General features: G+C 42.2%; 3 protein-coding genes and 4 long non-coding RNA genes across 18 annotated transcripts; 3 read left to right on the forward strand and 4 right to left on the reverse strand.

The window, feature by feature from the left end:
- Window positions 1-84,022: 84,022 nt before the first annotated feature.
- On the forward strand, window positions 84,023-87,589 carry LOC118559141. Its single transcript, XR_004928685.1, has 4 exons — window positions 84,023-84,238; window positions 84,574-84,641; window positions 86,446-87,113; window positions 87,230-87,589. It is a non-coding gene; the product is annotated as an uncharacterized LOC118559141 (long non-coding RNA).
- Window positions 87,590-92,253: 4,664 nt separating this feature from the next.
- On the reverse strand, window positions 92,254-105,126 carry LOC118559142. The gene is made up of 18 exons (XM_036129856.1): window positions 104,916-105,126; window positions 104,749-104,821; window positions 103,437-103,575; window positions 102,909-103,116; window positions 101,110-101,185; window positions 100,679-100,941; window positions 100,479-100,532; window positions 100,336-100,371; window positions 99,883-99,924; window positions 99,614-99,687; window positions 98,888-98,941; window positions 98,588-98,793; window positions 97,987-98,086; window positions 97,721-97,880; window positions 97,496-97,599; window positions 97,260-97,404; window positions 93,165-93,291; window positions 92,254-92,585 (listed from the first exon to the last, which is right to left on the reverse strand). Exons 1-18 carry the CDS (start codon window positions 104,931-104,933, stop codon window positions 92,254-92,256), a joined length of 2,211 nt encoding a protein of 736 aa, XP_035985749.1. The 5' UTR covers window positions 104,934-105,126.
- On the forward strand, window positions 94,588-95,438 carry LOC118559135. Its single transcript, XR_004928671.1, has 3 exons — window positions 94,588-94,972; window positions 95,082-95,201; window positions 95,300-95,438. It is a non-coding gene; the product is annotated as an uncharacterized LOC118559135 (long non-coding RNA).
- Window positions 105,127-106,335: 1,209 nt separating the features above from the next.
- Window positions 106,336-108,034, reverse strand: LOC118559140. Of its 9 annotated transcripts, none has more exons than XR_004928677.1 (5): window positions 107,860-108,034; window positions 107,715-107,777; window positions 107,554-107,646; window positions 107,402-107,465; window positions 106,967-107,019 (listed from the first exon to the last, which is right to left on the reverse strand). It is a non-coding gene; the product is annotated as an uncharacterized LOC118559140 (long non-coding RNA). The 9 variants fall into 9 exon arrangements; XR_004928679.1 differs by having other exon boundaries at window positions 107,000-107,019; window positions 107,412-107,465; XR_004928680.1 differs by lacking the exon at window positions 106,967-107,019 and adding an exon at window positions 107,047-107,319 and having other exon boundaries at window positions 107,412-107,465.
- Window positions 108,035-108,132: 98 nt separating this feature from the next.
- LOC118559137 (kinesin-like protein KIF20B) lies at window positions 108,133-233,460 on the reverse strand. Its single transcript, XM_036129854.1, has 8 exons — window positions 233,414-233,460; window positions 231,676-231,790; window positions 111,630-111,755; window positions 110,395-110,507; window positions 110,165-110,320; window positions 109,857-110,086; window positions 109,675-109,759; window positions 108,133-108,829 (listed from the first exon to the last, which is right to left on the reverse strand). Exons 3-7 carry the CDS (start codon window positions 111,730-111,732, stop codon window positions 109,702-109,704), a joined length of 660 nt encoding a protein of 219 aa, XP_035985747.1. The 5' UTR covers window positions 111,733-111,755; window positions 231,676-231,790; window positions 233,414-233,460; the 3' UTR covers window positions 108,133-108,829; window positions 109,675-109,701.
- On the forward strand, window positions 190,848-222,183 carry LOC118559136 (NLR family CARD domain-containing protein 3-like). Its single transcript, XM_036129853.1, has 9 exons — window positions 190,848-190,936; window positions 192,124-192,249; window positions 194,097-194,175; window positions 194,335-194,563; window positions 194,707-196,495; window positions 203,538-203,711; window positions 204,860-205,033; window positions 221,399-221,445; window positions 221,586-222,183. Exons 1-9 carry the CDS (start codon window positions 190,848-190,850, stop codon window positions 222,110-222,112), a joined length of 3,234 nt encoding a protein of 1,077 aa, XP_035985746.1. The 3' UTR covers window positions 222,113-222,183.
- Window positions 223,431-228,796, reverse strand: LOC118559138. 4 transcript variants are annotated; one of them, XR_004928674.1, is made up of 5 exons: window positions 228,677-228,796; window positions 225,354-225,416; window positions 225,171-225,279; window positions 224,810-224,955; window positions 223,431-223,800 (listed from the first exon to the last, which is right to left on the reverse strand). It is a non-coding gene; the product is annotated as an uncharacterized LOC118559138 (long non-coding RNA). The 4 variants fall into 4 exon arrangements; XR_004928673.1 differs by having other exon boundaries at window positions 225,354-225,419; XR_004928675.1 differs by lacking the exon at window positions 228,677-228,796 and adding an exon at window positions 225,788-225,798 and having other exon boundaries at window positions 225,354-225,419.
- Window positions 233,461-240,854: the final 7,394 nt, after the last annotated feature.

Here is a 240,854-nt window from a genome sequence, read left to right on the forward strand (position 1 = left end):
AACCCAAATCGTCTGAATCATGTTAAATATAAATTTCACTCAGTTTAAACAGTGTTCTGCTGTTACTAATGACCGGGCAGTAGAATTTAATTTGTCAGCATATTTGGCATCAATGTCATGCCTTTCGAGCTTGAGAAGTGAATTATAACCATTACATTCTTTGAGTGGCCTTTTGCATTAGAGTAGCCAAAATGACTTATATATGTGTAAGAAGGACCAAATTAGGTCCTCCCCACAAGGTTTAAGCATTTGTTTTCCACACACCTGAGTTGGTTGACTGCTCTCTCTGTTTTAATCACCCAAATCGTCTGAATCATGTTAAATATGAACTTTACTGAGTTTAAAAGAGGTGTTCTGCTGTTTACTCTAATTACAGGGGCAAAATAGAATGTTCATTTGCAGCATATCTGGCATCAAATTTCTGCCTTTCTGAGCTGTGGAGAAGTGAATTATAACCATTACATTCTTTCATTGGCCTTTTGCATTAGAGCAGCAAAAAAGACTTATATATGTGTAAGAAGGACCAAATAGGTCTCCCCACAAGGTGGTAAGCATTATTCCACACATCTGAGTTTGTTGACTGCTCTCTTCTGTTTTAGCAACCAAATCGTCTGAATCATGTTAAATATAAATTTCACTCAGTTTAAACAGTGTTCTGCTGTTACTAATGACCGGGCAAATAGAATGTTCATTTGCAGCATATCTGGCATCAAATTTCTGCCTTTGCTGAGCTGTGAGAAGTGAATTATAACCATTACATTCTTCAGTGGCCTTTTTGCAATTAGAGCAGCAAAAAAGACTTATATATGTGTAAGAAGGACCAAATTAGGTCTCCCCACAAGGTGTAAGCATTATTTCCCACACATCTGAGTTTGTTGACTGCTCTCGTTCGTTTTAGCAACCAAATAATCTGAATCATGTTAAATATGAATTTCACTGATTTTAAACAGTGTTCTGCTGTTACTAATGACCGGGCACATAGAATGGTTCATGGTTGCAAGCATATCTGGCATCAAATTTCTGCCTTTCTGAGCTGTGAGAAGTGAATTATAACCATTACATTCTTTCAGTTCCCTTTTGCATTAGAGCAGCAAAAAAGACTTATATATGTGTAAAAAGGACCAAATTAGGTCTCCCCACAAGGTGTAAGCAGTTTTCCACACACCTTAGCTGTTGGACAGCTCCCATCTGTTTTAGCGCCCAAATCTTCTGTCCGTCCGTCCGTCCGTCCGTCTTCTTCCGCTTATCCGGGGTCGGGTCGGCGGGGGTAGCAGCTTCAGTAGGGAGGCCCAGACGTCCTTCTCCCTGGCCACTTGGGCCAGCTCCTCAGGAGGAATCCCAAGGCGTTCCCAGGCCAGCCGGGAGACATAGTCCCCTCCAGCGTGTCTGGGTCTTCCCCTGGGCCTCCTCCCGGTGGGACGTGCCCGGATTACCTCACCAGGGAGGCGTCCAGGAGGCATCTGACCAGATGCCCGAGCCACCTCAACTGGCTCCTCTCGACGTGGAGGAGCGCGGCTCTACTCTGAGTCCTCCCCGGATAACTGAGCTCCTCACCCTATCTCTAAGGGAGAGCCCAGACCACTACGGAGAAAACTCATTTCAGCCGCTTGTATCCGGGATCTCGTTCTTTCGGTCACGACCCAAAAGCTCGTGACCATAGATGAGGGTAGGGAACGTAGATCGACCGGTAAATCGATAGCTTCGCCTTTTGGCTCAGCTCTCTCTTCACCACAACGGATCGGTACAGCGCCCCGCTTCCAGCAGACGCTGCACCAAATCCGCCTGTCGATCTCCCGCTCCATCCTCGCCTCATTTGTGAACAAGACCCCAAGATACTTGAACTCCTCCACTAGGGGCAGCACATCCTCCCCAACACCGGAGAAGGCACTCTTACCCTTCTTCCGGTTCAAGACCATGGTCTCGGATTTGGAGGCACTGATTTCATCCCAGCCGCTTCGCACTCGGCTGCGAACCGCTCCAGTGAGAGCTGTAGATCACGCCCTGATGAAGCCAATAGGGACCACGTCATCCGCGAATAGCAGAGACGCAATCCTAAGGCCACCAAAACGGATCCCCTCAACACCTTGGCTGCGCCTAGAAATTCTGTCCATAAAAGTTATGAACAGAATCGGTGACAAAGGGCAGCCTTGGCGGAGTCCAACTCTCACCGGAAAACGAGTCCGACTTACTGCCGGCAATGCGGACCAGACTCTGACACCGGTCCGTACAGAGACCTGACAGCCCTTATTAAAGGGTCCGGTACTCCCATACTCCCGGAGTACCCCCCACAGGATCCCTCGGGGGACACGGTCGAATGCCTTCTCCAGATCCACAAAGCACATGTAGACTGGTTGGGCAAACTCCCATGCCCCCTCCAGAATCCTGCTGAGGGTATAGAGCTGGTCCAGTGTTCCACGGCCAGGACGAAAACCACACTGCTCTTCCTGAATCCGAGATTCGACTATCCGACGGACCCTCCTTTCCAGAACCCCCGAATAGACCTTACCAGGGAGGCTTAAGAGTGTGATTCCTCTGTAGTTGGAACACACCCTCCGGTCCCCCTTTTAAATAGGGGGACCACCACCCCAGTCTGCCAATCCAGGGGAACTGCCCCCGATGTCCACGCAATGTTGCAGAGCCGCGTTAACCAACACAGCCCCACAACATCCAGAGGCCTTGCCACCGAGGAGCTTTTTAACAACCTCGGCAACCTCAGCACCAGAGATGGGAGAACCTGACCCAGAGTCCTCAGGCTCTGCTTCCGCAATGGAAGACGTGTTGGTGGGATTAAGGAGGTCTTCGAAGTATTCCACCCACCGAAACACAACGTCCCGAGTCGAGGTCAGCAGCACACCACCCCCACTGTAAACAGTGTTGGTACTGCACTGCTTCCCCCTCCTGAGACGCCGTATAGTGGACCAGAATCGCTTCGAAGCCATACGGAAGTCTTTCTCCATGGCCTCTCCGAACTCTTCCCACGCCCGAGTTTTTGCCTCGGTGACCAGCCGAGCCGCCTGCCGCTTCGACTGCCGGTACACATCAGCTGCTTCCGGAGTCCCACAGGCCAAAAAAGCCCGATAGGACTCCTTCTTCAGCTTAACGGCTTCCCTCACCGCTGGTGTCCACCAGCGGGTTCGAGGGTTGCCGCCGCGACACGCACCGACAACCTTGCGGCCACAGCTCCGACTAGCTGCCTCAGCAATAGAGGCGTGGAACATGGTCCATTCAGACTCAATGTCCCCCGCCTCCCTCGGGACGTGTTTGAAGTTCTCCCGGAGGTGGGAGTTAAAGCTCCGCCTCACAGGGAACTCCGCCAGACGTTCCCAGCAAACCCTCACAGTACGTTTGGGCCTGCCCGGTCGGACCGGCTTCCTCCCCCGCCATCGGAGCCAACTCACCACCAGGTAGTGGTCGGTGGAGAGCTCCGCCCCTCTCTTCACCCGAGTGTCCAAGACATGCGGCCGCAGGTCAGATGAAACGACAACAAAGTCGATCATTGAACTGCGACCTAGGGTGTCCTGGTGCCAAGAGCACATATGGACACCCTTATGCTTGAACATGGTGTTTGTGATGGACAATCCATGACTGCTCTCTTCTGTTTTAGCGCCCAAATCGTCTGAATCATGTTAAATATGAATTTCACTGAGTTTAAACAGTGTTCTGCAGTTACTAATGACCGGGCACATAGAATGTTCATTTGCAGCATATCTGGCATCAAATTTCTGCCGTTCTGAGCTGTGAGAAGTGAATTATAACCATTACATTCTTTGAGTGGCCTTTTGCATTAGAGCAGTCGAAAATGACTTATTTAGGTGTCAGAAGGACCAAATTAGGTCTTTACATAACCATAACACATATCTGTTTTGCAGCATCCATTTATGAGGTGAAGGCCATCAAAGTTCTGGGTTGGATGGAAGGCTCCTCCATTCCTGTCGGGGGGGGTGAATAAGGATGCATCAAAGCGAGTTTTAAGCAGCTCGGCCCAAAACTGTGGAATTCAGAGCCAAACGTATGGCAGCGGCGTTTGACATAAAGCAGCTAGAAGAAGATGATGAGGAGGATGATGAGGACTGGAGTTCCAGTCCTCATCATCATTGAGCAGTGATGAGGAAGACTGTCAGGATCAAAGTGTTGTAAATGTGAAACGTTTGGATCGCAAATCCAAAACTCATATAATGGCTCCCAGACCAGCCATTGTTGAAACATTTAATAAGTTCAGGGGAGGTATTAACTCTAACACCACCATGTAAAAGACCAAGCAGCAATGTGCCCCTTGATGTGAGAAAAGAAGGTCCTGGACATTTTCCAACATGTGAAACCACAGAGAGATGCAAGCAATTCAATTCAATTTTATTTATATAGCGCCAATTCATGAAACATGTCATCTCAAGGCACTTTACAAAGTCAAGTTCAATCATATTATACAGATTGGGTCAGATTATACAGATTGGTCAAAAATTTCCTATATAAGGAAACCAGTTGTAACATCGAAGTCCCGACAAGCAGCATTCACTCCTGGAGAAGCGTAGAGCCACAGGGAGAGTCGTCTGCATTGTACATGGCTTTGCTGCAATCCTTCATACTGAGCAAGCATGAAGCAACAGTGGGAAGAAAAACTCCCCATTAATGGGAAGGAAAACCTCTGGCAGAACCGGGCTCAGTATGAACAGTCATCTGCCTCGACCGACTGGGGGTTACAGATGACAGAGCAGAGACACAACAAGAGACAAAAAAGCACAGAAGCACACATTGATCCAGTAATCTGTTCTACATTAGATGGTAATAGCTGGTGAGCCATCTTCTCTGGATGATGTCACAGTTAACAGAACGCCAGACCAGATGTACCTACTATGAAGATAAAAGAGAGAGAACAGAAAGTTAAAGCAGAAATGACAACACGTAATGCATAATTGAAGAACAGTAGAACTCTATAGAGTGAGAAAATTAGATCCTGATGTCCTCCAGTAGCCTAGGCCTATAGCAGTAAAACTATAAAGGTAGCTCAGAGTAACATGAGCCACTCTAGTTATAAGCTTTGTCAAAAAGAAAAGTTTTAAGATTAGTCTTAAAAGTAGACAGGGTGTCTGCCTCACAAATCAAAACTGGGAGTTGGTTCCACAGGAGAGGAGCCTGATAACTAAAGGATCTGCTTCCCATTCTACTTTTAGAGACTCTAGGAACCACCAGCAGACCTGCAGTCTGAGAGCGAAGTGCTCTGTTAGGAACATATGGGGTAATCAGAGCTCTGATATATGATGGAGCTTGATTATTAAGGGCTTTATACGTTAGAAGAAGAATTTTAAATTCTATTCTTGATTAAACAGGAAGCCAATGAAGGGAAGCTAAAATTGGAGAAATATGATCCCGCTTGTTGATTTTCATCAGAACTCTTGCGGACTTCCTGATAGTAAAGAATTACAATAGTTCAGCCTTGAAGTAACAAATGCATGGACTAGTTTTTCAGCATCACTCCTGGACAGAATGTTTCTAATTTTGGCGATATTCCGGAGGTGAAAAAAGGAAACTCTGGAAACCTGTTTAATATGGGATTTAAATGACATGTCTTGGTCAAAAATAACACCAAGGTTTTTTACTTTATTACCAGAGGCCAAGTTAATGCCATCCAGATTAAGTGATTGGTTAAGAAGTTTATTTTTTGAGGACTCTGGCCCAAAGATTACAACTTCGGTCTTGTCAGAATTTAGATGCAGGAAATTTAAAGTCATCCAGCTTTTGATGTCATCAAGACATGACTGCAGTTGAAGTAATTGATTGGATTCATCAGGATTTATGGATAAATATAGCTGAGTGTCATCAGCATAACAGTGGAAATTAATCCCATGCTGTCTGATAATTTTGCCTATCGGAAGCATATATATAGTAAAGAGAATTGGTCCAAGGACTGAACCCTGTGGTACTCCACAGGTGACCCTAGAGTTTAAGGAAGATTTATTATTAACATGAACAAACTGGAATCTGTCCGACAGATAAGATTTAAACCAGCCTAATGCTTTTCCCTTAATCCCCACAGTATGCTCAAGTCTTTGTAGGAGAATATTTTGATCAACTGTATCAAATGCAGCACTGAGATCTAACAGGACAAGTACAGACACAAGTCCATTATCTGAGGCCATGAGAATATCATTAGTGACCTTCACCAGAGCTGTTTCAGTGCTATGATGAGCTCTGAAGCCTGACTGAAACTCCTCAAGTAGGTCATTGCTTTGTAAATGTTCACAAAGTTGATTAGCAACTACTTTTTCAAGAATTTTAGATAAGAAAAGAAGATTCTGTAGTTTACTAGCTCATCTTGATCAAGAGAAGGTTTTTTAAGTAAAGGTTTAATAACAGCTACTTTAAAAACCTGTGGTACATATCCATTTACTAAGGATAGATTAATCATGTCTAAAATAGGACCACTGATCAAAGGGAATACCTCCTTAAACAACTTAGTTGGGATTGGGTCTAACATACAGGTAGAAGGTTTAGATGAAGCTAAGATTTTAGATAGCTCAGAAAGCTCTACTGCTTCTAAACAGTTCAAACACTGTGCAGGTTCTAAAGATTCCTCCAATGCTGCCTTACTTATAATAGATAATAGATATAATAGATTGTATTTTACGTATCAGATACATAATACACACACACACACACATACGACATTATACGTAATATAATAACCATTATAACAATTTAAGAAACTAGTTATATATCAAAAAAGAACACGGAACAGAAAAAACATGGTCCATCATGTGGGAAGGAGGGACCTGTTGGACCTTTCTATTGCATCCCCTGTCCCTTGATCCGTTCAGCCATTTCGACACTGCCCTCTCCAAATCTTTCCTGTTGATCTGTCTGGTTAATGTGTTGTTCTTTAAAGCTCCTGCGGGAAACATATCTTATGGTCACTTCATATGTACCAACACAACTCTCAACTACAATTGTAAAGTCAACTATGTTAAGGTGAAATTTACCAACAAATGATCAGTTTTATATCAATTACCCAAGATTTAAATTGTAATTTTGGGTGAAGTATCCCTTTACATAATTGACTTTACAAACCTGCAAACGTCAGAATGAACTGGGAAAAAGCTAAGAAAAAAAAGATCAAAATTCAAAGCTGACTGGCCAAGGCTGTCACATTTTTTTATTTCTTTCTAAAATCTGGCTTTATTAAATTGCCTATAAAAAAATTACAAACCAAGGAAAAAATACAAAATGTAATATTTTTGATAAGAACAGCTGTTGACTGGAAGATCTGTGCAAGAAAATCTTGAAAACATTTCTTATATGATAACATTTCTGGAGCACCTATGCTCTGTCCTTAAGGTGAAGGTATTATTGACCTTAGAAAATCAAATTCATAACATACATAAATTTCCCTCGACAGACACAAATATCCTAAAGTTACTATATTACAGTTATTATCCATTATGCACTTACCAAATATGACTTCAAACAGATTTTAAGTCCTGAATTCCTACTTTCCATTCCAGCCCACAAAGTTGTACTGCCTTGACAGGCCATAGTCCATGATGAAGAACATCATACGTCTTGTGGCCTCATCCACAGTCCTCCCACCAATGTCTGACACTGCTGTGACCTAAGGGGGAACAAAAACAGTTCAAAGCTAATTCATTTTTATAGCTCACAGGAGTAAACACAATGCAAAGACAATCTCTGGGTCTAGATTATTTTCATTGTTGATTAATCTATTGATTATTTTAACAATTAATTGATTGGTTGCTATAATAATAAAATGTTACAAAATTTTGAAAAATGTCAATGTTTCCCAAATCTCTTGTTCTGTCAACAAAACATGGAGATACTCAGTTTATTGCCATAAATGAGCAAAGAAAACAGAAATATTCACATTTATGAAGCTGAAATCAGAGACGTAGGACTCTTTTGTTGGGTGTTCACGTCAATAATAAGCTGGACTGGACTCATAACACCGACGCTCTGCATAAGAAGGGCCAGAGCCGCCTCCACCTCCTGAGGAGGCTGAGTTCCTTTGGAGTGAGCAGGCCCCTGCTTAAGACTTTTTATGACTCTGTGGTGGCCTCAGCCCTTCTCTACGCTGTCGTCTGCTGGGCTCCTGGCAGCGCAGAACGGGACAGAAAGAGGCTGAATAAGCTGGTGAGGAAGGCCACTTCTGTCCTGGGCTGCACTCTGGACTCAGTGGAGGAAGTAGCTGAGAGGAGGGTGTTGTCCAAGTTCACATCCATCACGGACAACACCTTCCACCCCCTGCACCAGACTGTAGAGGAGCTGAGCAGCTCCTTTAGTGCCAGACTTAGACACCCCGTCTGTAAAAAGGAGCGCTACCGCAAGTCATTCATAGCAATCATTCTGATTGCTATATAATCTGCAATCAGATTATACAGTGCTGCACTGTAACTGTAACCAATGTGCAATAATCTATCTAATTCACTGTGCGATAACCAGTGCAATAATCCTGAAAGAAGTGACTTCTGCTGCTATCAGTAACTGTAACCACAACTGTTATAACTTTGGGCAATAACTAATGTGCAATAATCTATTTAATACACTGTGCTATAACCTGTACAATGATCCGAAGAACTTCTGCTGCTATCACCAGGTGAATATATGTCAGTACATGTGCATGTAGGCATACAGGTAAAAGCCAGTAAATTAGAATATTTTGAAAAACTTGATTTATTTCAGTAATTGCATTCAAAAGGTGTAACTTGTACATTATATTTATTCATTGCACACAGACTGATGCATTCAAATGTTTATTTCATTTAATTTTGATGATTTGAAGTGGCAACAAATGAAAATCCAAAATTCCGTGTGTCACAAAATTAGAATATTGTGTAAGGGTTAAATTTTGAAGACACCTGGTGCCACAAACTACTCAGCTGATTAACTCAAAACACCTGCAAAGGGCTTTAAATGGTCTCTCAGTCCAGTTCTGAAGCCTACACAAACATGGGGAAGACTTCAGATTTGACAGCTGTCCAAAAGGCGACCATCGACACATTGCACAAGGAGGGAAAGACACAAAAGGTTATTGCTGAAGAGGCTGGCTGTTCTCAGAGCTCTGTGTCCATACACATTAATAGAGAGGCAAAGGGAAGGAAAAACTGTGGTCAGAAAAAGTGTACAAGCGATAGGGATCACCGCGCCCTAGTCAAGATTGGGGAAAAAAAACCCATTCAAAAATGTGGGGGAGATTCACAAGGAGTGGACAGCTGCTGGAGTCAGTGCTTCAAGATCCACCACCAAGAGACACTTGAAAGACATGGGTTTCAACTGCAGCATACCTCGTGTCAAGCCACTGTTGACCAAGAAACAGCGCGAAAAGCGTCTCACCTGGGCTAAGGAAAAAAAGAGCTGGACTGCTGCTGAGTGGTCCAAAGTCATGTTTTCTGACGAAAGCAAATTTTGCATTTCCTTTGGAAATCGAGGTCCCAGAGTCTGGAGGAAGACAGGAGAGGCACAGGATCCACGTTGCCTGAAGTCTAGTGTAAAGTTTCCACCATCAGTGATGGTTTGGGGTGCCATGTCATCTGCTGGTGTTGGTCCACTCTGTTTCCTGAGATCCAGGGTCAACGCAGCCGTCTACCAGCAAGTTTTAGAGCACTTCATGCTTCCTGCTGCTGACCTGCTCTATGGAGATTTCAGGTTCCAACAGGACTTGGCGCCTGCACACAGCGCAAAATCTACCCGTGCCTGGTTTACGGACCATGGTATTTCTGTTCTAAATTGGCCAGCCAACTCCCCTGACCTTAGCCCCATAGAAAATCTGTGGGGTATTGTGAAAAGGAAGACGCAGAATGCCAGACCCAACAACGCAGAAGAGTTGAAGGCCACTATCAGAGCAACCTGGGCTCTCATAACACCTGAGCAGTGCCAGAAACTCATCGACTCCATGCCACAACGCATTAATGCAGTAATTGAGGCAAAAGGAGCTCCAACCAAGTATTGAGTATTGTATATGCTCATATTTTTCATTTTCATACTTTTCAGTTGGCCAACATTTCTAAAAAAAATCCCTTTTTTGTATTAGCCTTAAGTAATATTCTAATTTTGTGACACACGGAATTTTGGATTTTCATTTGTTGCCACTTCAAATCATCAAAATTAAATGAAATAAACATTTGAATGCATCAGTCTGTGTGCAATGAATAAATATAATGTACAAGTTACACCTTTTGAATGCTATTACTGAAATAAATCAAGTTTTTCAAAATATTCTAATTTACTGGCTTTTACCTGTATGTATGTGTGCATATATGTATGTATGTATATATATATATATATATATATATATATATATATATATATATATATATATATATATATATAAATAAATAAATCGAGGTCCCAGTATTATTTTACTTTTTCCAAATCGGACCCAGTCAAATGCGGGACAAAAGCGCGTCATGGTAAATTAGCCTTTACTCTTCGAATTTTAAATAAAGCGTTACAGCGAATAATGAGGAGGTCCCTGATTGGTTTATCAGCTAAGTTGCTGGAAGCCAGTGAATACACGCTGAAAGGTGACATGGCCACAGGTGGAAATAATTCATTAATTAACTGGAGCAGCGACAGTGTGTCTGTCGACAGAAACGCTTACCGAGGGAAGTTGTTGTCAGATGGTCAATCCGCTCCACTTCCTGACTTGCTGGTTCGCAAAAACCCCACGAAAACCTTTGACCACCACTGCTTTCATTCATGCATCTGTGGCCAGTTTGAGATGTTCTTCCAAAAGTTATGATTGAACACCGATCATAACTTTTGGTCTAAGTATACATGTCTGTGCTGGTAGCCAACGCAGAGCCATAGAGAGAAAGGCTCTGAGCCAGCGGAACCCGGATGTAAACAAGAGCCTTGCTCGCTAGCCTTAAGGCGCTAGCATTAGCGCTAATATTAGCGCCTTAAGGCACTAGAATTAGCCGCAGAACTGAGACTGCTCATCCCACCTCAAGTTGTGGTGGGGGATATTACACTACATGCATATATAATCCAAACAGCCTTACCTGTTTTTCTGCATCCCCTCCTAAATTCTCCAATGTGTGGTGCTAATGTTGTTAGCTGTGACATCACGGACTTCTTCCTCAGGCAAACGGACACGTTTCAGATTGTTGGAGTGCGCCCCCTGCTGTTGGGAAGTCTTCTTCTTCTCTTGTTCTTTATGAACTTTTCTCACAGTGTGTCATATACGTTCAACTGTCTGTTGTTCCTCACAATATTTACATATGCCAGCAGTGTTATGCTTCCCTATTTTGAATAATGTACCATCTAATCCTGTGTGGGCAAATCTTAGTCTTGATATGAGATAAGATAAGATAGTCTTTATTGATCTCACATTGGAGAAAATCACTTGTCGGCTCAATAGTGTGTGTATATATATATATATATATATATATATATATATATATATATATATATATATATATATATATATATATACACATATGCCTACATACACATGTACTGACATATATTCACTTGGTGAAAGCAGAAGAAGTTCTTCTGGATCCTTGCACAGGTTATAGCACAGTGTATTAAATAGATTATTGCACATTAGTTATTGCCCAAAGTTATAACAGTTGTGGTTATATAGAACAGATTACTGGATCACTGTGTGCTTCTGTGCTTTTTTTGTCTGTCTTGTTGTGTCTCTGCTCTGTCTTCTGTAACCCCCAGTCGGTCGAGGCAGATGACCGTTCATACTGAGCCCGGTTCTGCTGGAGGTTTGTCCTTCATGTTAATGAGGAGGTTTTTTTCCCCTGTTGCTTCATGCTTGCTCAGTATGAGGGATTGTTGCAAAGCCATGGACAATGCAGACAACTCTCCCTGTGACTCTACGCTTCTTCAGGAGGAAATGCTGCTTGTCAAGACTTTTATGCAATCAACTGGTTCCCTTATATAGGATTAAAGATTCAAAGCTTCTTTCTTTTAAAAGGCAGCTAAAGATATTTTAAAGCTGCTTACAATTATGTTTGACTGTGTAGGAATGGTTTGGAAAAATGTTGCCATCTAGTGTTGAAAATTCTAACTGTTTTCCTTCAAAACACAATTTACATTAAAATTTTTTTCAAAATAATATGGTTGGATGTAGCAAAAATGTTTTTGATAACTTTTGATCCTTTATGTATGAGGAATTTTTTGGAGTAACTTTGAATGCCATAAGTGTAACGGTTTAGAAGTAGTTTAATCAAATGTGACACCCATAAATATGGAAAAATGACATCTTTGATGAGAAATGAATGATTTCCTGTAGGAGGTAGCCCATTGCTTCAAGAGGCTTTTTTGTAGGGCCTGTGAAGTTACATGCACTTAAGGAGTTTCATAATTCTCAGACATAGCATGGCTTGGGGCTTACTGTTTGTATGTGTTTTTAATGGTTTTCCACAAACTTGATTTTTTGCAATGCGACAGCAAAGTCAAAAATGCATATTTCATCAAACCCTTGATAACTTTTAACCCTCAAAATCTCATCTCCACGCTGAAAAAATTTGAAAGTGATAGCTTAAAATGCCTAGGACTAGTTCGTTAAAGTTCAAGGCAAAAACGGCCAATATTTTACCCTTTGACCCAAAATGGCAGACTTCCTGTGGGTTTTAGAGCATACACCCAAGAGACTTTTTTTCATAATTTTAAAAAAGCTACCTAGGTAAAAAATTTCAGGAGCTGAGAGAAGATGGCGGACAGGGCAGTCGTATTTCTCTGAGCTCCCAAAGAGGTCCCGACACTAAATTATTTTATGAAGTGAACTATTAGTTAATATCTGTAAAATCAGCTCTCAGCTTGAAATATGAAGAAAAGCAACAAGTTTATGCCACCTGCAGTCAAGACTCTGCATACTAAAAGCTCTGAAAGTGATCACGACTATTCTGTGCCTATGGAGTCAGCAACAGTTAGCAAACGGGAAAGGGAAGCCAATACCCCGACCAGCACTCCAGAAAAAAACATACACATGGAGAAAAGAACAAAAGGTACGTCCCAGGAACAAATGAACACCGAGTCCATTTTAAACGCTATAAGTTCCTTAGGACAGAAAGTAGATGACCGCATGGAAGAAGTTGGCACGCAAATGAAGCAACACAGTTCTATGCTAGCGGCTATTGCTAAATCGGTTCAGCTAAACTCAGAAGAGCTTGAAGATTGCAAAAAGAAAATAACAGCATTGGAGAAACAAGTGGATACACTCTCCAAAGAGAACATGCAGTTGAAAGAAGGTGTCCTTAACAGTGAAAGATATAAAAGACGGTGGTGCCTCCGCATAAAAGGAAAAAAGGAAAAATCTAATGAGAACATCCGTGAAGAAGTGGTGGCCCTTCTGTGCAAAATTGCACCTAATTTGGCTTCAAAGATGGATGAAGAGGTTGATGTTGTCCATAGAGTGGGTCGAAGGATGAATAACAGGGACAGACAGATCATCATTATGTTTGTGAGACGAGCCTTAAGAGACGACATCTGGAGGAGAACTAAAACTTCTCCCATTTGCAAAGAAGAAGGAGTTCGCTTCTCTGAAGATTTGACACCAGAAGATTGGAAAGCGAGACAAGTTCTGTGGCCAAAAATTGAAAAGGCAAGAAAAGAAGGCAAAGCTGCGGGCTTCAGGGGCCCGTTTGGTTTCATTGAAGGCAAACGCATCATGGATGCTTCTACAGCTGAGAACTGAGATGCAGCAGAAATGAACATGGAAAGATAGAGGACTGTTCTGTTAATGGGACCTCTCACTCAAGGTTTTTTCTTTTCACTCTCCTAAACCGTTTGTGCATAGGTTCATGTGTTCTATTTTTCAGATAAAAAAAGATTTTTCTTTAGTTTCTTTTAACACAAGGGGACTGAAAGACTCACTTAAACGGAAAGCAGTTTTTTTGTTTTGTAAAGGACAACAAGCACATTGCACCTTTTTACAGGAAACACATTCTGACGCATCTGACGTGAAGTTCTGGTCGCAGCAATGGGGAGATAAAATTCTCTTCAGTCATGGGACAAATCGATCTGCTGGAGTCGCCATCTGCTTTTTCAGGTGTCCCGGTAAGATTTTGAGTGAAAAAGCAGATAAGGATGGACATTGGGTGGCCTGTGTTTTAGAAGTTGATAATGTCCCAATAATTTTGTTAAACATTTATGGATATAATAAGGATCAATACAACAGGAATCTGCTACATCAGATAACAATGGTTATTGCAGAGTTTAATGCTAATTTTCCTACTGATCATATCGTAGTTGGAGGGGATTTCAACTTGGCTCCAGATGAATATATGGATCGTTGGCCTTCACTGCTGGCAAAAGAAACTCCAAATCCTATTGTTAAAGAATTTGTTAGCAGCACGAAATTGATGGACGTCTGGAGAACGCTACACAGTGGAGTCAAACAGTTCACCTGGCACAAACCTAATGGTCAAAGTAAATCACGCATTGATTATTGGCTGGTATCTACTGCAGTTCTAGAGTGTATTAAAGAAACAGAGATAGCAAACTGTCCTTTAAGTGATCACTGCATTATTAGTTTAAAACTACAAAATCTAGATAGACGTTCTAAACCCAATAATTACTGGAAATTTAATTCAAACCTTCTTAAAAGCTTTGAGTTTTGTCAATTTATTAAAGAACTTATTCTAAATATTTCAAATGATAATTCTATTGAAACACCAATTCTTAAGTGGGAATACTTGAAATACAGTATTAGAAAGTTTTCAATAAAATTTGGTCAAGAATTACATAGAAAAAAAAAAGTAGAAGAGACAATAGTGATTAAAGATCTTATGTCACTTTACAGAAAATTAAGTTGGACTGATGAAGATAAAGAAACAATAAATAAATTGCAATCTAAATTAGATGAGATTTACATAAATAAAGCAAAAGGTGCTTATGTAAGGTCCAGAGCCAGGTGGATCGAAGAAGAAGAAAAAAATAGTGCTTTCTTTTGTAACTTAGAAAAACATAGACAGGAATATAATTCTATTAATAGTCTTACTATTGATGGAGTGGAATGTTCTGAGACTAATAGAATAACAGAAGAAGTATTTAATTTCTATAGTAATCTTTATAAATCTTCACATACAGAGAAAATTACTTCATCCTTTTTTGATAAAATAAGTAATCTAGTTCCTACTATTGATGAAAACTTTAAGAAAATCTGTGATGAAGAGCTAAGAATCTCTGAATTTGACATTGCTATAAGAAATATGGCGTCTGATCGCGCTCCTGGTCCAGACGGACTCACAGCTAACCTTTATAAACATTTCTGGGAGGATTTAAAACTTTGTTGTTTCAGGCTGTACAAGAATGTGTTAGTAGAAAGGAACTCATGCAAACTATGAAACAAGGCCTAATTAAACTAATCCCAAAACCTGGTAAAGATAAGAAAAACTTAAATAATTTAAGGCCTATCACGCTATTGAACACAGACTACAAGATCCTAACAAAGGTTTTGGCAATGAGGTTAAAAACTGGCTTGCCTAGAATAATTAGTCAAACACAATCTGGTTTTCTAAAAGGCAGATCCATCCATAACAACATCCGCCTGGTTCTGGACCTTATTGATTATAGTCACTTAATAAAAGATGATAGTTTTATGTTGTTTTTAGATTTTCACAAAGCATTTGATTCTGTAGAACATCAATTTATTGTTAACACGTTGAGACATTTCGGATTTGGTAATAGTTTTCTTAATATGATTACCATGTTAAACACCAATATCAACAGCTGCGTGTCTCTGTCACAGGGCACATGTCCCAGATTCAAAGTAGAAAGAGGAATCAGACAAGGTTGCAGTATCTCGCCTCTCTTATTTATTTTAGTCACAGAGCTACTAGCAATAACAATTAAAAACTCCAATATTGAAGGTTTGGAAATAAATAACCAGAAAATAATCATTAGCCAATTTGCAGATGATACAACCCTCTTCCTAAAAAACAAAGAACAAATTCCTATAGCTCTAAAGGTAATAGAGTTGTTCTCTCAAGCCTCAGGGCTGCAGTTAAATATAAACAAATGTGAAATTATGAGCATTCACAACTGTTCTGATTCTTCAATTTTCAATATTCCAGTTAAAAATGAGATTAAATACTTAGGCATGTGGATTACTAAATGTAAAGCTACCAGCGTTAGAAAAAATTTACAGGACAACATTGATAAATGTGGCAAAACCTTAAATAATTGGCTTCAAAGAGACTTGACGTTGTTTGGTAGAACGTTATTAACAAAAACTGAATCCTTATCCAGGCTGACGTATCCTGCATATTCCTTAGCCGTCCCTCCAAATATCATAAAACAGATTAATAGAATTAATTTTAACTTTATTTGGAAAAACAAACACCATTATATCAAAAAGTGATTTGCTAAAAAATTATGAGGAAGGTGGTATCAAGGCAATTGATTTTGAAATTATGAATGGTACTTTAAAAATGAGATGGCTTCAGTCCCTTATAAAAAACAGTGATCTCATTTGGTTTGTTATTCCGTTGTTCGTATTTCAAAAAGTTGGAGGTATTGAGTTGTTATTGAAATGTGATTTTGAATTATCAAAACTCCCCCTACAACTCTCTAATTTCCACCAACAGGTTTTGTTACAGTGGAACTTAATGTTTAAGCATAACTTCAGCCCTCATAATGTTCCACTGTGGAACAACAGAGCCATTCTATGTGGTAGAAAATCTATTTTTCTAGAAAATTGGTGGAATAAAGGAATCTGGTCAATTACTCATTTACTGGATGGAAATGGTGATTTTCTAAGTTTGGAGAATTTTAACAGGAAGTATAGAAATGATTGTTCACTAAGAATTTATAAGAAAGTTTTACGAAGTATCCCTGATGTCCTCATTCATTCAGTTAAAAACAGTTTACCTAATTTCCTTATTCCTAGACTCCATAAGATTCAATTTGAGCATGTGGACATTAGAGATAATAGGTGCAACAACAAGTTTTTGAATCAGTATTCTATAAATAATATGTACCCAGGAAGAACAAAAAACACAGCTCTCACAAAATTTTAAGAAATCTATGATAGTCAAAATTAGGACAAATTATTTGAAATTCCCAATTCCTCCTAAATATAAAGAATTACAATTTAAAATAATAAATAACATATATCCTTCAAATGAGTTTTTAAGGGAGAGATTTAAGTTTAATGTCGAGAATTGTGGCTTTTGTACAACTCAATTGGAAACAACTAAACATCTTTTTTATGAATGTAAAGAAGTATTAAACTTATGGGATCAACTTCGGAACTTTCTGTCTTCTAAAACAATAAATATAGATTTTATTTCCTTGCAAAACATTCAATTCGGTTTATCCATTAAAGAAAAAAATTTGGAATTTTTAATCAATATTATAATAATTGTAACAAAGTATTATATCCATAAATGTCGTTATGCAAAATGCTCCCTCTCAATCTCTGCTCTCAAAAACGAACTTTCCCTTTTCCAAAGATGTCTGAGAAAGATGCAAAATTTAAATGCAATTAAATTGTTTAAGTTAATTGAAGATTTTCAGTTGGTAGTCCCCACGGATTAATTTATTTTAACTACTATTATTATTTTATTTATTTTTATTCATTTTATTTTATTTTATACTTTGTTCCAGCCTTTGTATTTAACTGTATTTTTCAAAAGCAGGAGTTGTGATATTTCTACTTATATTGAAATATTTGTTATTGACTTGTTAATTGAGATTGTTATTGTTTTTCTATATATTCAATAAAAAAAAAAAAAAAAAAAAAAAAAAAAAAAAAAAAAAAAAAAAAAAAAAAAAAAAAAAAAAAAAAAAAAGGTAAAAAATTTCAGCTTTCTACATGTTACGGTTTGGCCCAACTCACTCTAGTTGGCGCTGTTGAGCGGGTTTGCCACGCCCGCTTTCAATTACACTAAAACCATGCGATTTCTCACGGGGGACAATTTTGGGCAAAGTTTGGTGAGTTTTCATGCATGTTTAGGCCTCCAAAAAGCCGTTTCAAAAGTCCAAAGAATAAATAATAATAATAATAATAATAATAAAATCTGCAGTTACAATAGGCCTTCGCAGCGCTTAGCTGCTCGGGCCTAATAATAAAATCTGCAGTTACAATAGGCCTTCGCAGCGCTTAGCTGCTCGGGCCTAATTAAAGCCGCAAGCGGCGATGAGCGGCCCTCGCAGCCAAGCACCGCTGGGGTACGCGCACCGCCTCCCTCCAGCCACCGCAGAAGCTGTCACGCATTTTCCCTGCCCGTCCACCGGGCGATTCACACGAACCCGTACGGCAGCGCCCCCCCCCCCCCCCCCCCCCCACCCGACTCACAAAAAATCAGGTGCAGATCGGTCGATGCAGCAAGGAGATACAATCGTTCGGCGGGCCGTACGTTTGACACCCCTGGTTTAAACATTATTTTACTGGTTGAAATGCAGTTAAAAGTCTTCAGCTGAAAGGTTGTACACAAAAAAGGTGTTGCACACAAAAAGATATGTTTCACACAAAAAAATTGTTTTGCAAACTGTCCGCCAACCTTGCGCTCAAAATATCATTTATAAGTTTTCCTCCAGTACAAATGGTCTCTGCTCGACTACAAAACAATCCCACCCACGCTGCAGTAAATTTATGCCAAAAGTCACGTGATGCATTAAGAGTTGTTGTTGTTCAGACTTCCCGACAGGAGAGGTTAAACCATGTTGATGGAGATGAGCAGACAGGACGCTCTCGGGTAGGAGACTGAGTGACAGGCTGGTTGGAAACAGGTGCGTGCGTTGCTTCGTCAGAGAAATCTATCTGAAGGAAGAAGGAAAAGGTTGGCGGGTAGGCATAAGCAAGTTTGTGACTGGATCAGGATGGCGGCTCAGGTTGTAGAGGATGAGGAAGAACTACATAGTGATATGGATACGGATAGTTGAACGCCAGTTGCTAGTTACCGTGGAAGTGGAAAATTCAAAAGTAGTGAAGCAGGCAGAGGTTCTGGGAATTCAGGAGACAAAGGAAATCATGAAGACGACAGTACAGATGATGGAAGCAAGGGTGTGCATAAAAATATTCAATTCAATTCAATTTTATTTACGTCAGACCAGGTGTACCTACTATGAAGAAAAAAGAGAGAGAACAAAAAGTTAAAAGCTGAAATGTCAACAGTCATTTCAATGTAATGGAATGAAAAACTGCGGACCGGAGACTGGAGAACAGTAGAAATCAGTAGAGTGATAAAAATATACCCTGATGTCCTCCAGTAGCCTAAGCCTATAGCAGCATAACTATAGATGTAGCTCAGGGTAACATGAGCCACTCTAACTATCAGCTTTGTCAAAAAGGAAAGTTTTAAGATTAGTCTTAAAAGTAGACAAGGTGTCTGCCTCACGGACCAAAACTGGGAGTTGGTTCCACAGGAGAGGAGCCTGATAGCTAAAGGATCTGCCTCCCATTCTACTTTTAGAGACTCTAGGAACCACCAGCAGACCTGCAGTCTGAGAGCGAAGTGCTCTGTTAGGAACATACGGGGTAATCAGAGCTCTGATATATGATGGAGCTTGATTATTAAGGGCTTTATACGTTAGAAGAATTTTAAATTCTATTCTTGATTTAACAGGAAGCCAATGAAGGGAAGCTAAAATTGGAGAAATATGATCCCTCTTGTTGATTTTCATCAGAACTCTTGCTGCAGCATTTTGGATCAGCTGAAGACTTTGAAAAGATCATGAAAGAGGAGGTGAAGATAACATTAAAATTCAAAAAGGAAGATGAAAATATTGCTCTGAGCCCAAAAATAGTTTCTAAGGAAACAAAAAAGAAAATAGGGGAAGTTGAAATGGCTAAAACGCTGAGAGATGGAAGCTTGTTAAATGTTTGTAAATTGGAAGAACAAAAAAAGGAAAGCAATGAGTGTTGAGAGTATTGGAAATAAAAGAGTGGAAAGTAAAAGAGTGTTGGGAGAAAAGAAAGGATCCCGAGGAGTTATTTATGGAATTCCAGTTAATGAAGATCTAGAGAAATTAAAACATAAAATCATGTTAAAGTCAAGGATATAAAGAGATTGCAGAAAACAGTTAATAATGAGCGAGTTGACAGATTATCTGTGCTTCTGGAATTTTCTACTCCAGAAGTTCCAGATAGAGTCAAAGTGGGTTTCTTGTGTTATTCAGTTAGGCCTTATGTTCCACCTCCACTTCGGTGTTTCAAGTGTCAGAGGTATGGTCACATTTGCTGCAGTGTGCAGGGGCAAACAGAGCTGTTTAAAATGTGGAGGGGACCACAAAATACAAGAATATGGTGAAAATGTTCAGGATAAATGCTGTAATTGTGGTGGGGAACATAGGGCAACATATGGAGGGTGTGAAAGATTATGTAACTGGTAATTTAGTAGAGCAGATTGGGAGAAATATAAGGAAATAAGTGAAGATAAAATTAACGAAATTGACATGAATCTTGGTATTGATTCATTAAACAAAATCTTTTGTAGTTCAATCATAGAAGCTGTTCAGTTCCAAAGAAAGGAGGGATACATAAAAAGAAGATAATTCCATGGTGGACATGAATGTGACCAGGCTATTAAATCCCGAAATAAAGCTTTTAAAATTCTAAAAAGAAATCAGAATTTTCAAAATTTAATTGAATACAAGAAGATGCAAGCTATAGTAACAAGAGTTATAAGAAATACAAAAAGAGAATATTGGAGAAATTATTGTAATTCATTAGGAAGAGAAACAGATATAGGGAAAGTATGGAAAATGATTAAACGAATGAATGGTATTAAAAGGGATTATAGTTATCCAGTTTTAGTTAGTGATAGAACAACGGCAGTTATTAATGAAGAAAAAGCAACAATGTTGTCACAAACATTTGTACAAATACATAGTTCCAATAATATTAGTTAAGAGTAGAAAAAGGATAGAGCTATAACTTTATTGGAAAAAGGACATATGATAAACAGAGAAGGAAATAGTATTATTAAAATCGATTTTTCTATAGCTGAGTTAAGACGAGCCATGAGGAAAGTTAAGATGTCAACCCCAGGGAGTGATCAAATATGGTATATAATGATAAATAAGCTAAGTGAATACTCAAAATTAATATTATTAGATATTTATAATAGAAAATGGGAAATGACCTAGAAGTTGGAAAGAGGCTATTGTGGTTCCAATTCCAAAAACGGGTAAAGATAGCTCAAAACCAGAAAATTATAGACCTATTGCTTTAACATCATGTTTAAGTAAAATTATGGAGAAAATGGTAATTGAAAGATTAATTTATTTTGTTGAATCAAAAGGGTACTTATCAAATTATCAAAGCGGTTTCAGAAGAGGAAGGAATACTATGGATCCAATTGTGTGTTTACAACATGAGGTACTAACAGCAAAAGTTAATAAAGAAAGTGTTTTGGCAGTGTTCTTAGATATAGAAAAGGCTTATGATATGATGTGGAAAGAGGGATTATTGATCAAATTGAGGAAAATGTGAATTTGTGGAAGAATTTATCATTGGGTAGAGAACTTTTTAACAATTCAATTCAATTCAATTTTATTTATATAACGCCAATTCATAAACATGTCCTCTCGAGGCACTTTACAAAGTCAAAATCAATCATATTATACAGATTGGTCAAAAATTTCCTATATAAGAAACCAGTTGATTGCATCAAAGTCCCAACAAGCAGCATTCACTCCTGGAGAAGCGCAGTGCTACAGGGAGAGTCGTCTGCATTGTCCATGGCTTTGCAGCAATCCCTCATACTGAGCAAGCATGAAGCGTCAGTGGAAAGAAAAACCACCCATTAGCGGGAAGGAAAAACCTCCAGCAGAACCGGGCTCAGTATGAACAGTCATCTGCCTCGACTGACTGGGGGTTACAGAAGACAGAGCAGAGACACAACAAGACAGACAAAAAAGCACAGAAGCACACATTGATCCAGTGATCTGTTATACATTAGATGGTAATAGTGGTGATCTGTCTTCCCTGGATGATGTCACAGTTAACAGAACGTCAGACTAGGTGTACCTACTATGAAGAAAAAAGAGAGAGAACAAAAAGTTACAAGCTGAAATGACAACAGTCATTTCAATGTAATGGAATGAAAAACTGGAGAACAGTAGACTGGAGAACAGTAGAAATCAGTAGAGTGATAAAAATATACCCTGATGTCCTCCAGTAGCCTAAGCCTATAGCAGCACAACTATAGATGTAGCTCAGGGTAACATGAGCCACTCTAACTATAAACTTAAATTCTATTCTTGATTTAACAGGAAGCCAATGAAGGGAAGCTAAAATTGGAGAAATATGATCCCTCTTGTTGATTTTCATCAGAACTCTTGCTGCAGCATTTTGGATCAGCTGAAGACTTCGAACTGCATTTTGTGGACTTCCTGATAGTAAAGAATTACAATAGTCCAGCCTTGAAGTAACAAATGCATGGACTAGTTTTTCAGCATCACCCCTGGACAGAATGTTTCTAATTTTGGCGATATTCCTGAGGTGAAAAAATGAAACTCTGGAAACCTGTTTAATATGGGATTTAAATGACATGTCTTGGTCGAAGACAACACCAAGATTTTTAACTTTATTTCCAGAGGCCAGAATGGATAATACAGGTAAGAGTTGGTAAGAGTCTTTCAGGGAGAAATTAAAAAGAACCACACAAGGCAGTATTATCAGTCCTTTATTATTTTCAGTTATGATAAATGATGCACTTAAAGAAATAGAAAATGAATTGGGTTGTTCATTGTTTGCTGATGACGGAGCTATTTGGAAACGTAGAAAGAATGCTAAATTTATTGTAGGGAAAGTCCAAAAAGCAATTCATAAGATTGAACAATGGTCTTACAAATGGAGTTTTAAATTTTCGGTAGATAAAACAAAAGTATTGCTTTTTACTCAGAAAAGAAATCAAGAAGTACAGCTGAAGTTATATAATCAAGATTGTACTGTTCTCTCTATGTGTTTTGCTCTTGCGTGAACACAGATAAACAGCCAGCCAAACTCCTTATTCAAGAGCCAGGAAGTGAGCGGCTTGCTCCTTTATTATCTTCTTACACATTTAGTCAGCATTTCTGACTGCTTTGAATCCGGTGTAAAACTAGAAAAGAAAGATACAAAAAAATGGCTTAATAAACAGCCATGTAAATATCAGTATTAATGTATCAAAGTATCAGCTGCTTAATATTAACTCAACAGGTATTTTCACAGCCGGCTAGAAAAGCGGCAAATTAGCAAGTAAACACACACACTCTGCTGTCACACAGACCACGACATTTTACTGTTGCTTTTATACACAAAATAACCATAAAAGATATTAACATATCTTATCGAATCTGTAAACAATGAGCAACACTTACAACCATTGCTTTCGGAGAGATTAACTGCATTGTTGCTGCCCTGAGAAGATGCACACACGCTCTCTTCCTCTTGTTTGCGTCTTTACTTCCTACTTCCGGTTTGGAAGATTTTCAACATAAAAGCACCGCAAATTCATTTAAACAGAGAACGGTATATTAACATTTCAAAGTAGTTTTTAAATGTCTTTTAAACATATTAAACATATTCAGGGCAGAACAAAGATCTAGAGAGAGTAAAGCAATTTAAATTCTTAGGAGTATGGTTTGGTAAAAAAAACTATCCTGGAAAGTGCACATAGATAAGGTTATTGAAAAATGTAAAAGGATACTTAATATATTGAGATGTTTAGTTGGCTATGAATGTTACATTCCTGCAGTGAAAAAGAAAGGGTTCATAATAAGGTTGGACAATTATTCAGAAAGCTACAGAATTAGGATTAAATCATTTAAATATTAGTCCAACAGTACCATTATCAATAACACCACCATGGATTTTACCTGAAACAATAGTAGATTTAACAATATTGGAAAAGAAAAATAAAGATAAAATGTATATGTGTAATTCTATAATAGTGGAGGAATATATAGAACAGTTTTATAATAATGTAAAAATGTATACGGATGCATCAAAAAGCAATTACGACAAACTGGAGTAGGTGTAATAATTCCAGAGTTTAAACTGCATATAGGGAAGAAATTAAATGAAGGAATATCTGTTTATACGGCAGAAATGATTGCATTATTAGTTGCTGTAGAATGGATTGAGGAAGTGAGACCATTAAGAGCTGTTATATGTTCAGATTCAAGTTCATCATTGATCAGTTTAAAAAGAAATCATTCAGAAAGCCGTCCAGATATCTTATTAGTAATTCAACAAATATTATATCATATTCAGATGATGGGGTTATCAGCTGTGTTTCTTTGGGTTCCTGCACATATAGGAGTGAAAGGTAATTAAATGGCTGATAAGAAAGCTAAAGAGTCGATAAATAAAAGTAAGAGTGATTAAGAATAGACATGGGTAAATCAGAGGTTCAAAGTATTATGCTGCCATCTTGTGGTCAAAAATAATACCCGTTTTTATGACAAAATGACATCTTTGATGAAAATTAATTGACTTTCTTTAGGGTTTACACAATTGGTCCAAGAGACTTTTTTGTAGGGACTGAGAAGTTACATCTGCTTACCAAGTTTCATAATTCTCAGACAAAGCATGGCTTGGGGCTTACTGATTTAATGCGTTTTTAATGGTTTTCCACAAACCTGATTTTTGCAATGCGACAGCTCAGGCAAATATGCATATTTCATAAAACCTTTGATAACTTTTAACCCTCAAGGTCTCATCTCCACGCTGAAAAAATTAGAAAGTGATAACTTAAAATGCCTAGGACTAGTTTGTTAAAGTGTGAGGCAAAAACCGTCAATATTTTACCCTTTGACCCAAAATGGCAGGCTTCCTGTGGGTTTTAGAGCATACCCACAATAGACTTTTTTTCATAACTTTAAGAAAGCTACCTAGGTAAAAAATTTCAGCTTTCTACGTGTTACGGTTTGGCCCAACTCACTCTAGTTGGCGCTGTTGAGCGGGTTTGCCACGCCCGCTTTCAATTACACTAAAATCATGCGATTTCTCACGGGGGACAATTTTGGGCAAAGTTTGGTGAGTTTTCATGCATGTTTAGGCCTCCAAAAAGCCGTTTCAAAAGTCCCAAGAATAAATAATAATAATAATAATAATAATAATAATAATAATAATAAAATCTGCAGTTACAATAGGCCTTCGCAGCGCTTAGCTGCTCGGGCCTAATAATTAAAGCCGCAAGCGGCGATGAGCGGCCCTCGCAGCCAAGCACCGCTGGGGTACGCGCACCGCCTGCCGCCAGCCACCGCAGAAGCTGTCACGCATTTTCCCCGCCCGTCCACCGGGCGATTCACACGAACCCTTTCGGCAGCGCTCCCCCACGACTCACAAAAAATCTGGTGCAGATTGGTCGATGCAGCGAGGAGATAAAGCCGTTGAATAATGATAATGCATTTGGCCACCGGGCCGGACCGCTGGGGTTGTAAAGAGATGACACGTTGGAACTATATAAATAAAATTGGATTGAATTAATTTGTCTTTATATAAAACACATGAGTTGCCTCTTGGCATGACATGCACTATATATATATATATATATATATATATATATATATATATATATATATATTTGACCTAATAAAATACATTATTCATGTTTTTATTAGGTCAAATGCAATAATTCAATTCAATTCAATTTTATTTATATAGCGCCAATTCACGAAACATGTCATCTCAAGGCACTTTACAAAGTTACGTTCAATCATATTATACAGATTGGTCAAAAATGTTCCTATATAAGAAAACCGGTTGATACATATTGGGTCAGATTATACAGATTGGTCAAAAATGTTCCTATATAAGGAAACCGGTTGATTGCATCAAAGTCTCAACAAGCAGCATTCACTCCTGGAGAAGCGTAGAGCCACAGGGAGAGTCGTCTGCATTGTACATGGCTTTGCTGCAATCCCTCATACTGAGCAAGCATGAAGCAACAGTGGGAAGAAAAACTCCCCATTAACGGGAAGGAAAACCTCCAGCAGAACCGGGCTCAGTATGAACGGTCATCTGCCTCAACCGACTGGGGGTTACAGAAGACAGAGCAGAGACACAACAAGAGAGACAAAAAAAGCACAGAAGCACACATTGATCCAGTAATCTGTTCTACATTAGATGGTAATAGCGGGTGAGCCGTCTTCTTTGGATGATGTCCCAGTTAACAGAACGCCAGACCAGGTGTACCTACTATGAAGATAAAAGAGAGAGAACAGAAAGTTAAAGCAGAAATGACAACACGTAATGCATAATTGAAGAACAGTAGAACTCTATAGAGTGAGAAAATTAGATCCTGACGTCCTCCAGTAGCCTAAGCCTATAGCAGTAAAACTATAAAGGTAGCTCAGAGTAACATGAGCCACTCTAGTTATAAGCTTTGTCAAAAAGGAAGGTTTTAAGATTAGTCTTAAAAGTAGACAGGGTGTCTGCTTCACGGACCAAATTTGGGAGTTGGTTCCACAGGAGAGGAGCCTGATAGCTAAAGGATCTGCCTCCCATTCTACTTTTAGAGACTCTAGGAACCACCAGCAGACCTGCAATCTGAGAGCGAAGTGCTCTGTTAGGAACATACGGGGTAATCAGAGCTCTGATATATGATGGAGCTTGATTATTAAGGGCTTTATACGTTAGAAGGAGAATTTTAAATTCTATTCTTGATTTAACAGGAAGCCAATGAAGGGAAGCTAAAATTGGAGAAATATGATCCCTCTTGTTGATTTTCATCAGAACTCTTGCTGCAGCATTTTGGATCAGCTGAAGACTTCAAACTGCATTTTGTGGACTTCCTGATAGTAAAGAATTACAATAGTCCAGCCTTGAAGTAACAAATGCATGGACTAGTTTTTCAGCATCACCCCTGGACAGAATGTTTCTAATTTTGGCCATATTCCTGAGGTGAAAAAAGGAAACTCTGGAAACCTGTTTAATATGGGATTTAAATGATATGTCTTGGTCGAAGACAACACCAAGATTTTTAACTTTATTTCCAGAGGCCAGAATGGATAATACAGGTAAGAGTTGGTAAGAGTCTTTCAGGGAGAAATTAAAAAGAACCACACAAGGCAGTATTATCAGTCCTTTATTATTTTCAGTTATGATAAATGATGCACTTAAAGAAATAGAAAATGAATTGGGTTGTTCATTGTTTGCCGATGACGGAGCTATTTGGAAACGTAGAAGGAATGTTAAATTTATTGTAGGGAAAGTCCAAAAAGCAATTCATAAGATTGAACAATGGTCTTACAAATGGAGTTTTAAATTTTCGGTAGATAAAACAAAAGTATTGCTTTTTACTCAGAAAAGAAATCAAGAAGTACAACTGAAGTTATATAATCAAGATTGTACTGTTCTCTCTATGTGTTTTGCTCTTGCGTGAACACAGATAAACAGCCAGTCAAACTCCTTATTCAAGAGCCAGGAAGTGAGCGGCTTGCTCCTTTATTATCTTCTTACACATTTAGTCAGCATTTCTGACTGCTTTGAATCCGGTGTAAAACTAGAAAAGAAAGATACAAAAAAATGGCTTAATAAACAGCCATGTAAATATCAGTATTAACGTATCAAAGTATCAGCTGCTTAATATTAACTCAACAGGTATTTTCACAGCTGGCTAGAAAAGCGGCAAATTAGCAAGTAAACACACAGACCACGACATTTTACCGTTGCTTTTATACACAAAATAACCATAAAAGATATTAACATATCTTATCGAATCTGTAAACAATGAGCAACACTTACAACCATTGCTTTCGGAGAGATTAACTGCATTGTTGCTGCCCTGAGACGATGCACACACGCTCTCTTCCTCTTGTTTGCGTCTTTACTTCCTACTTCCGGTTTGGAAGATTTTCAACATAAAAGCACCGCAAATACATATAAAATAGAGAACGGTATATTAACATTTCAAAGTAGTTTTTAAATGTCTTTTAAACATATTAAACATATTCGGGGCAGAACAAAGATCTAGAGAGAGTAAAGCAATTAAAATTCTTAGGAGTATGGTTTGATGAAAAACTATCCTGGGAAGTGCACATAGATAAGGTTTTTGAAAAATGTAAAAAGATACTTAATATATTTGAGATGTTTAATTGGGTATGAATGATCAGATAGGAAAGCTATAAGATTAGTTTATATAAATCTAATTAGATCTACAATTGATTATGGAAGTATAGTGTATGGATCAGCATCGGAGACAGTACTTAAAAAATTGGATATCATACAATATCAAGCATTGCGCTTAATAACAGGAGCAATAAGGACAACTTCAACATCAGCTTTACAGGTGGAAGTGGGTGAAATGCCGTTAGGACTGAGAAGAATACAACTGTCATTAAATTACTGGGTTAATTTGCAAGGACACGATCAAGTCCATCCTACAAAGGTAACTTTACATTCTTGCAGTGAAAAAGAAGGTTCATAATAAGTCATTTGGTTGGACAATTATTCAGAAAGCAACAGAATTAGGATTAAATCATTGAAATATTAGTCCAACAGTACCATTATCAATAACACCACCATGGATTTTACCTGAAACAATAGTAGATTTAACAATATTGGAAAAGAAAAATAGAGATAAAATGTATATATGTAATTCTTTAATAGTGGAGGAATATATAGAACAGTTTTATAATTATGTAAAAATGTATACGGATGAATCAAAAAAATCAATTAGGAAAAACTGGAGTAGGTGTAATAATTCCAGAGTTTAAACTGCACATAGGGAAGAAATTAAATGAAGGAATATCTGTTTATACGGCAGAAATGATTGCATTATTAGTTGCTGTAGAATGGATTGAGGAAGTGAGACCATTAAGAGCTGTCATATGTTCAGATTCAAGTTCATCATTGATCAGTTTAAAAAGAAATCATTCAGAAAGCCGTCCAGATATCTTATTAGTAATTCAACAAATATTATATCATATTCAGATGATGGGGTTATCAGCTGTGTTTCTTTGGGTTCCTGCACATATAGGAGTGAAAGGTAATTAAATGGCTGATAAGAAAGCTAAAGAGTCGATAAATAAAAGTAAGAGTGATTAAGAATAGACATGGGTAAATCAGAGGTTCAAAGTATTATGCTGCCATCTTGTGGTCAAAAATAATACCCGTTTTTATGACAAAATGACATCTTTGATGAAAATTAATTGACTTTCTTTAGGGTTTACACAATTGGTCCAAGAGACTTTTTTGTAGGGACTGAGAAGTTACATCTGCTTACCAAGTTTCATAATTCTCAGACAAAGCATGGCTTGGGGCTTACTGATTTAATGCGTTTTTAATGGTTTTCCACAAACCTGATTTTTGCAATGTGACAGCTCAGGCAAATATGCATATTTCATAAAACCTTTGATAACTTTTAACCCTCAAGGTCTCATCTCCATGCTGAAAAAATTTGAAAGTGATAGCTTAAAATGCCTAGGACTAGTTCGTTAAAGTTCGAGGCAAAAAACCGTCAATATTTTACCCTTTGACCCAAAATGGCAGGCTTCCTGTGGGTTTTAGAGCATACCCACAATAGACTTTTTTTCATAACTTTAGGAAAGCTACCTAGGTAAAAAATTTCAGCTTTCTACGTGTTACGGTTTGGCCCAACTCACTCTAGTTGGCGCTGTTGAGCGGGTTTGCCACGCCCGCTTTCAATTACACTAAAATCATGCGATTTCTCACGGGGGACAATTTTGGGCAAAGTTTGGTGAGTTTTCATGCATGTTTAGGCCTCCAAAAAGCCGTTTCAAAAGTCCCAAGAATAAATAATAATAATAATAATAATAATAATAATAATAATAAAATCTGCAGTTACAATAGGCCTTCGCAGCGCTTAGCTGCTCGGGCCTAATAATAATTAAACAACACAGATACAATAGGCCTTCGCAGCGCTTCGCTTCTCGGGCCTAATAATAATAATAATTAAAGCCGCAAGCGGCGATGAGCGGCCCTCGCAGCCAAGCACCGCTGGGGTACGCGCACCGCCTCCCTCCAGCCACCGCAGAAGCTGTCACGCATTTTCCCTGCCCGTCCACCGGGCGATTCACACGAACCCGTACGGCAGCGCTCCCCCACAACTCACAAAAAATCAGGTGCAGATCGGTCGATGCAGCGAGGAGATACAGCCGTTGAATAATGATAATGCATTTGGCCACCGGGCTGGACTAAATCGTTTGGCGAGCCGTACATTTGACACCCCTGGTTCAAACATTAGTTTACTGGTTGAAATGCAGTTCAAAGTCTTCAGCTGAAAGGTTGTACACAAAAAAGGTGTCGCACACAAATAAAACTTGTTTTGCACACAAAAATATATGTTTCACACAAAAAAAATTGTTTTGCAAACTGTCCGCCAACCTTGCGCTCAAAATATCATTTATAAGTTTTCCTCCAGTACAAAATGGTCTCTGCTCGACTACAAAACAATCCCACCCACGCTGCAGTAAATTTATGCCAAAAGTCACGTGATGCATTAAGAGTTGTTGTTGTTCAGACTTCCCGACAGGAGAGGTTAAACCATGTTGATGGAGATGAGCAGACAGGACGGTCTCGGGTAGGAGACTGAGTGACAGGCTGGTTGGAAACAGGTGCGTGCGTTGCTGCGTCAGAGAAATCTATCTGAAGGAAGAAGGAAAAGGTTGGCGGTAGGCATAAGCAAGTTTGTGACTGGATCAGGATGGCGGCTCAGGTTGTAGAGGATGAGGAAGAACTACATAGTGATATGGATACGGATAGTTGAACGCCAGTTGCTAGTTACCGGGGAAGTGGAAAATTCAAAAGTAGTAAAGCAGGCAGAGGTTCTGGGAATTCAGGAGACAAAAGAAATCTTGAAGACGACAGTACAGATGATGGAAGCAAGGGTGTGCATAAAAAGATTCAATTCAATTCAATTTTATTTACGTCAGACCAGGTGTACCTACTATGAAGAAAAAAGAGAGAGAACAAAAAGTTAAAAGCTGAAATGTCAACAGTCATTTCAATGTAATGGAATGAAAAACTGGAGAACAGTAGACTGGAGAACAGTAGAAATCAGTAGAGTGATAAAAATATACCCTGATGTCCTCCAGTAGCCTAAGCCTATAGCAGGACAACTATAGATGTAGCTCAGGGTAACATGAGCCACTCTAACTATAAACTTAAATTCTATTCTTGATTTAACAGGAAGCCAATGAAGGGAAGCTAAAATTGGAGAAATATGATCCCTCTTGTTGATTTTCATCAGAACTCTTGCTGCAGCATTTTGGATCAGCTGAAGACTTCGAACTGCATTTTGTGGACTTCCTGATAGTAAAGAATTACAATAGTCCAGCCTTGAAGTAACAAAAGAATGGACTAGTTTTTCAGCATCACCCCTGGACAGAATGTTTCTAATTTTGGCGATATTCCTGAGGTGAAAAAAGGAAACTCTGGAAACCTGTTTAATATGGGATTTAAATGACATGTCTTGGTCGAAGACAACACCAAGATTTTTAACTTTATTTCCAGAGGCCAGAATGGATAATACAGGTAAGAGTTGGTAAGAGTCTTTCAGGGAGAAATTAAAAAGAACCACACAAGGCAGTATTATCAGTCCTTTATTATTTTCAGTTATGATAAATGATGCACTTAAAGAAATAGAAAATGAATTGGGTTGTTCATTGATTGCTGATGACGGAGCTATTTGGAAACGTAGAAGGAATGTTAAATTTATTGTAGGGAAAGTCCAAAAAGCAATTCATAAGATTGAACAATGGTCTTACAAATGGAGTTTTAAATTTTCGGTAGATAAAACAAAAGTATTGCTTTTTACTCAGAAAAGAAATCAAGAAGTACAGCTGAAGTTATATAATCAAGATTGTACTGTTCTCTCTATGTGTTTTGCTCTTTGAATCATTATTCAACGGCTGTATCTCCTTGCTGCATCAACCGATCTGCACCTGATTTCACTGCCGAACGGGTTCATGTGAATTGCCCGGTGGATGTGCGCGTAAAATGCGTGACATTTTCTGCGGTGGCTGGCGGCAGGCGGTGCGCGTACCCCAGCGGTGCTTGGCTGCGAGGGCCGCTCATCGCCGCTTGCGGCTTTAATTAGGCCCGAGCAGCTAAGCGCTGCGAAGGCCTATTGTAACTGCAGATTTTATTATTATTAGGCCCGAGCAGCGAAGCGCTGCGAAGGCCTATTGTTTCTGTGTTGTTTCTTATTATTATTATTATTTTTATTCTGCCCCCCTAAAGAGGGGCCTTTTTGGGGGCTTTATCATATTCAAAAACTCACCAAACTTTGCAGATGCATGGTGACTGTTTAAAAATTTTGTATTTTAAGGTCGTCACAAAAATCTAAAGAAAAATGCCTCAACGGCGCCACCTAGAAATTTTCAAAGGACCCTTTGCTATTCACTTACTTCATCGTAGATTAATGAAATTTTGTACAGTTGTAGATCTAAGCAAGACGCTCAGAATTTACAATAAACGTCATAGTGCAAATATCACAGGAAGTCGGCCATTTTAGATTGAAGGTCGTAATTTTACCTCATTTTTGACGTTTACAGCATTGGTATTTGATCGAACTCGTCCTAGGGATTTCGAGCGAGCGGCTTGAAACTCGGTCAGTCTGATCATAAGGCATGGCCAATTAAAAGTTATCAAAACGGTGAGTTTTTGAGCATGTTGAAGGGGCGTTAGCAGGGGTCAAAGTTCACCTACTCGCCACAAAACAGAAAACTGTTATATCTCCTACACAGAAACACACAGAGGCACCAAACTTTCTGTAATTGATCATCATCGGGTCTTTTACAATATCCAATGGTCAAATGATGACATCACTTAGGCCACGCCCCCTGACAACAGGAAAAACTGTTATATCTCCTACACAGAAACACACAGAGGCACCAAACTTTCTGTGATTGATCATCATCGGGTCTTCTACAATATCCAATGGTCAAATGATGACATCACTTAGGCCACGCCCCCTGACAATAGGAAAAACTGTTATATCTCCTACACAGAAACACACAGAGGCACCAAGCTTTCTGTGATTGATCATCATCGGGTCTTCTACAATATCCAATAGTCAAATGATGACATCACTTAGGCCACGCCCCCTGACAACAGGAAAAACTGCTATATCTCCTACACAGAAACACACAGAGGCACCAAACTTTCTGTGATTGATCATCATCGGGTCTTCTACAGTATCCAATGGTCAAATGATGACATCACTTAGGCCACGCCCCCTGACAACAGGAAAAACTGTTTTATCTCCTACACAGAAACACACAGAGGCACCAAACTTTCTGTGATTGATCATCATCGGGTCTTCTACAATATCCAATAGTCAAATGATGACATCACTTAGGCCACGCCCCCTGACAACAGGAAAAACTGTTATATCTCCTACACAGAAACACACAGAGGCACCAAACTTTCTGTGATTGATCATCATCGGGTCTTCTACAATATCCAATGGACAAATGATGACATCACTTAGGCCACGCCCCCTGACAACAGGAAAAACTGCTATATCTCCTACACAGAAACACACAGAGGCACCAAACTTTCTGTGATTGATCATCATCGGGTCTTCTACAATATCCAATGGTCAAATGATGACATCACTTAGGCCACGCCCCCTGACAACAGGAAAAACTGCTATATCTCCTACACAGAAACACACAGAGGCACCAAACTTTCTGTGATTGATCATCATCGCGTCTTCTACAATATCCAATGGACAAATGATGACATCACTTAGGCCACGTCCCCTGACAACAGGAAGTGTCATGTTTTATTGTTAGCAGTCGCTATGTTACCCCTCTGAGCTAATCAACATGAAACTGTGTCCACAGACATGTTGCTGTGTTGTGGATTCCAGGCCCAACTGGATTCCATGTAGCAGTGCGGCATGGTGGTGTGGCGAAGTCACCTGAAACGCCGCTGCCATATGTCCAGACTTCCATAGGGTATTGACAAATTTATTAAAAAGTAACTTAAAATTACCTTAAAAGGACAACATTTTTAAAAGTCAAAAGGCTTATTTGATGCTTTGAGAACATCTCTTCTATTCGGCTACAAAATCAACTGGATTCGATGGAGCAGGGCGGCGTAGTGGCGTGGCAAAGTCACCTGAAACGCCGCTGCCATATGTCCAGACTTCCATAGGATATTGATAAATTTAATAAAAAGTAACTTAAAATTACCTTAAAAGGACAACATTTTTAAAAGTCAAAAGGCTTATTTAATGCTTTGAGAACATCTCTTCTATTCGGCTACAAAACCAACCAAAACAGGATGATCTTTTAAGCTATAAGACCATTTTTAAGATGTCAGTACATAGATTTTAAGCTGGTGGGTCGCCACTGCCTCCGGTGGCCAAATGCATCGCTGCATCAACTGATCTGCACCAGTTTAATCTCGTCATGGCAAAATTATTTTTTCTCTTCATGTGTGGCCCTAATACTCCATCGTAAGAACACCGCTGTCGTTACCGCGGGTCCTGGGAAAAAAAAAAAACACTGCTCCTGGGGGGAATTTTTGATTATGCTCACGCATAGATGTGTAAAACTTCACATTGCAATTCAGACAGGCGCAGACTGAACCGTGCAGTTCATTTTAAAGAGGCAGTTTTGGCGCATATTCCGATAGAAACGGGCTGCGGGGAGCCTAAGGGTGTTGTCGTGGGCGTGTTTACCCGCTGCAGGTAACCGCTGTGAAACAATCAGAAAGATTTCCCTGATTAATAACATCTTTATGGCGCTCATCTTTATTGTTACTATGTGCTGCTTTACCAGTTCTCTCTCTCTCGCTCGCTCGCTCGTCATCGGACAAAAATCAAACTGCTTCGTGTTTGTATTTGAAATTGTGCGTCAGACTCAGATTTAGAAGTGTTGTTACGACGTTTGAGCTGTAACTGCAACCGTTTTTTATATATATATATATATATATATATATATATATATATATATATATATATATCTGGTAACTTTACTGAATTTGCAGCTTAAGAAGATTGGGTTTGACAAACAACACCAACTGTCCCCTCAATCCAGTGCACACAATACCACAACAGACCTCATCACGCTCTACAGTACATCAAGAAAACTAAATCAACTAAAACAAGTTCACGAGTGCACATGAAATGAAGTTAATCCATATTTGTGTGTCAGGGTGTCTAAGCATTCTCCAGAATTTGACATCTCAGCAGAGCCTGTAATAATTATAGAAAGTAACATTATAGTTGTTCTGCCTTTTGTTAAGACAGCAAGGAATTCATGTCGTGAATACATTACATAAATAAGATAATAATTCTTAGTCAGAGGAAATCCAAGGCAAAAACAGTTAGAAAAATTTTGGGTTCATATTTAATCAGAGTGAGACATCACAACTTTGTTAGATCTCTATGTGAATTACGTGAGATAGTGAGTGCTCTCACCTTAAAAAAAGATCTTTGACGTATTTTGCTCCGGTTAAAAGCTGCTTTTCAGCGATGAAGCTAGGGAAACTGCTAATGTTGAAGTTGAATTTGTTCTACACGCTTCTGCCTTGGAAAAATATTCGTCTTTTTACAAAAAGAATGTTTAAAGCCAGATTTGGGAACAAAGGTTATTCAGAGAATGCAAGAAAAGGAAACTTTTGTGGGGAACTTTTGTCCTAGCTGTCTAGCTGCATATGGCCCCAGGACAGCACAATAGTTTTCTTGAAGTTTAATTTTGGAGAAGTAGAAACAAGTATTAATTTCAAAAGGTAGGTAAAAAAGGAAAAAAGTTTTTACAAAATCTTAAAATGTTGGATAGTCGTTATTTCCATCTTGCTGTGAAAATTGGTGAAATATTATCATTTTTAATGCTTAGATATAAAATCGCAAGGCCATTACTAAAATTGCCTTTTGTTGAAAATGTTTTTTGGCATGCCATACTTTATATTTATAGGTAGCCTAGATGTGCATAATAAAAGAGTGGAACTAAAACCTGGTCTAAAATTATTATGGAGCTTTAACTTGCTAAGAGTAATACTGTTGGATGATTATATCTTTAAAATGAGATAACTGTCTCAAAAAATGTGATAGTTTATTTGGTCTGAAGAGATGATGCAATTCAATGTTATTTATATAGCGACAATTCATGAAATATGTCATCTCAAGGCACTTTACAACGTCAAAATCAATCAGATTATACAGATTGGGTCAGATTATACACATTGGTCAAAAAATTCCTATATAAGGGAACCAGTTCATTGCATCAAAGTCTTGACAAGTAGCATTCTCTCTTGAAGAAGCGTAGAGCCACAGGGAGAGTCGTCTGCATTGTCCATGGCTTTGCAGCAATCCTACCTACTGAGCAAGCATGAAGCGACAGCAGGAAAAAAAACTCCCCATTAACGGGAAGGAAAAACCTCCAGCAGAACCGGGCTCAGTATGAACGGTCATCTGCCTCGACAGACTGGGGGTTACAGAAGACAGAGCAGAGACACAACAAGACAGACAAAAAAGCACAGAAGTTCTACATTAGATGGTAGTAGCGGGTGATCTGTCTTCCCTGGATGAAGCCACAGCTAACAGAACGCCAGACCAGGTGTGCCTACTATGAAGAAAAAAGAAAAATCAAAAAGTTAAAAGCTGAAATTACAACAGTCATTCAAAATTGAAGAACAATAGACCCTGATGTCCTGCAGTAGCCTAAACCTATAGCAGCATAACTATAGAGGTAGCTCAGGGTAACATGAGCCACTCTAACTATAAGCTTTTTAAAAAAGGAAAGTCCCAAGGGCCAGCTTCTAGTGGAGAAGTTCAAGTATCTTGGGGTCTTGTTCACGAATAAGGGGAAGATGGAGCGGGAGATCGACAGGCGGATTGGTGCGGCGTCTGCTGTGAAGCGGGCGCTATACCGGTCCGTTGTGGTGAATCTGCACCAGATTTTTTGTGAGTCGTGGGGGAGCGCTGCCGAACACGTTCGTGTAAATCGCCCAGTGGACGGGCGGGCAAAATGCGTGACAGCATCTGCGGTGGCGGGCGGCCGGCGGTGCGCAAATCCCAGCGGTGGCCAAGGCCGGAGCGGCGCTTTGCTGCGAGGGCCGCTCATCACCGCTTGCGGTTTTAATTAGGCCCGAGCAGCGAAGCGCTGCGAAGGCCTATTGTATCTGTGTTGTTTAATTATTATTATTATTATTATTATTAATCTGCCACCCCAAAGAGGGGCCGTTTTGGGGGCTTTATCATACTCAAAAACTCACCAAACTTGGCGGATGCAAGAAGACTGTTTAAAAATTTTGTATTTTAAGGTCGTCACAAAAATCAAAAGAAAAATGCCTCAACGGCGCCACCTAGCAATTTTCAAAAGACCCTTTGCTATTCACTTACTTCATCGTAGAGACATGAAATTTGGTACAGTGGTAGAGCTCACCAAGACGCTCAGAATTTACAATTAATGTCATAGTGAAAATATCACAGGAAGTCGGCCATTTTAGATTGAAGGTCTGATTTTGACCTCAATTTTGACGTTTACAGCATTGGTACTTGATCGAACTCCTCCTAGGGATTTCGAGCGAGCGGCTTGAAACTCAGTCAGTCTGATCATAAGGCATGGCCAATTAAAAGTTATCAAAACGGTGAGTTTTTGAGCATGTTGAAGGGGCGTTAGCAGGGGTCAAAGTTCACCTACTCGCCACAAAACATAAAACTGTTATATCTCCTACACAGAAACACACAGAGGCACCAAACTTTCTGTGATTGATCATCATCGGGTCTTCTACAATATCCAATGGTCAAATGATGACCTTGCTTAGGCCACGCCCCCTGACAACAGGAAGTGTCATGTTTTGTTGTAAGCGGTCGCTATGTTACCCCTTTAAGCTAATCAACATGAAACTGTGTCCACAGACAGAACACATGTTGATGTGTTGTGGATTTCAGGCCCAACTGGATTCGATGGAGCAGGGGGGCGTGGCGGCGTGGCATATTCACCTCAAACGCTGCTGTCATACGTTTGGCTCTGAATTCCACAGTTTTGGGCCAAGCTGCTTAAAACTCATTTGGATGCATCCTTATCCACCCCCCAACAGGAATCCATAACAAACTTTAGTGAGCAGGACTTAGTTTCTCCATAGCGCCACCAAGCAATTTTCAAAGGACCCTTTGCTATTCACTTAGTTCATCGTAGAGTAATGAAATTTTGTACAGTTGTAGATCTCAGCAAGACGCTCAGAATTTACAATTAATGTCATAGTGCAAGTATCACAGGAAGTAAGCCATTTTAGATTGAAATCTGAATTTTGACACCATGTTGACATGGTATCAAATACCATCATCATCAAGTTTGATCATATTTGATCAAACTTGTCCAGCAGGGGGCAGCAAGAGACCACAAATAAACCCCAAAGGAATTTCTCTTGGTAAGTAACTGATCTTAACTCTTTGGTTTCCTTATATATTTAAGTTGAACAGATATACAAATCCTGCTTGAAAACTGACAAACTTACTCTTGTTCAATACATTTCAGTTTTTATTTATATAGCGCCAAATCATGAAACATGTCATCAGGGGTGTAATGGGACAAAAAAAATCGGCCCTGGCATTTTGGATTAGACTGGCCCACCACATTTTGTTGTGTACTGAATGTGTATACCAACTGTACAATACCTTGAGGTCAGGTTAATGGAAATTAGTGAGAGTGGACACTTAAAATACTTCTAAAATCTTAATTTATTAACACGGTAAAATGTAAACTCCATCACAGCACAGCAACTATTCTTAGATCAGAGAGAGAGAGAGAGAAAGAGAGGTGTCAGGGTCAATCACACATATTATCACGTTACATCATTATAAGAAGTTATTGTAAGTTGCTCATCAGATCTATTTAGTCTTCCAGATACTGTAGGGTAACATTGGACTAATGTGCACTCACTGTGTAAAAAAGGATGCCAATGACAAAATGAACCAGAGAAAGGCCTCACTTATCATGGAAAGAAAGAAAATATATAATAACATAATATAAATTTTGATTTACTCAGTCATTTGTAATAAGTATTTTATTTATCTAATTTCCTAATTTTTGATCATATTTTCTTTAAAATCGCAGACTTTTTGCTATTTTTCATGTAAATCCTTGGTGGCGCTTCATAGCGAAGCTGGTGAGGCCGCAGCAAGCTTGGCCTCCCCTGGGATTGTGCAATCCCATGTTAACTGCGCTGACTTCCATTCTGTGAATGCATCTTCCTGTCTCTAGATCATAAATTCAATTGTTCAAACAGTTATGAACAGATTTTCCACAATTTAATATATGTGGATTACGAATTGTGTTTTGGTCATCAAACTGTGTGCAGATAACATGTTTTCGTGGTGCTGGCTGATCATAAACAGCAAAGAACTGGTTGTAGGTGAGGTCGGCAGTTCCTTGGCCGCTAGGCATGGGGCGCTCAAGGTGCACCGCTCGTGATCCCCAAATAGTAGAGTCTAAACAAGTTATGGATGTATTATTAGCGAGTTTTGCTAAACAAGTAAAGCACTAAAAAGACTCTAAACATAGAGCTGGAACAGGACTGATAAGGGAAGGCTTTCCTCCCTGGCAGTGAGCTCCACTGAGACTGAGAGACTTTTAAAACTGAAGAAGATAAAGAGAACTTTTACCGGAAAATGGTTATATTTTTGTTCAGAAAGAGCGCCGCAGGGACTTAAATTATAAGTAGAGGTAAGACAGCGATACTTATTCATGTTTTGTTTTTGTGATAAAATGTGCGTAATGTGGGTTATAGTTTTAGAATGTGTTACAAATGCAGAAATCCATCATAACTCATAAACTGTTACAGTCAAATGACAAATAATTTATTTTTATTTTTTCATCAAATAATCAATATTTTTCCATGTCTCTTGGTGAATTAATTTGGCTCAATCAGTCTCCTTCAGCACTTTGCAACGAGTCTACTCTGTAGAGTGTATATATTTGTAAATCTGACTCTGATGACGTCAGTACCTCACCAGCTATGAACCCTACCGCACGTCACTGATTACAACCACCACCACCACCACCATAATCTGCCTTCACCGACTGGGGGTTACAAAAGGGAGAGAAGAGACACAACAAGACAGACAAAAAAGCACAGAAGCACACATTGATCCAGTAATCTGTTTTATATTAGATGGTAATAACAGGTGATCTGTCTTCCCTGAATGATGTCACAGCTAACAGAACGCCAGACCAGGTGTACCTACTATGAAGAAAAAATAGAAAAAACAAAAAATTAAAAGTTGAAATGACAACAGTCATGCAAAATTGAAGAACAATAGACCCTGATGTCCTCCAGCAGCCTAAGCCTATAGCAGCATGTGACGAAGCCGTCTCGTCACTGAAAGCCACCTTGCGGACTTTGCGTGCACACACACACATGCCCGTAGAGCTATTCTTGTGAGGACCGTTGCACTCGCGGTAAAGCCCTAGTTAAGTTTCCTCAATAAGACACACATAAGCGCTGCCTGGTTACCTGCTGGGGTATTGAGGGTGCACACTTAATATTTCAGTGGGGTATACTGTGGGTGTTTGTGTGGGTGTGTGTGTATGTGTGTGTGTCTGTGTGTGTACTTGCGTGTGTGCGCACGCTGTGGTGCCTTACCATTTTCCCAGTGTTGGCGTCATTGCTGTGTTCAAACCCGAGGCAACGCCCAGTCATCAGTTAAAACGCCAGGTCTGTCAATGGGTGGAAGTAACGTCACCAACATGTGACTTGCGAAATGTTTGCCAGATGTTTTTTTTATTTTATGTTTAAAAGTTGGTTGTATATGAATGATTCTATTAATCTATGAAAAGGATTGAAAGTGTAAAATGTATGTGGTTTATCTGTATTAATTTGTATGATGTAGAAATAATATTGGAGTAAAACTGATTTATATGGGGAAATTAGGGTTAATTAAGCCTGAGAGGAGGAGCCTAAGCTATTTAATGAGGGCTGTGGGGAGAACGGCGGCCATTTTGTATTTCTTTTTCCTTGTTCCATGGCTGGTAACTGGAGGGAGGCTGAGTTCCAGAGGACTTTGTATATATGTATATATTTGCTTTGGCACCCTTTTTTTTTTGGTTTGAGGAGCACAATAAAGCACCATCACCGCTAGCACGACTGAGCCTGGATTCTTGAGGAACAAAGAACCCCGTCACACAGCATAACTATAGAGGTAGCTCAAGGTAACATGAACCACTCTAACTATAAGCTTTGTCAAAAAGGAAAGTCCCAAGAGCCAGCTTCTAGTGGAGGAGTTCAAGTATCTTGGGGTCTTGTTCACGAATGAGGAGAAGATGGAGCGGGAGATCGACAGGCGGATTGGTGTGACGTCTGCTGTGAAGCGGGCGCTGTACCGATCCGTTGTGGTGAAGAGAGAGCTGAGCCAAAAGGCCAAGCTCTCGATTTACCAGTCGATCTATGTTTGTACCCTCATCGATGGTCACGAGCTTTGGACTCAGAGTACAGCCGCTGCTCCTTCACATTGAGAGGAGCCAGTTTAGGTGGCTCGGGCATCTGGTTAGGATGCCTCCTGGACGCATCCCTGGTGAGGTGTTCTGGGCACGTCCCACCGGGAGGAGGCCCAGGGGAAGACCCAGGACACGCTGGAGAGACTCTGCTGGCCTGGGAATGCTTTGGGATTCCCCCGGAGGAAGTGGCCCAAGCGGCTGGGGAGAGGAAGGTCTGGGCCTCCCTCTTGAAGCTGCTACACCCGCGACCTGACCCCGGATAAGCGGAAGACGATGGATGGATGGAAAAAGGAAAGTTTTAGGATTAGTCTTAAAAGTAGACAGGGTGTCTGCGTCACGGACCAAAACTGGGAGTTGGTTCCACTGGAGAGGAGCATGATAGCTAAAGGATCTGCCTACCATTCTGGTTTTACAGACTTTAGGAACCACCAGCAGACCTGCTTTCTGAGAGTGAAGTGGTCTGTTAGAAATTACTAAAGTTTGTACACAACATACACATGTGGAATATTGCTAACGTGTTACTTTAGCAATATTCCAATTGCTAAAGTGTTACTTTTACATTTCTACTTTTGGGTGTGTATCCACCAATTTAACTGTCAAACTTTCATAAAAGCTGTCTTAATGCAAGAAATGAAACCCTTAAACACATGAAATAATTAACTTTAAATAACTAAAAAGGTTTTGTTAACTTTTCACATGAAGCTGGATTAACAGCTAGTAAGATACCTTTGATTAAATTTGTATTCTAGTGTTTAAACCAGGGGTGTCAAATGTACGGCCTGCGGGCCGGATCTGGCCCACCAAACTATTTAGTCCGGCCCGGTGGCCAAATGCATTTTCATTATTCAACGGCTGTGTCTCCTCGGTGCATCGACCGATCTGCACCATATTTTTTGTGAGTCGTGGGGGAGCGCTGCCCAACGCATACGTGTGTTTTGCATGGTAGATGGGTGAGGAAAATGCATGACAGCTTCTGCGTTGGCTGGCGGCGGGAGGTGCGCGTACCCTAGCGGTGGCCCATAGGCCAGAGCAGCGCTTGGCTGCGAGGGCCGATCATCACCGCTTGCGGTTTTAATTATTATTATTATTATTATTAGGCCCGAGCAGCGAAGCGCTGCGAAGGCCTATTGTTTCTGTGTTGTTTCTTATTATTATTATTAGGCCCGAGCAGCGAAGCGCTGCGAAGGCCTATTGTATCTGTGTTGTTTAATTATTATTAGGCCCGAGCAGCTAAGCGCTGCGAAGGCCTATTGTTTCTGTGTTGTTTCTTATTATTTTTATTCTGCCCCCCTAAAGAGGGGCCTTTTTGGGGGCTTTATCATACTCAAAAACTCACCAAACTTTGCAGGTGCATGGTGACTGTTTAAAATTTTTGTATTTTAAGGTCGTCACAAAAATCTAAAGAAAAATGCCTCAACGGCGCCACCTAGCAATTTTCAAAGGACCCTTTGCTATTCACTTACTTCATCGTAGAGACATGTGATTTGGTACAGTGGTAGAGCTCACCAAGACGCTCAGAATTTACAATTAATGTCATAGTGCAAATATCACAGGAAGTCGGCCATTTTAGATTGAATGTCTGATTTTGACCCCATTTTTGACGTGTACAGCAGTGGTATTTGATCGAACTCCTCCTAGAGATTTTGAGCGAGCGGCTTGAAACTCGGTCAGTCTGATCATAAGGCATGGCCAATTAAAAGTTATCAAAACGGTGAGTTTTTGAGCTTGTTGAAGGGGCATTAGCAGGGGTCAAAGTTCACCTACTCGCCACAAAAAATAAAACTATTATATCTCCTATTCAGAAACACACAGAGGCACCAAACGTTCTGTGATTGATCATCATCGGGTCTTCTTTAATATCCAATGGTCAAATGATGACATCACTTAGGCCACGCCCCCTGACAACAGGAAGTGTCATGTTTTGCTGTAAACTGTCGCTATGTTACCCCTCTGAGCTAATCAACATGAAACTGTGTCCAGAGACAGAAGACATGTTGATGTGTTGTGGATTCCAGCCCCAAGTGGATTCGATGGAGCAGGAGAGCGTGGCGGCGTGGTGAAGTCACCTCAAACGCCGCTGCCATACGTTTGGCTCTGAATTCCACATTTTTGGGCCGAGCTGCTTAAAACTCACTTGGATGCATCCTTATCCACCCCCCAACAGGAATCCATAACAAACTTTGGTGGGCGTGAACTAATGCCTCAACGGCGCCACCTAGCAATTTTCAAAGGACCCTTTGCTATTCACTTACTTCATCGTAGAGACATGAGATTTGGTACAGTGGTAGAGCTCACCAAGACGCTCAGAATTTACAATTAATGTCATAGTGTAAATATCACAGGAAGTCGGCCATTTTAGATTGAAGGTCTGATTTTGACCCCATTTCTGACGTTTACAGCATTGGTATTTGATCGAACTCCTCCTAGAGATTTTGAGCGAGCGGCTTGAAACTCGGGCAGTCTGATCATAAGGCATGGCCAATTAAAAGTTATCAAAATGGTGAGTTTTTGAGCATGCTGAAGGGGCGTGAGCAGGGGTCAAAGTTCACCTACTCGCCATGAAAAACAAAACTGTTATATTTCATACACAAAAACTCACAAAGCCACCAAACTTTCAGTAGTTGATCACCACTAGGTCTCCTACAATATCCAAAGGGCAAATGATGACATTTCTTAGGCCACGCCCCCTGACAACAGGAAGTGTCATGTTTTATTGTTAACAGTCGCTATGTTACCCCTCTGAGCTAATCAACATGAAACTGTGTCCACAGACAGAAGACATGTTGCTGTGTTGTAGATTGCAGGCCCAACTGGATTCCATGTAGCAGTGCGGCGTGGCGGTGTGGCGAAGTCACCTGAAACACCGCTGCCATATGTCCAGACTTCCATAGGATATTGACAAATTTAATAAAAAGTAACTTAAAATTACCTTAAAAGGACAACATTTTTAAAAGTCAAAAGGCTTATTTAATGCTTTGAGAACATCTCTTCTATTCGGCTACAAAATCAACCAAAACAGGATGATCTTTTAAGCTATAAGACCATTTTTAAGATGTCAATACATAGATTTTAAGACGGTGGGTCGCCACTGCCTCCGGTGGCCAAATGCATCGCTGCATCAACTGATCTACACCAGTTTAATCTCATCATGGCAAAATTATTTTTTCTCTTCATGTGTGGCCCTAATACTCCATCGTAAGAACACCGCTGTCGTTACCGCGGGTCCTGGGGGGAATTTTTTTAATAATGCTCACGCATAGATGTGTAATACTTCTCATTGCAATTCAGACAGGCGCAGACTGCACCGTGCAGTTCATTTTAAAGAGGCAGTTTTGGCGCATATTCCGATAGAAATGGGCTGCGGGGAGCCTAAGTGTGTTGTCGTGGGCGTGTTTACCCGCTGCAGGTAACCGCTGTGAAACAATCAGAAAGATTTCCTTGATTAATAACATCTTTATGGAGCGCTGGACTTATTGTTACTATGTGCTGCTTTACCAGTTCTCTCTCTCTCTCGCTCGCTCGCTCGCTCGTCATCGGACAAAAATCAAACTGCTTCGTGTTTGTATTTGAAATTTTGCGTCAGACTCAGATTTAGAAGTGTTGTTACGACGTTTGAGCTGTAACTGCAACTGTTATATATATCTTGTAACTTTACTGAATTTTCAGCTTAAGAAGATTGGGTTTGACAGACAACACCAAGACAGGACAGCACAATAGTTTTCTTGAAGTATAATTTTGGAGAAGTAGAAACAAGTATTAATTTCAAAAGGTAGGTAAAAGAGGAAAAAGGTTTTTACAAAATCTTAAAATGTTGGATAGTTGTTATTTCCATCTTGCTGTGAAAATTGGTGAAATATTATCATTTTTAATGCTCAGATATAAAATTGCAAGGTAATTACTAAAATTGCCGTTTCTTGAAAATATTTTTTGGCATGCCATACTTTATATTTATAGGTAGCCTAGATGTGCATAATAAAAGAGTGGAACTAAAAGCTGGTCTAAAATTTTTATGGAGCTTTAACTTGCTAAGAGTAATAACGTTAGATGATTATATCTTTAAAATGAGATAACGGTCTCATAAAATGTGATAGTTTACTTGGTCTAAAGAGATGATTCAATTCAATGTTATTTATATAGCGCCAATTCATGAAATATATCATCTCAAGGCACTTTACAAAGTCAAAATCAATCAGATTATACAGATTGGGTCAGATTATACACATTGGTCAAAAAAATTCCTATACAAGGGAACCAGTTCATTGCATCAAAGTCTTGACAAGTAGCATTCTCTCTTGAAGAAGCGTAGAGCCACAGGGAGAGTCATCTACATTCTCCATGGCTTTGCAGCAATCCTACCTACTTAACAAGCATGAAGCAACAGCGGGAAAAAAAACTCCCCATTAACGTGATAGAAAAACCTCCAGCAGAACCAGGCTCAGTATGAACGGTCATCTGCCTCGACAGACTGGGGGTTACAGAAGACAGAGCAGAGACACAACAAGAGAGACAAAAAAGCACAGAAGTTCTACATTAGATGGTAGTAGCGGGTGATCTGTCTTCCCTGGATGATGCCACAGCTAACAGAAAGCCGGACCAGGTGTACCTACTATGAAGAAAAAACAAAAATCAAAAAGTTAAAAGCTGAAATGACAACAGTCATTCAAAATTGAAGAACAATAGATCCTGATGTCCTGCAGTAGCCTAAACGTATAGCAGCATAACTATAGAGGTAGCTCAGGGTAACATGAGCCACTCTAACTATAAGCTTTTTAAAAAAGGAAAGTCCAAAGAGCCAGCTTCTAGTGGAGAAGATCAAGTATCTTGGGGTCTTGTTCATGAATGAGGGGAAGATGGAGCGGGAGATCGACAGGCGGATTGGTGCAGCATCTGCTGTGAAGCGGGCGCTGTACCGGTTCGTTGTGGTGAAGAGAGAGCTGAGCCAAAAGGCGAAGCTCTCGATTTACCGGTCGATCTACGTTCCTACCTTCATCTATGGTCACGAGCTTTGGGTCGTGACCGAAAGAACGAGATCCTGGATACAAGATCCCGAAATGTGTGTGAGCTCTCCCTTAGAGATAAGGTGAGGAGCTCAGTCATCCGGGGAGGACTCAGAGTAGAGCCACTGCTTCTTCACGCCCAGAGGAGCCAGTTGAGGTGGCTCGGGCATCTGGTCAGGATGCCTCCTGGACGCCTCCCTGGTGAGGTGTTCCGGGCACGTCCCACCGGGAGGAGGCCCAGGGCAAGCCCCAGGACACGCTGGAGGGACTATGTCTCTCGGCTGGCCTGGGAACGCCTTGGGGTTCCTCCTGAGGAGCTGGCCCAAGTGGCTGGGGAGAGGGACGTCTGGGCCTCCTTTATAAAGCTGCTACCCCCGCGATATTGCTAAAGTGTTCCTTTGGCAATAGTCCAATTGCTAAAGTGTTACTTTAACATTACTTTTGGGTGTGTATCCACCAATTTAGATGTTAAACTTTCATAAAAGCTGTCTTAATGCAAGAAACAAAACCCTTAGACACATGAAATAGCAAGTAACTTTAAAAAACTAAAATGGTTTTGTTAACTTTTCACATTAAGCTGGATTAACAGCTAGTAAGATACCTTTGATTAAATTGGTATACTAATGTTTAAACCAGGGGTGTCAAAGCTACGGCCCGCGGGCCGAATTTGGCCCGCCGAACGATTTAGTCCGGTCCGGTGGCCAAATGCATTATCATTATTCAACGGCTGTATCTCCTCGCTGCATCGAGCGATCTGCACCAGATTTTTTGTGAGTCGTGGGGGAGCGCTGCCGAACACGTTCGTGTGAATCGCCCAGTGGACGGGCGGGCAAAATGCGTGACAGCATCTGCGGTGGCGGGCGGCCAGCGCCGCGCAAATCCTAGCTGTGGCCAATAGGCCAGAGCGGCGCTTTGCTGCGAGGGCCGCTCATCACCGCTTGCGGTTTTAATTATTATTATTTTTATTCTGCCCCCCTAAAGAGGGGCCTTTTTGGGGGCTTTATCATATTCAAAAACTCACCAAACTTTGCAGATGCATGGTGACTGTTTCAAAATTTTGTATTTTAAGGTCGTCACAAAAATCTAAAGAAAAATGCCTCAACGGCGCCACCTAGAAATTTTCAAAGGACCCTTTGCTATTCACTTACTTCATCGTAGAGACATGTGATTTGGTACAGTGGTAGAGCTCACCAAGACGCTCAGAATTTACAATTAATGTCATAGTGCAAATATCACAGGAAGTCGGCCATTTTAGATTGAATGTCTGATTTTGACCCCATTTTTGACGTGTACAGCAGTGGTATTTGATCGAACTCCTCCTAGAGATTTTGAGCGAGCGGCTTGAAACTCGGTCAGTCTGATCATAAGGCATGGCCAATTAAAAGTTATCAAAACGGTGAGTTTTTGAGCTTGTTGAAGGGGCATTAGCAGGGGTCAAAGTTCACCTACTCGCCACAAAAAATAAAACTATTATATCTCCTATTCAGAAACACACAGAGGCACCAAACGTTCTGTGATTGATCATCATCGGGTCTTCTTTAATATCCAATGGTCAAATGATGACATCACTTAGGCCACGCCCCCTGACAACAGGAAGTGTCATGTTTTGCTGTAAACTGTCGCTATGTTACCCCTCTGAGCTAATCAACATGAAACTGTGTCCAGAGACAGAAGACATGTTGATGTGTTGTGGATTCCAGCCCCAAGTGGATTCGATGGAGCAGGAGAGCGTGGCGGCGTGGTGAAGTCACCTCAAACGCCGCTGCCATACGTTTGGCTCTGAATTCCACATTTTTGGGCCGAGCTGCTTAAAACTCACTTGGATGCATCCTTATCCACCCCCCAACAGGAATCCATAACAAACTTTGGTGGGCGTGAACTAATGCCTCAACGGCGCCACCTAGCAATTTTCAAAGGACCCTTTGCTATTCACTTACTTCATCGTAGAGACATGAGATTTGGTACAGTGGTAGAGCTCACCAAGACGCTCAGAATTTACAATTAATGTCATAGTGTAAATATCACAGGAAGTCGGCCATTTTAGATTGAAGGTCTGATTTTGACCCCATTTCTGACGTTTACAGCATTGGTATTTGATCGAACTCCTCCTAGAGATTTTGAGCGAGCGGCTTGAAACTCGGGCAGTCTGATCATAAGGCATGGCCAATTAAAAGTTATCAAAATGGTGAGTTTTTGAGCATGCTGAAGGGGCGTGAGCAGGGGTCAAAGTTCACCTACTCGCCATGAAAAACAAAACTGTTATATTTCATACACAAAAACTCACAAAGCCACCAAACTTTCAGTAGTTGATCACCACTAGGTCTCCTACAATATCCAAAGGGCAAATGATGACATTTCTTAGGCCACGCCCCCTGACAACAGGAAGTGTCATGTTTTATTGTTAACAGTCGCTATGTTACCCCTCTGAGCTAATCAACATGAAACTGTGTCCACAGACAGAAGACATGTTGCTGTGTTGTAGATTGCAGGCCCAACTGGATTCCATGTAGCAGTGCGGCGTGGCGGTGTGGCGAAGTCACCTGAAACACCGCTGCCATATGTCCAGACTTCCATAGGATATTGACAAATTTAATAAAAAGTAACTTAAAATTACCTTAAAAGGACAACATTTTTAAAAGTCAAAAGGCTTATTTAATGCTTTGAGAACATCTCTTCTATTCGGCTACAAAATCAACCAAAACAGGATGATCTTTTAAGCTATAAGACCATTTTTAAGATGTCAATACATAGATTTTAAGACGGTGGGTCGCCACTGCCTCCGGTGGCCAAATGCATCGCTGCATCAACTGATCTACACCAGTTTAATCTCATCATGGCAAAATTATTTTTTCTCTTCATGTGTGGCCCTAATACTCCATCGTAAGAACACCGCTGTCGTTACCGCGGGTCCTGGGGGGAATTTTTTTAATAATGCTCACGCATAGATGTGTAATACTTCTCATTGCAATTCAGACAGGCGCAGACTGCACCGTGCAGTTCATTTTAAAGAGGCAGTTTTGGCGCATATTCCGATAGAAATGGGCTGCGGGGAGCCTAAGTGTGTTGTCGTGGGCGTGTTTACCCGCTGCAGGTAACCGCTGTGAAACAATCAGAAAGATTTCCTTGATTAATAACATCTTTATGGAGCGCTGGACTTATTGTTACTATGTGCTGCTTTACCAGTTCTCTCTCTCTCGCTCGCTCGCTCGCTCGTCATCGGACAAAAATCAAACTGCTTCGTGTTTGTATTTGAAATTTTGCGTCAGACTCAGATTTAGAAGTGTTGTTACGACGTTTGAGCTGTAACTGCAACTGTTATATATATCTTGTAACTTTACTGAATTTTCAGCTTAAGAAGATTGGGTTTGACAGACAACACCAAGACAGGACAGCACAATAGTTTTCTTGAAGTATAATTTTGGAGAAGTAGAAACAAGTATTAATTTCAAAAGGTAGGTAAAAGAGGAAAAAGGTTTTTACAAAATCTTAAAATGTTGGATAGTTGTTATTTCCATCTTGCTGTGAAAATTGGTGAAATATTATCATTTTTAATGCTCAGATATAAAATTGCAAGGTAATTACTAAAATTGCCGTTTCTTGAAAATATTTTTTGGCATGCCATACTTTATATTTATAGGTAGCCTAGATGTGCATAATAAAAGAGTGGAACTAAAAGCTGGTCTAAAATTTTTATGGAGCTTTAACTTGCTAAGAGTAATAACGTTAGATGATTATATCTTTAAAATGAGATAACGGTCTCATAAAATGTGATAGTTTACTTGGTCTAAAGAGATGATTCAATTCAATGTTATTTATATAGCGCCAATTCATGAAATATATCATCTCAAGGCACTTTACAAAGTCAAAATCAATCAGATTATACAGATTGGGTCAGATTATACACATTGGTCAAAAAAATTCCTATACAAGGGAACCAGTTCATTGCATCAAAGTCTTGACAAGTAGCATTCTCTCTTGAAGAAGCGTAGAGCCACAGGGAGAGTCATCTACATTCTCCATGGCTTTGCAGCAATCCTACCTACTTAACAAGCATGAAGCAACAGCGGGAAAAAAACTCCCCATTAACGTGATAGAAAAACCTCCAGCAGAACCAGGCTCAGTATGAACGGTCATCTGCCTCGACAGACTGGGGGTTACAGAAGACAGAGCAGAGACACAACAAGAGAGACAAAAAAGCACAGAAGTTCTACATTAGATGGTAGTAGCGGGTGATCTGTCTTCCCTGGATGATGCCACAGCTAACAGAAAGCCGGACCAGGTGTACCTACTATGAAGAAAAAACAAAAATCAAAAAGTTAAAAGCTGAAATGACAACAGTCATTCAAAATTGAAGAACAATAGATCCTGATGTCCTGCAGTAGCCTAAACGTATAGCAGCATAACTATAGAGGTAGCTCAGGGTAACATGAGCCACTCTAACTATAAGCTTTTTAAAAAAGGAAAGTCCAAAGAGCCAGCTTCTAGTGGAGAAGATCAAGTATCTTGGGGTCTTGTTCATGAATGAGGGGAAGATGGAGCGGGAGATCGACAGGCGGATTGGTGCAGCATCTGCTGTGAAGCGGGCGCTGTACCGGTTCGTTGTGGTGAAGAGAGAGCTGAGCCAAAAGGCGAAGCTCTCGATTTACCGGTCGATCTACGTTCCTACCTTCATCTATGGTCACGAGCTTTGGGTCGTGACCGAAAGAACGAGATCCTGGATACAAGATCCCGAAATGTGTGTGAGCTCTCCCTTAGAGATAAGGTGAGGAGCTCAGTCATCCGGGGAGGACTCAGAGTAGAGCCACTGCTTCTTCACGCCCAGAGGAGCCAGTTGAGGTGGCTCGGGCATCTGGTCAGGATGCCTCCTGGACGCCTCCCTGGTGAGGTGTTCCGGGCACGTCCCACCGGGAGGAGGCCCAGGGCAAGCCCCAGGACACGCTGGAGGGACTATGTCTCTCGGCTGGCCTGGGAACGCCTTGGGGTTCCTCCTGAGGAGCTGGCCCAAGTGGCTGGGGAGAGGGACGTCTGGGCCTCCTTTATAAAGCTGCTACCCCCGCGATATTGCTAAAGTGTTCCTTTGGCAATAGTCCAATTGCTAAAGTGTTACTTTAACATTACTTTTGGGTGTGTATCCACCAATTTAGATGTTAAACTTTCATAAAAGCTGTCTTAATGCAAGAAACAAAACCCTTAGACACATGAAATAGCAAGTAACTTTAAAAAACTAAAATGGTTTTGTTAACTTTTCACATTAAGCTGGATTAACAGCTAGTAAGATACCTTTGATTAAATTGGTATACTAATGTTTAAACCAGGGGTGTCAAAGCTACGGCCCGCGGGCCGAATTTGGCCCGCCGAACGATTTAGTCCGGTCCGGTGGCCAAATGCATTATCATTATTCAACGGCTGTATCTCCTCGCTGCATCGAGCGATCTGCACCAGATTTTTTGTGAGTCGTGGGGGAGCGCTGCCGAACACGTTCGTGTGAATCGCCCAGTGGACGGGCGGGCAAAATGCGTGACAGCATCTGCGGTGGCGGGCGGCCAGCGCCGCGCAAATCCTAGCTGTGGCCAATAGGCCAGAGCGGCGCTTTGCTGCGAGGGCCGCTCATCACCGCTTGCGGTTTTAATTATTATTATTTTTATTCTGCCCCCCTAAAGAGGGGCCTTTTTGGGGGCTTTATCATATTCAAAAACTCACCAAACTTTGCAGATGCATGGTGACTGTTTCAAAATTTTGTATTTTAAGGTCGTCACAAAAATCTAAAGAAAAATGCCTCAACGGCGCCACCTAGAAATTTTCAAAGGACCCTTTGCTATTCACTTACTTCATCGTAGATTAATGAAATTTTGTACAGTTGTAGATCTAAGCAAGACGCTCAGAATTTACAATAAAAATCATAGTGCAAATATCACAGGAAGTCGGCCATTTTAGATTGAAGGTCGTAATTTTACCTCATTTTTGACGTTTACAGCATTGGTATTTGATCGAACTCGTCCTAGGGATTTCGAGCGAGCGGCTTGAAACTCGGTCAGTCTGATCATAAGGCATGGCCAATTAAAAGTTATCAAAACGGTGAGTTTTTGAGCATGTTGAAGGGGCGTTAGCAGGGGTCAAAGTTCACCTACTCGCCACAAAACAGAAAACTGTTATATCTCCTACACAGAAACACACAGAGGCACCAAACTTTCTGTAATTGATCATCATCGGGTCTTTTACAATATCCAATGGTCAAATGATGACATCACTTAGGCCACGCCCCCTGACAACAGGAAAAACTATTATATCTCCTACACAGAAACACACAGAGGCACCAAACTTTCTGTGATTGATCATCATCGGGTCTTCTACAATATCCAATGGTCAAATGATGACATCACTTAGGCCACGCCCCCTGACAATAGGAAAAACTGTTATATCTCCTACACAGAAACACACAGAGGCACCAAACTTTCTGTGATTGATCATCATCGGGTCTTCTACAATATCCAATAGTCAAATGATGACATCACTTAGGCCACGCCCCCTGACAACAGGAAAAAACTGCTATATCTCCTACACAGAAACACACAGAGGCACCAAACTTTCTGTGATTGATCATCATCAGGTCTTCTACAGTATCCAATGGTCAAATGATGACATCACTTAGGCCACGCCCCCTGACAACAGGAAAAACTGTTTTATCTCCTACACAGAAACACACAGAGGCACCAAACTTTCTGTGATTGATCATCATCGGGTCTTCTACAATATCCAATAGTCAAATGATGACATCACTTAGGCCACGCCCCCTGACAACAGGAAAAACTGTTATATCTCCTACACAGAAACACACAGAGGCACCAAACTTTCTGTGATTGATCATCATTGGGTCTTCTACAGTATCCAATGGTCAAATGATGACATCACTTAGGCCACGCCCCCTGACAACAGGAAAAACTGCTATATCTCCTACACAGAAACACACAGAGGCACCAAACTTTCTGTGATTGATCATCATCGGGTCTTCTACAATATCCAATGGTCAAATGATGACATCACTTAGGCCACGCCCCCTGACAACAGGAAGTGTCATGTTTTATTGTCCATGGCTTTTACAGGCAATTCATGTCAAGAATACATTACATAAATAAGATAATAATTCTTAGTCAGAGGAAATCCAAGGCAAAAACAGTTAGAAAAGTTTTGGGTTCATATTTAATCAGAGTGAGACATCACAACTTTGTTAGATCTCTATGTGAATTACGTGAGATAGTGAGTGCTCTCACCTTAAAAAAAGATCTTTGACGTATTTTGCTCCGGTTAAAAGCTGCTTTTCAGCGATGAAGCTAGGGAAACTGCTAATGTTGAAGTTGAATTTGTTCTACACGCTTCTGCCTTGGAAAAATATTCGTCTTTTTACAAAAAGAATGTTTAAAGCCAGATTTGGGAACAAAGGTTATTCAGAGAATGCAAGAAAAGGAAGCTTTTGTGGGGAACTTTTGTCCTAGCTGTCTAGCTGCATATGGCCCCAGGACAGCACAATAGTTTTCTTGAAGTTTAATTTTGGAGAAGTAGAAACAAGTATTAATTTCAAAAGGTAGGTAAAAAAGGAAAAAAGTTTTTACAAAATCTTAAAATGTTGGATAGTTGTTATTTCCATCTTGCTGTGAAAATTGGTGAAATATTATCATTTTTACTGCTTAGATATAAAATCGCAAGGCCATTACTAAAATTGCCTTTTGTTGAAAATGTTTTTTGGCATACCATACTTTATATTTATAGGTAGCCTAGATGTGCATAATAAAAGAGTGGAACTAAAACCTGGTCTAAAATTATTATGGAGCTTTAACTTGCTAAGAGTAATACTGTTAGATGATTATATCTTTAAAATGAGATAACTGTCTCAAAAAATGTGATAGTTTATTTGGTCTGAAGAGATGATGCAATTCAATGTTATTTATATAGCGACAATTCATGAAATATGTCATCTCAAGGCACTTTACAACGTCAAAATCAATCAGATTATACAGATTGGGTCAGATTATACACAAAAATTCCTATATAAGGGAACCAGTTCATTGCATCAAAGTCTTGACAAGTAGCATTCTCTCTTGAAGAAGCGTAGAGCCACAGGGAGAGTCGTCTGCATTGTCCATGGCTTTGCAGCAATCCTACCTACTGAGCAAGCATGAAGCGACAGCAGGAAAAAAAACTCCCCATTAACGGGAAGGAAAAACCTCCAGCAGAACCGGGCTCAGTATGAACGGTCATCTGCCTCGACAGACTGGGGGTTACAGAAGACAGAGCAGAGACACAACAAGAGAGACAAAAAAAGCACAGAAGTTCTACATTAGATGGTAGTAGCGGGTGATCTGTCTTCCCTGGATGAAGCCACAGCTAACAGAACGCCAGACCAGGTGTGCCTACTATGAAGAAAAAAGAAAAATCAAAAAGTTAAAAGCTGAAATTACAACAGTCATTCAAAATTGAAGAACAATAGACCCTGATGTCCTGCAGTAGCCTAAACCTATAGCAGCATAACTATAGAGGTAGCTCAGGGTAACATGAGCCACTCTAACTATAAGCTTTTTAAAAAAGGAAAGTCCAGCTTCTAGTGGAGAAGTTCAAGTATCTTGGGGTCTTGTTCACGAATGAGGGGAAGATGGAGCGGGAGATCGACAGGCGGATTGGTGCGGCGTCTGCTGTGAAGCGGGCGCTATACCGGTCCGTTGTGGTGAATCTGCACCAGATTTTTTGTGAGTCGTGGGGGAGCGCTGCCGAACACGTTCGTGTAAATCGCCCAGTGGACGGGCGGGCAAAATGCGTGACAGCATCTGCGGTGGCGGGCGGCCGGCGGTGCGCAAATCCCAGCGGTGGCCAAGGCCGGAGCGGCGCTTTGCTGCGAGGGCCGCTCATCACCGCTTGCGGTTTTAATTCTTATTATTCTGCCCCCCTAAAGAGGGGCCTTTTTGGGGGCTTTATCATACTCAAAAACTCACCAAACTTGGCGGATGCAAGAAGACTGTTTAAAAATTTTGTATTTTAAGGTCGTCACAAAAATCAAAAGAAAAATGCCTCAACGGCGCCACCTAGCAATTTTCAAAGGACCCTTTGCTATTCACTTACTTCATCATAGAGACATGAAATTTGGTACAGTTATAGAGCTCACCAAGACGCTCAGAATTTACAATTAATGTCATAGTGCAAATATCACAGGAAGTCGGCCATTTTAGATTGAATGTCTGATTTTGACCCCATTTTTGACGTTTACAGCATTGGTATTTGATCGAACTCCTCCTAGAGATTTTGAGTGAGCGGCTTGAAACTCGGTCAGTCTGATCATAAGGCATGGCCAAATAAAAGTTATCAAAACGGTGAGTTTTTGAGCATGCTGAAGGGGCGTTGGCAGGGGTCAAAGTTCACCTATTCGCCACAAAAAATAAAAGTGTTATATCTCCCACACAGAAACACACAGAGTCACCAAACTTTCCATGATTGATCATCATCAGGTCTTCTAAAATTTCCAATGATCAGATGATGACATAATTTAGGCCACGCCCCCTGACAACAGAAAGTGTCATGTTTTGCTGTAAACGGTCGCTATGTTACCCCTCTGAGCTAATCAACATGAAACTGTGTCCATAGACAGAAGACATGTAGGTGTATTGTGCATTCCAGCCCCAAGTGGATTCGATGGAGCAGGAGAGCGTTGCGGCGTGGTGAAGTCACCTCAAACGCCGCTGCGGTACGTTTGGCTCTGAATTCCACAGTTTTGGGCCGAGCTGCTTAAAACTCACTTGGATGCATCCTTATCCACCCCTTAACAGGAATCCATAACAAACTTTGGTGGGCGTGACCTAATGCCTCAACGGCGCCACCTAGCAATTTTCAAAGGACCCTTTGCTATTCACTTACTTCATCGTAAAGACATGAAATTTGGTATAGTTGTAGAACTCACCACGACGCTCAGAATTTACAATTGATGTCATAGTGCAAGTATCACAGGAAGTTGGCCATTTTAGATTGAAGGTCGTATTTTGACCCCATTTTTGACGTTTACAGCATTGGTATTTGATCGAACTCCTCCTAGGGATTTTTAGCGAGCGGCTTGAAACTCGGTCAGTCTGATCATAAGGCATGCCCAATTAAAAGTTATCAAAACGGTGAGTTTTTGAGCATTTTGAAGGGGCGTTAGCAGGGGTCAAAGTTCACCTACTCGCCACAAAAAATAAAACTGTTATATCTCCTACACAGACACACACAGAGGCACCAAACTTTCTGTGATTGATCATCATCGGGTCTCCTACAATATCCAATGGTCAAATGATGACATTGCTTAGGCCACGCCCCCTGACAACAGGAAGTGTCATGTTTTGTTGTAAGCGGTCGCTATGTTACCCCTCTGAGCTAATCAACATGAAACTGTGTCAAGAGACAGAAGACATATTGGTGTGTTGTGGATTCCAGCCCCAAGTGGATTCCATGGAGCAGGGCGGCGTGGTGGCGTGGGGAAGTCACATCAAACCATATATTTTTAATCTTTTGACAGCATTATATGCTCAAATCTGTCCACCAGGTGGCAGCAAGAGACCACAAATAAACCACAAACCAAGTTGTCTTGTTCAGTAAGGCAAGGCAAGGCAAATTTATTTATATAGCACAATTCAGTACAAAGACAATGCAAAGTGCTTTACATGATTAAAATATAGCAAAATAAAACAGAATAAAAGCAAGTAGGAATAAAATGTAGATAGAAAAAAGAACAAAAAAGTGGTGATTCAGTTAACTAGAACAGTTGAAGGCAATCCTAAACAAATGTGTTTTTAATCTTGATTTAAAGGAACTCAGGCTTTCCGCACCTTTACAATTTTCTGGAAGTTTGTTCCAGATCAGTGGAGCATAGGAACTAAATGCTGCTTCTCCTTGTTTCGTTCTGGTTCTAGGTATGCAGAGTAGGCTAGAGCCAGAAGACCTTAATGGTCTGGATGGTTGATACACAGATAACAAGTCTGATGTATTTAGGTGCTAGGCCATTCAGGGATTTATAGACGAACAGAAGTTTTTAAAGTCTATTCTCTGATATACAGGGAGCCATGGAAGGACTTTAGAACTGGGGTGATGTGCTCTACTTTCTAAGTCATAGTGAGGACGTGGTCAACAGCGTTCTGGATCAGCTGCAGCTGTCTGATCCACTTTTTAGGCAGACCTGTAAAAACACCGTTGCAGTAATCAATTCTACTAATTATAAATGCATGGATTAGTTTTTCCAGATCCTGCTGAGACCTTTAATCCTGGAAATGTTTTTCAGGTGATAGAAAGCTGACCTTGTAACTGTCTTTAGATGCTTTTGGAGGTTCAGGTCTGAGACCATTACTACTCCCAGATTTCGGGCCTCATCAGTGGTTCCTAGCTGAAGCGACTGAAGCTGTGTGCTAACCTTTGATCTCTCCTCTATTGGTCCAAAAATTATTACTTCTGTTTTGTTTTTATTCAACTGAAGAAAATTTTGGCACATCCACGTATTGATTTCTTCTAGGCATTTACTCAGTGCTTGAACTGGTTCATAGTCACCTGGTGACATGGTGATGTAGAACTGTGTGTCGTCTGCATAGTTATGGTAGTTGATGTTGTTATTTCTTATGATCTGAGCTAGAGGAGCATGTAGATATTGAATGGGAGGGGACCCAGGATGGACCCTTGGGGAACCCCACATGTGGTTTTTGTAATCTTCGATGTAAAGTTACCTACTGATACAAAAAAGTCCCTGTCCTTTAAGTAGGATTTAAACCAGTGGAGAGATGTACCACAGAGGCCGACCCAGTTCTCCAGGCGCTCTAACAGAATGCAGTGATCAACAGTATCAAATGCTGCACTGATGTCCAACAGAACCAGCACGGTGGTTCTGAGGTCCAATAGAACCAGCACGGTGGTTCTTCCACAGTCTGTATTTATATGGATGTCATTAAACACCTTGATAAGGGCGGTCTCTGTACTGTGGTGAGCACGGAAGCCAGACTGGAAAACGTCAAAGCGGCTGGTCGTTGTTAAGAAGGTGTTTAATTGTTGAAACACAGCTTTTTCAATAATCTTACTGATAAAGGGGAGGTTTGAGATGGGCCTGTAGTTCTGGAGTAGTAGTTTGTCTAAATATCTTTTTTAACAGTGGTTTGATAATTGCTGTTTTCAGGGACTGGGGGGAAAACACCTGACAGAAGGGACGTGTTTATTATCTGAGTCAAATCAGACGCTATGACAGGCAAAACTTTCTTAAGGAAAACTGTAGGTAGAGCATCAAGACAGCATGAGGAGGAACTTAGCTGCTGAATGATCTCCTCTAAGCTTTTGGAGTTTATTTGGCTGAATTGGGACATTTTGTCAGGATAAGTTCCAGCTGAATACGGCTTTGGTTCTAGAGTTGGTGTGGATGTACAAACTGATCTTCTAATTATCAGTTTATTTATTTTTTAGACTAGTTCCATATGAGAGGTTGCAAGAAAACTTGTAACTTTACTGAATTTGCAGCTTAAGAAGATTGGGTTTGACAGACAACACCAACTGTCCCCTCAATCCAGTGCACACAATACCACAACAGACCTCATCACGCTTTACAGTACATCAAGAAAACTACATCAACTAAAACAAGTTCACGAGTGCACATGAAATTAAGTTAATCCATATTTGTGTGTCAGGGTGTCTAAGCACTCTCCAGAATTTGACATCTCAGCAGGACCTGTAATAATTATAGAAAGTAACGTTATAGTTGTTCTGCCTTTTGTTAAGACAGCAAGGAATTCATGTCGTGAATACATTACATAAATAAGATATAAATTAATTATTACTCAGAGGAAATCCATGGTAAAAACAGTTAGAAACGTTTTGGGTTCATATTTAATCAGAGTGAGACATCAAAACTTTGTTAGATCTCTATGTGAATTACGTGAGATAGTGAGTGCTCTCACCTTAAAAAAAGATCTTTGACGTATTTTGCTCCGGTTAAAAGCTGCTTTTCAGCGATGAAGCTAGGGAAACTGCTAATGTTGAAGTTGAATTTGTTCTACACGCTTCTGCCTTGGAAAAATATTCGTCTTTTTACAAAAAGAATGTTTAAAGCCAGATTTGGGAACAAAGGTTATTCAGAGAATGCAAGAAAAGGAAGCTTTTGTGGGGAACTTTTGTCCTAGCTGTCTAGCTGCATATGGCCCCAGGACAGCACAATAGTTTTCTTGAAATTTAATTTTGGAGAAGTAGAAACAAGTATTAATTTCAAAAGGTAGGTAAAAAAGGAAAAAAGTTTTTACAAAATCTTAAAATGTTGGATAGTTGTTATTTCCATCTTGCTGTGGAAATTGGTGAAATATTATCATTTTTAATGCTTAGATATAAAATCGCAAGGCCATTACTAAAATTGCCTTTTGTTGAAAATGTTTTTTGGCATGCCATACTTTATATTTATAGGTAGCCTAGATGTGCATAATAAAAGAGTGGAACTAAAACCTGGTCTAAAATTATTATGGAGCTTTAACTTGCTAAGAGTAATACTGTTAGATGATTATATCTTTAAAATGAGATAACTGTCTCAAAAAATGTGATAGTTTATTTGGTCTGAAGAGATGATGCAATTCAATGTTATTTATATAGCGACAATTCATGAAATATGTCATCTCAAGGCACTTTACAACGTCAAAATCAATCAGATTATACAGATTGGGTCAGATTATACACATTGGTCAAAAAATTCCTATATAAGGGAACCAGTTCATTGCATCAAAGTCTTGACAAGTAGCATTCTCTCTTGAAGAAGCGTAGAGCCACAGGGAGAGTCGTCTGCATTGTCCATGGCTTTGCAGCAATCCTACCTACTGAGCAAGCATGAAGCGACAGCAGGAAAAAAATCTCCCCATTAACGGGAAGGAAAAACCTCCAGCAGAACCGGGCTCAGTATGAACGGTCATCTGCCTCGACAGACTGGGGGTTACAGAAGACAGAGCAGAGACACAACAAGAGAGACAAAAAAAGCACAGAAGTTCTACATTAGATGGTAGTAGCGGGTGATCTGTCTTCCCTGGATGAAGCCACAGCTAACAGAACGCCAGACCAGGTGTGCCTACTATGAAGAAAAAAGAAAAATCAAAAAGTTAAAAGCTGAAATTACAACAGTCATTCAAAATTGAAGAACAATAGACCCTGATGTCCTGCAGTAGCCTAAACCTATAGCAGCATAACTATAGAGGTAGCTCAGGGTAACATGAGCCACTCTAACTATAAGCTTTTTAAAAAAGGAAAGTCCCAAGGGCCAGCTTCTAGTGGAGAAGTTCAAGTATCTTGGGGTCTTGTTCACAAATGAGGGGAAGATGGAGCGGGAGATCGACAGGCGGATTGGTGCGGCGTCTGCTGTGAAGCGGGCGCTATACCGGTCCGTTGTGGTGAATCTGCACCAGATTTTTTGTGAGTCGTGGGGGAGCGCTGCCGAACACGTTCGTGTAAATCGCCCAGTGGACGGGCGGGCAAAATGCGTGACAGCATCTGCGGTGGCGGGCGGCCGGCGGTGCGCAAATCCCAGCGGTGGCCAATAGGCCAGAGCGGCGCTTTGCTGCGAGGGCCGCTCATCACCGCTTGCGGTTTTAATTAGGCCCGAGCAGCGAAGCGCTGCGAAGGCCTATTGTTTCTGTGTTGTTTCTTATTATTTTTATTCTGCCCCCCTAAAGAGGGGCCTTTTTGGGGGCTTTATCATACTCAAAAACTCACCAAACTTTGCAGGTGCATGGTGACTGTTTAAAAATTTTGTATTTTAAGGTCGTCACAAAAATCAAAAGAAAAATGCCTCAACGGCGCCACCTAGCAATTTTCAAAGGACCCTTTGCTATTCACTTACTTCATCGTAGACATGAGATTTGGTACAGTGGTAGAGCTCACCAAGACGCTCAGAATTTACAATTAATGTCATAGTGCAAATATCACAGGAAGTCGGCCATTTTAGATTGAATGTCTGATTTTGACCCCATTTTTGACGTGTACAGCAGTGGTATTTGATCGAACTCCTCCTAGAGATTTTGAGCGAGCGGCTTGAAACTCGGTCAGTCTGATCATAAGGCATGGCCAATTAAAAGTTATCAAAACGGTGAGTTTTTGAGCATGTTGAAGGGGCGTTAGCAGGGGTCAAAGTTCACCTACTCGCCACAAAAAATAAAACTGTTATATCTCCTACACAGAAACACACAGAGGCACCAAACTTTCTGTGATTGATCATCATCGGGTCTTCTTTAATATTCAATGGTCAAATGATGACATTGCTTAGGCCACGCCCCCTGACAACAGGAAGTGTCATGTTTTATTGTTAACAGTCGCTATGTTACCCCTCAGAGCTAATCAACATGAAACTGTGTCCACAGACAGAACACATGTTGGTGTGTTGTGGATTTGAGGCCCAACTGGATTCGATGGAGCAGGGGGGCGTGGCGGCGTGGCATATTCACCTCAAACGCTGCTGTCAATTTTGTACAGTTGTAGATCTCAGCAAGACGCTCAGAATTTACAATTAATGTCATAGTGCAAGTATCACAGGAAGTAAGCTATTTTAGATTGAAATCTGAATTTTGACACCATGTTGACATGGTATCAAATACCATCATCATCAAGTTTGATCATATTTGATCAAACTTGTCCAGCAGGTGGCAGCAAGAGATCACAAATAAACCCCAAAGGAATTTCTCTTGGTAAGTAAGTGATCTTGACTCTTTGGTTTCCTTATATATTTAAGTTGAACAGATATACAAATCCTGCTTGAAAACTGACGAACTTACTCTTGTTCAATACATTTCAGTTTTTATTTATATAGCGCCAAATCATGAAACATGTCATCAGGGGTGGACTAGGACAAAAAATCGGCCCTGGCATTTTGGATTAGACTGGCCCACCACATTTTTTTTTGTGTACTGAATGTGTATACTAACTGTGCAATACCAACTGTGCAATACCTTGAGGCCAGGTTAATGGAAATTAGTGAGAGTGGACACTTAAAATACTTCCAAAATCTTAATTTATTAACACTTTAAAATGTAAACTCCATCACAGCACAGCAACAATTCTTAGATCAGAGAGAGAGAGAGAAAGTGGGTGTCACGGTCAATCACACATATTATCACGTTACATCATCATAAGAAGTTATTGTAAGTTGCTCATCAGATCTATTCAGTCTTCCAGATACTGTAGGGTAACATTGGACTAATGTGCACTCACTGTGTAAAAAAGGATGCCAATGACAAATTTAACCAGAGAAAGGCCTCACTTGTCATCATGGAAAGAAAGAAAATATATAATAACATAATATAAATTTTGATTTACTCAGTCATTTGTAATATGTATTTTATTTATCTAATTTCCTAACTTTTGATCATATTTTCTTTAAAATCGCAGACTTTACGCTATTTTTCATGTAAATCCTTGGTGGCGCTTCATAGCGAAGCCGATGAGGCCGCAGCGAGCTTGGCCTCCCCTGGGATTGTGCAATCCCATGTTAACCGCGCTGACTTCCATTCTGTGAATGCATCTTCCTGTCTCTAGATCATAAATTCAATTGTTCAAACAGTTATGAACTGATTTTCCACAATTTAATATATGTGGATTACAAATTGTGTTTTGGTCATCAAAGTGTGTGCAGATAACATGTTTTCGTGGTGCTGGCCGATCATAAACAGCAAAGAGCTGGTTGTAGGTGAGGCCGGCAGTTCCATGGCCGCTAGGCAAAGGGTGCTCAAGAGGCACCGCTCGTGATCCCCAAATAGTAGAGTCAAAACAAGTTATTGATGTTTTATTAGCGAGTTTTGCTAAACAAGTAAAGCACTAAAAAGACTCTAAACATACAGCTGGAACAGGACTGATCAGGGAAGGCTTTCCTCCCTGGCAGTGAGCTCCATTGAGATTGAGAGACTTTTAAAACTGAAGAAGATAAAGAGAACTTTTACCGGAAAACGATATTTTTGTTCAGAAAGAGCGCCGCAGGGACTTAAATTATAAGTAGAGGTTAGACAGCGATACTTATTCATGTTTTGTTTCTGTAATGAAATGTGCTTAATGTGGGTTATAGTTTTAGAATGTGTTACAAATGCAGAAATCCATCATAACTCATAAACTGTTACCAATCAAATGACAATTAATTTATTTTTATTTTTTCATCAAAGAATCAATATTTTTCCATGTATCTTGGTGAATGTATTTGGCTCAATCAGTCTCCTTCAGCACTTTGCAATGAGTATACTCTGTAGAGTGTATATATTTGTAAATCTGACTCTGACATCAGTGCCTCACCAGCTATGAACCCTACCGCATGTCACTGACTACAACCACCACCACCACCACCACCACCATATTTTACATCAGAGACCGGAGCAGATGAAGGGCCTGCTGTTGGGAACATGTCAGTCAGTTTGACACATTTCGCAGAGTCCGTTTGAAGAACTCGTTTCTTTTTTTCGTGCAGTTTCTCTGCGCCTCCCTTGCGTTTCTTATCCATTACTACTGTGAACACCGCTGCACAAAGTTCCACATGGAGCGTGAAGGTGTTTTTCTACTTTATGATTATCCTAGCCCTTTAGACTGTCAGGGATGATAACCAATGGGCTGCAGTAGCCTGTGGTAAGGGCCGGATGATCGGAACAGACTCTTGCGCTGCTGATTTTATTTTTCTTCATGCATTATGCAAATATAACGAGGCAAATATATAAAATAATAATAATAATAATAATAATAATAATAATAATAATAATAATAATAATAATAATAATAATAATACTACATATTATTAATATACATGTCGGGTCTGCCGGCCCAAATAGCACGTCGGCCCACCGGGAAAATGCCCGGTACGCCCGATTACCAGTCCATGCCTGCATGTCATCTAAAGGCAGTTTACAATGTCAAAATCAATCAGATTATACATATTAAGTCAGATTATCCAGATTGGTAAAATAAATTCCTATATAAAGAAACCAGTTGATTGCATCAAAGTCGTAACAAGCAGCATTCACTCCTGAAGAAGCGTAGAGCCACAGGGAGAGTTGTTTGCATTGTACATGGCTTTGCAGCAATCCCTCAAACTGATCAAGCATGAAGTGACAGCAGAAAGAAAAACTCCCCATTAACAGGAAGGAAAAACCTCCAGCAGAACCGGGCTCAGTATGAACGGTAATCTGCCTTGACTGACTGGGGGTTACAAAAGAGAGAGAAGAGACACAACAAGACAGACAAAAAAGCACACATTGATCCAGTAATCTGTTTTACATTAGATGGTAATAACAGGTGATCTGTCTTCCCTGGATGATGTCACAGCTAACAGAACGCCAGACCAGGTGTACCTACTATGAAGAAAAAATAGAAAAACCAAAAAGTTAAAAGCTGAAATGACAACAGTCATGCAAAATTGAAGAACAATAGACCCTGATGTCCTCCAGCAGCCTAAGCCTATAGCAGCATAACTATAGAGGTAGCTCAGGGTAACATGAACCACTCTAACTATAAGCTTTGTCAAAAAGGAAAGTCCCAAGAGCCAGCTTCTAGTGGAGGAGTTCAAGTATCTTGGGGTCTTGTTCACGAATGAGGGGAAGATAGAGCGGGAGATCGACAGGCGGATTGGTGCAGCGTCTGCTGTGAAGCGGGCGCTGTACCGATCCGTTGTGGTGAAGAGAGAGCTGAGCCAAAAGGCCAAGCTCTCGATTTACCAGTCGATCTACGTTCCTACCCTCATCTATGGTCACGAGCTTTGGGTCGTGACCGAAAGAACGAGATCCCGGATACAAGCGGCTGAAATTAGTTTTCTCCGTAGTGTGTCTGGGCTCTCCCTTAGAGATAAGGTGAGGAGCTCAGTCATCCGGGGAGGACTCAGAGTAGAGCCACTGCTCCTCCACGTCCAGAGGAGCCAGTTGAGGTGGCTCGGGCATCTGGTTAGGATGCCTCCTGGACGCCTCCCTGTTGAGGTGTTCCGCCCACGTCCCACCGGGAGGAGGCCCAGGGGAAGACCCAGACACGCTGGAGGGACTATGTCTCCCGGCTGGCCTGGGAACGCCTTGGGATTCCCCCGGAGGAGCTGGCACAAGTGGCTGGGGAGAGGGACGTCTGGGCCTCCCTACTGAAGCTGCTACCCCCGCGACTCGACCCAGGATAAGCAGAAGACGATGGATAGATGGATGGAAAAAGGAAAGTTTTAAGATTAGTCTTAAAAGTAGAGAGGGTGTCTGCCTCACGGAACACAACTGGGAGTTGGTTCCACAGGAAAGAGCCTGAAAACTAAAGGATCTGCCTCCCATTCTGGTTTTATAGACTTTAGGAACCACCAAAAGACCTGCAGTCTGAGAGTGAAGTGCTCTGTTATGAATTACGAAAGTTGGTACACAACATATGCATGTGGAACATTGCTAAAGTGTTACTTTAGTAATATTCCAATTGCTAAAGTGTTACTTTTACATTATTACTTTTGGGTGTGTATCCACCAATTTAGATGTCAAACTTTTATAAAAGCTTTCTTATTGCAAGAAACGAAACCCTTAAACACATGAAATAATTAACTTTAAATAACTAAAAAGGTTTTGTTAACTTTTCACATTGAGCTGGATTAACAGCTAGTAAGATACCTTTAATTAAATTGGTATACTAATGTTTAAACCTGGTGTGTCAATTGTACGGCCCGCGGAACGCTTTAGTCCGGTCCGGTGGCCCAATTCATTTTCATTATTCAACGACTGTATCTCCTCGCTGCATCGACCGATCTTCACCATATTTTTTGTGAGTCGTGGGGGAGTGCTGCCCAACGCGTTCGTGTGAATCGCCCAGTGGACGGGCGGGAAAAATGCGTGACAACTTCTGCGGTGGCTGGCGACCGGCGGTGCGCGAACCCCCACGGTGGCCAATAGGCCAGAGCGGCGCTTGGCTGCGAGGGCCGATCATCACCACTGCAGTTTTAATTAACATTATGATGTGTTCTGAAAGCAGCCCAGCTTAGCCCAGGTTCTGCTACATGTTGCTGCCACTGAGAGACCTGATGTCACCGCGACCATCATCATCAGCCATGGCAGCTGTTGACGGCCCTGCCACAAACAAATTTCTGTTATTTTTTAATATTTGGCAGCAAGTGCTTGAAAAGCAAGTTGTTGTTTTTATTCACAGTTTCTCTGAACCTCCTCACTTTTTTTCTATCTCAGCATCATCAATTACACCTAAAGGTAGTTTATTTATAATGAACCAGTTCACAACAAAAGGCAACATAAAGACGTGTAAAATCAGACAGATCCATCAATCGTTCCAAGGAGAACATTGGTGACTGTAAAGAAATCAACAATATTTCTGATGAATTGTTTAATAGCAGATTTTTCTCCCTGTCTCCTCAGACTGAGTGGCTGTAACCTCTCAGAGAGAAGCTGTGAAGCTCTGTCCTCAGTTCTCAGCTCCCAGTCCTCCAGTCTCAGAGAACTGGACCTGAGTAACAACAACCTGCAGGATTCAGGAGTGAAGCTTCTCTCTGCTGGACTGGAGAGTCCAAACTGCAAACTGGAAACTCTCAGGTACAAAGTTCTCCATCCTGTTGAAACCAGATTTCTGTCCATTGCCTGCTAAAACATGATGGAAATTTTAGTTTAAAGATAGGTTTGTTAACTTTTGTCTGACCTTTATGCCCTATGAATCGGAATCAGAATCAAGTTTAATCGCCAAGTAGGTTTGCACTTACAAGGAATTTGACTTGGTGTTGATGGTGCAGACAGAAATAAAAATACAGTAAAGTAAAATGGATATATAAATACAGAAGCTATATACATTCAGTAAACTGTGTGTTAATGTAACGCAGGAGCTTGTAAGTCCTGAACAGTGTCCAGTTTCAGGGGCGGCTCTTGGCCTTGTTCATAAGACCGGTAGGAGATGGGAAAAAAATGTTCTTGTGGCGTGAGGTTTTGGTCCTGATGGACCGCAGCCTCCTGCCAGAGGGAAGTGACTGAAATAGTCTGTGACTGGGGTGCGAAGGATCAGCCACAATCTTGCCTGCACGCCTCAGAGTCCTGGAGGCGTACAGATCCTGGAGAGATGGAAGATTGCAGCCAATCATCTTCTCTGCAGACCGAATGACACGCTGCAGTCTGCCCTTGTCCTTGGCGGTGGCACCAGCGTACCAGATGGTGATGGAGGAGATGAGGATGGACTCAATGATGGAGGAGTAGAACTGCACCATCATCACAGCCCTGGGGGGAACCAGTGCTGATGAGCTGTGAGTCAGAGTCATGTTTCCCCAGCTTCACGTGCTGCTTCCTGTCAGACAAAAAGTCTGTGATCCACCTGCAGGTGGAGTCAGGCACATTCAGCTGGGAGAGCTTCTCCTGAAGCAGAGCTGGGATGATTGTATTGAAGGCAGAGCTGAAATCCACAAACAGGATCCTGGCATAGGTTCCTGCAGAGTCCAGGTGCTGGAGGATGTGGTGGAGGGCCAGGTTGACAGCGTCGTCTGCAGACCTGTTGGCTCTGTAGGCAAACTGTAGGGGGTCCAGGAAGGGGTCAGTGATTTCTTTTAGGTGTGAAAGCACAAGGCGCTCAAAGGACTTCATAACCACAGAGGTCAGAGCGACGGGTCTAAAGTCATTAAGTCCTGTGGTCCTTTGCTTCTTGAGAACAGAGATGATATTGGAGGATTTGAAGCAGGCTGGCACATGACATGTCGCCAGTGAGGTGTTAAAGGGGAAGTCCGGTCAACAAGGAAAAATCAGGGGACCATTAGCTATAACTAAAACTAATACGTTTGTGGTTATTTAATGAACTTATCTTGTCTGACATCATATCCTGCAACGTCGAAAAGCGGAGCGGCGACATCATTTCTCCGCTCTTTCTAAGCAAAGTCAATAGGAGCCGTTCTACACAGCTGCGATCATCAACAATTATTTCAGATTTCCAGAGGACTTCACCGTTGACATTCGCAAGAGCTATTGTTAAAGCAACAATGCTCACGTGCATGGCCATTGGATGTTCCAACACAACTGGTAAAAGTAGAAAAAAACATTGCTTATTTCAACTTTCTGATTCATGAGCCACCGGGCTCGTTGCTGGATTGCCAACTTGAAGAGAGCGGATTTGCCATCTAACTTCTGGCCAGAGAGAAAACAAGTCATATGCAGTGACCATTTCGAAGAAGAATGTTTTGAACATGACATGAGAGCGAGGATTTTCGGTAAGTTATTTTTTAATTTAGAATTTTTAATTTAGAATTTGCGGGGATGATTACCGATCAGAGGGGCGGAGGGATACCACATGGTATCCCTCCGCCCCTCTGGTCGGTAAGCATCTGTGCGTTCCAGCATGTGCTGGAACGCTTTTATATTTTAATATTTATACAATAATGACCACCTGCCCTATTTACTAGGGGGCAAATATAACTCAAGTCACTTCAGCGCGATCTCTCCTCCGCTGCAGCGCCTGTAAAACCGTGCTGCATGCGCACACACACACACACGCGTATATATATCTCTTGGGGGACCCGACTGAGTTTGCACTGGAAATAAGTCTGGTTTCTGTCAAGAAACTCTTCTAAAAAAAATCCAATATCGCTATCAGATGATGATAGCTCCACGGAACTCCCATCACTGTCACTAAGTACTTCATCACTCTCTGCTTCGTACAGAGCACCAGTCCTCACCATGTTGGAAAATAGTGCGTTGTTGCTCAACAGCGGGTCCGCTGAGTGACGTCACAAAATGGGAGGTGACAGTACTATTCTTGACCAAGATGGATTCCTCCACATAAACATGATTAAATGAAAATTATTCTTAATTAAAAAAAAATTATAATTTATTGCACAGTATGTAGTAGTTTTATATTTAAAGTACTTTCAGCAGTTTGAATTCTGATTTTGACTGGACTTCTCCTTTAAAAATGTCTGTGAACACTGAAGACAGCTGATCAGCACAGTGCTTCAAGGTGGATGGAGAGACAGAGTCTGGTCCAGCAGCTTTCCGGGGGTTCTGTCTTCTGAAGAGTTTAACATCTCTCTCGTGTATGGAAAGAGCTGTCACTAAGGAGAACGTGAGGGGTGGTTGCAGGACTGTCCCTTTGTCTGTCGAAACGACAGTAGAAGTTGTTCAGGTCGTTTGCTAACTGTCGGTCATTCATGGAGTGGGGGGCTTTAGGCTTGTAATTTGTTATCTGCCTAAACCCTTTCCAGACAGGAGCAGCTTCTCTGAATACAGTCGTTTAGCCTCTTTCACCGCCATGCTAAACGTGTACTTTGCATCTCTGAATCTGCAATAGAATTTTGTGACCAATTCAAAGAATGAAATATATTCAGGACTCCCATCCCAACAAAATGCTTCTGAATTATTCAATTCAATTTTATTTATATTGCTCCAATTCATTAAACATGTCATCTCAAGGCACTTTACAAAGTCAAAATCAATCAGATTATACACATTGGATCAGATTATACAGATTGGGTCAGATTATACAGATTGGTAAAAAAAAAATCCTATATAAGGGAACCAGTTGATTGCATCAAAGTCCCGACAAACAGCATTCACTCCTGGAGAAGCGTAGAGCCACAGGGAGAGTCGTCTGCATTGTCCATGGCTTTGCAGCAATCCCTCATACTGAGCAAGCATGAAGCGACAGTGGAAAGAAAAACTCCCCATTAACGGGAAGGAAAACCTCCGGCAGAACCGGGCTCAGTATGAACGGTCATCTGCCTCGACCGACTGGAGGATACAGAAGACAGAGCAGAGACACAACAAGAGAGACAAAAAAGCACAGAAGCACACATTGATTCAGTAATCTGTTCTACATTAGATGGTAATAGCCGGTGATCTGTCTTCCCTGGATGATGTCACAGTTAACAGAACGTCAGACCAGGTAAAAACGGAAAAACAGGTTCAAGGATCAGGCTGGCTCAGAAGTCAAAAAGGCAACACCCGTGTTGATGCGCGTACAAATAAGGTTAAGTATCGCTAAGGGAAAGTATCGCTAAGGGAAAGTCACGTGACCGATACAGGAACTGTTTTTACCTGCCTCAGACGAGCCAAAGCAGTGTTCCCTCATTCACACACAGCATCTGGATTCAGCGCGCACAGCAAAGCTATGCTGTGCCGTAAATAAAATCCAAGCGGAACTGTAAACAAAATATTAATAAAAAGTTATTTTTTGCAACTCTGGTGAGATGGTGTACCACGGCCCCGCTCTGTGAGCGCCAGATGCTGATCTGAGCGCACTGCTGATTGATGGGTTGGGCAGATGCCTTTATGGTTGGGCAGGTTGAGCTTTGCGTCTTTGTTCTGAGCGTCGTTTCAGAAAAAACAGCTGATCTACCCTGAGTAGAATGCTGCTACTTTGAGTAGTTCTACATCACACTCAGCGTTTCCGGTTTCAGAACAGATGATATCAGTCAGGTAACTAAACACAGCGTCCGATCAACTGTGAGTTGAACATGAGAACGAGCATGAAAAAAAGCCCAATTAATGGAACACAAATAACGTGATTCACCATGGCAACTTGAATGTCCTGCGAATGGAATTAGAAATCTAAAAAGAAGGCATATGGCCATTGCTGCTGAAAAAGTGAGTTTGCAGCAGAGAATTCTTTTTAGAGAATTTTTGGCAACATCTTGACATCAAAGTGGACAGGCAGAGCCAAAGTGCCACAGCTAATGCCATCCAGGAGGTGCACAGATACTTAGCACAGGGTCCCAGGATCCTATGATATACTGGAAAAACCAAAAGACAGTCTGTCCAAACCTCTTCCATCTGTCATTACAATTTCTCTGCACTCCAGCCTCATCATGTGAGCGGGTGTTTTCTACAGCTGGAGATATGATATCAAAAAAGTGTAACAAACGTTGGAACAACTTATTTTTTTGAATAAAAATGTGTAAAAAATAAATAAAATAAAAGCCAGTCCACAAGCATTCTCATTCACAACATGTTTACTTAGAGGTTATTACGTTATGATACAGGTTCACATTATTTATTGGCTGTATCTAAAAAAATCAAAGATATTTTAAATTTAAGTGAAAATAAAATAATACAAGCAATTTAATGCCTTGAATTGTATTATTGTGTACACTAAGTCATCAAATCAGTGTCAGTTAACTCTGTCAACTAGGTAGCCTATAGTGATTTTTAAAGTCCAGCAGGTGTCAGTATTCAGTGACACAGTATCGGCACAATATCAATACAGTTTGGCAACATGTCGAAATGCTTCATCTACCCATCACTAGTCAATATTCACAGGACTATTAGAAAATAGTTTGCTGGACAAGACTCACCATAATGGCACAAATCGATCTGGCAGATTGCAGGGGGAGGAGGCAGGTAAAGCAGGTAAAGATAACATTGTAGGACAGATTTTTGTCCTACAATGTGAAATATTTACACACATATTTAACAATCTATACAGTGATATATATTATATCTGCTATGTACATACTACTACTGTACATTTTATATATTTTTGATTATCTGACATTTTATTATTAGTGCATTGGTTGGAGCTGGCTTTGATCTCGTTGTACATGTGTGGAACATGATGTACAATGACAATAATAAACATTTTGATTTTGTTATATGTTACATTTACAGACAGCTATATGTTACCTCAATGCAGAGAAGCTGAAGGGAACCACTTTGGCCCCCACCAGTAATGGGACCCACTGGTTACCCATTTCACCTGATTCTGCAGGTGTGAAATATGTGCTCACCATACACTGCCAACGCCACTGATCCAAACCATTGCTTTATCTGTATCTGAGCTTCAATTCTTGACTCCATCACTGAGATTAAAGTGATCTAAACACCAGAACAATGGTTCTACTGGGACCACAAGTTTATCGTTGGTATTTTAGGTCCAGTTTGAAGTGGCTTTAAGCCAGAACCTTCTGCAGAGTTTGTGTCAGCTTGTAGAGTTTCGATCCCAGAGGAGCTCTAGTCAGGATTCATCTGTTTAAATGTATCAGATGTTACTGTTTATAACCTACAGAAAAAAATGCTTTTTGATTTATATTTTATATTTTTTTAAACCAGATGAGCAGCAGCTTCTTTAGCACTACTTTTTCATGTTAACATCATGTGTTGAATTGTGTGTCTGCAGCTTGTCAGGCTGTCTGGTCTCAGAGGAAGGCTGTGCTTCTCTGGTATCAGCTCTGAGCTCCAACCACTCCCATCTGAAAGAGTTGGACCTGAGCTATAATCGTCCAGGAGACTCAGGAGTGAAGCTGCTGTCGGCTGGACTGAAGGATCAACACTGGAGACTGGAAGCTCTCAGGTATGAATGAATAAAGGTATAGAGGTAATTTATGACAAAGTTTGGACTGATTTATGACCCCAGATCAGAGATCAAAACCTCCTTAGTTAAATCCCACCCATCCCTCTCCTACCCCTCTTATCACGTGCTTTGAAAAAGCAAACGTGATTTCAGACAGAGCAGGGAAGTGTGCAGCATTAAAGCCTCGTAGTTGTGTCTCAAAGAGGCGGAGCTTTACCCAGAAGGCTTTCAGGTGCGCATACAGGTATGGCACCAGCTGTTCTTTGCCTTGTAGCTTCTTGTGCAGTGTATTCAGATGATGTGTAAGATCAACTAAAAATGCCAGGTCTGCCAGCCACAGAGGGTCAATTAGTTCATGAAGAGGTCCGCCCTTCTCTTTTAAAACCTGCTCCATTTCTGATCTCAGCCAATCAAAGCGCTGCAGCACAGAGCCAGTGCACATCCGAATGGTAGAGTACATCCCCGTACTCAGCATCCACATCAGAGTGGTAGAGTACATCCCCGTATTCAGCATCCACATCAGAGTGGTAGAGTACATCCCCGTATTCAGCATCCACATCAGAGTGGTAGAGTACATCCCCGTATTCAGCATCCACATCAGAGTGGTAGAGTACATCCCCGTATTCAGCATCTACATCAGAGAGGTAAAGAACATCCTCGTATTCAGCATCCACATCAGTATGGTAGAGTACATCCCCGTATTCAGCATCCACATCAGAGTGGTAGAGTACATCCCCGTATTCAGCATCCACATCAGAGTGGTAGAGTACATCCCCGTATTCAGCGTCCGCATCAGAGTGGTAGAGTACATCCCGGTATTCAGCGTCCACATCAGAGTGGTAGAGTACATCCCCGTATTCAGCATCCACATCAGAGAGGTAGAGTACATCCCCGTATTCAGCATCCACATCAGAGTGGAAGAGTACATCTCCCTATTCAACATCAGAGTGGTAGAGTACATCCCCGTATTCAGCATCCACATCAGAGTGGTAGAGTAAATCCCCGTATTCAGCATCTACATCAGAGAGGTAAAGAACATCCCCGTATTCAGCATCCACATCAGAGTGGTAGAGTACTTCCCCGTATTCAGCATCCACATCAGAGTGGTAGAGTACATCCCCGTATTCAGCATCCACATCAGAGTGGTAGAGTACATCCCGGTATTCAGCGTCCACATCAGAGTGGTAGATTACATCCCCGTATTCAGCATCCACATCAGAGAGGTAGAGTACATCCCCGTATTCAGCATCCACATCAGAGTGGAAGAGTACATCTCCCTATTCAACATCAGAGTGGTAGAGTACATCCCCGTATTCAGCATCCACATCAGAGTGGTAGAGTACATCCCCGTATTCAGCATCTACATCAGAGAGGTAAAGAACATCCTCGTATTCAGCATCCACATCAGTATGGTAGAGTACATCCCCGTATTCAGCATCCACATCAGAGTGGTAGAGTACTTCCCCGTATTCAGCATCCACATCAGAGTGGTAGAGTACATCCCCGTATTCAGCATCTACATCAGAGAGGTAAAGAACATCCTCGTATTCAGCATCCACATCAGTATGGTAGAGTACATCCCCATATTCAGCATCCACATCAGAGTGGTAGAGTACATCCCCGTATTCAGCATCCACATCAGAGTGGTAGAGTACATCCCCGTATTCAGCGTCCGCATCAGAGTGGTAGAGTACATCCCGGTATTCAGCGTCCACATCAGAGTGGTAGAGTACATCCCCGTATTCAGCATCCACATCAGAGAGGTAGAGTACATCCCCGTATTCAGCATCCACATCAGAGTGGAAGAGTACATCTCCCTATTCAACATCAGAGTGGTAGAGTACATCCCCGTATTCAGCATCCACATCAGAGTGGTAGAGTACATCCCCGTATTCAGCATCTACATCAGAGAGGTAAAGAACATCCTCGTATTCAGCATCCACATCAGTATGGTAGAGTACATCCCCGTATTCAGCATCCACATCAGAGTGGTAGAGTACTTCCCCGTATTCAGCATCCACATCAGAGTGGTAGAGTACATCCCCGTATTCAGCATCCACGTCAGAGTGGTAGAATACATCCTCGTATTCAGCATCCACATCAGACAAGAAAGCCTGAAATTCTCTGTGCTACAGTCCTCTAGTTCCAGTTATGGTGACAGTTTTTCCATCAGTGTTCATCACATGGTCCAGCTGGACAGTCTTGGCACACAGTGCTTCTTGGTGGATTATGCATCCTATCAGCCTCACCTCCGCTCTCTTTTACCTTGGCTCACACCAACCATGCCGTTCCTTTGGGCTTGCCCGTCATGGCCGGAGCTCCATCCGTTGTTGCTTCACAGAGCTTGTCCCATTTAAGACCCATTCAGCTGCTTCTGACACAGCTTCAAAAATAGCTTTTCCTGTCGCTCTGCCTTTTGGGCTCATCATATCAAGCAGCTCCTCCCTACAGCTAAAATTATCATCTACTCCCCTCAAATAAATGAACAGTAGCTCGGTGTCTGTGTCATCTGTGCTCTCATCACTGCTATGGAGTAAAAACCAGAAGCACAAGCCTCGTCTCTCACTTGAAGTTTGGAGTTAGCGGATAAGTCCTGGATTCTCCATACACCTGTATTTCTGGATACGCTCACATTGTTGAAATCCACCACTTTTTCTGGCCACATTATTTCTGTGACTTTGAAGAGGCTCTGCTTTATGAAATCACCATCTGAAAACAGTTTACTATGCTGGGCAATAAGTTTAGTGACTTCATAACTTGCTGTTGTGGCGTTTTCCTGTTTTTTGTTAGAATAAAAAAACCTGCTGTTGAGCTTGCAGACTAGCTGCCATTAGCTTGACTTTCTGTGTTGGTTGGGCACCGGTGTACAATGTGTAGCTCTGATGTTTGGTCTCATAGTGCCGACGGACATTATACTCTTTCATCACAGGAACATCTTCATTACAATTAAACAGACACACTTTCTGTTGATTTCTTTAAAGAAATACTCATTTTCCCACCGTCTTTGAAATCTTCTTTACTTGTGGGAGAAATTATTTAACTATTAACCTTTAAATAAAAGAAAGAAAGACTCGAGAAAAATGGCGTTCCCTTTGTCTTGACAACGAGAATTCGTCTTTATTACAACTGGAACGTACGAACGGGTTTCAGCAGAGAATTCTAATATTCAGATACAGAGCTTGTCTCTTTAAAGGCTACTGATGTGTGTGCGTTAAACACAAGAGTCTGTGTGTCTCCATTGGTGTGTATGTGTTACAAGCTATTGACGTCAAGTTGGCAACTGGACGACCGTTCTGGGAAGTGTTTATCACAAAAAGTACAAAAACAGAGCGATTAACTCCACTACTTGACATATCTTGGAACGCTAAAGTTAAACAATGATATCCAGATGTTTACTCTCTTATAGGGCTCGGGATCCGCGTTGCATTGTGGGACGTGGCGGCCATATTGACAGCAACGCAACGTTAAAATACCTCTGACATAACGTTGTTGAACGAAGAGACGTAGAAGTAGAGTTGAGAAAGAATAGATATAAAAAATATGTTAAAATACCGAAAAGGATCTGAAATTTACCGGGACACATTAAATAGAGAAATCAGGGACCGGTATGTTGACAAAATCAGCATTATTATGGAGCGCCGACGACCACTTGTTGCCACTGTTTTGCATATCGGACGTCTTCGGCTGCCTTGTTTGTGGTGTGAGCGCCTATACTTCAGAACAGTTCCAAAGCTACAAGTCCTTGGAGTCTCATGTGCAGTTCATGAATGGATGGGTTCAGGAGCGGCAGATCATAAAGCCAGCAAACAGTGGGAACACAGTAACTCGTACAAAGGTAAGCTGTGCTCAGACGGGCTCTGGCACCTGCTAACCGCTAGTGCAAACAACCACTCACGCATGTAATGTACTTTTAACTAGCTGCTATGTGTTTCAAAGGTTTAGTTAGTAACGTTAACTGCCAGCCCTCCCTAAACCCTCCGGGTTTCTCACGTATTTGAGCCTTTTCCCGCTGCCGTTTTATTATTTATGTGCATGTATGTGGTGTCGCGGCTGAAGGAAAGAAACTGTAGGCTATTAAATAAAACCGTGCATCTTTAACTTACCAGAATGAAAATGCAGGGAACACACTCTCATTGACATCAGGATACTGTGGAAAGTTATGATCGGTAGTCTTAAAGCCGCGATCCAAGCGAGCCGACAACTCCATTGCGCTTGCTGTCTCTCCCGTGGTTGCGCCTCCAGGCAGGAAAGCGGTGGAAAGTTAACCCATTTTCTATGTTTTTCCCATGGCGATCATGTGTTGCGCTGTTACAGCCCACAACACAGCAACGGTTTACCATGGTTGAAATGAAGTTACGGTAAAATTAATCAAATTAAAACACGGCTGAGAGAGGGAGTACAGTATGCGGTAGTCATAGGCAGTAGTCTGAGTAGCGGGGGCGGAGCCGCGGAGGCTTTCAATATGGCGGCCACACAAAGTAATACGTCATGACGACCAAGCCCTATACTCCCATTGGCGAGAGCCAGGAAAAAGGTCAAAATGACCCTAACTCCCATATACTGACTTGATATTTTGCGTTTCTTCAGTGTTGCCATCTCCGATGACTCGCGGTAAAAGTTTTCCTTTGCTTTATTTAGTTTATGTGGCTCCATCTAGTGTTGAAACTGAGAAGTGCAGCGGAGTTGAGCTCAAGCTTCTTGTGCAGCAGTTATGTTCTCAGAATTTGCTGTGGGCCAATAAAAAGTGGACCAAGGGCCACAGTTGGCCCGCGGGCTGTAGGTTAGACAGCCCTGCTTTCTACCATTAGTCTGTGCCTCATTATTCCAGTGTTCAGTGTTTAGAGCTAAAACCTGATACCATGCAGAGATCCCAGATAATACTTTGAAGGAAACATTGAGGAGATTGATAGAACCCAGAGCCCACTCACTTCATTTGTGAGGATTAAAGGGCTACAACCAGAACACATCCAGCTTGGGTCAGAACCAGAACACATGGCTGTGATCTGCTATGTGGGTTCTGCAGGTTCTCCAGCATGAACTGGGTTATTTGGGTCCATCTTTGCAGTATTCCTGGAGTTCTGAGGAACCTCATCATTATTCTCCACTTAAACTCCCTCCATGTGTCTGAATTTGTAGTCAGATGAGCTTCAGTGCAGATTGTCTCCCAGTACTCTTCAGAACAAAAAAAAAAAAAAAAAAAAAAAAAAAACCATGCCCAGTTCTTCCTCCCATCTCTGCTGAATTGCTCCAGAGTTTTGCTGCTGTATCCAGTAGATGACAGGGTGAGATGGAGGTTGATGTTTCAATGTTTTCTGGATCTTGGTCCATAGTTGAAGTGTTCTGCTTGTCCCTTCTGTTTTCTCCTTAAATTGATAGTCTAGAACCGGCAGGATGTGCAGGGGTACGGTACCTGAGCTCTGCTCAATATGAAGCCAGAGCGTATCTCCATCATTCATGATCCAAGTCATGATGGATTTCATTCATGCAGCAACAATTCATCTCTTTCTGAAAACTAATGAGACATAAAACAATGGAGGTTTTTACCATCCAGACCTTCAGAACCAGTTCAGCTCAATAATTCAGTTGTTTCTATGGAAGATGAACAGATTGGATGTGAAATGATGAAATTCTTCACTTCTAACTGATGTTCCAGCAGATCTCTAGAAAATGGAGCTGCAGTTCTCAGATATTTTAGTCATCATGTCTTCTATCAATGAATCCACTGATTAAAGCAGTAATCTCAGAGACATGTGCTACTGCAGAGGTTCCCAAGGTTTGTTCCTGGAAGCTCCTACTTGGACCTCCAATCCAGGCTCCGCCCCCTTTAGAGAAGATCTTTCCATAGATGAAGCTAAGAGTCACCTTGATGCTGCAGACCTTTGTTCAGGGAGGAGATGTCAGGATGTTTGTGACGGTCTGTTCCAGGCTTTAGTTGTTCTCCTCATGAGGAGCTGAAGTCTCTTACAGGAACGTAGAGCTGAACAGGAGAAGAACTTGAAGCTTTCTTCTTGGCCTGTCTGCTTGCAGCAGCGTGACAATCCAACATTTTAGTCTGACTTCATCTGGAAATATTTCTCTGAGCCTGAATCAGTTTAAAGGCAGGCGAGCTCCTGATCAGAGCTGAGATCTTCTATGTCCTCCATGCTGGAAATGTAGAAGTCCAGCAGCTCCTGATCTGTGATATCAGAGTGTGTCATCATCAGTAGAACGGGACTTCATTTCCCTCTCAAAGCAGGTTGGAAATCTGTGTGGAAAGATGCAAGCAAAGACTCTCTGGACTGTTTTATCTGCTGGGGGCCTTGTTCCAGAGGCTCCTTGGACACTTTCACAAGCCATTACTGCAGCTGCTGGATTCAGGAAGCTGCTTCTTCTTCTTGGTCTCATTGTAAATGTGTGCAGCGCCACCTGGTGGTGCTGATTGGTAGAGGAAGAGCTGAAAGATTGGAGGTGTTTGTCAGAGGTCTGTGATGATGGAAGCCTCTCCCTGGTTTGTGAGTCTGAGCTCAGAGATCAGATCTTTGATTCTTGGTGAACTCTTTGTTGAATGTGATGCAGCTTCTCCTTTTTAATGTTTGTATTTCTGGATCTTCCAGTGTGGCCACAGCAGATTTCCACAGGGCTCTTTAGTCTTTCATTCCTCCATCTGTGTGTGGGAGTGTGGATGGAACAGGGATCCAGAGTTGGTGTCAGTGTTTAGATTGATTGTATTTTAATGCTGATTATTAAATCAGGTGGAGCTTCCAGAAATGTTGACTTAGTTTCCTGATGTCCTTTTAGGCTTCAGGCTGTTTCTTCAGGTTGTTACTGAGGGATTTCCTTTCTCCTCTCTGTTGGAGCTTTTCCTCTGTTTGGACAAATGAGTTGTGCTACAGCGCCACCAACTGTCCTCACTACATCCACTGCAGGTTGTAATGTTTCCATCATCATCATCATCATCATCATCATCATCATCATCATCATCATCATCATCATCATCATCATCAGGTGTCTGTCTGCTCTCAGCTCTTCTTTCTTTCTCTGGATTTTTACAACAAGTGGACGTGTCCTAATGTTGGACTGGTCCTTTCTCAGTGGAGGACAATGTGTGTCTGAGAGACATGTAATGTCCATGTTTGCTGCTGAAAGAGACTGATGGTCTGACCCCCCTCCTCCTTTCAGGGTGGAGCCTGCTGGAGTCCGATGGTTGACACCAGGTCTGAGGAAGTGTAAGTGTGTTTTTCATTTGATTCATGACAACAAAGCAGCTCACATTCAACCATCTTCAAACTGTCCATCACTCATTCAGGAGTCATCATCAAAGTGTCAATAAATGATCAATAACTGCAGCTGGATTGTCTTTGTTCTCTCCATCAGATTCCTGTCAACTCACAATCGACACAAACACAGTGGGCAGAAAACTCAAACTGTCTGAAGACAACAGGAAGGTGACATATGTGAAGGAGCGTAGGTCACATTCTAATGATGGTCCAGACAGATTTGATTATCAGCTGCTGTGTAGAACTGGTCTGACTGGTCGCTGTTACTGGGAGGTCGAGTGGAGAGGAGAAGTTGATATATCAGTGAGTTACAGAAGAATCAGGAGGAGAGGAAACAGTGGAGACTGTTGGTTTGGAGATAATGATCATTCCTGGAGTCTGAGCTGCTCTGATGATTATGGTTACTCTGTCTGTCACAATGACAGAGAAACATCTATCTCCTCCTCCTCCATCTCCAACAGAGTAGCAGTGTATGTGGACTGTCCTGCTGGTATTCTGTCCTTCTACAGAGTCTCCTCTGACTCACTGATCCACCTCCACACCTTCAACACCACATTCACTGAACCTCTGCTTCCTGGCTTTGGGTTCTGGTCTTCTGGTTCCTCAGTGTTTCTGTGCTGATTGAGTCTAAAGAGTCTCCTCCTGTCAGAGAAAGCCTCTCCCTGTTGAACAGATAGTTCAGTCTGTTCATGTCTGTCTCTTTCACTCAGAAACACGTTTTCACATTCATGGATTCAATCTGTTTCTTTGTGAAACTCTTCTAAATGATTCCTTGGAAACTTCTTCCTCTTCCAGTCCTTTAAAGATGGAAGCTGGGATTATTCCAGGATCCAAATGTTGTTTTTCTGCCTGTTTCCAGTCAAAGCTTCACTCTGAATATCAGCATGTTGACTTTCTCTCTTGGTTTTTTACTTTCATTCATCAGTCAGATTTCATTGAAATGTTGGCCAGTTTTTCTCAATCTCTGGACAGTATCTGTTTGTCGGCTCCTATTTTTACATTTAGATGTTAAATCTTCCTTTTGTTTATTTGCTGCAGTTCTACTTCATGTGTTTTAATGAGTAATAAACTGATTTTCTTCTCCTGTGTTTGATTTATTTGCTGCTCATTCTCTTCTGTTCCTCTGATCAATTTTCAATATTTCAATAAAACAGATTTTTTTCTATCAACACTGACTTTCAAAAAGTCCTAATTTACAGTAAAACATTTCCATCTTCTTTCTGACATGTTTTTAAATGACAGATTTTGTTCTTTAGTTGAATAAATCAGCAGCAGAAACTCAAAGCAATGATGAAATGATATTTCTGCTCCATCTTTCCAAACCTTGAAAACACGTTGAGAATGAAAGAAGAGCCGACGCTGACAGTCTGGGACTAAAATCAGCTTCTTTACTTCCAAACTGCTGACTTGGACAGACTGAAGACCAGTTTTTACTTTTCTAGCTAAACTCCTGCGGCACCAAACCAGAAGCTGAACCAACACCAACAACAGAACCACATGGAACATTTCCACATCACAACTTCTTCCTATTCTGGACTTTTAGTTTTACACAGGAAACGTGTGAGCGCGCACACAGAGCCGCAGCGTGCACGGCGTCCTGCTGCTCCTCTTAAAGGGACAGTCCCACATTTTCAGCTTCAGGTTCCTGTTCCAACGGTGTCCAGCTCCAGTCCTGGAGGGCCGGTGTCCTGAAACTTTTAGAGGTTCTCTGGTCCATCACGCCTGAATCTAATGGAACAATCAGCTCCTCAGTCTGCAGTCAGGTTCTCCAGAGTCCTAATAATTCCCGATTATTGGACTCGGGCGTGTTGGACCAGGGACACAAATAAAAGTTGCCGGACACCGGTGTACTAAATTCAGTTCCCACTGTGTCGGGAGCGCGCATTGCAGCCAGACAGGCGGGTTTTCACGGCGCTTCTTATCGATTTCTCGGTAAAACAACTCATATAATCATGTCAAGGTTGTAACATTCAGTTTAATCGGCAGCTGTTTACAAAATTGTAAAATAAAAAGTGTTTTTTAAAACCACTGCAGTGGTTTTATAAAAACACTTCTAAAAACCAGTTTTCTACCATTTTACCAGAATACCAGTCAAGCTTCAGAAAATGTTACACATTTACAGACCAGTGTTGTTGCCTTTATGTTGTTGATCATCACTTTTTATAGATCTGTCAGGTCTGGATGCTGCTTAGGAGCCTCTTTTTAACTTCATTAACTCTTCCTCTTTTTCATTGACTCCTCCTTTTTAATCATCATATCCAACAGGTTCTTCATGTGGTTCCAGGATGCCGATCTCCTCCCAGATGTCCTTTGCTGCCGTCAGCTTTGAGATTTTAAAGCTCAGACTTCTACATTCAGAACTTTAAGATAAAAACTATTGTTTGGTTCACAATGAGCCAATAAACAGCAGTCGGTGCCAGAGCCGGCCCGAGCCTCTTGGGGGCCCTAAGCAGAATTTGATTTGGGGGCCCCCTTCCCACCATGCAGAATCACCTATCCTAGCACATTACTGACACAAATGTCACACTATAATGTTATAGAGCATATTATAAATGAATACACTATGGTAATGTATTAATACAAAATAAATAAATAAACAATACTTACAATACTTTCTTTTATTAAACCTTTTGAATACAAACATAAAATAACTTATTTGCAAAATGTGCATTAAATGTGCAATATTTTAAATAAACCAAAATAAACAAACAATAGTATAGTCAAAAATAGAATGTTACAAAAACAGATACTTAATAAGGAAGCAAACATAAGAATAGCAAGGGTACAACAATGAATTGTACAGCAATGCCTCAAAATCGTTCCTTCCTAGCTTTTCTGGATGCAGTCACTGATGACATCATTGTATGGTAGTGCTTGGCCAACTTTGTTATTAATACTAATGACTGCAAGTCCACTTAGTCTTTCCTGGGCCATTGATGATCTCAAATATGATTTTATTAATTTGAGCTTGGAATAGCTCCTCTCTGCTGAGGCAACTGTCACAGGCAGAGTGCAGGCTATCCTGAGAGCTACCCAAAGATTTGGGTAAAGCTCAAACATCTCATTTTGTGAGAGGTATGTGAGAAGCTCAGTTTGGGGAAGTTCAGGAAGACTCTCTATCTCTAATGCCAGTGCACTACCATCAATATCAGCCTCCTCTCCACAAGAGAGTTTTTCCACAAGAAGCTCACATTGACTTTTTGATCAAGCTCCCTAAAATTGAACAGCACCCCAAAGTTATCTTTAACCTCACTTAAAGATGTAAATCTATCCTCCAATGACTGAATGCTACAATCCACTATAGCATTAAAACATGACACTTCAAGCCTCTTGAAGTGTCATTTTTTTCGTCATAATGTTCAATTCCTCAAGCCTGTTAAGGATTAGATTGGACAAACCCAGGCCAGTGGATTCTGGAGCTATCAGAAATCCTAAAAAGTGCTCTTTTATTTCTGGTGTTGTGCCCAGAGTGACTGTGCGCACCACAACAGACATTTGTTCATGGTGACTAACATCAGGTGTACAGTGTAAAATTATTGAATATTTGCAGTCCTTGATTTCTGCCACCATTACCTCAATTATTTTGTCACTGACACACTCTATCAGCTCATTCTGGATAGTCTTACCCAGGTATGTGTTGTGCTGCATTCCACTATCAATTCGTCTGATGTGATCTTTTAACACCGTGTCAAATTTTGCCATCAGTTCCACCTCTTTAAGGAAGTTCCCATTGTTGGCCTGATGCAAAGTATCAACTGACCCCCTGAGTGCAAGATTTCTCTCTGCCAAAGATTGAATGATACTAATCAAACGGATGAGAACATCTTTCCAACGATTTCTTTCTACATCCAAAAGGGCCATTTCTGTTGCATCAATAGTCTTCTGCTTAGAAAGACGGAGGGCAAAGTCTTTCCACTTCACCATATTATTGCAATGATCTTGACTATTTTCTATCGCGTTACATTTATGTCTTAATTCCCGCGAGCAAAATAAACATACTCGCATGTTTATTAAACTACTTCCGCGCATGGTTTATCTACCGCCGCGCGAGAAACTGCCGCTTCGAGAGGAGAAAATCGCTCTCCGCGCGCGCCAGCTGCTCTCCGCGCGCTCCAGCTCCTCTTATCCCACGCGCGCGGAGAAGACAGCTCCTCCCACGCGCGCTCGATTTTCTATCCAGCGGCTACGCTCGAGCGCGGCTGCACTCTCGGAAGCGTCTCTGACAGCGGACGGATTTTCTCCTCGCGCGAAGAAAAATGTGTTTTGACAGGTTGGGCGGGGCCAAAGCCCTCTTCTGTAAGTCTCCTCCTGATTGGGCAGACACGATCACACGGGAAGTACTGTCTGGAATTTTCTGACTGAAAAGTTACATCTGGAGGCGGGAAAGTGACGGAGGCTTCTTAGTTTGGACTACGTCGGGTAAGTGGAATTCACAACCATTCTTGCCCCCCCCCCCCCCCCAAAAAAAGGAAAAAAAATAATAATAATAAAAAAAAAAATAAAAAAAATTATTCCTCAATAAACAGCCGTAGAACGACATAAGTCCTATTTGGTATCTTCGAATTGTTCAGGGATACATAGTTAGCAGTTACAATGTTTCTTGCTACTTTAGCTACTGCGGCGCATTTAGTGATCATGTTAACTGATGCTGACTCTGATGTATTTCAATGTTTGTGGTGCTTTTCACGGTTTCAATAATTGTATCTCTTTCTCTTATTGTTTGTGTACGTGTGTGGTTCATTTTGGCATTGCAGTATTGACATTCACCCCTCAACAATAAGCAATGGATAGCGATACGTCAGCAACATTTGAGGATTTGCATGTAAGTGACAGCAAACGTCTTTGTTTTATTAAACTAATGATATTCATCTTTAGAGATGACACTCAAACTTACAGTTCTAAAGTAATATGTTAATTCAATGTACTGTAATGGTCAGAAGTTGTATTTACCCAGTTCCCATTTTAAAAGTAATGGTAAACACACTGTGAAGTCGTATATAAACTTGGAATCTCTGGTTAGACACACCACCATCCACTTATCCCAGTACAGATGGTAGCCTGGCTGACATATCCAGAAAAACTAGTAAAACATTAATTTTATCTCTTTAAAAAATCTAAATGTTTTATTAAGTAGGCATATGAAAATTATGCTAAAAATAGGAGAAAAGCTAACTTGGTTAGCTATCCACAACTGTAAACAGACACTGTAAACAGTTTATATATATATATATATATATATATATATATATATATATATATATATATATATATATATATATATATAAAACAAAAGTGTGTGTATGTGTTTCATCCATCCACCCCATGAGGCATAAAGCGAGTAAGATGTGTGTGTGTGTGTGTGTGTGTGTGTGTGTGTGTATATATTTTGGCCCAGTGCATCATGGGGGACGGCGTGATAAGCATCCCTGACTGTGGTGTAACAGTGATTCAGAATGTTCTACTCTCTGGTCGGGCATTTAATAAACTGTCTATATTTAGGAAGTTCATGAGTGAGGTTTCTTTTGTTAAAGTCACCTGACATATCGGCATATGCGGCACTTTCGTGGATGCTCCGTGTTCAGAGACACCTACAGAGATTCTCGAGTATCCACAGAGAAAGGAATCTTTATAGCTACAGGAGAGATTCACCTGGTCCTAGCACGGGCACCGCAGAGCGCCCCGTCTGCCGTTGTAATCAGGCAAAAAAAAAGCAGCCTCAAGAGAGAGCGTGCACGTTCTCGTTGACGTGCGCTCAAAACGCCCCACCTTCCGCTCAACAGACTAAACGTTCCAATGTTTCAGTCTGTGCTGAAGAGCACCCACCAACAGAAGCATAAATCGGCATCCATGCCTATCACCACAGCCCCCTCACAGAGATCAGTGAAAATGTCCTGAGAGAAGACATTGCACACTTTGTAGTTCATTTTCGGAATGTTGTAGGCCTGGATTGACACGCATCGTCTATGTGCATTTCCATAATGAAATGATGTTGGAGGTAAAGGCTGTCTGAATTCAGCATAGCAGTTTTGAAGCAAGCTCCTTCCCACTTTAGAGGTCTTACTCTTGACCCTGGGAAATTTCAATGAACTGGAGCAAGGAGTAGGAGCTATAAGCTATTATTAAGGGTTTTTGGATTGAGCCAAAGACAGGAAACAAAGAACCAAGTGAAGTTCAGGAAGCAGTGGAGCTGTGCATATAGCTCAATCTCATTTTTAATACTGTAATGTAAAAGTTCTGTGTAATCAGACAAAGCAAACTAAATGTTAACAAGTGGGACGCATATTGGAATTCCAACTTATTTGGCTTTGCAAACTAGAACGCTGAAACTTGGCTATTATGTCATTCCCAGATTAGCCTTCTAAACTCTGTTTATAAATTTGAAAGCAGCATTACATCTAGTTTAGATTTTATCATTTCAAGTGTGTTTAAACTACATTAGCTCTCACCTCACAGTTGGATCAAGCCATATCTTTATTTCTAGTTCTATTTTCACATTTTACATGAAAAAGAAACATTAAAGCCATATTACTCTAATTTAAAACAGTTATTTTTAACTACTTTTTTTTTTTTTTTTTGCAATGAATTTACCGTAAAACAGGTTCTAATTTTGTTTTTCTTGTCAACAGGGCATTCTCAGACATGAAATTTTCTCCAGGCTGATTTCCAAACTGGAATTGGCACTCATAAGAACACCTCTGGACTTAGACTTTCTAGAATTCACATGTCGACAAGAGCTTTACCTGTTTGAAGCACTGTCAAGGCATGTTAGTATCCCTGTTATAATTGTACAGGCCTTTGAGGACTTTTTTAGGCTGGTGATGCGGCATAGTACAGATACTGCCAGTAGCGCTGTTGAAACTGTTGCTGGGGTGATAGGACGTCCCAGGTATGATATAGATCAAGAAAAACTGTCTGAACTTTTGGAAATAAATCTACCTGTGGCCTGCATCGCAACATTACTTGGTGTTTCAACCAGTACAATAAACAGAAGGATGAGGGAATTTGGTGTCTCTGTCAGACAGACGTACAGCACTATTACAGATGAAGAGCTTGATAACGCAGTCATAAACATCAAAAATGAAATGCCAACTTTTGGATATCGGATGGTAAAAGGGAGGCTGAGGGCTTTAGGAATCCACGTCCCATGGCGGAGAATGACTGCATCGATGCATAGAGTTGACTCATTGGGAATTCTTTCGAGGCTGACAGGACTGGGCTGCATTGTGCGAATAACTTACTCTGTAAAGGGACCTCTTTCACTTTGGCATGTGGACACTAATCACAAATTGATCAGGTAAGTTTTTTTTATAGTAGTGAATGATGTGGATTGCAGCGAATCCTGCATTACATTTGTTAAATTTATTTAATAGTTGCTGTTTGAAAGTAGTGATGCTGGGCTTTGTTTTGTAGGTACAACATTGTTCTCTTTGGTGCAGTGGAAGGCTACTCCAGGAAGGTAAACATTAAAGAGTCTGGCATTTTGCTTTTAGGTGCATGTTCACTAGGTGCATTTTTGGCATGAAAGTTTACTGATAAGATGACATCCGTTATAAAATCTTTTACAGATTACATTTTCAGTCCGAACAATACTGTCTGATCAGCTGCTAGTCTTCAAACAAAACAGACAAACTGACCTTCTGCTTCTATAACATCTGCACACATCTCTTTGGCCTTTGTTCATCCTCTACAGACAGCCCCATACCACTTTGCAAGACAAGGCAAATTTATTCGTATAGCACATTTCAGTACAAGGACAACTCAAAGTGCTTTACATGAATCTTACACATAAAAAATATAAAAACAGAATAAAACCAAATTAGAATTTTTTTTAAGAACAATAAAATATAAAAGCAAAACAAAAAAATGTGCTCTCCAAATTTAGATTATTGATGTTTCAGTGAACATTTGCACTTGAACAGTCAAAGGCAATCTTGAACAAATGTTTTTAACTTTAATTTAAAGGAACTCAGGCTTTCAGCACTTTTACAGTTTTCTGGGAGTTTGTTCCAGATCAGTGGAGCATAGGACAACAAACAACCGTGCACAAACTGCGTTTGCTGCCTTCAAAAAAGCAACTGAGAAACATGGCATACCTTCTAGGTAAGTTTTAAGACACGGTTGACATGTTTTGAAGTAAGATCTTAACCCTTGATTGTATCCGATCATTTTAACTGTTTGCGACCGTGTAATATACAACAGAGTTTTTGGAAGAAACTTTACATCACTTTTAATTTCTGTGGAGATTGTTCTTGGCTCTTTGGTTTACATTCATTTTATCTGTCTCTTCAGTTTTCCTCCAGCAACCGCAACCAGGGAGGTTGGTTATAGTCCATTGGATGTTAAACTTGTGAATAATTTGTCCTGGTGTAGCCACATGAACATCTAGTGGCTTAGACATAATTTTGTGGAATTTAACCTTGGAACATGCTTGTCTGTGATATCCTCTTTACTCTTCTGAGACCATGCTCCCGTTTGCTCTTTGGTTCAAGTTCAGTGTAATACACCATCTCACCAACAGGGATAGTCACTAGTCCTCACTATTTAAACAGGCAGGTTTGTTGATTAGCCGATATACCTTAGTTTAAGACGAACCTGCGATTACATTAATCTCAATCATATCTAGCGATGCCATTATTATTTTTTTTCCAGGCCTAGTTCCAAAATTATTTTTATGGCTGTTGAACAATTCAAAGCAATGACTGATTCTACGATTTTACAAAAGGTTTATTCATTCATCTTTTGATCTGGAATATTGATTTAATGGTGAGAACACATTTTATTTTCATGGATTCAAAAAAATTCAGTAAAACAAGTGAAAACTTTCCAAGACAACATTAAGTTGAAAGTTGAATTATATGTGTTATACTGTTTCTGTCTGGATTTGAAAAGAGGTGAGGAATCAGTGTTGCGGATGTCAGGTGGGAGAGAGTTCAACAGATGGGCGTAGGGCATATTTGGGGAAGGGAAGGAATTGAGGGAGCTAGAAGTGATGACAATGTGGATGACAGACAGATAGGTGGAGAATGGAAGTTGTGGGTGGCTTACAAGCTGTGGAGGATGATTTTTAAAGTGTATCTCCATCTTCATTGCCCATAACATTTGGTCCACATGACATATCATAGAACTTAGTAATAACATTTGACCACATTCCACTTGGTCAAAGCATTAACAGAATATTATATTTTTAAACTTTAGAATCTTTGTTAAGTTACACAGACATACATGATGTAAAAATCTTGCCTGAGTTTTATGCATAATTTCCTAGTCATGCTATTGGATCTTTTGTGAATGCGTTGCAGGGTCAGAACTGACCAAGGGGTAGAGAATGTGGAAATAGCCCAATACATGTTCACTGTCCGTGGAACAGATCGAGGAAGCTTCATCTCTGGAAAAAGTGTCCACAATCAAAGGTTTCAAGCTTCTGCATATCTTTGAGATAAGATTACAGAAAATGTTGACTGTAACCATACTGATATTTTCTTAACTGACAATTCTTTGAAGTTAAAAACTAATTATGTTATTTTCTGAGTGTGTAGGATTGAACGGCTGTGGCGTGATGTCAGAACCTGTGTGACCTCAAAATACTACAGCCTACTACAAAACCTAGAGACTGATCACCTTCTTGATATTTCCTCCAGGGGTTAGTTTCATGATTGTGAAGAAGGGACGGATTTGCCCTTCATCTTTTTCTGTTTTGTTTTGCATATGTTATAATGCAGTGCAAACGTCTTACATAGAATATTACTAAACAGTACTGACTGGAATATCACACTAGTAAAAGCATTAAAGAATAATGAAAAGTGTATGAACACCCCCCCTCCCCCAAATAAAAAAGGGAAACTAATGAACATTTCCTCTCCTTTACAGAGGACCTATTTGCAGTTCACATGACCTTCCTTCCTAAACTGAAAGCAGACCTGGAGGCTTTTGTGGAAGGCTGGAACAACCATCCAATTAGGACGGAGCGTAATCTAACTCCGGAGCAGCTCTGGCATACCGGAATGATGCTTTACCCGATGGATCAGCCAGAGAATCTTGAGGTTTTTGTTTTATCTCAAGCTACAAAGTGATGCAGTAAACACTGTTCTCTCTTAGCAGGGATATTTATAGGTTCAACCTCAGCTGGGAGTTTACATTGTTACGTTTCATGTTGCCCTTTATTTTCCTTCTACTTTCCAAATGCATGCATGTTAATTTCCTTGTTATTTAAAAGTTATTCCTAGTAGGGAAGGCGAGTTATTTCACTCTGTGAAATGCTTAAAACCTTATTGCAGCTTTGATCTGCTAGTAACCCCATCATGAAATAAATGTGTGTTCCAAACTAATGTTCATGTCCCTTGCTCCAATCTTACTGTAACTCCTCCAGGGTATAATGTGACAGACATTTCAGGGGACTTTTCTTAAACAAAAACCTTTGTGTAGAATATGTATCGTTTTTGGTCACAAGACTTATTGTGCAGTAAATGCTGAATTTTCTTGTTTTTTGTTTTAATAAGGACATTGAAGAGCCTGACATCGACTGGGACGTTGCTGCAGAGAGTGATGTTACTGAACTTTTTCTATTATGTCGTGAATATGTGACTACAACTTTGTCAGGTGCTGAGTAGCCTACAAATAAACAATGACCTATTTGGACCCAACATAAATAAACATTGCCCATTATGGCCACGACTCTGCTTTTTTCTATTCAACACCAAAAAAAAAAGTTTTTGTCAGAGGGCAATAAAAGCTGAATAGTTTGTTTTTGGATGTCCAGGCCCAAATTTATAATTTATTAATTAGCTTGGGTTCCAGGAAAATCAGAAGCACAGTTGATGCTTTAAAGAAGGTCCCTAAACATTTCCACATGAGCTTATGATAGGCCCTTTTTGTGTCAGATCTAATTATAAATTATGATTTTTAGAAATGGATGGAATGTTATTTGAATTACCATGGAAAATAAGCAAAAGTAGTTTTGTGTATGGCTCTCGGTTTACAACTTTGCTCCCCATTGTGCTAAAATAAATGGAACATGTAACAGGTTGATTTTTTTTTTTTTTTAAACTTGGATGTTAATGTAATTCTTTAAATCTGACCCTTACATACTATTATGTGTCTTCACATTGATTAATTTTATTCAAATTTTTAACTTGGATAGAGTGGGGATTACAGTATTGTCACAGTTTTTCGTAACTCATAAAAACAAAAACAGTAGACTCGCAAGTAAATATATTTATAAAGCACAATTCATACACTGCATATTCATACTACAATCAGTGAACGTTTGGGTGCACCTTTTAGTTGAATCCAAGATAAAGTGCATCCAAAGCTTTATTTATTCTGTATTTAAATCAATGTGATTCAAAGGGAATAATAAAAAAAAATGAAATAACTAGGTGACTATTAGAATTGTGCTTATTGCCGAAGGAGTGGAGACTTGTAGTGAACTCTCAGTCTTATGGACTATTTCATTGTTAACATAACTGATCTGGGTGCTCATTTCAGAGATAGACTTACCACTAGGTAAGACTACGTGGTTGCCTAGGGCCCCAAGTTCCTGGGGACCGCATGGGATGTCGACCGCCTCAAGATGGCGCCCACATGAATTATTAATTCCAAATGAATTAAATATGCATATTTTAAATGTTTGCCTCTGATCATTGTTTCTCCTTTACTGCCAAATCTAAAACCGGGGTAAGACGGGCCTTCAGAGATAAGCAGGATCAGGCCAGTATTAATATCTACACTGCATAAGACACCTGTCCACCCCACACAATTAGTAAGACTCCAAACTTCTAAAATGGCTAAGACCAAAGACACCAGAGACTAAATTCTAGACCTCCATAAGGCTGGAAAAGTAAATGTATAAAATAAATATATAAATAACTGTATTTTTTAATTTATTTCTGCATTTATTTCTATGTGTATTTGTTCCTTTGTACATTTTTATGTGGATTTATTTGTATTTTTGTATTTTCATATATACTTTGTGTTTTTTCATTTTTGGTTACTCATAAGAACAACGCCTACCTACATAGGCTGTTTGATAACCTAGAAAACAAAGAAGCCCACAAGTAACTGTGGGTCAGAGAGGCCATTGGGAAATGGAAGATGTGTATAAATATGGCAAATCATTAGGTGTTTGAAATGTAACAATGTCTATAACTACAAAAGTTCTATATAAAAAAACATTATTTGTATCAGCCCAGGTAACGGAGATGTTGTGTGAATCCCACTTTTCTAATAAGCCAATGGTATGCTGACATACAGTAAATACAAACTAACACACAGAGGTTGTATGTTTAAATTTATTCCTTTCAGGCTCCCATTTAAACAAACTTGTAACACGTTGATAGAAAAAAAACTTTAAAAGTTAGGGTAACAAATAACAACAAATAACTGATCCAATTTAGCAGAATTAACTTTTCTAACAGGGTTTACACAAGTGTTCCTATTCAGTACATGCTGAACTCAAACCCACCCCTGTTTGCCTCTGTAAGAACATTTTCAAAATCATGGTAGGTGACAAAATGGCGCGTCGGAAATGTAAGTGCAACTGCACAGGCATTCACAGTTGGGTAACACTGCCTGTGTGGTCCGTAGCGGGACTCACAGTCGTGGTCAAAGTTAATAATAATCTTGAATGCCTCCTTTTCGGACTCTATCAGTGGTACATGTGCCTGCCCAGTTGCCCACTGTAGGAATGCTCTGACAGACTGTTCCCTTCCCGTTGTACCAGGCTCATCTTCCTGCTCATTTCGAATTTTCTCCTCTTCTGTGCAGTCTTCTAACAAAAATATAAAAGCACAATCAATTTTGCATCACACAGACACACACGTCTGAAAGAAAGACAAACAGAACCCAGTAAAACAAATAATCCAATTCAAACATTGTTAAAAGGGCTGATGAATTAATAATTGCATCTAAAGATAAAAATGGTGGTAGCTAGTTCATCTTGTCAGTGCTGTGAAATCAAGTTATATTTTGTCCCTTTGTAGCTGTCCAAATACCAGGGGATTAACATTTTAGTGCCTCTTTTTTTATTGACCTCCCACATTGAACAATCCAACAAAGATCAGCAACAATATCTTATGGAGGTCTTGAAGACAGCTCATGGCAAAAACTGGCCAACTATTATGTCAACTGCTAGACTTAAATCTCAATAGCTAACACTTGATAAACAGTACAATAAAAAGGAGTGTTTAGTGTCTTTATAGTGTAGGAAGGACAAAAGTGGAAAATGTGAATAGAGTACAAGGGGGAAAAAAGTTGCTATAACAGCAAAGCGAGGTACACAGAAAATGTCTATACATCTTACTGCTAACTTCTGTAAATTCAACTAACATCAAAAAATTTAGACCTTTACCTTTGTCTTCCAGATTTTGCAAGAAATCTTGCAGAAAGTTGATGACCTGCATCTCTCGTTCCCGTCTTACAGACCCTTCCTCACTGAAGTTGGGTGAAAGGGCCAATACGAGGAAGTCAGCATCCACCTTTATAATGTATAGAAATGACATATTAAAATAGTGATAAAAAAAGACCACTTAAAAAAAATTTAATATTTTTTTTTATTAATGCAGGCTTGGGGGGGGGGGCTGTGGAAGACTGAGGTATTGCTTTTTTTAAAAACATATCTAAAAATATCCCTGTTGTGAAGGTAAATACGCAATGTCTCCCACAGTTAGTCAACTGAGTGAATGCTTTAGTAGAATCCACCCAAAACTTTAAAAGCACCACATTACTGCCTTGATAAATTTCATTTGTAAATGTGAAGAATAGTAAAAAATCACTGCACTGAGCCACACACACACACACACACACACACACACACACACACACACACACACACACACACACACACACACACACACACACACACACACACACACACACACACACACACACACACAGGGCCGGCCCGAGGCATAAGCGAACTAAGCAGCCGCTTAGGGCCCCCTGGTGGCCAGGGGGCCCCAAGCAGGGGGGCCCCAAAAACGATTGACCAGGCCCTGGTCAATCTTTTTTTTTTTTTTTTTTTTTTACAATTAAATAACTTAAACAAGTGATATAAATGAATAAATGAATGAATATCAATTTATAAATGAACATTTCAAGAAAAAAAATTCTGATTCAACTGCCGTGATGGCGCTGGCGGCTCGCGGTATGCGCGCGTGCATTGACAATTCACGCTGGCGCGCACGTCACGTTAATAGGAAAGTCTAAGCCATGTCACAAAAAAGGATGTATCCCTCTGGTGCAGAAAAAAGAAAAAAGAAAAGGAAAGAGGAAGAGAAAAAAGAGCAAGATAAAGGTATGTTTGCATGATTATTTACGGACCGATATATTTTGTGCAGCAGCAGCACAAATTGCGCTCACGTCACTGAAGGTAACAGCTAGCTCGTCCTCATAACTCATGTCGTGATATTTATCAGCCATCCATCACCAGAGCGAAATCCCCACCATTAACAGTGAAATATTACCCGTTATTAATATACATTTATCTAGGTAGGTGTGTATTTCATGTATTGATACATATCGGCGAGGGAGACTATGTTTCTCGGCTGGCCTGGCCTGGGAACGCCTGTTTGGGATTCCCCCGGAGGAGAGGGACGTCTGGGCCTCACTATTGAAGCTGCAACTCCGGCGACCCGACCCCGTATAGGCGGAAGATAATGGATGGATGGATAGATATCGGTTTAAGTTGGAGAAAACACAGATGCCAGCTTAGCTAGCATTGCTGTTTATGTTGAAGTGAATCTACTACCTTCATAAACAAAGCACGTGCAGGGTGCCTCTCTGCTCTAAGATCTTTGGTGGGAGATGGTATTTATCTTTATTAGAAAATACACCAAAAATGAAAATAGACTGCAGTTTTATTAATATGGTGGTGAGTGATGACGCAGTGCTTTCCTCGTATTTAGGCTGCAGTAGATCACCATGTTAAGTTTTCCCCATATGGCAATTATGCCTCATTTGCCAATAAATATGAATTGTTAGGTGTGGAGTTTCTTGTGGTGCAAGATGGGAAAATAAACTCATTCTACTCAATAAACTATGCATTATTCAATGCTATTTTTCCAGGAACAATGTTGAAGTACTTTGGAGAACAACCAACTTTACCTTCCCCTAATGTTTCATCTAGTGTCAGTGCCTCCACAGCTGATGATGCAGCAGGTGAGGGTTTTCTTGATGGCAAATGTTTACATAGCCTGTTAATATGACATGAAACATTTAGCTTTTTATTTATTTCTTTATTTTTTGTTTGTTTGTTTTATCATTGCAGGTTCATCCGCTGCACAAGCGATTAAAAGCGAGGAGCAGTTACATGCGCCTGAAAGCAAGGAGCAGTTACAAGCACCTACATTCACCGATGCGTTGGTTTCAAAATCAGCCGGCATGACAGGTCTGTTAATCTAAAAGTTTTTGTTTTGTGTTGGCTTTACAATAAAATTTTCTGCTATGTTATTTTATTCTTTTTTATTAAATCTAATGTCCCTACAGGTCCTTCTACATCTGCACCCACTGCTATAGATTTACCATCCACTGCCTCAACAAGCTCCAGCTATCAAGATAGATCAACAGCTCCTCCAATTGACCCAGTTGAATGGTCAGCATTCCTCTCAGGCTTAGAAAGGACTGAACTGGTAAGAAGAGGGCCAGTGCCAATCAGTGACACCTCTACATTCCCCAAGAAATCAGGTGGACGAAGCTTTCACTACCACTATACATACAGACAATTAGTTAATGGGGAAAAAATCAAGCGAAGCTGGCTAATTTATTCAAAGAAAAGTGATGCAGTTTACTGCTTCTGTTGCAAATTATTCTCAAGAAAGTCCACAAAGCTGTCAACAGAGGGACTGCGTGATTGGGTAAATGTAGGTGCTTTGCTGAAACAGCATGAAAATAGTCAAGATCATTGCAATAATATGGTGAAGTGGAAAGACTTTGCCCTCCGTCTTTCTAAGCAGAAGACTATTGATGCAACAGAAATGGCCCTTTTGGATGCAGAAAGAAATCGTTGGAAAGATGTTCTCATCCGTTTGATTAGTATCATTCAATCTTTGGCAGAGAGAAATCTTGCACTCAGGGGCTCTGTCGATACTTTGCATCAGGCCAACAATGGGAACTTCCTTAAAGAGGTGGAACTGATGGCAAAATTTGACACGGTGTTAAAAGATCACATCAGACGAATTGATAGTGGAATGCAGCACAACACGTACCTGGGTAAGAGTATCCAGAATGAGCTGATAGAGTGTGTCAGTGACAAAATAATTGAGGTAATGGTGGCAGAAATCAAGGACTGCAAATATTATTCAATAATTTTAGACTGTACACCTGATGTTAGTCACCATGAACAAATGTCTGTTGTGGTGCGCACAGTCACTCTGGGCACAACACCAGAAATAAAAGAGCACTTTTTAGGATTTCTGATAGCTCCAGAATCCACTGGCCTGGGTTTGTCCAATCTAATCCTTAACAGGCTTGAGGAATTGAACATTATGACGAAAAAAATGACACTTCAAGAGGCTTGAAGTGTCATTTTTTGCTATAGTGGATTGTAGCATTCAGCCATTAGAGGATAGATTTACATCTTTAAGTGAGGTTAAAGATAACTTTGGGGTGCTGTTCAATTTTAGGGAGCTTGATCAAAAAGTCAATGTGAGCTTCTTGTGGAAAAACTCTCTTGTGGAGAGGAGGCTGATATTGATGGTAGCGCACTGGCATTAGAGATGGAGAGTCTTCCTGAACTTCCCCAAACTATGAAGACTGCCTTTGAGCTTCTCACATATCTCTCACAAAATGAGATGTTTGAGCTTTACCCAAATCTTTGGGTAGCTCTCAGGATAGCCTGCACTCTGCCTGTGACAGTTGCCTCAGCAGAGAGGAGCTTTTCCAAGCTCAACTTAATAAAATCATATTTGAGATCATCAATGGCCCAGGAAAGACTAAGTGGACTTGCAGTCATTAGTATTAATAACAAAGTTGGCCAAGCAATACCATACAATGATGTCATCAGGGACTGCATCCAGAAAAGCTAGGAAGGAACAATTTTGAGGCATTGCTGTGCATTGAACCCTTGCTATTCTTATGTTTGCTTTCCTTATTTAAGTATCTGTTTTTGTAACATTCTATTTTTGACTATATTATTGTTTGTTTATTTTGGTTTATTTAAAATATTGCACATTTAATGCACATTTTGCAAATAATTTATTTAATATGTTTGTATTCAAAAGGTTTAATAAAAGAAAGTATTGTAAGTATTGTTTATTTATTTATTTTGTATTAATACATTACCATAGTGTATTCATTTATAATATGCTCTATAACATTATAGTGTGACATTTGTGTCAGTAATGTGCTAGTATAGGTGATTCTGCATGGTGGGAGGGGGGCCCCCAAATTAAATTCTGCTTAGGGCCCCCAAGAGGCTCGGGCCGGCTCTGCACACACACCTACTTACTTTCTTCAGGTGGCCTGGGACAAACAGTTGCTCGCAAAGGTCCTCATGGTATTTCAACACCTCATTCAGCCCATAGAGCCTTAGTCCCTCACGGAGCTGGCTCAATATGGGGACAAGTCTCAGCTTTGCATGTAAATTAATGGCTCTATAATGAGAAATATTAGATAACCAAAAATATTTTATTTAATTATGAGTCATTGAAAAAAAAAAAAAAGGTTAATATTTAATTTACATACTGTGTTATTGTCTGTTTGTGCACAACAGTTATCGGCCCCGTGTATCCACACGCCACAACTTGATCAGCTAAGCCAATAAGCTCATCTGCTTCTGCTCTTTCCACCTTTAAGAACAGCAGAAGGCAGAACCATTTTCAAAAGTAGGTAAAACAAAGCATAGTTCGCATTAACTGTGTACTTAAATGTAACAATCCACAACGCCATAGCAAAAAACAGTTTTAATACCTCTTCAATAAGACTTTTTAAATCTGTATCTGCAACTTCATCAGGGATAGTGTCTTTGTTGAATTCTCCATGGCAAAGGTATTGGTAGCACCACCTAGAGATAAAGTTTGGTGCAGGGCCCCCCTGTGCAATGCTTGCAGCAAATATCTCCCCACAAGTCCTTGCAGGTGAAGGATACAAATAAATTAAAAAAAAAAAATCCATTTAAAATGTAAATTTTTGTAATTACTCTCGCAACACAAACATTTACACTTCATAGTACATACTTGAAGTGGTCTTCTTTGTAGTCACAAAGGCTATACTTTGGGGTTTTGCCCTTTTCCCCATCTCCATCAAATAAACGCATCTCAATTCCTCGGATCATTTCTGTGAGACAGCAAAACTTTTATTAAAACCAAGACTGGACATTAAATTCATTTATTTTTAATTGACAGCTAGAAAAGATTCTTTCTAATTCTTTAAAATGCTTGGAATTGAGACAAATGTCCCAAGGTAACTTCAATGGGCTATACGCAAACCAGTACCCACCAGGTGACGACGGACGGACGGACATCAGCGCCAAATAATTTATTCAACAATGTTTGATCAAAAAGCACAGCAGTTTGTTATTTGGAGGGTAACGTCACAAGACTCCCTCTGTTGAAAAAAATACCTTATTAATATGTTAAATGTTAATGGCTTCAGCTTTAGCTCCCTTCATTTTGCTCCAGTAGTGAAGCATTAACAGTATTCTGCTGAAGCTAGAGATTCCATGCTGTGCTTATTGATAACAAGCTTGTTGCACAACATTCCTTGCTTAGCAGGCATTTTGTTACATCTAATGAATACTAATGTATTCATTTTGACAGTCCTATGGAGAAAACATACCTGTAAAGAACTCTTTACGAAGCGCTCCTTGGTCGATACCATGTTCTCCGATAAAGGAGACAGAGATGACATTTTTTGGAGAGGCTTGCTTTTGTCTAGCCCATTGTTTGAGTCCCCTTTGGAACAGATCCTTACATGTCACATTAATGTTGAAGGTCTGTGTAGTGTCAATTTTGTCTTGTAAAGACTGCAGAAGAGCTGATAAGCTACACAGGCATGTAGAGAAGAAGAAAAAGTTACATTCTACAAAATTTATCAGAAATTTACAATTAATCTGGACTGTAGTTTTTACTAGTATACCTGCTGAAGTGCTTAGTGGTGTGCCTTGTGGAAATATATTCCTCATTTGGCATGCTGTAAATATGAAAAATAAATATTTAATTTTAATTAAAAGATTATTCGAATCCACTTTAAACTTATGAGCATTTGATGAGTAAGGTGTGAAAACTGAATGGTTTACATATTTTCAGCTAAAAGCAGCAAATAAAAATCCATCTCGTCAGTCTCTTGCTGATCCATTTACAGCCAATCAACTTGTGGTTCGACCAATGAAATGGTGGCAGGGTCTTTTAGGGCGGGACATAGGTATGACAATAGAAGCGAGGGACCAAAGCAGCTCAAACCTGGCAGCACTGGTGGACGTCACATAAAATGTTGCTATTGAGTTTGTCTTAAGTTTGCTAGATACTCACTACACACGAGAGTACAGAGATTTTCAGGGTTGTGCAAAATAAAATAAGAAAATGCTCATTTCGGCAGTGCTTTTGTCTATTTGTACCCTACTTGTACACTTCTTAAATTTGATTGTGAGGACTAGCCTTGGGTTAAATATGGTCAAGATATAGCAGGTTGAATCTCAGCTACATGCTCTCCACAAAGGTTTTCTAGTGCAGCCATCCCAGACGGATAACGTGTGCACTGGATGAGTGTTACACGTTATCAATCAGGCTTTTGCCAGGTTAAGCAAATAAGACACATGAAAATCACAGTTGCACCACTAAATGATTAAAAGTAATTTTAATATACCCTTCTCCACAGACACTTGCATGTGTACAGATGTCATCTTCCGTAAAGAGTTCACTGCACAATGGGCAAGAAACCTATGATTGGAAATAACTACAATAAAAAACAATTCAAAAACAAAAATATGTCGATTTTGTGGCAAGGTGTAATGTAACAGTATTCAGAGTATAAGTTATGACAGGAATGAAATCAGTATATTTTAAGCATAAAAACTTTTAGCTAAATTAAGAATAACAAAATACCAAAGCAATGAAATGCTCCACTTGACTCACCTTTCTCTCCAAATCATTGAATGGCATGACTCTAGGGGATGCCTGTATACATTTAAATTGAATAGTTGGTTATTCTCAATCATAGAAAAACATTTAAAAAAAAATTGATGTATGGTAATGGTGATAAGGCAAAAAAATTAAAACGAGATATGTTGTTTGTGATACAACAAAGAATGTTCATCACATATCAACAGGTCCAAGTCTACCGCTGTGGAGATGTTGAGGTAAAAAAAAGCCTGTACACTTACTCCCAACTTCATTTATTACAACAGATGAAATGTAGTTGGGAGTAGATGCGCCTCCCCCCCCCCCTCACTTTCCACATAAAAGATTAATTTAATTCTTACCAAATCTACAACAGAACCCTGTATGATGTTAAGTACAGATTAAAGGGAGCTTGGAAGGAGTTAAAATATTTAACGTTACACCACTACGTCACAGCGATTTGCTCACCTCACTCTCTATCGATGCCGGAACTTCAGCAAATGACTGTAAAAGACATTTTTTTACATTCACATTAATTGGCAACACTACAATGTTCATATTAAGTATTGCATTTTGTTTCTCAGTAAGCAAGATTAGCCTTGATAGATTACCTCAGCATTGTCACTATGTACACTGATGACATCATCATCATCACCATGTTCAGTCTACAAAAATAAAACACAGAATTAAATTACAAGAAAATTTTTTTTTTTTTGGAGTGGATGCAGCCATAATTATAATTTTAAAAAAGGGGGAACAGTGGTGAAGTAAAACAGTCCAGAGCGTTTTTTATTCCACTGGAAACACATACCTCACCACTGATCTTTGAAACGCATGTTTTTACATGGATGCTAAGGAGCTGCAGAGGCACATACTCCTTGCATGTGAGACACCGAGCTTTGGGCATGGCCTGAAACTCAGGGGCTGTGAAGGGCAAGGGAGAAGTATCCAATGTGTGCTGGATGGGCATGATGTACAGGCAACCCTTGCCTGCCCAAGTCCTCACAAGACTAGCTCCTGTATATCCCTCCTCTTCAGGTGACAACAAATTAAGTTTGCGTTGACCAGATCCTCCTATATGAGTTAAAATTAAAGTTAGTTCTAGATAAATATAGTGCAAGAATAAACCAATAGACCTAAAACAAAAAAAGAAACACTTAAATCTAAGTTAGTAATCCAAAACAAACCAATACATTATATTTCAATAATATAATCAAACATTTATAAACTTAAGATTTTTACCGATGGCCTTGTATAGCATCCAGGCCCCCTCCAATGTAGCCATCTTCGGATATGCCACACAAAGAACATCTGTAATCTGTATATAACAGTTAATGAAAAATATCAAATGGGTATTAAATCAAAGCGCAGACAAAGTTTATTTCTGAACCCAATAAGCAACGTCATCACATAAACATGATCTTAATCTAATACAAGCACATGAACACTTTTTATTATGCATTTAAATGCACATAATTGATCACAACAATTAGAAAGCCACAATCATCCTAAATTTTTCATACCCTTCCTCTCCCTCCAAATAAGAAAAATATAAATAAAAAATCAAATACGTAGAAATTGACAAGTATTAGAGAAATAAACAAAGTTCTTATAAAATTTGCAATAAATATTCAGTTTTAGAAATGTGTAACTAAAATGCATTAGCGAACAGTCATGACACCATGCAAACACATTTTTTCAACAGCCCTTTCATTGCTGAAATCTGGTGTTTTCGTTACCTCAGACTTCCACAACTGTTTGCAGGTGCAGTATTTTGGTCCACTGCTCATAAGCAAAGTACTGTAATTTGTCATAGACAGTTTTGGCTTTATTTAATTCTTTTAAACCATTATTCTAAAGTAAAGCTTTATTTAAAAAGAAAAATTAGTTTAGCTTATTTTGATAATTTTTTTGTCACAAGTAAGCATTGAAAGCACCAGGCTTTAGAGCCCCAGGTTTTGTCTCACTCAGGCAAACAAAAGCTTGGGGCTTCTGATTTTTTTCTTGTTGGCATGTTGCTTGATTTAAAAAAAAAAAAAAAAAAAAAAAAAAAAAAAAAATGCTTTGACGTGTTTGGACGGCAGCCGCGGCTCACATTGTCACCCCGAGGCAGACAGTTTTTCTTACTTCACTCCAAAAGCCTGACTAAGCTGAGCAAAGTACTGGGTTGCAGGAGGGACCGAAGCCCCGTGAAAGGAAAGCATGGGTTATGTTGATTAGTCGGTTAAAAACTATATGCAAAAGAAAATGTGATTTGAGAAGCCTGGGACTTTGGAGCGGCATTGGAAAGGGGTTATTGTGAATTTTTTTTTCTTCAATATAATGAATAATTTTGAGGACAAGTGTAGACTTGACTTTATCTGAATTTTGAAGTAAATGTGATGAGGGATATGGACAAAAGTTTATAATGATAATTTCTGGATTTGATCACAGTAATGACAACCGATGATAAAAAAGGAAATAAAAATTTAGCATAACGATTACAAACAATACATTCAAACTGACAGCTGAAGTGAGCTAAATACAAATATTTACCTATGCAGCCTGTATATGATTTTTTACAACGCCTAAACAATCAAGATAGGATTTTTTTTGTGCCCCAGGCCACTCGGAAATGTGATCCTACTCAACTCATTATAAACCCATTTAAAAACAACTACACGTAAAACAAAGTGATGTACACATCGCTTATTCATTTCTTACAAAAAATTAAAATAGCTTTAGCCTTTTTTAGGGAAAAGCTCTTTGGGCATATCTGATCCACCTTCCTCCATATTTGTTATTTATTACAGACCTGAGGTCTGTAATAAATAACAGGTGTGTGGCATCCACGTGCAGTACATAATGTCTATCATTTCAGTACAGTAGACATCATTGAAGGGATTTCATCATTTTGTGATATGAAAAATTATTACTGTGGGGAATTATTTTAGAAAGTATTTACCACAAAATAACATTGCCCATCCTTAATACCCATTTCAAAAATTACAATTTCTTAATGCAGTCGTCTGTCACTGTCATAATTTTGCCAAATCACATACCTCCTTATGACCGGCATCTGCTGCAATGTCAACTGTCCTTCGTCCTAGCCCAGCCTGTAGAAGGGTCATCTCCTCTGATGGTTTTGGAGTTCTCTCACAGGCGGTTTTAAGCAGGAAAAATGACACAGCAGTTCTTTTGGGGGCAAACCTTTTCTTAGATAGCAGAGCCCTGGAACTCTGCTTCTCTTTAAATAACCCAGGGAAAGACCTAGAAAAACAAATATAATGGAAAACACAAAACACACACACCCTAAGATTAATTCAAACTGAAGATTTTTTTTATTCTCAGAAGTCAAAGGAGATAAATATTTACAACTTCAACATTTCTGTTGCCTTGATAGAAATGACTAAAAAATAAAAATCTACTACTATTACTACTATGCTGATCATTTCATCAGATGAAGTTTATCAAAATGCAGAAAAAGACATTCCTACAGCACTTGTCAATGTCAAACTTTGATAGAATTAAGTTTAAAAAAAAAGTTATCCAACTTGACAAGTTGAAGCATTTCTGAACAACATCCTAACCTGGCCATGTTTCGCTGCATAGCAATTCCAGAAGACGCCTGTGCAGGTGCACATGCTGAATTATGCCTGGGTAGGTTTTGCAGGTCCTGCCTTGTGTCCCTAGCACTTGTTGTGGGGCTCACAGTGGTCTCACCCTGAGCTTAATTTGCAATAAATTCAACAAAGTTGGTGAGGTCAATGTGTAATTATTGAATGCTTATTCTCATTATTCATATCATTATCAAGTTTGTATTAGACTTTATCAAAAAAATGTTTACTTCAACACTAATTACAAGTATGAATTACCCTACTCCTAGAGCTGGACGATAATTCAATAACAATATATATATATATATCGATCGATCGAACGATCGATAGAAAAAACAGGGTTGATAAAACTTCAATAGAAACAGTTTCCCTTCCTTCCTTCCTTTTAACCTATATTAGTTGATGCTACAGTCACTACTTCCTCTCGACCAATCGTAATCGTGGACCCAGGCACGCCGTCACAAAGCGCCGCCCTCTCAAACCACAACACACAGCACGTGAATATGTCGCTGCAAGGAGCGGCGGAGGAAATTGTCCCAAAACGGGGTTTTACTAGTTCACCAGCCTGACAGAAATAAACCAGTGATTTGTAAAACTTGCAAGGAACCGGTAAAAACAAAGTCTGGTAACGCAACCAACTTGTTTCGTTCCGGGACGCAAGTTTTTCTCTAACAGCGCTCCCTAAATTGTGCAACGAGTGCAGAGAATCAGTGCAAAATGAGCTGCAATCTGCGTCCTCATTACACGCCACAACCTCAGACCTCAGCCCTGCGTCAGCCTCTCAATTGTGAAACCTGAGAAGTAACTACCGGTAGTGTACTATTCCCACCTAAATAGGCTATTTTATTTATTTATTTGGTATATTTATTTTGGTCATTTTACTGGTCACTTTAGTTTATTCTTTGTCAGTATTTAATAACATAACTCAGATCTCTTAAGTTATTTTTCTTTTAAAAAATTCTGTTATGGTTAAAAAAGTTGGTTAATTAAAGATTTAATTGGAATTCTGTGTTTGTGTGCTTTATCAGCTGCACATAAAATATGGTTTTGCACATAAAATATGGTTTAAATATTTTCAATAATTATCGATATTGATCAATATGCATTTTTTTTTTTATCAATAAGCTTTTTTTCTATATCGTCCAGCCTACTCCTATGCCTGAAATGTCATAAACCAGTGTATATGGACAGCAAATAATCAATAAAACCACATGCATGCTGTCTACAAACAAAAAGATAATAAAAGGGTTAGTGTGCAGGTTAGACGTAAGAAAGCTAAACTTACTGTTTGGTGCTGGACCATTTATTGATGATCTTAACATAGCAACCAAATCAATGGCAGCTTTGCGCAATTCCTCCTGAGAAATATAAAAAAGGTGAGATCAAAGAAAGAAAAAAAAATTCACAAAGCACAGTAAACCACCGAATACAACGAATAAAACGATAGTTTACCTCTTTACTATCTGCCATGTTTTCCAACTAGGATGTTTCCTTTATTTGGTAGACGGTGGAAAAGCACACACACACAAAGATACAATTATTGAAACCGTGAAAAGCACCACAAACATTGAAATACAGCATCAGTTAACACAGGGTTCCTACAGCATAAGGCAAGTTAAATTCAAGACTTTAAGACTTTTTAATGCCACTTGAAATAAAAAGTTAAGACCAACTTCACGATAAACAAGATAAACCTGGTTGCGACAACTTTACCCAAATGTTAATTTTCACATAAACCATTACTTTCTGGCCCAGTAGACATGTTTAAAATTTTGAAAAAAATTCCATATAGGAAGAAAGCTAAAAAACACACAAATTATAGATATATTTTTAACAACTACTGACCTGAATTCACAAACTTTATTTTGTTCCCATCTAAAATAAACTATAAATCAGTTTTTAAAACCACTACATAACCAGTGCCAACTCTTTTTCGCAGCTATGGTCCGGCCGCAACAGTTTTTATTGGTTCCACTATCGGGACGGAACCAATACTGGTTACATTGAGCCGTTTGGTAAATTAAAAAAAATATAATTGTGTCAATTACTTTACTGTTTGGTAAGGATTACAAAAATAAAATCCTATTTATGACCTGGTAACAATTTTAAGACCTAAGAAAGACAGATTTAAGACATTTTAATGCCAATTAAGGCCTTAGTTTTATATTACAGAATTCAATGCCTTTTAAGACTTTTTAAGGATCCGCGGGAACCCTGTAACATGATCACTAAATGCGCCGCAGTAGCTAAAGTAGCAAGAAACATTGTAACCGCTAACTATGTATCCCTGAACAATTCGAAGCTACCAAATAGGACTTATGTCGTTCTACGGCTGTTTATTGAGGAATAATTTTTTTTATTATTATTTTTTATTATTATTATTTTCCTTTTTGGGGGGGGGGGGGGGCAAGAGCGGTTGTGAATTCCACTTACCCGACGTAGTCCAAACAAAGAAGCCTCCGTCACTTTCCCGCCTCCAGATGTAACTTTGTCTTATAGATGATGTAACTTTTCAGTCAGAAAATTCCAGACAGTACTTCCCATGTGATCGTGTCTGGCCAATCAGGAGGAGACTTACAGAAGAGGGCTTTGGCCCCGCCCAACCTGTCAAAACACATTTTTCTTCGCGCGAGGAGAAAATCCGTCCGCTGTCAGAGACGCTTCCGAGAGCGCAGCCGCGCTCGAGCGTAGCCGCTGGATAGAAAATCGAGCGCGCCCGGAGAGCAGCTGGCGCGCGCGGAGAGCGATTTTCTCCTCTCGAAGCGGCAGTTTCTCGCGCGGCGGTAGATAAACCATGCGCGGAAGTAGTTTAATAAACATGCGAGTATGTTTATTTTGCTCGCGGGAATTAAGACATAAATGTAACGCGATACGTGACGCTGTTGCCCTGAGTTCTCTCCCGCATCAGGATGACCACTCTGTAGTCACATGAGTCGCTACGCTACAGACAGGAAAAGAGCTCTGCTCAGTGTTTATTAAAGCGATGCAGGACATTTTCCACCATTTAGTTTTAGTGCAGCACAACCATATATCTGTGGTCATATCATACCACCATCTATGTCCAGCACCTTGACCACAGTGCTGTACAGGCCAGCTGCTGTCAGCCTGTGACTATTGCAAGCTGGCTGGACACAGATGATGGACAACATCTTCAGAGGCATCCAGAGAAACAAAGGGCGGCAGAAGAAGAGATCAGGAGAGGCAGGAGGCTGGGTGAAGGTGGTCGGAGGCTGGGGAGGAGACCACCAGGAGGTGAGCTGTGGCACCAGCTCTGGCTTCCCTGTTTTAGGGTTAGCCCTGAATAAAGCCTTCAGGATCCAGTCCTGCTGGAAAGATGGAAGATGCTCCTTCCAGTGTCCAGGAAGCTCTGCAGGGGGCTGGAACACGGGGCCAGGAGTCCACAGCGCTGGAGGAGGAGGAGGAGGAGGAGGAGGAGCAGGAGGAGGAGGAGCAGGAGGAGCAGAAGGAGGAGGAGGAGGAGGAGCAGGAGGAGGAGCAGGAGGAGGAGCAGGAGGAGGAGGAGGAGGAGGAGCAGGAGGAGCAGGGCCTCTTGAGGCTGGAGTGGAAAAAGTTCCAATTAGTTTGTTGTTAAGCACAGACTGTCACAGCCTTTCTTTTTCAGCACTGCCAGACAGCTACAAAGCTACAACGTTTAGTGCAAAGCATGATGGGTAGGAGAGAGACAACATGATGAGGAGAGGGTGAAGTTATGGAAGGAGTCAGTGAAAAGCATTCTGATTTTCACCCATGCACCATTAGGTCAGATACAAGAAGAAAAGTGAGCTGGGATGAGCCAAGTGTGAAACAAAGCAACAGCAACACTAGGAGCTCCTCTAACTCCAACATTGTGCAGCCACTGGGGGGGGGAGCAGGGGACATGTGAGACGACAACAAGGAGCTTTAGTCGCTGATCGGGATAAAATGAAATAAACATACACCTTTAAATACCCTTTTTGCTTTGAAGAGTGAGTGTAGACTGACACTGGGATCAGAGCTAATTCTCTGTGCAATAAAATAAAAGAACATGTTGGGTCATTTAAAAATACTTATAAACACACATTACTTTGTGAAACGTTTGTGATTCACAAACCTTGAGGAAGTTTTTCCTCAGCTTGCGAGGCCACAGTCACCGTCTCCTGGTCGTCTTGCTCCTTAAAAAAATCCCCAGCAGCAGCAACAGCGTCTGTAAAATAATAAAGTGAGCACACGTCGCCAACATCCAGTATCTGCATGTGTGATAATGATGCTCACCACAGTTAAAGAGCTGTCTGCGGGCAGCGGATGTAGACGGAGAGGGGACACGTGGCACTGGAGCTGTCAGAAGTATTTTAATTTTTTTTATTTATATATTTTTTTAATATGACGTATACAACATGAAAATCACCACAGTACTTACAGGGTTTGGCTGGAGAAACAATTTTTCGTGCCAACTGTGAGGGAGACAAATGCTTCCCACGTGCCAGCAGAGCGTTAACGCCGGCAGCCGTCAGGGGCCTGCTCTGAGTGGCAGCAGGTGGAGTGGCAGCAGGTGGAGCGGCAGCAGGTGGAGCGGCAGCAGGTGGAGCGGCAGCAGGTGGAGTGGCAGCAGGTGGAGCGGCAGCAGGTGGAGTGGCAGCAGGTGGAGCGGCAGCAGGTGGAGTGGCAGCAGGTGGAGCGGCAGCAGGTGGAGCGGCAGCAGGTGGAGCGGCAGCAGGTGGAGTGGCAGCGGAGGAGGAGGAGGAGGAAGGAGCTGTCACAGTGGGCAGGTGGGCTACAGCTGAAGCCTGCCTCTTCAGCACATAGTCCTTGAAAAGGGCCATGTTGGTGTTTGGCCTGGCCTTTGCTGTCTTCAGGTAGGTGACCAGAGCCTGGGCCTCCTTGCCTGGCTCCTCATACACCTCCTTCATGGACCTGCCCTTGAAGTCGCCAAACTCCACCATCAAACACCCAGAGTCACCGCTCCTCTGGGCCTCCTGGAGCAAGGCCTGCTTCTTCCCATACACCTCCACAGCCTCCCCTATCTCCCTGATCTGGGAGGTGTACCTGAGAAACAGGTGTTTGCTGGCCGACAGCGGCTCCTCCCTCTCCTCCTCCCCCGTGATGCTGCTGACCAGCTACACCGCGTAACCCAGGGAGTTCTCCAGCAGCCAGCGGAACCTCTGGTTCTGGTGTTTTCCAAACTGGATCTTACAATGAGCCAGAACCAGGAACTGGTCACCAGGATCCCCTCCGTTCTGCCTCACAAAGGCAGCGGCCTCGGCCAGAACCTCCTCCTTACGCCGGGCCCTCCCGGCCACCACCACCGTACTCCTATTTGCCTCCTCAGTCGGCCCCATCAGGAGTCGACCCTGAGGAGTTTTACGCAACACGGGATACGCATACATGATCTAAAAGGAGAGCAGCATAAGCACAATGTGACTGGTAGAAATATCATTTGAAATATTGCACGATCATTACTCTGGATTTTTATGTCAATTTTTACAATCAGTATTTAAAGAACTTACAAATGAGCAGCTGCATTTATTTACCATTTACTGATGCTATAAAGCATCACCAGGTATCAAATATTGTACTATACTGCAAATAAAGTGCATTGTTTTAGGTGGGAATTAAAAAAATTTTTTTTTATAATAAACTTTTTTGCAATAAATGTATTAAAGACAAAAATAAGACTTGTTGGTGTTGCAGTAACAATATTATATTTAAAACCGCGCTATTTTAGGCGAGAATTAAGTAAAATTAATTAAATTGGGATATTAATAATAATTCTATCAAAAATTAATCAACACTTGTTAATATAATCGTGTTACTTGTTCGTATAATGTTGTTGCTATAATACCAAGTGTAATTTCTATTTATTTTCTTGGCGGGAGGTAGACAAAAATCAAAGGAGCCCGCATTTATGATCATTCATAAAGTGATGATCATAACTGTAATCTGAATAACGCTAAGCGGGGCGGCCGGCGCGCACAACCTCCGCGAAGCGCGCATTATTACAGCAGCAGCACAGCGAGATCAAGTGTGATCAAGATGCAAACTTGATCACATTCATGTAAAATATTATTATTACTGTATGAAAAAAGCGTGACGGTCGCTGTACAAGCTAGCGACAGACACAACGGCTAAAACCGAGACGGTAACAGAAAGAGTTCGTATCAATCTGCCGTCTTTGCAGCATGCTCGGTATTTGTAATAAACAAAGAGAGAATATTCATATATATTTTAAACTTACCGCTCGCCAAAGTAGTCCAGACAGTTGTCAACGTAAAGATGACTGCGGAGCGTCTTCCTCCGAGCGCTTATGAGGGATCCGGGTGCTGGAAGGCGATTGGTCAAATGTAAGCCCACCAGCGGGGCAGGTGATTGGCCGAGCGCCGGCAGAGGGCGCGCAGCGATTGGCTGGAGTGGGCTTACTTTGCTCGTAGATCGGGAGACAGCAGGACGTAGGAGGAAGGAAGCGGTGGCGCCACACTGACCTCTGCTGGCTGCTTTGAGCTCTGCTCACTCAGCTCCTTGATGACTTTGTCTTTCTCTGCTTGGCTGGACAGCAGCTTCTGCAGCTGCACCTCCAGGGCAGCAACCAGGGCGTCCCTCTCCTTCCTCCAGCTCTCCATGGCCGCCTCCTTCTCCAGCAGCTTGGACTCCTGAGGAGGCAGGAGCAAACGGGTTACTGTTGGGCCCCTCGGCTGTTGGGCCAGCTCCTGGTCTCCTGCTCCTCTTACTAAGAGGCTCTGCTGGCGGCAGTAGCGCTCTCGGTCTTCTGCAAACTTCCTCATTTCCTGGTTCCTCTTGTCTTCTGCCTCTTTGGCTTGACCAATCAGAGACAGCTTCTCCTCCTGCCACCTCCTGCGTTCAGCCTGGCTCTTCTCTGTCAGGATCTGCAGGAAAACATCTTCAGTTTCATGATTTGACTGAACTGATCTGGTCCACATCAGAAAACATCTGGTTCTACCTTTAAGCTCTCCTGAGCTCGTGAAGCTTCATCCTTGGCCAGGTCCAGGTCCTCTGAGGGCCCGCCGGCTCCCTGGTTCTGCTGCAGCACCTTCTCCTTCAGCCTGTTTACCTCTGGAACCACACAGAACCGCTTTAACTCCTCAGACCTCCTGCCGCTCTCACTGACTGTTCTCCAGTTTTCCACACCTTTAAACTATCTTATCGACTTTTCAGCTCCGACCGCGGTAAAATCTCGAGGTCGGGTGTGTTTGCTGACAAACTGTAAATTGTTGGAATTTATGGAGCAGAGGTTTCCTCTGGTTCAAAAGGAAACGTCTTGAATCTGAAGCAGACAACGTCTACAGGCGTGACTCCTGATGCGCTGCTTGGCAGCAGAAACGGGGATGGATGCAGAAAACATTTTAGTCGTGGTTTTACGACGTGCCTCAAAAATCTGGTTAAACTGAACTTTAAATCGGACCAGAGCAGCATTTAGGTTAGCATCTTTAAATGATGCTAAAAAATTCAGCATTACAAAAATAAAGAAGATTTCTGAGTGTTTATAGTCAGAGTCGACTTTTATGTGTATTTTTATGACTGTCATGTTTGGCTGAACAGCCGATGAAGCTGATGAAGATGAAGGTCTGAGTCCCTCATTGCAGAAAAGGATCAGACCTCCTTGTTGACAGTAGCTACGTTTAAATGGACAAAAGTAATCAGAACAAACAGCCAATCGTAATATTATGATCGGATTTGCCTCAATCAGAATGAAATTGTAATCTGGTGGTTTATTCAGACTGATAATCCGATCAACGTTCACATAAACTTGTCAGGATCAAGTTAGTCTGGATGAGGCAGACTGACCAGAGTGGACCCGACGTAAAAGTGACGTATTTCTGCGATGGTGAGGTTTCGATGCAACCTTCCTGTTCGACGAAATAAAAGAGCTAAAAAACGTTGCTTTACTCAGTAACGTTTCAACCATAATTAGAACTTCCTGCAAGAACTTAATTAGAACTTCCTGGATGCTCAGAAGACTAACAAACTCGTATAAAAACTGCTTTGTTTAGTATTTTGTGTTGTTCAGCAAAGATTGAAGTTCTTCTTCTGTGTGTTTTTTTAGGGAAACCTGATAACTGCGCATGTCAGATCGTATTATTATTATTATGATCGGGTTAATTGACTGAACCCATAACAACGATACAACCTGATCATTTAATCTGATGGTGAAGCTTTGTGTCTTTGGTGCCTCACCAGCAGAGAGCTCCTGGAGGAGCCCCATCTTCTCCTCCAGGACCTGCTCCATCTGCTCCTGGGTCTCCTCCTGCTCAGTCAGGGCCAGACGCATGTCCTCCATCACCCGCTGCTTGGCCTCCAGCTCTGCAGATGAACAGAGACACGGTGAACCAGCTCTCATCCAGACTTCACTCTGGTCGTCCCGAGGGAGAGAGATCACACTTAGAGGAAATAAAATCCTCTGCAGAGCTGAGGGACTCCACAGGAAACAATGATTCTGACATTTATGTTAAATCATACTAACACAAACGGCTCCTGATTCTTTTATTTGCTTCCAAACTGTAGAAATACCTTGACTGACATGTTGAAGTCAAAAGTAACAGTTGGTTTATGTAGGAGATCTGACAGGTTAAGGAAACGCTTCAGAGTATAAAGGTGGAGATGAGCAGAAAAATGAAAACCATGACAAACAGCAGAAACACATTTAAACGGCACCAGATGAGCCGCCGTGTCTCGTTTCTCAGACTAGCTGATGAGATCAGGAACAAAGTCTTTAGTATCGTCACTGAAGCTAACAGAGCCTCACTGACTAAAATATCAGCTCCTCTATCGTTAAGCTGCTGATAAATAGGGACATTTAAGGAAGCTAACGCTAACTGCTAGCAAACAGCTGCCGGTCTGTGTCACGTGTCTGCAGACAGAAGATGCTGCAAACACGATGCATGAGAAACATGTGCAGCGCTGCGTGTGTGAGGGGATGGCTGCTTTAGTTCAGGATAAAAGACTTTTACACGGTAGAGGAAGCTTAATAAAAGAACATATTCCTCAGGGCCCTGGCTGCTGCTCTTTAGAAAGAAACTGTGAGAGTGTGGTCGGCCAGAAACAAGCAACCAGCTCTATGCCCTCTACCTTTTAAAAGGTTTAAAAGCTCAAAGTCGCTGATATTAAGCAGACCTGGCAACACTGCTGGAAGCCTGGAACACAGTGCTGAGTGTTTCTGGAGGTCCTTGTTCCCCTTTTATCATTTATTACACAAAGACTCTTTAAATTCACCAACTGAAATAGTTCAGCAACTGACTGAATTTATATTTCGTCATCAATCCCAGAAATCAACTTGAGATTTACCATCAGCAACCTCATAAATAAACAACAACAGAACAAATTCACAATTCGGGAAAATAATTTGTAATATTGTTCAAAGTGCAAATGAAATGGGCCCAAAATAATAAACCAGTCCGGTAAAGTCAACCGTCCAGATTAGTCAGTGTCCTTGTCTTGTCTGTTATCAAGTGTTCATCTACCCGAGTAGTGTGATTTTGTTTTCTTATCTGTATGATGTCATAGATGTGCTTTCTCCAGATGCACGATGAAGCTGCCCTCTGACGTCACACCCTCCACGCATGTAAGCCGTAAACCTGCTCCACGTTCCTCAAAACCGACTGATACAAAAAAAACCTGCATAGAGCAGCAGCTTTTACATTAATCTCTCTCTCTTTTTATACATTTACCCAAATTAACTGTTCAGTATTTATCCTCTTTATCTTATTCAAGTTAACAAAGTATCACATAAAGCTATAAAATTAATATTTAAACAGCCCACACACAAAATGGTGTATATTAATTATTCTAAATCACGTTTCAATCATTTTTGTTAATCATTCATTAAATTACTGTCTCTCAATAACTCAAAAGCACACTGTTGCTTGTTTTAGCTCATAAAACCAGCTCGCTTAACTATATAGCATTAGTTGGCATATAGTAATAGTACAAATCACATGCAGCAATAGCTCAATTAACACAGATAATTTACACAAAACACAATTTTTTACATCCTCAATTCACTCATATACCTTCATCTGTCTCCAGCTGGTTTTAAACATCGTCTCCAAGCATAACAATATAACAAAGATACTTTCTCCATGAAATCAGTGAGCAATCAGCCAGAATCAGCAGTAGTTAGCATGCTATGCTAAGCGCTAATCATCATTACTCACCGCAGTTTTCACTCGACAAAACACAACAACACGGTGATGTCCCGCAACCAGAAACCCTCCTGGCAGGTGCAGATAATCTCCTAGGATCAATAACTCAAGATATAACACAGTTTTAATCAGTATTTACTTAGTAACTAGTTATATTGACGCCTCCTGTTCTAACTCTCTCTAAACTGCAGTAACGGCATCAGCGCAAAGAGAAAAAAGACAAAAGAAGAAGCGCGTAGAGCTTGTAGTTGTGAATACGCTCCCTGCTGGCAGAAATATGGAACTACAACAGAAACAAACTATTGAATATTACAAATAATACAAAATTAATATTCTGCCTTTTTTTAGATCACAAGGGAAGTGAGGAAAGCTTTTCCAAATATTCCAGCCATCAGCTTTTCTACATCAAAAAGAACCTGGAAAAGGAAAGAGTTGCTCTGGGTGAACAAATACTGACGGCATCAGGTAGGACCAGGCAGGGATTTTAGGGCTAAATATTGCCATGTAGAGCTAATATATAGAATATGCAACTAGAGTATATTGCAAAGTGGTAAACCTTGTTTCAGTGTCTAAGCTCTGTTTAGGGAGATGCTACAAAATCTGCTGGCCACGCCCACATTAAGACATTTATGTCATGTGGAATATGAAACGCATGGAAGTGATAAAAGCCGACTATTTGATGACATTTATAGTTACATAGAGACAAAGAAAAAGAAACTTCATGTCCTGTTAAATCCCCAAAGAATGTTTTTTAGCCTGTGGAACAAGCAGTGATCAGGTAATGCTCCACAATAACCACACTAAAATGTTTTCACTTCAATTAGATTTTATTTCTATAGCGCCAGTTCACAACACGTCATCTCAAGGCTCTTTACAAAGTCACATTCAATCAGATCCTAAAAAGTAGCTCTCAGTGTTTCCAGTCCAGAGTGCATGTAGGAGGGAAACATTTGGTACTAAAACGCCTCTCACTGCATGGCAGAAATTGTGGCATTAAGCACATCTGTGGTCAGAAGCTTTGGGCATTACGCCATCCAGTTGAGTCCCAACAGAAACAGTTTATGAAATATGGAACCTGGCAACTTCTCCCCTTCATGATACGCCTTCACTCAAGGCTTTGGATGCAAGCATAGAGACATATGCAGCAGCTTCTTCTTATTATTTGATTATTATTCTGCTTCCACACAAACATGAGTGTCAGCCGCATCTTGGCTGAAGGAAGAATGATGAGGGCGGACTGCAACAAGTTTGGAGTTAACACGGTGAAATCTAGCCAGAGTTGAACTAAACTGGAGCATTAGAAGACAAAAGGGCAGCTAGAGAGAGCAACGGCAACGACATAAAGCAACTGGAATCATTCTAGAGCTCCGTATACGCATGAGGTGTTCACTGTCAACATCTGGTTGAAATCACTAAGGTAGTTGAAAAGATGGCCCAGACAAAAAAGAATTTAAAAGGTGCACCAAGAGGTAAAAAGCTATTTATTCAAGGATTCACAGCACACCTTCATAAATATGAAACCATTTACTATTTACATAAACTGCATTTATTTCACATTTCAAACACACATCACTGTCACATTTAACTCTTCCAAAGAATGTCAAGAATCTTCTTCAAAATGAGCAGAGCTTAAAATGTTGGTCTCTATGTAGTAATAAAGATTCTCTGCATGTGTAACAAAGGCAGGTTTTTAGGTTGGCCCTGAAGTGTTAAGCTTTACTGTAAATGTCCCAGCAATAGGTTGGATGATGTGGGCAGAGAAAAACAGCGTAGCTGCATCCCTGTTGCCTTGCTGGCCACATCTAGCTTCAGCAGATCATTTGGTTTTCACAAACTCTGTCACACTTCATTGGGATTGTCTGCAAACTGCATTGCTTCATTATAAATATGATCTGGATGTTGACAGATAACAATGATCCTGTAGTTTAACACATAGCAGCAACAGAAAAGGATGGAAGCTTGTTTTCTATGAAGATGTGGTAGTGTGACCTCTGAACATGGAGCTGATCTTAGTGGATGGAACACATGGAACCATAAAGGTGATGTTACCTATTTTCTGCCATTGTAGACTTTGATTCATGGAACAACTGCTCCTTGTGTTCTATGGTAAAAGCAGCCAGAGCCTCCAGTTACAAACTGGCTGAGTAAATGTATTGTTTGCTGCTGATTTTCTGCCGTTTAGTAACTGAATCCTCAGCATGTGGAGCATTTCATGGTGTCATAATGGACGTGTGATCATGCTATATTCAGCTAATCCTCAGCAGGATCTGCAACATGAAAACAGTAGACGGCTTTCAGATTGTCTGCAGGTAACTAAATGCCAGCTTAGTCAGCTACTAAGTCAGATGAAGGCCTGATTGCTCACTCGCATTAGCATTTGTAATTATTTAGTCATTTGTATACCTGTACCTCAGTAACAATGCTTATTCAGAACGTTGTGAATCTGTGAACTGACTTAGTTTTAGAGCATAAAGTAAAAATACAGGTCTAACAGTCATTGAGGGAAAGCAGATCATCAAGGCTTTTAAAATGAAAAAATAATAATATTACCTTTAATTGGATGTTATTGGATGTACTGTTTTAGTGGAATATGTGAAATGAAGCGATTTGTGTTCACATGTTTTATGTGCCATTGTTATAGATATATCAGTATTTAGAATACACTGTAAAAAAGATAATGATGATAATGATGATGTGGTGAGGGAAAATCCCCAGGGATTACTTCAGGAGAGTTTCCTATGAACATATTACTGAGATAACTTCATCAAAGAAGCAGCTGTGACTTTTAAAAGTCATTTCTCTGTGTTCCAAAGGTAGTAAAGTGATTGGCTGTAGAAGTCAGTGTTTGGATGAAGAACATTTACCTCCACAGAAATCTAGAAAACAATACATGTGAAATTCTTTGAGTTCATTTCATTAAGCTTCCCAGTAGCTGAGCTGATGTGGCGGCCATCTTACCTGGGGCTGACTCCCAGATTTTAATCATTTATTGATTTGATAAAAACTCATTTTCTGGAACATAGCTTGACCCGTTCTGTAGTTGTTCAATAACCAAATGTGACGATGAAAAGATAGTATGAAGCCAGCAAAAGCCACCTCCTTGTCCCCTAATGTGTATATTGTGTAAGTTGTTGTGCAGATCCAGGGACACGTGTGGCAGATGGTTCCATGAGCCGTGCCTAGGCTGACAAGAAGATGTCCTGAAAGCTCTGAGGGAATCCAGCTGGAACCGTCTATTGTGTTGTTGGAACCAAAGTTCTGTGGCAGCAAACTATGGAAATGTTCTTCATCATTTCAACATTTTATACTTACCTGTTTCTAGTTCAGCTTTTTCTGGACCTTGTTTTATTTTCTGTGTAATTAGTATGTACATAGTGTGGCAATGTAAACCTCAGCAGTTTTGATCAATAGAATTGTAAAGTCACATGTTGATGAGCTTTAAATGTGAAATTCCACATCATATCTTAATGAAATGTGTTGAGTAACATCTGGAGGTGTTCTCCTGTCAAGCTGAATCCAAATTGTCCACTGAACACGTACTAAAGGTTTACTAGCAACATTGACAGCAAGCTAACATGTGAACTGTGGAGCTGGAATGTTCCAGATGCTGGAAAAGTGCAGAAATCAACGTTCCAGAGCCGTTGTTCAGGAACCAGAAGCTGCTCTCAGATCAGTTTTAGTCCAGATGTTTGTGTTGCACTAAAAGCTGAAAAGATGAAAGCCATGAGTTGCTTTTAAAAGCAGAAGCTTCATGTTTCTACTGTGCTGTGTGTGATGTGTTGCCAACAATCAATGAGCTTCATGGAAGGAAAGAACGTCTGAGTCGCTGCTTTGATTTTCTTTTGCAGCTTTTCTCTGACTTCTAACTTCAGCTTTAAGCAACAGTTCTGGTTGCTGCTGAAGCTCAGAAATCTGATCCACACTTGGAGCTTTTTACTAAAAGCCATTTTCCATCAATACACACAGAACTGTTAGAGGCTTTTTCTTTGTGCTTAGAAATCAAATGGAGTTGATTCAGATCAAGTCCTGCTGGGTGCGCTCCATTGAGCCCACCTGAACACCACTGGATGGGAGGAGTGAAGATTTCAGAGCTTTCCCTCTAAAGAAGCACAGCTCTTCACAGCTCTGAGAGACATTTTCTTCACAAATCCCAGTCAGTGGCATCTGCAGACCTGATCACATCCAAACATCCCATTTTTCAGGACTCAATCATTTCATCTGTGCAATTGTTCCAGCTGCTGTGGGAAGAATCCAGCTGTGAACATCTGGAGCTTTAATGTGCCGCTTCTCTCCTCCCAAACATCCAGCCTCCACCTGTGGAGAACAGCTGGAAAACAGCTGCAGGTGGAAAGAAGGAGTTTGGACCAAGCTGCCTCCTCTCTGCTCTTTTCTCTGACTCTGACTTTAAATTCACTTTGATGGTTTGAAATGAAATCAGGGTTTCAACCTGGATCTTCAGAACATCCTCAGCTGATGCTGATTTTAACCAGAGACTGTCGACACTCTGCTCAGCAGCACTAAAATAAGGAGAAATAATTCTCTAGGAGCTCTAGTAATAATCTGCATTAGAACAACGGCTCATTTTAGCAGCAGCAGTGTGCTGATATTAAGGACTACAGTTTACTTTGTTACTTTGATGGATTTTTATCATTATTTGGTGTTAGTTTGTGTTTTTAGTGGATTCTTGGTTTTTATCTTGTTTTTCTGTTTCTGTTTTGATGCCATAATTCCACCAAAGCATCAACTAATTGTTGTTTAGTGTTAAAGGGCTAAAAATGGTTAAAGTGCAGATTGTCATGTGATCAGCAGCTCCTTGCAGCTACTGAGCCTCTGACCTGCTGTGGAAGCAGAAAGGATGGACTTAGTTTTTCACTCACTGCTTCAGGGTTCTGCTTCTGGTTCTGTTCACTAAATAATGACCCAATGGAATCTGTGCTGCTGTTGTATTTCCCTCATTTTAAGAGCTGCTGAGGAACAGATGATCTTTTATTCATGTCCTGATAAATGAAAGCTTAGAACTGACTGTGGTTCTGCTCACTTTTTACCATCACTGACATGTTTGGATCATTTAAAAACGCAGCAAATGGGTTTAATAATCAGACATCATGCAGTTTATCTTTTTACCACCAGAGGGAGACAAATCTCCACTAAAAACTTAATTAGTTATGTTCCAGAAACATTTCTGATTGACTGATGGAGAATGTTGAAGGAAAGGTAAATTGTCGTGCGGATTTTAATGCTTACAGTCACTGTGGGGTGGAAATGAGAGGTGGTGGTAGAAATATATGATTTTAGGAACTTTAATGATGGAAGTGGTACCAGAGTTAAGATCAGAAATGGATCTGAATCATCTATAGACCTAAGTCTGATATCTGAATTAAAAAGAATTAAGAGAATCAACCATTCAAAGTGATCAATATCCAGTACTAAGTTAAAGTGAGTTAAGAGACAGGACGATATGATAATAAAGGTGTAGAAAGATCAATATTTCAATGTGCTGATTGAGAAAAATACAAAATAATTAGTCATGAAGAAATGCAAAAGATTAATCTGGACTTGGATCTTGATGAAATAAATGTTTATATTTGTGAAGACATTTTATGTGCAGCATGACAATCCATCCAACAAAGACAAAAATATTACTAGTTGACAAACAATTGTAAATTTGTAGTAAAATCTTGAAATAAAGCTTTTAGATTGTTAAAGAAAAATTAGAACTCAGAATGTACTGAACATGAAAGGTTACAAGCTCTTGTTAAAAGAACTGTTAAAAGTGGCATAAAAAGGTTTATTGGGGAAATTTTTGTAATTCAGTTGGCAGAAAAACCAAAATTTCAAATATCTATAGAATGTCACTTTTTATGTCAGCACGTTTTCTGAGTCTCTCCTTTTGAGCTTTTGACTTTCTGACAGCAGAATACTGTCACTGTCACAAAACGTGAAAGTATTAAAAGCTTAGCTTTCAGTTCCAACTTCACTGTTTTCACTCTATATGTGTGTTCTTGAAGTTATAGATTTGTCTCCAATATTGTTTATTATCTATTCCCGTTTTAATTCTGTTTTGCTTTTATCCTGGGTTGTGTTCTTGACTTGTGAAATGTTAAAGTTCTGGATCAATTAATCTGTGTTTACATATCATCAGAACTGAAGAAAGCTCTCAGGAAAATAAAGATCAAATCATCTCCATTATGATCAGTCAGCTCAGTAAATCATCTAAACCGGTTTTATTGGAATAACAGAATCTGGGAAGAAGGTAATTTACCTAAAGCTTGGAAAGCAGTGATCATTGTACCAATCCTGAAAACAGGGAAAGAGAGATCTGATCCAGGAAGTTATAGATCCATAGCTTTAACTTCTCATGCATGTGAAGTGATGGAGAGAATGATAAATGAATGAATGACAAAAGGAGATTTCAAAGCAGATTTAGAAAAGGTAGAAATACCAAGAACCCTGCTCTGCTTGGAGCAGGAAATCAGAAAATCACCATCAGGAAACATTTTCAGCAGAACATCTCTCCTTTCTCATCAAGACTTTATCAACCTGCCTCTGATATCACTGCAGACGCTCTGCTGTTTTAGTCTGAAAGAAAAACTACAAACCATGTGACCTGTGACGTCATCAGTCATGCAAGCTTCCTCTCAGTTACTTTCGGTTTGAACGGAAGTTCAACCTGTTCAGGCGAGGCACCCAGTCTGGTTCTACGGTGGTTCTGTTTGGTCTCAGTCTGTTGTTCAGATCTTGTTCTTCAGCACTTTGGAGCGTCTGAACAAACTGTAAGTTTGCTTTGTTTCCTACCAGAACTTTGTCTTGAGGAACTTTCCTCTTTGTTTCTGCTCTCTGATGTCTGGAGAACATGTTCACTTCTGATTTCAGCACAAAGTTTCATCTCTGCTGTCTGAAGACTAATCTACAGGATTATTAGATTATTGATGAACTGGAACCAAACAACACGATGAACAGCTGATGTTTCTTAGTTTTCTTCACTCAACAAACTGCTTCATGTTTTATTTCCTGGAATCAAACTCTGGTCTCCCATTAAAGGCAGACAAAACAGCTTCCTGCTGCTTCCTGTGAGTCCTTTCAAAATAAAAGCAATGTTAAAATGTGTTTGATTCAGTCAGATTATTAAATAGTTCAGCTTTGATGCAGCAGATAATCCACTTGTAGAGTTTGATGATTGTGAAATAAAATAGTTGCTGATGTTCAGTCAGAGTGAATCAGTGTCAGTGGATGAAATGTTGCTCCATGGCTCCATCTAGTGGACTGATAGTAGAAGTACAGCAGCTGATGGCAGCTTCCTCTGCCTCTCACTGCTGTCTGACTGCATTCAACTGACACTGATATGAAGCAGAGAAGAAGAGCCAATCAGAGGAGGAGCAGCTGATCTTTTTCCAGCACTAATGATGTAAAGGAAGATCAGAGTTGATGTGCAGATGAATGATTTGTGTTTCCTCTGCAGGTGAAGGTAGAAAGTGTGTGTGAGCTGATGTGGATGTGAATTCAGCAGCATGGATCAGTGTGAGGACAGAGAGGAGGGAGTCCCTCCCTCTAAAACCACTCTGTGTGGGGAAGCTGAGAGCCAGAGCCACGCTCAGAGGTGAGATCAGCATCTCTAAGTGTCCAGAGCCCTTTTCACACAGCGTTCTCACTATATCAGGCCAGAAGAGACCAAGTGGTCCTGAAGCTGCTGCTGTTCCTCTTTGCTGCTTCATCCAGACTGAACAGAGCAGCTCAGCATGGTACCAGTGGGTTCTGACAAACAGCAAGTCACTGTTGCACAACCAGCTGGTCATCTATGGAGGTATTAATACAAGTGTTCTTCTTACAGAATGCTTGAGACACTGACGCATAAACATCAACCAGAACCAGAACCCAGCTGTGTGTCCTTTAAGAGCAACAGGTCAAAGGATGCCGACTTTAACTTCAAATCTTCTGGACCTCCGTCCTCAGAGAGGTGAGCTGTATCTAACTGCTGTAACCAGGCCAGCTGAAAGCTTTGCTAGGGCCCCCCTCTACACCTGCCGCCACCACACACACACACACACACACACACACACACACACACACACACACACACACACACACACACACACACACACACACACACACACACACCAAAAAACAAGTCAACTTAAATGTATACTTCATGCGCTGGAAATCTCTGTATTTTATACTGGATATTTTCAACCCATCTATTGAATTTAGTGCACTAGTTGATCTTTTCTTCACAAGAGAACAGCAAGCACTGCAGCCAAAATATGGCCTTTTTTTACCTGCTGTATATTAGCCAGTCCCTAAGCTTGATGTATCATAAAAAAATGTTGACCTTTCGAGTTTTGTGATTTTTATTTTATAATTACAATTAAATAATAATAATAATAATCATAATGTTCTGTTCATATTGTTTTTTCCTAATCCACCTCTTATATCTTTCAATATTTATGTAATTTTGTCTGTGTTGTGTGTACCTGCCTGTTACTTTAATCCTATAAATTTCCCCGTCGTGGGATAAGTAAAGGATGAGCTAATGTTATCTTAAATAACACTTTTTAATGAGATATATGTACTGGGTTCTCTCAAGGTCTTAATTACATTTTCTGTGTGGGCTCCAGTAACATATGATAAATAATATCTACTTTGAAAGTTAACATGAACTGCTGCTGAAGATGACCACTCTTATTTATCTGGATGTTCTCTGGAGGACTGAAGATATTTAGTCAGTGACGTCAGTCTGTGGGTCTGGGTCTGTCGGGGCAATGAGAGAAGTTTCGTCTCCTCTCTCCGTTTCGTTCGACGTTTTCTTGCCCATGGTTTTTCACGTGCTTAAATAAATTTGTTGTGTTTCCACTGAATTTAACCGGCTTTTTACAAAACATACAGCTTGATTTAATTTACGGTACTAAAATAGAGCCAAACAGCGCTACTGTCCCTCTTCATGTTTTTCCGCTCCTGCAGTCTCTTTCTCTCCGAGTCTGAGCAGCAGCAGCGTGGTTGTTTGTGAGATAGAGCTGAGTGGGCGGGCCAGGTTGAGCCTGCGTGCTGATTGGCTGGTGCCGCTGAGCCATGTACAAGAGGGGAGGGGGAGCAGCAGAGTGCCGTGACACAGACGGGGAGACTTTGGATGAAGCTGCTGCAGTCAGCGCATACGCTGACTGACACTCTGACTGACCATTTTAGTGGTCAGTCAGAGTCAGTTTTGGGCTCCCCTCTCTGTCCTGGGCCCGGGACTACTGACCCATTTGTCCCCCCCTGTCGGCGGGCGTGGCTGTAACTGTGGAAACTGAGTCAGTCTGAAATGTTTTTATTCCAAGGTGTTTAATGTGAGCTCAGCTCTTTTCCCCACATTTCTATGTTCATATGTGAAGCGGTGTGTGTTGGATGTTCTCCAGAACCACAGCAGTGAAAGTGGAAAGAATGGATGTTGTTGGAGGCGTCATGGATGCTGCTACATCATGTTTAAGAGCTCTGATCTGTTTGCTTTTGGGCCTCATTGATTAGTTGGCATCATTAAACACTAACAGTGGATCACATTTCCACGACCCGCTGGGAAATACCTGCTAGAGCCAGTCTGACCCATCAAGACCTGGTTCCTGTGTGCGTTGTGAGAGCTGTTCAGCAGGGAAGGAAAGCTTTATCATCTGGTTGGTGGAACCAAGCTGAGCTGAAGTGGACCATCGGAGGTTCTTCTAGTTCTTAGTGGATCAGCAGGAACATTAAACATCTCCAACTACCTGGATCCTCTGGTTCTCTGCTCACATCCAGATGTCCTTCATGGACCTTTAGCTTCTGATTGTCTCTGTGTGGACAGATATAATGTGAGCTCACTGGCTTCCAGGGACCTACAGGATCCATTTTAAAATACTCACCATCACATCCAGGACGGAACCTAACATGGACACACACCCACATATCTCAGACCTCCTCAAGGTCCACACCACCTCAGATCTAGTCTTCGGAACCTGCTGGATTTCTCACACACTGTCCTGAAGACCTGTGTGGACAGAACCTTCACCTCCACTGTCTCCAAGCTCTGGGTCACTGTCCCCACCAGCATCAGATCTGCTGACAATGTGGACAGTTTGATGTCCCAGTTCAAGACCCACTTTTTAAAATGTCTACTGGGTGGTTCTGGTCTTCATCCTTTATTTCATCTTCCTCTTTTTAACTTATTTGTATTGTGTTCATTTGATGCTCAGTTTATCTGTTTTAAGGACTTTTACTGTGAAGCTCTTGGTGATTTCATTTGTGAAAACTGGATGAATATTTCCTTCCTTCCTAATTGTTCTGGTTCCTCCACAGAGTGGACCAGCAGAACTCAGAGGTTCCCAGAGGTCCGTCTGCCCGGCAGCATCAAACCCAGCTGGACTCCATATTTATGGTCTGTACATGTACAACAGCTAATTTTCCATCGGTTATGTTCAGTCATCTCCATGCTGGACTTTGTGGACCAGTGGACCGTCAGTCTGTCCAACATGGTTCTGATGTTTGGATCAATGATCTCAGTCTGATGTGTCCTTCATATGTTATTCTGTTCCAGCTCCTGGAGGACAACATTGTCACTTTTGTGAAGAGGGAGCTGAAGAAGATCCAGAAGGTTCTGAGTCCAGATGACCCAGACTGCTCAGAGAGTCAGAGAGAGGATGAGGAGGTGTTGGAAGGTGAGGATGAAGAGCAGAGGAGGAGCAGCAGAGAGGCACTGATGAAGATCACTCTGAACTTCCTGAGGAGGATGAAGCAGGAGGAGCTGGCTGACCGTCTGCAGAGCAGTAAGAGGATTTCTACAAAGATTTAACCTGATGGATAAATCACACATTTACTGATGTCTGGAGAGATGGAATCACACTTATTCACATCATCTTCAGAAATTCATTTGGTTTCCTTTGGTTTGATCTTTTAGGATCAAAACAGAGGGAAACTGTTAGGGAAATATCTTAGTCAGGCAGAAGGTGTGTCTCCTCTCTGTTGCTGGGTAGAATAACATGGCGTTTATTTCCCCCGAGGGGGTGGGTCAGAAACAGAGTTTCTTTGTTCGAACAGATTACCCCTCCCTCCCTAATTCAGAGGACAGACACTGTAGAAAAAGGATGTCTTGGCAAAACTTAATTCAGACAGACTCCTACGTTGCGCGGTGAAATCATCTGGTAATGTAATACTCTGTCTCCATAATTAATTTTCTAATAAATTAAATATGCATATTACACTGTTCATCTCTTGATCAATGTTTTCCTCACTTGTGGCCAAATCCGGAACCGGGGCAAGATGGGGTTTCAATGGACATGTGGGAGCAGGCCGGGGATGAAACCCCAATCTTTTACACCTTCCTGATTTTACCTTTTGTGTTAATTTAGAACAACTTCCTGCAGTTCAACATAAACTTAAATCTGGTCTGAAGGAGAAGTTCCACTGTGTGTTTGAGGGGATCGCTAAAGCAGGAAGTCCAACCCTTCTGAACCAGATCTACACAGAGCTCTACATCACAGAGGGAGGGACTGGAGAGGTCAATGATGAACATGAGGTCAGACAGATTGAAACAGCATCCAGGAAACCACACAGACCAGAAACAACCATCAGACAAGAAGACATCTTTAAAGTCCCACCTGGAAGAGATCAACCAATCAGAACAGTGATGACAAAGGGAGTGGCTGGCATTGGGAAAACAGTCTTAACCCAGAAGTTCACTCTGGACTGGGCTGAAGACAAAGCCCACCAGAACATCCACTTCATATTTCCATTCACCTTCAGAGAGCTGAATGTGCTGAAAGAGAAAAAGTTCAGCTTGGTGGACCTTGTTCATCACTTCTTTACTGAAACTAAAGAAATCTGCAGCTTTGAACACTTCCAGGTTCTGTTAATCTTTGATGGTCTGGATGAGAGTCGACTTCCTCTGGACTTCCAGAACCAGGAGATCCTGACTGATGCTACAGAGTCCACCTCAGTGGATGTTCTGCTGACAAACCTCATCAGGGGGAAACTGCTTCCCTCTGCTCACCTCTGGATAACCACACGACCTGCAGCAGCCAATCAGATCCCTTCTGAGTGTGTTGGCATGGTGACAGAGGTCAGAGGGTTCACTGACCCACAGAAGGAGGAGTACTTCAGGAAGAGATTCAGAGATAAGGAGCAGGCCAGGAGGATCATCTCCCATATGAAGACATCAAGAAGCCTCCACATCATGTGCCACATCCCAGTCTTCTGCTGGATCACTGCTACGGTTCTGGAGGACATGTTGGAGACCAGAGAGGGAGGAGAGCTGCCCAGCACCCTGACTGAGATGTACATCCACTTCCTGGTGGTTCAGACCAAAGTGAAGAAGGTCAAGTATGATGGAGGAGCTGAAACAGATCCACACTGGAGTCCAGAGAGCAGGAAGATGATTGAGTCTCTGGGAAAACTGGCTTTTGATCAGCTGCAGAAAGGAAACCTGATCTTCTATGAATCAGACCTGACAGAGTGTGGCATCGATATCAGAGCAGCCTCAGTGTACTCAGGAGTGTTCACACAGATCTTTAGAGAGGAGAGAGGACTGTACCAGGACAAGGTGTTCTGCTTCGTCCATCTGAGTGTTCAGGAGTTTCTGGCTGCTCTTCATATTCATCAGACCTGCATCACCTCTGGTGTCAACCCGATGGAAGAAAAACAAACATCTAAGGAGTCCTCAGTTTCTAAGGACCCTGAACTAAAGTCTCTTCACCAGGCAGCTGTTGATCAAGCCTTACACAGTCCAAATGGACACCTGGACTTGTTCCTCCGGTACCTCCTGGGACTTTCACTGCAGACCAATCAGAGACTCCTACAAGGTCTGCTGACACAGACAGGAAGTAGCTCACAGACCAATCAGGAAACAGTTCAGTACATCAAGGAGCAAATCAGTGAGAATGTGTCTGCAGAGAAAAGCATCAATCTGTTCCACTGTCTGAATGAACTGAAAGATGGTTCTCTAGTGGAGGAGATCCAACAGTTTCTGAGTTCAGGAAGTCTCTCCACAGATAAACTGTCTCCTGCTCAGTGGTCAGCTCTGATCTTCATCTTAGTGTCATCAGCAGAACATCTGGATGTGTTTGACCTGAAGAAATACTCTGCTTCAGAAGAGGTTCTTCTGAGGCTGCTGCCAGTGGTTAAAGCCTCCAACAAAGCTCTGTAAGGACACAGATTATTGCTGCTTTTATTTCTGATAGTGAGAAATCTGTTAATGAGATAAATATTGATTCATGTTGCTTCAGTTAATTTATAATGAACCAGTTCACAACAAAAGGCAACATAAAGACGTGTAAAATCAGACAGATCCATCAATCTTTCCAAGGAGAACATTGGTGACTGTAAAGAAATCAACAATATTTCTGATGAATTGTTTAATAGCAGATTTTTCTCCCTGTCTCCTCAGACTGAGTGGCTGTAACCTCTCAGAGAGAAGCTGTGAAGCTCTGTCCTCAGTTCTCAGCTCCCAGTCCTCCAGTCTCAGTGAACTGGACCTGAGTAACAACAACCTGCAGGATTCAGGAGTAAAGCTTATCTCTGCTGGACTGGAGAGTCCAAACTGCAAACTGGAAACTCTCAGGTACAAAGTTCTCCATCCTGTTGAAACCAGATTTCTGTCCATTAATATGAAAAGTTCAGTGCAGAGCAAAATAAAACGTTCAGTTGTTTACTATTTAAATAAATTATTAAAGTTTGGCAATGTTGGCAGTGCAAAATTATGATGTCAGTGTGATGCAGAGTCCAGTTTAGAGTTCAACAGTTCAACAGTCTGATGGCAACAGGGAAAAAGCTTTTGCAGAACCTGGTGAACCTGCAGCGGATGCTGAGGAACCTCTTCCGAGAGGTCAGCAGGGAGAACAGTTCATGGTGGGGGTGTGAGGGGTCTCTGGCGATGTTGCGCGCTTGGGACCCGCAGTGCTGAGATGAAATGTCCTTAATGGGAGGAAGAGGAGCCCCGATGATCCCCTCTGCTGTCCTCACCACTCTCCTCACGTTCTTCCAGTCAGAGGCGCTGCAGCCTCCACACCACACAGAGAGACAGCTGGTCAGAATGCTCTCTACTGTGCTTCTGTAGAAGGTCGTGAGGATAGGAGGGGGCAGGTGGGCTCTCCTCATCCTCCACAGGAAGTACAAGCACTTCTGTGCCCTCTTCACCAGTGACGTGGTGTTCACAGATCAGGTCAGGTTGTCTATGATGTGCACCCCCAGGAATTTGGTGCTGCTGACCACCTCCACAGCTGAGCTGTTGATGAGCAGTGGAGCGTGGCGAGGCCGGTTCTTCCTGAAGTCGAAGATGGTCTCCTTCGTCTTCTCCACGTTCAGGATCAGGCTGTTGTCTCTCCACAAGCCATCCAACTGCTCCACCTCCTCTCTGTAGTCCCGGTCTTTGTCGTCTCTGATCAGGCCCACCACCGTTGTGTCATCTGCAAACTTCACGATGTGATTGGTGGTGAACCTGGGGACTCAGGGGAGCCTGTGCTGAGGGTGATGACATCACAGGTGTTCTGTCCGATCCGGACCGACTGAGGTCTGTTGGTGAGGTGAGGAAATCCAGCAGCCACTTATGAGGGAGTGTGCTGAAGCCCAGATGTTCCAGTTTTTCCACCAGATGCTGTGGGATGATGGTGTTGAACGTTGAACTGATGTCCAGGAACAGTATCCGCACATGGGTGTTCTTCTCCTCCAAGTGTGCCAAGCTCAGGTGAAGAGCGGAGGAGATGGCGTTCTCAGTGAAGCGGTTCCTCCGGTAGGCAAACTGGAACGGGTCGAATGTTGGGGGGGAGTCTGGAGACGATGTGTTCTTTTGCCACCCTTTAAAAGCACTTCATCATGATGGGAGTCAGTGCAACAGGCCGGACACCAGCCAGCTGACCTGCACACTCCCTGAACACCCCCCCAGGTATGTTTTCGGGACCTGGGGCCTTCTGTGGGTTGACTCTTCCACACGTTGGCTGTGTGAAGGCAGAGCACCTCGTCTTCCTGATGGGGAACAGCCTTCACTTCTGGAGTGCTGTTTAGTGCCTCAAACCTCCCAAAGAAGTTATTTAGTCCATTGAGGAAGTCAGCATCAACTTCACCCACCGGGGGGGGGGGGTGTGTTGTAGTCTGTAATCACCCTTTTGCCTTTCCACATGCTCCTGGTGTTGCTGGCGTCGTGGAAAAGCTCCTGGATTTTCTTAGTGTTGCTAAGCTTCGCTAACCTGATGGCACGGTTCAGGTTTGCTCTCGCTGTCCTCAGTGCCTCCTTGTCAAAAGACTTTTAGGCAGCATATTTTCGTGCGGCAAATGCTTGCGTGTTGTCGGGAGCTGTAGCATCCGCAGCCCTCAGGGCGCAACCGGAAGTATATACGTTATACGTTAAGGAAAACATTTAGTTGTTTGTTAAAAAGATGCATTAAGCCCCAAAATGACAAAATTAAGTATTTAATTTAAACACAATCAGATTAGTTTTTATTGCATTACATATAGTCACTACGTGCTCCACCATAACCTGACAAAGAGTCAAAAGAAAAAGAATATTTTTGCACAAGCAACACCACGACTGCTCAACTACTCCCACAATTTGGACCCAGTGTTAATGAAGGTGAAGTTGCTTATTTGGGTTTGACTTTTTTTCTAAGAGAAATCATTTAATTATCTCCTAGTTTCCCGGAATACAGCAGAACATTAGTGGTAGATAGTTTGTGCTTTCCATGTCCCAGTTTCCTGGTCATCACGTCCACCAGAGTAGACTCAGCACATCCCAAACATACGCACGCCAGAGCCCAGAGTGACAGGGAAACTAGTGATGAGACAGCAAGAAAATGAGATGCAGTACGTGGGGAAAATATGGGAAAAAGTTTAATAAAGAGTGGAACAAAGAGAGCACACTGAAAGACTGGATTTGACCTCAGATGGGAGATTTTTCAAAGACATTCTGCTGATTCTGCAAGTGTGAAATATGTGATCACCATACACTGCTAATGCCACTGATCCAAACCACTGCTTTATTCATTATCTCAGCTTCAATTCTTGATTCCATCAATGAGATTAAAGTTATCTAAACACCAGAACAATGGTTCTACTGGGACCACAAGTTTATCGTTGGTATTTTAGGTACAGTTTAAAGTTTGCAGAATTTTCAACCCAGTGAAGCACTAGTCAGGATTCATCTGTTTGAATGTGTCAGATGTTACTTTTTACTACCTACAGAACAAAATACAATTTGATTTCTAGTATATACTTATCAAAACCAGCTGAGCAGCAGCTTCTTGAGCACTACTTTCTCATGTTAACATCATGTGTTGAATTGTGTGTCTCCAGCTTGTCAGGCTGTCTGGTCTCAGAGGAAGGCTGTGCTTCTCTAAAATCAGCTCTGAGCTCCAACCCCTCCCATCTGAAAGAGCTGGACCTGAGCTACAATCATCCAGGAAACTCTGGAGTGAAGCAGCTGTTGGCTGGACTAAAGGATCCACGCTGGAGATTGGAAGCTCTCAGGTAGTGAGGAATAAAGGTATAGAGGAACTTTTTGGCAAAGTTTGAACTGATTTATGACCACATATCATAAATCAAAACCTCCTCAGTTAAATCCCACCCATCCCTCTTCTACCCCTCTTATAACTTGCAGTTAGAATAATTGCATAGCCTATTTAAATTAATCTAAAGGTTAATTAGGAATAGTTTAATGCAGCGTCCCACAGTGGGAAGATTCAAGATGATGATGCAAATTCTGGCAGGCTTAGCATGATGCTCTCATAGTGGATATTAGTAATTATCAATTAAGTAAGCACACCAATAATTTTTTGACAAAAGAAAAGATGCATCTTTGTCTTTGTATGTTATTTAATTCAAAGGCAAGAAGCATTGGAATGTCTCTGTCCTAAATGCTGACAACCCAGGGTCCAGACCAGGAAGCAGAGCCGTAGTTTAACACACCTCTCTGCAGCTTCTGTACTGTTACCCACCCATTACCCTATTGAGATGGTGTCTTTCCCACGGCCAAAACTAAACAGATCAAAAACTCATCTAAAACAAACCATAAAAATCTTTAAAAAATCAATATGGCTCACCCATAACCAAAAATGAAACAATTAAATGTGGTCTCTTAAAACAAGGTCTCTCCATTCAACGACTTTATTAGTTAATCAATTAATTTCTTATAATCAGATTAATTTTGTCTCACAGAAATCTGGCTACAAGAGAACTACGTTAGTATAAATGAGTCAACTCCCTCAAATTATTTAAATTTCCACTTTCCCAGATCTATGGGAAGAGGAGGAGTAGCAACCATCTTTCAGTCTGAACTATTAAATAATCCCAGGCCAATTAATAACTACAGTTCTTTTTAACATTTAACCTCGTGCTGACATATGGCATTGATTGTGAAGAATTAACAATATTTCCTCACAGTCCTGTCCTATCTGACCATTTTTAATAACCTTTGAGTTCAATTTAACCGAGTTCTCCACCCCCAAAAGAGGGTAGTAGATCTTTATCGGATAATGCTATATCAAACTTTAAAGAGTCTGTCCCCCATTTAATATCCTCAGTATTGCAGAAATGCCCTGCATATGGCAGAAATGTGGTTTCTTCCCATTCACAAACAGACGCCTTTATTAATAGTGTGACTTCCTCATTGCGTTCTGCATTAGACAATGTAGCTCCCTTGAAAAAGAAGGTGATTATTCACAGGAAGCTGGCTCCCTGGTTTAATTCAGAGCTGCGTTCTTTGAAGCACAATATTAGGAAATTGGAGAGAAAATGGCATTCTATACACTATGAGGAATTCTACCTATTCTGGAAAGACAGTCTACTGTTGTATAAAGAGACCCTTTGCAGAGTTAGAGCAGCATATTTCCATCATTAATTGAGGAGGATAAAAATAGTCCTAGATTTCTCTTCAGTACAGTTGCTAAACTCACTCAGAGTCACAGCTCCGTTGATCCATCTATTACCTTAGCCTTTGGCAGTAATGACTTTATGGGATTCTTCATAAATAAAATTGATTCCATTAAAAATAAAATAATTGGCATCCTCCCAAACATGATTATCTTGTCCTCTGTACGCGAGGCAGCATTGGAGGAATCTTTAAAACCTGTACAGTGTTTGAACTGTTTAGAAGCAGTAGAGCTTTCTGAGCTATCTAAAATTTTAGCTTCATCTAAGATTCCAGTTTGTTCACGTTAACAATAAATCTTCTTCAAACTCTAGGGTCACTTGTGGAGTATCGCAGGGTTCATATATATATATATATATATATATATATATATATATATATATATATATATACACAGGGGTGGACTGGGACAAAAAATCGGCCCTGGCATTTTGGATTAGACTGGCCCACCACATTTTTTTTGTGTAATGAATGTGTATACCAACTGTGCAATACCTTGAGGCCAGGTTAATGGAAATTAGTGAGAGTGGACACTTAAAATACTTCCAAAATCTTACTTTATTAACTCTGTAAAATGTAAACTCCACACAGCCCAGCAACAATTTACATTAGATGAGCGATGAGAGAGTGAAGAAGAGGGAGAGTCGAGGACAGAGAGGAGAGAGAGAGAGAAGAGAGATAGAGAGAGAGAGAGAGAGAGATCATAGAGCAGAGAGAAGAGACGAGAGCAGCGATAGACGATAGCTATCCTACATCTAAGTCTGATTCTCTATCTACGCGAGAGAGAGAGAGAGAGAGAGAGAGAAATCGTGGTCAATCACACATACATTATCTTCCTGTCTCTAGATCATAAATTCAATTGTTCAATTATGTAATGATGATAGGATAAACCAACCAACCCCTTGATGAATATGATAAAATAAGATAACCCCAAAAATTGCCCACTGTGCTGCTACCAGATTCTACAGCGGCTTGCATTCTGTGAATGCATCTTCCTGTCTTTAGATCATAAATTCAATTGTTCAAACACTTATGAACTGATTTTTCACAATTTAATATATGTGGATAGCTTATTGTGTTTTGGTCATCGAACTGTGTGCAGGTAACATGTTTTTGTGCTGCTGCGCGATCATAACCGGCAAAGCACTGGTTGTAGGTGAGGCCGGGAGTTCCTTGGCCTCTAGGCAGGGGGCGGTCAAGGGGCACCACTCCTGATACTAAAACTGTTTTATTAGCGATTTATGCTTAACAAGCAAAGCACTAAAAAGACTCAAAACGTACAGCTGAAACAGGACTGATGAAGGAAGGCTTTCCTCCCTGGCAGTGAGCTCCACTGAGACTGAGACAGTTTTAATTTTGAAGAAGATAAAGAGAACTTTTACCGGAAAATGATGATATTTTTGTTCAGAAAGAGCGCCGCATGGACTTCATTTATAAGTGGAGGTAAGACAGCGATAATTATTCATGCTTTGTTTTTGTGATTAAATGTGCGTAATGTGTGTTATATTTTTAGAAGGTGTTACAAATGCAGAAATCCATCATCACTCATAAACTGTTACCAATCAAATGACAAATAATTTAGTTTTATTTGTTTCATCAAATAATCAATATTTTTTCCATGTCTCATGGTGATTTGATTTGGCTCAATCAGTCTCCTTCACCACTTTGCAATGAGTCTACTCTGTAGAGTGTATATATTTGTAAATCTGACTGATGACGTCAGTGCCTCACCAGCTATGAACCCTACCGCACGTACGTCACTGACAACAACCACTATCACCATATTTTACATCAGACACCGGAGCAGATGAAGGGCCTGCTGTTGGGAACATGTCAGTCAGTTTGACACATTTCTTGATAACCAATGGGCTGGGTAGCCTGTGGTAAGGGCCGGATGATCGGAACAGACTCTTGCGCTGCTGATTTTATTTTTCTTCATGCATTATGCAAATATGACGAGGCCGAGATATATATATCCGCCGCGCTCTCCGGACTGTGTTTCTTTTACCCTCTGCGCTTTCCGTAGTTTCAAGAGAACTAGAGGCTGTAGCAAAACAGACCCGCGCTGCACTCACTGTTGCCAACAGTGAGCGCGAAGTTTCTTTTACCCTCGGATACATGCGACTTTGGGCTTCTTTTTTCTAAAAGCGCTTCTAGATTTCATGAGTCACGGGTTACGTTTTTTTTGGGCACGTTTCTGAAAGTGAAATCGCTTATTTGGGCTCTAAAATAAGTGACGAAATAGGGGTTATTATGAGACCTGCCTGCACTGCCCACACTTTGTATCCAGCTGAACTATCCCTCCGCCATAGGAGCCGACGGTAGTAAAGGCAGACAGAGCAACTCTGCCCGTATTTTCTGCAGTTCACGGTGCAATAACCGGTGATAACTGCTGAAAGTAGATTACATGGTGCAGATCACCATTTTATCAGACATTGGTTCTGAAGATGAGCTTTTACACGTTGATTAAATTGCAGAAACCCAACCCATAAACCGTACTTTAATGCTTATTAATTTGTTTTCTCTGTATTTGACAAACTAAGGCTGAATCACGTTGCCAAACGAAGGACCTGGAGTTACTGAACAGTTGCTAAACAGTCTCATTCAGGGTACTAAGCTCCTGCCCAGTTGCAAGCAAAGTGTAAGACTGGAATGACCTGGAGATTTAAAACCTTTTTCCAGGCTTAAACTATGAATATGGATATAAACAGCAAGCAAAAATATTCAAAGAAATTATTGTTGTTGGTGTGAAAGCTCAGAATTAGATGTGTGAGAGAGAGAGTGAAGAAATGAACAAAACTTATGACTTTATTGAAATGTACAATTTTTATTAATTTATATGTTTATGCATAATACCGTGTCTAGCTTTGTTTAAGAGGCAAAAAAATATATATATCGGCATGAAAACAGGTATTTATTTACACATTTGTTTACACATGGTGTAAACATCAGGGCGTCATGATTAGTCATTTAGCCATTATAGTCCAGAGTTTAACATTTGGCACCAGGATGTTTTCATTCCAATTCTGAAAAGTGCTTGAAAAATAACATAAAAATATGTTTTGTACAAGCATGTATTTTATTAGTGTCATTTATTGCAAAATTGCACAATAAAATGCCCAAACAGGCTATTACACTTTCAGAAATAAAAGGATAAAATATGCGATTAATTTGCGATTAATCTCGAGTTAACTATCGACATTATGCGATTAATCGCGATTAAAATTTTTAATCGTTTGACAGCACTAATATATATATATGCAATATTATCAGACAGAATGGGATTAATTTCCACTGTTATGCTGATGACACTCAGCTGTATTTATCCATAAATCCTGATGAATCCAATCAATTACTTCTACTACAGTTATGTGTTGATGACATTAAAAGCTGGATGAGTTTAAATTTTACAGAAGTTGTGATCTTTAGACCAGAGTCCTCAAAAAATAAACTTATTAATCAACCACTTAATCTGGAAGGCATTAACTTGGCCTCTGGTAATAAAGTAAAAAATCTTGGTGTTATTTTTGACCAAGACATGTCATTTAACATTTCCAAAATTAGAAACATTCTGTCCAGGGGTGATGCTGAAAAACTAGTCCATGCATTTGTTGCTTCAAGGCTGGACTATTGTAATTCTTCACTATCAGGAAGTCCACAAAATGCAGTTCAAAGTCTTCAGCTGATCCAAAATGCTGCAGCAAGAGTTCTGATGAAAATCAACAAGAGGGATCATATTTCTCCAATTTTAGCTTCCCTTCATTGGCTTCCTCTTAAATCAAGAATAGAATTTAAAATTCTTCTTCTAACGTATAAAGCCCTTAATAATCAAGCTCCATCATATATCAGAGCTCTGATTACCCCGTATGTTCCTAACAGAGCACTTCGCTCTCAGACTGCAGGTCTGCTGGTGCTTTTGTCATGGCAATCAACCTTCAAGATTTCTGACAATGCCATCACATCACTTCTTCTGTGCATCAAGTCTGTGAAATGTGGCTCTGTCTTGCTAAAGGCGAAACCTCCCCCTGCAACACTGATTTGCGTTTGTATAGCTCACAGCATTTTTCATTTACATGTTAAAGCCTCCCCTAGAATTAGGAGGAGGGGGGTCATGGGGGTGGGACAACTGCCACGTCAATTTCTGACAATTCATGGCAGTTTTCGGTGTTGACTGCAAATTACCGTGAACAGCCGTTAACCTGAACTTCCACGACAATCTACAGTGCCGCATAGTGACGAAAATCACACTTTTCATGCAGTGTTATGAATTTGCTAGTTATCTTTACTTATTCCAAGGGGAGGCTCACATTCAATGAATTTGAAAATCCCTGGCATAAATAAGAGATGTAGTAAAAAGTCTATGAAGTAAATGCTAATAAACAAGAAATAGTTTAAAAAGGGTAAATTAATTTATTCTTGCTTTGTTAAGATTGTTTATCTTTAAAATGTGTTTACAATTTTTCCAAACATCTATTTGCATAGTTGTTCATTTTAATAATGGTACATGTGAGCAGTGTATTTTCCTACGCAGAGGCAGTCATTATAGGAAGTTTTTGACCAATCTGTATAATATGATTGAATTTGACTTTGTAAAGTGCCTCGAGATGACATGTTTCATGAATTGGAGCTATATAAATAAACAGACCTCTCAACTTTTATCAAAAGTTAAGAGTGAGATTGTGCTAATTTGGGGGCGGGACTTGTTTGGGGGCGGGGCTAACCAGACCCTGGAAGAGCTGGTGGAGTCAACTCCATCTCATTTTTATCCCACCAGACAATGAAGTAGACATGTATTACTTTTGTTAAAAAGAGTAAGAGACATAATACTTTATTGTTCAGTTAATGGATTAAGACATAAAAAAATACACAATTGTTCAAATAATACTGAATAAAATTAAGTAGTTTTAAGTTATTGACCGAATTATTACACAGTTACACATTCATCTATGGGTTGTTTATCATTGTAAATCTATAACCTGATTGGTGAATCAGGCTGAGTTTCATCAAGCCTTTATGGTCAACATTTCCCCTCAGCAGCAACACTGAAGCACACAGAGGTTCCCGCTGCGTCTTTACGCACGATCCAGCTGCTGATGTCTCCCTCTTTTCAGCTCAATGCACTTTTAGACTGTTACAGTTTATAACATTCTCATCACCTTTCACAGCGACAGGTTTCTCAGTCAGACGAATCTCTATTGCTCTCGTCAGTGCGCTCTGGGCGGTGAGGTGGGCGGATTTTACCCCCGTGCACTGCGTGTGACGGATAAACAATGGGGAAAATGCATAATTGCTGTAAAGGGCTCCTATAAAGGGAACAGGGGTGCTGACAAGTCTGAGATGAAGCCCCTGATCTTACAAGTTCTTTAAAATGACCCTTAAAAGTGCGCACCTGAATTAAAGCGCAAGGCAGCACGCCCACCGAAGCGCCACTGAATCTATGTTGTTAAAAAAAATAGCATCAAATACAGCTACTAACTCTGCTATTGACTTTAACTGGCACACGTTGCTACCGATGTGAGAACATTAAACTTAGTGATTCACGTTTTGAATGGTGAACGGTGATAAAAGCACCTGCTCCGAGGGAAGGGGGGGGGGGGGAGCAAGCGCGGAGGCACAGAAATACGGATCATGTAGTTAAAAAATGCAGAATTAATAAAAACGAAACTTATAAACAGACTAAGTGGCTTTTTAAACTGCATCTGGTTAGCAGAACTGTTTTATGATCCTGCGTGCAGCCATGACAGGTTCTGAATAAAGGATTCATCTGGCAGCAGCTCCACCCCCTCCTCTACCCTCCTGCATACGCGGTACAGGACCTTACCGGCTTACTTTCACCACTGTTAAGACTAAAATTATTCATAACTCTGATCACTCTTCCTGCTGCTTTGTTAAAAAGAACTGCAGCAGGAATTACTGGCGGCCACAAGCTGTGAAAGAAGCCGAAACAGCTGAGCAGAAGGCGGAGTTTTGTCGTCCGCAGCCCAGACGGGCTTTGTGATTTTAATGCGTGAGAAATTCCATGTTTGCGTGTGAAATGTCATGTGTTGCGTGTGAGCGTGTGAAGTCAGTGAAATGCGTGTGTCACACGGTCAATGCGTGAGAGTTGAGAGCCCTGTAAATAAATTTGAATTGAATCATAAGTTTGGGTGAGAGAGCGCAGCAGAGAAGCCCAGAGATCCGGTTTGGCAGCCATAAGTCAACATCTCCATGTTAAACTGGCTTGTATTTGGACTATAAACAGTAATTTGTGCCGTGGTTTGTCCCCACGATAATCCACAGTGAGTAAGTGAGCTTAAATCCTAGGTAGAAGACACTGAAGTTTCTACTCTAAGCTTTTTGGACCGTGTTTAGCTGCTAGCTTAGCATAGCAACTAGCCGAAGCTAACAAGCTAGCTAATCGACTCTAGGCTAACTCAGCTGGACCTAAGAGCTTGTAGAGGATCGTTACCCAACCGGACAACGAGAGATTGGACCCAGCTAGAACTCTGAAGCACCCGGAAGCGTTTAGAAGCTCTGGAAACATTGGAGTCAAGGACAAAGACCAAAAGTTAAGAGCGAGAATATGTTACTTTTTGGGGGTCTGGGGGCGGGTTAAAACAGAATAAACTCACAGCTGTTGAAATAATACTGAATAAAATTTAATTTATTTATTTTATTGACTGTATTATTACACAGTTACACATTAATCTATGGGTTTGTTTAAAGCGGTAGCAGCAGCAGCAGCCATTGTCTGAAGCAGCAGCAGCAGCGGCTTCTCCGGCCCGAGTAGTGTTTACGCAGCAGCTGTAGCCGCTGCTGCCAGCAGTAAGTAAGCTGCTGCTAGCAGCAGCGGCTGCTCTGCCCGTTCACGGGCTGCGGCAGCAGCAGCCAGCGGCTGCTACGTAAACACTACACGGGCCGGAGAAGCCGCTGCTAGCAGCAGCGGCTATTACGTCCCCGTTCACGGGCGCTAGTACTCCTGTGTTTACGCTGCAATGTCGCCGACACCACCACCCATTTTAACAAGACAAAAGCACCTAAATAATCTGTAGTGAAAAATGATTTTTTTTTAAACTACCGGGCCTCTGCTGAGACGCGGTCTGTGTCCGACGCCGCTTTGTGATGTTGCACAAACATGTGTGAACAACATCCATCCATCCATCCATCCATTTTCTGACCGCTTAATCCCTCATGGCGTCGCGGGCGTTGCTGGAGCCTTTTTCCCGATATAAAATAATTGTAGCCGTCCAGTGGTTTCTGGGGCTTTCGTGCTCTCTCGTCTGTACTGGCCTGCGTGTTTATAATTCAGCTGTATATGTCGCGGTACGGAACACTTGGCCAGCATTTCACAGACTCGCTACGTCCCTTCAGGCTTTTGCTGTGTGGATCTGGCAATCTGATACCATCAACCATAAACTTACTCTTAAAACGATCTTGTGATACGTTATCTAAAGAAGAAAAATACGTGGAGAACTCGTAAGTTTCTCTGTTTGCGTCCGCCATTGTGTTCGCCTTTTGCCTACCGGTCTGGCGCGCATGCGCGAAAAACCCGCATCAAAACAATAACAATGAACTGGTCTATACACTCTACAGAGTAGACTCATTGCAAAGTGCTGAAGGAGACTGGTTGAGCCAAATCAATTAACCAAGAGACATGGAAAAAATATTGATTATTTGTTAAAAAAATAAATAAAACTAAATTATTTGTCATTTGATTGGTAGCAGTTTATGAGTTATGATGGATTTCTACATTTGTAACACATTCAAAAACTAACCTACATTACGCACATTTCATTACAAAAACAAAACATGAATAATTATCGCTGTCTTACCTCTACTTAGAAATGAAGTTCAGCTGCGCTCTTTCTGAACAAAAATATCAGTCACTTTCCGGTAAAAGTTCTTTTTATCTTCTTCAGTTTTAAAAGTTTCTCAGTCTCAGTGGAGCTCACTGCCAGGGAGGAAAGCCTTCGTTCATCAGTCCTGTTCCAGCTGTATGTTTAGAGTCTTTTTAGTGCTTTACTTGTTTAGCAAAACTCGCTAATAATAAATCCAGAACTTGCTGTTACTCTACTATTTGGGGATCAGAGCGGTGCCCCTTGAGCGCCCCCTGCCTAGAGGCCAAGGAACTGCCGGCCTCACCTACAATCAGCTCTTTGGCTTTTATGATCGCCCAGCAGCACACGAAAACACATAGTTTAATGACCAAAACACAATTCGTAATCCACATATATTAAATTGTGCAAAATCAGTTCATCAGTGTTTGAACAATTGAATTTATGATCTAGAGACAGGAAGATGCATTCACGGAATGGAAGTCAGCGCAGTTAACATGGGATTGCGCAATCCCAGGGGAGGCCAAGATCGCTGGCTTGGTGGCGCTTCACTATCAAGCACCACCAAGGATTTACGTTAAAAATAGCCAAAAGTCTTCAATTTTAAAGAGAATATGATAAAAAAAAATAAGGAAATTAGATTAAAAAAACAATTATTATTACAAATGACTGAGTGAATCACAATATATATTGTTATCATTATTCTATATTTTCTTTCTTACCATGATTGCCTCCCCTGAATACATGTCACTGCTATCTATAACTATAACCCATAAACTTTGCACAACATTCGCATATTTGCTCATTTTGCATCATTGCATCTCCAACTAGCATTACAAATGCTGTCGAGCTCTCAGTTTCTAAACGCATTCTCGCACAAATGCCCTTTGCACAATCAATTCAGTACATACAAATGGTTTTAAAAATACTTACCTGTACACTGTGACTTTCTCATGCATTGTTTACACTTCAATTGTTTACTTTTAAATCACTGCTGCCCCTTATACTGTAATTTATTTTACTGCAATTTACAAGCTGTATGCAACAAAATTTCGTTCTGTACGCACTCTGTGCATACAAAATGACAAATAAAGTTTTCTAATTCTCTCTAAGTCTATCTATCTATCTATCCATATTATATTATAGCGTTACTTTTCGAATAAGTCTGATCCATATCTGAACTATGGATCTTTGCAAATGTTCTTGCCATTACTTCTACTTTTTATTCATTTGTTAATGCTGTTCCTTCTTCATGTTTTAGAACTGGATATGTTCTCTCTGATCTATTTCCCTTCATTTTCTTAATCATTCCCCATACCTCAGCTATAGAAGTTGTTCTGCCTATTGAATCACAAAAATCTCTCCATTTTGTCTTCTTTGCCTTCTAAATAACTTTCCTTGCTTCTGCTTGATCTTTTTTATATTCAATTAAATTTTTTAAATCATGTGTTCTTCTCAAAACACTAAAAGCTATCCTCCCTCTTCAAGTCTCTGCTCCGCTTAAAAAAAAACACGGGATGTGACGTCACTTCCGGTGATGTGCCCAAATATGGGCATAATGGCCGCCCTGTTCACAGTTCTGCATGGCAGAGCTCTGGATGATGAGAGCTGTGAACTGATCACAAACTTCATAAATTTGTTAAAATTCAACGGTTTGCTCTAAAATTCTGAAAATATTTACGTATGTCCAAGAGTGCTTTATCTAACTACGTGATTTTTAATATGGTCATTAATGAAACGGTTTCAGAGAAAAAATTTTTTTAACTTTATAGTCCTATACATGTAAATTTAAATTTCTTGTAAATTGGTCAAATTGACCTGGATTTTTACCAAACTGAAACACAAGTTTATTCTGGCTGTGCTTTACAGATAGAGGCAATTTTTATTGGCATTGACCAATATTTGTGGAAAATACATTGATTTCTCCATGTTACAAACTTTTAAAAAATCAGAGTGTGCAACTTTCAGAAACCTCAATACATGCAGTGAGAGAATTGTTGCACCTTATTCAAGGAATACATCCTGAAAATCTGAGCTTGTTACACCACACAAGTGATTTTAGGTAAATTTTTGAAGTTTTCAAGTTTTTTTTCCACACTTTTGCAGATAGGCCCCGCCCACTTGTTTCAATAAATACCATATTCAATACTTTAGTTAAGGGCAATGTCTGGAAGGGAATGAAGAAGGTTTTGTAAATATCCAATCAGCCATTCTTGCGTAGTAGATTTCTTGACATCACAGCGCCCCCTATTGATGGACGATTCTCAAACGCGGGTTACATGTGCAAAATCTTATTTGGACTATGTGTTATGAAGGACATGTCAAAATCTGTTATGGTTTTAGAATAATCAGCAATTACATTTAGAGCTAGCTAGCTAACAATCACTTATTTTAGCGTTACTTTTCGAAAAAGCCAAAATTCAAAAATCCACCGCTTTAACTTTTTTTATTTGTCCATTACATGGTTATATATGGAGTTTTGCGCGGATTGCACAAAATATGTAGGAAGAGTTTAACTAGAAAGGTTTAAGCTTTGTAGCCATGTAGCGCGAAAACTAGCTGGGAAACGAAGGGTGTGCCAATTCCCTTTATTTTGCAGAATCATCCAATAAACAAAGTGATGTGAAGTTTTTGAGTGTGGGACCAGTAGTTTGGTAGTTATAGGCCAAAACGCATTGTCCTTTGTTATAGCGCCCCCTACTTGTTGAGGGGTCTGAATTTCTGGGTTTGAGTAGCGGTGCACATTCTGTACTTGGATACCTGATTCAATAGGTTCGTTACAAATCCGCATGGGCCGCCCAACGCGTTTTAGGGGAGAATAATAATTACCCGTAATAATAATAATAAATAATTTAAAAACACGAGAAAAACAATAGGGTTCTCTGCTCACAGAGCAGACGAACGGCATAGCCGTTCGCCTGCACGGCGGGCTTGGAACCCTAACTAGGATAAAACCATAATATCAAACCTATAACATGATAGGGCACTTTTGTACTCACCAAAGATGTGAATATCTACTTCTTATATTTGTGTCCTTTCCTGGCTGCTTCCAATAGTTTATTTGAGAGAAAAATCCTGTACATGTCTGTGCAGTCCAGTGTGAAGTTGACACAAATTTGTAGCTCTGCCTTGACACTTTCTACATCGAGACGATTTCTCTCATTTCTCCATGCTGAGGACATCATTGAAAAGACGCGCTCTATATGTGCATTGTTGCATGGAATGGAGAAGATGTAGGCACTGACTTTTCTTAGGTTTACCAGTGGAACATCATCTTTGGAAAACAGTTTCAGATACCGCTCCTCACTGTGGCAACCTTCCACCTCTGGGGAGCTGAGGATAGCTTCCACCATGCCATATTCCTCATACAGTCCATCCATATCAATGTTTTTCAGTTTGCAGGCCTGGACTGCATCACTGTACTCTTCATATGACACAGCAGTTGTGAGGCCGAGCTTTGACATTTAGCTGTGAAAGCTGTTCTCAGAGAAGTCATACCTCTCACCCAAATATTTCAGTGCTCTTTCATAGAACTGACTAAAATCAGCTTCACATTTCGTTGTCAGATCAGGTGTTAGTTGTTTAAGTCTGGTGTTTACAGCAAAGTCGAAAAAATGGTCCTTCAGACTCCTCTCAAGTTTCGCTTTTAGTTCAGTCATCACTTTAAAGACTGAGGTGATGCTGAATGATTTGGCCTCTAGTGCTTCAATAAAGTCTGAGAACACCTTAAGAATGTGACAGGAAAAGGAAGTACATCTCAGACACTTCAGTGCTGTCCTCTGCAAACCACCATCACAAACTCATAGGACATTCTTCTTCACCCAGGGTCTGAAAGTAGCTGGTCAGAGGCTTCCAACACTTAAGCATTCGGTCGACGGCCGGCAACAGAGACAGCCACCTTGTGATGACGTGCCGCAGCAGGTTGCACTCATCCACTTCCACAAACTCACAAAACTCTTTCAGGTGCGCTGTTCTGCTGGCTGAGATGCTAAAATGGCAGTATACTTTTAACACAATATTTTCTATGTCTAGATCCAAGTTGCCAGCCGCATATCTTGTTGTATTGTGCAAAATCAGCGCTAAACAGTTGGCAGCAAGCACGTCACTTTGAGCTGCTTTCAGCTTTTGATACACACTGTTGTGTTTTCCAAAGTTCACACTGGCGTTGTCTGCTGTGTATGCTGACATTTTTCCAAATCCAGACCAGACACCTGGAGTTTTCTCATTAGCTGATTTGTTATAGCTTCCAATGTCTCATTACTGTCGCTGTAGAAATCGAGCAAAGCATGCTGCACGCCAGCCTTAAAGTGGAAATATCTCAATAGGATGGGGAAACACTTACAATCCTACCTTTGTTTGATGCATCAGTCGCCAGTGAATAATGCACTTCGTTTTCTTTTATGTAGTCCAAATGCGCCTGGATGGAGTAAGGTGCCAGAACATTTTCACACAAAGCTTTAGCTTTCGTTTTTCCACAGGTTACCCCTTTGGCTATTAATGAATGGTTGTAAATTTCTCTGTAACTTTTACTTCGCCGTCTACACTCCGGTATGATTGGTGATGCTTGACTTTGCAAAGTTCTGCAGCCGATATTTTGTCATCCTGCGGAGACGTGGCTTCAAGGAAAAAGGAAAAAAAGTGAAGAGGTTCCCGCACTTCGATTGTTGCTCCTGTTCTTGTCTGTGCTAGCATGTCGATCAATGGCACCTTTACCTTTACTGCTTACATCCACAAAGTATACAATATGCATGAGAATCATCCTTCCTGCTTTTGGATATAAATCCATAGCCTTTGGTCCATTCCGGATTAAATGTTGTCTTCCGTTTAGGCATTTTTGCAGTCTGCAGGTGCGCTCGGTTCCGTTGGACTACCAGCTGCTGAGCTGACGTCAGCACGTGCACATTGCTGATTTAATTACCGTTCAGTATCGTTGACCACTAAAATGTCTCATATTGATTTAACAATTTCATCCAATAATCTACCACAACCTCGCGATCCCATGAGGGATATGCATGTCAGAAAACAGATGGATTGATGGAATCCGCCACAGTGGATTATTATGGAATTGTTTATCATTTGTAGAATTTGCTCCTATATATGTATACTTTTTACAAAAGGGCGTCCATCTCAAAGCAACGGCGGATGACGGACAGACCTTTTAAAAACCGGACTGTCCGTCTTAAAACCGGACGTATGGCCACCCTAGTGTAGATCTATAACCTCATTGGTGAATCAGGCTGAGTTTCATCAAGCCTGTATGGTCTGACATTTTCCTCTCAGCAGGAACACTTAAAGCACTCAGGGGTTCACGCTGCGTCTTTATGCTGATCCAGCTGCTGATGTTTCCCTCTTTTCAGCTCCATGAACTTCTAGCCTGTTACAGTTTATAACCATCATCACCTTTCACAGCGACAGGTTTCTCATCTTAGTCTCTGCTCTGACCAGACAAATCTCCTCTATTGCTCTCCTCAGTGCGCTGAGATTAGGTTCCCAGTAATAATGCATATAGTTTGGTAGGGCTAGGGCCCCCTCCTCTCTCTGTCTCTCTAGAAACTCTCTTCTTATCCGGGGGACTGTTTTTTTTTTCATATAAAAAGGTAGATGTACATTTATTTAATTTAAAAAAAAAAATCTATGTAGGAAAAAAAATTGGTATTGTCTGAAATAAGAACAGGAACTTTGAGTTTATCTTACCTGCCAATGATATTGGGAGAGATGACCACCTTTCCATATCTGATTTCGCCTTATCCGCTGTTACTTTAAAATTGTGCTTAAATAAATCTTTTTATTTGCTTGTTACCGCAACACCTAAATATGTGAATTTGTCTTTCATGGTTGTAAAAGTATAGGCCTGGAATGATAGTCTCCTCGACTGTTCATTAATTGGGAAAAACACTTTTTTCTAGATTAATTTTATAACCCGAAACCATCCCGAAGTTTTCAATAATGAGAGCCACCGAAATGCTTGTGGAAGGATGTGACAGGAAAAGGAGAAGGTCGTCAGCCTATGGCGAAAGTTTATGATTTTGCATCCCCCTGCGTATTCCCCCCAGTTCAGCAACATTCTTCAACATTATTGGAAGGGGCTCGATTGCCACATCAAAGAGCAGGGGTGACAGAGGACACCCCTGTCTTGTTCCCCCGAAAAAGAGGGAATGGGTCAAATATTATATTATTCGTTCTTACCATTTCTTGAGGATTCAAATATATTAACTCAATCCACGAACGAAATGTAGGACCAAATCCCTATCACTCAAGGATGTTAAACAAATTAAGATACTGTATTCTATCAAAGGCTTTGTGGGCATCTGTGGATATTACAATCTCTTGATCAATGTTATCATCAGCAGTGTATATCAAATTAAAAATGTGACGGAGATTACTGGGAAGTTGTTAACCAGCAACAAATCCTGTCTGGTCAGGATGTATTATATTACTTATAACAGGCTCAATCCTTGCTGCCAGTACTTTGGTCAATATCCTATAATGACATCTGAATAGACTCACTGAACGAAATGATTCACATTTAATTGGATCTTTATTTTTCTTAAGGGTCACCGAAATCATAGCCTGTGACTGTAGCGAATATTATAAACGAATACAGTGAGGTTATGTATTAATATAAAATAAATTAATAAACAATACAAAAAAATACTTCAATTTTTAAGCTTCTGAATACAAACTGTCACAAAACATATTAAATAAATTCATCATCATTCATTCATTCATTTACACTACCGTTCAAAAGTTTGGGGTCACATTGAAATGTTCTTATTTTTGAAGGAAAAGCGCTGTACTTTTCAATGAAGATAACTTTAAACTAGTCTTAACTTTAAAGAATACACTCTATACATTGCTAATGTGGTAAATGACTATTCTAGCAGCAAATGTCTGGTTTTTGGTGCAATATCTACATAGGTGTATAGAGTCCCATTTCCAGCAACTATCATTCCAGTGTTCTAATGGTACAATGTGTTTGCTCATTGGCTCAGAAGGCTAATTGATGATTAGAAAACCCTTGTGCAATCATGTTCACACATCTGAAAACAGTTTAGTTCATTACAGAAGATACAAAACTGACCTTTGAGCAGATTGAGTTTCTGGAGCATCACATTTGTGGGGTCAATTAAATGCTCAAAATGGCCAGAAAAAGATAACTTTCATCTGAAACTCAACAGTCTATTCTTGTTCTTAGAAATGAAGGCTATTCCATGCGAGAAATTGCTAAGAAATTGAAGATTTCCTACAACGGTGTGTACTACTCTCTTCAGAGGACAGCACAAACAGGCTCTAACCAGAGTAGAAAAAGAAGTGGGAGGCCGCGTTGCACAACTGAGCAAGAAGATTAGTACATTAGAGTCTCTAGTTTAAGAAACAGACGCCTCACAGGTCCCCAACTGGCATCTTCATTAAATAGTACCCGCAAAACACCAGTGTCAACATCTACAGTGAAGAGGCGGCTGCGGGATTCTGGGCTTCAGGGCAGAGTGGCAAAGAAAAAGCCATATCTGAGACTGGCCAATAAAAGAAAAAGATTAAGATGGGCAAAAGAACACAGACATTGGACAGAGGAAGACTGGAAAAAAAGTGTTGTGGACGGATGAATCCAAGTTTGAGGTGTTTGGATCACAAAGAAGAACGCTTGTGAGACGCAGAACAAATGAAAAGATGCTGGAAGAATGCTTGACGCCATCTGTTAAGCATGGTTGAGGTAATGTGATGGTCTGGGGTTGCTTTGGTGCTGGTAAGGTGGGAGATTTGTACAGGGTAAAAGGGATTCTGAATAAGGAAGGCTATCATTCCATTTTGCAACGCCATGCCATACCCATTGGACAGCGCTTGATTGGAGCCAATTTCATCCTACAACAAGACAATGACCTTAAACACACCTCCTAATTGTGCAAGAACTATTTAGAGCAGAAGCAGGCAGCTGGTATTCTATTGGTAATGGAGTGGCCAGCGCAGTCACCAGATCTGAACCTCATTGAGCTGTTGTGGGAGCAGCTTGACCGTATGGTACGCAAGAAGTGCCCATCCAACCAATCCAACTTGTGGGAGCTGCTTCTGGAAGCGTGGGGTGCAATTTCTCCAGATTAACTCAACAAATTAACAGCTAGAATGCCAAAGGTCTGCAATGCTGTAATTGCTGCAAATGGAGGATTCTTTGACAAAAGCAAAGTTTGATGTAAAAAAAAATCTTATTTCAAATACAAATCATTATTTCTAACCTTGTCAATGTCTTGACTCTATTTTCTATTCATTTCACAACGTATGGTGGTGAATAAGTGACTTTTCATGGGAAACACGAAATTGTTTGGGTGACCCCAAACTTTTGAACGGTAGTGTATATCACTTGTTTGAGTTATTGAATTGTTAATTGTCCGTCCGTCCGTCTTCTTCCGCTTATCCGGGGTCGGGTCGCGGGGGCAGCAGCTTCAGTAGGGAGGCCCAGACGTCCCTCTCCCCAGCCACTTGGGCCAGCTCCTCAGGAGGAACCCCAAGACGTTCCCAGGCCAGCCGGGAGACATAGTCCCTCCAGCGTGTCCTGGGTCTTCCCCTGGGCCTCCTAACGGTGGGACGTGCCTGGAACACCTCACCTGGGAGGCATCCAGGAGGCATCCTGACCAGATGCCCGAGCCACCTCAACTGGCTCCTCTCGATGCGGAGGAGCAGCGGCTCTACTCTGAGTCCTCCCCGGATGACTGAGCTCCTCACCCTATCTCTAAGGGAGAGCCCAGACACACTACGGAAAAAACTAATGTCAGCCGCTTATATCCGGGATCTCGTTCTTTCGGTCACGACCCAAAGTTCGTGACCATAGATGAGGGTAGGAACGTAGATCAACCGGTAAATCGAGAGCTTTGCCTTTTGGCTCAGCTCTCTTTACCACAACGGATCGGTACAGCGGCCACTTCACAGCAGACGCCGCACCAATCCGCCTGTCTATCTCCCGCTCCACCGGAAACGAGTCCGACTTACTGGCGGCAATGCGGACCAGACTCTGACACCGGTCATAGGGAGACCGAACAGCCCTTGTTAAAGGTCCCAGTACTCCATACTGCCGGAGTACCCCCCCACAGGATCCCCCGGAGGACACGGTCGAATGCCTTCTCCAGATCCACAAAGCACATGTAGACTGGTTGGGCAAACTCCCATGCCCCCTCCAGAATCCTGCTGAGGGTGTAGAGCTACACCAGTGTTCCACGGCCAGGACGAAAACCACACTGCTCTTCCTGAATCCGAGATTCGACTATCTGACGGAACCTCCTTTCCAGAACGCCCGAATAGATCTTACCAGGGAGGCTTAAGAGTGTGATTCATCTATAGTTTGAACTAGGGCTGCAACTAACGATTATTTTAATAATCGATTAATCTGTCGATTATTAGTTCGATTAATCGATGAATCGGATAAAAAATTAAATAATAAAAAGCATTCATTTTCAACCCTTTATTGAAAAATATAACTGACAGTGCAAAACATATTTAGAAAGTGCACAAACAGATTGCTCCTTGAACATCCCTGAGCTGTTAAAGTAAAAAAAAAAAAAATGGACTAACACAAAAAACATATACACATCTCAGGTATACTTTACATCTGCCAAATTAAATATATAGGCTTTTTTAAAGTGCACAAAAAGATTTCGATTTTTGTTTAAATGCACTTGAGCTGTCTTAGGAACAATAAATAATTTATAACAAATAAAAAAAAAGTACAAATCTGAAAACATAACCACATTTGTTTGAACGTCTGAACTTATCTGCTACACTACTACACTCAAGGCAAGGCAAGGCAAGGCAAATTTATTTATATAGCACAATTCAGTACAAAGACAATGCAAAGTGCTTTACATGATTAAAACATAGCAAAATAAAACAGAATAAGAGCAAGTAGGAATAAAATATAGATAGAAAATAGAACAAAAAAGTGGTGATTCAGTTAACTAGGACAGTTGAAGGCAATTTTAAACAAATGTGTTTTTAATCTTGATTTAAAAGAACTCAGGCTTTCCGCACTTTTACAGTTTTCTGGAAGTTTGTTCCAGATAATTGGAGCATAGGAACTAAAAGCTGCTTCTCCATGTTTGGTTCTGGTTCTAGGTATGCAGAGCAGGCTGGAGCCAGAAGACCTGAGTGGTCTGGATGGTTTATACGCTGATAACAAGTCTGTGATGTATTTAGGAGCTAAGCCATTTAAGGATTTATAGACTAACAGAAGTATTTTAAAGTCTATTCTCTGAGATACAGGGAGCCAGTGTAAGGACTTTAGAACTGGGGTGATGTGCTCTACTTTCTTAGTCTTAGTGAGGACGCGGGCAGCAGCGTTCTGGATCAGCTGCAGCTGTCTGATCCACTTTTTAGGCAGACCTGTGACTCACAAACTCTCTCTCTCTCTCACACACACACACACACTCACTCTCTCTCACTCTCTTTGTTCAGACATTTTGCATTGCAATGCAAAAATGTTAGCATGTCCACATGCTCCTGGCTCAGGCTGGCTCTTTTCTTGGAGGCTATGTTTCCTGGTGCAGAAAACAGCCGTTCAGATGGTGTTGAGGTGGCAGGGATGCATAGATAAGACTTGGCTAGCCTGGCCAACATGGGATATCTGTCATTGTTAGCCTTCCACCACAGTAATGGGGTTTCTTCCTTGGCAAGGCTTTTTTCTTCAAGGTATGTAAGAACTTCTTTCCTCACTTGAGTGTGGACATCCTCAGCTTGGCCTGCTCTATCATCTTCTTCACCATCAGAACCAAGGAGTGAGTCAAGTAGAGTGGCTTGAGGCGTTGATTCAGTAGCTGTAGTATCGGTGGAGGTAACACTGCAACTGCCATGCTGCTGCACATCCATCTTCCTTCTCTCTTCAAGTACCATTGTTTGCACTTTAGTTTGAACACGTAGGACTTCATCAGGTGAAAGAAACTTGTTCAGTTTCCTAAACCTTGGGTCAAGGACCATCGCAAGAATCACTGTGTTTGGTGCGCTATCTGAGAAAGTAGTCTCCCTTTTCCATCTCTCCTGCAACTGCTGCACAGCAGTGAGTTGAAAAGCCCGCAGCGGGGGTTACTCGTAGACAGCACTCTGGGTGGACTTCAACAGCCCCTTCACAAGTGGAGGTATTGTAGATATTGTTGCATATTTCTGTCCACTCATGAACACCGTGGCACATTCAAAAGCCTTGAGGACTGTTGAAAGCTCTTCCAGCAGACTCCACTGGTCTGGTTTCAGATCTAGGTACCTTTTGCCTCTCTGTGTGACAGAGCTGTCAGACAGTGTTGCTGTTACAGGCCACCTTTGCTCAAGCAGTCGGCTTATCATGTAGAATGTGCTATTCCACCTGGTGCTTACGTCTTGAACAAGGCTGTGCTCAGGTGTGTTCATTTGTTGTTGTTTCTCTCTGAGCTTACTGCAGGCTAGCTCACTTTTCTTAAAATGTTCTACCAGACATCTTGCAGCCCCAACAGCTTTTTCAATGCTGGGATTCTTCAACGCAGCGTTGATCACAAGTTGCAAAGTATGGCCAGTGCAACGGACAGAGGACCACCCATGCTTCTCCTCCAGGATATTTGCCGCAGCAACAATGTTAGCACCATTGTCATGGACTATGGCAATTATTTTGCTTGGAGGAATTTCAAATCTGTCTACTACCTGCTCCAACCACTCTGCAATGTTAGATGCAGTATGTCTGTCCTGCAGTGGCATGGTGGTGAGGGAGATTGACTGCATGACCCAGTCATCTGTGATGTAGTGGCATGTGACACCAAGGTAGGCTTCAGTTGCTACACTTGTCCAAACATCAGTGGTGAGAGCAAGTTTGCTGTTGTTGGTGTTTATTGCAGTCTTCACTTTCTTGAACGTTTCTTCATATTTTCTCTCCATGAGCTTTGTAAAGTGGGCCCTGGAGGGCAGAGTGTAACCAGGGTTCAAGGTGTGGATCATTTTAGTGAAGCCCTCATCTTCAACCATCGACAGCGGCCTCATGTCAGTGACAAGCATGTTGAGGATACTATCTGTCAAGACAGCAGCTTGCTGTGGTGTACATGAAGCATTTCCCATCAAGAAGCCTCTCATGGTTTGCTGTTTTTTTTCTGGAATCAAAAAGATAGTATTAGTATGTGTAATAGCACAAATTACTTTAATACATACTTACTTGTTGTTTTAGCTACTTGTTGTGTAAAGGCAATTAATAATTCATTACATTTAAATAAGCGCTTTGAGTGCCAAGAAAAGCGCTATATAAATGTAATGAATTATATACACACATATATATATATATATATATGAAGAGTTCAGATGCAAAAGCCTCTAAGTGCCATTTGAAATTTTCTTCTAAAATGACCATTTTTATTAAGCTTGTATATTTAATTTCAGTAAATACACTTAAATGACAATTAATAGGTAATCTTCATTGCCATTTAAGTGAAATTACTGAACTTAAATATACAAAATTGATAAAAAATTATTATTTTAGAAGAAAATTTCAAATGGTACTTAGAGGCTTTTGCATCTGAACTCTTCATATTATATATATATATATATATATATAAAATAAGAAAATAATACATTTTTAAACATTTTTAAAAATGTACAATTTAAAATAAATATTACGAATTAAAATTAATCGTTTTCTATTTCAATATATCTCAGTATTGCTGTTTTTACTGTAATTTAGATCAAATAAATGTAGCCTGGGTGAGAATTTACAGATTGAAATATTAATGGGCCAAAAAAAAGGGCAAGGGAATAAAAACGTGTCTTTTGTCTTGCTAACTATAACGTTATACGTTATATGCTTTAGCCTAGTAACGTTACTGTTTTTAACGAGCTAACACTAACGTGTCATGCTTATTAAGCTGGATAACGAGTAAACACCAGCACCAGAAGAGCTACTGGAGGGACGTTACATACCTTTTACTTCAAAACGGAACAAAAGTAGTAATTTGTAGTGACTTACTCTGCTGTTGAACTCCCTTCCTCATCAAGAACTCCAACATGTTTTCGTTTTAGGTGCTGCATCATCACCGTGGTGCTCCCGTGCCAGGCCATGTCGCTTTTGCATATCTTGCAATTAACACACTTTTTTGATTTATTTAGTGTGAAATATTCCCACACCTTGGATGATTTAGGTCGTACTGATTTCTCTGCCTCCGCCATGTTTCAGAACACTGTTACGGGTCTCTCTGATGGTCTTTCCTCTAACGTTAACTCCGCTCTGTTCTTTTATTTTCTTTCTCGTCAGCTCTGCTCTGCTGCGCGGCGCGCTCAACTTTTTCTCTCTGCTCAGCTGCGCGCGCTCAACATGTGACGTAATAGTCGGGGGAAAAAAAAAAATAGTCGCGCGACACAATGAATCGATAATGAAATTCGTTGCCAACTTTTTTAATAATCGAATTTTATCGATTTTGTCGATTCGTTGTTGCAGCCCTAGTTTGAACACACCCTCCGGTCCCCCTTTTTAAAAAGGGGGACCACCACCCCAGTCTGCCAATCCAGGGGAACTGCCCCCGATGTCCACGCGATGCTGCAGAGCCTCGTTAACCAACACAGCCCCACAACATCCAGAGCCTTAAGGTACTCAGGGCGAATCTCATCCACCCCCGGGCCTTGCCACCAAGGAGCTTTTTAACAACCTCGGCAACCTCAGCACAAGAGATGGGAGAACCCGACCCAGAGTCCTCAGGCTCTGCTTCCTCAATGGAAGACGTGTTGGTGGGATTAAGGAGGTCTTCGAAGTATTCCGCCCACCGAAGCACGACGTCCCGAGTCGAGGTCAGCAGCACACCACCCCCACTATAAACAGTGTTGGTACCGCACTGCTTTACCTCCCAAGACGCCGGATAGTGGACCAGAATCACTTCGAAGAAGAATTGTTAATTGTAAATAAATAAACAAATAAATTGGGGGGCCCCCCTGGCCACCAGAGCGGCCGATTAGTTCGCTTATTCCTCGGGCCGGCCCTGGCTCCTGATCTGTGATATCAGAGCGTGTAATCCATTAGTAGAACGGGAGAAGATGTAGAACTCAAAGCAGGTTGGAAATCTGTGTGGAAAGACGCAAACAAAGACTCTCTGGACTGTTTTATCTGCTGGGGGCCTTGTTCCAGAGGCTCCTTGGACACTTTCACAAGTCATTACTGCAGCTGCTGGATTCAGGAAGCTGCATCTTCTTCTTGGTCTCATTGTAAATGTGTGCAGCACCACCTGGTGGTGCTGATTGGTAGAGGAAGAGCTGAAAGGTTGGAGGTGTTTGTCAGAGGTCTGTGATGATGGAGATCAGATCTTTGATTCTTGTTGAACTCTTTGTTGAATGTGATGCAGCTTCTCCTTTTTAATGTTTGTATTTCTGGATCTTCCAGTGTGGCCACAGCAGATTTCCACAGGGCTCTTTAGTGTTTCATTCCTCCATCCATGTGTGGGAGTGTGGATGGAACAGGGATCCAGAGTTGGTGTCAGTGTTTAGATTGATTGTATTTTAATGCTGATTATTAAATCAGTTGGAGCTTCCAGAAATGTCGTTTTAGACTCCTGATGTCCTTTTAGGCTTCAGACTGTTTCTTCAGGTTGTTACTGAGGGATTTCCTTTCTCCTCTCTGTTTGAGCTTTTCCTCTGTTTGGAGAAATTAGTTGTGCTACAGCGCCACCAGCTGTCCTCACTACATCCACTGCAGGTTGTAATGATTCCATCATCATTATCATCTTCATCATCATCATCATCAGAGCCCAGGTGTCTGTCTGCTCTCAGCTCTTCTTTCTCTCTCTGGATTTTTACAACAATTGGACGTGTCCAAATCTTGGACTGGTCCTTTCTCAGTGGAGGACAATGTGTGACTGAGAGACATGTAATGTCCATGTTTGCTGCTGAAAGAGACTGATGGTCTGACCCCCCTCCTCCTTTCAGGGTGGAGCCTGCTGGAGTCCGATGGTTGACACCAGGTCTGAGGAAGTGTAAGTGTGTTTTTCATTTGATTCATGACAACAAAGCAGCTCACATTCAACCATCTTCAAACTGTCCATCACTCATTCAGGAGTCATCATCAAAGTGTCAATAAATGATCAATAACTGCAGCTGGATTGTCTTTGTTCTCTCCATCAGATTCCTGTCAACTCATAATCGACACAAACACAGTGAACAGAGAACTCAAACTGTCTGAAGACAACAGGAAGGTGACATGGGAGGGGCTTCAGTCATATCCTGATCATCCAGACAGATTTGATGTTTATCAGCTGCTGTGTAGAACTGGTCTGACTGGTCGCTGTTACTGGGAGGTCGAGTGGAGAGGAGTAGTTTATATATCAGTGAGTTACAGAAGAATTAGGAGGAAAGGAGGCAGTGATGACTGTTGGTTTGGAAGGAATGATCAGTCCTGGAGTCTGAGCTGCTCTGATGATGGTTACTATGTCTATCACAATGACAGACGAACATCTATCTCCTCCTCCTCCATCTCCAACAGAGTAGCAGTGTATGTGGACTGTCCTGCTGGTATTTTGTCCTTCTACAGAGTCTCCTCTGACTCACTGATCCACCTCCACACCTTCAACACCACATTCACTGAGCCTCTGCTTCCTGGCTTTGGGTTCAGGTTCAGTTCTGGTTCCTCAGTGTTTCTGTGCTGATTGAGTCTAAAGAGTCTCCTCCTGTCAGAGAAAGCCTCTCCCTGTTGAACAGATAGTTCAGTCTGTTCATGTCTGTCTCTTTCACTCAAACACGTTTTCACATTCATGGATTCAATCTGTTTCTTTGTGAAACTCTTCTAAATGATTCCTTGGAAACTTCTTCCTCTCCCAGTCCTTTAAAGATGGAAGCTGGGATTATTCCAGGATCCACATGTTGTTTTTCTGCCTGTTTCCAGTCAAAGCTTCACTCTGAATATCAGCATGTTGACTTTCTCTCTTGTTTTTTTAATTTTCATTCATCAGTCAGATTTCATTGAAATGTTGGCCAGTTTTTCTCAATCTCTGAACATTATCTGTTTCTGTCAGATCCTATTTTTCTAAAAACTTTTTACATTCACATGTTAAATCTTCCTTTTGTATATTTGCTGCAGTTCTACTTTCAATTCAATTCAATTCAATTTTATTTATATAGCGCCAAATCATGAAACATGTCATCTCAAGGCACTTTACAAAGTCAAGTTCAATCATATTATACAGATTGGGTCAGATTATACAGATTGGTCAAGAATTTCCTATATAAGGAAACCAGTTGATTGCATCAAAGTCCCGACAAGCAGCATTCACTCCTGGGGAACTGTAGAGCCACAGGAAGAGTCATCTGCATTGTACATGGCTTTGCTGCAATCCCTCATACTGAGCAAGCATGAAGCGACAGTGGGAAGAAAAACCACCCATTAACGGGAAGGAAAAACCTCCGGCAGAACCGGGCTCAGTATGAACGGTCATCTGCCTCGACCGACTGGGGTTACAGAAGACAGAGCAGAGACACAACAAGAGACAAAAAAGCACAGAAGCACACATTGATCCAGTAATCTGTTCTACATTAGATGGTAGTAGTGGGTGAGCCGTCTTCTCTGGATGATGTCACAGTTAACAGAACGCCAGACCAGGTGTACCTACTATGAAGAGAAAAGAGAGAGAACAGAAAGTTAAAGCAGAAATGACAACACATAATGCATAATTGAAGAACAGTAGAACTCAATAGAGTGAGAAAATTAGATCCTGATATACTCCAGTAGCCTAAGCCTATAGCAGTAAAACTATAAAGGTAGCTGAGAGTAACATGAGCCACTAGTTATAATTTTTGTCAAAAAGAAAAGTTTTAAGCCTAGTCTTAAAAGTAGACAGGGTGTCTGCCTCACGGACCAAAACTGGGAGTTGGTTCCACAGGAGAGGAGCCTGATAGCTAAAGGATCTGCCTCCCATTCTACTTTTAGAGACTCTAGGAACCACCAGCAGACCTGCAGTCTGAGAGCGAAGTGCTCTGTTAGGAACATACGGGGTAATCAGAGCTCTGATATATGATGGAGTTTGATTATTAAGGGCTTTATACGTTAGAAGAAGAATTTTAAATTCTATTCTTGATTTAACAGGAAGCCAATGAAGGGAAGCTAAAATTGGAGAAATATGATCCCTCTTGTTGATTTTCATCAGAACTCTTGCTGCAGCATTTTGGATCAGCTGAAGGCTTTGAACTGCATTTTGTGGACTTCCTGATAGTAAAGAATTACAATAGTCCAGCCTTGAAGTAACAAATGCATGGACCAGTTTTTCAGCATCGCTCCTGGACAGAATGTTTCTAATTTTGGCGATATTCCGGAGGTGAAAAAAGGAAACTCTGGAAACCTGTTTAATATGGGATTTAAATGACATGTCTTGGTCAAAAATAACACCAAGATTTTTTACTTTATTACCAGGGGCCAGGTTAATGCCACCCAGATTAAGTGATTGGTTAAGAAGTTTATTTTTTGAGGACTCTGGCCCAAAGATTACAACTTCGGTCTTGTCAGAATTTAGATGCAGGAAATTTAAAGTCATCCAGCTTTTGATGTCATCAAGACATGACTGCAGTCGAAGTAATTGATTGGATTCATCAGGATTTATGGATAAATATAGCTGAGTATCATCAGCATAACAGTGGAAATTAATCCCATGCTGTCTGATAATTTTGCCAATCGGAAGCATATATATAGTAAATAGAATTGGTCCAAGGACTGAACCCTGTGGTACTCCACAAGTGACCCTAGAGTTTGAGGAAGATTTATTATTAACATGAACAAATTGGAATCTGTCTGACAGATAAGATTTAAACCAGCCTAATGCTTTCCCCTTAATCCCTACAGTATGTTCAAGTCTTTGTAGGAGAATATTGTGATCAACTGTATCAAACGCAGCACTGAGATCTAACAGGACAAGTATAGACACAAGTCCATTATCTGAGGCCATGAGAATATCATTAGTGACCTTCACCAGAGCTGTTTCAGTGCTATGATGAGCTCTGAAGCCTGACTGAAACTCCTCAAGTAGGTCATTACTTTGTAAATGTTCACAAAGTTGATTAGCAACTACTTTCTCAAGAATTTTAGATAAGAAAAGAAGATTAGATATAGGTCTGTAATTTACTAACTCATCTTGATCAAGAGAAGGTTTCTTAAGTAAAGGTTTAATAACAGCTACTTTCAAAACCTGTGGTACATATCCATTTACTAAGGATAGATTAATCATGTCTAAAATAGTGCCACTGATCAAAGGGAATATGTCCTTAAACAACTTGGTTGGGATTGGGTCTAACATACAGGTAGAAGGTTTAGATGAAGCTAAAATTTTAGATAGCTCAGAAAGCTCTACTGCTTCTAAACAGTTCAAACACTGCGCAGATTCTAAAGATTCCTCCAATGCTGCCTCACTTACTGAGGACGAGGTAATCATGTTTGGGAGGATGCCAATTATTTTATTTTTAATGGCATCAATTTTATTTATGAAGAATCCCATAAAATCATTACTACTAAGAGCTAAGGGAATGGATGGATCAACAGAGCTGTGGCTCTGGGTAAGTTTGGCAACTGTACTAAAGAGAAATCTAGGATTATTTTTATTCTCTTCAATTAATGATGAAAAATATGCTGCTCTAACTCTGCGGAGGGTCTTGTTATACAACAATAGTCTGTCCCTCCAGATTAAGTAGGATTCCTCTTGGTGTAGAGCGCCATTTTATTTCCAATTTCCTAACATTGTGCTTCAAGGAACGCAGCTCTGAATTAAACCAAGGAGCCAGTTTCCTGTGAATAATCACCTTCTTTTTCAAGGGAGCTACATTGTCTAATGCAGAACGCAATGAATGGAAGTCAGATTGTTAGCAAAGGTATCGATTTGTGAATAGGAAGAAACAGCAATGCTGCCATCTACAGGGCATTTCTGCAATACTGAGGATATTAAAAAGGGGAAAGACTCTTTAAGTTTTGATACAGCATTATCCGATAAAAATCTACTATAATGAAACCCTCTTTTGGGGGTGGAGAACTCAGTTAGATTAAACTCAAATGTTATTAAAAAATGATCAGACAGGACAGGGTTGTGAGAGAATACTGTTAATTCTTCACAATCAATGCCATATGTCAGAACAAGGTCTAAAGTATGGAGCCGAGAGTGCGTCAGTTTATGCACATTTTGAGCAAAACCAATTGAATCTAGGATAGTTTTAAAGGCTACACTAAGGTTATCACATTCAGTGTCAACATGGATGTTAAAATCACCCACTATAATAACCTTATCAGTATTTAACACCAAATCAGATAAGAAATCTGACAACTCATCCAAAAACTGAGTGTAACGGCCTGGTGGACGATACAAAACATCAAACAGAAGAGGTTTTATTGCTTTGCAGTTTGGATGAGGGAAACTGAGGGTTAAATGTTCAAAAGAACTGTAATTATTAGTTGGCCTGGGACTAATTAATAAATCAGACTGAAAGATAGTTGCCACTCCTCCTCCTCTTCCCACAGGTCTGGGAATGTGGAAATTTGAATAACTGGAGTGGGTTGACTCATTTATACTAACGTAGTCCTCTTGTAGCCAGGTTTCTGTGAGACAAAACAAATCAATCTGATTATCAGAAATCAATTCATTAACTAACAAAGTCTTTGGAGGGAGAGACCTTATATTTAATAGACCACATTTTATTGTTTTATTTTTAGGTTCAAGGTGAACCGTATTGATTTTTATTAGGTTTTTATGATTTGTTCCTTTTAGATCAGTTTTTGATCTGTTAAGTTTTGGCCGTGGGAAAGACACCGTCTCAATAGGATAATGGGTGGGTAACAGTACAGAAGCTGCAGAGAGGTGTGTTAAACTACGGCTCTGCTTCCTGGTCTGGACCCTGGGTTGTCAGCATTTAGGAGAACTAATAAATCCGGCCAGGTTCCTAGAAAGAAGAGCTGCACCCTCCAAAGTAGGATGGATGCCATCTCTCCGGATCAGACCAGGTTTTCCCCAGAAAGTTCTCCAGTTATCAATGTAGCCCACGTCGTTTTCTGGACACCACCTAGACAACCAGCGGTTGAATGATGACATGCGGCTAAACATGTCATCACTGGTCAGATCAGGCAGGGGACCAGAGAAAATTACAGAGTCCGACATAGTTTTAGCAAACTCACACACCGAAGCAACACCAACTTTGGTGACCTCTGATCGGCATGACCGGGTGTCATTACCGCCAGCGTGAATAACAATTTTGCGGTATTTACGCTTATCCTTAGCCAGTAGTTTTAGGTAGGATTCTATGTCGCCTGTTCTGGCCCCTGGTAGGCATTTAACTATGGTCCCTGGTTTCTTTAGTGCCACATTTCTCATTATGGAGCTGCCAATAATTAAGGTCGGCTCCTCGGTGAGATTGTCGCTCAGAGGGGAAAATTTATTAGAAACGCAGATGGGTTGGTGGTGATCTGGGGTCTGTAATCTAGAGCTATGCTTCCTACGAACCGTCACCCAGCCAGCCTGGTTACCAGGCTGCTCGGGTGCTACTGCTTTAGGTTCGCTACGTGAAGTTACTCTATGCGGCTCCGCGCTAGCAAAAGAGCGGCTATCAGCTGGTTTTTCAACAGCACGGAGCCGGGTCTCCAATTCTGACACCCTCGCCTCCAAAGCTACAAAAACACTACATTTATTACATGTACCATCATCACTAAAGGAGGCAGAGGAATAACTGAACATCTGACACAGAGAGCAGCAGATAGGAGACTTAGTCAGGGACGGAGAAGCCATTATGAGGCTAAGGCTTGGCTAGCGCTAGGCTAACGCTAGGCTAAAGCTAGGCTAACGCCCTATTATCACGCCAAAGAACAAACCGTGTGAAACACGAGGAGTTCCCAAACGTGATGAGCAGCCACAGACAATGTTTTAAAAGTGCTTATGTTTGGAAACAGATGTTACAGCAAAGAGGTTTAAAGATAAAAAGCGAGAGAGCCTGGAGCAAAGCTCCGTCGTTCACACAGCAACAACAGGAAGTGACACAATACGCCTTACCGCAAACAGGAAGTCCGCGAGCCAATCAGAGTCTCCAATGCCTTCATGTGTTTTAATGAGCAATAAACAGATTTTCTTCTTCTGTGTTTGATTAATTTGCTGCTCATTCTCTTCTGTTACTCTGATCAATTTTCAATATTTCAATAAAACAAATTTTTTTCTATCAACACTGACTTTCAAAAAGTCCTAATTTACAGTAAAACATTTCCATCTTCTTTCTGACATGTTTTAAATGACATATTTTGTTCTTTAGTTGAATAAATCAGCAGCAGAAACTCAAAGCAGTGATGAAATGATATTTCTGCTCCATCTTTCCAAACCTTGAAAACACGTTGAGAATGAAAGAAGAGCCGACGCTGACAGTCTGGGACTAAAATCAGCTTCTTTACTTCCAAACTGCTGACTTGGACAGACTGGAGACCAGTTTTTCATTTTCTAGCTAAACTCCTGCGGCACCAAACCAACAACAACAGAACCACATGGAACATTTCTACATCACAACTTCTTCCTATTCTGGACTTTTATTTTGACACAGGAAACGTGTGAACGTGCACACAGAGCTGAGTGCACGCTGTCCTGCTGCTCCTCTTAAAGGGACAGTCCCACATTTTCAGCTTCAGGTACCTGTTAGTCCTGGGCCAGACTGACAGAGGCCAGGCTGCCACACATCGGCGCCACCGGGCCCTCTGACCACCGCCAGCAGCAATTCAGGTGAAGTGTCTTTGTCTCCTATTGGTCGGCTGTGTCAGGTAATTCATGTCTCTGAGAAAAAAGGTGCATTTAGAGCAGGGGTTAAAGTTCTCAGTCGCTGCGATGGATCTCCGCCCTTTTTTTCTTTATCTAACCCTTTCAGAATGTGAAACAATGTTCCCTAACCCTAAAACAACTAATTATTCCAGCTGTTCTTTTCTGAAGCAAAGAAGGCAGAGCTGCAGTCAGAGCTGCTGTCAGCCAACATGCAGCAGCGTCCATCTAATGAGCCGCTGCTCACCAGGACACTCGTTAGATAAAACCACAAGGATTTAGATTGTTATGGAAAATATATAATCATTTTTATGTTAATAGCTCCACTAAGACTACAGGTGCAGACCAGTACGGAAGTTATTCATGGGGGGTTTGCAGAATACTATACGGTTTTCAGAACTATATCATGATTCTCAATGTTATTTTAGTTAACTCCTAGAAACTGGCCAGGTAAATACTTACAACTAATGGCTGAAGTGTCAGAAAGCACATGTCTGCTGGAGATTGAATGTCTGCAGGGTTGGTAATCCAACCCTTTTGGGAGTCCTTGAGGTGTTGTTAAAAGGACATGTTTGGGGTTGGACGATGAGACAACAGCTTAGGACCGCGCAGAAGACGCTTCGGGGGTAATAGGCTACATGAAGTTAATGGTAAAAGTTTGTAAGTGTTGTCTCCCTTTTTGGAATTCCAAAATTAAATAAATGTAGAAGTGTTTGGTCTCTGATGATTGTTTCTTCCTTTGTGACCAAATTCCTGGACCGGGGAGACGGGCCGTGGTGAAGCCACAGGAAACGGACCCGGAATCATAAGAAGATGCTTACAGATTATTAAGGAAACTGCGTCAAAAAAATTAAAAAAAATAAACTGCAGCTAAAACATGGACTGGAGAACAGGATCTAATTGGGTGAGGCCAGAGAAAGACGATTCTCAGAGAGCTTTTATAAAGTTATTTTTTATTTTTACACGGAGTGGAGCGCGATGTGAAGCAACATTATAGAAGCAACTTGTAGCAGAAACAGTTGAAAAAGCCTCCTGTGGATCTATGGACTCATTTTACTCCAACCCAAAAACATCTGCCAGACAGAAATGTACTGCAGCCAAGATTACCTTCAACAATGTTTATATTTACGCTACACTTTAATAACATTGTTCTGATTAAAAATTGTTTATCTTTAAAAGCAAGTTACGTTTTTTTCTGATAAAGGGTCGTGAGGGGGGGGGGGGGGGCAAAGCAGGGACTGATTATTGTAATGTGAGATCTGTGTCAAATTAAAATGTCTGACGTCATCATAGTGTTGGTTATGTGTCCTGCATTGTCCAGGTTGGGGTTGGCATTGTATGATCATAGGATTAATTTATACTGAATGTGAATACAGGTGTGAAGTAGATGATGTAGTGATGAAAGCTGCTGTCTTTGGTACTAGTCATAGTTTATGGAGGTTTTCTGAGGGACAGGGAGGGAAGGGAGCTGAAATTATAAAGTGGAGCGGTGAGTGGACTGAACCATTTAGTTAAAAGTGTGAAGGAAGAAGTTGATGCTGCAGAGATGAAAGTGAACCAGGTGATGTTGTGGATGTGGAAAGTGAAGGAGAGGCTGTCCAGGATGACGCCAAGGCTCTGAAGCTGAAAGGTGGAGAGAGACAGGAATGGTCAACGGATAATTTAAAAGTACCAGATTTGGTTAAAGTTAACTTTAGTTAAGCACATGAGGTAATTAATGTGGCATGATGTCCACGGCCTGGGAATAGATGGGCTGGCTGGAAAAAATGTTTTCAGTCAAATTGATTATTTTTGCTTTAACCCCTAATTTAGAGGGAATGTCAGTCAGAAAGGAAAATTAACAATAAAAACATCCCAAAAAAGTAAAAAAAACAATACAACTGGACTTTTTTCTGAAGTTTGAAGACGTTTAGCTTCCCATCCAGGAAGCTTTCTCAATTTAAAAAGTCTGGAGTAATGTGGCGTTCTAAGCTTTATATTATTGCCCCAAAAAAGGTCTTGTTATGTCTTAGATAACATGCAAATTGAACCAAAACTGGTCCACCCCCTTTTCAATGGGAAGTTGTTAGGGTCATTGTGTTCTGCCCAATATTCTCAAATGTTAACTTATCTATGACAATTTTGCCCTAATTAAGAATAAAAAGTCTTCATCATTCAGATGTGCTGCTGCGTCAAATAATTGTTTCAGTTATGGGCCACACAGAATCAGTCCAGGGGCCAGAAATGGCCCCCGGGCCACCCTTTGGACCCCCTGCTCTAAATGCTGAAGCAGATCCAGTTTGGCTGAATTCATCCACCTGCAGCTCGGACCCATCAGAACCTGACGGGTTCTGGGGAGAAGTCCATTTAGTGCTGATAACCACTGACAGGAAACTGCAGTCAGATTAAAGCTGCTGACGAGGCTTTTTCTGAGGAATTACCTGCAGTCTGAATGAAAATCATGACAATAATGGTTTATCAGGAGAAAAACCGGGTTCTGACTTCTGGACCATTAGACGGTCCGGACCAACGGTTCTCCTGAAGGAACCTCAGTCCTGAACGTTTTACGTGGAAAACATTCATCACGTCTGCAGTAAATCATTTAAAACCTTCAGTCACCGTCCTGACTGCCACCATCTGCTGCAGGTCCAGGTCCGAATCGTCTGGGCCTCCATCCCCGGTGTGTATCTGGACCGAACCGGGCCGGTCCTGCTCGCTGCTAAACGCTGCATTCAGACCCTTTTTATGCATCTCAGCGTTTCCTGTAGCAGCGAGCCGCCAGCAGCGGATTCTAAACCCTCTGATGAACTAAAGCAGCTCCTACGGGCCTGTTGGAGCGGATCAGAACATTTGGCACCAGCTGACACGGCATCAATAACCCAATCACACATCGTCTCCTGAAGCCGGGCCTCATTAGGAGCCTCGCTGGTGTTTGATCAATAAAGCATTTAGCTGTGATGGCTCCATCAGACAAACACGCCGTGTTCTGACCCGGTGCGACCCGGTCAGGATCTCACCCTCTGGGTCCGGTTCCCTGCAGAGCTGAGCAGTTTGGATGGATGGAGGAGTCTCTGTTTCATGCAGGGAACCGGTGGAGAGGCAGGAACTCTGACATGTTGCTGATGTTCTGCAGGCCCGTCTGACCCGGCTCGTTGAAACATGTCAGGAATAACCGGATCATAATGCCACTGTGGAGCACCTCTCAGCACCGGCTGCATGTTTTTCTCCGACCAGAACCAGAACTGTTTGTTTCCTCCTCAGGCTGAGAGGCCACCGAGGCCGTCCTGGTACCAGAGCCGCTCCAAACGCACCCAGAGGTCCAGATAAACCCGGCCTGACTCTGACGGTCTGGAAGGAAATGAAACCATAACAGTGAGAATGGACTTCAGAACCAGAACAGATGGGTTCTGACTGCCGGCCCAGATAAAGGCGAGGCCCGCTTCCATCTCAGAGTCGCTCCAGATGAACGGGTTCATGGGACACGGTTCGGTCCAGATGTGGAGATGGAGCTTTACCATCTATGCTGGTGTTTGTGTGTGACCCGTTTCCTGTTTTCGAGTGTGGCTGGACCTAATGGACCCAGAACCGGTCCCTAAAGCTGCAGGGTTCCAGGTTTGGGTCCAGGTGAACCTTCAGAACCAACTTAACCAGCTGCAGGTTCAAATCTGGAAAAGCAGGGAGTTTCTCTAATGCTGCTTTTAGCCAGAACCACAAAGCTGTAATAGGAACAGCGGGTCAGCGCCGCAGTAGAACCAACAGAACAGCACCGACCCGGAATATTCAGGCACCGAGAGACAAACTTCTGAGGAGAGTTTGTGAATAAAACTGTCTCGATATCAGAGGAGAACCGGCAGACTGGTACCAGAAAGGCAACAGAAGCCCAGACAACCACTGGTCCCGTCCAAGTTCAGCAGAACTTAGAATCCAACTCATCTCCATCGTCTTATTTCTAGTGCAGTAAATCTGAATATCTTAGTTTAGGGGTTAAAATTCTGATTCCATCTGCAGATCAGATTATTTAGCTGCTCAGATCAAGGAGAAATAAACTCATTTTACTTTTTGTTCCTTGTTGCAGTGTTTAGGTACCAGGTTACAGGAACAGAATATTTTCCTTCATTAGTAAATGGACCTTCTAATAAAACCGACCCACCCCTGAAATAAACGTCTGGCTCCACCAACGTGATTCTGGACCGAGCTTCAGACAGACGGACTCAGATCTGGTTCTGCTCAGTGACCCGGGTCCTGAGGCAGCTAAACAGGCCCAACCATGACCCGTCCTCCACCGTGCTCAGCAGCTGACACCGGCTCTGTTTTTAGGTTTCTACCGTCTCGGTGCTGTAAACGGTCCAAAGCACTTTGGTCCCCAACTCTTCCTTCAGACGCAGGTTTAGGAACCAAAGCTGAGCTTCATCTTCTCTTTACTGACGATTTCCGACAATCTGTGAACCGTGTTGCTGCAGCAAAGTTAAACTGGGGTTAAGATCAATTAGTTTATTCCATTTGTGGGAATTAGCCGCTTCTGTAACTCAGCATCCTGTAACGGACTTTAAAACCCAGAGAGACGACATGAAACCTGAACTAAAACCTTTAAACGTCTGAAAGCGGACCCGGCTGGACGAGTGAGACCCTGCTGACCCGTCTGGGTGGTTCATGGACCTCAGCGTTTAGTCTGGAGGAGGTTAGTAATGGATGCAGATGATGAAGAGGAAGGCAGAGCAGCTCAGACGGCACAAAGGGCCCAGATGTGAGGGAAGTGATGCTAAAACTGCATCATGGCCGCCTCTCCATCATTCACACCACACATCAGCACTTCCTGCTTCACCGCCGTTCTCAAAGACTTCCTGAGCTCCCACATGGATGAGGCCCACTTTCACCGCCACCCTTCCTCTCCCTCATCTTCCTCACATTTGTTCTTCCTCATCCTGTGGTTCCGCTCGTCTCTCCTGCATTCATCCTCTGTTCCTGATCACGACGCCTCAGGACGACGGCCTGCGCTCTGCTGCAGAGATCCTCCAGCAGGTGGACGTCCAGCAGCGCCTCGTCCTGTTAGTCATTAGGATCGCTAACATGGTTCTGGATCTGGAGGACCGTTTGGGACCCATCAGGTCAGACTGTGGGAGAAAAGCTGCTGAGGGACTCTGAAGGTGGTTTTCTGGACCGGTGGACAAAGCTGGACCGGCTCTGTAATTCACTGACCATTGATCCAAAGAAGTTATTGAGGTACTGGTTGGTGAAAGAAACTAGGTGTGGACAGCGTTCTAAAGATAAATTTAAGAACCTCATTAGCTCCACCCACAGGTGATGATGGGTAAAGTTCACTGTTGAAACTATTCCATGGTGATTCGTCTGCATGGTCGACATTGAAAGAAATATGCATCTATTAGCAAGACATTAGAGAAAGACTCAAGTATGGATTTGAATTTTTTAAATATCTGTTGATGTCATTATTTAAGATGTTAAATTTCAATATATATATTTTACAAGTGTAATTATTTATGTAATTTAGTAGATGTTGTCCATGGGTATTTTTGTCCTTTTCAGTCAGAAATGACAATTGTTGCATTCTAACTGGTATTTTTTACAGGTGAATTCTGACAAATACAGGAGCATTGTGACATTTGTCAATGTCAACCAGAGTTACTAGAAGCTTCTAGTTAATAAGCAAAAGTTCTACCTAAGATTGTGTGATTTCACAATGCTGTGATGTCAGGCACTAAATAACTTCTTTCTATCAGTCCATAAATCAGGAGACAGAAACAGTTTGTCTGGTGGATCAAATCCGGCAGAAAAAGATGAAACTCAACTGGCTGCAGATAGATTTACGTCAGTATTTAATAGAAAGAGGACTAAAGTAGATCAAGTCAATATGTTTACAGAGCTTCACTGACAGCCAATCAGAACTGCTCTCTGACGGTCTCATCAGGTCAGGGAAGTCTGAGGCCAAAGGTCAAGGTTCAAGGTCGGGTCCAAAATCTCTTTCCATCCATCGGGTCCAGCAGGAAAAGTCCAGCCTAGGAACTAGAGACGGGCTTTTATCAGACCGCTTCCTCTAAACAAGAAATTATTTTGACAGTCAAACTTGATTTTAAACTAAAACGATCGTTCTTCCTGTTTTCTCCAACCGAGCAGCAACAGAATCAAACATCAAAGCTGCGTTTGGAGCTTTAATCCATCGCCAGAGAAAATGGGATGGAGTTTTAAATACGATTTGTTCTCGTTTTTATTATTATTCTCATCATCACACTGCAAAAACAGAACTAAAAATAAGCAAAATCTTCTTGAAATAACTGTATTTTTCCTTGATTTGAGCAGGTAAATAAGATTATCTGCCAATGAAAAGAGTAATTTTTCCCCTAAAATTAGATAACTAAATATAATGCATTTAAAATAAGTTGATGGAGATGAGTTCTTCCTATTTTAAGCGTAAAAATCTTATTCCATTGGCATTATTTTACCTACTCAAATAAAGTACAAATACACTAATTTCAAGAAAATTTTAACTTATTTTTAGTTAAGTTTAGTCTGTTATGTTATCATCAGTCTCATCATTATCATTATAACTAAGTAAATACGATATCAGAGGCTGGGACCTGGACATGCAGAGCCGACCACCAGCTGCTTGGTTTCCTGCAGAAATCTGCAGCAGCAGCTGATGAAGAGGAGGAGGGACGAAGCTGCGGTTCTGACGTCAGAATGAAGGTAAACGTGGCGCCGCCTCCAGCAGGAAACCCAGCAGGTGGATTCATGTCAGGAGAAATGTGGAGCAGCTGAAACCACTGACCTGGTGAAGCCTCTTATTAATGACGACTTCTTCACCTTGTCAGCCGTCTCCTCCATGCTGTCCTCCATCAGACTGGAGTCTTGGTCTTCACCCTGCTGGACGGATGTTTTAGATATCAGGGATGACTGAGACGTCAGCAGCTACACGGCTAAAGGCGACTCCTTCCCACCTGAAGGTCTTCCAGACTGGCTTCCCAGCCGGTCAGGGAGCTGCTGCTGCTCTGCAGCGTCTTCCTGCTGCAGGAAGCAGGAGGAACGACGGGGAGGAGCCTGGAGATCACAACCTCCACCTGAAACAAAGCCAACAAACTACCTTTCACATTTCTCTCTGTTCTATCCACCTTATTTTTGAACAAGGAAGTAACTCTGGGTCCAACTTCTGTTTTTTGTTCTCCACTTTCGTTTCAGCGCTTCCCTCGGCCAAATAACATTAGCTTGACTGAAATGATAAACTGTTGCAGCAATATTTCCAATAATTGCAGAGCGATGGAAGTGGCAGGTCAGTGGCGCAGCCTTAAACTATTCATGACTGAGAGGATGACATGAAGAAGTGGCCTCTTAGAACTTACCAGGACATTTTAAACCATCTTGGGTCGTCTCTTGGTGCGGACGGCTCTGCTATGCGAATGTACCAAGGCGAGCCTCCACAGTGGAAAAGTTAGCACGGTGTTAATGAACAGCAACATGGATGACCTGGTATTCATGGAGGCTGATGTCCGTTCAAGCCAAAGCAAGTCCAGCGTTCACTCTGCTGGATCCTGACTACATCAAGCGGCTCTACCGAGACCTCAGAGCGCTCTGGTGCTGCGGCTCCAGGGGAAGTTCTTCAGTCATGCAGCGGTGATCTTAGGGAAGGTAGGCTGATGAATCGTCTGAGTCAGAAACATAATGGCTGTTTCCCCGTTGTGATTAGATTGCTGCTCAGTTCATTTTACAAAGACAGCAGTGCTAAATGTTTGGGAGTGAACTGATGTTCTAATTGGATATCAGAACTTAAGGCTCAACAACTTAAGGACGTTGAGGGTCTCGTCGTACATGGAGGCACACTGGCTGACGTTGACCACCATGCAGGCCTTGCTGCTGCTGCAGAAGAAGCCCTGCAGGTAGTGGGTCAGCTTGCTCTCCCTTAATGGGACGTGCTGCAGGAGCCTGGAGGCAGCAGACAGCGGGTCACTCAGGACGCTCCAGGACCAGAACTGGTTCCCAGAACCATGAAGGTCCTACCTGGTGTGCTGGTTGTGCTGCAGAGCCTTGATGCATTTGCCCAGAATGTCGCTTTTTGATGTTTCCAGCCTCCTTCAGGTCCTCTCCTTTGTTCTGGGTCCTGGAGCTGCGCTCAGAGCCTGCCAGGTCGCACAGACACAACCTGCGGGACGTTAACACCGTTAGCACAGCAGACGCTCAGAGACGCTGAGGTGGCGCCGGCTACTCACGCGCTGACGGTGTGTACTGGTGGCGGCTTGCCGTCCTCCACTCTCAGGATGCGGATGGAGAAGATGCTGTGGCTGCAGCAGAAGCTCAGACTTGGAGCCCAGCAGGACCAGAACCTGCAGCCCCATAAATACAGATAATCCCCATAAACACATTTAATAATGTAGCTTTTATTAAAACTAAATTTGTTCCATAAAGAAATGTGATTTTTAGCACTAAACTACACAGTAACATTTGATTTTATTTTTCAGTGTAGTGACATTTATTAATGACTTTCTCAGTACCTGATAGTTTTAGAACATGACATAAAAGTATATGACATTTGACATTTTTAAAGTTTTAAGCCCCTCCTGAACATGAGAAAATCCTCGTTATTCGATGCTGTAGCGCACATATTCCCTAGTTACTGGAGGAAAATAGGGAGTACCAATATGGCGGCTGGTGGCTTCACAGCGACTCGTTCTAACAGCGGCCAGCGCCATAGAGAGAAACAGTTGCGACACTCTTTGATGTCACCGCCAGGGCAGTCACGTGGTTCGTGTAAACCGCTATAGTTCCAAAACATACGCTGGCTGTCATGTTCTTCTATGGGACAGACAGCAGCGATTGCGTTATTTAACGGTAAATATATATATATAAACATACACCCTACTACTTTTTCAGCTGTTATTGCATGATTACATATTTGTTAATGTCAGTTTTCCATTTTGAGAGGCAGGGTGACAACGAAAGGCTGTATATTACTTAGATACGTTTTAAATTTTTGGAGGAAAAAGCTTATGTTCATGTTCGTATGGACAGGAGAACAGGCTAGAATGGCTCTAACTTAAGTTTTCTTTTCCATATCATTCATGTGATGACAGATGTCTCATGATTTTCATTTTATGGCGACTGGGCTGTATTATTGATTACCGTGATTTTGCTTATAAATTCCCATTCAGCCATTAGCTTACCTTCGTGGTAGCGTTAGGTCTGCCGTGGTCCATTCAGCATTTGCCTAGCAGCTAGCTCACTTCTGATAAGTGGTCACCCCCAGACCACAACGTGAAACATGATCATGTTAAGACTAAGAATCTAATTTTAAGATTAAGCCATTCACATATTTTCAAAAGCATTATGCTTATATGTTTGGGTCTATAGGTAAGTGCAGAGCTATTAAGATATATATATAAATTGCACTGTGCACATACAAATAAATATAAGCATATGCACCATAAAGGGCCTATTTATATAATGTACAGAGTTGACAGTTCAAAAGAGGTAGCTATTTAATCAATTTACGCCTGGATATGACGTTAGTGCTACCTCTACAGAGGGCGAAGTCAAGCTAACAAACTAGCAGGCAATCGGTGGTCTACCAAGATAAAACCTATATATAATTACACTGTGTACATACAAATAAAGATCAGTATATGTATCATAAAGGACCTCTGATAAAATATAGACAGTTGACAGTTCAAAATAGGTAGCTATTTAATCAATTTACCCCTGGATATAACGTTACCTTCACAGAAGGCAAGTCAAGCTAACAAACTAGCAGGCAATCGGTCGTCTACCAAGATAAAACATATATATAATTACGCTGTGTACATACAAATAAAGATCAGTATATGTATCATAAAGGACCTCTGATAAAACATAGACAGTTGACAGTTCAAAATAGGTAGCTATTTAATCAATTTACCCCTGGATATAACGTTACCTTCACAGAAGGCAAGTCAAGCTAACAAACTAGCAGGCAATCGGTCGTCTACAAAGATAAAAGACATATATATATAATTACGCTGTGTACATACTACAAAAGATCAGTATATGCATCATAAATGGCCTATGATACAATATAGACAGTTGACAATTCAAAACAGGTAGCTATTTAATCAACTTACCTCAGAAGTTACTCGACAGTCAGCAATGGAAGTGAATGATGCCCAACGCCATAGAATGGCTATTTGGAACTACGTGAGGCTGCATACCCCGGAAGTAGGCGGCAAAAGGCGTACAACGGAGTCCAATGGGAGTGTCGCAACTCTTTCTCTCTATGGCTCCAGTGTTGCCAACTCAGCGACTTTGTTGCTATATTTAGCGACTTTTCAGACCCCTTCCAGCGACTCTTTTTCAAAAAAGCGACTAGCGACAAATCTAGCGACTTTTGGAGACTCTTACGTGAAAGCACGTATCGCTCCATACTCTTGTCCTCCAGCGGCACGTGCTGCCGTGGGGCGCCTCCCCCGTCCCAACCCTGTTCTCCCACTCCCGCAGGAGTCCCTCTCAGCGCTGCAGTCAGAGCAACAGCATGTTTACCCTCAGCGTCCAGACTGCAAATGAAGCGCGCATGCGCCGGGATTGACGGCGCAGGTTGATCATAAATAACTGAATTTGAAATATTTTATCCTAAATAAATACCCGGCATTTCATTCACACAACCACATGTTCGTGTTTTACCGTGATTTGTAGGCTCCTTGGTGGACCACAAGAGGAAAAAAGAAAACATTAAACAAAAGTCGAATTTTTTTTTTTGTAACTCCGCCATAGTGTCTCTTTATGGTTCATTTTGCCGGTCTCAAACCCGGGTAAAGGAGGAGGGTTAGTATTGTAATAAAATAAACATAAATAAAAAATAAAAATAATTAAAAAATAATAATAATAAATAAATAAACATTAATGGACAGAAAAAAGTAGCTCTATATATGTTCTGAGTGTTTTTACTCACTTTTTGTCTTTCTCTAACAACGTTATTTCTCCCACAGCGTCAATAACATGCACATCACATCATGTGGTACATTATGCAAATTAGGCGATGACGTCATTCAGCGACTTCTAGCGACTTTTAGCACAGCCAATAGCTACTTTCCTTATTGAGGAGTTGGCAACACTGTATGGCTCTAACAGCGGCTATTAGTACTCCAGTGTATAATAGAGATCAGTGATCAAAACCGACTTATACAAAAAAAAAGAAACCCTGCATAGAGCAGCAGCTTTTACATTAATCTCTTTCTCTTTTTGTACATTTACCCAAATCAACTGTACAGTATTTATCCTCTTTTTAATCTTAAATCAATGAACGTGAACCATTCAAATTGACAAAGTATCACCTGGAGCTATAAAATTATTTTTTAAACAGCTCACACACACAAAATGGTGTATATGAATTATTTTAAATCACATTTCAATCATGTTTGTTAATCATTCGTCAAATTACTGTCTCTCATTAACTCAAAAGCACACTGTTGCTTGTTTTAGCTCATAAAACCAGCTCGCTTAACTATATAGCATTAGTTGGCATATAGTAATAGTACAAATCACATGCAGCAATAGCTCAATTAACACAGATAATTTACACAAAACACAATTTTTTTACATCCTCAATTCACACATATACCTTCATCTGTCTCCAGCTGGTTTTAAACATCGTCTCCAAGCATAACAATATAACAAAGATACTTTCTCCATGAAATCAGTGAGCAATCAGCCAGAATCAGCAGTAGTTAGCATGCTATGCTAAGCGCTAATCATCATTACTCACCGCAGTTTTCACTCGACAAAACACAACAACACGGTGATGTCCCGCAACCAGAAACCCTCCTGGCAGGTGCAGATAATCTCCTAGGATCAATAACTCAAGATATAACACAGTTTTAATCAGTATTTACTTAGTAACTAGTTATATTGACACCTCCTGTTCTAACTCTCTCTAAACTGCAGTAACGGCATCAGCGCAAAGAGAAAAAAGACAAAAGAAGAAGCGCGTAGAGCTTGTAGTTGTGAATACGCTCCCTGCTGGCAGAAATATGGAACTACAACAGAAACAAACTATTGAATATTACAAATAATACAAAATGAATATTCTGCCTTTTCTTTTAGATCACAAGGGAAGTGAGGAAATCTTTTCCAAATATTCCAGCCATCAGCTTTTCTCCATCAAAAAGAACATGGAAAAGGAAAGAGTTGCTCTGGGTGAACAAATACTGACGGCATCAGGTAGGACCAGGCAGGGATTTTAGGGCTAAATATTGCCATGTAGAGTAAGGTGACCAGATTTCTAAAATCAAATCTGGGGACATTTCTTGCTTGTGGATAAAAATCAATACATCTAATCAAGATGAAATTAGGAAACGGGGACAGTAATGGTTTCATTTATTTTTACATGTTTATTAATATTTAAACAATACAAATCAAGTGTAAAAGACAGGAATGTGCCTCTCCAGACCTTTAGTGCATCCTAAGATTAATAAAATCAATAAATAGTGTTATTAATAGAAACTAGAACTGTGTCTCTGGGTTGGGGCAAAGTGGTGGGAGTGGGAGTGGAGGGGTCCAGAGTGGTTAGCAGGGTTTTCCAATTTTGTGGGACTCTGCCACCCCCTAAGGGGAAAGTGACATGAGGAAAAGAAAAACCAGTAAATACAAACATTTAGCCTGTGGCTGTCTATGGAGACAGAGCCCCCCAAATTTCAAAAAACTGCAACAAATACTCATTCTGTTCACGTCTACATACCTATGAGAAATAGGTTTTTCTGCGTTAACATCAAAAAGTAGTAGTCAAGCCCGCTGGTAAAGGATGATACATGTTTCTTACTGTCAACTGACCACATAAGGGTTCTGTGCATCACAAAGCAGATTCATTTCTCCCATAATGGGCTATAAGCACATAGAGCACATAGTGCATAGAGCCTGTTTGGAACAAGACATTTTACAATGGATTATGGTGATGTGAGGTGAAACAAAGGCACAGACTTTGAAAACCCCTTGACATGAATGCAAGTGATTGTGTGTGTAGTGCAGTATGAGCATGTATAAACTTACATAAAGTGTGAATAACTACATTATGTGTATGTGTATGGTAGTAGCTGATGTGTGAGTATATTGTTTGCTCCTTTGAGGTGAGTTAACTCCGGTCAGTGAGTCAGCTAACATGAGATCATCTCTGGTTTCTTCAAGGCGTTCTGTGTCTGAAGAGCCATCAGCCACGGTACCCAGAGGTCTGGATAAAATAAGAGGAGAAGAGGATATATTATGTGCAGAACTGAAATTTTTAGAACACAAGAAAAAATAAAAATAAACTAAACTGCCTCTTTATTGTGCCCCAGCTAGGGAAGTGCAGTGAAACTCATGTTCAGTGCAGAGACTCAGAAAGAGGTTATATCCTCAGACAATTGGGCTTCTCAGCTCAAACCTGAGTATATCATGTCAGAGCTTTATCACTTGAACTTTATTAATACTCTAAGTAAATATTTCTCCCTTCTCGTCAATCATTCTTTACATCAATATTCCTATTTTCCTCCACTCTCATTTAATCTCCTTTCTGTCTTCCTATCTTCTTCCTCTCTCCTCTTGTATCAATCTTACATTATTCTAAAACAGAGACATTATATATTTAAAATCACTTCCAAAAACATTAGATTGTACAACATGAAAACGTCCTCTTATTGTTATTATTATTTCCTCTGATTAAATCCAAAAAATGCTAATTACCACAATACTAGGAGCTACAGGCAAAAACAACATAATAAATGAACATTAAACAGGCAGTTATCTCTTCCTCCATCGTTTTCAGATCATGTAAATATTTTCTCATTCAGTTCTCCTGTTACTGACTCCTATTTTTTCATGAGGAACTTTCATAAATCCAAACAGTAGCAGTAGAAAAGCTAAACCTAAGCCTGGAAGTCTATGCTCATAAATCCCAACCATAAATCAGCAAAACAACTTGTAATAACTCTACTAATAACTAACTATCTGAAATATAAAGTAAAGGTCACCAATCAGTTCTAAAACATCTTTAGACGAACCCTTGTTGATCCATAGAGAACCAGCGTACCAGATTAGCGCTTTACAAAGAGTTTTCAATCATTCTGTTACATTTTATCTGAGTGTCTTTTACTGATGTGAGCAGCAACTCGTGGTCTTGTCTTACTTTTTATTGATTATTTTTTTAACCTGGAAAAAAAACAAACATTTCTCACAGGATCCGCTTGATCCAAATAAGATGAATCGATTAACACGCTTACCATAACACAGCAGCTCCCCATCAGTTGCCACCAGTTGACGACTTTTCACTTCTTCTTCTTTTGTTTTAAAAGTGGTGCGCTTGTCTTCTTCTTCTTCTTCCTCTTCGTGTTTTAATGGCATCTGACATCCAAAAGGATCATTACCGCCATCTAGTGGTGCGCTCTGTTCCTCATCTTTATATTATCAGCAGCGCAACCAGCTACCGCAACACATTTTCCCCTTCGGTAAAATCGGGGACATTTCCGGGGACAGCTTTAGCCGGGGACAGGTGGTCCAAAACGGGGACAGTCCCCGGAAAACGGGGACGTCTGGTCACCCTAATGTAGAGCTAATATATAGAATATGCAACTAGAGTATATTGCAAAGTGGTAAACCTTGTTTCAGTGTCTAAGCTCTGTTTAGGGAGATGCTACAAAATCTGCTGGCCACGCCCACATTAAGACATTTATGTCATGTGGAATATGAAACGCATGGAAGTGATAAAAGCCGACTATTTGATGACATTTATAGTTACATAGAGACAAAGAAAAAGAAACTTCATGTCCTGTTAAATCCCCAAAGAATGTTTTTTAGCCTGTGGAACAAGCAGTGATCAGGTAATGCTCCACAATAACCACACTAAAATGTTTTCACTTCAATTAGATTTTATTTCTATAGCGCCAGTTCACAACACGTCATCTCAAGACTCTTTACAAAGTCACATTCAATCAGATCCTAAAAAGTAGCTCTCAGTGTTTCCAGTCCAGAGTGCATGTAGGAGGGAAACATTTGGTACTAAAACGCCTCTCACTGCATGGGAGAAATTGTGGCATTAAGCACATCTGTGGTCAGAAGCTTTGGGCATTACGCCATCCAGTTGAGTCCCAACAGAAACAGTTTATGAAATATGGAACCTGGCAACTTCTCCCCTTCATGATACGCCTTCACTCAAGGCTTTGGATGCAAGCATAGAGACATATGCAGCAGCTTCTTCTTATTATTTGATTATTATTCTGCTTCCACACAAACATGAGTGTCAGCCGCATCTTGGCTGAAGGAAGAATGATGAGGGCGGACTGCAACAAGTTTGGAGTTAACGCGGTGAAATCTAGCCAGAGTTGAACTAAACTGGAGCATTAGAAGACAAAAGGGCAGCTAGAGAGAGCAACGGCAACGACATAAAGCAACTGGAATCATTCTAGAGCTCCGTATACGCATGAGGTGTTCACTGTCAACATCTGGTTGAAATCACTAAGGTAGTTGAAAAGATGGCCCAGACAAAAAAGAATTTAAAAGCTGCACCAAGAGGTAAAAAGCTATTTATTCAAGGATTCACAGCACACCTTCATAAATATGAAACCATTTACTATTTACATAAACTGCATTTATTTCACATTTCAAACACACATCACTGTCACATTTAACTCTTCCAAAGAATGTCAAGAATCTTCTTCAAAATGAGCAGAGCTTAAAATGTTGGTCTATATGTAGTAATAAAGATTCTCTGCATGTGTAACAAAGGCAGGTTTTTAGGTTGGCCCTGAAGTGTTAAGCTTTACTGTAAATGTCCCAGCAATAGGTTGGATGATGTGGGCAGAGAAAAACAGCGTAGCTGCATCCCTGTTGCCTTGCTGGCCACATCTAGCTTCAGCAGATCATTTGGTTTTCACAAACTCTGTCACACTTCATTGGGATTGTCTGCAAACTGCATTGCTTCATTATAAATATGATCTGGATGTTGACAGATAACAATGATCCTGTAGTTTAACACATAGCAGCAAAAGAAAAGGATGGAAGCTTGTTTTCTATGAAGATGTGGTAGTGTGACCTCTGAACATGGAGCTGATCTTAGTGGATGGAACACATGGAACCATAAAGGTGATGTTACCTATTTTCTGCCATTGTAGACTTTGATTCATGGAACAACTGCTCCTTGTGTTCTATGGTAAAAGCAGCCAGAGCCTCCAGTTACAAACTGGCTGAGTAAATGTATTGTTTGGTGCTGATTTTCTGCCGTTTAGTAACTGAATCCTCAGCATGTGGAGCATTTCATGGTGTCATAATGGACGTGTGATCATGCTATATTCAGCTAATCCTCAGCAGGATCTGCAACATGAAAACAGTAGACGGCTTTCAGATTGTCTGCAGGTAACTAAATGCCAGCTTAGTCAGCTACTAAGTCAGATGAAGGCCTGATTGCTCACTCGCATTAGCATTTGTAATTATTTAGTCATTTGTATACCTGTACCTCAGTAACAATGCTTATTCAGAACGTTGTGAATCTGTGAACTGACTTAGTTTTAGAGCATTAGAGTACTAGTGTATTATAAACCCACTAATACATAGATAATCCTTCTCCTAACATTCCTTTATATTCTGTATAATCTGTGCATATAGCTCCCATATTTATATTTATACACAACATTTTATAGTCCCCTACTATTACTTTTTACTTATACATACACTTATAAATAATATTTATATCCTGTATAGCACTTCTGGATAGATGCAAACCACATTTCGTTGGTTTGTACTTGTGACAGTGCAATGACAATAAAGTTCAATTCTATTCTATTCTATTCTATTCTATTCTATTCTATTCTATTCTATTCTATTCTATTCTATTCTATTATTTGTTGTCTATAATTAATGAATTTATGTTCTTTCTTTCTTTCCTACTTTTTTCTTGTTCACTAAAATAAGATAAAAAAAAATGCACCTTCCTCTTTCCATTTAGCTCCAGATCTGATGTCAGCACCTTGTGCCTTTTTACCATATAGAACATCTCATTGATTTTACATCTGTCGTCTTCAGTCATTTCAGATTTCCTGAATAAATCATTTGTGTTACCAGAGCACCAGGATTTTAGTCTCTACATAAATATATGAGATTATTGGAGTTGCTAATTTCACATAAAGTAGGATTCAACCTTTTCTTACAGCATCTAGAAGGAAATCTGTCTATCCAGTCATCTGCTGTCAGGTTATAATCACCACCTACCACAATTAAATCTGAAGAGTAAATTTCCTTATATGCAGAAATAACGTCAGTTAGCTTTAACATTAGCAACTTATTCTGATTAGTGTTGGCATATCCATAAATATTTAATAATAATCTTTATTGTAACATACATTCCAGTAAAATTAGTTCTCCGTATTTAATCCATCCCTTAGGGAGCAGTGAGCAGCTATCACAGCATCCAGGGAGAAATCTGGGGTTAAGGGTCTTGCTCAGGGGCCCAGAGTGGCAGTCTGTGGGAGTTGAACCCAGAACCTCTGGAACACAATGCTCTAACCACTAGGCCACCACTCCCCCATTATAACAAAATATCCTTTAACATTTAACAGAACTACCATCCAGTGACTGAGCTCATCATCTCTGGAGGCAACAACCTTTGCAGGACATCTATTAAACAGACGCTCCACCTCCAGAACCTTTAGAACCTTTAGAACCGAGGCTCAGCAACGTCCTTTCTCCCACTGCTTTGACCACTAGGTGGCGTCTGTGTCACATCATTGAGTTTGCTGCAGAAAAGTGCAGTTTGCTCCTTGTCCTTTACAAAATAAAAATAATGCTTTCCTTTCCACATTGTCCCTGAGTCCTCTTGCATTCAGAGAAATAAAAGACAGATTTGTTTTAAGCATCAGCAACGCTGTTTGAACAATAACACCTTAAGAAAATATCAGAACACACCAAAAAACAGCTGTTTGGAAAAAGTAAAGCTAATAACTTTTTTTCTATTTTAGGTAGAAAAGGAATAGGGTGTATATCCCTCTAGTTTCTAAACCAAAACAAATGACAGCCTTATTGTAAAACTATCTTCAGCAGCATGTTTAGAAAACACCTTTAAATCTTTTAGTCCTTGGCATAAATGGGTCGCCCGTTTCTGGATCCTAACGGGCCGTGGTAGAAGGCCCGGTCCCCTGCCTTCCTCGCCTGAAGAATCTGGGGCCACAGTTTCTCTCTCCAGCCGCTCCTCCTTCATCAGATCTTCTGGAAAACGGACACCAGTGGACTCCCAAAGCGGAGACGTTTTAGTCATTTTCCTTTTGCCGTCTCTATGCTGCCGTTTGGTAAACTGTAGAATAATCTGGCGGGTTGGCTTCTCCTCCTTCTTCCCCAGCCCATGAACCGTATCAACGTATTCATCCATCCTCTCAGCCCATTCTGCAACAATCTTCCCCAGGAGGTGAACCACGTCCTGCTGAATGTTTTCCCCCATCGTCTCCTTCATCCCTCTGATCCTCAGCTTCCATCTTGGTTCAGAACCATCCAGTTCTCTCCAGTTAACTTGGAGCTCATTGACTTCCTTTGGTAGAACTGACTCCTCCGACTCCATAACAGCCATCTTCTCCTTACAATCTTTCACTTCAGCAGCATTAAACTCTAGAGCCTTGGCCAGACTACTGAGTCAAGTCATGATCAGGTTAGTAAAACTTAGGTTTAGCAGAGGTGAAGAAAGTCAGACGACATTAACTAGAGGCACATTCCACAGCAGCTCTAACAAAGCCTTCTGTCCAGGCGGCCATCTTGTCTCTGTCTCTGTTAGCAGACTTTCAGACTTCCAGCAGCTCATTATCTGGGTCAGGTGTTCAGCTGCAGGGAGGAGACGGGAGTGTCTGGACGCTGCTGCAGGAACAACTGAGACAGTTTGGCCAGATGTCAACGGCTCACTTTATATAGATTCTTTAAATCTGGATCTTTAAATAGTTCATTTTTGATTGATTAGATCAAGACATCAATTATTTCTTCTTTCTTTCATAATTTCTTCTCAGCTTTTGTGTTTTTTTTTTTTGGCAGAATTGGGACATTTAGTCAAAACCAGTTCTAGTTGGAGACACCTTTGGTTCTAAACTTGTTCTGGGAGCACAGACTGCCTCTCTAATCTTTTTGGGTTCTTGCTGACCTGAAGAACAGTTCTGGACCTCATGGAGGAGTCCACTCCGTGTCTCCAGAACCGCTTCTCTTCCACTGACTGGGATGGTTTTAAACATCTCACTGTGGATCTTGGTGAAGGGACAGAAACCGGATCTGCAGACGTCTGGTTCTGTGAGGAGATGGTCTTCCTCCAGGAATACATCCTCACTTCTCCAAATAATGAAGTTTGGCTCACCAAACGGGTCAGAACCACAATGACCAGAGAAATCTCTGTTTCATCCAGGAGGACATGACGCTCTACAGGGAACTGTGGAAATGGGCCAAAAGGAGCTTCACCTTCGAAAGTCCAGATATGAGGACAAAGCTGAGTGTTTGCTGAACACCAACAGGTCCGGTTCTGGATGGGATGGTGAGAAGAACATGATGGAGATGCAGCCAAAGAACCAGAACCACTCCTTGAATGGGAGAATCAATCTGGACCTTTCTAACGTCTTCAATGTTCAATGAATCATTTTAATGTTCATTATTCTGATGAAAGATGTTTGTTTTCCTAAACTTTGTTTTGGACCCTGAACAGAACCGGTCCATTAATAAGTGTATAGAGTTGGAACCTTTCCAAGGAGTCAAAGAAAGGAAAAGTCCTGGTCCAGATGGGACCCGAGGAAATGTGTGGAAAATGGTTCTTTGTAGCTAGCAGACATTTTTAGTTGGACCTTTCAGTCGGCTTTGCAGCAGAACCTGGTCCAGTTCAGAAGAAGAAGAAATCTTTATTTGAAGTTACAATTTTACATTATAATGAAATCTGTCTTCTGCATTTAACCATCCCTTAGGGAGCAGCGGGCAGCTTCTCCAGAACCCAGGGAACCATCGGGGGTTAAGGGTATTGCTCAGGTTTGCTCCAGGTTCTAGCAACCTTATCAGAACCAAGGGTTCTGCTCTAACTACTGGGCCACCACTCCCCCTCAGTAATTGTTCCCTGAGCTAAGATCTAAAGCTCAGAGACACTCGCTGTCTTCAGTCCAGAACCTCTCACCTCTCTGGTTCTGAAGGCATTAGAAAAGCTGCTGAAGGAGGACCTGATGGAACCGGGTCAGGACCGTTTGGACCTCCTGCAGTTTGCTTCCAGGACGGGTCGAGGACTGGATGGTGAGACAGGGACACTTTGAAAGCTGCTCTGAAACATCTGGAGGAAGCAGAGGACCTTGTTGGTTCCCTTTTTATGGACTTCTCTTCTGCTTTTAATCCCATCCAGCTCCACATTTTAGCAGACAGCTTCCAGAACCTCTAGAACTTGGACTCTGTTCTGATCTGGTGGCTGATGGACTTTTTAACTCTGAGACTTTTTAACAGTGGTTTCTCCTCTGTTCTTTGTTTTCTACACTAATGATGGTCAAAGCCATGGCAGAGGCTGCTACATTATTGGACCTGCAGGAGGTTCTGTCTTTGTGTCCGTTCCCAGCAGTAATCCATCAGAACCGGGTCTCCTGGTGGAGGAAGGTGTCAGATGGAGCAGTTTCTCCTTTTTAAACATCAATGTGGTGAAAACTAAAGAGCTGTGAGTGATGTGAGGAAGAAGCCGACTGTCCTCCTCTGTTTTCAGGAAGAATGCGTCTGTTGAAGGAGTGAAGCTGGAGAAACACCTCTGGACCCAGACGGACAGAACCTCTGAAGCCCACATTGGTGCTGTGTGCAGAAAGCAGCGTGCACACAAAGCATCAAGCAGAAGCTGCAGCACTCTGACTGGGAGCTGCCTTGTTTTAATGTGGACCTGATCTGAATGAATCTGCTGGAAGGTTTTCTCTGAGCTGCCGGCACGGCTCACTTCCTGTTAAACACCAGAACCAGCTGCAGGCTGAAGATGTGCAGCTAAACTACTGGATCATTCAGGACGCAGCTACACACTGCCACCATGGAGAAGCAGCCGCTTCCAGCAGCTCTCAGCGTTCTGCAGGAGAACCAGCAGATGAAGCTGGTGTTTAGTGACTGTTGTTTTCTGTCCTGATGTCTTCCTGGCAGCTGCAAACCAAACTGCTCCTTGAAGAGAAGAAAGAAACTTTGAACCTTGAAGCTTCCAGGAAGTCCACTGCTGCTCCTGCTGCTGCCCCGCCCTCCTACCTGTCCCACCTCCATCACAGCTGAAGCTCCGCCTCCTTCCAGGTAGCAGCTCACCTGTGTCTCAGTGGTTCACATCTTGTTCTTCAGCACTTTGGAGCGTCTGAACAAACTGTAAGTTTGCTTTGTTTCCTACCAGAACTTTGTCTTGGGGAACTTTCCTCTTTGTTTCTGCTCTCTGATGTCTGGAGAACATGTTCACTTCTGATTTCAGCACAAAGTTTCATCTCTGCTGTCTGAAGACTAATCTACAGGATTATTAGATTATTGATGAACTGGAACCAAACAACATGATGAACAGCTGATGTTCAGATGTGATGTTTAGATGAGCAGAACTCTGTCGACCCAATCAGAGCTTCACGGCTCCAGATGATCTGTCTAAAATCTAAATATCTGGGAGCTTAAAGACAGGAACGTCCTTCATGTTGAGTTAAAACCACCTTTAACCTCCAACCAGAAACTCTGGACTCTGAGAAAAACATGTGATCTAAAGGTTCTGCTGCTTTTCTGCTAAAGTTACAAAGGTCCACTTGAAACCTGAACCGTCTCTTTAGAGGTTCTGCAGCTCCTTAAACTTTGTGGATCGTCCTAAAATGTGTTTCTGTCCCTTTAAGAACGATGGTTGGTTTGATAAATTCAGAGTGACTGAAGCAGAACTTCTGAGGTTCTGGTTCTGATATTTCTCCAGCCTGTTGTTTATGGCAGCTGTAAAATATCTGCTGTTCAGAGAGCAGATTGAAGAACAGCTGAAGACCTGAAGGTGGGTCCAATCAGACCAGCAAATGTTAACAGCTTTAAAGTTTTCATCATCAATGTTTTAGATTTAAATCCATTAAAAGTCAGATAATCCAAAAGTTTAACATTGATCTAATAAATCTGTGAATAAAACAATAATATTTCCAGTAATCAGACTTAAAGGTTGATTTGCTGCTAAAAGTGATCAGTCTGTTGTTCCACAGTGTTTGACCCATGAGGGACAATTATTAGTTAGTATTTTATTTCCTAAATGAAGAGTCTGAGGAGTTTAAGAACTTGTTGGGAACATTGTTTTCCTTAAATTCATGTTTCAAACTAAAGTTTCATTAAACAAAGATCTTTGTTCATGAAACCACAGAGAATCTGGAGCTCAAACTGGTTCTGATCCAGTTAATATTAATGGTTCTGATCCAGTTTCAGGTCCAAGGCTCTGATGTCCACCTTCTTAAACTCTGTCACCAGCTGGGATCTTCTGATGCTTTGATTTCTGCATAAAAACTAAAAGAAGTGAGTTTGCTTTTTAATGCTGTTAGTGACACAGGAAGGGATCAGCATGGAGAAATGGACCTGGAGAGGCCTGCTGCTTCACACTGAACTACCCGACCAGATCTAGTGGGTCGGTTCTGAAGCAGAGGCTGAGGCATGGTCTCATATCTGCTCTACAGCTCAACATGTTCTGGTCCTCCTTCTAGCAGAACTCTGAGAACCTGTTGATCCAAAGTTCTGAACTTCAGCTCCAGCTGATGAAGCAGAGGAGTCTGAGCTGGTGTCAACAGGAAGTAGTTCCCTTTTCTTGGTGCTGAGAGATCTTCCTGATGCTTTGGACCCAACGGTACCAGTCATGTGGACCATGGAGCTACTGTTTATTAACACAGAAGCATCATCAGCTTTGGGACTAAGTTTAATCTGCTGGTAGAAAAACTGTGATATTGCTGAGTTCTGATCATTTTAATGAGCAGAGAGAGAAACTGTGGCTAAAATCAATGATTCTGGAGGAACCGGGTCTCCTGGCTGAATGTTGCAGCTTATTTTAAACCCAGAAGTCCTTCCAGGAGTCCGGGATGCTGCTCTAGAACTATCTGGATAAAACATCCTGATTAAATGACTAAAGTTTGGACCAGAACCCAAGAAATGAAGCAGTTCATCTTGAAGTGAATGTTGACCAGTGATGAATGGCTGAATGTAGAAATGAGTGAACAGCAGCAGAGCATCAGAACCAGTTAGTTCACTGTACTGGATCATAGCTACTAGAACCTGCTGTGGTTCTGAATGTTTGGACCTTTAACAAAGGCTGACAGAAGTCCATCTACCATCTGTGGTAAACCCTTATTTAGTCTGTTTTCATCCTCATGTGCAGCTAGTTTCTAGTCTGAACATCAGAGACGGATCCAGGTCCAATCATCTAGATCCACTTTATCTCTGTTGGACTTTGGGATTAAAAGCTGCTGACGCCTCAGAACCGAGTTTAGTGAAATAAACCATTTACTGCTCTTCCTATCTGATCTACTCTGGTTATTGTGACCTTTTATGATCCTTTTCTCACTTTTTGCCTCCGTTGTTTCAACCTCATGTTGTTTTTCTCCTGCTGCTCACAGGTCCAATAAAGCCCGGACTTCACTGTGTCTCCAGTTCCCTGGGTCTGGCTCCGTCTTGGTAAATGTGAGCAAATCTTCTTCTTCAGCACCAGCAGCAGCTGATGTTTACAGTGTGAATGTATTTTATATGGGGGGGGGGGGGTGCCAGGTCAGAGTTCATCTGGTTCTAACAACCAATCAGTTTGCTGCTGACTCGACAGATTACAGCTCCTTAGATCACTCAGGAGATCCAACAGTCAAAGGTCTGGTTTATTAATAGTCACATTAAAACCAGTAAAAGTGGGTCTGAGTCCTCTAGAGTTTATAGAAGCAAGGGAACCAAATATTCCACTGAAGAAATTTTAATAAATAGGAATAAATATATAAATAAAAACACATGAACATGTCAGATGTGTCAACATAATCTGATCAAGAAAAAACGTAAATGTTTATCAGAGATCTGAACGTTTCTACGTCTGAGTGGAGCAAATATGGAGATCTAAGCTTTTCTAATGATTTGGAGCAGGAATCAAACTCTGGTCTCCCATTAAAGTCAAACACAGCAGCTTCTTGCTGTTTCTCTATCAGTCCTTTCAAAATAAAATGACATCAGTGTTAAAATGTGTTTGTTTCAGTCAGATTATTAAATAGTTCAGCTTTGATGCAGCAGATAATCCACTTATAGAGTTTGTCCGTCCATCCGTCCGTTGTCTTCCGCCTATCCAGGGTCGGGTCGCGGGGGTAGCACCTTCAGTAGGGAGGCCCAGACGTCCCTCTCCCCGGCCACTTGGGCCAGCTCCTCAGGAGGAAAAGCCAAGGCGTTCCCAGGCCAGCTGGGAGACGTTGTCCCTCAAGCGTGTCCTGGGTCTTCCGCTGGGTCTCCTCCCGGTGGGACGTGCCCGGAACACCTCACCAGGGAGGCGTCCAGGAGGCATCCTGACCAGATGCCCGATCCACCTCAACTGGCTCCTCTCGACGTGGAGGAGCTGCAGCTCTACTCTGAGTACTCCCCAGATGACTGAGCTCCTCACCCTATCTCTAAGGGAGAGCCCAGACACACTACGGAGAAAACTCATTTCGGCCGCTTGTATCCGGGATCTCGTTCTTTCGGTCATGACCCAAAGCTCGTGACCATAGATGAGGGTAGGAACGTAGATCGACCGGTAAATCGAGAGCTTCGCCTTTCGGCTTAGCTCTCTCTTCACCACAACGGATCGGTACAGCGCCTGCTTCACAGCAGACGCTGCACCAATCCGCCTGTCGATCTCCCGTTCAATCTTCCCCTCATTCGTGAACAAGACCCCAAGATACTTGAACTCCTCCATTAGGGGCAGTACATCCTCCCCAACCCGGAGAAGGCACTCTACCCTTTTCAGGCTTAAGACCCTGGTCTCAGATTTGGAGGCACTGATTCTCATCCCGGCCGCTTCGCACTCGGCTGCGAACCGCTCCAGTGAGAGCTGTAGATCACGCCCTGATGAAGCCAATAGGACCACGTCATCCGCAAATAGCAGAGACGCAATCCTAAGGCCACCAAAATGGATCCCCTCAACACCTTGGCTGCGCCTAGAAATTCTGTCCATAAAAGTTATGAAGATAAGATAGGCTTTATTGATCTCACATTGGAGAAATTCACATTTCACATTTCTCCGAACAGAATCGGTGACAAATGGCACCCTTGGCGGGGTCCAACTCTCACCTGAAACGAGTTCGACTTACTGCCGGCAATGTGGACCAGACTCTGACACCAGTTATACAGAGACCTGACAGCCATTATTAAAGGGCCCGGTACTCCATACTCCCGCAGTACCCCCCACAGGATCCCTCGGGGAACACGGTCGAATGCCTTCTCCAGATCCACAAACACATGTAGACTGGTTGGACAAACTCCCATGCCCCCACCCCAGGATCCTGCTGAGAGTGTAGAGCTGATCCAGTGTTCCACGGCCAGGACGAAAACCACACTGCTCTTCCTGAATCTGAGATTCAACTGTCCGACGGACCCTCCTTTCCAGAACCCCGGAATAGACCTTACCAGGGAGGCTTAAGAGTGTGATTCCTCTGTAGTTGGAACACCTCCGGTCCCCCTTTTTAAATAGGGGGACCACCACCCCAGTCTGCCAATCCAGGGTAACTGGATTGGCAGACTGGCAGACAGAAGAACTATGGGAAAAAGATGGAGGAGCTGCTGGCGCAGAACAACGTCAGAGATGTATGGAGAGGTCTGAAGAACATGTCCGGCATGTCCGGTTCTTCGGGCAGAGGAACAGCAGGGCTGCAGACGGTGACACCAAATTTGCAGATGAATTGAACACATTCTTCACCCGTTTTGATTCCCCCCACAATGGCCCCCTCCTTGCCGTCAACCCTCCGCATGTCTCCAACCACCAGCCCCCCAGAAACCTACCATCCCCCCTGCCGCCACTCTCATCAACCCCCGAGCCATCCACACCTTCGGCTCTGCCTTACTCCCCCCCACAGTCACATCAATGCAGGTGAGAGGACAGCTGATGAGGCTTAAACAGAGGAAAGCCACAGGACTGGACGGCATCCCCCCCCAGGCTGCTGAGGAACTGTGCAGATGAGCTCTGTGAGGTCCTCAGCCACATCTACAACCTGAGCCTCAGCCTGGGGTGGTGCCCACCCTGTGGAAGACCTCCTGTGTGGTACAGGTTCCCAAAACATCGCACGCCAGAGAACCGGCCCACTTCAGACCAGTCACCCTAACCTCCGACCTGATGAAGACCATGGAGCGCATCATCCTAGCTAACCCACCCTGGACCCGCTGCAGTTTGCCTACCGGCCCAACATCGGAGTAGAGGATGCCATCATCTACCTGCTGCAGCGGGCGCTCACCCACCTGGAGACCACCGGGAGCGCTGTGTGAGTCATGTTCTTTGACTTCTCCAGCGCTTTCAACACCATCAGACCGGTTTTGCTGAGGGAGAAGCTGGTGGACGCTGGGGTGGACAAACATCTGGCTGACTGAACCATCGACTACCTCACTGACCGCCCTCAGTACGTGCGGCTGAACGGCTGTCAGTCAGGGGTGGCACTCTGCAGCACCGGGGCCCCCCAGGGCACCGTTCTGTCTCCGTTTCTTTTCACCCTCTACACCTCAGACTTTACTTACAACACGGACAACTTCCACCTTCAGAAGTTCTCTGATGACTCGGCCATTGTGGGCTGTGTGTCTGAGGGGAACGAGCTGGAGTACCGGTCGGTCATCATGGACTTTGTGGACTGGTGTGAGAAAAACCATCTGTGCTTAAACACCAGTAAGACCAAGGAGATGGTGATCGACCTCAGGAGAAGACCCCCACCTCACTCACCTGTGAACATCCAGGGGCAGGACATAGAAACTATGGAGAGTTTCAAATACCTGGGTGTTCACGTCAACAATAAACTGGACTGGACTCATAATACTGACGCTCTGTATAAGAAGGGCCAGAGCCGACTCCACCTCCTGAGGAGGCTGAGGTCCTTTGGAGTGAGCAGGCCCCTGCTTAAGACCTTTTATGACTCTGTGGTGGCCTCAGCCCTCCTCTACGCTGTCGTCTGCTGGGTTCCTGGCAGCGCAGAGCGGGACAGAAAGCGGCTAAATAAGCTGGTGAAGAAGGCCACTTCTGTCCTGGGCTGCACCCTAGACTCTGTGGAGGAAGTGGCTGAGAGGAGGGTGCTGTCCAAGCTCACATCCATCATGGACAACACCTTCCACCCCCTGCACCAGACTGTAGAGGAGCTGAGCAGCTCCTTTGGTGACAGGCTTAGACACCCTGCCTGTAAAAAGGACCGTTACCGTAGGTCATTCATTCCTGCTGCCATCAGATTATACAATGCTGCAAAATAACTAACAATAACTGTAACAATAACTGTAATTATAACTGTAACTATAACTGCAACTGTAATCCTCTGCCTTATTTCTTTTTGTATTTTCTTTTTTTGTTTTTCTTACATACTCCTTTTGATCCATGGTATAACGAAGACACACTGTATATATGATGCACCTCGTCCTACTTGACACCTTCTTCCTATGATTACTGATTACTGAGCCGATGTGACATGTGAATTTCTCCAATATGAGATCAATAAAGCCTATCTTATCTTATCCTAACTGCCCCCGATGTCCACGCAATGCTGCAGAGCCGTGTTAACCAACACAGCCCCACAACATCCACCCCCGGGGCCTTGCCACCGAGGAGCTTTTTAACAACCTCGGCAAACTCAGCACCACAGATGGGAGACCACAACCCAGAGTCCTCGGGCTCTGGTTCCGCAATGGAAGATGTGTTGGTGGGATTAAGGAGGTCTTCGAAGTTTTCCGCCCACCGACGTACGACGTCCCGAGTCGATGTCAGCAGCACAGCACCCCCACTATAAACAGTGTTGGTACTGCACTGCTTCCCCCTCCTGAGAAGCTGGATAGTGGACCAGAATCGCTTCGAAGCCGTACGGAGGTCTTTCTCCATGGCCTCTCCGAACTCTTCCCACGCCCGAGTTTCGACTGCCAGTACACGTCAGCTGCTTCCGGAGTCCCACAGGCCAATAAAGCCCGATAGGACTCCTTCTTCAGCTTGACGGCTTCCCTCACCGCTGGTGTCCACCAACATGTTCGAGCATTGCCGCTGCGACATGCACCGACAACCTTGCGGCCACAGGTCCGACTAGCCGCCTCAACAATAGAGGCGCGGAACATGGTCCATTCAGACTGAATGTCCCACGCCTCCCTCGGTACGTGTTTAAAGCTCTCCCAGAGGTGGGAGTTAAAGCTCCGTCTCACGGGGGACTCTGCCAGACGTTCCCAGCAGACCCTCTCAATACGTTTGGGCCTGCCAGGTCTGACCGGCTTCCTCCCCCACCATCGGAGGGAACTCACCACCAGGTAGTGGTCGGTGGAGAGCTCCGCCCCTCTCTTCACCCGAGTGTCCAAGATATGCTGCCACAGATCAGATGAAACGACAACAAAGTCGATCATTGTACTGCAGCCTAGGGTGTCCTGGTATCAAGAGCACATGTGGACACCCTTATGCTTGAACATGGTGTTCGTGATGGACAATCCATGACAAGCACAGAAGTCCAACAACAGAACACCACTCGAGTTCAGATCAGATGGGCCATTCCTCCCAACCACGCCCCTCCAGGTCCCAATGTCATTGCCCAAGTGAGCGTTTAAGTCCCCCAGCAAAACGAGGGAGTCCCCAGGAGGGGCACTCTCCAGTACCCCCTCCAAGGACTCCAAAAAGGGTGGGTATTCTGAACAGCTGTTTGGCACATAAGCACAAACAACAGTCAGAACCCGTCCGCCCACACGAATGCGGAGGGAGGCCACCCTCTCGTTCACCGGGGTGCACCCCAACGTACAGGCACCGAGATGAGGGGTAACAAGTATGCCCACCCCAGCTCGGTGCCTCTCACCAGGGGCAACTCCAGAGTGGAAGAATGTCCAACCCCTCTCAAGGAGACTGGTTCCAGAGCCAGAGCCATGTGTCGAGGTGAGCCCGACTATCTCTAGTCGGAACCTCTCAACTTCGCGCACTAGCTCAGGCTCCTTCCCCACCAGAGAGGTGACATTCCACGTCCCAACAGGCAGCTTCTGCAGCCAAGGATCAGAACGCCAAGGTCCCCGCTCTCTACCGCCACCCATTGCACAACGCACTCGACCCCTTTGGCCCCTCCGATAGTTAGTGAGCCCATCGGAAGGGGGACCCATGTCACCTCTTCGGGCTGAGCCCGGCGGGGCTCCATGGGTAAAAGCCCGGCCACCAGGCGCTCGCCAACGTGCCCCCTCCTCCAGGCCTGGCTCCAGAGTGGGGCCCTGGTGACCCGCGTCCGGGCGAGGGAACACGAAATCCATTTATGTTGCTTGTCATAAGGGGCTTTTCGGGCTGCTCTTTGTCTGGTCCCTCACCTAGGACCTGTCTGCCTTGGGTGACCTTACTAGGGGCTTAAAGCCCCTGACAGCATAGCTCCTAGGATAATTGGGAAACTCAAATCCCTCCACCACGTTAAGGTGGCAGCCCAGGGAGGGTTGTAGAGTTTGAACATCAGCAACTATTTTATTTCACAATCATCAGTCAGAGTGAATCAGTGTCAGTGGATGAAATGTTGCTCCATGGCTCCATCTAGTGGACTGATAGTAGAAGTACAGCAGCTGATGGCAGCTTCCTCTGCCTCTTACTGCTGTCTGACTACATTCAACTGACACTGATATGAAGCAGAGAAGAAGAGCCAATCAGAGGAGGAGCAGCTGATCTTTTTCCAGCACTAATGATGTAAAGGATGATCAGAGTTGATGTGCAGATGAATGATTTGTGTTTCCTCTGCAGGTGAAGGTAGAAAGTGTGTGTGAGCTGATGTGGATGTGAATTCAGCAGCATGGATCAGTGTGAGGACAGAGAGGAGGGAGTCCCTCCCTCTAAAACCACTCTGTGTGGAGAAGCTGAGAGCCAGAGCCACGCTCAGAGGTGAGATCAGCATCTCTAAGTGTCCAGAACCCTTTTCACACAGCGTTTTCCTATATCAGGCCAAAAGAGAGGTGGTCCTGAAGCTGCTGCTGTTCCTCTTTGCTGCTTCATCCAGACTGAACAGAGCAGCTCAGCATGGTACCAGTGGGTTCTGACAAACAGCAAGTCAGTGTTGCAGAACCAGCTGAGTGACACCAGCCTGTTGCTTAGAGCTCTGGGTTCCAGCAGGACACATCTGGAAAAACTCACCAACTTCCAGAACATTTCCTGGATCTTGATGACTGTGATGGACCGAGGTAAAAATGCATGAGGAGTCACAGGAAATTATTCAAAAGTTGGGGTTTTTATTTTTAACCCAAAAGCCAAAAGTACAAAAATGGTGGGTTCCGGAGTCATAAAAGAGGTCAAAAAAAGAAAAACAAACTTTAACTGAAGCAAACTGTGCCCAAACTAACTGACTGCACAACCAAAATTAACTGACCTACAAACAAATGACACACAAGGGTATATATACACTCTGGCTGATCAGACCAATTAACACAATAGGGGTAATTAAAACCAAACAAACACTCACAAATGACAAAACAAAGCAGTACAGTTAAGTTTGACACTAAACTAATCTAAGAACAATGAAAAACACACAACCTCTAAATACAAACCCTAAGTGAAATACAAAACAAAGAAAGAAAATACAAATCCCCCCTTCCAGCAAAAGCAGGGGGAACAGTCCAATTTACCCTCCCCGGTATTTAGTTGTTCTCAGCCCTGGCAGCCATCTTTTGTCTGGCAAAACTCCCAGGCACCATGGAAGGTAAGAAATAAAGATTAGTAACAAAAACACAAAAAAGGTATGGAAAATTGACTAAGTACAAAAGTGAACTAAATGTGCGCGCTTACAAATAGAACACAGGTACTTAAACTAAGAATAAAGTTTTATTGCAAACTAAAATGTTCATATACTGATTGGTAAATGAAAAGTGTATGTGTGGTACAGACTTTTAAGGTGTGGCCATGGGTTTGGCCATCACAATGACCAACATGTGTTCAACATTATTCATCCTAGAAAGAAGGACGGCTGATCAGACATTTATGGAAGAATCTTTACATTTATTTTCTGTCTAAATGCGACCCAGATGAACAGAACCAGATGGTCTATGCAGGTATTAAAATAAGTTTTATTTTAACAGGATTCCTAAGAGACGGACACGTAGACATCAACCAGAACCAGAACCCAGCTGTTTGTCCTATAAGAGCGACAGGTCAAAGGATGGTCTCCTTGAGTTCAAATCTCCTGGACCTCCATCCTCAGAGAGGTGAGCTGTATCTAACTGCTGTAACTGTGGAAACTGAGTAAGTCTGAAATGTTTTTATTCCAACATGTGTTTAACGTGAGCTCAGCTCTTTTTCCCACATTTCTATGTTCATATGTGAAGCGGTGTGTGTTGGATGTTCTCCAGAACCACAGCAGTGAAAGTGGAAAGAATGGATGTTGTTGGAGGCGTCCTGGATGCTGCTACATCATGTTTAACAGCTCTGATCTGTTTGCTTTTGGGCCTCATTGATTAGTCGCCATCATTAAACACTTTTCTCTGCTTAAAGTCAAAGATTTAGTTTGGACTGGAGCTCACTCTGATTGGTTCTGTTCCATGTTAATGAGCTAACTGGACTGTTTAGTCCCTCTCCCATATTCATAGTGATTGAATCAAATCCAACATGGAACCAACTGGACTTCCTTTCTTTGTTCCTGAACCGTTTTGTCATCATTTCTGAAAGTCTTCCTCAGTTTAAGTGACTGAAGAGTTTCAGTTCTTCTCAGCTGGAGCTGGAACAATCACTCGGATCAGAACCAGAGACTTGGTGTTGTTCCCTCACAGGAGTTTAGAGCTGCAGCTGTTCTTCAGCTCTTAAATATCTCAATGGATTTATTACATTTCAGTTGAGCTTCAGACAAGTTAGCAGAACTGCAGCAACTCATTAAATGGGTCCAAAAATGCTCTGGTCTAAATGCTTCTCTAGATTTTTCTTCAACAGCTTTATTGTTACTTTGGGAAACTAACAAAATCCTGATTTCACTGCAAGGAATCATGTTGTGATATTTTAGCCAATCACCACCCCTAGTATGGACCGGTCTCCTCAGTCGGGGTCTGAGGTTCTAGAAATGACCCGTTACATTTCTTTAAGAGCCAAGAACAGAAACCCAGTTCCTCCCAGTGAGCTCTCAGATGTTCCAGTTCTATTTGCAGACAGAGGTTTGATCCGTTATCTCCAGAAATCAGCTGCCCTGTTCTGATGAAAACACCTTCATGTCTGGAGTGTTGATGCTGATCAGGAGGTTCTGCTGCTTCCTGGCTCCATGTCAGACTAACAGTGGATCACATTTCCACGACCCGCTGGGAAATACCTGCTAGAGCCAGTCTGACCCATCAAGACTTGGTTCCTGTGTGCGTTGTGAGAGCAGTTCAGCAGGGAAGGAAAGCTTCATCATGTGGTTGGTGGAACCAAGCTGAGCTGAAGTGGACCATCAGAGGTTCTGCTAGTTCTTAGTGGATCAGCAGGAACATTAAACATCTCCAACTACCTGGATCCTCTGGTTCTCTGCTCACATCCAGATGTCCTTCACGGACCTTTACCTTTTGATTGTCTCTGTGTGGACGCATATAATGTGAGCTCACTGGCTTCCAGGGACCTACAGGATCCATTTTAAAATACTCACCATCACATCCAGGACAGAACCTTACATGGACACACAGCCACATATCTCAGACCTCCTCCAGGTCCACACCACCTCAGATCGAGTCATCAGAACCTGCTGGATGTCCCACACACTGTCCTGAAGACCTGTGTGGACAGAACCTTCACCTCCACTGTCTCCAAGCTCTGGGTCACTGTCCCCACCAGCATCAGATCTGCTGACAGTGTGGACAGTTTGAAGTCCCAGTTCAAGATCCACTTTTTAAAATGTCTACTGGGAGGTTCTGGTGGTTCTGGTCTTCATCCTTTTAGTTCATCTTCCTCTTTTTAACTTTTTTGTATTGTGTTTATTTGATGCTCAGTTTTTCTGCTTTGAAGGACTTTTACTGTGAAGCTCTTGGTGATTTCATCTGTGAAAACTGCTGGATGAATATTTCCTTCCTTCCTAAATGTTCTGGTTCCTCCACAGAGTGGACCAGCAGAACTCAGAGGTTCCCAGAGGTCCGTCTGCCCGGCAGCATCAAACCCAGCTGGACTCCATATTTATGGTCTGTACATGTACAACAACTACTTTTCCATCGGTTCTGTTCAGTCATCTCCATGCTGGACTTTGTGGACCAGTGGACCGTCAGTCTGTCCAACATGGTTCTGATGTTTGGATCCATGATCTCAGTCTGATGTGTCCTTCATATATTATTCTGTTCCAGCTGCTGGAGGACAACATTGTCACTTTTGTGAAGAAGGAGCTGAAGAAGATCCAGAAGGTTCTGAGTCCAGATGACCCAGACTGCTCAGAGAGTCAGAGAGATGATGAGGAGGTGTTGGAAGGTGAGGATGAAGAGCAGAGGAGGAGCAGCAGAGAGGCACTGATGAAGATCACTGTGAATTTCCTGAAGAGGATGAAGCAGGAGGAGCTGGTTGACCGTCTGCAGAGCAGTAAGAGGATTTCTACAAAGATTTAACCTGATGGATAAATCACACATTTACTGATGTCTGAAGAGATGGAATCACATTTATTCACATCATCTTCAGAAGATCATTTGGTTTCCTTCCTGATTTTACTTTTTGTGTTAATTTAGAACATCTTGCTGCAGTTCAACAAAAACTTAAATTTGGTCTGAAGAAGAAGTTCCAGTGTGTGTTTGAGGGGATCGCTAAAGCAGGAAGTCCAACCCTTCTGAACCAGATCTACACAGAGCTCTACATCACAGAGGGAGGGACTGGAGAGGTCAATGATGAACATGAGGTCAGACAGATTGAAACAGCATCCAGGAAACCACACAGACCAGAAACAACCATCAGACAAGAAGACATCTTTAAAGTCCCACCTGGAAGACATCAACCAATTAGAACAGTGATGACAAAGGGAGTGGCTGGCATTGGGAAAACAGTCTTAACCCAGAAGTTCACTCTAGACTGGGCTGAAGACAAAGCCCACCAGAACATCCACTTCATATTTCCATTCACCTTCAGAGAGCTGAATGTGATGAAAGAGAAAAAGTTCAGCTTGGTGGACCTTGTTCATCACTTCTTTACTGAAACCAAAGAAATCTGCAGCTTTGAACACTTCCAGGTTCTGTTCATCTTTGATGGTCTGGATGAGAGTCGACTTCCTCTGGACTTCCAGAACCAGGAGATCCTGACTGATGCTACAGAGTCCACCTCAGTGGATGTTCTGCTGACAAACCTCATCAGGGGGAAACTGCTTCCCTCTGCTCGCCTCTGGATAACCACACGACCTGCAGCAGCCAATCAGATCCCTCCTGAGCGTGTTGGCATGGTGACAGAGGTCAGAGGGTTCACTGACCCACAGAAGGAGGAGTACTTCAGGAAGAGATTCAGAGATGAGGAGCAGGCCTGGATGATCATCTCCCACATGAAGACATCAAGAAGCCTCCACATCATGTGCCACATCCCAGTCTTCTGCTGGATCACTGCTACGGTTCTGGAGGACGTGTTGGAGACCAGAGAGGGAGGAGAGCTGCCCAGCACCCTAACTGAGATGTACATCCACTTCCTGGTGGTTCAGACCAAAGTGAAGAAGGTCAAGTATGATAGAGGAGCTGAAACAGATCCACACTGGAGTCCAGAGAGCAGGAAGATGATCGAGTCTCTGGGCAAACTGGCTTTTGATCAGCTGCAGAAAGGAAACCTGATCTTCTATGAATCAGACCTGACAGAGTGTGGCATCGATATCAGAGCAGCCTCAGTGTACTCAGGAGTGTTCACACAGATCTTTAGAGAGGAGAGAGGGCTGTACCAGGACAAGGTGTTCTGCTTCGTCCATCTGAGTGTTCAGGAGTTTCTGGCTGCTCTTCATGTTCATCAAACCTTCATTAATCGTGGTGTCAACCTGATGGAAGAAACCCAAACATCTAAGAGGTCTTTATTTTCCAAGAAACCTAAACTAAAGTGTCTTCACCAGAGAGCTGTTGATCAGGCCTTACAGAGTCCAAATGGACACCTGGACTTGTTCCTCCGGTTCCTCCTGGGACTTTCACTGCAGACCAATCAGAGACTCCTACAAGGTCTGCTGACACAGACAGGAAGTAGCTCACAGACCAATCAGGAAACTGTTCAGTACATCAAGTGGAAGATCAGTGAGAATGTGTCTGCAGAGAAAAGCATCAATCTGTTTCACTGTCTGAATGAACTGAATGATCGTTCTCTAGTGGAGGAGATCCAACAGTCTCTGAGTTCAGGAAGTCTCTCCACAGATGAACTGTCTCCTGCTCAGTGGTCAGCTCTGATCTTCATCTTAGTGTCATCAGCAGAAGATCTGGATGTGTTTGACCTGAAGAAATACTCTGCTTCAGAGGAGGTTTTTCTGAGGCTGCTGCCAGTGGTTAAAGCCTCCAACAAAGCTCTGTAAGGACACAGACTGTTGCTGCTTTTATTTCTGATAGTGATAAATCTGCTAATGAGGTAAATATAGATTCATGTTGCTCAGTTTATTTATAATGAAACAGTTCATGACAAAAGGCAACATAAACACAGGTGTGTACCAAACTACATTGTCATTTGGTACACACAGCATTGCCAAGGGGCGGGGCTAACAGGAGCTACTCTCAGCAGCTCAGTGTTCAAGAGATAGAGCGATGGTAGACTAATCTGAAGAAGGGAGTGCAAAAGTCAGTAAGTCATTTATCAAACCAACTGTTAAATGAGTACAAGGCTGTAACATAGTGCAATGTATCCCACTTTGTCCAAAATCAGCCTCTTTTTTAGAATTTTACCTGATTAGCAAATAGCCTAGCTGATGGTCAGCCCTGCTGCTATACAGTAGCAGAAGTGACAGTGGGACAGAGGAGAGAGAGGAGGAAACATTGAGAAAGACAGGAGGCAAAATAAAGAGATCACTTAGGAAAAAAAGAAGAAAGGGTTTTCAAAATGGTGATGTCAGATATAAGCCTAATTTATATTTTACTGACATTTTAAATATGTTCTTAGAGATCCAGATGTTTTCTTCATTTATGTTGGAAGTTAGAGTTTTGATGTTTTGTAGCCTACTAGTTATCACATGACTTAGATGTTTGGTTTGACACATATCTAGTTTCTTTAAAAGTCAAAGATTTGACCACACATGTAGGTCATGAGGGAGGGGGCGTTACTGGAGGTTGCCACTTTCTGGTGACGCCCCTCTCCCCAATTTTATTTTGCATCTTAGACACTTTCACTTCAAACATTTTTCACATCACACACTCATATAGGCCATGGTAGGGGGGGTGGGGGGAAGACGTCTGGGAGGGGGCTTATGTTGTGTGGGCCTCACCTCGGACGGCTCCCTTCACCTCCTCTCCCACTTAGACATTGAGGGTTCTGGGCAGTCACACGGAAGGGGTGCGCTGGCAACAGCTACCTTCCGAAAGGGGGGTGGGCTGTGCCGTGCATCCCCTTCGGCGCTCCCAGTTTTTAAACGCACTTGAGAACAACATGCAACAACACAACATTTGAGCAGGCGTAGGGAGGGTCGGGGTCTTCTGCACACACCCGTTCTCCGATGGAGGCAAGGAGTCTGGGGCCTGGAGGAGGTGCGGGCCACTGTGTCCGGGGTCTTGGCGGGGGGCTGCGGTGTGCAGTCAGCGGCCTACCAGGTCTGGGGCTGATGCCTCCGCTCCCCCCAGGGGACGGGGGGCAGGGATGGCAAGGGTAAGGTGGGGGGAGGGAGTGGGTTTATTAGGTATTTAGGGGGAGGGGGGGGCTCTGGCCGGGTGGCTCGTGCGGGTCGTGTTGGCCCGCCCTCTTGGGGGGGCCCGGTCCGGGGGGCGTCTGGTCGGGGGCCGGGGCCGGGGGTCGGGCACAAGCAGTCGTATAGTCGATTTGGGGTGACCCCCCCCCTTTGGTCAGTGTTGGATGTGAGTGTTATGTGGGAATGTGTGTACAGCGTCTTTTTCTTTTTTTTTTTTTCTTTCTGTGTGTGGCGAGTGGGGCACAAGGGAGGGATGGGGTGAATGAGTTTTTTTTTTTTTTTTTCAGGTATGGGTGTGGTCCGCTCCCTCTCCCAAGAACATCTCAAGTCTCCGATAGGTGCGGAGCCCATCCCCCCACGTCCTGCCTTCCTCCACTTCGTTGGCGGGCGCCTTGGCCCCCTGGCGCGTTAGTTGGCTTCGGGTTTGGGGCGGGTTCCCGGGCGTGCGCCGGCCCGCTCCTGGCGGCCTCTTCGCGGGGCCTGGCCCCCCGGGGGGCGGCCGGGGCCCTCGTCGCGGGGGCGGGGCGCCCCTGGGGCCTCTGGCCCTCAGGGCCCATGGCCGGGACCACTTCAGCGGGGCTGGCTGCCGGCGGAGCCCACGGGCTCGTCTCCGCGGCTTTTGAGGGCGTCGGCATTGCGGTGGCTGGGGGATTTCCTCGGGGTCGTCTCTGCTCCTTCCTTGGGGGGGGGGGTTGCAGATATCCTGTGTCGGCCCCTCCTGGGCGACCTGCTTTAGGGACCCCTTTGGGAGTCCAGGGCTACGGGTCCCCTGACGCCTGCCTCTGTGCTCGGGGAAGGTGGGTCTTTGGTTCTCCACAATCACTATCAAGCTATTTCTGGATAATCTTCACCTAAACTAGTGCACTTTCACATCTCCCACTGGTGCTGGGTCCCAGGTATTAAGTGTTCACTTATATACAGTAATCTTATAATTTATTTATTTATTAATTTATTTATTTAGTTTATGTTGTGTCACTTTCTTTTTTCAAATATCACATTACACATGTCAGCTTACATAATAATATATATGATTTAGCAATGGCATCTAGGTGTTATTCGAGTGTATCTGTTGCTTTATGTCTGTTGGTTGTGCTGTTCTTTTTGTGTCTCTTTCCAGGTGATGGAGCAGACAGAGGACATTTTATCATTCTCTTCCTTTTATCTCCTCTTTCTTTCACCTCTACTCTTTTTTTTTTCTTTTCTTTCACTTTTTGTTCTTCCTTTACTCTCCCATTGTCATGTCCATATAATTTGAAATTCTCCTTGCAGGAATCATAATAAAGCTATTTACAAGCATAAATCAAGTGGAGCACTATGGCGAAAGCTGTTTGCTCCACTTGTAAAAGCAAAATCTGTCGAGCTCCATCTGCCATTGAGATATCAATTCCTATTGCCATAGTGCTAGACAGGACACTGGGAAAAAAAAAAAAAAAAAAAAAAAAAAAGTCAAAGATTTAGTTTTGATTGTAAAAAAAAAAAAAAAACTTGATATGAAACATTGTTCTTCCTCTTTGGGAAAAAGCTAAAATTTCCTTATTATTAATTTGCTTAGTGAGGAAAGCAGTGGATTACTACAGGGCAAAACTGGATACATGGAGGTTCAATTTGGTGAACGTTGACCAGGAAAGTCTAGAGATTCTCCAGAAGGTAGAGAGTGTCCTCCTCACTGGGGAGTTAGATGATTCACTAGATCTGGACCCTGAGCTGAACAGAGGTTGTCTCTGTGGGAAGTTGCCTCTCTTTCACAACAGCTTTCCATGAATCTGCAGGGTTCAATCAGGTGGAGGTTCTCAATCAGGTGGTAGCTGTGTTTTCATGTGAATAAGTGAATAGAAGTGAACACTGAGTACCTGGAACCCAGCACCTCTCGGTGTTTGTGAAAGTGCACTTGTGTATGTAAAATTTATCCAAAAGAAAAAAGCTCAATTGTGGTTGTAAAGAGCCCCGACCGAGCCCGGGGGGCCAGGCCCCGCGAAGCAGCCGCCAGGAAAGAGCCGGCACCCACCAGGAAGTCTGCCCTGAACCCGAGGGCCGCCAATGCACCAGCGGGCCAAGGCGCCAGCCAGTGGAGGGGGGCAGGACGCGGGGAATGGGCTCCGCAACTAGCGGAGACTTGAGATGTTCTTGGGAGAGGTTTTTCTCTCTTAACGTAGATGGCTTTCTTCACACCCCTTTCAAACCATCTGTCTTCTTTGTCCAAAATTTGAACATTTTGGTCCTCAAAGAGTGTCCTTTGTCCTTAAGGTGTAGGTGGACAGCAGAGTCTTGTCCTGAGGAGGTAGCTCTCCTGTGTTTAGCCATGTGTCTGTGGAGTGGTTGTTTGGTTTCTCCAAAATTAAGATCAGAACATTCTTCATTGCACTGAACTGCATACACCACTCCGCTCATCTTAGGTTTGGGGGTTTTGTCCTTGGGATGCGCCAGCCTCTGTCTGAGGGTCCTGTTTGGTTTCAAATGTACTGCGATTTTGTGTTTGGAAAAAATCCTCCTGAGTTTTTCAGAGACTCCAGCAACATATGGGATGACAATGTTTTTGCGTTGATTCTTCTCACCATTATGTTCTGCAGCGGGTCTTTTGGATTTTCTTGCTAATTTGACAAAAGCCCAGTTAGGGTATCCACAGGTTTGGAGGGCATCTTTGATGTGTTTCTGTTCCTTGTGCTTCCCTTCTGTTTTAGTTGGGACATGCTCGGCCCGGTGTTGTAAGGTTCTGATGACAGAAAGTTTGTGTTCCAGTGGGTGGTGTGAGTCAAAAACAAGATATTGGTCTGTGTGAGTGGGTTTCCTATACACTTCAGTGTTGAGGTTTCCATCTCCTTCCATGTTCACCAAACAGTCGAGAAAAGGTAGCTCGTTGTTGTTGGCATCCTCTCTGGTAAACTTGATGTTGTTGAGTTGATGTGTCTTGTGAAATCTGTCACTTCTTTTAACTGGATTTTGACAAGTGTCATTCACATATCTAAACCAGTGGCTTTGAGGTGTTCCTCTGAAGGTTCCCAAAGCTCTCTTTTCCATTTCTTCCATGTAAAAACTGGCTACAATTGGTGACACTGGAGATCCCATGGCACAACCATGCTTCTGTCAGTAAAAATGATCACTGAACTTGAAATAAGTAGTTGAAAGACAAAGGTCCAGTAGGGTACATATCTGGTCCGGAGTATAGTTAGTTCTGTTATTTAGGTCACTGTCTTGTTGAAGACGTTTCATGACTGTTCTACTGCCGTACTGATGTAGGTATGCAAGTGAAAAGTGAAGTGACATCTCCTGGCGCCATCTTTTAATGTTTGACTTTGTTTGCAAAGTCTTTGGAGTTTTCTATGTAATTTGGTGTGTTCCCCACCAGGGGGCTAAAATACTAGTAAGCTGTTTAGCAATGTTATATATTACTGAGTTAATGCTGCTGACAATGGGTCTGAGTGGTGTTCCTTCCTTGTGAATTTTTGGGAGTCCATATAAGCATGGAATGTCTTCCCCTGGATATAATCTATAATAAGATGAGCGATTAATTACCTTGTCTTTTTCTAGTTGTTGGAGGTAGTCAGTGATTTTCTTTTTGTAGGTGCTGGTGTGATCCTTTTTCAAAGACTCATATGTGGTGGTGTCACTCAGAGTGCAAATTTTGTCCTGGTAGTCTGAAGTGTTGAGGACCACGGTGCATCTTCCTTTGTCTGCTGGCAATGTGGTGATGCTTTGGTTCCTGGCTAAGCGATGTTATGGCTTTCCTGTGTTGTGAGATTAGAAGGAGGTGGTTTGGCGCTGGATAGGGTAGCTTTTATTTTCATCCTGAGTTGCTCTGCCTCTTTTTCAACCAGATTGTTGTTACTGATGGCAGATTCAGTGGCAGTTATCAGTTCCGCAATGGATATTTCTTGTGGAGAAATGCCAAAATTCAGGCCTTTACTCAGTACCTCCATCTCTGGCTTTGTCGGCGACCTGCTAGAGAGGTTTTTAACCCACTTGTCCTGGACATTGATATTGGTGGCCACCTCCTGGGGTATGTTTTTGTCTAGTGTAGGTGGTGCTTTCTGTTGCAATTTGTTGAATTTAGCTTTTTGTCTTTCTTTCATTTTATGGTGCTGGGAAAGCTGGACCTTATCAACAAAACTGGAAACTTCCTCAAACAAAGTTTCAGGAAGAAAATTAAACAGCTTCTACGTTGTCTGACCTATTTTGTGAGAGAGGGCTTCAACAGTGAAGTGGGTCTGTCTTATCCTCTCACTAAGCAGTTTGTTTAGCGCATGCCTACGAATCTCTTCTGCCCTATGTCCCTTGATGGTAGAATTCAGTCTTAAGCTGTTGGGGTGAGGCTTTGCTGTCTACACCTCAAATTAAAACGAAGATGGTTCCTATAATCTGCAAGTTTTCTAAGTGTTTTCTCATACTCATGCACTCATGCACGGGGGGTTGTGGCCGAGTGGTTAGAGCAGCGCGCTTGCACTCAGAGAAGGATGCAAGTACCCGGTTCGATCCCCAGTGCTGGCACTCTGGGTCCCTGAGCAAGACCCTTAACCCCAGCTTGCTCCCCGGGCACCTCACATGGCAGCCCACTGCTCCCAAGGGGATGGGTTAAATGCAGAGAGCAAATTTCATTGTAATGTATGTTTCAATAACAATAAAGACGAAAAAGACGATATTACTACTCCAAGGGTGCCTTTCCCAAATTGGTGTGCAATATGCTGGTGTAGATTCAGGTCATTCAGGTCATGGTCATCCCAAAAACGTTAAAAACAAAACAACTGGACTTGTTGTTTTGGACAACAAGTCGTGTAGGTGTCCACCTACACCTTAAGGACAAAGGACACTCTTTTGAAGACCAAAATTTTCACATTTTGGACAAAGAAGACAGATGGTTTGAAAGGGGTGTGAAGGAAGCTATCTACGTTAAGAGAGAAAAACCCACCTAAAACAGAGGAAGAGGCCTTAGGTTCCAACTCTCAAAAACTTATAATACAGCTATAGGCTTAATTCCGGCCAATCATCACTTCAAACTTTTTGAATTGAGAAACGTCTTCAAACTTCGGAAAACAAGTCCAGCTGTTTTGTTTTTTACTTTTTTGGGATGACCATGACCTGGATGACTGAGAATTTTTACCAACATAAAGAGGGGTTCATCACAAAAAATGGTGCAAGTTAAAAGAAAGAGAGTGAGATCCATGGAATTGCTCCCTAAAATCTTATTATCATTATGCCCCCAAAAATGAAATGGAATATTTGCCCCTGAACATTAGCTAAGATTACTATATTGGCGTTGTATCATTTTATCAGATTTATCAAGTGGTTGGGTTGCTTTAACCTGCTCATTACACAGCCTTGCGTTCTGAAAGCAGCCCAACTTACCGCAGGTTCTGCTACATGTTGCTGCCACTGAGAGACCTGATGTCGCCACCGTCAAAATCAGCCATGGCTGCTGTTGATGGCCCTGCCACAAACATTTCTGTTATTTTTGCACATTTGGCAGCAAGTGCTTGAAAAGCAAGTTGTTGTTTTTATTTACACAGTTTCTCTGAGCCTCCTCGCTTTTTCTCCATCTCAGTATTCTAAATATTGTAAATAAAGGTAGTTTATTTATAACGAACCAGTTCACAATAAAATTAAATATAAATATGTGTAAAATAAGATAGATCCATCAATCTTTCCAAGGAGAACATTGGTGACTGTAAAGAAATCAACAATATTTCTGATGAATCGTTTAATAGCAGATTTTTCTCCCTGTCTCCTCAGACTGAGTGGCTGTAACCTCTCAGAGAGAAGCTGTGAAGCTCTGTCCTCAGTTCTCAGCTCCCAGTCCTCCAGTCTCAGAGAACTGGACCTGAGTAACAACAACCTGCAGGATTCAGGAGTGAAGCTTCTCTCTGCTGGACTGGAGAGTCCAAACTGCAAACTGGAAACTCTCAGGTACAAAGTTCTCCATCCTGTTGAACCCAGATTTCTGTCCGTTACCTGCTAAAAGGTTACACATAAAATATCCCAGAATGCAGTGTGCTGATTGAGCAGCAGGAGAGATCAGAACAGAGAAAGATAAAGCAGAGCTATCAAAGTAGAGCTGAAAGCTGAACAAGTGGGAGAAAAGAAAAAGCTGTTATTCTAAATGATCTAAAGCCTTGGATATTTTTTAAACAGCCCCAGAAATCATGACAGACATTAGATGCATTAATCCCCAAAATTACATTTGAATTAAATATTTAATTTAAAACCATCAGATTAGTTTTTTTATTCCATATATTCACTACCTGCTCCACCATAACCTGACAATGAGTCAAAAGAAAAATATTATTTGTGCACAGGCAACACCACAACTGCTCAACTATGGCCAGAACCAAGACCCAGTATTTCTGAAGGGGAGTTGCTTAATTGGGCTTTACTTTCTTTATAAGTGAAACCCTTGAATTATCTCCCAGTTCCCCACAACAAAGCAGAACATGAGTGGTAGTTTATCCTTTCCATGTCCCAGTTTGGTCATCGCGCCCGCCAGAGTTGACTCAGCACATCCCAAACACATGCAGGCCAGAGCCCAGAATGACAGCAAAACTAGTGATGAAACGGCAAGAGAATGAGATGCAGTAAGTGGGTAAAATATGGGAGAAAGAGACCACACTAACTGATGGGAGATGTCTCAAAGGCATTCTGCTGATTGTGCAAATGTTAAATATGTGCTCCTCATACGCTGCTAACACCACTAATCTATGCCACTGCTTTATTCTTTGTCTCAGCTTCAATTCTGGACTTTATCAATGAGATTAAAGCTGTCTAACCACCGGAACAATGGTTTCAGAAACCACCAGTTTATCTTTAGTATTTTAACTCCAGTTTTAAGTTCACTTAAAGCCAGAACCCTATGCAGAGTTTGTGTCAGTTTGCAGAGTTTTTATCTTAGTGGAGCTCTAGTCAGGATTCATCTATTTAAATGGGTCAGATGCTACTTTTTATTACCTTTAGAACAAAATACAGTTGGATTTCTATTTTATTTTTATTAAAACCAGCTCAGCAGCAGTTTTTGGAGCAGTACTTATGTTAACCTCATGTGTTGAATTTTGTGTCTGCAGTTTGTCAGGCTGTCTGATCTCAGAGGAAGGCTGTGCTTCTCTGGTCTCAGCTCTGAGTGCCAACCCCTCCCACCTGAAAGAGTTGGACCTGAGCTACAATCATCCAGGAGACTCAGAAGTGAAGCTGCTGTCGGCTGGACTGAAGTTTCCACGCTGGAGGCTGGAAGCTCTCAGGTATGGAGGAATAAATTTATAGAAATTTAGGACAAAGTTTGGACTGATTTATGACCCACATCATAAATCAAAACCTCCTCAATTAAATCTAACCCATCCCTCTCCTTACCCCTCTTATCACTTCCAGAGTAATTGTATAGTTCAGGGATTCCCAAAGTGTGGTGGATGAGCTTTCACTAGGGGTATGCAAGATGAAAAATGTAATGGGGGTCTAACAATTTTTTCCCCACACTATAAAGATGTGTAAATAAACATTTCCTTTGTAAAAAAATGTAATCAAAAACTGTAAATTCAATCAATACATACAAATTTATTGTAATGATCCATTTTAGACTGTATTGCTAAGTGCTGTTGCACTTATTATTTCTATAAATTAGGTTGTTTTGGGATCATACCAGGAGAAATGTGTGGCTTCAGGGGGAGGAGTGGTGGTTTGGGGGACTGGCAGGGTGAAAGCTGTCCTGTTCTATTTAAAGTGTTACCAGCGAAACCTAGGTGCTCTGCTTGGGTGTCATAATGAAACGTCACAGTATTCACACAAGCCTCAGCTCGAGCTTTCCTTCGCCCTCAAGCCCCAGCTCGAGTTCTCCAGGCGTCGCTCTCAAGCCGTCGCTCGAGCCTGGGTTCCCTTTTGCTCTCAAGGCTCCTGGGTTCCCCAGCGCTGCCCAGTTGCCGCCTGCGACCTCCAACGCTCCCCAGTCGTCGCCTGCGACCTCCAGCGCTCCCCAGTCGTCGCCTGTGACCTCCAGCACTCCCCAGTCGCCGCCTGAAACCTCCAATGCTTCTCAGTGGGTTCCAGAGCTCTTCCATGGCAGTCAACCCCCTGGTTGGCCACCTGAAATGTTTTTTTGTTTTAAATCTGGCCTACCACTCCAAGCCTCCCTTTTTCTTGCCCCGTTGGGGTTGTTTTTTTGTTGGACCCTACACCCCCCCCCCCCCATATCATGAGCCTCCCTCTGCTCACCCTGGGTGGGTTGTTTAGATTTTTTGGACTTGCAGCCCAGTTCCACTTAATTACTAAATCACCTGCACCTGTCATGCTCTAATCATCCCGGACTCAGTGCACGCCCCCCTCCCCCCCCCCCCCCATCCTGAGCCTCCCTCTGCTCACCCTGGGTGGGTTGTTTAGATTTTTTGGACTTGCAGCCCAGTTCCACTTAATTACTAAATCACCTACACCTGTCATGCTCTAGTCATCCCGGACTCAGTGCACCTGCCCACACCTTTACTTAAACCTCCCTCAGTCTGCTCTTCTCCGCTGGATAATCTTCCTTTATACCTGGTCCTGCCTGTGTTTGCCAACCTGAGCTTCTTACGCCTGCCTGCCAGTGCTTCCTTTGTCTGTCTGCCTCCTGCCCGCCTGCCGGCAGCTCTTTCCGCTGTGCTGCCGGCTCTCACTCAACCCAGCGCTCCAAGAACTCTCTCTGCTGTGCTGCAAGCTCTGCCTCAACCCCAGCACTCTCCCATTTGCTCTGAAGGCTTCGTGGCACCCGCAGTCCTCATCTCTCTCTGGTTTCCCCCTGCTCCAGCCATCACCATGCACCTGCTCCAGCCCGGTACAGACTGTTGGTTTTCATCCTCCACTACTCATCCAACCTTCAATAAAATCTTTAAACAAAGCTCTGTGTGTGGTGTGTGTTCGGGTTCATCGTGACAAATCATGACACTTGGTCTCTCTATCGATCACACAGCGCCTACAAAAAGTACTGCTCATGGTGCTGTGACTGAACCACTACTAGCACTAATGGGCATGTCACGGCCACACCGCTGCCGGTAAAATTGGGGCTAGACGCGTTTTCTTCACTGTGTTCACACACAGAGCTGTAATAATTCTCATTGTGCTTCAGACAGGTGCAGTTCATTTTAAAGATGCGGTTTTAGCGCGTATTCAGGCAGGAACATGGAAACCGGAGGTGGGGCTGCGGGGAGCTGAGGTGTGTGGCCTTGGGCGTGTTTACCTGCTTAAGTTGACCGCTGTGAAACAATCAGAAATGGATGTTTTATTTCTTTCATTATTAACAGCTTTGTGGAGCGTTCTGTTATTGCTGACTTGCTCGTCATTGGACATTAATCAAATCACACTTTGTCATGTTTGTATTTTGTGTCGTAAATTATGAGTCAGACTCAGATTTAAAAGCTGGTATAAACAAAGTGAAAACACACACACAGGTAGATCATCAGAGTTTAGTCTGTGAATCCACCTGGATGGCTGCTTCAGAGATGTTTCAGGTTGTGGAGGTGTGTGAATGATGTTTCTCTGGCTTGTGTTGTGGATGTTGTGAGTAACTGTATTGCAATTCTATCCAAATTATGTTCTAATTTCATTTACCTGACTTTTGTTTGGACATTTGAGTTGTAACTGCTACCTACCTACCTACCTACATACACACACACACACATATATATATATATATATATATATATAGATATATATATATATATATATAGATATATATATATATATATATATATATATATATATAAATATATATATATATATATATATATATATATATATATATAAATAATTTTTATTTTTTGGGAGTCCAACAGAACACCAGTTGAGTTCAGATCAGGTGGGTCGTTCCTCCCAACCACGCCCCTCCAGGTCTTACTGTTATTGCCCACGTGAGCATTGAATTCCCCCAGCAAAACGAGGGCATTCCCAGGAGGGGCACTCTCCAGTACCCCCTCCAAGGACTCCTAAAAGGGTGGGTAATCCAAACTGCTGTTTGGCACATAAACACAAACAACAGTCAGAACCCGTCCCCCACACATATGCGGAGGGAGGCCACCCTCTCATTCACCGGGGTGAACCCCAACGTGCAGGCACCGAGATGAGGGGCAACAAGTATGCCCACTCCAGCTTGGCACCTCTCACCAGGGGCAACTCCAGTGGTGGAAGAATGTCCAACCCCACTCAAGGAGACTGGTTCCAGGGCCAGAGCCATGCGTCGAGGTGAGTCCTACTATCTCTAGTCGGAATCTCTTAAACCTCGCTCACTAGCTCAGGCTCCTTCCCCACATGGCATTACACGTCCCAAGAGCCAGCTTCTGCAGCCGAGGATCAGAACGCCAAGGTCCCCGCCTTGTACTGCCACCCATTGCACAATTCACCCGACCCCTTTAGCCCCTCCTATAGGTGGTGAGTCAGGTGTCCAGGTGTCCTCTTCGAGCTATGCCCGGCCAGGCTCCATGGGTAAAAGCCCGGCCACCAGGCGCTCCGGTTTAATCCCCTCCAACTGTTCAACTGATGATGGTCATATTTCTGATCACTTTCTTCTGTCCTTCAATGTCTCCCTGTCTCTCTCCGTAATCAAGCCAGTCCGCCAGATTTTATTTTCGCAATTTTAAGAACATAAACACAGACATTTTATCCTCCCACATTGACAATATCCCAATCCCTGCTCTTTCCTCTCCGGACCACCTTGTCACCCACTACAACTCTGGACTTTCCGTCCGTCCGTCCGTCTTCTTCCGCTTATCCGGGGTCGGATCGCGGGGGCAGCAGCTTCAGTAGAGAGGCCCAGACGTCCCTCTCCCCAGCCACTTGGGCCAGCTCCTCAGGAGGAATCCCAAGGCGTTCCCAGGCCAGCCGGGAGACATAGTCCCTCCAGCGTGTCCTAGGTCTTCCCCTGGGCCTCCTCCCGGTGGGACGTGCCCGGAACACCTCACCAGGGAGGCGTCCAGGAGGCATCCTAACCAGATGCCCCAGCCACCTCAACTGGCTCCTCTCGACGTGGAGGACCAGCGGCTCTACTCTGAGTCCTCCCCGGATGACTGAGCTCCTCACCCTATCTCTAAGGGAGAGCCCAGACACACTACGGAGAAAACTCATTTCAGCCGCTTGTATCCGGGATCTCGTTCTTTCGGTCACGACCCAAAGCTCGTGACCATAGATGACGGTAGGAACGTAGATCGACCGGTAAATCGAGAGCTTCGCCTTTTGGCGCAGCTCTCTCTTCACCACAACGGATCGGTACAGCGCCCGCTTCACAGCAGATGCTGCACCAATCCGCCTGTCGATCTCCCGCTCCATCTTCCCCTCATTCGTGAACAAGACCCCAAGATACTTGAACTCCTCAACTAGGGGCAGCACATCCTCCCCAACCCGGAGAAGGCACTCTACCCTTTTCCGGTTCAAGACCATGGTCTCGGATTTGGAGGCACTGATTTTCATCCCGGCCGCTTCGCACTCGGCTGCGAACCGCTCCAGTGAGAGCTGTAGATCACGCCCTGATGAAGCCAATAGGACCACGTCATCCGCGAATAGCAAAGACGCAATCCTAAGGCCACCAAAATGGATCCCCTCAACACCTTGGCTGCGCCTAGAAATTCTGTCCATAAAAGTTATGAACAGAATCGGTGACAAAGGGCAACCTTGGCGGAGTCCAACTCTCATCGGAAACGAGTCCGACTTACTGCCGGCAATGCGGACCAGACTCTGACACCGGTCATACAGAAACCTGACAGCCCTTATTAAAGGGCCTGGTACTCCATACTCCCGGAATACCCCCCAAAGGATCCCTCAGCGGACACGGTCGAATGCCTTCTCCAGATCCACAAAACACATGTACACTGGTTGGGCAAACTCCCATGCCCCCTCCAGAATCCTGCTGAGGGTATAGAGCTGATCCAGTGTTCCACGGCCAGGACGAAAGCCACACTGATCTTCCTGAATCCAAGATTCGACTATCCGACGGACCCTCCTTTCCAGAACCCCTGAATAGACCTTACCAGGGAGGCTTAAGAGTGTGATCCCTCTGTAGTTGGAACACACCCTCCGGTCCCCCTTTTAAAATAGGGGAACCACCACCCCAGTCTGCCAATCCAGGGGAACTGCCCCCGATGTCCACGCAATGTTGCAGAGCCGCGTTAACCAACACAGCCCCACAACATCCAGAGCCTTAAGGTACTCAGGGCGAATCTCATCCACCTGGACTTTCCAACGTTCTCAATTCCCTTGCCCCTCTCAAAACACGGTCTGTGTCCTTTTCCCACTCTGCCCCTTGGTTTACTCCTGAGCTCTACCTCATGAAAGCCAATGGCCGGCAACTTGAATGCCTCCATAAAAAAGGTCTCTCCATACACAAAGAAATGCATAAAACTCATCTTCTTCACTACTTAAACTTAATAGCCATAACTAAATCAAACTATTATTCTGACTTTAGCTGCTCCAACAATGGCAACTCCAAGACTCTCTTCTCAATAATGCACGAGAATTTTGACCCCCCCTGATTCCCTGCCTTCTTGCATGTATTCAAGTCTGACTTGTAATTTATTAAATCATTTTTAATTAAGAAAATCAGCTCCATTCACCAGCAACTACATACGACCCCCTTGCCTCCCCCTCTGCCCCTCACCCGTAGCCATTCATTCTCCTGCTTCCTACTGCCCACTTCTTCCGAAATTTCTGATCTCATCTGTAAATCCAAGTCCTCAACCTGTTCTCTTGACCCCCTCCCCACAGCTCTGGTCAAGACCTGTCTTACCTCCCTCCTCCCCTTCATTACTTCCATTATTCATTCCTCCCTCTCCTCTGGTATTGTTCCCTCACTTTTCAAAGCTGCATCTGTCTCCCCGATTCTGAAAAAACCTGGTTCTGATCCCAATAACTTTAATAATTTTCGTCCCATCTCAAATCTTCCCTTTATTTCTAAAATACTCAAAAAAATAGTGTCTGCTCAACTCTACGCCTATCTTACCCTCAACAGTCTTTACGAGCCTTTCCAGTCTGGCTTTTGCCCCTCCCATAGTACTGAAACCGCCCTAATACAAATCACAAATGATCTCCTGATAGCTGTTGATTCTGGATTCCTCTCCAACCTTATCCACCTCGATCTTAGTGCGGCCTTTGATACGAAGGCTCTGCTCCCCAGCTCTGGAACTCACTCCCTCCTGACCTCTGCAGTATTGATTCTCTCCCATTATTCAAAACCAGACTCAAAACTCATCTGTTCCAGCTCGCTTATTTGTAAATACATTGCTCTTGTCCCTCCCCATAACTGTTTTATGTTCCTGTATTTGTATTTTTGTATTTTAATTTCTATTTTTTCTAAAGTGACCTTGAGTGTCCAGAAAGGCACTGTTAAATAAAATGAATTATTATTATTATATTATTATTATTTAAATATGTTTGTTACCTTTCCCTTGGCTAATTTGCATGCTTCTGTTAATGCCTTCAGATCTGCCTTTTGGGCGGAGCAAAGTTGCTCATATTTTTCTGCTTTGGCTGTTACAATATTGTACCATGCAGGGTATGCAGTTCAACCACTGCATACTCTGCATGGTTGCCTAGATGATCTCTTAAACATGACCCATCAACAAAACAAGTGACTTCTGCGTTCATTATCGGATTTGACTCTAAATCGGGCCTTAGTGTATTTAATTGTTTCTGTAACAGTCATGTGGTTCTTCCTTGGCATCGAGAGGTATCATGTTAGCAGGGTTCTTCGCTGTACAACTTTGAACAGTTATGTCTGGAAATGTTAGAAGTGGCATGTACTGTAAACACCTCGCCTGAGTCGTGACAAACTTCCCTTGATTTATCAGTTTGGCATTCTTGTGGTGCATCAGTACTGTTCCCGGGTACCCAATCATTCTGCCAAGGCAGTGTCCTTGGCAGCGTGGCCTCAGTAAATCTTCTCCCCCTGAAAAGTTTATTATGTATGTTTTGTTATGGCGGTTGTACTGAAACAGTGTCGTGTTCGGTTAATTTCTCTTTCTAAATCAATGACATCACCTTCCAAATCCAGCCAATATGAATCACCTTTTGGTTTTATTTTGTGTTTTGCATAGCAATCAATCACATTTGTCTCTCCAATTGTTCGCATTGTTAAAGAACTTTTCGGTGCACAGATAGTTTCTTAGTTGTGCTGCAGTGCTGAGGGGACACACCGTGAATGTTTACAGGGTAATCTGTGTTTATTGGGGCAGTATTCTGTTGCACTGTGATTGGAGATCCTGCAGTGTGAGGCAGTCTGAGACCTTCCGGCGCCCATAACACTAATATGTGACGCCTGCAGCGGCTAAAAACCTCTACTTTAGGCTACTGGATGCTGTTTCTGAAAGGCGCTGGTGCACTTCACTTTTAAGTCCTTTAAATGTTTTAAACTGGCCGTTAGTAAATAGTTGATGAATGTAATGAAGTTTATATTCTGCCCATTTTTAAACTAATATCCAGGTTATTTGGAGCAAAGGACTTCATGTATCCAGTAGATGACAGGGAGAGATGGAGGTTGATGTTCCAACGTTTTCTGGATCTTGGTCCATAGTTGAAGTGTTCTGCTTGTCCCTTCTATTGTCTCCTTAAACTGATAGTCTAGAACCGGCAGGATGTGCAGGGGTACGGTACCTGAGCTCTGCTCAATATGAAGCCAGAGCGTATCTCCATCATTCGTGATACAAGTCATGAGGGATTTCATTCATGAAGCAACAATTCAACTCTTTCTGAAAACTAATGAGACATAAAACTGTGACAAAGCCGTCTCATCACTGAAAGCCACCTTGCTCACACATACATTCACGAAAAGCTATGCTTGCGAGATCCACCCTACAGTTACGCTTCCTCAACAATACACACATAAGCGCTGCCTGGTTACCTGCTTGAGTTTTGAGGGTGCACACTTAATATTTCATTGACAACAGCCAGGACACAAGGAAAAAAAAAACCAAATGTCACAGGAGCTTGTTATGTACCATGGAATGAGGCAGAGCCAGGTGAAAATGGTGAGATGAGGTTAGAAAGCATTCAAGACTGTGACTGGTCAGTTTTTGACTGCCTTGATAGACAGTGGTAGCTTCGCTTCACTGATTAGCAGGCACTTGGTCTCTGTGGGATCAATGGATTATCAGGATATAATAGACATTTTGTGTGTTCATGGTGATCAGCACACTTACTTAAAGACTGAAATCACAGTGTACATTGATGAACAGCCTTGCCTTTTAACTGTTGGGGTGGTAGACAATCTGTCTGTAGACCTTCTTTTGGGGATGGACTTACCTGTGCTGATTTTCCTGCTTCAAGGGGGAGGATCTCAGGGTGATGGGGTGACTGTTGCTAATGCTAATACTGTTAACAAAGATGTTGTTGGTGTGGGTAATAATATCAAGGATGAATAAGTGTGTTTCAGGCCCTGTAATCACCAGATCCCAGGCAAAAGCTGGTGTGCTGTCTCTCCCTTACTTGATGATAGTGTGTATGAAGGCAGCACCAAGGCAGCACCAAGGGCCCAAATAAGTCTAGGTCGCTTTGAAAAACAACTTTGTATAAGTGAACACAGTGTACAAGGTTTAAAAGCAGACAGAATGTGGGAAATAGCTGATAACATTGTTGAGTTACAAAAAAAGAGGACACCTTGGAGCCTTTGTACAACAAAGTGATTCAGGTTGGGGATACTGATTATGTGGGAAAGGATTGCTTTTTTATTGAAAATGGCATACTTTATAAAAAAAATGATAGCCACAAACGCCTTGTGATACCAGTTAGTTGCAGGCATCCGGTAATGCACCAAGCACATACTGTCCCATGGGCTGGACACCTAGGTCAGCATAAGACATACATGCGGGTCAGCTCCGGTTTCTATTGGCCGGGGATGTACACAGTGTTATGATATATTTTTCTGGGATGAACCCGGACACAGCACGCACACACAGAGTCAGTTCTTATGAGTGAGTTTTTATTGAATAGTGTGGAAGATGGATGATGAGACCAGAGTCTTTCAACGGACGGAGGTGAAGGGTGTAGAAGCTGGCCGGCAGGAGGAGTGTGGAGAGACTGACCGGGAGGAACTCTGGAGCCGAGCACTGGAGAGCAGAACATCTGAGCCGGGTGCAGGAGAGCAGAGCATCAGAGCCGAGCAGTGGCGAGCGGAACATCAGAGCCGAGTCGTGGAGAGCAGAACGTCAGAGCCGAGCCGTGGAGCGCAGAGCCTCAGAGCCGAGCAGTGGTGAGCAGAGCATCAGAGCCGAGCAGTGGCGAGCAGAGCATCAGAGCCGAGCAGTGGCGAGCAGAACTTCAGAGCCGAGCAGTGGCGAGCAGAACGTCAGAGCCGAGCAGTGGCGAGCAGAGCATCAGAGCCGAGCAGTGGCGAGCAGAACGTCAGAGCCGAGCAGTGGCGAGCAGAGCTTCAGAGCCGAGCAGTGGCGAGCAGAACGTCAGAGCCGAGCAGTGGCGAGCAGAACTTCTGAGCCGAATACTGGAGAAAACAAACTGTCGGAAAGTCTTTGGGCTGACTGTAACAAGACCAGGTGAAAGGAGTCTTCAGGCTGACGGGTACAAACGGAGCTGACAAGAAAACTGGCAGGGACTGAGCGGGAGTGAACGCTATGGACCGGCGACGGGAACAGAAAGAGGTGAGTCTTATAAAGCGGTGGAAACAGGTGGAAGCAGTTGTGGGTTAATTGCAGCCTGCCAGGTGAAACCGATCAGGCTGCGCAGGAACAAGAGAGAGGGAGAGAGGCTCAGCATGCAGCCAATAAGCTGCATCCTGACACACAGATATTTGATCATATTGTAGAAGAAGCCCCACCTGTCGGGAAACATGTCCTCCTCGCAGGTCAGACCATGCTCTCCTCCAGCCACTACCAGTTTTTCCACACCTTTCCAAAGACTTGCCATGGACATTGTGTGACCTTTGATAAAGAGCAGCCAGAGAAATCAATATATTTTGGTTGTCTGTGATTATGCTACTCTGTATCCAGAAGCGGTTCTCCACGTGCCATCACCACTTCCACAATTGTCCATGCTTTGGTGGAACTGTTTTCCAGAGTAGGAATATCAGATGAAATCTTAACGGACTAGTGGAGAGATTCAACCAGACTCTGAAGTGGATGCTGCAAAAGTTTGTGTCTGATACAGGTAAAGACTGGCATCACTGGCTACCATTTCTTTTGTTTGCATATAGCAAAGTTCCACAAGCATCTACTGGATTCTGGCCATTTAACTGCTCTATGGCTGGGATGTTCAGGGACCCTTGGATCTACTCCGCAAATGCTGGGAGTAGGGGCGGTTCTAGACAGGGGCCAACAGGGGCCAGGGCGCCTGTAGAATTGTTCCTGGCCCCTGTTATGGCCCCTGTACTAAAGACATGATATCAAATTTCTTAGGATGATAAATGCTGACAAAGATACCGTGACTGACTGGTCATTTGGATCAGTTGTATTTTTTACGTTTATGGTTTTACCCAATAATAAAATAACAAAATAATTAAAAATGACAAATAAAGTTGTCTAAGTATAAGTCTTAGTATTGAGAAAAGATCAGGGGTCTGCAACCTGCAGTTCCATAGCCACAATTGGCTCTTTGGCTTACTTAATATATTAAACGATGAAATGTTGACCTGTTTAGGCTTTTTTCCCCAAACTTTTGTTCTGTACCCCTGTGAAAAAACACTGGCCCCACCCTGCCCCCCCTGCTAAATTTGGTCTAGAACCACCACTGGCTTGGAGGGCCATACCAGTAACACAGAAGAAAGGGGTGTGGTGCAGTTAATCCTGAAGATAAGAGAACCCTTGGCAAAATACAAAGAAGAGGCCGAGATGAATCTACAGGAGGCACAGAGGGCACAGACGACCTGGTATGATCAGCAGGCACGGCAACAGAGCTTCCAATCCAAAGAGAAGGTACTGCTACTCCTTCCTTCAGCCAACAGTAAGCTGTTAGCCAAGTGGCAAGGGCCGTACATCATTACCTGGAAGATGGGTCCAGTGATGTAAGAGGTCTATCACCCAGATAAGAAGAAACAAAAGCAGACTTACCATGTTAAACTACTGAAGGAATGGAAGGAGCCTTGGAAACGGGCAACAGCCTTAAGGTCTGGTGGTGAATGGAGATGATCTGGAGCAAGAAAAGCCAAGCTGGTACATCTTTATTTGGTCTTCTATACCTGAGTTGTCACATCTCACAGCAGAACAAGCATCTCAAGTTCAACAGGTGTTTCAAGAGGTATCGACTCTGTATAGGGCAAATCCAGGCAGGACCTCTGTTATCAAACATGTCATTTGAAGAGTGGTGTAGTCCAAAAGTCCTCCTCACAAAGCAGAATGGCTCACTGTGGCCCTGCATTGATTTTCGAAAGCTGAATGCTATCTCAGAATTTGATCCTATGCCAAGGATTGACGACTTGCTGGAGAGACTCGGGTCAGCCATGTATATCACCACTCTGGATCTTTGCAAAGGTTACTGACAGGTACCTCTGGAGCCCTCATGCCAACCCTACACAGCTTTTCGCACTCCAGCCAGACTTTATCAGTTCACTGTCATGCCGTTTGGTCTGCATGGAGCTCGTGGTGGTGGTGATCTTCTGCAAGACCTGGAAGGACCACATCAAACACCTAAGAAGAGTCCTGATAATACCATTCAGAAAGCAGGGTTGACATTGAATTTGGCCAAGTGTGAGTTGGCGAAGCAGGAGACTCGATACCTGGGCTACCAGCTGGGACAAAGACAGGTGCGACCACAGGTGGATAAAGTGGAAGCTATGCTTACTTGCCCTAGACCAAGGACCAAGAAGGAGGTTCAGTCCTATCTGGGTGGTATCGCCGTTTCGTACCATCATTTGCAACCCTTACCGCCCCGCTTACTGCGCTTACCAGAAAAGACCAGAAAAACCCTGTCACCTGGACTGAAGAATGTGAGAAGGCCTTCAAAACCCTGAGAAAACTACTTTGTTCGTCTCCGGTTCTGCGCAGCCCTGACTTCAACCGGAAGTTGCTGGACCAGACTCTGTCTCTCCATCCACCCTGAAGCACTGTGCTGACCAGCTGTCTCCAGTGTTCAGACATTTTTAACACCTCACTGACAACATGTCACGTGCCAGCCTGCTTCAAATCCTCCACCATTATCCCTGTTCCCATGAAGCCAAGGACCACGGGACTTAATGACTTTAAACCCGTCGCTCTGACCTCTGTGGTTATGAAGTCCTTTGAGCGCCTTATGCTTTCACACCTAAAAGAAATCACCTATCCCCTCCTGGACCCCCTACAGTTTGCCTACAGAGCCAACAGGTCTGCAGACGACACTGTCAACCTGGCCCTTCACCACATCCTCCAGCACCTGGACTCTGCAGGAACCTACGCCAGGATCCTGTTTGTGGATTTCAGCTCTGCCTTCAATACAATCATCCCAGCTCTGCTTCAGGAGAAGCTCTCCCTGCTGAATGTGCCCGACTCCACCTGCAGGTGGATTACAGACTTCCTGTCTGACAGGAAGCACCACGTGAAGCTGGGAAAACATGGCTAACTCACAGCTCATCAGCACTGGTTCCCCCCAAGGCTGTGTTCTTTCTCCTCTGCTCTTCTCCCTGTACACCAACAGCTGCACCTCCAGTCATCAATCTGTCAAGCTCCTGAAGTTTGCAGATGACACCACTCTCATCGGACTTATCTCTGATGGTGACGAGTCCGCCTACAGGTGGGAGGCTGACCATCTGGTGAGCTGGTGCAGGGAGAACAGCCCGGAGCTCAATGCTGTAAAAACAGTCGAGATGGTTGTGGACTTCAGGAAAAACTCAGCCCCAGCTACCCCCATCACCCTCTGTGACTCCACAATTGACACTGTGGAATCTTTCCGCTTCCTGGGAACTATCTTCTCCCAGGACCTAAAGTGGGAGCTGAACATCAACTCCCTCACCAAGAAATGCTGGTGAAGATTCTCAGTCATCCAGGTCATGGTCATTCAAAAAAAAGTAAAAAACAAAGCAACTGGACTTGTTTTCCGTAGTTGAAGACGTTTTGCTTCCTCTCCAGGAAACTGGTCCACTCCTCTGTAACGAGGAGTAATGACCAGTTTTGGTTCAATCTGCTGGCTTAATGGTTTGAACGACCGCCCATTACTAAGGGGTGGACCTGTTTCGGTTGAATTTGCATGTTATCCAAGCCATTACAAGGCCTTTGTTGGACAGCAGTATAAAGCTTGTTACTCCACATTACTCCAGACTTTTTGAATTGAGAAAGCTTCCTGGAGAGGAAGCGAAACGTCTTCAGCTACGGAAAACAAGTCCAGTTGCTTTGTTTTTTACTTTTTTTTTGGACTCACCAATAAAGCCCAGCAGAGGATGTACTTCCTGCGGCAGCTGAAGAAATTCCACCTGCCAAGGACAATGATGGTGCAGTTCTACTCCTCCATCATTGAGTCCATCCTCACCTCCTCCAGAGACCGATCATCGTGCCCGCATCTGGAACAGTTCCATGAAGGATCACAATAGCAGACTTACACGTTGGTATCTCTCCCTACAACCATTCAAATTTCAGGTTCGCCATAGTCTAGGAAAATCGAAAACATTGTGGCTGACTATCTCTCTCGAATGTCAAACACTGTCAACCTAGGGGAGGAGGGGGATGATGCGACGAAGCCGTCTCGTCACTGAAAGCCAACCTGCTCATTTTGCGTGCTCACACACACATTCCCGTAAAGCTATGCTTGTGAGGTCTGTCGCAATTACGCTAAAGTCCTACAGTTATGTTTCCTCAACAATAAACACATAAGCGCTGCCTGGTTACCTGCTGGGGTATCGAGGGTGAACACTTAAAGGCATACTATGCAACATTTTTCAGTTAATTAATGTGTTCCATACCGTTTTGGATGATAAAATGAGTCATTTTAGGTGGTCTGTGGGGGAAATACCGTACTTGCAATTGCAAGAGCCCTCGGCCCGCACCCACAGGCTCAGAAGTCTCGTGCAAGACCGCGAGAGTCAGTCTTGCTTTATGGCGAGAACTCCATGTGTTTTTGCCCTGCCATTCACTATATGCACGCGCGAAAGCAACAACAAAGAACCGCGATTTTTTTTAATTTATTTATTTATTTATTTATTTTTTTTTTTTGAATGTTGGCGAGGCGGTAGCGTGAGTTTGGCGAGGCGGCCGTGGCTGGGGGAAACCCTGATGTTCATGCTTTCACTGTGTTAGTCATTGTTTGTACTGCCGTTTTTTTTTACTTTTCGTTACGTTCGCCTGTCTGCTAAGCTCAAAACAACCGCGCCTGGCTTGACGGAGAAACCAGAACAGCTGAGCATCTTTACAACAGTGCACTTTTACTTTCGCCCTCTGGGGGGAGCCTCGCTGGAAAATCAACGTGAGAAGAAGGGCAGACATGTTGTTTTTCTTTGTTACATTGCTGGTAACATGAGGGATGCCGAGGCCTAGAGGACCTTGTAAATATGTATGTAGTTTCCTTGGCATCCTGTTTTGGTTTGATGAGCACAATAAACCTAACCTGACTCCGCCAGATAGATTTGCTCCGCATATCCATCTGGAAACCTTCCGTTGAAGTAATTTTGGGAAGGGGCGGAAATACTGGTTAGCTGATTGGCCTATGTTGGTGATAGACGGGCCAAATAAACCAATCAGATTCGTCGTCATTCTGTTACGAGCGACGACGAAAACACAACCACAAGCCAAGCTACTCTTGCTGCTGCAGGTAAAGGCTCGTTAGCTCAGCAAAGAAATACTCTGTAATTCCGATAAAACTTGCTCGATAGCCACGCTAACGCTAGTTTCATCGGCTGAAGCCGCCATGTTGTTTAGACTGAACTGACGCGCTTCCCGTTGCGTCACACCTCAACCCGCCTCAATGCCAACGCTGATTGGACGTTCGTTTGGTGAACGGCTCCAAATTTTCTTTAACGGAGAGTAGCCAGACTGATCTGCGAGTGAAACCTTGAAAGCTCGCGAGATCAGGATGGTCTCACGAGGCTACAATAAACCACCAACACCTGTAACACGACTGAGCTTGGATTCTTGAAGAGCAAAGAACCCCATCACAAAAACAATGGAGGTTTTTACCATTCAGACCTTCAGAACCAGTTCAGCTCAATAATTCAGTTGTTTCTATGGAAGATGAACAGATTGGGTCTGAAATGATGAAATACTTCACTTCTAACTGATGTTCCAGCAGATCTCTAGAAAATGGAGCTGCAGCTCTCAGATATTTTAGTCATCATGTCTTCTATCAATGAATCCACTGATTAAAGCAGTAATATCAGAGACATGTGCTACTCCAGAGGTTTCCAAGGTTTGTTCCTGGAAGCTCCAACTTGGTCCTCCAATCCAGGCTCCGCCCCCTTTAGAGAAGATCTTTCATAGATGAAGGTAAGAGTCACCTTGATGCTACAGAGCTTTGTTCAGGGAGGAGATGTCAGGATGTTTGTGACAGTCTGTTCCAAGCTTTAGTTGTTCTCCTCATGAGGAGCTGAAGTCTCTGACAGAAACGTAGAGCTGAACAGGAGAAGAACTTGAAGCTTTCTTCTTGGCCTGTCTGCTTGCAGCAGCGTGACAATCCAACATTTTAGTCTGACTTCATTTGGAAATATTTCTCTGAGCCTGAATCAGTTTGAAGGCAGGCGAGCTCCTCATCAGAGCTGAGATCTTCTATGTCCTCCATGCTGGAAATGTAGAAGTCCAGCAGCTCCTGATCTGTGATATAAGAGCGTGTCATCATCAGTAGAACGGGACTTCATTTCCCTCTCAAAGCAGGTTGGAAATCTGTGTGGAAAGATGCAAACAAAGACTCTCTGGACTGTTTTATCTGCTGGGGGCCTTGTTCCAGAGGCTCCTTGGACACTTTCACAAGCCATTACTGCAGCTGCTGGATTCAGGAAGCTGCATCTTCTTCTTGGTCTCATTGTAAATGTGTGCAGCGCTACCTGGTGGTGCTGATTGGTAGAGGAAGAGCTGAAAGGTTGGAGGTGTTTGTCAGAGATCTGTGATGATGGAAGCCTCTCCCTGGTTTGTGAGTCTGAGCTGAGATCAGATCTTTGATGCTTGTTGAACTCTTTGTTGAATGTGATGCAGCTTCTCCTTTTTAATGTTTGTATTTCTGGATTTTCCAGTGTGGCCACAGCAGATTTCCACAGGGCTCTTTAGTCTTTCATTCCTCCATCTGTGTGTGGGAGTGTGGATGGAACAGGGATCCAGAGTTGGCATGAGTGTTTAGATTGATTGTATTTTAATGCTGATTATTAAATCAGTTGGAGCTTCCAGAAATGTTGACTTAGTTTCCTGATGTCCTTTTAGGCTTCAGGCTGTTTCTTCAGGTTGTTACTGAGGGATTTCCTTTCTCCTCTCTGTTGGAGCTTTTCCTCTCTTTGGACGAATGAGTTGTGCTACAGCGCCACCAACTGTCCTCAGTACATCCACTGCAGGTTGTTATGTTTCATCATCATCATCATCATCATCATCATCATCAGAGCCTAGGTGTCTGTCTGCTCTCAGCTCTTCTTTCTTTCTCTGGATTTTTACAAGTGGACGTGTCCAAATGTTGGACTGGTTCTTTATCAGTGGAGGACAATGTGTGTCTGAGAGACATGTAATGTCCATGTTTGCTGCTGAAAGAGAGTGATGGTCTGACCCCCCTCCTCCTTTTAGGGTGGAGCCTGCGGGAGTCCGATGGTTGACACCAGGTCCATGGAGGTGTAAGTGTGTTTTTCATTTGATTCATGACAACAAAGCAGCTCACATTCAACCATCTTCAAACTGTCCATCACTCATTCAGGAGTCATCATCAATAAATGATCAATAACTGCAGCTGGATTGTCTTTGTTCTCTCCATCAGATTCCTGTCAACTCACAATCGACACAAACACAGTGAACAGAAAACTCAAACTGTCTGAAGACAACAGGAAGGTGACATTTGTGGAGGAGCTTCAGTCATATCCTGATCATCCAGACAGATTTGATCTTCCTCAGCTGCTGTGTAGAACTGGTCTGACTGGTTGCTGTTACTGGGAGGTCGAGTGGAGAGGAGACGTTTTTATATCAGTGAGTTACAGAAGAATCAGGAGGAAAGGATACAGTAGAGACTGTTGGTTTGGACTGAATGATCAGTCCTGGAGTCTGAGCTGCTCTGATGATCGTGGTTACTCTGTCCGACACAATAACAGAGAAACATCTATCTCCTCCTCCTCCGTCTCAAACAGAGTAGCAGTGTATGTGGACTGTCCTGCTGGTATTCTGTCCTTCTACAGAGTGTCCTCTGACTCACTGATCCACCTCCACACCTTCAACACCACATTCACTGAACCTCTGCTTCCTTGCTTTGGGTTCTGGTTCAGTTCTGGTTCCTCAGTGTTTCTGTGCTGATTGAGTCTAAAGAGTCTCCTCCTGTCAGAGAAAGCCTCTCCCTGTTGAACAGATAGTTCAGTCTGTTCATGTCTGTCTCTTTCACTCAGAAACACGTTTTCACATTCATGGATTCAATCTGTTTCTTTGTGAAACTCTTCTAAATGATTCCTTGGAAACTTCTTCCTCTTCCAGTCCTTTAAAGATGGAAGCTGGGATTATTCCAGGATCCACATGTTGTTTTTCTGCCTGTTTCCAGTCAAAGCTTCACTCTGAATATCAGCATGTTGACTTTCTCTCTTGCTTTTTGCTTTGATTCATGAGTCAGATTTCTTTGAAATGTTGGCCAGTTTTTCTCAATCTCTGGACATTATCTGTTTCTGTCGGCTCCTATTTTTCTAAACACTTTTTAGATTCACATGTTAAATCTTCCTTTTGTATATTTGCTGCAGTTCTACTTCATGTGTTTTAATGAGCAATAAACAGACTTTTCTTCTTCTGTGTTTGATTCATTTGCTGCTCATTCTCTTCTGTTCCTCTGATCAATTTGCAATATTTCAATGAAACTCTGACGCTTGTTTCAATAAAACAGAGTTTCTTCCATCAACACTGACTTTCTGACATGTTTTTAAGTGACAGATTTTTTTCTTTAGTTGAGTAAATCAGCAGCAGAAACTCAAAGCAGTGATGTAATGATATTTTTGCTCCATCTTTCCAAACCTTTAAAACACGTTCAGAATGAAAGAAGAGCCGACGCTGACAGTCTGGGACTAACATCAGCTTCTTTACTTCCAAACTGCTGACTTGGACAGACTGAAGACCAGTTTTTCATTTTCTAGCTAAACTCCTGCGGCACCAGACCTTCAGATGATTCAAACAGTTTTTATTCTGCAGGATGACTGCAAACTGAGACGCTTGTCTTTCAGAGCCCGTCTGGGCCGGGACCCTTCAGGAAGCTTTTATTAGCCATATATGGTCATTACAGGTGAATAAAGGACCCAGGTGCAAAGGTGAGGCCTTTATCTGAGCCTTCATCACATGTCAGCAGCTCTAACCATGAAGAACACACCTTGGAGAACTCTGTAAGCGGTACCTGCTTAGAACCCACATACATCGGTCCATCCATGTTTGGTTAGATCAGTGAAGGTCAAGCAAGGCGAGGCTTTCTACCATCTCTGACGGAAAAGTCTAAATTCATGGTTCTCCACAGTGTGGAGGAGGAATGTGAGACCTTTAATCATCTGGTTTGCAGGCTTCTTCTCAGAGGAACCAGGAGGAGAACCCTGCCAGGATCATGGTTCTGGGAACAGATGGTTTCCTGGACATGATCGCGCTGGACTCTGATGAGACCGGATGACCCGTCAGAACATAATGATTCAGGTTAAAGTGAGACTTTGCAGCAGAACCGTTAAACGTTCCACAAAGTGTTCTAGGAGGTGAAGTTAGAGCAGATTGCACATTAGAGATGAACCATTGCTGGTTAATAAAGTGAAACATGAACTTCTAAATGCTGGTTAGTGTTAACGGGTCGGCCTCCACAGAACTGATCCAATAAATGCGTCTCAGAACAACGATCCGTCACCAGCAGCTTCATTTCTACAGTAAAGTTCTGGAGGGCAGCGCTAGGACTTAGCCGCTCTGCTGCGCAGGCGCCGTTTGATGATGTCATGGTCGTTCTGGCCCTCGCCGTCCGTCTCCTGGTTGATCATCTGCAGATCAAAGGAAAGGCGTCAACGTTGGCAGGAGGTTAAACATCTGAGGTTTAAAGGTCTTCAGCCATCAGAACATCACTTAGAACCAGACCCAGTCGGAGCTAAAGAGGCAGAACCGCTGGGTTCTAGCAGCAGCTGGGAGAACCCAGAACCAGAACCGCTGGGTTCTAGCAGCAGCTGGGAGGAACCAGAACCAGAACCAGCAGTGCAGCGTCTCAGGTCCACGGCTGTGATCACTCTGCAGGGATTCAGTTCCTTCAAGCTGAGATTGGGTTGATTACTTCTGGCAGGACACCAGGGGGGTCCAACACGCGGCCCGGGGGCCATTTCTGGTCCTCTGGTTCATTTTAAACGGCCCATGACCACAACAATAAGATTATAGAACAAGTTTGGCCCAGTTTATTAATACTGAGGATTATTAGGGAGAAGATTGACATTCAAAAAACATGCAGACTTCTAAAAATGAAATTTAAAACAGTGTTTGTCTTTTAGTGACGTGGATTTATCTTTTATTTGAATTTCACAGTCTAACATAAGTCTAGTGTCTTTTTTATTTGACAGTCTGACATGAGAAAAGCAGACATGGGGTCAGCCACTCATTAAACTTGTTCCATATCCATTTATTTGATTGCTAAAAACAATTATAATTCTGTTTTATTTACCTTTAATATAAAGAGAACACATTTCTGTGTTCAGAGGTTACTTTGACCCTGACCAGTTGGTTCTGGGTGGTTTAAATCCTGCATGTCGGGGCTATAAAGAACTTTACTACAGGCAGCAGCTATCTGCCATCAGATCAAACATCATTTATTGAATTAATTTTAGTTATTTAATTTAGCTGATGGTCAGTCAGGGAACAGGTCTGGACCCTCAGCAGATCCACCAGAGGAGGAAAGAAGAACTGATGATGAACTAACAGGTCTAATAAAACCGGCCTGGTTGACTGAGGTCTGGGTTCTGCTGGTTCTCCTGCAGCTTGCTGAGGTTGTCGGTTCAGGGCTCTTACCGGGTGGGGGGGCATGTCCATGGGGCAGGAGATTTCAGGTCTGTAGAGTTTCTTTCTGCCCCTCTTGGCCCTCAGGCTGAGGGAGGAAGAGGCGGCTGCTGAGTCTGGGTCCAGACGGCCGCTGACCAGGCTCATCATCTTCTTGGCTGCAGGAACACGGGTCGCCCAGCGTGAAGCAAACAGAACCAGAGGCAATAATCACTGATGACAGCTGGTTCTGCCTCATAACCACACAGAGAATTAACTTCTTAATCTGGATGGCATTAAATTAGCCTCTGGTAATAAAGTAAAACCCGTTTCTGACTCTGGTGAGCTTCAGCCCACCGGTCCTGGTTCTGGGTTCTTGTCGCACGTTTCTGACCTTTGGAGCCCAGCAGAGTCGGGGAGCTCTGCAGGAAGTCTCCGATCTTCTGCAGCGTGCCGTCCTTCCTGCTGCTCTGGGAGTCAAACCGACAACCTGAGGAAGAGCTCTGACCACAGAAGTACAACAGATCAGCTCTTTGTCTCCAGGTGACCAGTTCAGCTGTTTGGTTCTGGCCGGTACCTCTGCTTTCTTTGGGGTGAGCTTGGTTCTGGTGTTCCTTCGGTTCTCAGTCCCCACTTCCTCCTGCTGACACAGAAACGGACCATGAGCAAGGCATCAGGATTCACAGGGGCAGGTGGGCTCTTTTAATGAATTCATGAACTTGAAGAGAAGTTGTCACTCCTTATTCTATGTGTGCAGAGTTTGCTGTAAAAAGATCATCAGTGCTCGAATTCATCCTTTTCATCTATTGTCCTGATATCAGCTCTAGAGCCGATATTCACCAGACAATAACAGAGTTATTTATTAAATAACTTTAAAACGGTGTGTAATTACACAACACTGATGTCCCGATGTTTGTAAAGCTGCTGAGATTAAACTTTTACTCTTTTGTTCAGTGGCTAAACTTGGTGTAAAAGCAACACAGCTCATCACCCTGAATGCACCGTCCCCACTGTCAAACATGGTGGTGGCAGCATCATGGTGTGGGCCTGCTCTTCTTCAGCAGGGACATGGAGGATGTTTAAAATAGGGGGTTTTCACTGACGTCACTGGCCAACTTCCGGTCCGCCATATTGGGTGGCACACTTCCTTATCTCTAGTTGTCGTACACGTATTATCGTATCGCGAATGGATAAGTACGGCAGCACGCTAGAGCGACCAGATAAGGACGTATATCTGAGGAAATGTTCCGTGATCGACCATATGGACCCCTATGCCCTCCACGGTGCCTTGTTTAGCCGTAATCCAGATGATTGGCCAAATGTAGAGCACGGCGACATAGTGCATTACCTGGTGTTCGGTGAAAACCCTCTGCACACTCTTGAGGAAATGAGAGCTTACAAGGGTCTAGAGGCTCACAACCAGTTCACATCTGGTTATGTACATCAAGGAAATCGCCATCATACGTGGACGGGTGAGTTTTAATAAGATGGTAAAAATGTAAACAATCCGACGCAAATGTGTCACATGCTTCTGCGGTGGCTGACGGCCGGCGGTGCGCGAAGGCGCTTGGCTGCAGGGCAGATCGACGCCGCTCGCGGCTTTAATTATTTAAGCAGAACAATGACCAGTGAAAAATTAAGTTGTATTTACCGTATTGGCGCCGGTAGGAGCTGCAGATCATAAAGCCAGCAAACAGTGGGAACACAGCAACTCGTTCAAAGGTAAGTTGCGCTCAGACGGGCTCTGGCACATGCTAGTTTAGTAGCTGCTAACCGTCACTGCTAACAACCACTCGCGCATGTAATGTACTTTTAACTAGCTGCTATGTGTTTCAAACGTTTAGAACACACTCTCATTGACATCGGGATACTGCGGAAAGTTATGTTCGGTCGACTTACAGCCGCGATCCAAGCGAGCCGACGACTCTTTGTTATCTCTGTAACTCGTACAAAGGTAAGCTGCGCTCAGACGGGCTCTGGCACATGCTAACCGTTAGTGCTAACAACCACTCACGCATGTAATGTACTTTTAACTTGCTGCTATGTGTTTCAAACGTTTAGAACACACTCTCATTGACATCGGGATACTGCGGAAAGTTATGTTCGGTCGACTTACAGCCGCGATCCAAGCGAGCCGACGACTCTTTGTTATCTCTGTAACTCGTACAAAGGTAAGCTGCGCTCAGACGGGCTCTGGCACATGCTAACCGTTAGTGCTAACAACCACTCACGCATGTAATGTACTTTTAACTAGCTGCTATGTGTTTCAAACGTTTAGAACACACTCTCATTGACATCGGGATACTGTGGAAAGTTATGTTCGGTCGACTTACAGCCGCGATCCAAGCGAGCCGACGACTCTTTGTTATCGCTAACAGTTGTTCTCCGTGGTTGCGCCTCCAGGCAGGAAAGCGGTGGAAAATTAATCTGTTTCTATGTTTTTCCCATGGCGATCATGTGTTGCGCTGTTACAGCCCACAATACAGCAAGGGTTTACCATGGTTGAAATCAAGTGAAGGTGAAATTAATCAAATTAAAACACGGCTGAGAGAGGGAGTACAGTACGCGGTAGTAATAGGCAGTAGAGGCGGCGGAGGCAGTCAACATGACAGCCGCGGAAAGTAATAAGTCATAACGCCCAAGCCCTATTATTAATATATTCTTCTTACATGTTTTAAATACTTAACAGTTAATTACCTGTGACAAAGTGAGCACCGCAGACTCTGGCGTATTCCAGCTTAACACCGTCCAAATCGGACCTGGATATCCGTGTCAGCCATAGGTGACGGCGTTGTTCAGACAGCTGTTTTGTTTTTTCACACTGATTCACTATTACGGATGGTAGGCGATAGAAAGAGCGTTGATCTCCACCTCCACGGGCCGTGCAACCAACCATTAAACACGTTTTCCCCATTGTTCACTTCCAATACTGCCTAAGGCGTCATACAACGCAGGTCAACGGTGCGAAACGACTGCCACCCAATATGGCGGACGCGCTGAGTAGTCACGTGAGCGTGACGTCAGCTGAAAACCCCCTATTGATGGGAGGATGGATGGAGCCAAAAACAGGACAATTCTGGAAGAAAACCTGTTGGAGTCTGAAGAAGACCTGAGACTGGGATGGAGATTTGTCTTCCAACAAGATAATGATCCAAAACAAAAAGAAAATCTACAATGGAATGGTTCACAAATAAACATATCCAGGTGTTAGAATGGCCTAGTCAAAGTCCAGACCTGAATCCAATCCAGAATCAGACATACTTTAATAATCCCAGAGGGAAATTACTTAAGAATCTCTGGAAAGAACTGAAAACTGTTCACAAATGCTCTTCATCTAACCTCACTGAGCTCTATCAGCTTTGCAAGGAGGAATGGGCAAAAATACGCCAAGCGACCTGCAGCTGTAATCGCAGCAAAAGGCGGCGCTGCAAAGTATTAACTCAAGGGGGCTGATTAGTTTTGCACACCCAATTTTTCAGTTTTTTATTAGTTAAAGTTTGAAATATCCAATAAATTTCGTTCCACTTCATGATTGAGTCCCAGTTGTTGTTGATTCTTCACAAAAAATCCATTTATAGTGATGATCCATTAGTTATAAAGTCAGTTTAGGAGAGAAATCAAAGTTTTCCTCCAGACGTCAGAACCAGTCAGGACGGCGTAGGAAGCCTGGACCGGCGCCGGTACCGGCAGACCGGCAGAACCCAGTCGGTTCAACAGCCTGGGCCTTAATGGACAGAACCGGATGGTTTCTCTGCTGCTGGAGGCGTTAAACTAACGACTGATGGTGATCAGGAGATGGAAACACCAAACATGGCAGATGATGATGGAGACTGATGGTGAAATGGTTCTGAGGGATTCTGGATGGGAACGTGGTTCTAACTAGAGAAAAGCAAACGGTACCTTATGTGTTGTTGCTCGTTTACTCCTCCTGAAGATGTGAGACTTAAAAACAACAAGAATTTGGTTAAAAGCAGCTTTAATCTGGTCATATTCTGCAGATTAAATGTTAACTTTGAATCCGAGTATTTTTCTTCTACTCCAGTAAAAACCGGAAACTAAAGACCAGAGCTGAGAACATGAGCAGAAACGTCCTCAAATGGACCAGAACCGAACCTCCTCCAGCTTCAGTGTTAAATGAAGAGTTAAACATTAAATAATTTCACCTGATGGACCTAAAGATGGACCCACTGAGACCATAAAGTCCAACAGACATGTGTTGGGTCCAGATTTATTCACATGTAGAGCTAAATGAGGACTGGAGTCGGTTTAGGAACCAGTTCAGTTCCTTGGTGGATTCAGGGAAGAGTTTCTGACCAGGCTGCCTGAAATGTTTGGTTACATCCTGAGAATGAAACTGATTTTAAGCTCTGAGTACAGAGCTTCAGGTGTCAAATGTCACCTCCGTTCCAGGTTCTGAACTCTAAAACATTTCCTACAGGTCAAAGGTCACGTCCTACAACAGAAACAGCAAAGCAACCAGAGCTCCTAATGATCTATATTCTAGGAAGGTAAACCCTAAACTCTGAGTACAATAAACTCGCAGGAATGTAGAGTTTATATTTAGTATTGTCAGGATTTCTCAACATGCTAAATCTACGTCAGAAACCTCACAATGTTTACGTTTTACTTTTCCAGACATCAGCAAAGAGAAGATGTGATTGAAGTGGAGACTAGTACCGACAGGCTGGAGCTTCAGAACCAGAAAAGCCCAACAGAACCGCGCAGTAAGTCGAGTAAAGGCCTAAAAGCTTAAAGCCACAGGAATGTAGCAGTGGAGTAAAAGCTGACCTGTTTTCACTCTAAGCCAGAGTTTCTGGACTTTTCTGGCAGACACACGCTGGACATCTGAGGATGGCTGCAGCTAACATCTCCCTAAAATAGAAATGCAAACATGCGTTTTTATTCTATCCCAGTGTCTCCTGGACCCAGATCCCAACAGAACCAGGGATCTGTTCAGAACCGGCCCTCCAGGCTCTGAGGCTGGAAGGAGGGGCGCAGCGCTGACGCAGTGTGAGTCGAGCTAACAGCAGCTAGCGTGTTAGCTATGTAGACCGTTGATGTCGCTCTCTAACATCGATACATTTAAACCAAACGATGCTCAGCCTGACGGCCCACTGGGTGGAGTCTGCCTCGTCTGATGTGCCGTCCTTGATGAACTCATTTCCATCAACAGAGTAAGTAGACCTTGGATTACATTTGGTGCAGAAAGTTTACTTTTAGCACCTCATTTTGCCCCAAACACATGAAGAGTGTTAAATCTATTGGCTGGTTTGCTGCTAAAGGCCAAAGAGAATAAAGAAAAACCTGATTGAAGATAATCTCCATCAGCAAAAGGAAGCGTTGAAGGATAAATAAATAAAGACACTTTGCTGTGTTACATCAAGCTTTATCAGATAAAAACGCTTTTCAAAGACTTAACAGCGCTGGAACTAAAGCTGTGACAGACTGGAGCCTAGAAGCCTAGAAAGCAGCTTCCTGTGAGCCGTCCTGAACATTTAGACGAGCCTGAAGGAGATCCAGCAACGGCTCACCTGTCAGAAACCACAGGTACAGTTCACCTGGTTGACACCTGGACAGCCATGACAGCTTAACCTCAGAGGTCTCCATCTCAGCAGGTCTCTCCCCAGGATAAATAAAGGTTTAATAAAAAAACACTAAATAACTGACAGGCAGCTAATGTGGTCCAGTTATTGGTACAATTATCAGCTGCATGTCGGCGTCTGGAAGGAAAAGCAACTGGTGCTGCTCGTCTTTCTCCCAACAGCTCAGAGAGACGCTCAGACGGATCCATTTGTTCTCTTAAGAAATAATTTAATTCTTAAGAACATTTTATTTAAAATTAATTATTTATTTAACAGCAGCTCCTTTTTATTCTGAAATACAAAACTACAGAATTACAGGAGTTTGGCATCTGTGTGTGCAAACTAACCTGGTTTCTTGTTAGAATTATTTTTATTATTCTCTACATGTTTTATTTTATTTACCATTCATTGCATTTATCACATATTTACTCATAACTATTAAAATGTTTTAAGGTTTGAGTTTATTCAGATATTAAAGTCTTTTTCAGATGACTAGACTTTCTCTTCTATGTAACAGAGCAAGGCTTTGTGAAGAGAAAAGGTCTCCTGATAAATGTTTTTGTGTGATTTATTGCACCTCACCATCTGTGGTTCCTCCTTTCCCTGAGAACTGAACTGCTAGTTTATGAGGTCAAAGGTCACGTTGCAGTTTGCTTGCCTGAGAAAATAAAAAGCAAGCAAACAGCAGGTGTACTTCAGAACGGATAGGGGGTTTGTAACTGAGCGTGTCCCTGTGTCGTTCTCCTTGCTAGAGAAGATCTAACGTCTGTTGTCTTTCTTCTTTGTGTTTAATTAATGTTTTAGGCGCTTAAACCTGACATTTCTAATTTATAAAATCTAACGTCTGTTGTCTTTCTTCTTTGTGTTTAATGAATGTTTTAGGCGCTTAAACATTTATAATTTCTAAAAGCGGTCCTGGTTGGACCTCGCCTGTTGAAGTAACTAATCTGAATGAACCATCTTCAGATAAATGAAGCCGTTGGCGTTTCACCTAAAAAGCAGATTACAGGTTCAAAGGTCAACAGGCCGACCGCGTTTCCTCAACCAGAACAACAGGATGTTAGGCTTTAATAATCTGTGGAGGTTCATCTTCTGAACCACAGCTTCATAACAGAAACGTATCAAAGGTCCATTGTTGTGTTGAAACGACATTTCTGCTGAATAAATCCTGTAATTAAACCACATTAACAGGTTTTATAACCAGTGTTTTTCTGCAGGGCCTCTGGAAGCAGCAGAGGCTTTAAGCTCCTCCTCTGAATCACATCCAGAGAGACGCTGACCTGAACACAGCGCTTCCCCTGCAGGGCAGCCTCTGACCTGGTTCTGCTGACACCAGGTCCAGATGTTCACAGCAGCTGCACTGGGTTGATTCACATGTTCTGTCCACAGCGAGCGGCTCAGGATTTCCTCCAGACTGAAGCAGCAGCTGAAACTAGTCAGAAAAGGAGGAATAAAAGCAGCAGATCCAGTAAAGGTCGCCGTATGGAGGCTAAAAGCAGGGAGACGTCTCAGAGAACCCAGCAGACACACGGGTCCGGTTCTGACCCGGTCCAAGCTGTTCTGTGTTGTCCTCAGAGCGGGCCTCCCTGACGCTGAACATTTCCAGACCCTCGCTGCGTAACTCAGAGGTTTTCAAAGGTTAGGAGCAACCTGGGCCTCAGAGGGACGATTGTTCTGCAGCCGTGGCATCAGAACATCTTGGAGTTCTGAGGAAGGATGGACCTCCTCTCTCTCCTGGGAGGAGAACCAGGCTTCCTCCACCTCAGCTGCAGCTTCTCTGTCATCCTGGATGAACACATCACCTTCCTGCATTTGATCTCATGCTGTCCCTTTAGACGCCATGAAGCGCGGCTAACACCAGGCCTGAATCAGTCACCAGCTGGACGGCAATATTTCACACTCATCATGTAACAGAGGCTGAAGTTGTTAAAATAAATGAAATAATCACTCAGCCAAAGTGGTTCCTGCTTTACACTTTCAGGTCAGAGCCACAGATGTTAGCCTGAAAAGGAAATAGGATCTTACTTTAATCCTGGCTGCAATAAATACCATAAAATCATCTAAAGTCCTCAGCAGTAGCTGCTCTAACTGGACCAGACATCCTGGGTCAGCCACCAGAACCTGAGGACGTTTAAATGTTATTTATAGTTTTAAACCAGAACCTGAGGAAGTTTAAATATTAATTATAGTTTTAAACCACAACCTGAGGACGTTTAAATATTAATTATAGTTTTAAACCACAACCTGAGGACGTTTAAATGTTAATTATAGTTTTAAACCACAACCTGAGGACGATTAAATGTTAATTCTAGTTTTAAACCAGAACCTGAGGACGTTTAAAATGTTAATTCTAGTTTTAAACCAGAACCTGAGGACGATTAAATGTTAATTATAGTTTTAAACCAGAACATGAGGACGTTTAAATGTTAATTATAGTTTTAAACCACAACCTGAGGACGTTTAAATGTTAATAATAGTTTTAAACCACAACCTGAGGACGTTTAAATGTTTATATATTAATCTCTTTCTCTTTTTATACATTTACCCAAATAAACTGTTCAGTATTTATCCTCTTTTTAATCTTAAATCAATGAACGTGAACCATTCAAATTGACAAAGTATCACATAGAGCTATAAAATTAATTTTTAAACAGCCCACACACACAAAATGGTGTATATGAATTATTTTAAATCAAATTTCAATCATGTTTGTTAATCATTCATTAAATTACTGTCTCTCAATAACTCAAAAGCACACTGTTGCTTGTTTTAGCTGATAAAACCAGCTCGCTTAACTATATAGCATTAGTTGGCATATAGTAATAGTACAAATCACATGCAGCAATAGCTCAATTAACACAGATAATTTACACAAAACACAATTTTTTACATCCTCAATTCACTCATATACCTTCATCTGTCTGCAGCTGGTTTTAAACATCGTCTCCAAGCATAACAATATAACAAAGATACTTTCTCCATGAAATCAGTGAGCAATCAGCCAGAACCAGCAGTAGTTAGCATGCTATGCTAAGCGCTAATCATCATTACTCACCGCAGTTTTCACTCGACAAAACACAACAACACGGTGATGTCCCGCAACCAGAAACCCTCCTGGCAGGTGCAGATAATCTCCTAGGATCAATAACTCAAGATATAACACAGTTTTAATCAGTATTTACTTAGTAACTAGTTATATTGACGCCTCCTGTTCTAACTCTCTCTAAACTGCAGTAACGGCATCAGCGCAAAGAGAAAAAAGACAAAAGAAGAAGCGCGTAGAGCTTGTAGTTGTGAATACGCTCCCTGCTGGCAGAAATATGGAACTACAACAGAAACAAACTATTGAATATTACAAATAATACAAAATTAATATTTTACCCTTTTTTTAGATCACAAGGGAAGAGAGGAAAGCTTTTCCAAATATTCCAGCCATCAGCTTTTCTACATCAAAAAGAACATGGAAAAGGAAAGAGTTGCTCTGGGTGAACAAATACTGACGGCATCAGGTAGGACCAGGCAGGGATTTTAGGGCTAAATATTGCCATGTAGAGCTAATATATAGAATATGCAACTAGAGTATATTGCAAAGTGGTAAACCTTGTTTCAGTGTCTAAGCTCTGTTTAGGGAGATGCTACAAAATCTGCTGGCCACGCCCACATTAAGACATTTATGTCATGTGGAATATGAAACGCATGGAAGTGATAAAAGCCGACTATTTGATGACATTTATAGTTACATAGAGACAAAGAAAAAGAAACTTCATGTCCTGTTAAATCCCCAAAGAATGTTTTTTAGCCTGTGGAACAAGCAGTGATCAGGTAATGCTCCACAATAACCACACTAAAATGTTTTCACTTCAATTAGATTTTATTTCTATAGCGCCAGTTCACAACACGTCATCTCAAGGCTCTTTACAAAGTCACATTCAATCAGATCCTAAAAAGTAGCTCTCAGTGTTTCCAGTCCAGAGTGCATGTAGGAGGGAAACATTTGGTACTAAAACGCCTCTCACTGCATGGCAGAAATTGTGGCATTAAGCACATCTGTGGTCAGAAGCTTTGGGCATTACGCCATCCAGTTGAGTCCCAACAGAAACAGTTTATGAAATATGGAACCTGGCAACTTCTCCCCTTCATGATACGCCTTCACTCAAGGCTTTGGATGCAAGCATAGAGACATATGCAGCAGCTTCTTATTATTATTTGATTATTATTCTGCTTCCACACAAACATGAGTGTCAGCCGCATCTTGGCTGAAGGAAGAATGATGAGGGCGCACTGCAACAAGTTTGGAGTTAACACGGTGAAATCTAGCCAGAGTTGAACTAAACTGGAGCATTAGAAGACAAAAGGGCAGCTAGAGAGAGCGACGGCAACGACATAAAGCAACTGGAATCATTCTAGAGCTCCGTATACGCATGAGGTGTTCACTGTCAACATCTGGTTGAAATCACTAAGGTAGTTGAAAAGATGGCCCAGACAAAAAAGAATTTAAAAGGTGCACCAAGAGGTAAAAAGCTATTTATTCAAGGATTCACAGCACACCTTCATAAATATGAAACCATTTACTATTTACATAAACTGCATTTATTTCACATTTCAAACACACATCACTGTCACATTTAACTCTTCCAAAGAATGTCAAGAATCTTCTTCAAAATGAGCAGAGCTTAAAATGTTGGTCTCTATGTAGTAATAAAGATTCTCTGCATATGTAACAAAGGCAGGTTTTTAGGTTGGCCCTGAAGTGTTAAGCTTTACTGTAAATGTCCCAGCAATAGGTTGGATGATGTGGGCAGAGAAAAACAGCGTAGCTGCATCCCTGTTGCCTTGCTGGCCACATCTAGCTTCAGCAGATCATTTGGTTTTCACAAACTCTGTCACACTTCATTGGGATTGTCTGCAAACTGCATTGCTTCATTATAAATATGATCTGGATGTTGACAGATAACAACGATCCTGTAGTTTAACACATAGCAGCAACAGAAAAGGATGGAAGCTTGTTTTCTATGAAGATGTGGTAGTGTGACCTCTGAACATGGAGCTGATCTTAGTGGATGGAACACATGGAACCATAAAGGTGATGTTACCTATTTTCTGCCATTGTAGACTTTGATTCATGGAACAACTGCTCCTTGTGTTCTATGGTAAAAGCAGCCAGAGCCTCCAGTTACAAACTGGCTGAGTAAATGTATTGTTTGCTGCTGATTTTCTGCCGTTTAGTAACTGAATCCTCAGCATGTGGAGCATTTCATGGTGTCATAATGGACGTGTGATCATGCTATATTCAGCTAATCCTCAGCAGGATCTGCAGCATGAAAACAGTAGACGGCTTTCAGATTGTCTGCAGGTAACTAAATGCCAGCTTAGTCAGCTACTAAGTCAGATGAAGGCCTGATTGCTCACTCGCATTAGCATTTGTAATTATTTAGTCATTTGTATACCTGTACCTCAGTACCAATGCTTATTCAGAACGTTGTGAATCTGTGAACTGACTTAGTTTTAGAGCATAAAGTAAAAATACAGGTCTAACAGTCATTGAGGGAAAGCAGATCATCAAGGCTTTTAAAATGAAAAAATAATAATATTACCTTTAATTGGATGTTATTGGATGTACTGTTTTAGTGGAATATGTGAAATAAAGCGATTTGTGTTCACATGTTTTATGTGCCATTGTTATAGATATATCAGTATTTAGAACACACTGTAAAAAGATAATGATGATAATGATGATGTGGTGAGGGAAAATCCCCAGGGATTACTTCAGGAGAGTTTCCTATGAACATATTACTGAGATAACTTCATCAAAGAAGCAGCTGTGACTTTTAAAAGTCATTTCTCTGTGTTCCAAAGGTAGTAAAGTGATTGGCTGTAGAAGTCAGTGTTTGGATGAAGAACATTTACCTCCACAGAAATCTAGAAAACAATACATGTGAAATTCTTTGAGTTCATTTCATTAAGCTTCCCAGTAGCTGAGCTGATGTGGCGGCCATCTTACCTGGGGCTGACTCCCAGATTTTAATCATTTATTGATTTGATAAAAACTCATTTTCTGGAACATAGCTTGACCCGTTCTGTAGTTGTTCAATAACCAAATGTGACGATGAAAAGATAGTATGAAGCCAGCAAAAGCCACCTCCTTGTCCCCTAATGTGTATATTCTGTAAGTTGTTGTGCAGATCCAGGGACACGTGTGGCAGATGGTTCCATGAGCCGTGCCTAGGCTGACAAGAAGATGTCCTGAAAGCTCTGAGGGAATCCAGCTGGAACCGTCTATTGTGTTGTTGGAACCAAAGTTCTGTGGCAGCAAACTATGGAAATGTTCTTCATCATTTCAACATTTTATACTTACCTGTTTCTACTTCAGCTTTTTCTGGACCTTGTTTTATTTTCTGTGTAATTAGTATGTACATAGTGTGGCAATGTAAACCTCAGCAGTTTTGATCAATAGAATTGTAAAGTCACATGTTGATGAGCTTTAAATGTGAAATTCCACATCATATCTTAATGAAATGTGTTGAGTAACATCTGGAGGTGTTCTCCTGTCAAGCTGAATCCAAATTGTCCACTGAACACGTCCTAAAGGTTTACTAGCAACATTGACAGCAAGCTAACATGTGAACTGTGGAGCTGGAATGTTCCAGATGCTGGAAAAGTGCAGAAATCAACGTTCCAGAGCCGTTGTTCAGGAACCAGAAGCTGCTCTCACATCAGTTTTAGTCCAGATGTTTGTGTTGCACTAAAAGCTGAAAAGATGAAAGCCATGAGTTGCTTTTAAAAGCAGAAGCTTCATGTTTCTACTGTGCTGTGTGTGATGTGTTGCCAACAATCAATGAGCTTCATGGAAGGAAAGAACGTCTGAGTCGCTGCTTTGATTTTCTTTTGCAGCTTTTCTCTGACTTCTAACTTCAGCTTTAAGCAACAGTTCTGGTTGCTGCTGAAGCTCAGAAATCTGATCCACACTTGGAGCTTTTACTAAAAGCCATTTTCCATCAATACACACAGAACTGTTAGAGGCTTTTTCTTTGTGCTTAGAAATCAAATGGAGTTGATTCAGATCAAGTCCTGCTGGGTGCGCTCCATTGAGCCCACCTGAACACCACTGGATGGGAGGAGTGAAGATTTCAGAGCTTTCCCTCTAAAGAAGCACAGCTCTTCACAGCTCTGAGAGACATTTTCTTCACAAATCCCAGTCAGTGGCATCTGCAGACCTGATCACATCCAAACATCCCATTTTTCAGGACTCAATCATTTCATCTGTGCAATTGTTCCAGCTGCTGTGGGAAGAATCCAGCTGTGAACATCTGGAGCTTTAATGTGCCGCTTCTCTCCTCCCAAACATCCAGCCTCCACCTGTGGAGAACAGCTGGAAAACAGCTGCAGGTGGAAAGAAGGAGTTTGGACCAAGCTGCCTCCTCTCTGCTCTTTTCTCTGACTCTGACTTTAAATTCACTTTGATGGTTTGAAATGAAATCAGGGTTTCAACCTGGATCTTCAGAACATCCTCAGCTGATGCTGATTTTAACCAGAGACTGTCGACACTCTGCTCGGCAGCACTAAAATAAGGAGAAATAATTCTCTAGGAGCTCTAGTAATAATCTGCATTAGAACAACGGCTCATTTTAGCAGCAGCAGTGTGCTGATATTAAGGACTACAGTTTACTTTGATACTTTGATGGATTTTATCATTATTTGGTGTTAGTTTGTGTTTTTAGTGGATTCTTGGTTTTTATCTTGTTTTTCTGTTTCTGTCTTGATGCCATAATTCCACCAAAGCATCAACTAATTGTTGTTTAGTGTTAAAGGGCTAAAAATGGTTAAAGTGCAGATTGTCATGTGATCAGCAGCTCCTTGCAGCTACTGAGCCTCTGACCTGCTGTGGAAGCAGAAAGGATGGACTTAGTTTTTCACTCACTGCTTCAGGGTTCTGCTTCTGGTTCTGTTCACTAAATAATGACCCAATGGAATCTGTGCTGCTGTTGTATTTCCCTCATTTTAAGAGCTGCTGAGGAACAGATGATCTTTTATTCATGTCCTGATAAATGAAAGCTTAGAATTGACTGTGGTTCTGCTCACTTTTTACCATCACTGACATGTTTGGATCATTTAAAAACGCAGCAAATGGGTTTAATAATCAGACATCATGCAGTTTATCTTTTTTCCAGCAGAGGGAGACAAATCTCCAGCAATGAAGAGTCCAGTTGGTTCCCAGTTAAAGCAGGTTGTTGGTTCCATCAGAGCTGAACAGACAGCTGGATCAGCAGAACAACAATGAAGCCATTTAAACAGCAGCAGAGTGTTTGTGTTCACACTGGGAGTCATGAGAAGGCTTCATGTCTTCAGACGTCAGCAGGTGAACTTTCCTCTGACTCCCACTCAGCCAGACCAGTCTGAGCAGTTCCTGCAGCAGGAAGCAACCAGCAGCTCTGTTCTCTGGGCTCATTTCTCCTCAGGACGCCATCAGGAAACATTTTTCAGCACAACTTCTCTCCTTTCTCATCAAGACTTTATCAACCTGCCTCTGATATCCACTGCAGACGCTCTGCTGACTGTTTTAGTCTGAAAGAAAAACTACAAACCAGGTGAGCTGTGACGTCATCAGAGGATCAGAGCCGATGTGCAGATGAAATGATTTGTGTTTCCTCCGCAGGTGAAGGTAGTAGAAAGTGTGTTTTCTGAGCTCTAAGAACTACACTGAACAGAACTAGAAACATGAACTTGCAGAGAAATAGTTCCTGTTTTGCTGCTTTGAGCAGAGCCGTGCATGGAGCCAACGTGATGTAGCAGAAAGTAGCAGCGTTCACATGCAGCCCTACCCTGAGAAAGGCATCTAGCTTCAACAGACTCGCTCCATCATGTCAGAAGTAATGTGGAACATTTAGATCCAAGACTAAAACTACAGCCAGCTTTATGTTCTGTTCCTCCAGTTTTTAGACCCAGTACCATCCCAGCTTTATTTATAGAGCACTTTCAGCACCACAGAACCAAATTACTCTATATGAATAAACAGCAGCCATATGATAATATAACAAGACATTAAACTTTAAAACTTGTTGAACACATTTTTACTCTTTGGCTAAAAACACAGCATGAGACTTCTGGTTTTTTACAATTAAAACTATGTTGATTCTATTATTTTAACTGTTTTGCATCTGACATATGCAGCTGTGATTGTTTTAAAGGTTTTTATAAATAAAGTAAGGAAATTAAAATCAATAAGACCTAAAATGAAATAAAACATCCCTATGCTAAAATAATACAACATATCATTTAAAATCGGTTAGGAATATTTATGTAAATTTTAAAGTATTCATGCTAATCAGCACAAGTTTAAAGTCTCTGATGGTTCGTCAGAGGTCAATGAGAATAGATGGTTTTATAAATGAATCGTGAAAACACAGGGAGGAGGAACTGTGCTGGATGGTCCAAGGGAAGGTTGTTTCATAATTCTAGATCTGCTGCAGCTAAAGCTCAGTCACCCTGAGCTAAGCTTCATCTTTGGCTGACTCAGGATCAGCTGATCAGTGACCTGAGGGAACAGAGGATGTGCAGGATGTACTAGTTCAGACAGCTAATGTGTGGCAAGGCCATTTAGAGCTTTAGAAGCAGATAAAAGCATTTTAAAATGAATCCTAAAATGTTCAGGCAGCCAGTGCAGAGAGACTAAAATAACAGAAATGTGGTCAAGTCATGTTTCATAGAGTCTAGCTGACCACTGATCTAGATCCTCACAGTTCGGGACTAAAAATGATGTTTTCGTCGCATGAAGCTGTAGAGCATATTGTGACTGATGCGCTCATGGATATTATGGACACATGACTCAGTGAGTGCAGGAGCCAGGCTCAGCAGCAACATGGAGATTACAAGTCACATGTAGTCAGCATGGATGTTAGGAGATGCTGGCAGAAAATCTAGAATCTGACCTGTTGGAATCAGATGGAGGAGAAATAATAGTGGCTGAAATGGATCCTTGAGGAACCCAAGTTTAATTTTTGTGGCTCCAGATTAATATTGTACCAAATGACACAAAGTATCATGTCGCCAATATGGTCTGGACCAGTTTTAGCCCAGAACCAGATAATCAAGCCAGTGTTCTAGTGATCATCAACGTTGTGATGAACTGTGTTCAGCAGAAACTGAGATCCAGTAGAACCAACAGAGGAGTTTGGAGCCATTCCAGTCAGATGAGCATCATTGTAACCGTTTAGCAGTGCAGTCTCGTGTGTGTGGTCTGGAAGCCCTGACTAGAATCCATGAAGAGATTCATCACAAAGTCATACATTTGTTCATCAGCGACCATTTTCAATGATCCTTTCCAGAACCAGTGGATCAGTTCTTGATCCTGTAGGGACTTGTATCATGGATTAGAGTTGGTTTCTCAGGAGGTTTGATCTCTGCAGTTTCAGCCTTTAGAAAACAACTAACTGGAGGGAAGTAGTATTTACTATCGGAATTATTCAGGGTCCATCACAGCTAAAAACTGCTTTTAGAAA

The sequence above is a fragment of the Fundulus heteroclitus genome, unplaced genomic scaffold (assembly GCF_011125445.2).
Source record: "Fundulus heteroclitus isolate FHET01 unplaced genomic scaffold, MU-UCD_Fhet_4.1 scaffold_238, whole genome shotgun sequence".
Taxonomy (NCBI): domain Eukaryota; kingdom Metazoa; phylum Chordata; class Actinopteri; order Cyprinodontiformes; family Fundulidae; genus Fundulus; species Fundulus heteroclitus.

What these genes read in the sequence shown, in the direction of transcription:
- LOC118559136 (XM_036129853.1), top strand. Translation starts at nt 190,848, where the DNA reads ATGGATCAGTGTGAGGACAGAGAGGAGGGAGTCCCTCCCTCTAAAACC. An exon ending in TGGAGGCTGGAAGCTCTCAG is followed by an intron (nt 205,034 to 221,398) that starts GTATGGAGGAAT and finishes TCCTCCTTTTAG; the next exon opens with GGTGGAGCCTGCGGGAGTCC. An exon ending in GACACCAGGTCCATGGAGGT is followed by an intron (nt 221,446 to 221,585) that starts GTAAGTGTGTTT and finishes TCTCTCCATCAG; the next exon opens with ATTCCTGTCAACTCACAATC.
- LOC118559142 (XM_036129856.1), bottom strand. An exon ending in TTTCAAAGATCAGTGGTGAG is followed by an intron (nt 100,533 to 100,678) that starts GTATGTGTTTCC and finishes TTATTTTTGTAG; the next exon opens with ACTGAACATGGTGATGATGA. An exon ending in TCAATGATTTGGAGAGAAAG is followed by an intron (nt 99,688 to 99,882) that starts GTGAGTCAAGTG and finishes TTCCAATCATAG; the next exon opens with GTTTCTTGCCCATTGTGCAG.
- LOC118559137 (XM_036129854.1), bottom strand. Translation starts at nt 111,732, where the DNA reads ATGGAGGACATGCGTCTGGCCCTGACTGAGCAGGAGGAGACCCAGGAG. An exon ending in CCTCCAGGAGCTCTCTGCTG is followed by an intron (nt 110,508 to 111,629) that starts GTGAGGCACCAA and finishes GTGTGGTTCCAG; the next exon opens with AGGTAAACAGGCTGAAGGAG. An exon ending in GCCGCCAGCAGAGCCTCTTA is followed by an intron (nt 110,087 to 110,164) that starts GTAAGAGGAGCA and finishes CTGCCTCCTCAG; the next exon opens with GAGTCCAAGCTGCTGGAGAA.